The 253709-nt window shown below is 49.1% G+C and overlaps 5 protein-coding genes, 2 long non-coding RNA genes, 3 other non-coding genes and 1 pseudogene across 22 annotated transcripts; 8 read left to right on the top strand and 3 right to left on the bottom strand.

Moving 5' to 3' along the window:
* Positions 1-1937: 1937 nt before the first annotated feature.
* IFI6 (interferon alpha inducible protein 6) lies at positions 1938-25562 on the bottom strand. 3 transcript variants are annotated; one of them, XM_044997940.1, is made up of 5 exons: positions 25435-25562; positions 5021-5128; positions 3775-3837; positions 3260-3421; positions 1938-2726 (listed from the first exon to the last, which is right to left on the bottom strand). In XM_044997940.1, the coding sequence occupies exons 2-5, from the start codon at positions 5091-5093 to the stop codon at positions 2620-2622; spliced, it is 405 nt and encodes a 134-aa protein (XP_044853875.1). In that variant the 5' UTR covers positions 5094-5128; positions 25435-25562; the 3' UTR covers positions 1938-2619. The 3 variants fall into 3 exon arrangements, with proteins under 3 accessions (XP_044853875.1, XP_044853876.1, XP_044853874.1); XM_044997941.1 differs by lacking the exon at positions 25435-25562 and adding an exon at positions 7673-7705; XM_044997939.1 differs by lacking the exon at positions 25435-25562 and adding an exon at positions 7288-7441.
* On the bottom strand, positions 18518-20893 carry LOC123355445 (annotated as a pseudogene).
* Positions 25563-25717: 155 nt separating the features above from the next.
* On the top strand, positions 25718-45366 carry FAM76A (family with sequence similarity 76 member A). 2 transcript variants are annotated; one of them, XM_044997932.1, is made up of 10 exons: positions 25718-25926; positions 26559-26623; positions 28169-28223; positions 28795-28947; positions 30033-30190; positions 31687-31773; positions 32472-32603; positions 39700-39835; positions 40942-41043; positions 43713-45366. In XM_044997932.1, exons 1-10 carry the CDS (start codon positions 25846-25848, stop codon positions 43797-43799), a joined length of 1056 nt encoding a protein of 351 aa, XP_044853867.1. In that variant the 5' UTR covers positions 25718-25845; the 3' UTR covers positions 43800-45366. The 2 variants fall into 2 exon arrangements, with proteins under 2 accessions (XP_044853867.1, XP_044853868.1); XM_044997933.1 differs by lacking the exon at positions 32472-32603 and having other exon boundaries at positions 25723-25926.
* Positions 45367-63413: 18047 nt separating this feature from the next.
* SESN2 (sestrin 2) lies at positions 63414-88137 on the top strand. Its single transcript, XM_044997837.1, has 10 exons — positions 63414-63805; positions 76445-76510; positions 79381-79578; positions 80420-80602; positions 81136-81348; positions 82511-82661; positions 83160-83278; positions 83659-83849; positions 84292-84436; positions 85059-88137. The coding sequence occupies exons 1-10, from the start codon at positions 63716-63718 to the stop codon at positions 85143-85145; spliced, it is 1443 nt and encodes a 480-aa protein (XP_044853772.1). The 5' UTR covers positions 63414-63715; the 3' UTR covers positions 85146-88137.
* Positions 88138-103791: 15654 nt separating this feature from the next.
* On the bottom strand, positions 103792-118374 carry LOC123355254. 4 transcript variants are annotated; one of them, XR_006575033.1, is made up of 5 exons: positions 118280-118374; positions 116935-117576; positions 114889-114966; positions 107438-107546; positions 103792-104438 (listed from the first exon to the last, which is right to left on the bottom strand). It is a non-coding gene; the product is annotated as an uncharacterized LOC123355254 (long non-coding RNA). The 4 variants fall into 4 exon arrangements; XR_006575031.1 differs by lacking the exon at positions 118280-118374 and having other exon boundaries at positions 114889-114969; positions 116935-117701; XR_006575030.1 differs by lacking the exon at positions 118280-118374 and having other exon boundaries at positions 116935-117701.
* A 740-nt stretch (positions 118375-119114) lies between these two features.
* Positions 119115-212537, top strand: PHACTR4 (phosphatase and actin regulator 4). 6 transcript variants are annotated; one of them, XM_044997749.1, is made up of 14 exons: positions 119115-119192; positions 156754-156800; positions 193041-193217; positions 193791-193871; positions 197187-197351; positions 197461-197829; positions 201781-202363; positions 203348-203574; positions 204968-205124; positions 206615-206670; positions 208035-208096; positions 209074-209211; positions 210017-210093; positions 210779-212537. In XM_044997749.1, the coding sequence occupies exons 2-14, from the start codon at positions 156785-156787 to the stop codon at positions 210792-210794; spliced, it is 2124 nt and encodes a 707-aa protein (XP_044853684.1). In that variant the 5' UTR covers positions 119115-119192; positions 156754-156784; the 3' UTR covers positions 210795-212537. The 6 variants fall into 6 exon arrangements, with proteins under 6 accessions (XP_044853684.1, XP_044853686.1, XP_044853685.1 ...); XM_044997751.1 differs by lacking the exon at positions 119115-119192 and adding an exon at positions 120490-120509; XM_044997750.1 differs by lacking the exon at positions 119115-119192 and adding an exon at positions 154875-154942.
* Positions 212538-216179: 3642 nt separating this feature from the next.
* Positions 216180-222279, top strand: LOC123355552. The gene is made up of 5 exons (XR_006575140.1): positions 216180-216242; positions 217158-217187; positions 219665-219694; positions 220684-220714; positions 221862-222279. It is a non-coding gene; the product is annotated as an uncharacterized LOC123355552 (long non-coding RNA).
* On the top strand, positions 216828-217033 carry LOC123355598. Its single transcript, XR_006575146.1, has one exon. It is a non-coding gene; the product is annotated as a small nucleolar RNA SNORA73 family (small nucleolar RNA).
* On the top strand, positions 219335-219540 carry LOC123355599. The gene has a single exon (XR_006575147.1). It is a non-coding gene; the product is annotated as a small nucleolar RNA SNORA73 family (small nucleolar RNA).
* On the top strand, positions 220351-220556 carry LOC123355600. Its single transcript, XR_006575148.1, has one exon. It is a non-coding gene; the product is annotated as a small nucleolar RNA SNORA73 family (small nucleolar RNA).
* Positions 222280-234814: 12535 nt separating the features above from the next.
* RCC1 (regulator of chromosome condensation 1) lies at positions 234815-248383 on the top strand. Of its 2 annotated transcripts, none has more exons than XM_044998008.1 (10): positions 234815-234866; positions 237699-237783; positions 239433-239620; positions 240798-240977; positions 241057-241153; positions 241867-241989; positions 242769-242924; positions 244080-244199; positions 245050-245202; positions 246595-248383. In XM_044998008.1, the coding sequence occupies exons 2-10, from the start codon at positions 237711-237713 to the stop codon at positions 246768-246770; spliced, it is 1266 nt and encodes a 421-aa protein (XP_044853943.1). In that variant the 5' UTR covers positions 234815-234866; positions 237699-237710; the 3' UTR covers positions 246771-248383. The 2 variants fall into 2 exon arrangements, with proteins under 2 accessions (XP_044853943.1, XP_044853942.1); XM_044998007.1 differs by lacking the exon at positions 234815-234866 and adding an exon at positions 235423-235554.
* The last annotated feature ends 5326 nt before the right edge of the window (positions 248384-253709 follow it).

Raw genomic sequence — 253709 nt, 5'->3', positions numbered from 1 at the left:
GCATCTCAGATCATTTTACGAGAGAAAAATGTGACGACAGGCGTCACATCATTCGTTGTAGCGTCTACGAGCCCCAGCCAGGTGCCATGACCCTGCCGTGCCAGGCACTGTACAAAAAAACAAAAGACAGTCCCTGTCCTCAGGGGTTTACAATCTACGTTTAAGACAAGAGACAACAGATGGGAGAGTAGGTAGAAGTAAACAACGAGGCAATATCGATCATTAAGTTCGCGGGGACTTCGGAGGGGCCGCTGGGCAGCATTCACACACTGGAGGCTTGACAAGAGGTGCAAACAAGGGGCCAGATTCTCATCTGCTAGAACGGTGTAACACCAGAGTTACAGCGGCGTAACTGACAGCAGTCTTGCCCCCAAGCCCTACGCGTGGGGGTTTATCATTTGAAAGGAGAGGGATCGAGGATGGGGGAGGTGTCACAAAAAGAGGCAGCTGATGGAGCAGTGATGTTTAGCGTCTCTTACTAGCTCAGCTAATTAAACAAGCTACGCTACATTGTTCACAGTCTGGGGCGGGATTGAGCTTTGTACTCCTCCTGGGAATCACTATCCGTTTCCTCTGGAAACCGAAAGCGTATGAAGGATCTTCGGAGCATTCGCCCGTGTAGCAGTTCCGCCCGGTCTCGCACAGGACCTTGGGCAATCACTCAATACCTTGCAGGGAGTCGTACGGTAAACACCAGCCTTCACCGGCTGCCAGAGCTCCTGCAGTGGTCAGAGCGTGCGCAAAAGCGGGTGGGGCACTGCAGAACAAAGGCGATACAGTCTCATTACAGGCCGAGAAGACCCCGGAGAACTCCCAAGAAGCTGGGGTTGCTGGAGCTTGCCAGGCGAATGTAAATTGCACTGTGGTTTCTAAAGAGTCATCAGCAGGGTTTATCCGGTGGGTGGTCCCTTCACCCCGTCCCTCGCTCCTCCCCTCAGAGCAAAGGGGGGCGTGCTGCTGTTGCATTCATTGGCTGCAGTGAGACGCCTCGGCTGAAGGAGGGTGGCCCACATGAGGCCTGCAGGATTGGGCTCCTGATCGCCGGTGCCCTTTGGCTGCTGAAGGGTCGGGCCATGAACAGTTCAGTGGCCAGGCCAGAGAACAGGCACTCACGCCGGCCGTACGGGCCACCACTCCTGTTATGTGGAGTGGGTCCACGCGGTCTTGCACTGAAACGCATGCAAGACCCTGTGCATGTCTAGGGGCTGCAGGCACCGGAGAGGAGGAGTATTAGCCACTCCAGTGCTAGCGACAGACAGGCAGGGCAGGGATCCTGCCCTGGAGGAGCTACAAACAAAAATGGAATCACCTTAAGTGCCCTCAATAAGGGCCCAGGCTCATAGGGTAGGGAGTGGGGGTGGAGGTAGACGGGGGGCATTGCCCCCCTAAACTATACGAGGCCACGTTGCCTCCTACTTCCTCCCCGTGGAGGAGCATTGTGGGAGGGGGAGGTGATGCCAGGAGCTGGGTACCCAGCCCCATGTGATGAAAGCGACACTGATCCGCAGGCACAAGGCACCAGGGGAGGAGTTGCTTCCCCCCCGCCCCTTGGGTGGGCCCAGAGGAACTTGGGGTGGGCGTGAGCGGGTGACACAGGGCGCTTACCTGTGCTGGTCAGTTTCCCCTACGGGGGCGGGGCTGCGTTGAAGGGGAGAACAGAAGAGCAGTGACCAGGAGGAGACAGAGCCAGGCAGAGCAGCTGGGTGGGGGCTGGGGAGGGAGGGTTGCTGCTGTGCTGGGGGAGGGGGGGCTCTGAAGTAGCCTGGTGCACGGCGCACTCATTATTGCCAAGCAGCCGCTCCACCACGCACTGTTTAGAGCACTACAGGAACCGTGTGACGCAGGAAGCCCTGGGCACGTCCGCTGTAATTCCTGCTGCTGCCGGCCTGGTGACTGATGGACATGCACCGTGTGGTCAATCAACACGACTATCCAGATTCCTGTCTGCAAACATGGTTTTATTTTATTTTTAATTTTTCCTCAGCAGTGGCCTGTCTCCCACTCCCCGGCCCAGAAAGGGTTAAACTCCATAGCCACACGCTGTTCAGGCACTTTCTTCAGGGAACCGTTTAATGGTTGCACCAACCACCTTTGGCAACTCCCTCCCTCCAAAGCTGCTTCCCCACCCCCCATCACTCCACAGGTGGGGGGGGGTCGGGTCACTGTGCAGGGAGCTGCCCTCCCCTGGTCCACCCAACCCCCATGCATTCGGATGCCCCCCCGCACCCAGACCCACTCTGCTGTGCCCCAACCACCTTCACCTGGACCCCTCTCCCCACAGCATCCCATTCCCCCTGCACCCCCCGACAAGCCCCTACGCATCCAGATCTCTCCTGCGTCCAGACACCCCGGCGGGGGGCTGGCATAGCTGTGTTGCTCAGGCGTGTGGATGTTTCACACCCGAGTGACATAGTTATACCGCACTAAATGGGTAGCGTAGACCTGGCCAAACACGTCTATTGATTTCAGTAGGAATTAGAGCAAACCCCTTGAGAATTACATCACACCCCTTCCCCCAAATACAGACGTCAAACCGCGCCCACGCCCAGGCTCGGTGTGGCGAGCCCAGAGGTAGTTTTCCCGACAGCCGGCGAGAGGAGAGCTGCGGGGGGAGGGGGATTACTGCTTCTTGGACTTCTGCTTCTTGCCGCAGATGAAGTTCTGGTGGGCAGAGTAGCCCAGCTTGGAGCCGATCGACCCCCAGGCCACGCTGCCTGCTTGGGCCCCTGGAAGGAACACAGAACAAAGGCTAGTGAATAGCCAGCGCAGACCCCAGTCAATCCGGCGGCAGACAGGGAACAGATCCAACGCCCGCACTGTCCAGGAGAGAAGCCGGCCTGGGCTCTGTCGATAAAGGGAGAGTCACAGGGTCCCAATCTGACCTCACCTATTTCACGAGCGGGCGTCACGACTCCTGGCTTCTGTTCCTGGCTCTGCTGTACAGGACCTGGGGCAAGTGACTGCCACTCGGTCTCTGCTGCCCTCCCCCCCACACCCCTTCTCGCCTTGGCTATTTAGAACGGTAACTCCCCGGGGCAGGGGTTCTCTCACCAGACCGGTGAAGAGGGGTGTTTGGTCTCAGCTGGGACCTCTAGTTCTAAAAGCCCCCCCCCCCCCCCCCAAGTGCCACGACTCCCAGCCCCCTGCTCGTCTTCCAAAGCACCCCCCATCCTAGCAATCCTGAGTGAAAGGGGAATAAGCTCTTTAAAAGCCCACGCTGGGTTTGAAGTGTTCCTTGCACGGGGCACGTCCCACCTACCGAGGCTCTGGAGCGTGGCCACGACTCCCCCTGCAGGCACGCCGCCTCCCGAACTGATGGCAGACCAGCTCATCAGCCAGGAACCCACGGAGCTGGCGGCTATGCCGGTGGCCTGGAACCCCAAGGAAGCCAGCACGGCTGGCCCTGCATACATCAGAGCAGCTGGGGCAGAGAGAGACACATTAGATCAGAGGCGTTTCTGTTTCAGCCCCCTTTCGAAGCCCGAGCCACCCAGCCCGAGCGAGGCGTTCACCATACAGGAGGAAGGCCCTGTTTGGTTGGCACGGGGTCATATAGCATGTTAAGGACTGTCTGCAGCATTAGACTTCACCTGCTCTCCCCTCCCATCCTCACCTTGTGCTGCGAGGAGAACGAACAAACTCAGCACACACACATGCTCACCCTGCTACAAAACCCTCTCCTGTTACCCTGGGCTGTATGGATGGGACTGCTCCAGGGTCATGCACTTTTCCTCCGCCCCCGGCCTCCATTGGGGAGGGGCATTAATAACCCACCTCCTCCCACGACCATGTACGGGAGAGCATCTATTAGCGTGCAGCCATCCTCCTCTTCATCATCTAAAGAGAATGACAGAGAAACAGTTTGAGTATTACTGGGGCTTCTGGGTTAGAGAGGGCATGAGGGGGGCACTGGTTTTTATTTTTGCACATACAAAATAAGAAGGGATTCTGGCAGGGGGGGGGAGAGGCTCGTTTAGGCCACAATCCTGCAGTTGGATCCATGCACGGGAACACCGACACTCATGCAGAGCCCCCGGTGACTTCTCTGGGTGCAGAGGGTAGTGCCCTAGATTATAAACTATAAGAGGCCGGGACCTCGTCTCCATGTTTTCCTGGATGAAGCAGTGATCTGGGTGCTGACCCATCAGGCCTTCCAGCCAGAAAAGGCTGCAGTTAAAGTTGGGCTCAGGACCTGTAACTCTTGTGCGTATTTATCACAACACAGCCTTTAATACCACAAACAACACGGTATCGGACAGCTCCCCCCACCCCTTATTTGTGTGACAATTCCCTCTGCTCGTGTTTCTGTACTTGCCACACTGGTCCAATCAAAGGCAGGTTTCTCTGGAACACCCAGAGGTGCATCTAAGCAAGAACTAGTTCCACACCCAGGGCCTGATCCAGCGTGAGGATCCACGTGGGTGCAGCGATCCACCAGCAGGATCCGGTCTCAGAGTTCTGCATTTTATGCCCTGGGTTGCAATGCTCTAAAGAAAGGTCACAAGAGTATTTCCCCCACCCCTCTTCTTGTGCTCAGAAGGAGATGAGCTGTGATTTGTCACCAAAGAAAAACCATTTAAAAAAAAAAAAAACAACCACAACAAATTTTTGGGCAGAGGCCAGGTCTCGAAACTCTCCGGAAGTTGGGAGTTCCCGAGAAGAGAAGCCGTCACGGGGCTGTAGTTAAGGCTGCGAGTGGTACTAGGCCACTTCTAAGACACCATGCAAGCCTATGATGCTATAGCGATGACGGTGCCTATCACACAAGCATCCATCGCGCACACATGGGCGTTTATGGGTCTGCAGGGAAGGGAGCAAGGACTGCACAGGCCATGGGGACTCACTTCCAGGGTAGGGCGATGGCAGATCTTCCTCTGTGCCATCAATGCCGTTTGCCCATGGCAAGGAGAAAGCAGAAGCCGCGCAGTCCCCAGCGCTGTCTGTCCATGTAGCACCTGGCCCCCGCACCAAGCGGATTTTGATTTTGGGGGCCAATGGAAATAAGCAAAACTAAACGTACCTCTCCACCTGTCAGCAGAGCCACTGGACAGAACCAGACACAGCAGGAAGAGAAGCTGGGATTGCCGCCACATGGCGCCCGAGGGGGGTGTTTCTTCCTGCTAGGCACCTGCAGGTACAAAAGTGACACCAGCCCCCCGCCCTGTTATCATTCCGCTGCTGCCAGTCAATGGGGGGAGGGAGGGGTGTGCACGCACCACTGCCCCCTGCTGGAGATGACAGGTAAACGCTCGCCTTCCCCAAAGGGTTCCCAAGCTCTCACAAGGGTATTCCACAGAAGGTACCACGAACACATTGGAAGAACCAGCTGTCCATTCCCCAGGCTTTGGGGCTGGGCATTATGAGCCAGGCTCATGTCTCACAGACTTTCGGGTCCGAAGGGACCATCGTGATCAGGTAGTCCAGTGGGTCTCAACCTTTCCAGACTCCTGTGCCCCTTTCAGGAGGCTGATTGGTCTTGCGTACCCCAAGTTTCACCTCCACTTAAAAACTACTTGCTTATAAAATCAGACATAAAAATACAGAAGCCTCACAGCCACACAGTTCCTGACACATTGCTGACTTTCATTTTTACCTTCTAATTATAAAATAAATCGATTGGAATATAAATATTGTACGTACATTTCAGGGTGATACTTGAGCCTGTTTGTCACGCGTCAGCCTTGTCGGAAGCCTGAGCCCCAGGCAGGGGGCTGAAGCATGTAACTTAGCTTCATGGGGTCCCCCGGGGCATGGAACGTGGGACAACTGCCCTGCTTGCCACCCCATAATGCCAGCCATGCACTTGCAACTCCCCGAAACCTGTCCAGTGACTTCTCCTAGCTCATGGATGGGCAAACTCCTGCCTGGGGGCCGGCTCCGGCTCCTCAGGGCTTTGGATCCGGCCCACGGGATTGCCACCGTGGCGCCATGGGCCCCGCGCCGCTCTGCAGAAGCGGCCAGCACCATGTCCCGGCAGCCCCTGGGCGGGGGGGCAGAGGGCTCCATGCATTGCCCTTGCCTCCAGGCACCACCCCCCGCAGCTCCCATTGGCCAGGAACGGGGAACCGCGGCCAGTGGGAGCTGTGGGGGAGGTACCTGGAGGCGCAGCAAGGACAGTGCATGTGGAGCCCTCCGCCACCTCCCTCCACACACACACTTCCCCCAGGGGCCGCAGTGCTTCCTAGAGCGGCACGGGTCCGGCTTGCACCCCGCCCCCCCAACTCCCAGCCCTGAGCCCCCTTGCGCACCCCACACCCCTCCTGCACCCCAACTCCCTGCCCTGAGCCCCCTTGCGCACCCCACACCCCTCCTGCACCCCCTTCCCTGAGCCCCCTAATACACCCCACACTCCTCCTCTGCCCCAATCCCTTGCCCTGAGCCCCTTCCTGCACACCGCACCCCCTCCCACATCCCGCACTCCCTCACGCACCCCAACCCCCTGCCCTGAGCCCCCTCATTCACCAGCACCCCTCCTGCACCCCCACTACCTGAGCCCCCTTGTGCACCCCAACTCCCTGCCCTAAGCCCCTTCATATACCCCACACCCCTCCTGCACCCCAACCCCCTGCCCTAAGCCCCTTCATACACCCCACATCCCTCCTGCACCCCAACCCCCTGCCCTGAGCCCCCTCCCGCAGTCTGCATCCCTCCTGCACCCAACCCCCTGCCCTGAGCCCCTTCCTGCACACTGCACCCCTCCCACATCCCACATGCACCCCAAGCCCCTGTCCCGACCCTGCATACAATTTCCCCACCCAGATGTGGCCCTCAGCCCAAAAAGTTTACCCACCTCTGCCCTGGAGGCTGCATCCCCCTAGTTGAGAAACATTGATCTAGATGACTGAGTGCCCCCTGGAATACCTCGAGTACCCCAGGGGCACCAATCCCCCTATTTGAGAACCACTGATCTGATCTGACCTCCAGCACATTGCAGGCGACAGAACCTCACCCACCCACCCCTGTAATGGACCAGATCCCCCAACCTCTGGCTGTGTTACTGAAGTCCTCAAATCATGATTTCAAAAGTTCAAGTTACAGAGAATCCACCATTTATACATGTGTAAACCTGCAAGTGACCCGTGCCGCATGCTGCAGAGGAAGGCAAAAAAAATCCCAGGGTTTCTGCCAGCCTGACCCAGGGGAAAATTCCTTCCCAACCCCGGATGTCACTCCTACGAGTTTAAAATCCTCAATTCTCGTCTCAGTCCAGAGTCTCTCTCTCCAGCTCCATGCAATGACCTTGCATTTACCCCGTTACTGAGCAGAGAGCTTGCGCCTCCTTTTTACCTTGCACAGCTGTACCCAGTGGAGCCGAGGACAAGCCACCTCCCTGCAGATCAGGATGTAGCTGCTAGAGGACCCAAGCCAGCCAGCTGCCGCTTTATATCCCCATCTCTTTGCTCCACCCCTTCGCCCAAGCTCTTCCCCTGGTGCCGTTCATTTCATATCCCCCCAGTTTCGTTTCTCTCCCCGACAGGCTCTTCACTTTCCGCTAGAGGGAAATAAACGAGTCCAGGAAACTGAAACTTATGCTTAAAGGGACCTTGCCCATTTAAAAAGCACACGTCTACGTGCAAACATTTTACCTCTTATGGTACAAGTCACAGTCACTAGCACTGGGAGAGAACATCTCCCCCCTACCCCCATTACTTCCAGTTTGTTCCCATTGTACCTGGCAGCTCTTTGGGTACTTCCACTTCCCCCTTTTGCACCTGATCCTGCAAACGTTTACCCTCCCACATCAGTACATTTGCTCACATGACAGTCCATCCCCTCCCAGAGCTGGACACCCTAACAACAGTGGGGATGGCGGCTCCGCCCACAGCTGCTCGAATGGGTGCAAAAGCTGCCTCCCCGAGTCCCCACTCAGCAATGGGAGCTGCCCCTCCAGCCCCAGTGTCGGCAGCTGGGAGCCTCCCTTCTCCAAAACAGCAGCAGCAGCTGTGTCTGCAGACAAGCTTCTGGGGGAATCTGCAGTGTGTGTGTGGGGGGGGGGGGGGTGGAATCATTGTGATACTTGTAAACAGCGTAATGTGGCCAGACAGCAAATGTGAAAAATCGGGACAGGAGGTGGGGGGTAATAGGAGCCTATATAAGAAAAAGACCCAAAAATCTGGACTGTCCCTATAAAATCGGGACAGCTGGTCACCCTAAAACAGCGTTCCTGTGATATGGAGTCACTGGGATGATGCACAGGCAGCCCATCATGCTATCGCTGCAGGCTACGTTCCCTCCAAGGTGCGCAGCCATGCACACTGCCCTCAGGGGCGAGGGGTGAGAGGCGAGCTTAGGGAGTGCCAAGTTTCGGCGACTGCCCCAGCCCCGGGGCAGCAGCACAGAGAGGAGAGACGCCTCTCCCACGGGCTCCTGCGGCTGGGGAGAGGGCTGGAGGGAGTCCTCTCTGCCCGCTGCAGCCCCAGGCAGCCTGCACCCCAAACCCCTCATCCCTGGCCCCACCCCAGAGCCTGCATCCTCAGCCAGAGTCCTCACCCCCCCGCCCCAAGCTTCCTCCCACACCCCTCGGCCCTACCCCCACTACACATCACCTCCATATTGGTGCACATAACATTCATTCCACACAAGGATGGGACAAATTAGAGGGAACATTGGCTGCAGGGTCACTTTAACTAATGGCTTTTCTTTTCCACAGGCATCAGATGACATTATTGCATCCGAGGAAGTGAGTTGTAGCTCACGCTGAAATAAATTTGTTAGGCCTGGTCTACACTAGGACTTTAATTCGAATTTAGCAGCGTTAATTCGAACTAACCGCTCAACCGTCCACACCAGGAAGCCATTTAATTTGAACTAGAGGGCTCTTTAGTTCGAATTTGGTACTCCACCCCGACAGGTGGAGTAACGCTAAATTCGACATGGCTAGCTCGAATTAGGCTAGGTGTGGATGCAAATCGAACTTAGTAGCTCCGGGAGCTATCCCACAGTGCACCACTCTGTTGACACTCTGGACAGCAGTCCGAGCTTCGATGCTCTGAGCAGCCACACAGGAAATGACCCGGGAAAATTTGAATTCCTTTTCCTTTCTGGACAGTTAGAATCTCATTTTGTGGTTGGACATCGGGGCGAGCTCAGCAGCACTGGCAGCAATGCAGAGCTCTCCAGCAGAGGAGTTCATGTAATCTCTGAATAGAAAGAGGGACCCGGCATAGACTGACCGGGAACTCTTGGATCTGATCGGTGTGTGGGGCGAGGAGTCTGTGCTTTCGGAGCTGCGCTCCAACAAACGGAATGCAAAGACCTACGAGAAGGTCTCCAAAGCCATGATCCAGACAGAGGATACAGCCGTCATGCAACGCAGCGCCGCGTGAAAACCAAGGACCCCAGACAAGGCTACCAAAAAATCAAAGCGGCAAACGGATGCTACGGAGCCTGCCACCACTGCCCCACCAGTGACCATGGACTCTGATGATGGGACAGTGTCGACGGACAGTTCCTCGACGATGTTCACGGACGGGGAAGATGAGGAAGTGTTTGTGGAGGATGAGGCAGGCGAGAGCGCTTACAACGCTGGTTTCCCCGACAGCCAGGATCACCGTCACGGAGATCCCCTACCAACCCTCCCCGGCCATGAACCCGGATCCTGAATCAGGGGAAGGAGCAGTCGGTAAGTGCTTTAACCATGTTAACTTTTATTCTTAATATAACAGGAAACTGAAGTGTGTGAGAAGGAGGTCTCTCTATATATGGTGATAGAACAGAAATCCTCCTGGGAGATCTCCACAAAGCTCTCCTTCCATTAATCGATAAGCATCAGCAGGAGGTTCCTGGGGAGAGCTGCCTTATTGGGTGCTCCGTGATAGCACCCTTTTCCGCGCGAGGCTTTCATGCGGTATTCAGGGAGCATTGCCTCCCCGAGCACGGCTGCATCGGTCCGTGGTTCGTGATAGATTTCACGCAGCATGCGCTCTCTATCTCCTTCAGTGCCCGTCCTCACGGTGATCTCGCTAGGAGACTCATGCATCTAAGTAGTGGAATTACTGTTATGGTGCGCCTGGTCCAAAGTATTTTTAATAAATCCACGGACAGACGGCATAGCACAGACTCAGCACGCAGCTGCGTGACGAGCGTAACGGAAAGCCAAAGAATCAAATGGACGCTCATGGAGGGAGGGGGGAATGAGGACGCAAGGTATCCCACAGTTCCTGCTGTCTCCGAAAATCATTTGCATTCTTGGATGAGCTCCAAATGCTTCTATGGTAAAACACCGTGTCCGCCTTGGTTCAGGGCACAGCTCTGCAATTTACGCCCCCCCCCACCCCCCGAACCCGAGAAGTTAAAGGGAAATCAATCCTCTGTTGACTCGTTTACATGTCACCGTATCTTTACTGAATGCTGCAGATAGATGCGATGCTGCAGCACTCAACACCAATATCCTTGCTCCCCCACCCCCCCCCCGCCATGGGTGGCTGACGGTACAATACGATTGATACCCGTCGTCATCGTCAGCCTATTGGCACATGGGGCAGTGCAAAAGGGCTGGTAACCATGCCGACTAGCATCAGTAAGGTCAATCAAGGGCGCCTGTCCCTAATTTTTCATGGCAGATGGTGCAATATGGCTGGTAACCGTCCTCATCATTGCAACAGGGGGCTGAGCTCCATCAGCCCCCACCCTTCATTGTAAATAAAAGATTCAATTGCCCCTGGACTAGCAGAGGGATGATGGGCTCCTTCATCCACACTCCTTAATGTCCTGCCTGGACTATCATTGCAGCTGGAGGCTTCCTTCCACTCATTTCTCACAAACAAGTCACTGTGTCTTATTCCTGCATTCTTTATTACTTCATCACACAAGTGGGGGGACAATGGTATGGTAGCCCAGGAAGGCTGGGGTAAGAACGGAATGAACAGGTGGTGTTGTTGCAGGAGCACCCCCTGTGAATAGCATACAGCTCATAATTTATGCAGGATCGGACACAGAGCAGCTGTGCTCTCTGGTTCTATGATACAGTGGTTCTCTAGTACACTTGCCCATATTCTAGGCAGGACTGATTCTATTTTTAGATACCAAAAAGGAGGGATTGACTCAGGGAGTCAGTCCCAATTTTGGCTTTTGCGCCCCTGGCTGATCGGCCAGGGGCACTTATGACAGCACCAAATGGTGCAGTGCAAAAGGACAGGTAACCATGACCATCTTATTACCGTCTTCTTACCAATTCATGGTATGGTAGACGGTGCAGTATGCCTGGTAACCATCGCTGCTGTCATGCAAAAGCAAAAGCATGCTGCTGTGCAGCGCTGCTGGCCCGCCTCTGTCAGCGGCATCTAGTACACATACGGTGACATACACCAAATCCAAAACAGGCTCCATGGTTGCCACGCTATGGCGTATGCCAGGGCAATTCATGGAAAACGTGCTCAAAATGATTGTCTGCCGTTGCTTTCCCGGAGGAAGGAATGACTGGCGACATTTACCCAGAATCCACCGCGAAAATGATTTGTGCCCTAGCAGGCACAGGGGTCTCAACCCAGAATTCACACAGACAGCCTAGACTCAGTTAATTGTTCACAAAAAAGAATATTTGCAAGGAATTCACTCCCTGTTTCCCATCTCACAGCTTCCACTGTCTCCAGACCTGACACAGCATCCCCCTCGCAGAGGCTTGCAAAGATTAGGCGGCGAAAGAAAAAGACAAGGGACAAGATGTTCAAGGAACGTATGGGCTGCTACCTAGCAGAGGCGGACCAGCAGAGCCAGTGGAGGGAGACCGTCTCTCCGTGCCAGCGCTCACACAGCGAACGGGAGGAGAGGTGGCGTGAGGAAGACAAGCAGGCGACTGAAACAATGCTTGGACTAGTGAGGGAGCAAACGGACACGCTCAGGCGCCTTGTGGATGTTCTGCAGGACCGCAGGAGGACAGAGACACCCTGCAGTGTATCTGCAACCGCACTCCCCCGCCACAAAGTCCCATACCCCCCTCACCGAAAATAATCAGGAGGAGGGGCGGCCAGGGACGTGAATACTGTCACTGCACCACAGCACAGTGTTCAAGTACCCAAAAGCTCTCATACCCTACATTTGCCGAAGTCCTTCACTTCCAGACTCACAGTAGTCCCAATCCCAGTCCCATCCCCTAACTGTCTACTTAATTAATAAAAATGCTTTGCTGTTAATTACTGTTTCCGTTATGTTTTTTCAAAGAAGACTGTGTTTGAATGGGGGGCGTGGGGAAGGGGGTGGTTAATTGCATAGGACAGTCACCTTTCCCAGGGTACAGACACGGGGGCAGGATCAGCAGCGGGTCACACACACGGTGCAGTCAGTAGGCACCCTGGTCAGTATGGGAGGTGGTTTCCAGGATCTGTGTGGGCGGGGGAGATGTGACTTTGCAGCGGGGGAGGGCGGTTACAGATCTTATACAGCGGTCCTTGTCCTGGACCGCTGAGTCACGCAACAAAGGAATCTGTATCCGTCCTCCTCCACCACAAGGTCACATATCCGCCCGCACACAGAATTCCATAAAGAGGGATGGCAGGCTCCCTTGAAAGAAGCATTCCGGCACTGCGGACCGCTCTAGGAGCAGGAGCCTGTCATTCCTTGAGTTTAGAGGCGGTCTTTACATCACCGCACACCCTACCCAGCACAGTCTGCCTCCCAGTTTCAACCCTTTAACGCAAAGTCATGAATAAAGAAACCTTTCTTAAGTAACAATGGGACATGTATTTTATTTTTACACGTGTGTTGGAAGTGGGGGAAACGGGGTGAACGGGGTATGTAACCAAAGAGGAGAGTCAACAGTCAGTGGGTAAAGAAACAGGAGCAGGTTCAGCTTCTCTGTAAAGAAACTGAACAGTCACAGGTCACGCTGCTCGCTGGTATTTGAAGAGTTCCTTGTCGCTGTCCCAGGCGCCTGTATAGGGCTTCATGAGCAAGTGCATTAGCGGGCAGGCTGGGTCCCCGAGGATGACTATAGGCATCTGCACATCCACAACAGTTATTTCGTGGTCCGGGAAGAAACTACCTTCCTGCAGGCGTCTGAGCAGCCCACAGTTCCTGAAAACACACGCATCATGAACCTTGCCCGGCCACCCGACGTTGATGTTTGCAAAACGTCCCCTATGGTCCCCCAGTGCTTGCAGCACCATTGAAAAGTAGCCCAATTTCTCATCAGCTGACTGTGGAAGAGGTGGACGATAAAGTGCGAGGAGGAGAAAACGGCGATCGCAGCGGGCTCCATGCTTGCAGTGCTGTGGCGTCCGCGCTGTCACTGACCAGAAAAGTGCACGAACAGATTGCCCGCAGGCGCTTTCAAGGAGGGAGGGAGGGAGGTTGTGATTGACGGTTCAATGACGACACTTACCCAAAACCACCCTCGACACATTTCTCCCCCCAGCAGGCATTGGGGGCTCTACCCAGCATTCCAATGGGCAGCGGGAACTGTGGGATAGCTTCCCACAGTGCACCGCTTCCAAAGTCGACGCTGGCCCCGTGAATGTGGACTCAGAAATTCGAATTAGTGTATTTAGTATGGATACACAAATTCGACTTCATAAGGTCGAATCCACAAATTCGAACTAAGTTGATTCGAAATAGTCTTGTAGTGTAGACAAGGCCTTAGTCTCTAAGGTGCCACAAGTACTCCTGTTCTTTTTATTATTGACACAGGTGCCTTTTGTCCTTTATTACAGGGGTCATAGTATATCAAGGTTGGAAGGGACCTCAGGAGGTAACTAGTCCAACCCCCTGCTCAAAGCAGGACCAATCCCCAGACAGATTTTTACCCCAGTTTCCTAAATGGCCCCCTCAGGGATTGAACTCACAACCCTGGGTTTAGCAGGCCAGTGCTCAAACCACTCAGCTATCCCCCCCTTTGGCAACCTTTCAGAAGTGCTGTGCCGAGTCTTCATTTATTCACGCTAATTTAAGGTTTCGCATGCCAGTCATACATTTTAATGTTTTTAGAAGGTCTCTTTTGATAAGCCTATAATATATAACTAAATTACTGTTGTATGTAAAGTAAATAAGGTTTTTAAAATGTTTAAGAAGCTTCATTAAAATTACATTAAAATGCAGAGCCCCCCAGACCGGTGGCCAGGACCCAGGCAGTGCAAGTGCCACTGAAAATCAGCTCACGTGCCGCCCTCGGCACACGTGCCACAGGTTGCCTACCCCTGGTTTATTACAACAATCGGTAACCCACTAGCCCCCCCTTTTTGTCCGGTGACTGGACATAGAGCTGTGCTGCTGTAAGCTCTCGTAGGGTGGCTAAGCACTGGAATAAATTGCCGAGAGGTTGTGGAGTCTCCATCACTGGAGGTTTTTAAGAACAAGTTAGACAAACACCTGTTGGGGATGGGCCGCTGCCAGGTGAGCACAGGCACCGCAGCTCCCCTGCTTTGCCCCAGGTCCCCTGAATCCTCTGGGCGGCCCTGGGTCTTCGGCAGCATTTCGGCGGCGGGGGGCCCTTCAGTCGCTCCGCGTCTTCGGCAGCACTGAAGGGCCCCCCCGCCGCCGAAATGCTGCCGAAGACCCGGACCGCCACCAGGCCAGGGCTCATGGGGCCCGGGGCAAATTGCCCCACTCCCTCCCCCCCGACAGCCCTGACATAGTGCTTCCTTGAGTGCAGGAGAATGGATTTGATGACCTATTGCTGTCCCTTCCAGTGCTACACGGTCATCTATGATTCTCTCCTGACCCTGGATCCCAGCTCTTTTCTACCTGGCTTCATTGCACCTGTGGACTGTAAGAGCTTGAGACATGGAGGCATGTGGTGGGCTCCACACAACTGAACCACCCCAAGACAACTCCAAACCAGCCAGGTCCAGATTCAGCTGGTCTGGGACGGACACGTGGTGCTCGTGCGCAGCCATGGCTTGATGTGACAGATACTATGGACACACAGAACAATCAAAATCTATTGCATCAACTTGATGTTACACGTATCTTTACTGGCTAGTGATCAGATTCCTGATTCAACGGGGGAGTTACAAGGTTTCCCTGTCGGGGGGTGGGGCGTGGAAGAATAATGCCAACCCCTAAGGCAAGTTACAAGTCTGGCGAAGTTTGGTCCTGGCGAAGCTGCATAGACTGTTTTGACCTCGCTCAAGCAGCCTGGCAAACAAAGAACTGAAAATGGTATAAAACCACCACCCTGACGCAGATACGAGCTAAGGACCAGCATGAAACTGTGATCAAGAGAGACAGACCCTGCAGAAAGGGTCTGAAGTATTTTAATCCCCAGGGGGAAGATGTGCCACTGCCTGGTAGGCTAGACCTGGAAATAAGTGCTTGGTTTCCTGGTATGTTTTCTCTGAAATCATCATCTCCGTTCTCTGAAATGCTTCTGAATAAACAGTACTTTGTTCTAGGAGAGCTGGCTGGTCCCTGGCTGACCTTGTCACTGCCCCTGAGAGAACGGGACTGCAGGGGTTCAGGCCTGTTGAGGTCATTCCAGTGAATTCCAGGTTTCCACAACCTACATGCTCCATCTGGAGGGAGTGGATTGCGGGATCACACCTGGAAAAAGGTAATGGCTAGAGGCCTGAGGACTAAATGGGACACCCTTGTCACGCTGTCTCGAGTGGCTCACAACTGTGAGTGCCGACCTTAGGGCAGACTGTCAGAAAACAGGGCAGACACCCCTACCTGGTGGTGTGTTCTATAATCACATTTCACCAAACCAGTAACAAATGTGAGCTCCTGGATCACAATCCCAGTCTTAGCATGGAGTCACAGACTGTCTCCTTGATTGTCCAGCCTCTCTTGTCACCCAGACAAACCAAACTTAGTGATAATGGTCACTTAAACCGAAATTCACACCACATCAAGTTGCTCTGAGTCCCAAGAGACCAGTCACTTACCCTAGAACAATTGGTACCCAGAACATACACCAAAGACAACGCTAATAATCAATTCTGTAGTAAACTAACTAAAGATTTATTAGCTAAGAAAAAGAAATGAGCGTTATTGAGAGGTTAAAGTGGGTAAAATATATGTACAGGTGAGTCACCGTTCGTAATTCCAAATGATGGCAGTGATGTAATAAACCGCCAGTTTCCCAAAAGTCTGGTCAGGGTACCCAGTCTCTCTCAGGGGATCTCCGCCTTTTATCTGGTACACTTGCCTGTAAGAGTCCCTACGGGCCAAAGCTGAAGGATCTTTCCCAGAATCCATCTTTAAAGCTTTTTCTCACAGAAAACAAGCTGACAGCGACACTACCCATGTGGCTTTTCCTTTAACAAAGGTGAGTGAGGAATGCACTTAAGAGTCTCTGACCTCCAGTCATCACACACAGTGGCCACTTGCTTTGAAATTAGCCTCTCCTTCATTTGCATGGGTTATTTAGTTACAGGAGTATACACAGTGTAAATGTTTGTTATTGCATTGCAACAGGATACAGAGAAGTGGAAACAATGCAAGTAACATTCCCCTTGTTTTCATGAAGTTTAAAGACCCTATACAATCACTTTGATCTATATTAATACAAATGTGAATTGGCCTCACTACCCTCTGACATGACCTGGTCTGCCAGCATCACAGCCCTCAAGGAGGCCACAAAGGGGTCAGAAGTAGATTACATTTTCAATGAATAGTAAATACACCAAAAAATACATTTTTAGGCCACTGAAACTCATCACAAATTCAGGTTGAATTCAGCAAATAGTTTTGGCTGGAAAAGAGCTAAAAATGTCTAAATGGTTTATTTCTGCCATTTTAAAACTAAATGTTGCCACTTTTAATTTCAAAACAGTGCTTTGTTTTGAAATTCAGATTTTTTTTAAAAAAGAAATTTTTAAAAAGGGTGAAAAACACCCTAAATGAAAAAGGTTCAAAGCAAACCAATTTTTCCCCCCCCACCTGGATTTTTTGGTTCAAATCCCAAACTAAAAAAATCAGTTATCTGCTCTGTTCCAGTCACAGGTGCAGTTATCTCAGGAGCTGTGACAGCTGACTCCTTTCCTCTTCTTCATGGAGAAAGACCTGCCTTTCTTCTGGCGTTAATCTCTGGATAGAAGTATCCCAGCCTCTTGTCTCCATCAAGAACCCTGAACTAGCTCTCATCTGTGGGTTAGTCCATGACCTGTCCTGTGTCCTCCTGGACACCAGACTAAATGGCTCCAGAGAGAGACTAAGGCCTGGTCTAAACAATTTTTGTATTTAGCTGGTTAGAGGTATGTTTTTTAACTGATCGTTCTATCAGTACAATCTCTAGTGTAGAAGCAGGCATAAGTGTACTTCTACCAGAACAGTATTTCTCTTCCCGAACAGGAATAAACTCTACTAGTATGACACCTTTAAGCTGGTATAACTGCATCCACACTGGAGGTGAGCAGGGATAATATCATTTTAACTGCACTGGTATAGTACAACTTGTGCACTGACAAGGCTGATATGACCTTCTATTTTTACGGGCTATAAGAATTGTCATGTAGCTCAAGCAGTAGAGGGCTGTCATTTAGAGCTGACGACATCAGGGTCATTCCTCAGCCCATCTTCCTCCTTTAAAGAACAGGCCTTCACCACTTGAGAGATGGATCTTCTTTAGGGGTTAGGATTCCACTCAGCAGAGGGCAGCATAGCATTTCCTTGTCTTGTTTCACTCGCTTTACGTTATTTTACCATTTGCTGTGATGAATCTGAAATGAGCTCTTTCCTCACTCACAGCAGGAAGATAGCTTGAATTCATGTTCTACAGAGAGCAATGATAGCTCTGCAGGAATAATGCAGAGCGCAGGCTGTATTTGCAAAGTATGTTGGGAACCCAGATTTCCAGATCTTTTATTCCCTGGACTGCAGTCACTAAAAAACAGTTTTGGCTTTTAGAGGATCTCGACACTTCTTTGAACGTATGAGTTTTATATCTGTCACAGAGCACACGAGTGAGTTGACAAGTTTTGTGGATTTTTTTCTTTTTCATAGCAAACATTTTCCCAAAATCTAGTAATTTTGGCATATTATAGAAGAAACTGAAGAGATCCAAAGGTAAGTAGCTAAGGAATTGTTTTGGAGGCATGGACAGACTCAATCAGTTTATAAAAGACACAGGCTGTTTAGATTACAGAGGAGACAAGTAAGAGGGGATATAGCTGAAAAGATACGTATCTCCAGAGCCAACAGAGATTTACATCTGGATAGCAGATCACAATCTTGATTGTGACTATTTTGACTTAACTGGAGTTACTCCAGATTTACCCCAGTGTAACTGAGATCAGAAGCTGCTCCTTACTCTGCTAGGTTCAATGGAGTCACTTCAGATTTACCCTAGCATAACAGACTAGAATCTCTCCCTAAAATTTGGACATTTCTAGGTTATCCTTTGGAAAGGAGACATTTTCTATAGGTTCTACATTAAACACACAAACCTGTTCAAAAGTCCCTCTACAACTGATGCCAAGGCTAGCATTTTGGAAGGAGTTTAAGGAAATTAAGTGCCCAACTCCCAGTGAAGTTTAATGGGATTTGGCACCTAACTCTCTTAGGTTCCTTTAAACATCGCAGCCCAAATACAGCTGTGGCATACACTCCATGGAGCGTGCTATTTGCCCAGTAATTTGTAAATGCACCTGTACAGACATGTATGAGAGGCAGAATTTATTGAGGCCGATGGCTGTTATTCATGGAAAGTTCCCATTTATGAATTGGCTATATGAGATGGTAAATCCAGGTAAATCAACAACAACCAGCAAGCCTTGCGTCCTTGGTCCCTGATAGGACTTCCTATGGGTAGATCACAGTGGTAGTTTGGGTAAACTGGAAAGTCAAGCTGCAAGTGGTGATCACGAACTTGTTTGGTTTTGTTCTGTTGATGCCCGTGGTGCTGTTACTGAGGCGTTTAAGTCCTGGGAGGGAGTTCCCCGAGACCATTTTCATAGGGCCTGACCTCCTCCTCTTCAGCCATCCAGTTGGACTCAGCCAGGAGAAGGCCAGCTGACATTTCTCCATCACCTTCTTCTTGGCCTGCAAGGTGAAGTAGTTAAGGATATCTTCCGAGGTCCGCTTCACACTGAAAGCGCAGGACTGAAGGTAGTTCTTAGTGGCCAATTTCCATTTCTGTGCCCTATCCTCAGCTCGGTATTTCTCAGCCTCCGCCGCTAACTTCTGTATCTCCTCTCTGCTCAGTCGCCCCTTGTTGGCATCCACAGCGATGGGGTTGGCATTGCCGGCGACTTTGTCCAGGGCAAACACAGTCAGGATGCCATCTGCGTTAATATAGAAGGTCGCCTCCACCAAGACCATGCCACGGGGAGCGGGGGAAATGCCCTTCAAAAGGAAACGGCCAAGCAGGTGGTTCTCCTTGGCAGTAGCTCTCTCCCCCTCATAGGCACGGATGAGCAGGTCAGGCTGATGGTCATCGAAGGTGGTGAAGGTCCGAGTTACCACCGCGGGGATGGCAGTGTTGCGTCTGATCAGGGTGTGCATCTTCCCTGCGTCCGTCTCAATCCCCAAAGACAGGGACACCACATCCAGGGCAAGCAAGCCCCTCGTGACCTCTGACCTCTCTCCAATCAGGATGGCAGCTTGAACTGCTGCCCCATAGGCGACAGCTTCATCCGGGTTGAGGCTTTTGTTCAGCTGCCGGCCGCCAAAGAAATCCTGCAGCAGTTCCTGGATCTTGGGGATGCGGGTGGAGGCGCCAACCAGGACAACATCATGGATCTGGGCCTGGCTCAGCTTTGCATCCTGCAGCGCCCTCTCCACGGGCTTCAGGGTCCCTCGGAAGAGGTCAGCACACAGCTCCTCGAACTGGGCCCGGGTGATGTCTGCATGGAAATCGATCCCTTTGTACAGGCAGTACAAGTCGATACTGGCTTTGATGTTGGAGGACAGGGTGCGTTTGGCTGCCTCGCAAGCCCTCCTGAGCCTCCACACAGCCCTCCTGTCCTTGCTGATGTTCTCCTGATGTTTCTTTAGGAATTCGTCTATGAAGAAGCTCACCAGGCAGGTGTCAAAATCATCCCCTCCCAGATGAGTGTCCCCAGAGGTAGCCTTCACCTCGAGGATGCCCCCATCAATGGTGAGGACGGAGACATTGAAGGTTCCTCCACCCAGGTCAAAGATAAGCACGTTGTGTTCTCCATTGCTAGGGTTGTCTAGGCTGTAGGCCAGGGCGGCAGCTGTAGTCTCACTGAGGATCCTCAGCACATTGAGGCCGGCGATCGCCCCAGCATCTTTGGTGGCCTGGCGCTGACAGTCATTGAAGTGGGCTGGCACAGTAACAATGGCATGGGTGATGGGGTGGCCCAGGTAGTCTTCAGCCATCTCCTTCAAGTTACCCAGCACCATGGCAGAAATCTCCTCTGGGTAGAAAACCTTCTCCTTTCCCTTGTAGGACACCTGCACCTGGGGCTTTCCTTCAGCTTTCACTATCTGGAAGGGCCAGAACTCCGCATCTGCCTGCACAACAGGGTCTTCAGATGTTCGGCCAATCAAGCGCTTGGCACTGAATATGATGTTAGGAGAGTTGAGGGCTGCCTGGTTCTTTGCCTCATCCCCTATCAACCTCCCTGTTTCAGTGAAGGCCACGCAGCTGGGTGTGGTGCGGATGCCCTGGTTGTTGACAATTATTTCCACCTTGCCGTCTCGGAAGAGGCCCATGCAGGATTTAGTGGTGCCCAAGTCAATACCAATTGCTGGGTGTTTCAGTGCAGGCTTGGGTGAATTCTTCTCCATGATGTTACACTCTGCCCGAGAGGGATTCTCTTCATAGGCTGGTAACCTCTCATAAAATTCCCCTCAGCAGAGCTGGTGGTAAGCCCTTCTTTGATTCAGGTTTCCCTCAACAGGGCAAGTAACCTCATCAGTGCATCAGGTTCTCCTCAACAGGGCTGGTGGTACCCCATTCCCTGGGTCCCCTCTCACTCAGCTGTGCTGGAAGTGGCAGCTGTTCCTCCTGCTGCCTCTCTTGATCAATGCAGTCTGAAGCCCCTGCATGCACCTTGATGACCTCACAACAGACATGTCACAATACAGTTGAAGGCCTTCAGCCAATAACAGCAGAAACTATGTCCACTTTACTCTCCGTGGAGTGTTCTCTTGATTATCTTAACCATTCCATCACGGGGGTTGCCATATGATCATGATGACGTGGGAAAATGGGTTGCTCAAGTCCCTAAATCCTAACTTAATGCCTTAACAGCAAGACCAGCCTTCCAGAAAACATCCAGAAATAAATCGAGACTAGCCCCCAGATTGGAATGTGTAGATCAAAGAATCACATCATAAGCAGGTGGCTCGGCACTTTCTGAAAACCAGGCCCCTTTAAGGTTCCTCAAGTTGGGCACCTCAATGGTCAATTTTCAAAGTCTTGATGTAGGATTTTAATGCTCATACTCTTGGGGGAAATGCCATGGCATCTTTTGAACCAAACACATTCCAGTCTGGAGGTCAAAATATTAGGATGATGGAGTTTGCTAACGTGTCTAGCCAAAACTAGCTAACTCCCTTCTGTCTCCCTAGATTTCAACTGGATTGGGTTTTCTCTTTGCACTAAACTGTTGCACACCATGCCATGCTCCACCCCAGAGGCAGTTGCATTTTTGCTGGATGAGTGATCTTTGTGCAGCTTTGCTGTGTGGTTAACAGCTACCATGCCTCAGCCCAGAGATGGCTGCATTTCAGCACTGGATGATGATCTCTGGGACACATTTTTTATGACTTGCAAAAAGCAAGTTAATTATTCACAGAGCACTGGACACAAGGAGAGTCAGAAACTGGAAATATCTGTTCATAGAACTTACAGACGCAACGGACGGGCTATTGAAAAACCCTACAATGTGAAAGGGAATGGAAGCCGACTCAAGTTTTCTTTGGCAACTTGTACTCCCTGAACCTCCAAACTATTTACTCTCCAAGCTGTTGGTCATAAACTTCCAAAAACAGACTCTATGGAATGGAATACAGGGTTATTACAACACCAGTTCCAATCTGGCCCCAGTTTAGGAAGGCTGGCTGGCTTGTGGGCATTTGAGGGAAATGAATTACAGAGCCTTTCACTTTTAGGTTGATATTGGTTCCAATCCAGTTCCATTTTTCATATGTCATTTGAGCCATCCACTCAGCAATTTTGGCTCCGATAAGGACCAAACAGTTCTTTCATCCAACGTCCAAGCCATCCACTGCTGCAAGCTGGCTGTCCTGGGGAGATCTGAAACAAGCCTACCAGGTTTTGCAAGATAATAAACGAGCCTGAATATTCTACTTGTGGAGTTGTACTGGGAGACCCGTGAAGTACAGGCACTTTTGAATGCTTCTTACTGAATTTCCTGCAGCAGCATAGCACCTTTGTGAACACTGCCATTCAGCTGATCAAACATTTTTCTTTAGTGATAATAGCAGCTGTGACACAGGCTGATGCTCAAAGAGCTTGGCAAAGAACAGGACACCCCTTTCCTTAGCCAGGTCATGAGGTTTGGCAGACCTCATTCTGTACTGCCATCAACTTTTCTAGTCAAGTCCTTTATTCCTTGCATCAAGGCAGTTTTAGTCTTTACATTTTTGCAGGTAGTGCCATGTTCCAGCAAGCTGGACAGTCATGTTCCCCTACATCTACACGAACCCCTGCTCCCTACAGGGAGTCACTGCGTTTATCAGTGAGGAGTTGGAATAATATCATTGTCTTCAGCTTCCTCTGCCAGTCTTTTAAGATATCTCTGCTCTGTCTCTTGTTTTAGCCATGATTGTAACCTTTCAAAGTCAAGAGTCTCCAGGCAAACTCTATCATTCTCTCTAAAGCAACACACTGCGTACTTATCTGGTAGTTAAACTAGCCATTGAGATAGTTAGGGCTTGGCTACACTTGCAAGTTGCAGCGCTGGTAGAGGCTTTCCAGCGCTGCAATTAGTAACTGTCCACACCTGCAAGGCACATCCAGCGCTGCAACTCCCTGGCTGCAGCGCTGGCTGTACACCTGGCCAGGTTGGGGTGTAGCGATTGCAGCGCTGGTGATCCAGCGCTGCTCATCAAGTGTGGACACACACCAGCGCTTTTATTGGCCTCCAGGGAATAAGGAGATATCCCAGAATGCTTTAAACTAAATTACTCCCTTTGTTTTGTTATGCAGCCTCTCTTTGTTTTGTTGTGAACCTCCGGAGCTCCCCGTTTCTACCAGAGCTGCTTATCAGCTCCTGTTTGCTGTGATCAATCTGTGAACAATCAAATGAGATCCTCCTCCCTGTTGTGAACGAGTTCTGTGGAGCTCCTCCGTTGCTGCTGCTATCTAAAAAACAAACACAGCTCCTGTTTGCTGTGATCATCTGTACCTGGCTGTAAACAATCAAATGAGAGGTAGGCAGGGAAACAGCGGGGAGTCGTGTTGCCTGCATGCTGTTTGCAATTAAGAGTTAAGACTAAGGGGTCGGAAAAATGTTCTGATTTTTCAAGGCAGGAAGCTAACACACAGTGTTGGCTCCAAAAATCCACTCTCTCTTTCCCCCCGCTCCCTGTCACACTAGACCCCACTCCACCCCCCTCTTTTGAAAAGCACGTTGCAGCCACTTGAATGCTGGGATAGCTGCCCATAATGCATCACTCCCAACAGCACTGGAAATGCTGCAAATGTGGCCACACACCAGCGCTGCTCCTACACAGCAGGATGACCAGCGCTGCAAACTGTAAGTGTAGCCAAGCCCTTAAACACAGCAGGAGCTCCCTAATCTGCACACCCATTTCCCCCAGAGTATGTCAACACTACCCACTTGTACAGCAGCTGCACTGTGATGTGATCAGTGTAGACACGCTTTATCGTCAGGGGAGCCCTCTCCCAGCAATAAAAAAACCCCCACCCCGAATGAGCGGTGGTAGCTTTACCTGAACGACAAAAGTTTTAGCGCTGAAAGCAGCAGAGTAGACAAAGCCTAAATCATAACAGTTTCTCCCCACCCCTTCATAGGGAAGATTCAAAATCAGAGCATTGCAGTGAGGCCCTCAAATTTCATTTTCGCTACTTCCATCAAATGTGCTAAAGAACATTTACTAGTATTTTATAAAGTGTAGTGAAATCTCAATTCTCCAAAAGTTTCAGGTATCCCTCATTGCAATGGAGAGCAGTAGGAAATTATGCAATTATGTGCAAACTTGAAATATGGCACCCAAGAATCAGACAAAACTATTGTGCGTTCTTTGTCAACATGATCATGTCATTTTTTTTTTTTTACAGATGTTACTCATAATACTTTAGATCCTCAGAAAAAAATTTTAAAACCCAACCTACATGGCACTTTGGTATTTACATTTCTGTCAGGGAGGGCAATGATAATCAATTAAACCAGTTTTACTTTCAGGTTATTAAGTGGTGCAAAATTTTAGCTTTCAAACACTACAGGGAATGTCTATTAGTTTAAAAACTGCTTTCTCTGAAGTCTTAAAATGAGAAACTTGTCTACTGTTCTTTCAGTTTTATAAAAGCTTTCTTCTGAAAAAATACATTTGGGACCAAATTTAAATTCACAACACCTGATCTACGTCCATCAAATGGCAGCTTCTTACTGGTTAGTTTTTATTATTAAATTAAAAGTATTTATGCATTGTAATGATTTGTCCTTGTATTGCTCCAGTAATTAGAATTTCTACGGCCTTACTATATTAGAAATATGTCCTGATTCCCCAGCAACTGACGAAGCTACACCCTGTGCAAACTTTTAGCGCAGACAAAGAAAGCTGCAATTTGCAATGCTGGGCCTTCTTACCCAAACTTCACACCAGTGGCAAACTGCAGCTTGCTTTGTCTATGTTTCAGGCTGGCAGATGTGCAACTACTTTCTTAGAATCATAGAAGATCAGGGCTAGAGGTCATCTAGTCCAACTCCCTGCTCAAAGCAGGATCAATCCCCAGACAGATTTTTGCCCCAGATCCCTAAGTGGCCCCCTCAAGGATTCTCACAACCCTGGGTTTAGCAGGCCAATGCTCAAATCAGTGGCAGACAGCCATCAACTGCTGGAATTCCCATCACAAAGAACACCAAAGACTCGGGGGTTTTCACACGCAGAATCCTGCCTCTCTTTCTCCCTTCTCTTTTTCTCAGACCCACTTTCCTTCCGCCTTTGATGTATCTACTGCACCCATCAACTGCCTCTCCTGTGCCCCCAGGTCTCCGTCCACACCGCCTCTCCCCATCCCTTGGCTCCAGTGGTACTGCCTGCGTTATGGTAGCACTTCAAACCCCACCCCACTTCTCCTCCCCCCATTTACCCCCAAGTCCACCTCCCCCCATCTACCCCCCACCTCCTCCTTCCTCATCTGCTCCCCTCTTCCTCCCCGTCTTCTCCTCCTCTTCCCCCATTTGCCCAACTCCACCCATCTACCCTCCCCCAAATCTACCTCCTCCATATGGTCCCCCACCTGCCCTCCCACCCCATCTGCTCCCCTCTTCCTCCCCCATCTACCCTCCTGCTCCCCCCACATCCGGCCCCTTCCCCCATCTACCCCCCCCCCGGAAGCCTGCAGACCCAGCTAAGCAGCCTTCGTTCATTCTAACTGACCTCCCCCACTTCGGTTCCGGGTCGCCATCGCGCGAGCGGGGGCTTCTGGGACACTTCCGCCTCTGCGAGGCCTCCTCCCCTCGCGTGAGCTGCCGGAAGCTGGAGGGAGCCCCCAGGACGCGCAAGGGCTGACGTCACCGCGCCGTCCACACCCCGGATGGGAGACCTCCCCGGTGACGTAAACACTCCCGCTCTACCCAACCCGAAGGACCTCGACGTGCCCCGCCCCCTCGCACAGGAGTGGCACTCCGGAGAACCAATGGGCGCCGCGAGACGGCGTCAGACCGTGCGCCGCGCCCGATGAGCGACGTTACCGAGAGCCAATGGCGGCGACGGGTGTAGCAGCCCCGCCTCGCGGCTGCCCGACCGCCCGTCCCGGGTTAGGCTGCGCCTGTCAGTGAGGGCGGCGGGATGGCGGCGCTTTACGCTTGTACCAAGTGCCACCAACGCTTCTCCTTCGAGGCGCTGAGCCAGGGGCAGCAGCTCTGCAAGGTCCGGGGCGCGGGGGGCGGGGCCTGGAGGGATGGGGGCCCCGGGGAGGAGTGCGGGGGCCCTGGGAGGAGTGGGGGGTTGGGGCCCCTTGGGGGAGAGGGGGCCCTGGGAGGAGTGGGGGGCCCCTGGGAGGAGTGGGGGGATGGGGCCCTGGGGAATGGGGGGGCCTCAGGGAGGAGTGTGGGGGGAATGGTGGGCCCTGGGAGGAGTGGGGGGTTGGGGCCCCTTGGGGGAGAGGGGGCCCTGGGAAGAGTGGGGGGCCCCAGGGAGAAGTGCGGAGGGAATAGGGGGCCCTGGGAGGAGTGGGGGGTTGGGGCCCCTTGGGGGAGAGGGGCCCCTGGGAGGAGTGGGGGGATGGGGTCCTGGGGAATGGGGGGGCCTCAAGGAGGAGTGCGGGGGGAATGGGGGGCCCTGGGAGGAGTGGGGGGTTGGGGCCCCTTGGGGGAGGGGGGCACCTGGGAGGAGTGCGGGGAGGGCCTGGGAGGAGTGATTGCAGGATGACTGGTCCATGACCATTGCCGTGAAGAATACCTCTGCTTTGTCCAAGTTGTTGTGTTGCTGGGAGCGGGGGAGATTGGTGAGTCTTTGGGGAACGTGTGTGGTAGAAGCACTAACTCTGCTTTTTGCTGCAGGAGTGTCGAATTGCGCATCCCATTGTCAAATGCACTTACTGTAGGACCGAATTCCAACAGGAAAGGTAAATTTCTGCGAAGCTTAAACACTGGACAGTAAAAAAAATAGTTGGCATCCGCTTCTTTAATACATATCCAAAATAGTCACACTTCAGCATCTTGATTCTCTCAACAAGGTCCCTTTTTCTGTGTGTGAATTTGGCATTTATTGACAGCTCTGGAAACATGTACAGCAGAAGCAGTACCGGTACAAACTTCACACACACTGGCCCACTAAAGTAACTTAACCCTGATCTTTAGGTGTCCCCCGGAAAGATTAAGGAGACAGTTTAGTGGCCTTGAGAGTTCTGCTGAGAAAGTAAACATGGTATGTTAGTGCCAACTGGGGCAGGGTTTGTAATGTGGGAACAAGACTGAAAGCCACCAAACTAATTTCACATAATCCAATGAGTAACCATCAGTTGGTAATAGCTTTGGGTAATTAGGGGCCTATGCTGTTTATGAACTGGCAACCTAAAGGGCATATCCTGTTACCTAAAGCCTGAGCCATCCTTTCTCTCCGCTCCTGTTTTCTGTTGTAAAATGTTCCCCACACTAAATTCCTGTCCTTCCACTGGTGATTCTTTGTATCCATAACCCATATGCCATTTGGTTACAGCAGCCCATTCCTTGAAATCCTTGTTATGCCACTTGTGTTGTGCCTTCAATGATCCAGCACTCTGTCATATGTCATTCGAGTGCTTGTACGGGCCAGTATTGTGCCTCTTGATGAGGCTCTAATCATAGTCCCAATCTCTGTCAGGCAGACACATTCTGTGCTCTTGATTTTGCAGCATGGTGTGTGGCATTTCTTCCTGGGTGGGGCTCGGCTCTATCTTTCAGTGATGTGCCTGGGTGCTCGTGGAAGCTGTTCCCCTTCTGTGTTTTGGCATGCAAAAATGATTCTTATTCTCTATGCTGTAGCGTAAATACCTGTCTTGTCCTTCTGCATTTGCAGCAGTAAATATGGTTTTCTGCTTGGTTTTAATTTCATTTTTGTGAATATATGAAGAAGAGGGACCAACGATCCCAGCAGCCATTGAGCATATTTCATGCAGGCACTGTGCAAGGTGGTTCCCTGTTTTCCATCCTGCATATACGGGTCAATGAATCTCAATCCTGATCTGCATCAACCCTGCTACTACAGTGCTTGCCCTCTCCGATACTGAGATTATCACTAGCATTAAATCATGTGGTTTAATGCTGGGTAAATGTCCACAGCGGATTAGTTAGTGACCAACTAACTCGTTTTGTTGGTGACCAGAGTCCCAAGTGAGCAAATACGCTATGAAATTAAAGGCTGAGGCCTTAATTAAATTAAAGGTGCTGCTTTATGAAAATGCTGTCTTTCAAGAATACCTCACTCTGGTAGATTATCACCACCAGGCAGGGATAGCAAATACATTTTATATAAAAGCCACTTAGTGAACAAGAATACAAATATCCTGTCAAGGGAGTTGTTTGGTCAGGGGAAACTTAGCTCTCAAGCACAGAGGGCTTAATCTGTACCCAGATTTTGCTGGCACAGTTATATTTCATTCTTGCTTTTTCTTAATCTTTTGTTTTAATAGCAAAACCAACACAATATGCAAGAAATGTGCTCAGAACGTGAAGCTCTATGGAACGGTAAGTGCCGGGGACTCTCCCGTCCACTTCGTAATTATAAGGCTATTTCCATTGTCTTTCGTCCGTAAGTGTGTTACAGCCTGTCTGCATAGCGGTTACCTCACCCACTACTGAAATGCAGTGTCCTTTTGGGTGAAACCTAAGACACTTTTTTATGGTGAATGGCAATACTTCACACGAGTTTAGGACAGCAAGTGACCTATCCCATATCCAGTTGAAACGAAATGGAGGATTTGGGGAAGTCAAAATGTGATCACCTAAATTCAGATTTGAGCAGGAAAATGGAATAAACATTTCTTCCCTTTAGGATGAGGTTTGAACCTTAGGTCCTGACCACTTGTCATTAAAGATCCCATGGCACTTTATGCAGAAGTCAGCATAAGTTCAGGTATCCTGGCCAATCGCATATACTGCAGTTAGTTTGGATGCCTGATCACTGGCTTATCTAGGTACATGTACAATTCTTGGGTCACTATGAAGATGAGAGCGTTTGAGTGATAGAAAAATGCACGTGTGCCATGTATTTACAAAGCATTGCTAACCTGTACAGCATCTGTCTTTCTTTTTAAAGCCAAAACCATGCCAGTACTGCAACATAATAGCAGCATTTATTGGCAACAAGTGCCAGCGCTGTACGAACTCAGAGAAGAAATATGGGCCACCCCTCTCCTGCGAACAGTGCAAGCAACAGTGTGCATTCGACAGGAAGGATGATAGAAAGAAGGTGAGTTTCTATGTAAAATGGGGACGGACAGGTGAAAAAGCTAACTACAGTAATAGCCAGTTCATCTTCTGCACAGAGTCACAGGATTTCAGCAACAGGAACATGTCAGCTATAAAGTATTTTCTGGCCAGCTCAAGAATTTACATGTGTTATGAGAGACGTTAAATACTAAGTTCATTGGATTACTTTATATTTTCTGCACTGTAGTTCCTTGATCAGGTCTTATTCTGAACTGGACTGAGTGTAGATGCTCACACAAGTGAAAAGGGACCCACTCCAGAATGGATGGTAGAGATAAAGGGAACTTTACATACTGTGAATTGTCCCAAAGTTAAGCATATGCATAAGTCTTTGTGGATTTAACATAAGCTCCAGGCCTACAGTTTTGGATGCTATATAAATAGTTCCCACCATCTGGACAAAGCCCCTTTAGAGCAATAGTTTTCAACTGGTGGTCTGTGGACCTGTTGGTGTCGGCAGACCATGTCTAGTCTTTAAGGGATCCACAAAAAGTTGTTGTTACCATAGGACAGTGGTTCTCAACCTGTGGTCTGTGGACCCCTGGGAGTTTGCAGACTATGTCTTAAGATTTCCAAAGGGATCCGCACCTCTATTCAAATTTTTTTAGGGTTCCACAAATGAAAAAAGGTTGAAAACCACTGGCATAGAGTATTCGTGTTCGGGTTTCCCAAAGCATGTGCCTTGGAGGTTCAGGTGTTGAGCTTTGTGTTTATAAAAACCCAAATTGCACAGTATGTGATTTCTTACCCTAAAATATCATGGGGAACATGCGATATAAACAAGCCAGGAAGTGTCAGCTCAGAACAGATGGTAGCTGTGCCAAGTTTTTATCACTGTGACTCTGCTGGTTGCACTGGCAGTGCTGAATGCAGTCAACACCCTTTCTAACCACATCAGGGACCCCTCGAGTCACTGCTTGTGTGTTGTTTGAGACTGCATACCTTGTGTCTGTAAATCCTGAGGATGGTTGATCTGAAGTTGCCATCAGGCTACTTGTCTACTCTGTGCTTGGGATGTAGGGAGGAAGCAAGATAAAATCCTCTGACTCCTACCTTGCCTTTCAGGTGGATGGGAAGCTGCTGTGCTGGCTGTGTACATTGTCCTACAAACGGGTCCTACAGAAGACCAAAGAGCAACGCAAACATCTAAGCAGCTCTTCACGGACGAGCCTGCAAGAGAAGGAGCAGTTCAGCAGGCTCAGCAGTGGCAGCCACTACAACAGGTAACTTGCATGTAAATGCTGCATATTTGCTCCGTTTTAGCACTTTCCTCCCGCTGGAGGGCTGAGTGCTTCAAACTCATCAGACCTACTTCCAACAGAAGTGGGAGAAGTGTCTTGAACCTCACTACAGCGTAACTGTGGTGACTTTTAACATCATTGTACATCTTTTTTCGTAAAGCCTAGATAATTCTGACTTGATGAATATGCAAACCCAGTAGTTCTGACCTAAACTCCTGATAGTGTGACAGCTCTGTAGTGAGATCTGTTTTACAGAATGTTTACCGACATTATGCTGTTTTCTCAAATCATTAAAGCTAAACTGCATTTGCCAAATTAATGACAGAAGTGCATTAACTCATTCAGCAGCCTTGCTTTTCCAGGTGACTGAAACCGGGGTACAAAAACGTGAAATGACTTGTCCCAGATGACACAGCAAGTCAGTTGGCAGAGCTAGGACTCCTGACTCGACCACTAGACATGTTTCCCCAGCATTCAGAATTGACTGATTCAGATCAAACACTGCAGCTGAGATCTCCTAGGAGACTCTTGGTGATGTTCCCTAGTTTACCTCAGCAGCAGCCCCCAGATGTGCATTCTCAGTGGGGACTTGGGATGAGCTGATTGGGGAAGATATCCTTTTCTGTGTACTGCAGAGTCTATTACAGTTCTTGTTGATATTGGGTCAACTTAGATTTATTTTAAAATATACGGTTTTGAACATAGAATGGTCATGTGCCTAGAGGTTTGATTGGCACATTGTATAAAATAAACTCTAGTTTCTCTTTAAGGAATGATCTTTTATCTGGCCATTGCTGTGCTTGGCGCTCTCTTCTCTCTCTGAGGCTGTGGCTACACTTAGCACTTCAAAGCGCTGCCGCGGTAGCGCTGCCACGGCAGCGCTTTGAAGCGCTAAGTGTAGTCAAAGCGCCAGCGCTGGGAGAGAGCTCTCCCAGCGCTGTCCGTACTCCACCTCCCTGTGGGGAATAACGTACAGCGCTGGGAGCCGCGCTCCCAGCGCTGGGGCTTTGACCACACTGGCGCTATGCAGCGCCGCAATTTGCAGCGCTGGAGAGGGTGTGTTTTCACACTCTGCTGCAGCGCTGCAAATTTGTAAGTGTAGCCAAGCCCTGAGCTTGTTGTGGGTGTGCTTTAGTGGGAGATGATAGTGGCAGAGGCCCTGGAGGTTTTTCACCTTCCTCTGCAGTGTGGGGCACGGGTCACTTGCTGGAGGATTCTCTGCAGCTTGAGGTCTTCAAACCACAATTTGAGGACTTCAATAACTCAGACATAGGTTAGGGGTTTGTTACAGGAGTGGGTGGGTGACATTCTGTGGCCTGCGTTGTGCAGAAGGTCAGACCAGATGATCATAATGGTCCCTTCTGACCTTAAAGTCTATGAGTCTATATTTATCTGTGCCTCTTTCTTGTTTCCAGACAGTCTCTGATTCACAGGCCTTTTAGGTTCTGACATGTATCTTCATTGTTTTTCCTTCATAGCCAGAAAACCTTATCCACCTCCTCTATTCAGAACGAAATTCCAAAGAAGAAACCCAAGTTTGAGGCCATATCAGCCAACGGTGACAGGTGAGCCAGTTGGTTGGGGAAGATGCCAGTGGGTGGTCTCATTTAAGTTTGCGTAAAAGAGAATTCAGTGCAACTAGCAGGATGCTTATATGATAGAATGGGGCTCTCAAACATTGGGACTGCAAGGGCTGCATTAGCAGCTTTCTGGGACCCCACAGGCCAAGCCTACCTGGCACCTAAATGTACGCTTGACAATCAAAAGATTCCCTGTGTTTGTACCTACTAGAAACTGCTTATTGGTTGAGTTCACCAGCAATTACAACCTGCAGCCTAGATCAGCTTTATCCTCACCCTGCAGTGACAGGGGAAGGGTGGCCCCAGGCTGCATGATGGGGCTCTGGTCTGCAATTTGGGCTTTCCTGGGCTAGAACGTTATCTATTAGAATAAAAGCTAGGCTGCAGTCAGAATAAAGAGTAGAATGCAGGGAGACAATCATTAGATGAGAGACTATAGATAAGATTTCTATCTCCCCCCTGTCCTGGGGGAGGGAAAGTGATAAACAGCTTCCTCTGAACACAGTGGATCCGATTCTGCCACTGCTATGTGCATGCAGCTCCCATTGACATCAGAGCTTGCATGCAGCAGAAGCCGCAGAACGGACCTCACTAGCTGTATAAGGAGAGAGTGAGATGGATATATTTTTTTACACTCTTGTACATGCATATTTTCATTCCTCCCTTTCCTCTCTGATTCTCAGCGTTCCTTCCTCTCCCGAGATGCTTTGCCCCCCTACCCAGAGTGCCCCGTCCGTGTTGGTGCAGTGGGCTGCTTCCCAACAGAGTCCCGGTGCCCATCATTATCCTGTTTCTCAAGGCACTGACGTCCTGAAGTGAGATCACCTATCGTTTTCTCCCACCCCCGGTTGCCCTCCTGCCCTGGGAATTGTCTCACATATGGAAACTGGCCCTATCGATGGCTCTTCTTCCAAACTGCATTGAATTGGGAACATAGAGCACAGCATAGGCTCATTAGTGCTGGAGAGTCTTAAGTCTGTTGAAGTCACTGAAAAAGCGCTCACCGTCCATCTCAGTTGTTCATCATTTAACTCCAAATCACCTCTGTCCTAAGGACACCTGTTAGCCCATTGTCTGTGGCTATTGATGTAAGAAATGCCAGAGCATGAAACCTGAGTTTAAAGAATTCTTTAGGGTGTAGCGGTTGCACAGTTCTTTAAACTGAGCTTAATGCTGATTGACTGGAGATTGAACACCACCTCCCCCTGGCCAGAGCAGGTACAGCACAAGCAGTAGCGCTGCAAGCTGCCCTCTACCAGTACACCTCAACCTTGACCTCTAGGGTGCTCTATTCAGACCTCTGCCAATCGTGTTGTAGGACAGTGCCACCTGTGATGGTAGAACTTTTAAAATACCTGCTCGCTAGGAACTGGAGTGAGCTCCTTTAATTCATTTCACATAAACTATCTAGCAGCCATTAGCTGGTAACAAGGCTTGCTCACAAGTTACCTGGAGCAAAAAGGCTCCATGTCCTAATCCGTTTAAAAAAAAAATGTAGCAAACGATAAATAATTCAAATTACTTCATTTCAGTTTACTCTTGTACCGTATCTTGTTCCCACTTTAAAGCCCTGGTAGTCTGTGATCCTCACCACACACTTACTCTAGTTTTAGGGAAATCCCATTAATAAGTTATACATAATTATAACTACTGCTCCTAAGCTCCAGCAGTGGGCTCTGTGTTGTCCAAGACATAAGTTGCAGCCATTTTAAATAGGACTCTGTTTCTGTAGGGCAACAGTAACACTTAGTGGCTACTGTAGTTTAATCCTGGGGCTGTAATTCCTTGTAGATGTAAAAAGTGTCATTCTGGAGTATTGATGGTTAATTTGGGGGGGGTGAATTCTACTGTGCGGAGAGGCTCACCGCACTGGCAAGAGCTGCGCGTAGCACAGGCTGAAGTTAGGTATCGTCACCACCCAGCTCTGTCAGTGCAACTCAACACTGTCCTGCAGCAAATCCAACCTTCCCGAGTCCCACAACTCTGACAGGGGACCTCACTCAGTTCACTGCTCTTCCACTCATGGGTCCCAAAGAGCTCTGATGGTGTGTTCCCCACGTTGACTTGAGCCCCTGTTGCTAGTCCCATCCTGAGCCACCTCAAACAGGTGTGCCAGAGCACCTCAGTCCTGGCCTGCTGCACCCAGCCCATAGCTTCTCCTGAATAGAGGCTACCAAATGTGTCATGGTTCAGGTCAATTGCACCTGTATTCCCCCTCCATGGTTCCTTAAGAGCATCCACTCTAGGCTCCCAACTCCACAGCCCTCACCTCTCTTGGGCAGAGACCCATGTCTTTCTCCTTCCTGACTGGGTTTTGCCAGGCTGCACAGTTCCCTGCCTTCTCTCTGATATCCCCAGCAAGCCAGACTGCCTAACCAGGTCAGTATCTGCATTTTGCTCAAAGGTGAAAACATTACAGAGAAAACACACTGAGAACAATAATAAAGCCTACATGCATGCTAATAAGCTTACCATAGATCACTCCCTAGCTCCAGCAGAGTCTCTGGTAGGAGTTTTCCCCATGGTTACAAGTTGATGACAGCCTTAGCTCAGAACTAGCACACTCGTGAATAGTTTAGTCTATCCTTTCCTTGGGCCTTTGATCTTGAGACTCTGGGAAAAGGTGACCAGCAGACAGTAGTCCTCTGCTGGGGCCTAGTTTTAAAAGGCTGGGGTTTTGCGCTGTGGTAGTGGCGAATTTGCATTCATCTCCCGCTAGGGATTCCCCTGGCAAACCACTTGACACTTTGTCAAAAGTCCTTGTCAAGACAGTACAGTCTCTTTTGAAGTTCATAACATTCCCAGGGTTCACATCATCTCTTTCCCCAGGAGAGGTTATATGCAGTCCCAGCCCACAATAATACATCATCTTTGCATTTAATACAATGGACTCCCAAGTTACTTAAACTTAATTCAATAAGGTTTTTCAAGGATATTGCATGAAATTGCCATATCTGTCTCAATGTGGTCTTACACTATAGACAAATGTTCACAGTGGATTGGATTAAAACACCAACACTCCTTTCACTTGTGACCACTGACAGAGTCCTGTTCCAAGATGTGAAAAGCTAGTATGCTGGCCACCCCTGGGCCATCTCTTTAGCACAGAAAGATCATAAAACATCTATCTGATTCTTGTAGATGAGCTCTAAGACACAAATATGTTCATCCATATTGTCCTGAGGGAATACTGAGCAGCAAATGCTATTAAATGATATTCCCATATGCACAAAATTTCTGTGCTTATACTTAAAGTACTCAGTTTGCAGGCATGGAGAGGATGATTTGGGATGAACTGCTTCTGCTTTGATGTAGTTAGTTCAACCTTAGACCGAGCTACTATTTCCATTTAGAAAATATTTGTTTAGGCAGATTTTTCATAGTTGGGAGGAAATTTCTAAGTTATTTTTAGTTGTGATTTGAATGTTGACCTTGACTACGTCCCTTTAAACCAGCCTGACTTTAGTAGCAATGTCTCCAAACTACTGAAACATCATCCCTGAGAAAGGCATTGGTTATAGGAAAGGAGTGTCAACCCCAGAATTGGGCCTTCCCTAAAGTGTGCAGGGATCATTGTACCACAGTTTGTATATGTCGGATATATTTTGGTTGAACTTCTTAAGAGGCACTTTTTTTACAAAAAAGTGTTTGTTTTTCAGTTTTATTTCTAATTTTGTAGCTAACTTTGTAGCTTCTACTCCTAACTTGAAGTTAGGGTTTGAGATTCACTCAAGACAGGGAAAAGAAACCCTTCTCTTATTGACGTGACTTTAAAAAAGTGCCCTCTGATTTTTTTTTCACCTTGAAGTAATTGCAGAGGCATGTTACACCAGTTGGACCTCTGAGTACCTGATTGTGCACACAGATCAGGTAGGCAGGTACCCGGCCACTCTGAAATATACTCCCAGTTTGCACCTGCATAATTACCCCCCACTGTCTGCTTCTAGGCACCAAACTCAAGGCTGAGTTGAGGCTCTTTTTCAGGTTGGGGCCTCCGTCTTTACTTGTGACTTGCCAATATTTGTTAATGATGCAATAGGATGAGAACCTCTCTTTAAAACAGTCTCAAGATCTCTCCGTTTTGTTCTCTGCTGAGGGGAGCAGATGGGTCTTTCTTCCAGTCTCCTCTTCTGCCTTAATAAGTACTCTTGCCCAGTAGCAAACCAGGGAGTGCAGAATTTCCTGCGTGGGTGGCCATGGGAAGTCTGAATCTCCTGGCAATGTTTATTACCTTGGGATACAGCAGGATTCATGAAGCAAACTTGGAACCATTAGTGGTTATCTTTAAGAACTCCTGGAGGACAGATGAGGTCCCAAATGACTGGAGAAGGGCAAACATAGAACCTATCTTTAAAAAGGGGAACAAAGACCAGGGAATTATAGACCAGTCAGCCTAACTTCAATATCTAAAAAGATACTGCAACAAATTATTAAACAATCAGTTTGCAAGCACCTAGAGGATAATAGGTCGATAAGGAGCAGCCAGTGTGGATTTGTCAAGAGAAAATCATGCCATATCAACCATATTTCCTTCTTTGCCAGAGTTACTGGCCTAGTGGATGGAGGGAAGCAGTAGATGTGATATATCTTGATTTTAGTGAGGCTTTTGACATAGTCCCACATGACGTTATCACACACAAACTAGGGAAATGTAGTCTAGATGTAGTTACTATAAGGTGGTTACACAGTTGGTTGAAAGGCTGTGTTCAAAGAGTAGTTGGCAGTGGTTCGCTATCAAACTGGGAGGATATATTTAGTGGGGTCCTGCAAGGGTCTGTCCTAGGTCTGGTACTAGTCAATATTTTCATTAATGACTTGGATAATGGAGTGGAGATTATACTTATAAAATGTACAGATGGCACTAAACTGGGAGAGGTTGTAAGCACTTTGGAGGACTGGATTAGAATTCAAAATTACTTTGACAAGTTGGAGAATTGGTCTGAAATCAACAAGATGAAATTCCATAAAGACCAGCGCAAAGCACTACTCTGAGGAAGAAAAAATGAGATGCACAATTACAAAATGGGGAATAACCGGGTCGGTGGTAGTACTGCTGAAAAGGATTCAGAAATTATAGTGGATCACAAAATGAATGAGTCAACAATGTGATGCGGCTGTAAAAAATGCTAATATCATTCTGGGGTGTCTTAACAGGAGTGTTGTATGTAAGACATGGGAGGTAATTGTCCCACTCAACTCAACGCTGGTGAGACCTCAGCTGGAGCACTGTGTCTGTTTCTAGGTGCCACACTTTAGGAAAGATGTGGACAAACTGGAGAGAGTCCAGAGGAGAGAAACAAAAATGATAAGAGGTTTCAAAACCTGACCTATGAGAAAAGGTTAAAAAAATTGGGCATGTTTAGTCTTGAGAAAAGAAGACTAAAGGGGGACCTGATAGTCTTCAAATATGTTAAGGGCTGTTATAAAAATAGTTCTCCAGGTCCACTGAAGGTAGGACAAAAAGTAATGGGCTTAATCCACAGCAAGGGAGATTAAGGTGAGATATTAGGAAAAACTTTGTAATGATAAGGATAGTTAAGCACTGGAATAGACTTCTGAAGGAGGTTGTGGAATCTCTGTCATTGGACATTTTAAAGACCAGGTTGGGTCTTTTGGGATGGTTTGTTTCCTTGCTCCTGCCTCAGAACAGGGGGCTGCACTTGATGACCTCTCAAGGTCCCTTCTAGTCCTGCTTTTCTATGATTCCGTGAGCCCCTCATGGCCAAGGAATGGAGTAGGATAGGCAAGGACTTACTTGTAAACAGGCAATTCAGGGAAGAAACTTGGCTCTCCCTCCACAGAGAGTAAATTGGTCTTTGCTCTCCTCTGGTCCCTCTCTCTCCCAGCACGTCTATGTGGTGTGTGGAGCCCTGAAGCTCTTGTTCAGAGAGTGGAGATGCTCAGAGTGACATTACTGCATTGTGCATGTGGCAAAGGTGCTGGAGGCTGCTTTGCTTCCCTCACTCCAATCTGGTACCTGCATGGCGCATTGCAGAGAAGTAGCCCGTTACAATGTTATGGGGTGCAGGCTCTCGTTTGGGATGGCTGCCTACGACGGTCGATAGGCGAGCACTTTTAAGAACAGGGAGTCTCCTCTACTGCATGTACAAGAGCCATGTCTACACTCAGAAATTACATTGTGCTGGAACACGTATTAACTAACATGATATTAAATGCTCAGTATAGACAAAGATTGGCTATGTGTAACATTATGGGTTCCACCATAGGGTTAGCCCCAGCCAGCTGACATGCAGTTAAATACATCTTGTCTAGACCAAGCATTCAACATCATGTTAGTTAACGTGTTCTATGACAATAAGACTCTCTAATGCAGATAAACCCTCACAGACCTGCAGTATTAAGCTTCCCTTTCCTTCCTGGCCAGGATTTCTTTCTCATCCCAGCAAGGCTGTCCTGTTACTTTTATGACCCGCACAACTCCATTCATTGAATTTCTCCCCTTGGATTCCCAATAGGGACCCTTCACCACCACACCACATAAGGGAGGAAAAGCCTTTCTCCATCACATCCCAGAGACCCTGTCCCATCATTCAAACTGTGTGCAATTAGATTCTGTCTTTTCATAGTATTGCAGAAACTCCCTTGGGAGGCAAGCAGCAGATATTCTTATTCCCATTTTACAGATGGGGAAACCGAGGCACAAGTGACGTAACTTATCTCAGGCCACAGACTGAGTCCGTAACAGTTACATTTATAGTTTGGTGATCCTTGGCCTTCAGTGGACTAGGCCACACTGCATTTGCCTTAGACTCTACCAATACTTGGGCTGAATGCACAGTCCAAATATATGGTCCAGGTGAGATACTTGCATTATTTATTATTAATTTTCAAATAATCTGTACAGCAGCAATAGCATATAATATTAGGAAACGCTATTCCGTAGCACCAAAGGGTAGCTATTAGACATATTGTAAAGACAGACTAAACAGAACAGAAGGTGGTGGCTAGGTAGATACTTGTGGCAGGGACCATCTCTTTGTTCTGTGTTCGTACTGCGCCTAGCACAACTGGGGGGCTCCTAGGCATTATTCCAATACACACCATAATGAACTTAGCTGCACAGAACATTGGTAGTTCATAGGGAGACTTCCTGCTTTACCAGAGATGGAGAGCATGTGCCTGTCACCCAAACAAGCTGTCAGCCAGCCAGCTAGATTCATAGTGTCTGACAATGTGTGAGTGGTATCCCAGAAGGATGTGTATATCTCCCCTTCACTCCTCCTCTCTTCCTGAATAGTCCTTTGATGTGGTAATGAAGCTTTTTCCCAAATCATTGTGCCATGGCTGGAATCAAAATACAAAAAGCCCAGTGCATCTCTTCCTGTTTTCCCCTGAGATAACTTTGGCTGTAACCTCTGTGAGTTCTTTCTATTGTTTGTTTAAGTTAGAGGGTTAATTTGTTTCTTTTTCTTGTTCCATTGTTTACCAGGGTCCTGATTTGCATTTAGTGAAAGGTTTTCCCCCCACTGCCATGGATTCCCTGTGACCTAAAGAGGGTTCCTAGGTGATTGCATAAAGTTTCATTAACTCATTCATTGCTTTTCCACACCTCTTGGTTTGAAAATGGATCGTCTCCATGCAAGTAAAGGTAGTCTCAGACAGTGGCTAGTGGTTGAAAACATCCCTAACAGTCCCCCGTCCTTTCTTACTGAACACTTAATATTAAACTCATCAAGATACAAATTGTATTGCATATCAGGACATCAGCCATCATGCCATGTGACTATCTCTGAATTCCCATGGTGTCTGGTTACAAGGTCGTAGGTACCTAATGTAGCCTTTGAATGGATGAGGTTATTCAGATGTCACAATGTCATCTGTGAAAGGGCTTCCATGTACTGGTGAGTAGAAGGGTGTGTGATGAGATTCTTTCCCTTCTCTCTCTTGCAGCTTTTCTCCAGACCTTGCCCTGGACTCCCCTGGCACGGACCATTTCGTTATTATCGCCCAGCTGAAGGAAGAAGTGGCCACTCTGAAAAAGATGCTGCACCAGAAGGATCAGATGATCTTGGAGAAAGAGAAGAAGGTACAGCCCTGGACCGCTTCCACACAAAAACTGCACAGGGAATTATGAACAACTTAATTAAGGTCTTTACCTTGCACATTTGTACAGTGTCTGTCTTGTTAGCCTCGTGGAAACCAGCGAACTCTCAAGTGGGTGTTGTCTGCAAGCTGGTTAATTTCCAGGGTTAAAGAGCCAGGCACTGTGTCAGGAAAGAAGGTGGCTTTCTGGCTGTTTGGAGATGGGTGGGCCAGGATTGCAGAGAGGATCAAATTGTGACCATCCACTGCCACACAGTGAACATTACCCCTTTTTCCTTTGCCTTGTACTCCCAGTATGCCCAGCCTTACGTGCAGCCAGTGCCTGACCACTGCTGCAGTCCAAGAAATGGTAGTAGGCAGGTAGGTTGCATGTGAGGTTCAGTCCAAGAAAGCCCATAGCTCCTCTCTTTGCATAGGGAGAGCAGGCAACGCTCAGACAAGCCTCACTCCCCACTTGTGGTACCCCTACTTTGGCAGTCCTGAGTCCCAGGCAGCTCTGCTGATGCACCTCAGCTCTGGCTGCTTTCACAGCATGGTGTGAGAATTATCTTTCTGACTCAAAGTATTGCTAATAATAGTCATACCTGACTTAGCACGCTACAAATGTTAATTAATCCACTCCCAGAAATCCCGTTCTCAAGTGGGTAAGTATCGTTATCTCCATTTGACAGAGAGAGAAACTGAGGCACAGAATGGTTAGTGGCCTACTGATGCCCAGCAGGGCAAAAATGAATAAGAGCTATCAGAAGTCAGCCCCTCTGAAAATTAATTGCCCAGAGTCACAGATTGCACTGAGGTTACTAAAGATGCACCCATGCTGGGGTCCTGCCTGGGTCCCACCTTTGGTATCAGCCTCAGCTCTTGGTGCAAATCCTCTGGCCTGCAGTTGGGCAGTAAATGTTCTGAACCCTCCTTGGCCTACAGGAGCTCAGTGTTAACCCACATGGTGCCTCTCTGAACATGTTCCCTTCTCCGAGGTGGCTTCTACAGAGACATTTTCCAGGGCAGGGCATCTGTTCAGGGTGAAGGAATCTGGACAGTCCCTTTTCTCCTCACTCATCAAAAAGCTGCTTGCTTGTTTCTCCTTAGATCACAGAGCTAAAGGCCGACCTGCAGTACCAGGAATCCCAGATGAGGGCAAAAATGAACCAAATGGAGAAGACACACAAGGAAGTCATGGAGCAGTTACAGGTGATGGCATTTCTATACTAATTTGTTGAGTTATGATCTTTGCAGGAGTGACTGAGAACACTACCTAGATCAGACACTGCTCAGGCTTCCACCCACACAGCTCTGCTAATGCCTTTCAATCCCGACGTGAAATACTGCCTGTTAGAACAGGACTTGGTCCCCACTGTGCTCTGCCATGCACCTGAATCCTTATAGTCCCCCTTGCTAGTCTCTTCCTGGGCTCAGCTTTTTTGTATTGTATGGTTGTATCCTCTGCAAACTGGATGGGAACCATGAAACACATTTTACTTACTACCAAACTCAAGCTTGAACCCAGATGTCAAGACTGTAAGGCCTATTTGTCCACCCGCTGCACCACCGAGCTCCTGATTTGATTTATTAGCTCAGTAGCCAAGGAGAACAAAGCCTAACAAACAAAGGGTAGTGCTTTTTGTTGGACTAAATAGATATCATTGTAAAGAAGTCCGTGAGCTTATAGGAAATGTCCATTTTTTTTGTCAGGCCATGAAAACGGTGTATATCAGCGGGGTAGATTCTCGTCTGCAGTAGGTCAACAGGGAATTGGTTAAAAGAAAGAAATCATATATGGGGTGCAAAGTTCATCTCCTTAATTGCTCTGTCTGGAGTTTACAATCAGCTAAAGCTCTAGCAATGAAGAAAAAAAACAAAGGTGCAGATAAGACACAGCAGAAAATGTTCTTTCCCCATCACTACACGCCCAAGTTAATTATTAGGGTAGGACAGGTTTTTGTAGATTACAGTTGCTGTCAGAAATCTATCAGTGCTTGTGAGTTCCTGTCCACTATGCAACTTCATAAGTTGTCTAAGACTATCCCAGGCTTTGAGCAGTCATGTTATGGATGGGGTTGAGACACCTTTTAGAACTGAAAAATTAGGAGACTGGATGGCTTGTGCGGCTGGTAATGGGAGTCAGAGCCCATGATCTCTTACGTTGTCTGCTTGAATTTTCCCAAGTGACCCAAAATTGTTCCCCTTTGCAGGCTGTTAGGTGGCCTGTGTAGAGTGAGTTGATATTCTCATTCCAGTTCCTTGTAAACAAATGTTGCCACAAACTGTTTGCCTTTGTTAGCAGTCTCAGCAGAGAAGCCAAGGGCACTGAACTTCCTTTTATCTCTTGAGACGGTCCCTCCAGGTCAGGGCAGAAGCACATCTGTTGGGCACCGTGTGGGGAAACTGGCACTGCCGCAGCGATACTGTACGTGTTCTGTGGCTGAAGAGAGGACTTCAGTCTCCAAAGTTGTCAATACAACACCTTTCAATAGCACCAGACTTGCTCTATTTTAAAATAAAAGAAGAATCAAATAACTGACCTGGCTTGCCCTCGTACACCTGTCATTCCTGGGTGGAGAGGCGTGTGCGTGTTTTATACTTAGCTCTAAATGAAACAGCCCAGAACTTGGTCTTTCCAGTGTCTGAGTGTAAAACTTCAGCTAACATTGGCAGAGGTTTTGGAAACTATTTTTTTCCAATGATTCCAAAATAAACGTTCAGATGGTGGCAGTGTATAGCAGGCACCTGGAAGCTTTCATAAGATTCACTCTTTTAAGATTTTTTTTGTAATGTCCTGTTTTTTGTGGGGGAGCTCAGATTTGTGTGGGTGCCTCTGTTCTTAAAAGCTGAAGGAGGCAGAGGAAATTCCTTTCCACTCTATCCCTGCATCCATTCTCTTGTTTGTGATCCATCTGCCCAAGGCAGCTGGAGACTTGGCTCACACAAGTTCTCAGCTGTAGGCAAGGGTCATTCTAGCACCCTGCATGCCCACTCAATGCAGTTTGCAAACTGAACCAGAACCGCCATGTCTGGCTTTGCATGCAGAAACCTATCATTAGCTTGTGCTGTATCAACAAGATAAGCAGAAGGCCAGAGAGTTTGGAGAGAGGTGGTTCAGAGGCTTCCTAGTAATACAACGGAGCCTTTCACTTCTATTTGCCTGGTTTGAATCCAGTCTAAGTTAGCAGTGACTGAAAGTTGTTACCCGCTGGCTGTTTGGTGATTGATGAGGAATCCTCTGTCTTGTCTCTTGTTCACTGAGACCTGGATTCATGTCACAGAAATCACCAATGCAGTAATGCTTCCTGGTAACATTGGCAGCCCCGCTAAAGAGGCCGAGAATGAAACTGGCCAGGAATACCGATCAAGCCACTCACTCCTAGAATTGGTCAGAGTTGAAGAGGACTGGGGGTTCAGTGTGGGGGGAGCTTGCACTGCCACTACCCATCCTGCACCTTGTTCTGTGGACTTTGGTATCCAGAGCTGTTATTTCAGCACTTCTCACAAATAAAAAATGAAAGGGATGGGGGAAAGAAAGGGAAGCTTCCCAGGCAACTCCCCGTGGAATTGAAAGGTCCCTCCCTATCTTGTCTAATGAAAAATCACGTAATCTGTTGTGCTTCATGATGGAAGCTGACTGCCTGCAGCACTTGGGAAGGAATTCCCCCCTCTTCCCATTTAGATTGGTCGGGTACATTGGCATTTGACTGCCTCTGCGGCGTCAGGTGTTGCCAGCTGGTGGAAATGGAATACTGGCCTTGCTGGTGTGATCCAGGACAGCAACTTCTGCATCCAGGAAGCCAGCTGTGCCTGTCCGGGTAGTTCTTGGGTAACAATGATCCATGCCATTAAAATACCCATTTTCACTGTGTTTCCAGGCCAAGAACAGAGAACTCCTGAAGCAAGCAGCTGCCCTGTCCAAGGGCAAAAAGCCTGAGAAGTCAGGAGCAATAACCTCCCCTTAAAACAAACTGGGAGCTTCCCCAGCATTAACCCAGGAGGCCTGTCTGTTCGGCTGGAATCCAAACCTCAGTCTTGTTACTATCCTATCGCTATGGACTCGATGGAACGCCTGGTGTCTGTTGCCTTTCGACAGCATGTTTGAGTGTGTCTGGTTTCAATATCTGTTGAATACTGTTATATAGTATAGTGATCCATGGGGAGCGGTGTACCCCCACATCTTGCTGTCCCCCAGGCCCTGGAACTAATGGTCTCCAGAAGAGACCTGTTTGGGAACAGGTATTACCACTGCCACGTCATACATTAGAAAACAGGGATCCTGTTACGCTGGAGACCCGTCTCTGCAGTTTAAAATCTGCTGGGCTGAGGCACAATCTGTTGTTGCCTGTTTTTCAGGCTTGCCAAGACTTTTGGGGGCACGGTGAGAGCTTTATTTTCAAGTGTTTTGTGCCTCCTTTGAAGAGAAGCTCTGAAATCGCCTTCCCCGGAGAGAAAGCAGGGGGCAGCACGCTGATCTGTCTGGAGCAGTTATCTATCTTTCAAAAACTGTTCCAAAATCCGGGGTAGAGATTTATCTTGGGTTTTTAAAACATTGGCTTGGCAAACCTAACTGCCTGTTTTGATCACCTTTGGTTTGAGAGTCTTACAGAATAATTGCGCATAACCATATGGTGGCCCTGTGGGGCTCAGGTTAGTGGCTCGGGCTAATCTAACTTCTCTGGCACTGCAGAAAAGGCAGAAGGAGAGCTTGAGGCTGTCTTAGACACGCTCTCCCCTCCCCAGTCCCGGATCAAGTTGATCCTTTTACGTCTTCTCCTCTCCACCCCACTTCACTGACGTCAGGTGTAGGATGAGGCTGGTTACAAGAAGGGAGTTCAGTCAGGTCAGTAATGACACAAAGTAGGAAGTGCAGAGACGCCCCCAACCTCCATTCCCAACAAAAGCCAGCAGGATAAAAGAGCTGAGAAGGTTCTCTGCTTTGCAGAAACAGTCTGACTTCAGAAGCAAAGAGGCCGTAAACAGCTCCAGAAAGGTCAGCTGGAATGTGTACTCCTAACCCACCCTCATTAGAGGAGAGCTGAGCTCTGCAGCTGTCGGAGCCCTGCCCTCAGGGCATCTCTTAGAGGGGGATAAAAAGCACTCTGCCGTGCAGATGGGCTCTCAAGTCAGCAGGTTCCAGGCCAGGTTACTCCATGGAATCCCGGTGGCCAGCCCTATTCACACAAGGTGGAGAGAGTGCTCAGGAGTTGGAGACCCTACCTCAGGGGAGTAGGGGAAAGAAACTACCTTAATGTAGACAGGCACCAAATGGAAAGAGATGAGACACTGACCCTTTGAGACAGGGCTAGCTGCTCTAGCTGGGTTTTTATTAATCTTTTTAAGTAGAGAGTTGCAGGGTTTTTTTTTTTATTAAGATGAATTTATTCAATGGCACTTTTCAGACATTGTTAGCTTTGAGCGTGGAAGAGCACATTGAAGCATCAGATACTGTCATGCGGTTTTGGTTTTGGTTTTTAAAAAGACTTTAGGATGCTAAGAAATCATTGCACTCTGCCAGAGTGTGACAGCTGGGAAAAAAAAACCCATCTAATTTTATACTTCACATATTTTTAGAAAAAGTCTGAAATGTATCAATAGGATTTTTTTTTTAAATGAGGGCTTTGCTTCTTAGCTTCCCTCAGGACACAGAAATAATAATAGACGAAGAAGGGCCTTGTATATACAATGTTGGTTTTTTTTTAATTGTGACACATTGATCATGCAACTGAGTAGCTGATGTTTTGTAGTAATGTTGTTTCTTTGTATGTTTGTAATAATGGAGATTTTAAAGGGATGCTTTGATTTGTACAAAACTCCGACAAACGTTAAACGTGTTTTAAACAAAATCCTCTTGAGCTGTGTGATATTTTCTGTTTGCCTTTTTTGGGCTGAATCCCTAAAAGGCATCCTTAGCTCTGACCTGGGACTGATTTGTCTGCTGAATCCTGGCTGTGCACTTGAAGCACAATGGTTTAGTGGTGCTAGTCGTGGGTGTGGTGTGTGTGGAGAACTGAACAGCATTTTCTTTATTTCGGCTTTCTTGTATTTTTGCTTCTATCTTTTAAGAATCATTGTCACTTAACCAGTCACATCCACACGCTTCAAATTTACCCCAGATGTGCCAGACAAGAAAGTCCTCCTTCATTTTGCTTCTCCAACCAGAATTGCTTCATGAACCAAAACTAAACAGGGAACAACACTCGATAAGAAAAAAGACTAAAGGGTAGATTTTTTCAAGGTAGAATGGCAGATGCTTAACGGCCATTTGTGCCTCTCCCCTAGATCATCTGTTAGTAGGGCTGGTCAAAAAAATGGGGGTTTGGTCAGGGTAAATTCCAATTCCACAAAATTTAATCTGACAACTGATCATTTTCAATTTGGAAATGCTGTCATAGTGCATCATGGGAGTTGTTGTGTGGGCGTCCCATGCCTGTATTCCCCTCTATAGACTGGACATCCATGATGGGTGATAGCCTGCTCTCAGAGAGGGAAGGCGGTGCACATGGGAGGTGTAGTCTGGCCACAGAGCCTAGCCTGTGAATAATGGGGACATGAAGCAATCAAACTACTGCTCACCTTGAGCCATTCCCACAACACTTCCAAATCAAATATTTTAGGGTTTGGATTTTGTTTTCCAAAGAAAAATCCTTTTTTTTTTTTTTTTCTCGCAGAAAGCAGGAATGTTAAGTGCAATGTTTCATTGAAGCTAAAATCCAATTTTCTGTCAAACAGTTTTAATGAAAACTTTTGACCAGCCCTGGCTTTTAGGAGGTAAATGCAAAAGAGTCTGATGGGAAAAAAAGAGATATTGACCATATGAATTTAAATATATTTAAAAATAAATTGGAGGTGGCTTGGTCCAAAGCACCACAGCCTGGTCTAATGTTATTGTTCAGAAGCAGTTGCCATCACATCTTCTGAACCCCAGAATGGGCAACATTGATTACATCCTAAAGCCCCTGGCCGTGGTCCACCAACCTTAGTGAAAGGAAAACGTGTGTGTTTTCTTCATGGCAGCTGTCAGGTCTCAAAGCCCTTTTCAAACATTAGTGTGACTTGCTGGTGGGGGAGGGACACCAGCTCAGTTTTCCCCTCTTAAATGTTTATAGAAGTCCTGAAGGGGTTGGGTTTCTTTTTTAAACTTACATGTTTTTCAGCTGAAAAATATCAAGATTGTATCTTGTTTTGCTGCAGCTCCAGTGCTCTACGCGGGCGGAAGGTCCCTTTAAAGCTGGAGACAGAAGATAGTTTATGCTTAGGGATTAATTATTGGGTGGTTCCGTATTTAAGGATGACACAAGCAAAAGGAAACCACAATACAGCAATAACACTTAGCATTTATATGGTGCTTTCTGAGTTCTGTGTAAACATTATTTTATCCCTGTCTGCACCCAAGTTATCCCCACTTTACAGCAGCTAGGAAAATTGGTAGGTGAATTCATTTGCTCAAAGCTACATGGAAAGTCAGTGGCAGAGTTGGAAATAAAATGCAGGACTCCTGAGTTCCGATCCATTGCTCTGATCCCTAGACAAGCACTCCCTTTCAAAATGGCCATCCTGCCTTTCAGCCTATAAAGATGTAGGGCTTGTAAACACTAGTGTTAGTGTAACTTGTGTTGCTCGGGGGGGGGTGAAAAAGCCACCCCACTGAGCAATGTAAGTCTCACTGACCTAAGCACTGATGTACAGCACTATCGCAGAAGTGGATTTAGTATGCTGACAGGAGAACTCTCTCCTGTTGGCATCGAGCATGTGCACTAGCAACACTGCAGCGGCATCTGGGCCGCTGCTCCCTATAGTGACTTTGGTGTCAGCTATCCCACAGAGTGCGAATTTCTTGGGACTTATCCTCCGAAGTCTTTGGCGCTTCTGAAGTTTCCACCCACAGATTGAATAAGAATTTAATAGCTCCCGGCTACTAGCCGATACTTCCTTCTCCAGAACTATGTAATCACTAGTCAGACAGATTTAGGGTTCATAATTACACCTTATAGCACGAGTTGGTTTTATTTCAAAGCTTTATGAAAAGATTCTTTAATTTTTTTTGGTAGAAAATTACAAGCATTTGCACACAATTGTCCCCTCCTCCCCTAAAAACAAAATTAAAAAACTCTCAACCAGAGTTACCCTCTCCAGAAACAAATAAGGAAAGAGAGAAGAGCGGACTCCGTCAGTAATAACCGAGCGAGAGGGAGGGCACTGCTCTCACCATTAACGGGTGTATTGCATTGCTTTGTATATGATGCCTGAATGAACTCCAGTGTCAATCAAAAGTCCTACTGCAATTGTATATAGATGTATAAGGGAGGTAGTCAAGTATCAGAGGGGGAGCCGTGTTAGTCTGGAGCTGTAAAAAGCGACACAGTCCTGTGGCACCTTACAGAAGAACAGATGTATTGGAGCATAAGCTTTCGTGGATAAATACCCACTTTGTCAGATGCAAGGGAGGTAGTGTAGCTTAGTGGATAGAGCACTGGACTAGGACTCTGGAGACATTGGTTCCACTCCTGGCTCTGCTATTACTCATCTGTGTGACAAGTCACGCTGCCTACCCACCAGTGCCTCAGTTTTCCCATCTTTAAAACAGGGATAATGATATTTTCCTGTTTTGTATAGCACTTTGAGATCATCTGATGAACTATGCCAGATTATTATTTATTAATAATTATTTACATTTTAATACAAAATGTCCTGGCCATAGTTCTGGGCACCCTGGCAATTAGGTGGGACCGCAGCCTGCACACGTGAATAACCACCTAGCAGCATAATGGCCTTTGCTCACAGTAAAAGTAAATTAGCTCCATCAGCTGGTAATTTCAAGGAGAAAACAAAACCCCTCCCATTCCTGGAGCACTGCCTAAAAGCCCAAGCAAACAGATGGATTTTCCCCTGAAGGTCAACAGATTTGGGCTACTTTGCTGTTTTAACCTAGGATCTCAGACCATTTTACAAGCTTCAGTTAATTACGCTTTATAACTCCTCCAGGAGGTAGGTACGCATTATCTTCATTTTACAGGTTGGGAAAGGGAAGCACAGAGAGGTGAAGAGATTTGCCCCAGGGCCACAGAATGAGACGTCGGAATGAAATTTTAGAGTCCTCGTTCCCCGTCCCATCTACTCACCAGATGTCTTGATGTCCATTCCTGCCTTTTGCTCTGTAAGTCACTTTCTAGTAGTATGCCATCAGTCACTAATGAGACCTACCGCTCCTGTGTGGGTGCCTTACCCTTCTAGTGACATGAGGGAGCCTTCCTTGCTGACCCCCAGCTATTTCTTAGCCAAGATGCCTTTTCTCAAAGGAAATCTCTTGCTTCAGAAGGTCCATGCAAAAGATCTGCAGCATCAGGAATACTTTCCATTGTGCTTACCAACATAAGGACCAGCAGTTACACTTCAAGAGCACATGGTCAGCCTTTCTCTAGCTGCTGCTTAAAGCTCCAACACAGGCCTTATCTTAGGGATTTTTCATCAGTGTAAACATCTGTAGACTGTCAACACTAGGGGTTCCTGCTGGCGCAGCTACATTAGTGTAGTTACACACATGTACAATCCCTGATATTGCTAAGCCCAAGGGTCTGATTTTCAAATATGCTGAGCATCTGCAGCTCCATTGGACTCCAGTTAGAAATGTAAGTGCCTGGCATGTCTGAAAAACAGGGTAATTGGTATTAACTCGTGCCTAAGCATGTTGTGCAGCCTTGGGTACATTTTGTGCTTCTATAAAGCTGCATCTTTTCATGTGCCTCTTTTAATGGCTCCATCAACGCTTCACGTGTTCTCCAACCCTCAGATCATTTTTCTGGCTCTTCACTGCACCCTTGTCAATCCGTTTTAAACTGTGGTCACCAGAACTCTGTGCTGTATTCCAGTCTGAGTCTCACCAGTGCCATAGACATGGTAAAATCCCAATGCTGGACAGACTCACTAGTCCCCTGTTTACTCAGCCAAGGATTGCATTAGCCCTCTTTGCTTTGAGGCGTGACTGATTGCTGAGGAAGAGGGGAGACATTACTCTGAGAGTGATTGTCTCCCCACCACAGCATCTGTTGATGTTGAGGATGCTGGAATGTCTGCTTCCCCACTCTATGAATGTGCTGCACAAAGAGAACTGCAAGTCCCAGAAGACACCTGCACTGTTACTCCAGGGACTCCTTTTACCTGTGCAGCTGCAGCTTTGGCTCCAATCAGCTTACCAGATGGACAGGGGGAGCGATAAGATTGCATCAGCCAGAGATGCTTTTGCAGCCTGCCCAGGCACAGCTTGACTTGGATCTGTCTGTTTGCTTTGCAGAGCGCACAACACACCTCTTGCAGAGCTGAGGAAGGACTGTCTCTCCCTGGCCGCGGCATCCTAACCAGCTGGCTGATGTGCTGAGCAAAGGGCGGCTGGACAGGCTTGGTCTGTTATAAGGAAGTGGGACCGAGCGCTGCAGATTTGGAAACTCCTTGTGGGGGTGGAGGAAAGGCCACAGGCAGCACTGGAGAACTAGCACGGACTGAGGTCAAGCACCCAAGTGACAGAGGAGCTACTTTGTATCTTCCCTGTGCCCTGGTCTCTTTAAGATCCCGTTTGCTTGCCCGTGGCGATGGTCACGTGCCACCATGGCAGACGCTGATGTGCTGCCTGCTAGAGAGGCTGGGGAAGGTGCTGCCGCTGAGCCCAATGCCCCACCCTTAGGAAAGCAGGAAGTGGTGGCACCGAAGGATTTGGATACTGGAAGATGGGTGGGGCTGTACAGCAGAGGAGAGGGGACCCTGTGAAGAAGCAGTGGGTGCCCTGGGGCAAGCGCTGCTGATCTGCATTCAAAGTGCCTGCGCTCTCCAGAGTGGGCCAGTGGAGGGGGAGCCGGAAGCACCATCGGGTCTCCACCAGGTGTTGGTGCTGCTCCTTCAGGCTCTCTAGGAGCTGCCTGTTCAGCGAGGTCACAGAGAGAGGCTCCCAGGTGCTGCAGAGGGTCCAGGCAGGCAGGCTCCAGTGGCGCTGCAGTACTGGATTGGATACCAACTTCTACGCCAGGGGAAAGAGTGCCAAGCAGGCAGCCGAGTCAGGGTTATACACACCACCCACAAAGGGCGCCAGGGCTAAGCGGCCCATGCACAAAGATTCCCATTCTTGGGCGGGTCCCACGCCCAAGCCCACCCCCATGGTTGGCCCCGTCCTGTCAGCCTCAGCAAGGAGGCCAGCAACTGTGTCAACATGGAGAATAAACCACCCTGTCACCCCTCATCCAGAGGAAGCCAGAGTCTTGGGATTGCCGTTGTTGTCATTGTTGGTCCGTTTCTGTGAGTGCCCATCTGGTGCTGTACAGCAGAGGGCAAAGCAGATGGACAGCCAGGTGAAAGGCTGTATCCCTCTGTAGCATGGGGTAATGATGCCATAGAGAGGGAGTTGTGGGGGGGATGAATGAGTCAGTGCTTTAGTGATAGAAGGGGCCCAGAATTACTGCCCTGTGGGTCGCCATCCTGAGCACCAGAATGTGCAGCCTGCATGTTAGAGGCTGTTGGTTTCTGTTACTGGCTGGCAAGGGAGGTTGGATCGGGCCTTTGCCAAGCGTGTCAGCATTGCTGTAAAGCAAAGAGCAAACGGAGTGAGTCAGGCCCAGAGCAGCTGGTAAATGGGAGGAAGCGACACAAACAGCCCGGGGAAAAGTGCTGAGATTGCAGGTGACTGATTTTATGCCTCTAATTGGCTGTGGATGGATCACCAGAGGCTAAGGAGCGGTGGGAGGTGGGGGTGTCTGGTGCCACTCCTTATTGCTGAGTTTATTGCTCACACGTGCTACAGACCGGCCTTGCTCAATCTGTCCTGCCTCTCAGCTAATGGGGGGGGCAGGTGTTATGTTTTGGCTCTTGTGTAATAAGCTCTTCTCTGTAGGCAATTGCATGCATGCAGCCTGTCTTTTCAGGACTATTGTAGGCTCTGAGCAGCTGCCTCAAGGAAGGCCGGGTCTCTCCTGGCGTTTGCCTCAACATTTTGTGATTAGATATTTTTGTCTCAAATATCTTGTGTTGTCTGCAAGTGTCTCTGCTGAATTAAATCACCAGTGTTGACTTTTGCGTCCTGTCCTAAACGGTTGCATAATGTTTTTGTATGCTGTTAAACAGCTGGTGCGTTCTGCCCCAGAGGTGGTTGCACTTCACTGCTGGGTGAAGTGAATTCTGGAACTCTAGAATGTGTTTCAATATTAATCAGCATAAAAGAGGCTTTGTAAATGGGATATGTTATTAAGTGATGGATCCACTGAACTAGTGAATCAGGCACAAAGACACCTGAGTTCTTTTCCTGGGCTGACCATTGACCTATTCTGTCTTTGTGGGGAAGTCACTGCCCCTCTCTGTGCCTCGGTTTCCCTTCCTATCCATTTCCTGTCTTATCTAATTAGATTGTAAGCACTTCAGGGGAGATACTTGGTACAGCACATAGCACAGAGGAGGCCAGATCTTGGCAGTGGCCTGCTTGCACTATTCTAACAATGAATGACAGTTTCACTTCCATGGGGTTGAGTTTTGTAAACGCTTATGGAACAGGCAAACAAATCAGTTTCATGCTTGAATGGGGATGCATTTCCTGGATTTCAGGGCGCATGGGAATGAGCCGTGTGTTGCCATATGTCAATGTGTATTATTTCTAGGGCTGTCAATTAATCGCAGTTAACTCATGCGATTAACTCAAAAAAATTAATCACGATTAATCGCACTTATAACAATAGAATACCAGTTGAAATTTTGGATGTTTTTCTACATTTTCAATATTGATTTCAATTATAACACAGAATACAAAGTGCACAGTGCTCACTTTTTATTATTATTTTTATTACAAATATATGCACTGTAAAAATAACAAAAGAAATAGTATTTTTCAGTTCACCTCATAAAAGTACTGAAGTGCAATCTCTTCATGTGAAAGTGAAATTTGCAAATGCAGTTTGTTTGTTTTTGGTTACATAACTACACTCAAAAACAAAATAGTGTAAAACTTTAGCGCCTACAAGTCCACTCAGTCCTACTTCTTATTCTGCCAATCACGAAGACAAACACGTTTGTTTACATTGACGGGAGATACTGCTGCCTGCTTCTTATTTACAATGTCACCTGAAAGTGAGAACAGGCATTCGCGTGGCACTTTTGTAGCCAGCATTGCAAGGTATTTACATGCCAGATATGCTAAACATTCATATGCCCCTTCATGCTTCAGCCACCATTCCAGGGGACATGCTTCCATGCTGATGATGCTCATTAAAAAAAATAATGCATCAATTACATTTGTGACTATACTCTTTGGGGGGAGAATTGTATGTCTCCTGCTTTATTTTACTCACATTCTGCATATATTTCATGTTATAGCAATCTCGGATGATGACCCAACACATGTTCGTTTTACGAACACTTTCACAGCAGATTTGGCAAAATGCAAAGAAGGTACCGATGTGAGATTTCTAAAATTAGCTACAGCACTTGACCCAAGGTTTAAGAATCTGAAGTGCCTTCCAAAATGTGAGAGGGACGAGGTGTGGAGCATGCTTTTAGAAGTTTTAAAAGAGCAACACTCTGATGCAGAAACTATGGAATCCAAACCATCAAAAAAGAAAATCAGACTTCTGCTGGTGGCATCTGACTCAGATGATGAAAATGAACATGCGTCGGTCCGCTCTGCTTTGGATCGTTATCAGGCAAAACCCATCATCAGCATGGAAGCATGTCCTCTGGAATGGTGGTTGAAGCATGAAGGGACATCTGAATCTTTAGCGCATCTGGCACGTAAATATATTGCAACGCCGGCTACAACAGTGCCATATGAATGCCTGTTCTCACTTTCAGGTGATACTGTAAACAAGAAGCAGGCAGTATTATCTCTTGCAAATTGTAACCAACCTTGTTTGCCTGAATGATTGGCTGACCAAGAAGTAGGACTGAGTGGACTTGTAGGCTCTAAAGTTTTACATTGTTTTATTTTTGAATGCTTTTTTTTGTACATAATTCTACATTTGTAAGTTCAACTTTCATGATAAAGAGATCACACTAAATACTTGTATGAAGTGAATTGAAAAACAATTTTGTTTTTTACAGTGCAAATATTTATAATCAAAAATATAAAGTGAGCACTGTACACTTCATATTCTGTGTTGTAATTGAAATTAATATATTTGAAAATGTAGTAAACATCCAACAATATTTAAAATAGTATTCTATTGTTGAACAGTGCGATTAATAGGAATTAATTTATTTCATACTGTCACTGTGTGACCCACTAAGGCACAGCCTGAGCTGATAACTGAGCCAATCCCTTGAAATCAACCACTAGGCCCCTGTGTCCCCTGGCCCATCGGAGCTGCAGCACAGACCATCCTCCCCATGTGCCATTCGCCTGCCTGGGCACTGCATCCACAGTGAGAACACTTATGTCCTCCCCGGGCCCTCGCCACCTTGACGAGAGAGCTGGGCCCACTCTGTTCCTCTGCAGCTAAGAATCCCTTCACCCACCGTGGAAGTGCAACCAGCTCTGGGGTGAAAAGCCACAGCCAGAGCACAGAAAAATGGGCAGGGTAAAATTCTGGCCAAAACCCCCAGAGGAAACCTCCCTGCTCTGATCAGAAACCTCACGGGATCTATAGTGTCAAGACGGGTGTGGGGGGTGGGACTAGGGTGATCAGATAGGGGATGGGGTGAGGGGTAAATGGCACCTATATAAGAAAAAGCCCCAAATATCAGGACTGTACCTATAAAATCGGACATCTGGTTACCCTAGGTGGGACTTGGGTTTGAAGGCAGCACCTGGAAAATCCCACGTGCGCAGTGAACTCCGCATGACTCCACTTATCAGCCTTTACCAGACGAAAGGCTGAGTCGACCCCCGGCAACATCATTTGAACCCGTGGTTCCAGCGAGTCTAGATGGCCCATACCTGATGCTCAGGGAATAGCCACCCCGCTGGCCTGTTAGCTAATGACCACCTGCTCCATAAAGCGGTGCAAAACGTACCACACATCAAAAATTCTCTTCCCCTGAAAGGATGGCTTAGCAAATGGTCGCTAATTATTACTTTATTGTATTACACTTCCCACATGTGTACGTACACTCTGTGCCTGGACTCTCTTGGCAACTGGGAGCACAGGAGAGCCGATAACAGAGCTGGCAAGAGCCTGTTGGATCCTTCAGTGTATCCATACAAACCTCTCTCGCTCTGTCGGACACAAAGCGATGGTCAATGTTGAGCAGATTGCCTAGCGCTATGTAGTGAGACATGATCTCATGGTGGGACAGAACCGCACAGGGGTGCTCTGAAAGGCAGGTGCAGAGGCTGGTCCCATGCTGTCCGCCAAGGAGAGCAGGACACAGAGCATCACTGAGTCAGGTTCTGAGTGTGAGGCACCACCACACCTTGACCCACTGATGGGAGGTAAGGGCGGCTGTCTGCCACAGCAGCCTGAGAGGTCAATCAACCAAAGCAGGGAGGTTGAGAGGCCTCTTGTAGGGATCTCAGGCTGCCTTTTCTGCCTTCTGGCTGGATTTTTGTGCCTGTCTCAACAGAAGCCCCAGTGGGGGAACGAAACAAGAACCTGTGTCATCATCACCTGGAAAGCATTTGCAGGCAATCTTGCCTGGCCTCCCACAAACCAAGGCCTGCTCTCCTGCACGTGCTGTGCGATTCCTCAGCCAAGCCTGGAACCCTGTATCAGGTGGTGGCTTGGGAGGGAATGAACCTGCAGGATCTGCCCTGCTTCTCCTGCTAAATTTGCTACTGGTGTGGGGGCAGGGAGTTGAACTGATCAGTGCCAGCTTGTCATTTCTCCATCTGCATGCCCCTTCCCAAGAGAAGGAGCGTGACGGCACTGCACCTCCCCAGTGATCAGGAGCAGCCCATGCAGGAGATTATGATGATGAATTATAATTTGTACGGTAGTAGTACCTGGAGGCTCCAGCCCCAGTGTGCTAGGTGCTGTACGCACACACAACAAAAATGGTCCCTGCCCCCAAACTGCTTAGAGTCTAACAGGTGGCTGCAATAAGCAAGCAGGGAGGGTAGAAGGTCACAGTGAGAGGGTTATGGATCAGCTGGAGGGCTGCAGCTAAGAGTGCACATTCAGATTAGAAGCAGCTTCTGGGACTTGCCTGTGCACTTGGTCCTAAAGCCAATAAGAGATGGATAAAGAAGGGGCTAGGAACAGACAAGGAGCCAGAGATCAATATTATTGAGGGCCATAGAGATGCCTGAGCGACTGGGAGGAAAGAAACCTTTTCAAACAGGACGCAGTGTTCTAGGCAGCTGCAGTTGCTGAGGAGAAGGCTCTTGAACCAAGATGATCAGCGTATGAAACGCTGGAGGTGTGGTGTGAGGAGGAGGAGAGCAGGCAGGCTTCAGGCCCACAGAGGGAGCACAGAGTAAAGTGAGACCAAGATCCTGATTCTGATCTTCCATTCTGTTTACACTGGGCTAACTCCATTGATTTCAGTGGAGTCACTCCTGATTTACACTGGCATAAGTGAGAGCAGAGTTAGGCTCAAGGCCGACAGGTTAAATTAGAGCAAATCCATGGTTTGTGGCCTTGGATAACAGCAGCCCTTGCGTTTGCAGGTGGGCATGGCAACATATCTCTTCTTGATCTTCAGGTGGCATGCAGGTCTGTGCGTTTCCAGGCACAGGTGAAAGCTGGCAGCAATTGGCCTATCTCCTCCCACCTCTGCACATAGTGTACTGCTAGGGGTGGGGTGGCTTAGCAGCCTAAGCCTCAGGCTTGAAATACCCAGACTCCTTGGAGCCAGTGGGTCAAATCAGCCTGATCATACTTGTGTGGCAGGTGGCTGTGTGCGTGCGTACGTGTGTGTATGTATGTGTGTGTGCGCGCGCTGGGGGTATTTGCAGTGAATTGTCAAAATGCAATCTCGTGTCTGCTCTGTGAGGATGTTAATGATCCTGGCGCTCTTTCCGTAGGAGGTGGGCGTTTTCCCACGTGCCAGAACATTCCCTCATGCTGCTGTTGGCTAGGGTGGCTTTACTAGAGGGTGACCAGACAGCAAATGTGAAAAATCGGGACGTGGGTGGGGGGTAATAGGAACCTATATAAGAAAAAGACCCAAAAATCAGGACATCTGGTCACCCTACTTTACTAGCATGTGGCTTGTGGGCTTTGGGACCCTGCCTGAGGAAGTAGCACGTCATGACAACATGCTGCCCTCCTGTAGCACCTTCCACCAGAGGCTCTGTGCTTTGCAAGCATTTATGAATGATGCTTCACAGCCCACCCTGCTCTGTGTGTGGCAAAGGGTTGCCACCCCCATTTCATAGATGGGAAAGCTGAGTCACAGAAAGGCAAGTGACTTGTGCAAGGCCACACAGCAAGTCAGTAGCAGAGTCAAGAATGGAACCCAAGAGTCCTGTCCTCTAGTCACTAGACCACATGTAGAATCATAGAATATCAGGGTTGGAAGAGACCTCAGGAGGTATCTAGTCCAATCCCCTGTTAGAAGCAGAACCAACAGCAACTAAATCATCCCAGCCAGGGCTTTGTCAAGCCGGGCCTTAAAAACCTCTAAGGAGATTCCACCACCTCCCTAGGGAACCCATTCCAGTGCTTCACCACCCTCCTAGCGAAATAGTGTTTCCTAATATCCAACCTAGATCTCCCTCATTGCATCTTGAGACCATTGCTCCTTGTTCTGTCATCTGCCACCACTGAGAACAGCCGAGCTCCATCCTCTTTGGAACCCCCCTTCAGGTAGTTGAAAGCAGCTATCAAATCCCCCCTCACTCTTTTGCAGACTAAATTATCCCAGTTCCCTCAGCCTCTCCTCGTAAGTCATATGCTCATTGCCCTCCGCTGGACTCTCTCCAATTTGTCCACATCCCTTCTGTAGTGGGGGGACCAAAACTGGACACAATACTCCAGGTGTGGCCTCACCAGTGCCGAATAGAGGGGAATAACAACTTCCCTCATCTGCTGGCAACAGCGGTGGTTCTAGGCACCAGCGCGCCAAGAGCGTGCCTGGGGCGGCAAGCTGCAGGGGGCGCCCTGCCAGTCCCTGCGAGGGCGGCAGTCAGGCTGCCTTCGGCATCTTGCCTGCGGGAGGTTGGCCGGTCCCACGGATTCGGCGGCAATTCGGCGGCAGGTATGCCGAAGCCACGGGACCAGCCAACCTCCTGCAGGCTCGCCGCCGAATCCACGGGACCGGGGACCTCCCGCAGACAAGCCGCCGAAGGCAGCCTGCCTGCCGTGCTTGGGGCGGCAAAAAAGCTAGAGCCGCCCCTGGCTGGCAATACTCTTACTAATACAACCGAATATGCTGTTGGCCTTCTTGGCAACAAGGGCACACCGCTGACTCATATCCGGCTTCTCGTCCACTGTAATCCGCAGGTCCTTTTCTGCAGAACTGCTGCTTAGCCAATCGGTCCCCAGTCTGTAGCAGTGCCTGGGATTCTTCCTCCCTAAGTGCAGGACTCTGCGCTTGTCCTTGTTAAACCTCATCAGGTTTCTTTTGGCCCAATCCCCTAATTTGTCTAGGTCTCTCTGGACCCTATTCCTAGCCTCCAGCATATCTACCTCTTTCCCCATTTTAGTGTCATCTGTGAATTTGCTGAGGGTGCAATTAATCCCATCATCCAGATCATTAATAATGTTGAACAAAACCGGCCCCAGGACTGACCCCTGGGGCACTCCAGTTGATACCAGCTCACGTGGCCAACTCGACATTGAGCCTTTGATCACTACCTGTCGAGCCTGACAATCTAGCCAACTTTCTGTCCACCTTATAGTCCATTCATCCAGCCCATACTTCTTTAACTTGCTGGCAAGAATACTGTGGGAGACCGTATCAAAAGCTTTGCTAAAGTCAAGATATATCACATCCACTGCTTTCCCCATATCCACAGAGCCAGTTATCTCGTCATAGAAGGCAATCAGGTTGGTCAGGCATGACTTGCCCTTGGTGAATCCATGTGGACTGTTCCTGATCACCTTCCTCTCCTCCAAGTGCTTCAAAATGGATTCCTTGAGGACCTGCTCCATGATTTTGCCGGGGACTGAAGTGAGGCTGACCGGTCCTGTAGATCCCCAGGTTCTCTTTCTTCCCTTTTTTAAATATGGGCACTATATTTGCCTTTTTTCAACATCCTCCCTCTTGGGCTTGTTGGTAGCTGGGGGTGGGCGTATTGGGAGGAGAGGGTTAGGGGGTGTGCTCTGCTTGCTAGCGGAGATGATGTGACACAGGGACACGGTCCCAGACAAGCGTGTTAGTGGGCTGCTTGGGTGAGAGAGAGGGCTTTCGGAGCCAGCCAATCAAAGGGGAGGCCTGCCCTTTTCCCCCCTTGGTAACAGCTTCTGGGGCCCAGGAGGCTGTGCTGGGATAATAATGGAGATACATGCTCTCATTAACCAGGCTAAAAGGAGAAGCAGCTCAGGGAGCAGGCTGCATCCCGACCTGCTGCTGCTCAGGGCTTTGTCCGAGTCACTGGGTATACAAGAGTCCCTAGCGCTCCGTCCCAGTGCTAATTGCCTCAGCGTCCCCCAAAGCCCAGCTGCTGCTCAAGGCATCTGTCACTCCTGGGCTCCTGACAAACAGCCGAGCTGGTCACACAAGCCATGCAAGGCTCCTCCTCTGACCCTGCGCTGGGGTTAATGAACCTGGGAGAAGCTGCTCCATCCCTTTGCTTTTGCTCCACGTACACACAGCCTTATAGCGTGGTGGAGGGGGTGAATTGCTGTGAGCTGGTGGCCAGGCTCCAAGGGGAAAGGACTGTTTTAGAGCCGATGCTGTCCAGGCTTAGCAGGGGCTGGCTAGGATAGGAAACAGTCCGGGAGAGCTGCCGGGATACAGTATCTGTAGAGCACAGTGTGTTGAGATGGCTCTGATCTCCCTTGCGCCAACATCACCCTGCTGACTCCTGACTTACCCTGGTATGAGGGAAGCTGATTTCCTGCCTTGCCACCTCACGTTGCCATTCACCCTGTCAAAAGTGAGTGTGCAATGGCACCATTGGTGTGAACGAGTGGTGAACTTTACACCTTCTCTGTCCAAGTGTAAATGACGAGGCAGGATGTGAAGCAGGGGAGAAACAGTTTCTGAATTTGCTCTGCTGGGTGCATTGCTGCCTGGAGAAATGGGGGCTGCACTATGGAATTTGCCTTTGAATTCCAGGCTCAAATCAAATTTTGCCAAGGCTTGGTCTGTTCAGATTTTTTTGGTTCTGATTTGGGACTGAGAGATAAGTCCAAGCTGAGAGATATGAAGCTCTGGTTCTGGTTTGGAACCATTACAAGGCCAGGCCCAGCCTTCCCCAGAGTTCAGGAGGATTTGGGTCTGGGTCTTGGACTTGTCTTCATCTCAAGTCACATGCAATTAAAAAAAGCAAGTTAAAAAGGCTCTTGCCCCACTGTTTGGCCTCTCCAGAGTTTTAAACCCTAGAGTAACATGGGAGGAGTTGGACCTGATGGAGTCACAAGAGAGAGAAGAATCTGGCCTCCCTGACTGCACTGGTCAAGGATGCTAAACTTTGCTACAATGATCTGAGCTGCAGTGTGCACAGGTCTGAAGGGAATGGGGGGCAAACTGGGGTCTCTTTGCACAAAAAGGTGGTTAAAGGGCACAGAACATTGTCAAGCCAGAGTTTTGCAGTAAAGCTGCAATTGCAAAACGCTGCTAAAAATAACACTAGTTGCGTGTGGGGCTTTATCAGCCAGAGGGAAAAAATCAGTTTGACTGTATAAGCTGCAACTGCAAGCTTCCTCTTTTCCCTTTGTTGTGCTCCTTGCAGGGACTGCCTGAGCGGCCTGCAGTCTCAGCCAACCGCGCTCTGCCGTCCCTTCTTGAGCTGCCTATCCATTGGCTGTACTTGGAAGTACCACTCAGCCAAGGTGCAAAGACATTTTCACCTAAGTTCTGGATTGGAGCAGGAGGAGGCTGTTGCCAGGCAAATACAGACGTGTTTGTGCAGCTACTTCTGTTTTCTGGACTTTGCCATGTGTGGCTCTTGACGCCGAAGCAGATTGTTCTCGGCACTATTGTCTGGGGCTCTTTCTTTGGTAGAAATGTGGTGATTGTTATTCAAATCAGTGGGGGTGGAAATCAATAGGGGCTGCGCCAGGGTAGCTGAGAGCAGAATTTGGGACTGCGCTTTCTGATTGTTCAGTGAAATGATGGACCAAGTTTATCTCCGGCGTAGCTCCATTGGTAACGCTGCCAGTTGTCTGGCCTTGTGTGTTGCTTATCAGAATCTGTGCCCTAATGTAGGGAATGATAAGCCATGTCTAAAACAGATATAAAGGACCAGGAATGGGGTGATCGCCACCCAGTCTCTAGTGGATACATCAAAAAACCATACAACTCAGTATGAATGGGACATAGGATAGCAGGAGAAGCTATAGGGAAGGGCTATGGGGGGAGGTGAACCCAGGACTCTGACTTGCAGCTCCTCTTTTTATTTCAGTCCTGATTTCCCCTCCTCCTCTCTGCTACAACCCCATAATCCTTATTTGTCATCCCCTCCACACTGTGCCATCACCTCTGTGAACAGCATCAATTGTGCTGACGCAGCAGCACTATTCTGTCAGTGTAGCTGCACCTACACTGGGCATTTTGTCAGCACAAGTGTGTCGCTAGGAGGTGTGGGGGGTTTTTCACACCCCTGACTGACAAAGCTATGCCCTAGAAGTGTTAAGCGTAGCTGAGGCCTTAGTCTACGCTGGTGTAAACTGATGTGAGAGGAGAATCAGGCCCGGTATGTGTGAATGTTAATCTCCTTGTGGGCCTTGAGTTCCTTTTCAAATATAATGGGCCTGATTCTCCATTGCCCTACACCTGGTGTTGCCATATACACGCGTGCAAAAGTGAGTGGAAACGCTGTTGTTCTAATTTTGTAGCATTTTACATCCACTTTGCACTAGTGTAAATGGCAGCACAAGGGCAATGGCGAATGGGCGCAGGACACCTATGTGCCGATTTCTTCTCTGCACGTTCAGAAATCCCTTAGGCCGGAGGCGTTTGTGATCCAGGGTCAGCCCTCTGAATCTGCAGGGAACAAACGTTCTTTAAAGAGAGCTAATCTTTGAACCCCTGTCATCACCTCTCTTTAGCCCTGTGTTGTTTTTCTCCTGATTGGTGGTTTTGCACCATCCAAGAAAAATGTACCATTGAAAAAAATTTGTTGATCAAGCTATTTTCTGTCCCCACCTAAAGGCCAGTCAGGCCTTCAGACTAGGAACCTGGCTTGTTTGTGACTTCCACAACATTGCTGACCCTGAATGTGGCTGAATTACACCCGTGCATTGGAGAGAGGAGTCGGGCCCTTAATGTTTGTTTAGAGTTATTTCCTTTATTTATTTAGAGGTTGTTTTGATTTTCGTCTCTGTGTTTGGCAGGTTTATTTGGCTAAGGCTCAGGTTTTGTTTATTAGCCTTTAACATGTGGATTCAGGTTGTGTTTTACCAGTAGCTGGGAATGGGCGACGGGGGATGGATCACTTGATGATTCCCTGTTCTGTTCATTCCCGCTGGGGCACCTGCATGGGCGGTGGGTAGGGGAGACTGTGCCTCCCCAAACAGCCAGGTATGGCCCTGCCCACACCACTTTGTCAGTGCTTCTGGCCTTCCCGGGGCTAGGGGCTGCAGCGGTGCTGAATGCTCTCCCTCCTGGACCTCCAGGGCTGGGGGGGCTGCAGGCACTAGCCAGCCTGGGGTAGGGGCTGGTGGCTGCAGTACAGGGGCTCTGGGTTCCAGGGGGTGTAGAAGGGGTGGGACCTTGGGTGGAAGGGGCAGGGCTGAGGGCTAGCCTCCCCCAGCCAGTTCATGTGCCACCCACGGGCACCTGGCATTGGCCACTGTTGACAGACAGGATACTGGGCTAGATGAACCTTTGGTCTGACCCACTATGGCCGTTCTAACTTGTTATCTTTAGATAGCTCCATCAGTCTTAGAAGGGGGGTGTGGTGGCTGCTCAAAGTGCGGGGACGGTTACAAGGGGTCACAGATCAGGCCAAAAAATAGATTTAAAAATCTATTCAGGTCACATCAAGCAGTTTTACCAACACTGCTGCTCCCAGATTATGACACCCCCTCCCCCACACACTTTTTTTCAAACCACTTTAAGCTCTGTACATAGGCAGGTGGCTAGATTTTGATCTCAGGAACAGGGATGCACTTTACGAGAGGGACCTTTTATACATACTTTCAGTTGTAAGGGCTTTTGTCCTTCCTTGTTCCTCTCTAACCTTCTCTCATCCACTCCAACCCTCCCCCCGCAGGAAGATCAAGTGTTATCTCAGTGTATTTCTCCAAAGAAAACTAAGAAATCCCGTGATGAGGGCGGCACAATCCGATGCGCGTCTTTGCTGCATTCAAATGGCAGCGTTCAGCCCTCACTAACAGCAACTTTTGCACCCACTTCTCTTCCAAGGAGGTCCGCTCTGCACCGAAGCTGTAAACAGCGGTTGAAACTAGCATTCCCGAAAGCCCCAGCGGCTCTGTCCTCTCCTATTGGAGGAGAAGTTTAGGGGGCCGAGTCACGGCGCTGGAGGAGGCTCCTCCTCCTGTAAGGCGATTGGCTCCGCGGGCCGTTCCGCCCGCCTGGAGCTTTATGAGAGAGCAGCTGGGGCCGGGGGCGCGCCTGAGCCGCGGGTCCGGGCTACGTGCGGTCCGGCGGGTTCTGCTGAGCCCTGGGGCGTTCTAGAACGCGGATGCGCCCGGACGTTCCAGAACCCTGCGGCGTTCGGACGTTCGGCCATAGAACCCCGGGACACCGAGCTGCCGCCGCCGTGAAACTGACGCCTCCGCGGGCTGCCCGATCCGCTATGCACCTTCAACCCCCGGACAGATAACCGGAGCCGCGGACCGAGCCCCGAGCGCAGCACGTCTCCCCCACCCCGCCGGGTGCCGCCCCCTCCCCGAACGGCACCATGATTGTCGCAGGCTCCGATGGCTGCGGCTGCACGGACATCAAGGGCTATTTACCCTGCGAGCAGTGTGGTGATTTGAGGAATAAAGAGGTAATGGAAGGGGGAATACCCCCCCCTCCGGGAGCGGGGAAGGGCCTTTGTGATCATTTTCCAGTGTCCTTCTCTCCTTTGCTGCCCTGGTGTGTAACTTAGGGGCTGTTTACTTTTCCAGTCTTAATGATTTGGGGAGGGGGGCGCTCCAGATCCAGCCTGGTTGCGTAAGGGACTGTAACAATTCTGATATGCCACAGTACGTTTCACCCCAGTTGCATCAGCTAGTGGACGGGGGATGCAAGAGGGGCGTGAGGTTGGCGTACCAGTGACGAATATGGGCGCTCTACCTGCAGTGATACAACCTTGCCGTGTCTCGCATGTGTAGCGAGCTGAGGTCTGTGTCCCTCTCTCGACTTCTCTGGTTCTTTGGAGGCAAATCAAAGTTTCCATTTGACTTGCTGTTTGGCGAAGAGGGCGCAAGTACAGACATGCCCCAAAGGGGCTAACCACGTTAGGAGGGTGGGGGGATGGGTGGTTAGCCAATGTGGCAACAGATCGGGGGGCTTGAGACCACGTTTAAGAATCACTCTTCCTGACTTCTGAGAGAACAAGCCCCTTCTCTCGTTGACAGAATTAGAAGTAGAAGCAGAATTAAAAAGCAGCTAACTATACCTTCCCTTCCCAGAGGAGTTTTTCCCCGACACCAGTTCCATGTTCTAATATTTTATTTGTATTTTGGATTTCCTGGCTTTAATACATCTGGGTCACTTTGAAAAGCCTGGCAGGGCTCATTAAGATTTTCTTTAGCCTCCAGCCTTAACTCCAGTTTAAGAAAAAGATCCCCCCCTCCCCCATCTTTCCCTCCCCCCCTTCAAAGATGTGAAGGAGATGAGTCTGCTCCCCTGGGTTACAGAAACCTCCTTTGACTCTAAATGGCTAAATTCTGAATCGCGATTCTCAACTTCCTTGGGTTCGAAATGGCCCTTTCATAATATTTACCCACTTGGCTCTTGGACAGGGGATTTTACTATCTTAAAGCACAGCTGCCATCTTCCGTGTCCACATTCAGTGGGCCCAAGTGCATGCAGGCAGAGCCCTCCAAATGCACTTAGCTCCCTTTTGCTAAGGTGGTGGGGACCACCTGCTTGGAATTGTGCAGCGAAGTGCTCCCAAGAAGTTAAAATGTGGCTTTGTGCCTTGCGGAGTGCTGAGGACAATACAGTAACTAAAAGCTTTCTTGTGGAGGGGGCAGGGTTGAGTTTGAGGGCCCTGAGAAACTTTGGTGGATGAAAGGGAGGGGGGGCAGCTCTCAGTTCTCTGAGGAGAGAAGTAAATTAAAATCTTTTGTTTCACGGGAAATAAATGTGGGGAAGAGGCAGGTGCAGATAAGAAGGGCAAATAGACTAGACTGGGTTGATGGGCCCTGTGCAGTTTGTCTGCTTGGTTTCCATGCACTCTTAACTGTTTCTTTGGCCCCATCTGGGCACCTTGGGGGGCTCAGTGGTTTGAGGCAAGTTCTGCGTGCAGGAATAATAGCCTAAAAAGAGGACAGAAGCTGGGAGGGGAAACTGAGGCATAGAAAGGGGTCACAGCAGGTTGGTGCCAGAGCAGGGAATAGATGGCACAATACCCAAGTTTCCCAAGTGCCAGTCCAGTGATTCTTGGCACACGGCTTTTATCATTCTTGTCTCACTAGTGAGGTCCAGTAGTTACATAGAGACCTTGGTTATTTTCAGGCACTGTGCTTGTTTTAGAAGATGGCAGAACTGAATCCTCTTGTGAACAGAACTTCATTGTGCAGAAAACGTTTGTCTCTCATGTAGACCTGGATGGGGGTGAGCAAGAATACAAGCTTTCTCTTCCCTGACCTCTGCTAGGGTGTTTTCAAAATAGAGTTTCATTTATGGGGGAGCTTGGAATTTGGTGCTAGTCCACAAATGGGTTTGGGATTTGGGAGTTGTATAGAGGAGCAATCAGCATGTCAGGGCCTGAAGTGCTCTGTATTTGGTGCTGCGAAGGCTTTATTATTAATCATGTTAATTGGGCAGTGCCTAAGGATCAGCCATTGTGCTAGGTGCTGTACAGAGCCGCAGACAGTCCTTCTCCGAAAGCATTTACAATGTAAATATACTAGACAGACCCAGGGTGGGGGAAGAGGTAGAACACACAAGCAGAGTGAACAATGTCATGGCAGCAAATTGTATGTTAATTCCATGGGTTTTGTTTTTTATGGTAGGTTAGGTAGAAGGGGATGAGCTAAGTGGAAAGAAAAGTGAAGAGAGAGGGGACATTAATGGAAAAAGGGATGGGGTCGGAGTTGCAAAGGGCTTTAGAAATGCCAGAGAGACAAGGTGGATGAGATAATATCTTTTGCTGGACCAACTTCTGTTGGTGAGAGAGAGCTTGTACAGAGCTCTTCTTCAGGTCTGGGAAAGATACTCTCAGCATCACAGCTAAATGCAAGATGGAACAGATTGTTTAGCACAAGTAGGTTGCACATCTTGTAAGGGACCATTCAATTTAGAGCAGTCCGTTAACACTTCTGCAGTCATAGGAGAAAAAAGGGGGGTTAGTGGGTTACAGATTGTTGTAATAAGCCATAAATCCAGTGTTTACCATGAGTGGTTCCTTAGAATATGTGCTAACTACTTACACGAAACAGTCTGTTCCATTTTGCATTTAGCTGTGACACTGGGAATACCTTTCCCAGCCCTGAAGAGCTGTATGGCTTGAAAGCTCTCACCAACAGAAGCTGGTCCTATAAAAGAGATTCTCTCACCCAGCTGGTCTCTCTAATCTCCTGGAACCCACAAGGCTACAGCTACGCTACAGAGGGGTTCTCAAACTGGGGTTCGTGACCCCTCAGGAGGTCACATAGGGGGGTCGCAAGCTGTTGGCCTCCACCCCCAAGCCCCACTTCACCTCCAGCATTTATAATGGTGTTAAATGAAAAAACACATTTTTTATATTTATAAGGGGGGTGGGAAGGTCGCACTCATAGGCTTGCTGTGTGAAAGTGGTCACCAATACAGAGGTTTGAGAACCACTGATTCTTCTCACAGACATCCCTGCAAAGTATTACCCTTTTCTGCGGATGAGGATGGTGGGAGGGATCAGAGGAACTGGGGCTATCCTGATTTCCCCCAAGACTGCAGAGCAAGCTGGTGACAGAGGTGGGAATGGAACCCAGGATTCTGTATGTTCAGGCACGTGGTTTAATTACTAGAGGATGCTTCATCTTAACATTAGTAATGCAACTCTGAATCTGCCAGTCCCATGGGTGGCCCACCACATCCCTTCTCCTCTAGAGGCTAGCATCTTCCTCGCTTTAAGGCTGGTGCACCAACAGTAGAGCTGTTCAAACTTGTGGGAATTTCAAAGCTTTAGCAAAAACCTTGCCACTTTTTCTCCATTTTTCAGGCTGAAATCTTTCGAATTTCAGAATGTTGACAATTTAAATGGAGGGGAAAATGGAGGGGAAAATACTATTTTATAAAAAATAGGGACACTTTCCCCTGGATATCTTTGCATTTTCCCTTTCTTCCCTGCCCCACCCCAATCAGCTCTACTCCAGACATAGGGGGATTGGGGTTCCCACTCAGAAGCTGTGGAGTTTTGTCCCCAGATTAATACACTGTAGCTTTTAAGTAATAACATAGAGTGTTGCTCCTAGAAAGGGAATGCAGCTGGAAACCACTGTTCAGCAGTGAAGAACCTACATCAAAAAAAAACCCCACATGATGTGAGGGCGCAAGATAGGAAAAGCTGTATAGGAATGTTTAAATAATGAATATGTAGCAATGAATGAGACGCAGTGAAACTGTTAGTGTAACGGTGATCTCTGCAGGTTGGGATCAGAACTGCTTAGCTGTCTGTCTCAGGCCATGTACTGCTACACCCAAAAGAGATGCCCTTTCATCTCAACTGTTAAGGGTAGGAGGGGCTGAGTTCTGTGCTTCCTCAAATACGGTGAAGCCATCATGAAATTCTTCAGTCCCCATACCATGATCTGCACTTTCAGAGCACCTTTCATTTTGAGAAGTGCATTGAGATTCATGGACAGGAACGAGGCTGCCCAAACATGCTGGCGTAGTGGGTACAGGATCTGTAGGGTTTCACTTTGCCCACCATGGAGATGCAGCCACCTCTGGGTTGGAACGCAGCTGTGTGCAGACTGACACGTTAGGTAGTGGTTCAGGTCTCCAACTGAAGAATACTGTAGCCAGTTGAAATGGCAAGGGGGGAATTTTTAGGGAGGCAGAGTGCAATAACCAGAGCTGGGATGCAGCAAGGACACTTCCTCACCCCTTCACAAAAAGTGTCAAGAGATTGTCTAATGTTCCATCCAATTCATCACTATGTCTGAGGCCAGGTCTACCACTGACTTTGGTATAGCTTGCATCACTCAGGGGTGTGAATAAGCTCCCCCCGAGCGACACCCACCAAAGCACCAGTTTGGATGGGAGAGCTCGCCCTCCAACACAGCTACCACCTCTCGTGGAGGTGGATTTATTCCAACAGGAGAGCCCCCTCCTGTCAGCAGAGTGTCTTCGCCACATGTGCTACAGCAGCTGCGTGGAGGTAGCATTTCTAGAGTAGATTAGCCCTGACTTTCCTATCACTATCCTCGCCAGATTCCATCCGGATGCTGTTCATTTGCCTTGCCTGTATAGATGGTAGCTGGCTTCAAAACGTGTTGAGATCCTTTTTTGTATAAACGGAGCCATAGATAATAAACTGGTTTTCTGGTACAGGCAGTAATTCTGTTTGCTTAATCTTTTTATGTCCTTATCAGGCATGCTCTTTGCCCTGCCAAACCGTAGCGAGGTACTGGCAGACACCCCACAGTTCACCAAGTGGCACCAGAGCTCCCAGACCGTTAGCGCTTGTTGCTGGGTGTCCTGTCTCCAGCAGCAGCCGACGCGAGATCTTTCAGTGGGGGCACGGATGACTTCCATCCTCCAAAGTCGTTACAGCACAGGCCTCTGGGAATCAAGAGACCTGGCATAAGCTGCTGCTTGTTTCCTCCATGCCTCAGCTTCCCTTTTTGTCGAACAGGGGTAATGCATTAGAGGGTGGTGTGAGGATTAACTGGCCAAAGGGAACCATAATGCACCAAATTATTAATACACATGATCTGCAGTGAGCCGAACAAATCTCCACGCTCAGCGTGCCTGAACAATGACTACAATGCAACGTTACAGGTGACTAGTAAAGGGGGGAGGGCAGAAGAGGATTGTGCTGACATCACTGGTGGAGAGTAGTTAAAATAAGTACAGCTGATTACCCATTGGTTCTTCAAGGTATTTTGTTTCATGCTATCAGAATGTTCTCCTTTTGAAGAGCCATCTGGCACCTCTGACTGGGTGTCAACACCTCCTGGAGTGAAACATGCAGGGTGAATTGCATCACAGGAAACCTGCTTGTTTGTTTGTAACGTGCACCAGCCAGGTGCAGAGGCAGCCTTGTAAATAGGGAAGGAAGAAGGGACAGGCAGCCCAGAGGGGAACTGCTGCTGAATGGGAGTATCAGGACTGACTTGGGGGGTCTGCGAAGGGGGGGGGGGTTGTCAGAGGAGATGGTGTATTGGGTAGTCTGGCTGGCTGGGCTGCAGGAGAGAGTTGGGAATATGATAAAGGTGATTTTGGAAGATGGGGTCTTAAGCGGCAAAGGAAAAATTAGCTGCCTAGGACAGGTTGGTCATCGGTGGGTGAGCCAAAGTGTATTTAATGGGATGCTGCTTGGAGGTGGGGTCACGGGAGCAGATCTCACTATATATAAAGGCTTTTGGCCTACAGCTGAGGGATACATCCAGAGTGGATTGCTCCTGGGCTCTTGGCAGGGGAAAGGGGGTGCACAGAGTCTCTCTGGTGGGCTCTTGGGTGACTACAGAAGGGTTTAATCCTTCCTCAGGGTGTCCTTTGCCTTTTTGCCTGAGCGAGTTGGTTTTGGGGATCATGCTGGGAAGGGCAGGAGCTTGCTGTGTGTTTCTGGTTTTGCTGGGATTTTCCATGGGAACCTCGGGGATCAGGTGCCCAACTCCCACTGGAATTCAGTGGGATTTGGAGGCCTAACTCACTCCCTTGGTTGCTTCTGACTAGCCCAGTTGTCCTTTGGATGGTCCAGTGATCAGAGACACTGATCACCCCCTCTTCCCCCATAGCCCTTCTTAACTTGTCTGTCTCCAGCTGCTGATGTGCAACTAGTGGTGCTCCGGGCATTCAGAAAACTTCCAACATTCCTTCCTGCGAGGAGAGTGAGACATGCCAGCCCCACCATCTAACTTCCTGTTTGTCAAGGAAGTGCTGTAATTTGATTGGCACTCTTGTTTTGCTGCAAACCTGAGCTCCTGCCAGACATGTGGCAACCCATATCCTGGAATGGACTGGTGTAAACCTGGCTGCCTTGGATTCTTGAAGAACCAGGATTGGCAGAGATCACTAAGTGGCATCTGTTTCCCTGTGGGCCCATTGCATCAGTTAGAATAATTTGAAAAAAAAAGTCCCAGGATAAGCCTATTAGCCACGATGGGCAGGGATGGTGTCCCTAGCCACTGTTTGCCAGAAGCTGGGAATGGGCGACAGGGGTGGATCACTCGATGATTCCCTGTTCTGTTCATTCTCCCTGGGGCACCTGGCATTGGCCACTGTCAGAAGACAGGATACTGGTCTGGATAGACCTTTGGTCTGACCCAGTATGGCCATTCTTATATTCTAATCTCCCAGAACTGTTCAGTCATACTGGCCACGTTGGATCAGAACTATTTCATAGATTTCATAGATTATTAGGATTGGAAGGGACCTCAGGAGATCATCTAGTCCAACCCCCTGCTCAAAGCAGGACCAATCCCCAAATGGCCCCCTCAAGGATTGAACTCACAACCTTGGGTTTAGCAGGCCAATGCTCAAACTACTGAGCTATCCCTCCCCTATGCTAACTTGCACCTGCTTATTGCTACCAGGATTGGTTTCCATGACCAAAGTGGGCAGGTTTTTTGTTTTTTAAAGAACTAGTTTGTAGAGAAACATGAGAACTATCTAATGCACCTCTCACTGCAGTATGTAGCTATTGATCAACAAAAGATCAGAAGAGGTATTGAGGGGGTTGTAGATAGGTTCCTCCTGAGATAAGATGATTGGAGAGGAGATATGGGTAGAGTACTTCAGCCAGCTACAGTTTATAAGCATGATCTGTATGAGGATGTGGGGCAGATCGGAACTAAGGCCTCAGTTTCAGTGATGCCCTTGAGCATGCACTTAACTTTACGTCCCCAAGCAGTCCATGGAAATCATGGGCTTATGTACTTTGCTGAATTCAGGCAAAGGGAAATAAGGAATAATTTAAGGACTTGTTTGCACTGGGACTTTTGCACTGGTGCAACTGCCCAGGTTGGGCTAGACTGGTGTGACTTGTACTGGGGTGGCTTATGCTCTTACAGCTACACCAGTGCAAAAATCCCCAGTATCAGACCCTCCCTTGGAGGAAATGGTGTAAGAAAAGTATAAAGGAGTTCTGAAAGGTCTGGAGAATGGTGAGTGAGCTTACAGGTACGCTGGAGGAACTGAGCGTGATGAACTTCAGCAGAAATTGGGTGACTGCATGGAAAGAAATGTAAATTGACAGGAATACACGGTTGAATGATAAACATGAAGGGATGGATACTAATCACACTTAGCTCTTCAGTAGGGATTTTCATCAGTCGATCTTGAAATGCTTTACAAAGGTCAGTGTCATTATCCCCATTTTACAGATGGGGAAACTGAGGCACAACAGTAAAGTGACTTGCCCAAGGGCACCCAGCAGGACTGTGGCAGAGCCCTCTTAGGACACTCAGTCTGCCTCCCAAACAAGCCCTTCATGAGAACCTTTTCCTCTAGAAATAAACACAAAGCTGGCCAAGCTGTGTTTGGAAGCAACTCTTTGGTGGAGGGCAGGAGAGACTCTTGCTGATTGGCATTTGCCGTAATGGGGTTTGTTGCCCAGGGTGTGTTTACGCCCTTGCTTCGTTCTGCTCGCTTTGTCTGAAGGTGCCTGACAGGGTGGTGTGTGGCTAATGCTTTTTTCTGTGTGCAGTTTGCCTTAGAAATATCAGAGTTGGCCAGTGTTGCTGCAGAGGCGGGTCGGTGCATGTGTGTGTGTGTTAGGAGAGGAGTTTTGTGACCTGTCCTGGTTAGAGAACGGGCAGGGATGTTGAATCTTTACCAGATAGCCTTTTCCCCTGGGCATTCGCTGGGCATGGGAGTTACCCAGTGGTGGGGGGTCCCACTTACCTATGCCCTCTACTCACATTTTAATCATTTTTTAATAAGATCTTCTCTTCTTCTGCTCCCATGTCACAAAGGACTGAAAGCTGGGGACCTCCATGAGTTCTCTGGTCCCCATAGAACCTCGAGGGTAGACGAGAGGTGAATTTCCAATGTGGAAAAAATGAGCAGGATTTTTTTCCTCTTTCACTGTGTCCACTATAAAGGGAAAAAAGCGAACCAGTCCAGTTCCCCTCCCTTCCCCTACACTTCCACAGGTCTCTCTTAAAGCTGGCTCTAGCTATCCCAAATCCCTGCCCTTTACCCCTCCAGCCCATGCCCTTGGCTAACGCAGGTTCTCCGGCCTTGTTTCTAACCCTAGAGTCTGCTAGGCAAGATTGCTGCCGCAGCAGGTAACATCACCGTGAACTTTAGTAACCCGGGTAGGCTGGGGTGACAGCCTGGTGTGATTGGCTGACTCGAATGTCTGGTGACAACCAGCAACCTGGTTCAATTAGGTGTCACAATGTGGTCTAATTCCCTCTTGGCCCAGCCTGTCTGCTTCCTCCTCTAGCTGCTCGATGCCTGCTCCTGTCATTGGACTTAACTGGGAAACTGCCCTGAGTCCCTCTGAGCTGTTACTTGTGCATCTGCAAGGGGTGAGGGAGAGCAAGGGTTAGCCTGCAAAAGCACCTGGCCTGTGCCTCTCAGCAAGGGCTTGGCTGGGGTCCATCCTACACAGTGTCCGCTAGCAGTCGCCTGTGTCTGGAGGTGGAAGCTCATGAACCCTTTCGTTCTGTCCCCCGTTGTCGTGTCCGTCCCGCCCCGTGCGCCCCCCCCCCCCCCGCTAGGGCTGGTTCAAAGGAGCCTTTATGTATCGCTCTCAAACGGTCTTAACAAGTAGGAACTGTCATGTGCGTGGCCCATGTGCATTTGAACTGTTGGAGGGTGGCAGGGGGGCCGGCCATGTTCCGTGTGTTGATATGACCCGGTTGGGAGTTAGACCTGATGACCCTTGTGGTCCCTTCTAATTCTATGATCCTTTGTGCCTGTTCCCCACTGAGCGTGTCGTCCGCTGATCATGCTCTGATGCTGTACGGCTAGTTCAGCGCTGGAGCAGGTTCCCTAGGGAGGTTGTGGAATCCCCGTCCTTAAGGACAGGTTGGACAAGCACCTGATCTATCGTGGCCCTGTATCAGGACCGGGGGAGGGACTCCTCCAGCCTAACGTTTTTGTGATTTCTGATGTTTGTTTTTTATGCCCTGGCCTTAAAGCAGTTTTGCCTTTTAGAGGCTGAAGATAGAGATTTGAAGCTGCGGTTCCAAAGGCAACATGTCCCATCTCCTCAGGGGGCGGTAGGAATTTGGGGTGACTTTACCACGGAACGGATCAGTTCCTTGCTAAGTGCTATGCAGACTCCTGGTACAAGGCAGTTCCCTCCTCGGGGAACTCAGTCAAAGGTTGGGTTTAAAGAAAAATGATCTCTCTGTTGGTTAAGGCTCTGGGAATCAGGAGTTTGTGGACTGTCTCTTCACTGATCAGTTCCCCATCTCATGCAGATGATAATACTCCCTTTCCTCCGTCCTCTGAGACTGCGAGCACTTTGGGGTAGGGGCTACCCGTCACCTGGTCTGTAGCTCATAGCACAGTGGAGCTCTGATTTCGGCTGGTACCTCCAGGCGCTGTTGTGATCCAAGCAATGCATTTCCCCCTAGGCTTTGAAAATTGGTACACAAATAAGATGCTCTTGTGCGAAAGAGAAACGAGCAAGTCACGTTTCACCGGCTGAACTGAGTGAAATACAACGGAGAGAAGCATGAGGACAAACGTACCATGGAGCAGAGAGTTCGTCAGCGTGTTACGAGTGAGGCAGCTTTAAATAAGCCGCCCTCCTTGACATCTCTAGGTCTTGGCTTCTCCCTCGCCCTTTGCCAATGCCCTCGCTCTCCTCCGGCTTCAGAAAATTGCCTTTTAAATTTTAAATCCCCTCCCAACTGCAGCTGGGCTGCTGTCACGGTGGGTTCAACTCAGTGGTGGCACAAGTGGCTGCAACCGGGTGGAGCTTTACGCCAAATGGCGAAGTTTGTGGCTTAATTCTGGAACATCTGCACCAAGCCTTTGGAAGGGCTCTGTGCAGCAAGGCAGGGACAGTCACCCTATGTGCTTGGGATGTGTTCCCCTTGTTAGAGATCCTTGGGCCACAGTTTCAGATCTCAGGGTCTTTGCCCTCCAAAGGGGGAGGGGGGGAGAAACAATTGGGTACAGTGCAGTTTACTGTGTGTGGGAAAAAGAACAGGAGTACTTGTGGCACCTTAAAGACTAACAAATTTATTGAAGCATGAGCTTTCGTGAGCTACAGCTCCTATGCATCCGAAGAAGTGAGCTGTAGCTCACGAAAGCTCATGCTTCAATAAATTTGTTAGTCTTTAAGGTGCCACAAGTACTCCTGTTCTTTTTGCGGATACAGACTAACACGGCTGCTACTCTGAAACCTGTGTGTGGGAAGAGACCTGAACCGGTTTGTCTGCTTGAAATCAAGGCTTAAAGATCTTTGCAAAAGTTGAAGGGCTTCGCCCATGAGTTCTTGCTTAAGGCTTGTTTCCCCTTTCTTCCCTGTGCTCTGTGTGGCATACTATCCTCCACCCCAGAAGTGGCTGCATTTTAGGGGTGATGTCTGTGTACAGTTTGGGATCTTGTGGAGTGAGTGTCACTCCAGTAATGCCACTGAGGCAGTGGAATGCAGCCACTAGGTGCTGAATGGCCCATCCTGATCCTGCTCACAAACACCTACCCCTCCCGCACACACCCCTGGAGGGCAAAGGCAGCAGTCCCCTCCCCGGAGCATTTACCTTGTGTACAACTGGAGGGAACCCCTCCTGAAAAGAAGCTTTAGGGACTGAGGAGAAGCATTTGTTTGGAATACACCAGTGCCCTCTGCAGCTATGCATCCCACCCTCCCCCTTTCTCCTTCAAAAGCATTCGCACCCTGTGGTTCTTTAATACCTAAAGCATCCCCAGCTACTGCAGCTGATGCCTGTAACCGTTCAAAGCTAGCTGCCTGGGGGTTGTCTGAGGACCCTGTGGTGTTAGTTTGCTCCCACTGGGCCCAGAATGGCCCCGGGGTGACCTTCAGGGCATTAGGGTGGGGAATTTGGACTTCTGCATTGCCTGGCTTGTGGTCGTTGGCTGTTTCACTCTAATTGCTCTTTGGTTATGTTTGGGGGGATTAATCTTCTGGGGTGTTCCTTGTTACATCGAGGGCTCCTAGCCCATTTGGTTGGGGGATCTATATTCGTGTGCGTTTGGTGCTCTCACCAAACCCTCCTCCAAACAACTTAAGCCACCGTCACTCTTGCTGAGTGAGACCTGCTTCCCTCAGCGCTGGCTCACGTAATTCAGAAGCAACATACATGTGTTCTCCCCGCTTGTCGGCAAAGATTGATGGCGAGATCTGGGCCTGGTGAATTTCACTATCAATGGCAGGTGCCAAACCTGAGTGGTGGTCTGACCCTGCGTGCCAGGTTGCAGTGCCACCCCCTGCCAGCCCAGACATGAGCAGTTCTGTGGGTGCGTTTGAACCCACGTTAAAGCTGTCTATGCTATCACGTCTCAGTGCCTTGATTTCCCTCCCCCTACCCCCCCGCAGGGTGCTCCAGGTAACCGAAGACCCAACACAGCATAAATAATTAAAACCACTGGACGACTCAAGTGAGCAAAGGGCATCTCGTAACGCCGTTCTGCTCTTTTCATTTGCGTAGTTACGGGGTCAGAAACTTGGCACTGAATCTCCAGCCCCCAGCTGAACTGGCTGCTACAGTATAATCTTCCACCTTTACATTCCCTTCTGTGTATCCAAAAATTGGGGTGGGGGGGTGGGGGGTTAAGCACTGCTTTTAATTAAAAACAACAAACAAACAAAAAACCCTCCAGCTCACTGAAAGGTGAAATGCAATAGGAGCTGTCCTGGTGTCAGACTAGCTGTGTGAAGCAAAGCTTTCTATGCAACAGAGCCATGCTATTTCATCAGGCAGCACAAGTGCCCGTTATCTGCACCAGCCCTGCAAGGGGATATCCCTTTTAAAAGGTTCTCTTCCACCTCCTGGCCAGAGGCGGCGTGTGGCTGGTAAGTTGCAGCACCCCTGGCTCACATGGAGGTGTGCCTGATGCAAACCCACTCGGGGAATTGCTGCAGGCTTGTTTGGAGGAGGATGCACAGACAGAGCAGCTCCGAATACCTGGCTACTTCGGGGAGTTGTCTGATGAGAGAACTGCATGAGTCACCCCTTCCTGTCCCACTGCCTTCACCTGGAGGCGTGACACCAGCTCTGATTTGTCCCTCCTCTGGAGGGAAGGCAAGCAGCTCTCACCCTGGCAGGATTGGGACAGCCCCAATCTCTTTCAACACCCCACTGGGCAATGTCTTAAAGTCGATTCCTTTTTTCGTCTTTCCTAGGACAGAGGAATAAAACTCCCCCGGCAGCTGGGAAGAGGCCCGAGTTCCTTCATCCCCGTGGAGGAGGTAGGATATGGGAGCAAATTGATTTCTCTCTGAGGCTCCTGGGGGCAGATGTGTTCCCCACTCTTTGGGGCTGGGGCCGCAGGGGAGACTGGAGGTCTGATTTCCAGCCCCTGTTTGCCAGGGTGAGAGAGCTATGGAGGAAGCGAACTGTCTGACTACTTAGTGCGTGGGGGAGGATCTCCGTGTGGGGAGGGAGGGAGGATCTCTGTTTGATCCACCTCGGCACCCCAACCAGCTGAGCAGCATGGACGAGGGTTGGGAAGGAGTCTGTCCTTGTGGATCAGTGCTGGTGGGAATACCTGGCTGCACCATAGATTGGAACGGGAGCCATTGCAGGGAGGTGGTATAAGATTCCCCTTCGTTCGCTTTCTGCCCACCCACCATGGCCTGTCGTGCTCATGAGCGAGCTGCTCCAGTGCAGGCGGTGGTGAGAGTCGGGTTGGGGTGGTGAGGCAGCAGCGAGGCGCAGCCCTGGTGCGTGGCACAAGAGGGCCCCTTGTGACAGCAAGACGGGGGGCAGGCCGGGAGGGAGAGGTTTTTGCGTGCCAGCTGCATGGGGATAGAGGTCCGGCTGTGTGCTCGGTGTGGGAGAGTGCTGGCCTCCATGGCCTCTAGCTCTCAGCAGGCTGCATGGGGCTTCTCCAAAAAGATGGAGACCTGCCTAGGCTCCTGTGCCGGGGAAGAAAGATTTCTTCTCTCCCCCCACCGCCCATGTGGGGAGGCCACAGGAGAGGGGGGATCTTGGCCAGAAACGTCTCCAGGGGAAACAGCACAATCTAGTGCTGGGCAGGGGTCTGAGTTGTGACCCGGATTTCTCTCGCGGCCTCCCTCTGCAGTCACTGCTCCTCTGAGCCTCGGGTAGAAACAGGGCTGTGTCCCTTGAGCCCCAGACGGCAGGTGCAGCGAGGTGCCGCTCCAGTCAGGTGACTCTGTGCCCAGATGGGGGGTAGGGGGCTTGTCGATATCCTCTAGGCCAGGGGTTCTCAGCCTCTTTCTTTCTGAGACCCCCCCCAATATGTTCTAAAAACTCCATGGCCCAGCTGTGCCACAACCGCTGGTTTTGTGCCTATAAAAGCCAGGGCTGGTGTTAGGGGGTAGCAAGCTGGGCAGTTGTCCAGGGCCCCGTTCCACTGGGGCTCCCACAAAGCTGCACTGCTCAGGCTTCCACCCCAGGTGGGAGGCTCAGGGCCCCGGGCTTCACCCTGTGCAGTGCGGCTTCGGCTTTCTGCCCTTGGCCCCAGTGAGTCTAAGGCTGGCCCTGCTTGGAGGCCCCCCTGAAACCTGCTCGAGACCCCCTAGGGGCCCCGGACCCCTGGTTGAGAACTACCCCTCTAGGCAAAGGGGGTTGCCTGGCCCCGGGTGTGCTCACGGGCCCTTCGGCAGAGCTGGGCACTTGCTTCCCTTGACTCCATGCAGCAAGACAGGGGCTTTCCGTATCACTGCTGTCGTCATCGCTTGGTTTGTCCAGCGACCTTCACCGCACTGCTCACAAACAATGAGCTAATGGCAGCCCAGCCCGTTCGTGCCCGTCCGATTGCATCATCCACCTTTCTAGCCCGGGGCTCGGGCCCAAGGACGGTGATTAAACAGCTCCTAATCGCCCTGCTATGAGACCGAGATCTGCTCCGCTTCTGGTGCCCTCTGGGCAGGTAGCCACCTCCTCCTGATTCCACCCGGGCACCTCCCAGCAGGCCTGTCGAGCCCTGGCTGGCCAGCAGCCGGATCGCTGTGTTCCCGGGCCGGCTGCACAGTCAGTTTCTTCTACCACTGATGTCAGGGTGCAGAGCTGGGCACCCGCCACTCCTTATCAGGGCTCTCTTGTTGTTGTAACCCGGCCTGCCGTGTGCTGGGGGGCGTGGCGGGGGAGGAGACGGCATGCGGAGGGTAGCTTGAACAAACAGACCTGTTGCATCAGCTGGCGGGGCGCCAGGGCTGCTGCAGGAAACAGATCGAGCCCTTCTTGAGCTGGGTTTCTATTGGTTCCTCTCCAAACCCCTGGGGAGCCCCGAGAGGTGGGGCAATCCCACTGTTAACGATTGATCGCAGCTGGGCTCTGCAGGGCGTTCGCTGCTTGTTGCCTGTAGGCGCTGGGGGCTGCAGAGAGGCGAGCTGGGCAACAGGCTTGCTCCAGGGTGCACAGCGTGGGTGCCTGAGCTCGGCAGTTCCTGGGGCCTGGCTCTGCCCTCGGACTCTGCTGCCTTTGGCTATTACCAGTCCATGTTTGTATTGAACCTAGAAACCACAGCCCTGGACCAGGCCCTGGTTACGCTAGGTGCAGTACAAACATACCAAGAGTCCGTGCCCCAGGGAGCTTGCAATAAAAGGGTATTCGTTCCTCCCAGCTTTGTAGGGTCCCTTCCCAGCACCGCCCCAGCTGATTTGGCAGGACTCTCGGCAGGTAGCTTACCCTCTTGTCAGGGCCAGTCACGCCCATATTAGACCTCCTGGGGGGCTTTGTGGCCTGCCGATTGTAACGTGCCCCTAAGCGTGTAGATAAAAGGAGCTGCCTGTGTAATCCCTAGCGCTCGCTAAGAGCTAAGTGGTATTACTCTGTGCAGAGCATTGTTCTCCGTGCTTGTTATGGAAAAGCCCCAAAACAAAGCCATTGTTCCCTGTAGCCCAGACCTCCTGAACTCCTGTCCCTGCCGGCTGTGGGGCGGCTGGAGGGTTAGGGGGCAATCGGTGTGTTGAAATGACCCTGATGCAAGTGCTGCCCTCTGGGGACAGGCCTGGATGGTTAGCTGGGAAGCTTGTGCTGTTAGCACTTGGGTTGGGGCAGCCGCCTGTCTGACCCCCATTGTGTCCCACGATAGATGGGGCTGTGGGAGCCTCCTGGGGCAGCTGCATTCTCAGCATCTCTCTCCCCGCAGATCCTGCAGGAGGGCACGGAGAGGGCCCAGCGGCAGCTCTTCATCGAGGCCTTCGTCTCGGCGGGCAGGGTGGATAACGTCACCATGGTGATGGGGCTGCACCCGGAGTACCTGGCCAGCTTCTGGAAGACGCAGTACCTGCTGCTGCACCTGGACGGGCCGCTGCCGTACCCCAAGCGCCACTACATCGCCATCATGGTAAGTGCCTCTGGGGGAGGTGGGCACTCGGGTCCTGTGGGGAACAGGTGAGCATCTGCCTGCCTGGAGGAGAACAGTTCATGGCGCTTTAGGGCGCGGAATTGGGAGCAGGGGGGTAGAACTGAGTAGTGGTAAATCTGCATATCAGGAACCACTTGCTAAGAATGAGATGGATTGGGCCCCGGCTGGGGTCTCCTGGGGGTGGGGAAAGCGACCAGGGGAAGCATCCGAACTGCTCTGGCTTGAGTCCATGTAAAGACTCCACTGGCCAAAGTACTCGCGCGTCGTTCCCAAATCCCTGAAAGCGGAGCCCACCCGCGGGAAAACAAATTCCGTTCTCCCCGCAGCCCCGGCCCGTTGCTAGAGGCCTCTCCATAGTAACGGATACACCTGGCTAGCCCTTGAGGAGCAGCCCCTGCTCAGGACAACACTGGTGGGGATCGTCCTAATCTGCTCTCCCTGCCTTGAGCACTCACGTCATTAACGGTGTTGGCGTGCAAAGCATTGCGGGCATCCGAGTTGGCTCCCAGTGAAAAGAACGGCAGATGCCCCGGGTCTGTTACACTTGGATCACGTTTGGAAGGGTTTCTAAAGCAGAGCGGCTGGAGACCACCTTTTCCTCCCATTAAAAAGACAGCTGAGAAGTTGGAGAACGGCTGAGGTCCGTCCGTGTCCCCCAGTCCATCCCACGTCCCGGGCTTGGGGACACGCGGCCCTGGAGACTGCACAGAAGGGAAATGCCCTGGGCTGACCTGGGTCGGGGGAGAACCCGCTAGGTGGTGATCTCTCGCATCTCAAATGTCCTTACCGTAGTCGCTGTCTCCTCCACCCTCGCCCCCAGGCAGCGGCCAGGCACCAGTGTTCCTACCTGGTTGGCTTCCACGTGGCGGAGTTCCTGAAGGTGGGCGGGAACCCCGGCTGGCTCCAAGGCCTGCACTGCGCCCCCCAGAAACTGAGGAACCTCAACGAAATCAACAAGATCCTGGCTCACCGGCCCTGGCTCATCACCAAGGAGCACATAGAGGTGAGTGCCCGGAGAGGGGCGGGGGGAGCTGTGGTCTGCCCAGCAATAAGCAACCTGGGGGGGGCTCCTTTTCCCTCTTGTCCCAGCTCATAGGGAGGGTGTGGAAGAATGTGGGGGCACCACCTCCTCTGTGGCCCAGCAGTGAAGAGGGGAAAGGGCAGCGTGGTGTCGTGCTCGTACCTGGGATGCGCTGTCCTGAACTGAAGGATGCAGAGTGGTGGGGGAGGGCGGCCTGTGGCTCTGGGCTCTCCTTCAGCTGAGCGGGTGGCTGCGTTTCCCAGCTCGTAGGGAGGGTGGGGAAGAATGAGGGGGGCGCCACCCTTCTGAAGGCCCCTCCGGTCGCTCTCCTTCCTCCTCCCCCTTGGTCGCAGAATCCCAGGCACGGGGCACAAGGGGGCTGAGGATCTGCAGTGGTCTGTGTGCTACTCCCCTCTATCTGCCCCGCACTGGGTCTGTTGGGGGAGGGGGATCTACTCACCGCATGCGTCCCCTCTGGGGCAGAGCTGACCCGGGAATGTGTGCGCGCGTTTCAGGCCCTCCTGAAGACGGGCGAGAACAGCTGGTCCCTGGCAGAGCTCATCCAGGCCCTGGTGCTCCTCACGCACTACCACTCGCTCGCCTCCTTCGTGTTCGGCTGTGGCATCAACCTGGAGACCGACCAGGAGGGCGGGCATGCCTTCCAGCCGCCTTCGCCACGCAGCTGCGACAGCAGCCCTGCCTCCGAGGACGGAGTGAGCGGCTCCAGCGTAAGTCCGGGGCCCTCGAACATCTCTCCTGTTCAGGTGTAGCTGGTGTCCAGTAGAGCCACCCACCCAGCCGTGGCAGAGCTGGGATGGAGGTTGCAGAACGCTAGGGGCTAGGGAAGGGGTCTGTGTCTTTCCTCCCACCCCTCCCCGATCTCAGCACACTGGCCTGGAGCTTGACATCCTGGGAATTGCTCTGGGTTCTTCCATCCAGTAACACGCTGTTCATTGTCTCCAGGCCACTGAAACAGTGGGACTGGTCCAGGCTGTTATGACACAGAAAATCTGGAGGTGTTTCCTGGTTCCGTCTGGTGGTCTCGTCATGGGGTGGATGGGTTAGGAGCTGGGCCAGTGAGCTACCAGGCTTTCCATGTGCCGATCACAACAGTTAGTTCCAGAGCCTGGTGCGAACGACTACCAGGGAGGGGGTTAAATCTGCAGCCCTGTAAACCCTTCCCCAGCCAAACCCCAGGAGAGCAGGTGCACCCCCATTCCTGCTGAGATTGCAGCAAGCTAATGGCCAAGCTGGCTCTGACCCAGCTGTAGTGCCTGCTCTGCTGATGTGGCTTCTTTATGGCCTCTCTTACAGCCCCAGAGAGGAGCATCCGAGGGCTGCCATCCACCGTACTCTCCTCACAGTATAGGGGTGGAGTGGAAGTGGAGCTTAGTGAGAAGATTAAGTGGCTGGAACCCTGTGCACTGCAGCTGTTCAGGGTGGTTCAGCAACCCATAGGCAGCTTGGGGAGGCAAACCATATGTTAGAGCAGCCCTGGGGCTGCTCTAAGTGACCCTGGCGGCTGCACCAGGCCCTGGAGTCAAATCTGGGAGGTGTAAAGGTGACTTGCTCCTTCTCTGCAGTGTCTCCTTAGGAGTGTAGCACAGAATCTAGCCCACAGTCGATAGAGGCACAGGGCCCCGGGTCGTACCTGAATAGTATTGGGCAAAGTGCCAGCTTGGCATCACACGATAGGGATGAACAAAGCCCCAGAAACTGTCCCATTGCCAGCAGCCGATTGCTCTGGATAACAGGCAGATGGTCCCTCCAAGGGCTCCTCTCTGCACCTAGATAAAGGGGCTGTTTTGTGCTTGGAATGAAGTTGGCTGCATCCCTCTCCCAACCGCCGTTGGTGCTGACCCTGCCCGCTCGCTTTCTCTCCGTGCCCAGGGCAAAGATGCCATGCAGGAGGTGGAGGTGCTGATGGCGCGGATGAAGCTGCTTCAGGAGTGCCAGCTGGAGGAGGAGGGGGTCACGCAGGAGGAGATGGAAACCCGCTTCGAGCTGGAGAAGACGGAGAGCTTGCTTGTGGCCCCCTCGGGTGAGGAGGGAGGATGGGGCAGGCGGGAGGCAGAGGCACACGTCTCAACCAGGTCCAAAGGCTTTCGGTGGCAATTCTGCATGGGCCGTAGCCTGTCGCTGGCTTATCTTGAGGGGTAGGAAGGACGAGGCCTTTCTGCCATGGTGGTGCTGCTGCATGATGCTCAGATGCTGTCGGGAGAGGGAAGGAATCCTCCCTGGGGAGACTGCCAGTGGCTCCCTCCACATTGGCTCTGCTCCCTGAGCGGGGAAGGGCTGTCACGGATTCCTGCTGTCGGATGTAATTATCTCACGGGTAATTGGTGAACAGTGCGGTTTGCGTTAATTGCACCTCCCATTAGGGCAGATCATGGCAGCAGGTTTGCTCTGCAGAGGACCGTGCCGGTGACTCAAAGCTCAGGAGTAACGTGGGAGGTGGCTCTGGGGTTCCTTGAGTGGCTCTTTGCCACGGGGCAGCGATAGGTGCTAACGTCCCTGTGGGCTTTTGTCTTCCATCCAGTCGACATTGCTGAGCACACGCTGCCTCCCAATGTCCTGTGCTTCGTGGAGGAGCCGGAGTTTGGATACAAGGATTTCACTAGGAAAGGAGAGCAGGCCCCACCCACCTTCCGAGCTCAGGTACCTTCTGTGGGCTGCGCTCCCCTGATACAGCCGCCCGGCAGCCGTGGGGAGGGGAGAGGCGCGGAGCCAGACGTGTGGTCTGCAAAGTCAGAGGGGGGCAGGAGCAGCAGGACAGTTTGAGGGGCTTCTGATCCCACTGAGGGCTGTGGGCCCAGACTTGGGGCTGGCAATGGTCTGTGGGCCTGGCCCTGTGTTAGCCATCACCAGCCGGTCCCTCTCCAGGGAGCTGTGTCCTATGCCCCAGGCTTGTGTTTTCTCCGGAGGCCTGACCCCAAGTCTGCGGAGAGGCTCCCACTCCTGTGGATGGGGTATTGGGCCGGGCCCTTCGCTCCCGTCGGGGTTTTGGAGCCTCCGTCCCAGCCTCCTTCTCCTGGCAGGATTACACCTGGGAAGACCACGGCTACTCGCTGATTAACCGCCTGTACCCCGACATGGGGCAGCTGCTGGATGAGAAGTTCCAGGTGGTCTATAACCTCACCTACAACACCATTGCCATGCACAGCGGGGTGGACACCACCACACTCCGCAGGGCCATTTGGAACTACGTTCACTGCGTCTTTGGCATCAGGTAGGTAACCGGGGACCCGCTGAGCCCATGGTGCCCTCAGGCACACCCGCTTCTCCCCTCCCCTCTTTCCTTGCTTGCCCCGGGCCCCTTGTCTAGATACTGCAGCTGAGCTATTATCGGAGGGTCCCTGGGAACAGGCTTTGGGGCCTGGTTCGAGTCCAGCCAGTGGGCAGCCGTGACCAAAGCCCTGCCCATCTGCAGGAAGCTGGGGGTCTCGGTCCAGTTACTCTGGGCACAGTTGTGTGTGGATGGCCTGCCTGGGGCCAGCTCGCTCGTAGGCTCTGTCCCTGCCGGTCAGGCCGCAGACCCGTTGTGATGGGGAGGGGAGTTCAGGCGCCAGGGCTGCCGGAGGGGGAGGGAGGGAAGGAAGGGAGGGAGGAGGAGCTGGGCTGAGGCCCTGGCCTCGCCTCAGGGTAAAGTGGATTCTCCCCTCCCCTCCTAGATACGACGACTATGACTACGGGGAGGTGAACCAGCTCCTGGAGCGCAGCTTGAAAGTCTACATCAAAACCGTGGCCTGCTACCCAGAGAAAGCCACCAAGCGGATGTACACCCACTTCTGGAGACACTTCAAGCACTCCGAGAAGGTGCGTCCCCTCGCCGCCCCCAGCCCTGACGCCAGGAGCAGGGCTAGGCAGTGAGGTGGAGCGACGGAGCAAAGCAGAGCAGCTTGTCACGGCCGCGCTGGTCCCAGGCAGGACCAGTGCTAGGCAATTGCTAGGGCCCTGAGCAGCTCAATGGGGGCCCCTGTTAATTATTAGTTGGGGGGTGGGGGACCTGAAACTATTCCTGCTTGGATCCCCTAGTCGGCTAGCCTTGGCCCAGGCTCCTGTGCTTATCCTGCCTCACTGTTGTGGCATTGGCATGGGGAGGATTGGGGGGAGGAGGGGCCCTGCTGGAAGATCTCCCCAGATCCTAGCAGTGATCCCTCTGCCCAGCCCAGTGCCCAGCCTGACCCAGTGGCTGATGCTTGCGGCTTTGGGGGAAGGTGTGCGGGGAGAACCCAGAATGCACCAGGCCCGTTGTGCAGCTCTGCACTGTGGGGAGGAGGGGATCCTCCTTTTCGGCAGCCTAGGCTCTCCCCAGGCCCTGACGGATCCCGACTTCCCCTCGCGCTCCCGTCTCCCGGCAGGAAGGGGAGGCGGCAGGCCACGCTGTCGCTGCGCCTCGCCCCCATCTCCCCCTGAGCGCCCTCTCCTTCCGTTCCAGGTGCACGTGAACCTGCTCCTGCTGGAGGCCCGGATGCAGGCGGCCCTGCTGTATGCGCTGAGAGCCATCACCCGCTACATGACCTGAGGGGGCTGCGCTCCCCACGCCCGGCCAGGGACGCACCTCGCTGCGGGGGAGCCTGGCTTCACCGACGTGGGTTTGGGATCCGTCGGGAAATACTCTGGGCCCCCTGGAGCGATGGTCATGGGGGGCTCCTCCCCCCACTCTCCCCGGGGCCGTTAGACACCAAACTGCTCAGCCCCTTCCCTGTGTAATGAAGAACCACCTCTGCCATGCCCAGTGTTCCTGTGGACGCAGCCCGGCAGGGGCCGTCCTGGGGCCTGTCAGCCGGGCCGCCAGCGAGGGCCGGGCTCCACAGCAGGACTCTTGCCGCTGCCTCGAAGCGGACGTGCCTTTATAGTGTTAGCGTGTAACGAAATCAGACTGAGCTCCCTCCCTCGCTGGCTCCTGCTACCCCTCTGGGCCGGGCACGACCGTCCTGAGGCTGGTGACTAGTGCAGTGGAGAGCAGAGAGCTGAGCTGCCGTGTCTGGGGCTGCTGAGGGAAGGGCCTTGCCTCGTACCAAAGAGCTCTCTGCTAGTGGGGTATCCCGGCTCCCACGAATGTGCATCTTTCTCTTCTCACTGCCCAGCCTGGCCTCTCCACGTGTGTTGCCGTACGACTGGGAGCAGTCCCGCTGGGCACTGGCCATCTCTCACGGGGCCCGGGGGGGGAGGCCATGGGCACAAATTCCCCCAGCCCCATGCTGCTGCCACGGCCACCACACTACGTTTAGTGCCCACTGCTCCTGCTCTCCAGAGCTCTGCTCCACTGACCGCCTCTGGGCTGTGGATGGAGGGAGGTCGGGGCGCGGGTGGGATGCCCCTGTCTGTGGGGCTGTTCTGCACAGCCCCTGCCTCAAAGGGCGGCGGGCGCTTGTCCTGGTAGGGTAACCTAAAGCCCACAGCCTCTTGCGCAGTGCTCAGCCCTGTACACGCCCCGGTCGGGCCATGCGCTGGGTGTGAGCCTCTCCCCCCGGGCTGTAGAGTTTGGGCCGGAAGCTCCTGCTGTCAGGGCCTGGGGGAGAGCCCCTGAGGAACAGGCCACAGGAGCACCCACAGGGGTCTCCAGTTCTGGGCACTTCCAAGCCCTGTAGAAGCAGCAACTTGGACGCCGCCGGGCGTGTTTGTCTTGCACGTATCCTGTGCCCTCATGGTGCAAGGTGTGTGCAGCTCTGCACAGGGGGTGTGTGTGCTGGTGGGGTGGGTGTCTGTGCCGTGTGTGCAGAGAGCTAAATGGTGAAACCCCCGCAGGATGTGTCCCTCCCGCTCTCGGCACCAGGCCGCCCTAGCCACGCACGGAGGTTCGAAACTGTGAATCAGACTTGGAGGCTTGCTCGCTTCACCTCTTGCTACTTGTACCTGGCTTCATCCTGAAACCAGCCTCATCCGCTCACCCCACCCACCTCCGTCCCCTCTCTCAAGCGTCCCGCGTTGCAGCCCCCGCATTACCTACGTCCCTCCCATGTCAGCCACCCCGTCCTCTGTCCTGAAAAGTCTCAGCTCAGAAATAGCCCTTGCTCTGAGGTGCTAGGACGCAGGCGGTGTCGGTGCTGGAGGTGGGGAGCAAACACTGTGTGCCGCTTTCTGACCGAGGCCTTTTTCTTTGTGCCCATTGTTTTGGTCTGCTTTGCACAGTGACCCATGGCTGTTCTTGGAAAGTCAAGAGGCCCTGAGGGTAAATTCACCCCATAGCACCACTTAGGCCTCCGTGAGGCCTATATCCCACTTACTGCCCTGTGTTCTGAAACGGGACGTACGTGGTGCATCGGCCGAATGCCAGAACCTCTGCACACCGGTGAATTTCCCTCTTGCCAAAGACAGAGGGACCATTTGCCTCTTGAGTCCATCCAGGACGGCTGTGAGCAGCTCCACTTTGGACTCCACAACGGAACCAGCCATTCATTGCAGGAGTCAAACTGGGTGGGGATTTTCAGGGTCTCTTAATTGCTGTCAGTATTTCGATTAGCTAGAAACACAAACAAAATGAGCCTGATTTGCCGGCCGCTGTAAGAGAGGCTGCAAAGAGGGCAACTGCTTCTGGGGTGATGTCCACTTAGAACCAGGCATGGAGCAATTGAAACTTACGACCCACTTTTTCTGCCCGGGGCAGATCTTCTCTGGTCACGTTCCTTTTTTGTGGGCAGCATGACATGGTGCAGGATATCGCGTGTATTAGCCATGCTGCATTGTAAAGCAAGGACTATGTACACGCACTCTTGGGGTACAATGCACATGTGGAATATGTAGGTGTATAATATATACACTCCATTGTAAAGCTGGGGTTGTGTACAAACAGACTGGGCTGTACGTAGTTTTGGGTTTTGGTTTTCTTTGCACATGCACACGCTCCTTGCTCTTGCAGTGCAGAGTGGTGTGGGTGTCTCCTTTTCTCTGGCTAGAGGCAATCCCTTTTCACAAGCCTGGGACCTTGTAGCCAACGCTCTTTCCCCCACTGCAGCACTGCACATTCTGGCAGCTGATGCACTGTGAATTCAAAAGACAGTGTGCTGTTTGAGGTGTGCTGCCCCTGCTCCATCAAGCCGGCTTCTCTTACCCGCGCCCGCGTGCGAGGTGAAATGCTCTTGCCCTGCTGGCGGGTTTGCCCGGGGTAAGATCTGGACAGCAGTCTCCCTTGGTGTTTGGGAAGTTGGCCAGTCCCGTATGCCGGTAGGGAGGGATGTGAGACTACAGTGTGTGTTACTTTGCGGGGGTGGGGGGAGGGGTGAAGCAGATGTCTGTAGCTTTATCCAGATGTGCCACAGCATTTCACACTTGTGCAGGTCACTGTGAAATGCCCACTGTGTGAGCTTTGCCGGTCGGCAGCCGTTCCCACTTTCCCTGCGTGTGGAACTGACAGCCCTGCCTGTCACTGCGGTGAAGGACCGGTAGCAGAACTGTAATTCTGTGTAAGTTATTGGGTTTGGATGGGTTTCCTCCCCAGTGGGAGTGAAAATGTTGATTGTTGTGACTCTTTGTTGCCAATTCTGTTTTGATGAGAAATAAAGTTGACTTTTTTTTCCAAATGCCTGTTATAATAATTGTTAATTTCCTTCCCCGGGTGCCCTGTGTCTGAAACAAGCTAGAGCTGCAGCGGGTCTGCTCTGCCTTCCTGGAGAGTGAAATTCCCCCCCAGGGCAGAGCCCACACTAGGCCGTGACCCTTGTTCAGTGCACGCTGCAAAATCTGGCCGCTTGTGTAGGTACCTAAAACAGGAGCTGAGCTCTCAGGTCAGTCGCGTCCCAAGCGCGGGGGCCGAGCGCTCTGGGAACCCTGGCCCAGAGCTGCATGCCAGCCCTCTGCAGACGGCTACGTATCCGCCAGCATGAGCTTCGGCTGAGCAAAGCCAAAGCCTTTCCATGATTAGTGGCGCTGTGACAGCTGAAAGCAGGATCGGGGCACAGCCCCTCCCCTAAAGAGCCCAGCCCCTAACAAGACGGGAGCGTTCATGGGAATTGTAAGTGAGTTTGTTTCAGGCCGGTTCCCACTGCCTTCTGAATTTTGTCTCCATCGCTGGCCTGGGTGGGCAGACACAGCAGCCCTGGGTATAACCCAGGGGTCGGCAGCCTTTCAGGAGTGCTGTGCTGAGTCTTCATTTATTCACTCTAATTTAAGGTTTCATGTGCCAGTCATACATTTTAACGTTTTTAGAAGGGCTCTTTCTATAAGTCTATAATATAGAACTAAACTATTGTATGTAAAGTAAATAAAGTTTTTAAAATGCTTAAGAAACTTCATTTAAAATTAAATTAAAATGCAGAGCCCCCTCAGACCGGTGGCCAGGACCTGGGCAGTGTGAGTGCCACTGAAAATCAGCTTGCGTGCTGCCTTCGGCACACGTGCCATAGGTTGCCTGCCCCTGGTATAACCCATTTGTAGGAGCCAAATTGGAAATTTGCATGTGCCTGTGCGCTCATCTGGGGCGGGAGGGACCGGGAGGAGGTGCCATGCATCTGATCAAACGCCAATGAGCCCCCGCTCCCACACCTCAGCCCTCTGAGTCGGGTGGGATCTGCCTAAGGCCCGGTGGAGCGAAAGAGACCAGCTCTGTTAAGCATGTGGCCTTTGTACGCGGTAAGGGTGCGACATTCATTGAGGCACAGCGATGGGGCAGAGAATGGGGCTTCTCGTCGTGGTTGTAAAATTCACAAGCCCCTGCCCCAAAAGCCAACTTGCCTCCGAACAGGTCAGGCCATGCTCCCAGCACTGCCTGGGGTTGGGAGGGGCTCAGGCTGGAGCAGCATCCCCTTCTGAGCGTCCCTCCTGGCGAGGGCGAGATCTGTGCCTGCCCCCTTCAACCCACTGCGTAAGGAAGCAGGTATCTGTGGAGGGTGGCAAAGGCTTGGCACTAGGGAGCGGGCTTAAAGAACCAAGCTGCTGAGACTTCCTGCCGCTGAGGGAGGCGCTGGATTCCTGCAGCTCCTGGGCTGAGGGGCTGTTTGCTGACCGGGGCTTTGCCAGCATCTCTAGGATAACAGCTTTTATCAGCAGTGAGCAGCGTGCCCACAGCTGTGTGCAAGGGCTCAGCTGCCAGCCGCTGATAAGGGCAGCGCTGAATGCTGTGCCCGACCCCATCACCCCCTGCAAGCTGTTGTGTGACTCCAGCCCCTCTGAGGGTTGGGGGGCTTCAGGACCCCTGTAGCACCCTCTGCAAAACCCAGGGCAAAACATGGCCACTAATGAACAGGGCACAGCAGCGCCAGGCCGCAGGGCGGGATGGGACGTGAAGCTAATTTGGAACTGCAAGAGGAAGTTAGAGAGGTGGAATATGCAGCCTTAACTGCCTTGGGACCTGCCTTTCTCCCTGTGTCATAAGTGACCTGTTGAATGGAAAGGGGAGGGGGCTTGCTGGAGCCTCGCTGAGGTGCTCCCCCCACCCAAACTTGGAGTCTTGACTTTCCAGGTATGCTGCAAAGCCTGTTGGTCTGAGCTGCCAGGGGGTAGGGCTGTGGGGAGGGGTCCCAAGCTTCTGCATTATGTGACTGAGGATCAGCTGGGTGGGAGAGACAGTCTGGCAGTGCTGGGGTCTCAGAGGGTTTTGTGTCTGGGATCCGTGCTGGTGCTGTGTTCTTTAAATGCACGGTCAGGGCCCCAGAGCTTGAGACGGTGCCTATTACCATGGAGGTTTATTAAATAGCACAGGCCTCCCAGTAACAGAGACCCCAGCTGCGTGCAGGACCCAGAGTGCCTGGTGCTCGTGCGCACAGAATACACAGCGGCTGCCCCAACCTGGTCACAATCTAAACAGCCAAAGGGTGGGTGGGGAAATGGAGGCAGGTGAAGTGACTTGCCTATGGTCATACAATCAGGCGCTGGCAGAGCCAGGAACAAATCCAGATCTCTGGAGTCCCGGCGTGGTTCTCTGCCCCCAGCCCACGCTGCCTCTTAGTCAATAAATATTTCAGCCTAATGACCTGGCTTAATTGCAGCCGGGTAAAACCTGGCTCCTAGGGACAAGCGTCACCCCCAGCTTCTAGCCACGAGAATTGAGTGGGACTGGGGCTTTGGTCAGGGATTTCTGACAAGTTGAGACTGAAGCTTTTCATGGGAAAGGGTTTGTCTGGACGAAACGTGTTGGGAAGGTTTCTCAGGTCCAGGGGGGAGTTTCTGGTAGAGGGGAGAGAGGGGGACCCCAGAGCAGCTCCTCTACCCTAACCCCGGGGCTCCTGGCTGCTCTGGGGCTGTTCTCACTCCACACACATTCGAAGGGTCTCGGTTTCCTCCTCCTGGAGAATGGGAACGTTGTGGGGGATGGGAAAGCTGGTTCCTGCCCCACTCCACTCCTGAGCTCTGAGACTCAGGACTTTGCTACGGCATCTCCAACTTGCTGGGTCTCCCCCTCCCCCTGCATTGTCCCCTCTGAGCCCCCGGCCCTGTCAGCGCGAGGGACCCTTCATCCCGCTGCTCAGCTCAGGTGTGAGGGGCGCTGGGGACAAGCAGGGCAGCAGCATTGCAGCATAGCGGGGCTAACCCCGGAGCTGTGACCTCAGCGGAGCCGGGCCCATGGGTGGGGCCGTGCTGAGCTGGCTGAAGCGGTTCTGGGGCTGAGACAGGGCTCTGAGCCAGTTCCCCCGGCCGGCCGGCCAGCTGGGTGGGGACGGGCTGCTTGTTTGTTCCAGGCGAGAGCTCAAGGCCATCTTGGCTGCCTTTTCTCTCGGCCTCTCCCGCTCCTGGCATGATAACAGCTCCCGGCGAAGGACAGTTTGCACAGTTATCTGCAGTGGTTTCTCCTCAATCTTTGCACGGAGTCCCTGGCCGGGGCGCTGCCGGGCGTGGGCTGAGCCTCGCTACCGGCTCCCATCTGGCCCTTCGGTTTAACAGCTTTTCCCTCAAGGTGAGAACCAAGGTTTGCTTAAAGTGGGGGTGGGGCACAGGAGGGTGTCTCTCTCCCTCCCTCAACCCCCCCCTTCTTGGATGGCTGGGAACCCCAATCCCCCCTGCACCCGACAAACCAATCTGAGTGCCTGAGCCCACCTTTGGGGCAGCAGCGGGGCCTGAGCACAGGTGGGGGAGTTTGACTTCGGATCCCAGCTCCACCACTGCTGATGTGCTTGGCCCAGATCCGCAGAGGTATTGCAGCACCTAAATCCTACTGGTTTCAATGGGAGTTAGGTGCCTGGAAGCCTTTGGGGGTCTGAGACGTGGCTCCCAAGTGCCCTCTGATGGTGGGTGCCTCCATCTGTCTGTCCAACTAGAGCCGTGGTTCTCAACCTGCGACCCGTGGGCCACTCGCAGCCCAATCCGCACACAGCTGGGGCCCAGGTGACCTCCTCAGGGCCACCCAGGGAGTGTGTATCGTGTGTGGTTGTGTCCCACATAGACAGCTGCCCATGCGACCCACAACAGGAAATAGGTTGAGAACCCCTGAACTAGAAGCTCTTTGGGGGCTGGTGTTCAGAGGGGTGGGGCACCCGCAGCGGCAGCTGGCTTCAGGGGCAGACAGGGCCGCCCAGAGGATTCCGGGGGCCCAGGGTCTTCGGCGGCAGGGGGCCCTTCCGTTCCGGGACCCGCCGCCAAAGTGCCCCGAAGACCCACGGCGGGGACCCCCCCGCCGCCGAATTACCGCCGAAGCAGGACCCGCCGCCGAAGCGCAGCCCAGTCTTTGGCGGTAATTCGGCGGCGGGGGGCCCCTGCCGCGGGTCTTCTGGGCACTTCGGTGGCGGGTCCTGGAACGGAAGGGCCCCTGCCGCCGAATTACCGCCGAAGACCGGGCTGAACTTCGGCGGCGGGTCCCGCTCTGTCTTCGGCGGTAATTCGCCACTGGGGGGTCCGTCCGCCCCGGAGCGGAAGGACCCCCCCCCCGCCGGCGAAGACCGGGAGCGAAGAAGCTCCTGCACCCGGCCCCGCAAGAGTTTTCCAGGCCCCCCGGAGCGAGTGAGGGACCCCGCTCCAGGGGCCCTGAAAAACTCTCGTGGGGGCCCCTGTGGGGCTCGAGGCCTGGGGCAAATTGCCCCTCTTGTCCCCCCCCTCTGGGCGGCCCTGGGGGCAGATGCCCAGCCCCACTGAAAATCAGGCCAAGGTGTGTCAGGCTGGGCCCCCCAAACAAGGCTCCTCTTCCCGCCTGCAGCTGCCCCAGTGCCCTCCTGGAATGGGCTGTCTGTTGACCTCCCTCCCCAGGCTGTAACCAAGCTCGTGGGCGAGCGCCGGCGCTCTGAGGCACGGGTGCTGCTCTACGGGAGGGCAGAGCATGGGCACCGGCCGGCTGGCTTAACAAGCCTGAGCCCTGCTCCACCAAGAGCGACTTCAGCCAGGGGCGGAGCGGGAGTCCTGCAGCGGGGCTAGAAACCGGCCTGGCACAGCAGCTGGCCTCGCTCCTCAGCCCGAGACGGCAGCAGTTCCTTGGCTTCAGCATGTCAACCTGCACCTGGGCTGCTCAGTGCAAGGCCAGACTCCACCATGGTGAGTCGGCCCCAACTTCAGTGGGGTCTGGCCAGGGATGGGTTCGAGCCAACGTGCCAGAAGTCAGGCTCCCGGTCGGTCCTGGGGTCTCTACAGAGGTTGGCGAAAAAGGAAGGAGCCTTTTTGCAGGTCAGTCACGTGGCACCAACTACGCCAGGTAAGCGGCTGATCTCTCTCCAGCCACGTTCTCCAACCACTCCCATCGCTGTGGCATCTGGCCAGGTGCGATCGCAATTATTCCCATGCCGCGGTAGCTGCCTTCTTTGCAGGCCTGGCTCCTCGGAGGCCGAGGCACAAGTGCCTCCGCCGCTTTATCTGCGGCGATAAGTTTAACCGCTCTGGGGGCTGCAGGCTAAACCAACTCCCCGCTCGGCAGCAGAGGGAGGCAGGGTCTTGGATTTACCGATTCTCCGCTTAGGCAGGGTGCAGCTGAGCAGCCCCAAGGTCAACTTGGACGGATGCTCGCAGCACTGTGGGGTGAAGGAGCAGGCCCGGGGTAAAGCAGGAACGACCATCGGAAGTGGAAGAGCGCCGGGGAGAAGTGTTAGGAACAGGAACCCATCAGCCCGGGACCGAAGAGCACAGAGGCAGTTGTAATCCATTTGAAGGGCTTTTCGGGGCTCTCCCCTCCTGGCTGATGGGGAAATGGGCCCTGTAATCCCCCCAGCGGCCTCCACCATGGTTAGCCCAGTTCAAAGCCCCACCCGGCACCAATGAAAGAGCTTGATCTGCAGATCCTGTACTCAGTGATTTGCTTGGCCCTACCCAGTACTGGGGAGAGGGCAAGGAAAGGCCCTGCTTGTGAAACGCAGGCCTCCCTGCATCCTAGGGCCAGCGTTAGGCAGGAGGGCCAACTAGATCGATCCAAACTATCTGATCTTCCAGGTCAGACGGGATCGAAGATCAGAGAGCTCTAGACTAGGTCAGGCTAGATAGGTCCCTCCTGGCCTGGGAATCTAGGAGTCTGCCGCTGGGATGGAGCGGGGGCGCCGTAGGGTGATTTTCACCCCTCCGGGCTTATTCTCCTTCCCAGGGGGCACTCAGAGCTGAGCGTCCAGCCATGGAGCTGCCATGCAGGTCCCATAGCCTGATGGCCCAAGCTCTTCGCTGCCCTGCAGGAGAGCTGGGTTCGAATCCGGAAAGTGCCTTCGTTCCCTAGATCAGCAGGGGAGGGGGCGTGTTCAGCCCTTAACGGGGGCAGAGAGCCACACTGCGGGGGCCTCAGAAGGGCCAGAAGAATGGTCAGCGAGCAAGGCTGGGGTCAGCCAAGCCATATCGTCCTGCTACGGTCCCCGCCGGGCCCATTCCCATACCGCAGACCCCAGCACCTCGGCTGCTGTTAGCTCGTCCCCTCCGGGGCTGGGGCACTGGAGGAGTCACGGATTGAGCTGGCAGGGGAAGTCCAGTCCCTGCTTTACCCCAAAGTGAAACCGGAGTCTCTTGTGAAGCTGAGCTGTAGGCTGCCTTCCGTGCTCATGATTGTACAGCGGGTCTGGGGAAGTCCCACTCCAGCTGGAGAGGCTGCAGATCCATGTTCTGGCAGAACTGGCCAGGTACCCCCCACCCCCAGCATCTTTTCGGCAGCGGCTCTGGGCTCTGCTCATGAGCACAACTGCATCTGTCTCCACTGAAAACTTTGCCCACGCAGGAACGCAAAAGCCACAGTTGCTGGTAGGCTAAAGCCCCATCGGCGCTCCAGGGAATCGGTGCTACCTGGGAGTAGCTCGGGAGATGCTGCTTCCCAGCAAGGGGCTGATACGTTGGCCAGGGCCAGGGCTCTAATCTAAACCCTTGAGTCAGCCGGGTAGCTTCCAAGGGCACCGTTTGCCAAGGCCCTGGGCACCCCAGCGATTTCTCCTTCCTAGACAATGAGGTCACGTTACAACACGACCTTGAGGAGTCCTGTTAACAGTGCGGACAGGGACAAGTCAGGTTTAACATCGTGCCATCTGCGCAGGGGTTACCCCATGGATCTGGTAGGGTTCACCCATGACCAGCTGCTATAACACTAAACACAACATGCCCCTATCTACACTGGATGCTTAACATCCTGTTCCTTACTTCCAAGCAGACAAGCCCTTGCAGGCAGGGGCGGCTCTACGTTTTTGGCCGCCCCAAGCAGTCATGCCCGGGAGGCGCCCCGGAGCCGCGGGAGCAGCGGACCTCCCGTGGGCATGACTGCGGACAGTTCGCTGGTCCCGCGGCTCGGCTGGACCTCCCGCAGCTGCGGGCGGTTCGCAGGTGCGGCGGCTCCGCTGGAGCTGCCGCAGTCATGCCTGCGGGAGGTCCAGCCGAGCCGCGGGACCAGTGAACCGTCCGCAGTCATGCCTGCGGGAGGTCCACTGGAGCCGCGGGACGAGCGCCCCCTCCGCAGTCATGCCTGCAGCAGGTCCGGTCGTCCTGGGGCTCCGGTGGACCTCCCGCAGGCATGACTGCGGCAGGTCCGCCGGCCCAGCCAGCCGCCCCCCCCCGGGAAAGGGCCGCCCCACGCGCGTGCTTGCCGCGCTGGGGTCTAGAGCCGGCCCTGCTTGCAGGGGGAACCTTTCTGGGTTCTAACTGGAAAATGGGCACAAGCTGCTCTGTTCCGATCCAGAGCCCGGCTGTTTGGGGCCGGAGCTTGGATTCAGGCCCATCTGAGCCTTCCTGACCACTGGGAACTGGAAGGTTGTTGTAAAACCAGGCTTGGGGCAGACCCTTCTCGGGCTGCACTGGGGAAGTATGTGAGTATGGCTGGCTCGGGGGTGGGGGTGGGGGTGGGGGGGAAGGTAGGATGGTAGCATGGGTCATTGGAGACCCGGATGCACGTCCCTGCTCTGCCGAAGGCTCCCTGGAGTGACTCACTGAGGCCCCGAGGGAGTCACCAAGGCATTTAGGTTCCTAACTTTTGTTGAAATCCCCAGGAATCGGGACCCTAAATCCCTTTGCAGATCTGAGCCTTAAGCTCTCTGGGCCTCCGTTCCTGATCTGCAAATTGGGGCTAGCAGCACTGCCCCATCTCCCGGGATCGAGATGTGCTCAGAGACTACGGTACCAGGGTCAGGCTATCACAGACCGAGAGAAACCTAGTTACCACCTGACATGGGTAAAACCCAGCCCCTCGCAGTGCAGATGGGCCCTCCCGTGGGGTTGGACTGAGCCTCTGAGCTGCGTGACGGCCCAGCTCTGTCTGAGACCGCGGTGCAGGGGGGGCTCTATGCTATGGGTGGAACTGGGCTGCACCCAGGCTGGCAAACGCCTGGGTCAAGCCAAATCTGGGTGAGCCAGGCAACCCTGACAGCACCTTCCTGGGGAAAGCCAGAGGCAGCCCCGGGGTGCAGGCCAATGCAGCCGTCCTGCCTTGTTCTCCTCACTAGTACTATTGAATACACTATTATTAGTAGTACGATTAATTCAATACCTGTATTTATTACTACAGGTATCTGCTTGGTGCCCATCACCACAGCATCTGGGCGGCATCCTAGACTTTTGAGACCACTTGCGCCACGCAGTGTTACCAGCCGCCAAGGAAGCCTGGGGCTGGGCGGGGGCCCTGCTATCTTGCTGTCCTCAAATGTTTCCTCACCTGGGGAGAATCTGGCCAGACTTGCTCTGATTGCACCTGGCTAGAGCAGGGCCTGGGAGGAGCTGCAGCACGACCCCCACCCGCCTACCCCCGGGGCTAGATGCAGCCGGAGGCTGGTTTCTGGGCTTGTGGCTGCTGCAGGAAGCTTTGCAGGCTGTTTCTGCAGGCGGCACCTTTGGGACTCTCAGCGGCTGATAAGAAATCGCCTGGCTCGGCTAACTGGAGAATCCAAGGTGCCGCTGCGCTGAAACCGGGGACAGGGGCCGGCGGCTCTTGCCAAGGCCAAAGTCTAGAGCACAGCGATTATACCTCTGCTGAGGAAGGCCCTGCCTGGCGCTAGCACCCGCCGTTCAGCTCTTAAAGTGCCACCGTCGCTGCCTTTAGAGCGGGGCCTCGGGCGGGGCTGGTGGGTTTCTCTTGCACCGGAAACGAGGGAGGTCGATGGCCGTGCCGGGCCCGTGAACTCCAAGGCAGAGGAGACCAGCCCACGCCCTGGGGCAGGCAGAGCGGAAGGTCACGCTCCACCCACTGGCCAGTGCTGTCGTTTCCGTCTGCAGGGGTGGAACCGCCCACGTGTGCCCCCTCCCTGGGGCCCAGCGCTGGTGGAGCTGCACCCTGGGGTCGTGACCCTGACAAGGGTTTGGGGGTTGCTGCTGCCCTGCCCGGTCCTTGTCTTATCGCTAAATAGGAGCCGGGGTCCCAGCTGGCGGGGGAGGGGGGGTGGATCCCAGCGTGGGGCCACATGGGAAAGGTAGAGAAACCCTGGTCTGACGCACCAGCATAAGAACTTGCTGCTTCTGGTGGCCTTTGTCTGTCTCTGCTCAGACGACACCTCAGCAGCTGGGAGAGACGCAGCCCTGGGGGGACTGAGGACAGGGTGTCTGGCTGGTGAGTCTTGCCCCCATGCTCAGGGTTTAGCCAATCGCCCTATTTGGGGTCGGGAAGGGATTTTCCTCCAGGGCAGATTGGCAGAGGCCCTGGAGGTTTTTCGCCTTCCTCTGCAGTGTGGGGCAGGGGTCACTTGCTGGAGGATTCTCTGCACCTTGAGGTCTTCAAACCACGATTTGAGGACTTCAATAACTCAGCCATAGGTCAGGGGTTTGTTACAGGAGTGGGTGGGTGAGATTCTGTGGCCTGCGTTGTGCAGGAGGTCAGACTAGATGATCATAACGGTCCCTTCTGACCTTAAAGTCTCTGCGTCTATGACAGGGCGCCGTGTGGGATCACCTGACTCAGCAGGAAATAATTATTTACGGGACGGGACCAGGCCGTGATGGGCCGAAGGCCACGTCCTTGTGACTGCTCTGAGAGCCCTGGGTGAAAGGTGGCTGAACATAAATCCAAAGGGTTTCTTTTCCTCTTTGTCACCAGGCACTGCGGGACGAGGGGTCCGATGGGTCAGCGGCCCGACTGGTAACGCTCTCCTCCGACATCTCGAAGCCACACGCGTGACTTTGGAAGCCAATGGGGTCATTTTTGACTGGCGCCGTTTGAACGCTTGGTGTTGGCGACGCTGCCGATATTAACTCTCCACCCTGAGGCTTTCTCGAAGTGGAAGGTGGTGAGCCACGGGGACAGATTCCTCCCTGCCCTGAGCTCTCTGGTGTTACTTACCCCATGTGCAGAATGGGGGGGAGACGCAGGGGACAAGGAGCTAGGGAGAAGCTGCTCAGAGCCAGGGGCTCATGTTCAGCCCTGGTGGAAGCAGCTGCAGCTTCTTAACATACACGTGTCCTCCCTCTCCCCCGCACAAGAGGAATTTGGCCTGTGGGCCCAGCCCCTCCATGGTATTTAGGTGCCTTTGAGGATCTCGGCCTTGGTCTATACATTCCCGCAGTGACTGAACAAGCGTAAGTGGGTTCTTCTCTCCTATCACCCTGCCTGCAGTACGTGGTCTCCCAGCAATCAGCTCTGCCTTGCCTCCAGGCTGCTGTGCTTACACCACAACGAGGAGTTCCCCAGGAGGCCGTTGTGAAAAGGGGAGGCATGTGGTGCTGCTGTGTGGCTATGACGTCCCACCCCAGAGGTGGCTGCATTTCCGAGCTGGGTGAAAGGATTCCTGGATATAGCCTGGCAGGTGCACGGGGAAGCGTCACGCTGCAGAAGCACCAGGGTTCTCCCTGTCCTCTGTCCAAGTGTGCAAAGGGCTCCAGAGTGCTCTCCCCACTCCGTACCCACACGGGGGGGACTGGATTCCTTCGGCAGATGCCAGGGCCCAGCGAACTGTCACGTTCGGGCTAGGCGGTGTCCAGGGCGCAGCCCACGGAAGAGCAGAAGTCTTACTGGGCTGAGTCACAGCCCCCAAGTATTTGCCAACCTGTTTTTCTAACTCGGCTCAGCCAAACATACCTTAATAGCTGCTCGGAGCAGGAGGGACAGACAGAGACCTTTGTTTGTGCCCCAGCAGGGAGCGAGAACGCCCAGCGCTAAATCACTTCATTGCGCCCGATTGTACTTGATCGCACCGAGCCAGCGGGCAGATGATAGAACCCCCAGCCCTCCAGTTACAAATAGAAATGGGAGCGGTGAGGGCAGCTTGGTTAAGGTGATCTGAGTTTTAATGGGTTTGGTGACGCTTACTCTGCGATGGGCACGGTAAGGGATGCTTTAGACTGGCCATAGTCTGTCTATCTTCATCACTCTGATCAGCTGTGACCTCCACAGCACTGGGTTTGTGCCTGAGTTTATTGATAATGATCATCTCCCTGATACGTCATTCTTACCTAGCACGTCGCATCTGTAAGCTGCAGGAACCTCATCAAGAGGGTGAATAACATCCTCCCTGTTTTACAAATGGGGAAACTGAGGCCCGGAGCTGGGAAATGATTTGTCCAAGTCTGTTTTTGCTTCTTTATGCTGTATAAAAATTCCCCATCCCCCCCCAATCCCCTGTACATTATGGGGGTACAGTTCTGGAACCTAAAGGTTTTTTTTCTCTTGCTTGTTAATTACCTTAGACATATTAATATTGTCAGACCTCATCTCCCCCGGATTCATGGGAGGGCTTTTTGGTCTGCCTGGGAGAAATGTATTGTAACCTCTCCCACCTCAGTTAAAGGGGGTGGGAATTCTGAGTCTTTAACCAAGACGTCCTGTTGCCCAAGGCGTCGCTAGGCATCCGCGTGAAACAGGCGCTCACAGAAACGGGTCCCGAGGGTTTCAAAAGTGCCTACGTGAGGTTGGGGGGTGCTTCCACTTTTGGAGGCCCAACGTGGGACGCCTTAAAGGGGTTGTCAGAAGGGGCTGAGCCGCTGCCCTCTGAAAATCAGGCTCTTGTTAAAGGCGCTAAGGTTGGGCCCTGGACTCACTAGCACTTCTGAAAGTCTTGGCCCAAGGGCCGTAAACAGGCTGACTACAATTCCCTTCCCTTCCCAGCCGTGGGTCTCGTATCGCTCGTCATCCCCTCCTAACGAAATCCACCCCAACAAGCGGAGCTTCCCGCCATCACCCTCCCTGTCCCCTGCGCTCTGTCTGGCTTTAGGCTGTTCACTCTTTGGAGCAGGGTCTGCCACTGGCCTGGGTCTGTTTAGCACCCAGCCCAGCCGGGCTCCAAGGCTGGCTGCTTCCTAGCCACTACAGGAAGAAACACAATCCTTGAGCTAGTTCCCCAGGCCCCCAGAGGCGTCCAGCTTTTGGCCCCTACCCTCTCTAGCATTGGTTCCAGTCAGTCTTGGCTCTTTCCTGGTTTCCACCAGTGGCAAACAGACCAGAGCTTCAAAAAACCAAACCTTTGCAAACAGACCACAACACCCAGTGAAGCCTGGGAGCCGCTGCCACCCAGTGGACAATAGAGACACATTGCCGGGCTGGAAAGCAGAGAACCCACAAGTTGTCCCCCGCAATTAGTGGGTTTCTGAAGCTCTGTGGCACCTCCCCTTAGGCTGGGGGGGGTTCCGTTAGCATGGGGCGGGCTCGCCCGCCCCATTTCCTGGAAACCCAATAGATACAATGAAAAACTAGCCTCATTGTAAATGTTACGTTATTCTGTAAAAAAAAAAAAAAAAAAAAAAAAAAAACAGCTGACGCCCCGTGACAGTTCAGCAAATGCATCGCAGGCCAGTCTTGAATCCTCCAGCGTGCGTGTGTAATATGTTAGCTATTGCGTCCAAGGGCGCAGGGGGACGCCCCCGCCTTGTACACAAGATGGATCTTCAGAGGCCCTGGGGAGCAAAACAAATGAGTGCACAACATCCTCTTTGAGTCAGGTCGGCTTTCGACATCTTTGTCCTCCTGCAGGATTATAGCCATTAAGTAGTTTGCATGGTTCGTTTCAGTGCATGGTAATCTCCTTCAGTCAGCATGGAAACTAGGTGTCAGACAGGCCTCGATGGTTCATAAGATCAGGAGTACCGGGTGCCCTCCTTTCTATCCCTCCCACACGGTAGGATCTATAGTTTTTGTTTTTTTCTCTCCCGTGGTTTCAAACACGTGGATTGAAAGTGTCCACTCTGGGGCTCCGTAGAGTATGTGAACTGAGGCCGGCGGCCTCGGTGCTAGTGACCAGGTGTCCAATCTGGCCACGGTAAAAATCTGGCATTCAAAGATGGTCTGAGTCGATGCCCTATGTGCCCAACTGGGAAATAGCCCTGTTACTGTTCAGATCATGTGTGCGGGCCTCTGTGGGTTTGGCCAGGCAGGAGGGAGTTAAATCAGAGGAGGCTGTAAATGCGGAAACCTGCAGGCCAGGAGCAATGGCGAAGATAAGACAGCCCCCTCCCAAGGCCATCCTGATCAAAGGAGGCCTGAAAAATGGGGCGGGGGGAGTGTGATAGGGAGGGAGGAGAGGGGAGCTAGGAGAAGCTACCAAGGGTGAGTCAGAGAAAAGCTGCCGGTCTGACTGCTACCCAGAGGGTTGTAAACAGGCCAGAGATGGACTCAGCTGGGCTGAGGGGCACTTTGCTCTAATGCATCGTCCCTCTGAGAAACGAACGAACAATGGGCTGTTTTGGAGACGCTGGCTCCGGGTCCCTGCAAATGGGAACTGTCCCAGGCTCTCGAAGGGAAACTCCTAGTGGTGCCCGAATTAGACTGACTCTGTGTCATTAACACAATTGGGAGCCTGAGATCCAGGCTGACAGTGGTTCTACCCAAAGTGCGGGAGGAAACCAGGCCTGTCATGTAAGGGGTGCACTCGGGAGGGACTGAAAGGGGCCCAAGGCACAGTTTGCCCAGTAACTGGGACACTTTATAAATTAAAAAAAAAAACAAAAAGAACTTGAATCCATCATAATTTATACTATTTATGCCCCTTCTTGACAAAGCAGACAGGCTATGGGCGGAAAGAGCCTCTCTCATGCATTGTGGATAGAAAACTTCATTCTTGTGGTGTACTGAAAACTTTAAAAATTGCAAACTGTCACTTCAAAGCCTAAGGGATTTTTTACTCATCCTGCTTACAGGGTAGGGGACTCTGTAGGGAAGCATGTGATCAGAGTCAATTCTTCAGATAGCCAGTTTAGAGTAAAGTGGGATGAATTGTCTCTCTCTATTTGTGGGGAGCAGCCTGTTTTGTCTCTCTCTGATTTGTGTGTTATTGTTCGGAATGCTAAGATATAAAGCAGTGTTACATTGCAATCTTTCAGCAAAAGTATTTTTGTTTTTATTTAACTTCTCTGTACGTATACCATGAACATACCAATTCGGCGCTTTCTCTTTTGTTTTGTTTGCCTGCCTAGCTTCCACATCACTATGGGCCAGAATAAGGGCTTGATGGCACATCTTGCTGCAATGTTGCTGCTGAGGAACTGGTTTTGGCCCCTGAAAAGTTTAATGAAATTAAATAATGAATCCAGTGACAGGATTCACTGAGCAGCTGAACCCTTTAGTTCCCTAGGAGGAAAACACAACCAACAGTCTAATGTGAATAATGCTGCTAGAACCTTTCTGTGTTTCAGAGGCTGATTTCAAATAGCTGAACTCTGGTCCTGCAGGAGGCATCTCGGCTGGAGCTCGAACTCGCAGGGTCCTTTTTGTGTCTTGTCTTGTGACTGCAGTAATTCACAGTTGGATCTTTTGTCCTGAACTGAATGAAGGGGACCTGGGCAGCTGAAAGGACCGGTATCAGCTTGAAATAGTTGATGGGGACAAATTTATAACCCTTTGGGTTTCCGATTGAGCCTCCTTTAAGTAGCATGTATGAAAATATATATCCCCCTGCTGATATTTACAAAGGTCTCTCCAGCAGGGCGAGTGGGTGGTCCCAAGATCAAAGCCATGCTTGGACCCCGGACAGACAGCTCCCCCTTCTCTCAGTTACATCTTTGCTGCTGCTCTTACTGGCAAGCTCCCTCTTGCAAGGCCTGGGGGAAAGCATGCACATGAACTTCCCCCAGCAATGCCTGACAGCCTGAGAGTGGTGTCCTCGTGCTAATCAAGTGCATGAGACAAATCAGCACTCCCATGGGTACCAACAAAGCAATGGAATTGACTGACCACCAGCTGCCGTAAAAGAGAAAGAAATCTCTCTCTTTTCTCTCTGTTTTCAATTGCAGTGATTGTCAGTGTTATTTGTAACCATTTCAGGTACAATTTGTCAGGGGGAAATAAAGGGTTATTTCCCCAAGCATCTCTTTAAAAAAAAATCAGATGACAAAAGCAGATTTCCTTAGTTCTGTTACTAATGAAACCTGAGATTTTTTTAAATCAGAAATTGCTTTGAAGATGTCATTTTATTTTTTACCGTTATTGCTGGCTGCTTACTTCCTGCATTTCACTGAACTTGGACCATAAAAATAGTCTAGCCTTTCAGGCTCTTGCATACTAGGTTAATGCAACAGCATTCAGGCTGCAGATGACATTTAAAAAAAAAATTTGTTTAAGTGGCATTTAACAAAATGAACCCCAGAAACATTTCTATTGATCTCAAACTTTGCAAAATCTCAGCAAGAGAAATTATAAATACCTAGATTTTCACCCTCAATTCACCTCCCAGTGTTTCCTACTGCAGATTTAAATTGATAAAAGTTAAGCACCTTGTGTCACAGAGTGTGGGGGAGACAACGCCCTGCACCCCCGGCTTCCTGCGATTCACTATGACCCTCAGCCAGCCAGTAAAACAGAAGGTTTATTTAGATGCCAGGAACACAGTTCAAAACAGGTACAGACAACAGGACCCATAGAATCATAGAATATCAGGGTTGGAAGGAACCTCAGGAGGTCATCTAGTCTAACCCCCTGCTCAAAGCAGGACCAAACCCAACTAAATCAACCTGAGTCAGGTCCATCTGGGGGGGCTAGGGGAGTCCAGGAGGTCTGTCTGGCCTCCCCTTCATTTTCTCCACCAGCTCCAAACTGCAACTCTCCAGCTCCTCCTCTGCCTTTGTTCCTTTCCCGGGCCAAGAGGTCACCTGAGCTCTTTGTGCTCCAACACCTTCAGTTGGCACCTTTGTAGAGGAGGGGCCCAGGCCATCAGTTGCCAGGAGACAGGGTGTCGGCCATTCTCTGTGCAGACAGTATCACAGGGGCCCTCTTGGGCTCTGCAACAATCACACCCCCTGTTCCCCCCACCTGGATACCTAAGAAATGCATAGGGGAAACTGAGGCACCCACACAGTGTTCAGAGAAAACATTAAGAACATTCCCACTTCGTCACACCTTGATGTTGCCTGACTATATCACACTCTGTTGGCTCATGTGTCTTCTGCTGATGTTAAATGATCTAGTGGAACCCAACAGATGGCTGCTGGGAGTTCGTCAGCTGCCCTTTGTCTTCCAGTTTTGTGCTGGGTAGCACTGGAGCATCAAACAACTTGGAGCTGAGCAGGTGCCACAGCAGACTTCTAACTGACTGCTTGTTAGCTTAGTTCATCTCTTTCTTCAAACGTCCATAATTATACGTTAATAAACGCCTTGTCCCAAGATCTGCAATTAGTATAAATGTGTATAATTTATTAACAGTTTTCATTGTCTCTCTCACACCACAATGAGAGCCAATAACCTCCCTGCCCTGGGGCTGTTCGTTACATGATTTAAACGAAGTGTGAAAATTACTTACACTTGTCCTTCCTTCCTTTTTAAAAAAAAAATGTTAATGGTGTTAAAAAATTCTAGTGTGTCTAGGAGTGTCAGTAATGCCAGTAGGAAGGGTACTAATCGATTACATTTGTAAATAGCTGCTTTAACGCTGAAAGATCCCAAAGCCCTTTGCAAATGTGTAGATTACAAACCATCACCGGGAAAGTGTTTCATCCATTACTGAGATGCGTCCACCTCTGTTGTGGAGCCTCTGGAGTTGTTTTAACAGCACACCACGACACTACGCAAGAATTTGTGACTGGTTCTGCTGAAGCATATGGCGTCAAGATGAAACTGCAGAAGGAATTTTTAGTAGACAGTGGAATTGAGCCGAGGTAAATTCTTCCTGTTCCTGATTGTGCAGCATTACAAAGGTGAGTAGAACAAGCCTAGGTGCTGCATTGATGCTTGTTTTGGGCCAGTGTCATTAAGCAGGCATTTGACTGCAACCAATGGCTAGAAGGGAGACAAATTCACACTAAAAATAAGGGGCAATTTTTTAACAGTGAAGGTGATTGGAACAACTTAGCAAGGGTTGTGGTGCGTTCTCCATCTCTGGAAATGTTTAAATCAAGATGGGATGTTTTTTTCTAGTTCAAACAGGACGTCAGAGAAGGCCTAGGGCTGTGTTACGCAGGAGGTCAGACTAAATGATCGCACTGATGCCTTCTGGCTTTATAATCCCTGAATGACAGATGAAGATTTCATCTGCTTCTCGCCAGAGGAACTGACTAGGAAGGGCTCTTACACTGGGTATCTACCAACAATTCGCAAGCAATCCAAGGTGTATTTCCCAACACAGCTGGAGGCATGTACCAAAAATAGCAGCACATCTTGTGTGTTATTGCTTAATTATTTCAGGGAGGGAATGTATTGTTCTGTTGGGCCCCAGATCATTCTTTCAGCATCCTTTGCACCTCATACAAGAAATATGCCTGTTTTCTTATGTAATCAGCATGATCCCCATCCTGGATCTGTGAGTGAGCACCACAGCTGTGTCGCTAAATAGTTTCTATTGTGCATCAGCACAATAAACACGCATGTGCCATTGCGGTTACTACTCTATGCACCTTAAGGATGTTACGACATTAAAAACTCCTCTGAAAAGTCACCAGACACTTCATGCGGAGATACTGCACCCGAGTTATGAAATTGGGCTCCTTTGAAAATCCCAGCCTATGCCACTAGGCCCTAGAAATCCTTCGGGATCAGATCCTGCACAGACGTAAGCATGCAGTGTTGTATTGGAGTCAATGGGTTTACTCACAGAGCGTGTAGTTAAGCCTGCGTTTAAGTCTTTGTGGGATTGAGGCCTTAGACAGGCAGAAGGTGCTCTGTTCGGTAATAACACAGCTGCCTTAGGTCTGAGGATGGCTATAATGAGTGGTTCTGCTATGCATAATTAGTGGAGTTGGCATAATGGAGGACAAAAATGTACATGCTGCCAGTGCCACATGTGCTCTGTCCATATGCGACAAAGGAGTCCATAGGAGACATCAGGAAAACATTGCTTAGAACCCTGCTTAGAACATTGCTTAGAACCCTGCTTAGAACATTGCTAAGAACCCAGGAAAGGGTTAATCGGCTGCTGGGTGCCCAGCCAGCCCTGCCCCATGACACCTCAAGTTGGTGTCTGGCACCAAGGCCAGAGCTAAAGGAGGACCCAGGATGGCTGGAGAGTAGGATTTGAGCTCGCGGTGGGGTCCGGAAGGCTGGCTAGGGCCAGGAGCCAGGGAAAGCTGCTGCCTGTCAGGGCCTCCCCGAGGGAAGGGAAGAATTTCATGTCCCCTCCTGTGTGACCTGGCCGGAGGGCTAGGTCCCTTCAGCCTGGAAGGTGTTGGAAGCTGAGCAGAGCAAGGGAAGCCCGGGAGGCAAACGGAAGCAGAGCTACAGCTGTCCTGTGCCGCTGTGTGTGGGGGGGTGGCCAGGAGCAGAGCCTGGTAGGGTTTGAAGAATGGCCTAATGGGGTGTGCAAGGGTACTTAGGTGGCTAGTCCCTGACTGTAGGCACCTAAACCCCAGCTTTGGCTCCACTGCGACCCGCAGAACTCCTGCTGAACCCCAGAGGTGCCTAAACTCACTTGGCGCCTGGGTTTTCAGGGTGAAAGTTCCCTGGACGCTTGTGTTTCTGTCCCTGGGCTGCCTCGCTCCAGGCATCCAGCCGCTCGTCTCCTGCCTAAGCCCCACCACACATCACAGAGTGGGGGAAGGCAGGTGTTCGGCTATGGGGGGTCTAACCCGGCAGGTGTGCTCCGAGGCTAGCGGATCGGGTCCCATTCCCCATCCAGAGGAGAAGCCCACCTTAGAACTTAGTGCTCAGAGCTTTCACCTGGGCTGTGGGAGACCAAGGGTCAATTTCCCCCCTCTCTGCTAAAGGGGGGGGAGATGTGAATGGGGACTTCCCCACCTCTCAGAAGGGCGCTCCCAATACAGAGCTATGGGATGTTCAGCTCCTTCCGTCTCTCCTGTTGAAGCTGTTCCACTTTGGATAATGAATGAAGGGTTTGGAGCCGGGGGGGACTGGAGCCAGTATCACCCACCTGGGAGGTGAGGGCTTGAACCACTGGACTACAGAGGTTTTGCTTTAAGACTGGTAAAAATGTTTGCTGTGAACCGAGTCAGGAGGGATCGTCCCTTAAATCAGTGGCTCTCAAACGTAGTTGATCGCCCTCCTCCTCCTTTGTGTCTGTAGTAGATTATGCCCCTCCTCCCGCCACACAAGTACATGTACCGATTTTAAAAAATCAACCTGCAACTCTCCCTAAATATTAACAACAGTGAGGCACTGATTCAAACAGAGCCAATTAAGGATACAATAATGTAAATTTTAAGTGAGATACTTCTTACTGGCATCACGCTGTTGTTACTAGTGTGAGAGGTGCCTCTGCTTTTCGGAGCAGAGCAATTCCATCCTGGTTTGGGTGCTTGAGACAGCTATCCGGAGATCCCCTTCTCCCTGAAGATGAGATCATTTGTTTTTGATGTAAAGAGCAGCATTTCTCAAACTCGGGGTCATGACCCAAAAGGGGATCATAAGCTTATTGTGGGGGGTGGGGGGTTGTGGTTTTGCCACCCTTACTTCTGCGCTGCCTTCAGAGTTGACGGCAGGAGAATAGTGGCTGCTGGCCGGATGCCCAGCTCTGAAGGCAGCGCCGCTGCCAGCAGCAGCACAGAAGTAAGGGTGGCCTGGAATATACAACAGTAGGAATACGGCTGCAAAATTTGCTCTTTATGCCCTGGCCAACCCATGAAAAATGTGTGATTTCTCCATGATTTAAGTAGACCCCTATTCATTGCTGTGGGTAATATGTGAGCAATGAGGGTTTTTTTCCCCTAAAGTTTTTCACGCTCCCCTCATCCAGAATATGTTCTGTGCCCCCCAGTTTGAGAACATCTGTCCTAAGTATCAACAAGGTATTCCAAACTAAAAAGGCCATTGTGGGACTTCACAATACAAAGAGTTTGTTAATTGTTCCTTCAAACCCATGAAAAAACTACATGCGAAAGGGCTCCTCCTGTCAACCTGAATTCTGGAAGAAGGAAATAAAACTAGCTGACAAGAACATTTTTCATCTCTTTTTTGCTGTTTGAACTCCCACACGGCTGAAGTTACAAAACAGAAGCAGAAACCCCCAGGATCAACCGGGGTCAGTCCGCACTGCTGACGGATTGCTACAACTCTGTCACCTTTTGGAACCATAGACTGCAACTCATCTAGGTATATGTGTTTGCCTGCTTTAACCTGGAAATAACTTCCTCATTTCTTTTTCCTTGTTAATGAATCCTTAACTAGTTTATTGTAGGATTGGCTACAAGTGTTGTCTTTGGTGTGAGATCTGAGGTACCAATTGACTTGGGGTAAGTCTCTTGGGACTGGGAGAAACCTGATTTTTTTGTGATCATTGATGTATAACCACCAATGATCACTACATGCAGCTTGCCTGGGTGGCTAGATAGACCGGAGTGCCCCCAGGGGACTGTCCGTGACTCCATGGTTAGACTGTTATATTGCTTCAGGCGTTCACATTGGTTACTGGGCTGGTGAAATCTAATTATAGACCCTGCATCCAGGTTGGGGTGTCTGCCCTGTTTTTTGACAGTCCGCCTGAGGTTGGCACTCACGGTTGTGAACCACTCCAGACAGTGTGAGATCAGCATCTCCTAATTAGTTAGTCTCGGTGACTCCATGTTGGCTTTTGTCTCTCGCATTCTCTCCCCATTCATCGTATAGGGAGCCTAACCCAGCTTTGTGGACGTCAGTGCTGTTTCTGTGACTCTTTCTAGGCATCTAAAAATTAGACATTGTGCTGCGCCTATGTCCTCTTGGGGATCCTGCCCTCAAGAAACCAGGGAGCATCAGGCCCATGATGAGATGACCGTAATTTATCATGTATTGCATGTGACTATTCCTTCAGTGTCATTTCCACTGCCTAGCATTCAGATGGCTACGTGATGTTGATGTGTGTCTCTTTCCACCTACTCAGCAATTTTAGTGCAGTCACTGCAAGAAAATCGAAAATAATAGAGTTGAGGGACTCAGCTGCAAACTCTTCTTGCTAAATCTCATATGGTTTTGCTAAGGAAACTCAGGATCGGGTGGGTCCTGCAAATAAAACTACCGTCCCAGTAAGAAACTGGCATAGTGGTGTGAAACTAATACCGTTAGCACTTAGTGCTTGTAAAACTTCAAAGTGTGGAGCTCTTTTTTCTCAGCGAGCCTTCTTTTTTCTCACTACCATGTCCTTTAATCCAAAATACAATCAGAACGTAGTGGAAAACAGACCTAAGTGTTTGTGTGCTACTCCATATCACAAATGAATCCTGTGCTTAGGTAGCTGTGGGACTCATGAAAGAAACCAGACACACAGAATGAATATCAGACCCAAACAGGGGACTGAGTGGAGGGCTCTGATCCTGGAGCTGATGATGGGCTGAAGTCTAGACTTATAAGTGGGATTTTTCAGAAGTGCCTAACTCCCACTGATTTCAATGGGATTTAGGCACCTAATCAGTTTAGGCACTTTGAAAATCCCACTATTAGGGCTTGATTCAATTCCCACTGAAGCCACTGGGGAACTTTCCATTCACTTTAAGGGGAGTTTGACTGGACCCCATCCCCAGGTGGTTAGCTGGGGTTAAAAATCATTACCAGCTGGCTGCCTTTCTTCCATTTAGCTTCTGTCAACTCAAGCCAGCAAGGTTTCTGGTTTCCTGATTCGGCATAGCCACCTGCTGGATGCTGGTGGTATCTCACCTCTTCTGCTCATCACCCAGGTTAATCACTTTTGCTTATCAACTGCTACTGCTACATTTGCACAGATGAGGAGGGAAAGGGTCTGCCTTCCTGAGGGTGACCAGATGTTCCAATTTTATAGGGACGGTCCCGATTTTTGGGTCTTTTTCTTATATAGGCTCCTATTACCCCCACCTTGTATCCTGATGTTTCACATTTGCTGTCTGGTCACTCTAGCCTTCCTCTGTGTTTGGTTTTAACCCTCTTGGTGTCATTGATGTCACTGACAGCTCAATGCGGTTCCTTGAACTGCTACATGTTTGGAAATTCTCTGTGTTGCATCCTAGTGATTATGATTTGAGAAGCTAAAACGGTGGCACTTCCTCTGCGGCTGCGGTACAGATAGTGTCAATGCAGCTGTTCTTGCATTTCTTAAACTGGGGAGGGGCAGACCTACCATAAATCTGTGTGTGTGTGTGTGTGTGTGTGTACACGCTACTTGGTATTCAGGAGCTGTCATAGGTTTTTAATGCCATGTTCCCCTAACCTTGTTATGTTGTAATGTTCGGCTGTTTAAGCACCCACTGGGAGCACAGAGCCCTGCACAACATTAAACTATGGGTGTTATTGATCCGTTCAAGTCTAATTAGTCCTTAGTGCTACCGAAGAATGCATCCGAGATTTAGCTGACTCAGTGGTTCTCAGACTTTTATGCCCCACTTTTCAAGGCAGACCCATCCTTTATCTCCGAGTCCTGCTGCCAGACCATCCCTGCAGCAACTTGGTTACACAAAGAAGTCATCTGAGGACAGCGCCAGGGAAACAAGCACTTGCTTGAATGTGACAGGCTCAGCTGTCAGGCTACATTGCTCTCCTCCCCTCCTTCCACTTTGTAGCAGTGTTGTTTATTTCCATTTTTTTAGGACTGTATCTCCTTTGTTGTCTGCTCTAATCTCTCCATCCTGCCCCTTCACTGTTTGTTCCTGGCACCCCGTGTGTTTGTTCCCCCTTTAGTTTTAGTGGCATCCATAAATTTGATCATTCGTGGTTGAATCTGAACCAAGGAAGCAACCAGTAAAGACCGGCTAATATTAAGCATCTGTGCAGGGAGCACAGAGGGGCTCCATGTTTACTTTAGTTGGCCTCAAAACTAAATCCCTCTTCAGAGAGTCTTAGGGTTTGTCTCCACAGGAATTTGACCAGAATAGCTCTTGTGAAATACACTGTTGTGCAATAGTGATTGTGGAATCTCTCTCCAGGCGGACCCACCATTCCCGAATAAAAATTACTTGATTCCAGAATAATGGGTGCAGTTTAATAGCGTGTGCCCAGGGGGAGCTATTCTGGAACAGCGACTGTGGAATGGTGTCTTCTGCGCTCGCTATTCTGATCAATTTCTCTGTGTATTTAGATTGTGGTGGTGTTCTCAGGAAACATCACTGACTTCACCAGAGTGATGCAGGCAGCTCTGCAGACCCCTTGACAGAGGTCCCCTTTGAGTTCTAGCTCAGCTTTCCTGACGCGCCTCCACATCCATGGCCTTAGGGATACTGAATGATACTCAGCTGTTGTGTGAGCAGGTGTAATTTTAGGGACGTCAAAGGATTTGAGCCAATTTACATCTGGACTGAATTTGTCCCCTTAGGGCTATAAAATGGAAACGAAGAAAGAAAGAATTGTATTTAGCCACGAGACGTCTGTTATCTGAGTGCCCACAGATAGGAATGGATTTAAAGAATTATTATTCTATTTTATAGATGCGGAAACTGAGGCACAGAGGCGATGAAGTCGTTTACACTAGGTCACCTGGTAACTGCCTAGCTAGTGTTCTGACTGTGCTGGTGTCCTTTAGTACCATCCACACTAGGATAATTATCAGGGACAATGGAAAACTGGAGGGAATTTGGCAAAAGTTTCTCCTCCCAAAATCTGGTTAATTTAATTAGATTGTAAGATCTTTGGAGAAGAGACTTTCATACCGTGTGTGTGCAGCACCTAGCGCAACGAGATCCTAATTGGGGCTTCTATGTGCTACCATCACACAAGGAATTAATAAGCATATCTTTGTGGGGTATTTGCCATTGTCCTCATCCCTTCAGATTTAGATGGCTATTATTATCCATATATGTATTGATACGACCCCCACTGCTAGACTAGCTGCGTGCCTTCAAGGAGGAGTCAGCGACCAATATTTTAGATGATCACAATGAATTACCTTTGCTGTCCTAAATGATTCACAAACTCCTGCACAGTCTAACACTTGGTGCCTGAGAACACTAAATAAACACAACTAATAAAAAAAAGTTACAGCAGGGGTGGCCAGCCTGAGCCTGAGAAGGAGTCAGACTTTACCAATGTACATTGGCAAAGAGCCACAGTAATACATCAGCAGCCCTCCATCAGCTCCCCCTCCCAGCGCCTCCCACCCACCGGCAGCCCTCCCTCCCCACACCTCCCAATCAGCTGTTTCGTGGCGTGCAGGAGGCTCTGGGGGGAGGGGGGGAGCGAGGGCACGGCAGGCTCAGGGGAGGGGGGTGGAAGGGGTGGAGTGGGGGCAGGGCCTGTGGCAGAGCCAGGGGTTGAGCAGTGAGCATCCCGCGGCACATTGGAAAGTTGGCGCCTGTAGCTCCAACCCCGGAGTCGGTGCCTGTACAAGGAGCCGCTTATTAACCTCTGAAGAGCCGCATGTGGCTCCAGAGCCACAGGCTGCCCCGCGCTCCGAGTTACTTGAAATAAACGTAGCCTATTATCTGCAATACCTAACATCCCCCAGAGTATGTATTGCATTGACCCATGGGATGTACCGACTGCTTAGCTATGCGGATTTTCCCCAAACCTCTATGACTTGACATCCCCGCAAAGTAATCCCTGGGCATCTAACTCCCAATGGGCCTTACGACTTCACCTCCTTCCTTACCGTTGGTGTTAGGGAGCTGGTTTTGTAATCATGTTCCCATGCTGGCCCAAGTATCACCAGAAACCTTCTGTGACTTATAGATAATAAAGTTACTAGAAAAGGGGCTTTGAAATATCCCTTCGAATGCTGAATGCCTCTATCCAGCTAATTGGTATTCTGGTCAAAAGAACATGGGTCACTCTAAAAGGACATCCTCTATTATGCTGCATTCAAAGGTCCATTGTAGCTCTAAAAATATTCTCTAAAACATGAGAGGAAACAAAAGAGACTGAAAGGCACTTAATATACAGAAGAAGCTTCGTTAGATGAAAAGGAAGTCAGCTGCTAGCTTAGTTCAGTGTTCTCTCCTGCTTCTCGCTGGACATTTTTCCCCAGAAGGTTGGATAGCTGGGACACTAGCCTGGCTCTCAAGAAACCCAGGTTCAATTCCCTGCTCTGCCACAGACTCTCTGTATTACCTTGGGCAAGTCACACAGCCTCCCTGTGCCTCAGTTTCCCCATCTGTAAATGGGGATGATAGCGCTGCCCTGCCTCCTGGGAGTGTGTGTGGGTTAATGCATTAATTCATGTGTGGTGTGCAATACTCTGGTAATGGGGGGTCATCTAAGTACTTAAAACAGAGCAGGCCTAGCATCCCTCAATATGTGGATTTTCCCATTTATGGTGACTCGCAGGCTAGATGGCGTGGAAATATGGGTTGCACATTTGACTTTTCCTTTGGGACTCTGGGAAAGTCACTTAATCTCACTGGGTAGAATCCTGGCTCCGCTGAAGTCAATGGGAGTTCTGGCATTGACTTCAATTAAGCCAGGATTTCACTCATTTTCCCCATGTCATTAAGCACCTTGAGAGCCTCTGATAGAAGATGTTGCCTGGCTGCATAGCGTTTATTATTGCTTTCCTTGTCATTTCAGCAAATGCCTTTTCATTAGGTGCAAGGACTCTCCTTTTGGCTGGAGCTGTGGGACCTACATCAGGAACATTTCTAACCTGGCCACGGCGGAACATCATCTCATTGGCTTTCCTGGCTTCGGTTAAGAGCCTGTCCTCATCCCACAAAGCAGGTATTCCACAGATGATGGACTGAGCTGCTCAGGGTTGAGTTGGTTGGTTGTTTCTTTCTCCTGGGATGAATGTGGAAAGGCCCCCACCCAATATAGCTGACCCCAAGTGTTAAAAAATCATCAGGTCGTGAAGCATCATGAGCGTGGCTTTAAAAATCATGAGATTTTTAAAGTAACATTGGGAGAGAGGCTCTTTATTTGCCTTAGGCCTGGTCTACACTGGGGGGGGGGGGGGTTGAACTAAGGTACGCAACTTCAGCTATGCGAATAGCGTAGCTGAAGTCGAACTACCTTAGTTCGAGTTACTTACCCGTCCTCATGGCACGGGATCGACGTCCGCGGCTCCCCCGTCGACTCCGCCACCGCCGTTCACGGTGGTGGAGTTCCGGAGTCGACGGGAGCGCGTTCGGAGTTCGATATATCGCGTCTAGATGAGACGCGATATATCGAACTCCGAGAATTCGATTGCTACCCGCCGATCCGGCGGGTAGTGAAGACGTACCCTTAGTGTTTCTGAACCTTTAGGGTCCACTTGAGTCATGTTTTCAAGCTTTTCTCTGCAACCTTGAGGGATGGAATCTTACACTTTTTTTTTTTAATTAAAGCTGAATCTCATGACTCTGGGTGCTGGAGCTTTAGAAAAAAGAACAAGCAGCACAAGAGTTGCAATAAAATCACAAGAGTTGGTAACACCATTTACCACATAGACTGACCCATAGTTAAGATGCAAGATCTCCAGTGCTCAGGCTTTTAGAAATCCTGCAAAGGGATCTCCCTCAGAGCCACAGTGGAGGCCTTGTAGCCAAAGTATGGATGCAACTTGCACTAGATTCCAGGCAAAACATTTCTTTCACAAAGCTTGTGCAATAGCGAATGACGTGCTCTCTATTTTCACGACTGCATTCTATCACCTGCTTCCCATTTTTCCTGCCCAGAGGCACCTACTTCAGCTTCCAGCTTGTTCACTCTTCCTGCAAGCTAATGTCCTTGGAGTCCACAGCGCTCACTCTGGCATGAACAAGGTCAAATTGTTTGCCCAGCTCCTCTAATTCTGCTAACAGCAGCAAGTTACTCATTGACTTACCCTGGAGAGAAAGCTGTCCTGAATCCTCAGGCAAGATGGTTACTGCCCCACAGGTCACCTTTGTCTGCATTCCTGCAGCTGCTAGGCATACAGATAAGGCTTGAGAGGGGGAATAAGCTACAGCACCACGTTGATGATGAATGACTTTCCTATTCAAGAGATAACCCTACAGCTCCCCCCAACCCCCCCACTACTGTGAAGCTCCCAGAGAGATTTCCAGTGGCATGAAGCAGGGGTCTCCAGGATTTTAAGTGCTACATAGTTCTTGGTGGGCGTGGGGCCCAGTAAACCAGGAGGTTGCGAATTGGGGGAGGAAGGGCAATGGAGTCTCTATCTGGAGCAGATGCACTGTGGAAAACCAGTGCATTTATTAATGTAGCAGGAACCGGCGGTAAATAACACAGAGTAAAGCATGTACATCTAGAAGCAATGCACACACCCATTTTACACTAATAATTTGTTTATGCATCAGCAAGGAACACCATTTCTGACTTGCAAAAATGTATCTCTGACAGAATCCCATCAGTGCAGAGGACTTCCAGCGTCAAACCATTTGCATCCATAAAGCAGGTAGAACAAGGAAGAGCAGGTCTTCATAAGGCCTTGTCTACTCTGGCAGCGGGGAGTAGCGTAGGTAGCTACATGCTGCAGTGAAAAGCATGCTGCACCCACGCTGCGGTGTGTAGCTACATGGGGCAGGGAAAGGCTCTGGCAGGGGGGAGGCAGCAAACAAAGGCTCCAGCAGAGGGAAACTGCCAGAGCCTTTCCCTGCTGCTGGAGACTTTCACTGTTGTGGGGAAAGGTTCCAGCAGCTCCCTGTAGTGGAATCAAGCCTTTTCCCATTGCCTCCCTGACAGAGCCTTGCATTGTCCCAGCGGCAGGCTAAACTTAGCAGTGCAGCCAGGGTAGGCACTGTTTGGGCATGTAGAGAGCCACCCTAGGTTCAGGCATGTCTTTGTTCACCTACGCTGCGCCTCATCATCTACTCTGCTATTTATACCTGTGCTGGCAAGGGGGCTGGGGTGGGGCCTGCAGCGTAGGTAAACACAGCCTAAAAGTCTTAGGTCATTTACTGCATAGGACAGGGAACATCCACAGAGCACAGGCTTGACTGAAATATTGGTACATGCACAGCCTTCGTTCCCACATGAAATGAAAATCTGCAGAGCAATCAATCGTGTGAAAATACCCTCTGTGGTTTCAAAGGCACCCTTTGTACCTAAGTCTCATAAAGAAGGCAAGATGGTCTTGTGTTCAAGGCACTGAAGCCCTAGGTTAAATTCTTGGCTCTTCCTGGGTGACCTGGGGAAAATAATGTAACTTTTCTGTGCCTCAGTTCCCCATTTGGATAATAGCTCTGCCTTGCCGCGCAGGGGCCCTGTGAGGGTAAATTCCCTAACGTTTATGAGTCTGAAATACTACAGTGCTGAGGCCATACAAGAACTCTGATAGATTTTATAAACTATTTTTTTTAAATATTTTGTATTACAGGAACCCAGGGAGCTCCCAGTGATGATCAGGGCCCATTGTACACACACACTGTAAGAGTCCCTGCCCCAAAGAGCCTGCAGTTCAAATACTGTACATGTGTAGAGGTAGGAAAAGAAAGAAGGGACGTAGTATTTTCCCCATTTTAGAGAGGCACAGAGAAATGAAGTGACACCGAAAGTCTATAGCAGAACTGGCTGCAGGGTTTATATCCATTATACTAGTTTATCCTATTGAACTTAGCCCTGGATGTTCTCATTAATATATATCCATAGCTCTTGTCTGGCTCCCATCACCATAGTATCTGAAGACTTCACCATCTTGAATGTATTTATCCTCAGGAGACTCCTGTAAGATAGGCAAGTTTTACACATGGGGAACTGAGGCACACAGGCCAGATCCTCAAAGGTATTTAGCTGCAGCATTGAGGCTACGCCCCTGTAGTGTAGACACTTAATACAGCACTGGAAAGGGGTTTCCCTATCACTGTAGATGGCTCAAAAGCTTGTCTCTCTCACCAATAGAAGTTGGCCCAATAAAAGATATTACCTCACCCACCTTGTCTCTCTGAGCATTGGCATGATGACAGAGTTTATCTGGAGGCTGCCCTCAGGTGAAGACATGCTCCAGTTTACAGTAGAGGTGGTGGAAGGATTTTGTGTGGGAAGGACTTGGAAGGGCTGGCAGTCCTCTAGGAAAGGAGTGGAGTTGCGTAGCTCCTCTTGCGATACAACCAGAAGGAAATTTATTACCAAGGTACAAGTCAAGCAAATAAACTTGCCTTAAGGGAAATTGGTTCATCTGTGTTTAGCCACACCAGAGGACTTCTATATGGACTGAGGGTCTCCATTTACGCTATTGTGTGTAGTTTGTTTTTAGACAAGTAAATGGTTCGTTAGGAGTTACTTTTCATGATTGTTCCTGCATATAACAAGTATTTCCTACTGTAATCAATCTGGTTGAAAATTTTCACCGAAAAAAATTCCTCTGATCAAAAAAAATGTGATTTTTGTCAGAATTTTTTATGTTCCCCCCCACCCCCATTGGGAGAACTGCAAGGAAGAATGTCATTTTGAAATGTTGAATCATTTTGTTTCAATAAAAAGTGTTGAACTTTTCCATTTAAGTGCTTCAGATGTGAAACTTTTCAGGATTTTTCATTTCATGAACAGTTTTGATATTTTGCCATTTTGTTCATAGCTGGAATGGAACGTAATGTTGGAATGTCAAAATTTCCTACGAAAGAAAAATGCCATGTTTTGAACAATAAATATTCCACCTCCTAGTCTATATACATGTTTGTACAGCCCCTAGCACAGCGTGGTCCTGATCCATGACTAGAGCTCCCAGGTGCTATGATAATACAAATAATAAGTAAGAATAACAATTGTGTTTAGTTAGGTTTATAGCTACTCAAAATGAGAGCTATCTCCTATTCCCTTGCTCCTTGTGTCTGATTATATTATATAGGAGAATATAATATATTAGGAGGTATGGCCTAAAAGTGATTCAGCCTCTGTCAAAACCTACTCTCATAAAACTAATCCAGAAGGGTAAGGAAGACAATTCTTTGTCCTGAGTAATTATACAGACTAATTTAGAGGGTTGGTGGCAGTATACATGATTTTAAATGCCCCGCTAGAGAAATTCTCAAAACCTTCTTATGGTCAATGAGCAGTTTCAGTTAAAAGGAGCCAGACGTGACACAGCCCCTGCACGCAGCATGCATGAGATACCCACGTTTCCCCTTATGTTACCTCTCATGCAACTTCCTCAGCCACCCATTCCATGTACTAATCCTCATCTTTTCCTGCGCACCTCTCCCCCCGTCCCTGGACTCCCTAAATTATTCCCCTGCACATCGCCCCCAAATTAGTCCATGCAGATAATCTCCCCAAGTTACCTTCAACTCCCTCCAAGTGGCCTCCACAAACTCACCCCTCATACTACCTCTAACCTCCCCAAATTACGCACCCACCATTCATAAAGTATCCCAACCTCACTACCGCCAAGTACGCTTATTAGTCTCCAAATTCCTCCAGCACCCAGCCTTCCAAACTACCCCAACTCCAACCCCAAACCGCCCCACCCTCCGCTCCCCAACCCTGACCGCTCCCCAAACCGCCCCACCCTCCGCTCCACAACCCCCCTGCTCCCCAAACCGCCCCAGCCACCCCCACCACTCCCCAACCCCCAAACCACCCCAGCCACCCCCACCACTCCCCAACCCCCAAACCACCCCAGCCACCGCCCCAACCCCCCTGCTCCGCAAACCACCCCATCCACCACCCCAACCCCCACCCTCCGCTCCCCAACCCCTAAACCACCCCAGCCACCGCCCCAACCCCCCACCCTCCGCTCCCCAACCCCCAAACCACCCCAGCCACCGCCCCAACCCCCCTGCTCCCCCACCCCCACCGCGCCCCAAACCGCCCCAGCCACCGCCCCAACCCCCCTGCTCCCCCACCCCCACCGCGCCCCAAACCGCCCCAGCCACCGCCCCAACCCCCCTGCTCCCCCACCCCCACCGCGCCCCAAACCGCCCCAGCCACCGCCCCCAACCCCCCACCCCAAACCGCACCACCCTCAGCCCCCCAACCCGCGCCTACTCACAGCACGAATCCCCCCAAGTTAATATCCCATAATATCCCCGCCCCCTCACGCTGCCCCCCCCGCCCCACGGACTACGAGTCCCGGCATGCCCCGCGCGCCCCTCCCCGGGCCCGCAGCCTGCCGGGCTTCCGGGCACGCGCCGAGCGCACTCGGAGCCGGGGGCTGCCGCGGGGCAGGTTGGAGCCGGGGCGGGACCCAGCCAGGTGAGGCGATGCCGCGCCGCGCCCCTGCTGGCTGGGGGTGGCCAGGTGCCCCCGGGACCCTCCCCCTCCTTCTGCCCCCCCCCCGAGATCCTCCTCCTCCCTCTGCCCCCCGAGACCCTCCCTCACCCCCCCCATAGCCCCCTCCCTCTGCCCCCCCCGAGACCTTCCCACGTCCTACGGCCCGGCCCCTCTGCCCCCCCCGAGACCCTCCCCAACCCCCCCGCGACCCTTCCCCCTATCCCCCCTCCCTCTGCCCCCGAGACCCTCCCCATCCACCCCGCGACCCTTCCCCCCTCCCCCTGCACCCCCCGAGACCCTTCCCCCTATCCCTCCTCCCTCTGCCCCCTGAGACCCTCCCTCACCCCCCCATAGCCCCCTCCCTCTGCCCCCCCCGAGACCCTCCCACGTCCTACGGCCCGGCCCCTCTGCCCCCCCCGAGACCCTCCCCAACCCCCCCGCGACCCTTCCCCCTATCCCCCCGCCCTCTGCCCCCGAGACCCTCCCTCACCCCCCCGCGACCCTTCCCCCCTCCCCAACCCCCCCGCGACCCTTCCCCCTATCCCCCCTCCCTCTGCCCCCTCGAGACCCTCCCCATCCACCCCGCGACCCTTCCCCCATCCCCCCTCCCTCTGCCCCCCCCAGACCCTTCCCCATCCTACGCCTCCCCCACCCCTCTGCCCCCCCCTTCCCCTTCCCCTTCCCATCACCTGGGGCTAGCAACACACACTCTCCGGACCCTTCCCCAACCCACAGCCTGGGGCTGGCTCCCACTCCCTCAGCCCTCTGAGACCCTTCTCCATCCTATGGCCTGGCCCCTCAGCCTCCTGCCCCCCCCCCCCGTCCCCATTTTATGATCAGCCCCTGTCCCTCAGCCTCTTTTTGCCTGGGTCTGCCCCCCTTGATCTCCGTTTACCCCCTTTTGTCTGGGGCTGGCTCTCCTCTGCCCCCTTTTGCCTCTCTTCCCCGCCCCAAGCATCCCAACAGCTCCCCCACTCTCTGCTGTGATTCTCCCACCTTGCTTGTTGCTTGTTTCACACGCAGCCACCTTTTCTGTCTTCCCCACTTCACCTCCCTGCCCTTCTCTTCCCTAGCTGCCTTTTATCTCCAGGACTTTCTTTACTTAATGCAGAATATCTAACTCCATACCAAGACAAAATCCAAAGACCAAAGGGGTGTGGGGACCAAAGCCTCTCTCATGTTGCCCTAACCCACTGCTTTTCACTGCACTGCATGAGGAGATGGGTTATCCCCTGGCTGTTGTGGCAAGTTGGATGTTCGTGGCTTTTGAGGGATGGCATATGCTGCTTCTGTAAACCAGTGAGCTTCAGCCTTCCCTTTCTAAGATGCTAACCTCTTTTATAGTAAATAACGCCATGGAACAAGGAGGTGGAGGGAGAGAATTTGTGGTGTTGACAAATTTTTGGGCAGTGGTGCCTCACTTTCCAAGTTCCTCAGTCCCAGGAAGGGAGAGAACCTCATCGGGTTGTTTAAAGTCAATATGGAAAAACGGGAAAGACACGGGTGCCTAAACTCTAAATTAGTATTTCAGCACTTAACTAAGTAGCCCATTTTTCAATCATGCTGCACATCCAGCAGTGCCCAGCTTCAGTTGGGAGCTGCTGAGTGCTTCTTGCTAAGCTTCCCTGTTCTTTTGAAACACTTACGCCTTGACTAGACACACAAGTTGTACCGTTTTAACTACCCTGGTATGACCCCACTGATTATAGTGTCCTCATAGAATTGCAGAACTGGAAGAGACCTCAAGGGGTTATCTAGTCTAGTCTCCTGCATTCATGCAAGAGCCTTCTCTGCAAGATTGTATGTGCAACTTCAGCTGGTTGGAACAGCCTTTTGGTATCTATTTGGTTGATCTGCTCTCTCTTCTTTCAGCTCTCATTTGAAATGCACAGTTTCCTCACTTCCAACTAAATTTCCCTTTCCCTTTATTGTTTATCTATGTAACTGAATTATTTAACACAAGTGCCTTGTATTGTATTTGTCCAAGTGGAGGAGGGTGAGGTCTTGAAGTGCCTATATGTAGACTTGCCATGTTAGTTGAAAAAGTATTAATGAGCTTACATTGGTATAAAGTATTTTAGTAGTGCCCAGAAAGGGACAGGAGCACTCATGATCAGTCTCTACCTTAACAACAAAGAGTCCGGTGGCACCTTAAAGACTAACAGGTTTATTTGGGCATAAGCTTTCGTGGGTAAAAAAACCTCACTTCCTAGTCTCCACATTGAAGGTCTTAAAAATATTCCCTTTCTCAAACTTTATCTTTTTAGTTTAAATGTTTATTTTCAATGGTATGAAAGCAGCTGTGCAAATATTTACAGAAATGTGGAGATACAGCCATTTAAAAAACAAACAAACCCTCCAACAAAATATAGAGGGAGGAAGTGATTCTCAATCCTCTTCTAGAAAGTGAACAGAAACCTCCTAAAATAGACAGCTCATGGACTTTAAATGTTGAATTCACCTTTTAAAAATATAAACATCAGAGACTTATCACTGATAGATCTTTATATACTCTAGTTTGTTTGGAGTGGGTGGTGAAGGGCAAAGCTTCCTGGGGCCCTGTCTTGATGAACAGAAAGGGGGATGGGTATTTCTCAGTCTTGTTAACTGAGTTTAGTTAGCTCAATGTGGCAGGTGATAGCCTGCATTTTGGGGCTTTTCTACATGGGAAAGTTTCATTGGTTACACTGTTACAGCTAAACTGATATAACACCTCCTTATCCCGTCAATATACTATATTCTAGTATAAGAGAGATGGTGTTATTTTTTTTGGTTTATCTCAACCCTCTTCCAAAGCAAGAGTTGAAACTGACAAAAAGCACTCTTATACCAGAATAAGTGTGTTTACATGGCACAGTTATACTAATATCACTAGACTGGTTGAAATGCACACCTGGGATTATACCAAAAAAACTTTCCTGTGTAGAGAAGCCCTTAACAGGGCTTTCTTAATTCATTCAAAATTGCTTAAGCTGCCCCCTCTCAGGCTGAAATGTGTCTGCCTAACACAGCTTTGGACTTGTTAGAAAAGCCCTGTTAAAATGCAAGCTATCACGGTGAGCTAATATGATTAAAAAGAATGCACATTTTCTCCATCAAGACATACACGGTTTATTTGTGTGAGCCCTGCAGCAGACTTGAGTCTTTCTTTAGAGGGTGGGGGAAGGGAGGCTAACATTAGTGGGAATGTAGATCTGTGTGGAGGGACTGACACAGATGGGTAAAATGTGATTGCATCCTTGTTTCCCTGCTGCTGGATCAGTAATCTGTGATTACCCAGCCTTCCACTTCATTCAATCACTGGTTAATTTGATCTTCAGGTTAATTTGATGATGATCTCAGGAGCCAAATAATTTGTATTGAAACAAGCCACTTGTATTTTGATCAATCTTGATTGCTTTAGACACATTTAGGGGTGTGTGTGTGTGTGTGTGTGTGTGTGTGTGTGTGTATGTATGTATATATATAATTTAAAAAATAGGCAATATTGAAGTTGCTTCAGGCATTTGTTAGTGATTATTATTCACTAGCTATAACAACTCATTCTATAAGCATAAAAGTGCTCAAGGAAAACCCATGTGGTGATGAAAGTTGTTCAGATATTACAGTCCATTGTTATTGACATACGTGCTGCCATGTGCTAAGCAAGCTGTTGCCCACCCCCGTGGGCACATGGATAATGTATTCAAGCATCTATTTCAAGCAAAATGATAGGTAGGGACTGGTTCACAATGAGAGGAAGGTCCTATGAATTAGGAAACTGAATATGGCTCATGGAGATTAAGGGCCTCATCCTGTGAGGTGCTGAGTGCTTGCTGATCCCACTGAAGTCTGTGTAGTACAGGGTGCTTAGTTAGAGGTGCTCAGCAATTGATAGGATCGGGGCCCTAATTTCTCTTTGTGGTGAGAGAGGTTCTGACGATTCTGTACCTTGTGTGTTTTTTGTGGCTTTGAGAAGGTTCTTTTGTGGGTGAGTTTTAGAGCGCTTGGAAAACGGAGTGCTATAGGGCTGCAGCAGCTCAGTGCTTGGCTTTGTGTAAAGAAAAAAGCTTTTTCAGATGTCTGTTTTTATCAGTTAATTAGTAGTTCTTGCTGATTTGACAGTGTTCTGTGATGAGAACTAGTTCCAGTTCTTTTCTGCACACTAGGGGAATCGCACATTCGTCAGTCAGTGAATAGGCAGACCAGCAGTCGCACCTTTGTGATTGGTTCTAATGCAGGTGTTTCTTAACTCTTTTCAGATAGTACCCTTTAAATCAGCTACTCACAAACTTGCTGTCTGAATCCTTTGTGCTGCCTTCTCAAGAGGCTTCTCGGGCTTCAGCATAGTAAAAAAATATGTAGCATTTGGGATTTCCATAATGCCTTCAATTGGATGATCCCGGCGTGCTCTAGAAACATGCATAAATTGCTCCATGCCTATGGGGCATGGAAATATTCCCATAAGAAGCTGAGGTAGAGATTAGACAGCTGATGGGGAACTGGGAAAGAGAGAACTCAGATTTTCTGACTGTCCTGTGCATTAAGCCACTGTGCTATCTTGTCTGACTTTTTGGTTCCTGGTATCTGAGGAGTAATTTACAAGCGACTGAGTAAATAGTCAAAGGAATGCTTGGGACCAGGATGGGGAAGCAAGCTTGTAAGCCAAGTGATATGGCCGGTATGACCTATTGTTACTGCAGCCCATCCGAATCAGGAGCTGCTATTCTACTGGGTCTATGTCATGGATACTTACCCAGCTTTAAAGAAACCAGCAAGGAAGTAATCAGCGAAGTTTGCAGCAAGGGAAGTTTAAGTTAGATATTAGGAAAATCTTTCAAACTATAAGGACAGATAAGCACTGGAACAAGTTACCTAGAGAGGTTATGGAATCCTGGTCATTGCTGGTTCTAAAGAACAGGTTAGACAAACACCTGTCAGGGATGGTTTAGGTATATTTAATCCTGCCTTTGTGAGTGGGGATGGACTAGATGACCTCTTGAGGTCTTTTCCAGCCCTACTCTTCTGATTATTTTTCAAGATATTTTTAAATGGAAAGATGCTGTTCTGCACACCTACTTTCTGTTGACTTTAATTTGACCCGATTGGGGCTAGGATACCAAGGTGATAGGCACCTTTTGTACCCAGTGAAACCTTTGTTGACACAATAATGCTTATTTGAATCTATTTACAGATGACTTCAAGCCCTTTCCAAACCACATTAGAGAAACTAATTGTCCCCTGATGTTATCAGTTTAAGGAACATGCTTCATCTCTTAGCTGAATGGTATATTTATGTGAAATGATAGAAAACGTCAGTGGCAAAGATGTGAAGGGGATGACAGTAGTGAAAACAATTCCTTTTTTGCAAACAGGAACCCAGTGTATTGCTGTTTTTTTGAAAACCACTTGGCTTTCTACCATAATGTGGGGGAGAAAGGGCTGGGTAAATAGTTTGCTAACTTCATTCTTTTGTATTTGTGCCTTTGATATGCTGATTATGAAACACAGTTAAGAATTGTTTACCGAACAGCCTCATTGGCTTTCAGTGAGACCAAGTGCTTGTGTACGCTTAGGGCTTGTCTACACTTGCTGCACCAGCACTGGTGCACTATCTGTATTGGCACGTTAGAGCGCTGAAACTTGCTGCGCTCTGTTTTTTCACACCCTTTCACACTCGAACGAGAATGTTGCAGAGCTGTAAAGTGCCAGTGTAAACAAGCCCTAAGAGCACTGCGGTGGTGCAGCTACACTGCAGTACACCTTAGTGAAGACATTACCTATGCTGAGAGGGGAGCTTTCTGCCATCAGCATAGGTGCTCCACCTCTCCGAGAGGTGGTAGCTATGTTGACAGGAGAGGCCCTCCCGTTGACAGCACTGCCTATGCTGGGGGTTATAGCACGTCACTCTTTTCCACACCTCTGAGCAACGTAGTTGTAATGACATAAATTGGTAGTGTAGACCAAGCCTTAGGCTCTTAAGTGCCTAAGTCACTTTTGAAATGGGACCCAAGCTCCTAATCCATTTAGTCTTATTTGCAAATTTTACCTTTCGTGTCTGATTCTCCTCTCCCTTCTGCTGATATAAATCAGGAACAACTCCATGAAAGTCAGGGCAGGTCTGCACTAGGAAGCTTTGCTAGTGCAGTATAGCAGCATGTTACAAGTGTGATAACTGAAAACAAAAAACAAAGAATTGTGTCAGCAAAAGCCCCAGTGTAGACTCAGTTATACTGACATCAAAGTGCTTTTGCTGGAATAGCTTATTTTACTCTCCAAACCAGTGTAAGCTGTACTGGCAAAGCTACAGTTAGTGTTTTGCTGGTATAAGCTGTATTACACTGAGGGTTGGCTGGTATAGTTATAGGGAAGAACTTTTTCTAGTGGCTTCAGTGGAGTTACACCAGTAAAAAATTGGTTGGAGAAACATTATTCTTCAAGGCTAGAACTGTTCTTTGCTGTCTGGGTAGAGTGTTAAACCATTTTTTGCCTGAACTATGAACTTGTTTTTTAAAGCTGTGCCGCTAACATGGCTACGCCGAAAGTATGGATGTGGCCATAGAATCTTAATTACTATTCACCGTTTCAGTATAGGGATGCAAAAGTATGTATAGCCTTGCATTTTAGATGTACCGTCATTTCCAGCTGGGACCTATAACAGGATGATGATTTCTGGAATACGCTTAATGGGCCAGCTGGCTTCTGCAAACAAGGCTTTTCTCTCACTATCATAGAAGTTAGCACATTTCATCTCCTGTAAACTGTGTTTAATTAAGTGTTCCACAGAAAGATTCAGAAGTGGAAAAGACCCTGTTAGTCACTTTGGTTTCACTTCCTTGTAAGGGATTCTTGCACAGAGCCAAAAGAAATAATAGTTGAATGAAATAGAAACACACCTTTTTTTCTACATGAGAGGTGCCACATTCTTCTGGGTCTCCTAAGCTTCATGTATACTGGGCTGTGAGCCAAATTAGTGTTTAAATCCTCTTTCTAACGTGGGCCTTATTCTAGTCCCATCAGAGACAGTGGTGGTAAAATCAGGCCCATTGTTTGGCCAGCCATGTTGACAGGATCACATCACTGTGACATTACCCAGGATACAATCTGGAACAGCTGTGTTGCCTTTTACGTTGCTTCGCTGTGAAAGCTACCACTCCTGGTCTGCCCACACATAACCTTCAGCCTGTAAGTCACTCCCAGTTATACTGTACAAGTGCTATGGCCAGCAGGGCAACAATAGCAAACTCCCAGTCCCAGACTTTTCCCTCAGCAATGTGCATCTTATACTGCCCAGCCCCTCCTGCCAATATAAGCTCATATCAAGTCCATCATTTAATTAATAGAAAATGATATTCACAAATCTTGTTATTCCAAATGAAGTTTCCCAAACACTTCAGTTCAAACAAACAGTGGATTAGATAAAACAATAAAACAAGTTTATTAACTACAGGAAGATAGATTTTAAGTGATTACAAATAATGAGGCATAAATGTCAGAATTGGTTACAAAGAAATAAAAGGTAAAATGCAAAATAATACCAAACTTAACAAACTAAGTGAATTTAAAGCAAAAGGGGGTCTCTCACCACCTGTTCTAGCAGTCTTACTGTCTAGCTCTTTCAGCCAGAATCCCTCCCCAGTTCAGTGATGCTTCCTTTGTCTTTCAAGTGTTGTCTGTGCCGTGAGTACAGATGAAGGGACGGATAATCTAGGGAGTTTCCTCCCCTTATAGCAATTCTCTTCTTTGAGAATCATCTCTATCTGGGGTTCAGGTGATGGAAAGTCTGTGGGACTGGAAACTTCCAGCTGTTTTTTTGCCAACATATACATTTCTCACTCTCACCCTTTTTCCTCCAGAGAATGGCTGCTTAACCAGGTGATAGTCCATTTGATTTTGTTGACACTTGGCTGAGATGCCAGTTTGCCTTTTGTCTCTGAGGAACTGGTTTGTGCCTGCTTTTCTAAATTTGGAGCATGTCTCAGCAGTGTTATACAGTTATAACTTTACATGCAATGTTGACCCACATATTTTATCAAGACAATAATGATCAGCGTATTATGAGGTTTGAAATGATACCTCACAAGGCATACTTTGTACAATATCACTATAGTTTTGTAAAAAGGGTGAACATAGGGATAACAGACTGTCACAGTCATGTTAGAAATATATTTTTAAAAGATGCTGAAACATGTTTCAAACATGGTTCTGGCATATTGTGGTCCAATGCATATTGGCCAGTAAAATGGTGAGGAAGCCAGTGTAGCTGGTGTGCTTAATCATGATTCCTGAACTCTCTTGTGGGTTCATTGAGGCCTTAGATATGTAATATCAGGCTTTCTGTGTGGAATTACCCAATGAGCAATGTATGTAATGTTTTCCTTGGCAGCAGTGTTTTACAGTAGAGTTTTGAAATTAGCTGTGGCTTCAGGCCACTGGCTTTTTTATTAACTTTCTGCACTTTGTGCTGGAGTGGCAGCAAAGGCCAGAACACGTGATGCTAGCAGACTTACTTTGGGGAAAGTTCATACTTGCTAACTCAATTTGATTGCTCTTTATGGCCTGAGTCCAGGATTTGCAGTAAATTTATCATTAACTTTAGAAGTGCTATTCTGTTACTTTTGTCTGATATGTACTTACTTATTTTTGCTGAATATGCAGGATAACTAGTATCAGGAGGAAGTGGAAAAATTAGCTCATTCATTGGTAGTACATATCTGATATCTCAGTCCTGACGGCCTCTTTCTATACTGGATTCAGTGAAGACTGACAGCTATTCTGGAATATTGAAGTATCCACTTCCCTGTGGAGAATATGCGGCTTATACAGAACATATCTGGTGGACTTCAATAATTACTAATACAGACAAAGCAGTGAATTTCATCACTGTGACATATTTAGTCGGCTTTTTAAGATACCTTGAAAAAGACCCTATGAGCGCAATCCAGTCATTGGTTATAGAAAGTGAATCATAGAATCATAGAAGTGGAAGGGACCTCGAGAGGTCATCTAGTCCAGTCCCCTTCACTCGTGGCAGGACTAAGTATTATCTAGATCAGGCATAGGCAACCTATGGCACGCATGCTGAAGGCGGCACGCTAGCTGATTTTCAGTGGCACTCACACTGCCCAGGTCCTGGCTGCTGGTCTGGGGGGCTCTGCATTTTAATTTAATTTTAAATGAAGCTTCTTAAACATTTTAAAAAACCTTGTTTACTTTACATACAACAATAGTTTAGTTATATATTATAGACTTATAGAAAGAGACCTTCTAAAAACGTTAAAATGTATTACCGGAGCGCAAAATCTTAGAGTGAATAAATGAAGACTCGGCACAGCACTTCTGAAAGGTTGCCGACCCCTGGTCTAGACCATCCTTGACAGGTGTTTGTCTAACCTGCTCTTAAAAATCTCCAATGATGGAAATTCCACAACACCTCTAGGCAATTTGTTCCAGTTCTTAATCACCCTGACAGTTAGGAAGTTTTTTCTAATGTCCACCCTAAACCTCCCTTGCTGCAATTTAAGCCCATTGCTTCTTGTCCTATCTCAGAGGTTAAGAAAAACCATTTTTCTTCCTCCTCCTTGGGAACAACCGTTTACATACTTGAAAACTGTTCTCATGTCCCCTCTCAGTCTTTTCTTTTCCAGACGGAACAAACCCAGTTTTTTTCAATCTTCCCTCATAGGTCATGTTTTCTAGACCTTTAATCATTTTTGTCGCTCTTCTCTGGACTCTTTCCAATTTGTCCACGTCCTTCCTGAAATGTGGCGCCCGCAACTGGAGTTGAGGCCTAATCAGCATGGAGTGGAGCAGAAGAATTACTTCTCGTGTCTCCTGCTAATACATCCCAGAATGATGTTTGCTTTTTTTTGCAACAGTGTTACACTGTTGACTCATAGTTAGCTCCTGGTCCGCTATGACCCGCAGATCCCTTTCTGCAGTGCTCCTTCCTAGGCAGTCATTGCCCATTTTGTATGTGTGCAACTGATTTAGGAAGGAACAATGGACTACTTTGCATTTGTCCTTATTGAATTTCATCCCATTTACTTCAGACTATTTCTCCAGTTTGTCTATATCGTTTTTAATTATAATCCTATCCTCCAAAGCACTTGCAACCCCTCCCAGCTTGGTATCGTCTGCAGATTTTATAAGTGCACTCTCTATGCCATTATCTAAATCACTGATGAAGATATTGAACAGAACTGGATGCAGAACCGATCCCTGCGGGACCACACTCATTATGCCCTTCCAGTATGACTGTGAACCCCTGATAACTACTCTCTGGGAACAGTTTTCCAACCAGTTTTGCACCCACCTTATAGTAGCTCCATCTAGATTGCATTTCCCTAGTTTGTTTATGAGAAAGTCATGCAAGACAGTATCAAAAGCTTTACTAAAGTCAAGATATACCATGTCTACCGCTTCCCCTCTATCCACAAGGCTTGTTACCTGTGACGAAGTGGGAATGTTCTTGATGTGGTGTTTGAATGCTGAGTGGGGAGTATTAACCTGGGGTGGTTGCAGGGGAGTTTTGCTGGGACTGCCTGCATTGGGGAAGGGAGGATACCTGAGCATGTAACATGAGAACCTGGGGGGTTGGAGGCCAGGTAACACCTCTGCCCGGGGAAACTGGACAAAGGACACAAAGGCTGGGGGAGGAGCTGGGGGAAGGCGAGAAAGGAGATGGCTGAAGAGAGTTTCAGTTTGGAGCTGGCTGGAAAATAAAGAGGGATGCCCCGACCAACAGGGCTGTGCCTCCCTGGGGTCCCCAGATGGACCTAACTAAAGAGGGTCCTGTTGTCTGTCTCTGCAAGACCTGTTTTGGACTGTGTTCCTGTCGTCTAAATAAACCTTCTGTTTTACTGGCTGGCTGAGAGTCGTGGTGAATCGCAGGAAGCCGGGGGTGCAAGACCTTGACTCCCCCACACTCCGTGATATTACCCTGTCAAAGAAAGCTATCGAGTTGGTTTGACACAATTTGTTTTTGACAAATCCATGCTGACTGTTACTTGTCATAAGGAAGGAAATAATCTTTGCAAACACATCACAGATTTGGAAAGTAAAGTAAAAGAACGCTGTAGGCTCCCGTAGGCCTGCGTTCTATTAATAGTTCTGATGCTGACATACCCTGTGACGCGAGGCAAGTCGCTTTGCCCCCTGCCTTTGTTTCCTCTCTTGTCCTGTCTTAATAAGAGAGTAGCTGCCGGTATATATTTGGGCCCCATCTAGGTGCTGTGCAGTCTCGGTTGGAGCCTTTACACTGGAATAGAAAATAACAAAACTGAGTATGTATCATGGGCTTTTACAATGTCAGTGATTAACATTCTAAGTCTTAAGTCCCTGTGAAACTTGAAATAACCGTGTATTTAGTTCTAAAATATTTCTTAGTATTCTCCAGTTTAAATATTTGGTCAGGTTTCATTCTTGGTTTTTCTACTTCCCTTGGATCATCCTTTCCGTGTCATGATACACATCTTCGTTTAATAGTTTCAGTCTCTGCCGTGGGGAGGCTTTCTGTATGAGACATACCGTGATGGGAACATGTTTACCATTAGGTTTTCATTAATTGTAGCGACATTCTTGCAAAGTGAAACTTTTATTGCACAATCTTAACATCTCCGTGTGAAAAGAAAAAAAAACCCGCAGAGAAATTTCATCTCTTTCCCCGCCCCTCAAATTGAAACATTTAAAATGAACACAGGTAGAGAGAACAAAGATTCTAGCATAAACACTGGCTATGTTAACATTTCTAACTAGTAAATGCATTGTGGATGATCTCCTCTGAAGGATTTATTCTGATCTGAGAGCATTAGTCTCTGGAAAAATTAAACCTTTTTTTAAAACCCACTTTGCTGCTGCTGTTCTGGCAAGTTTTGGTGAGTGCTGCCTCCCCACCCCTTGCCTTGCTTGATTGGTCCATGCTGAGCATCGGTTGGACCAAAGTGTATTGTGCTCTGTGGACCTTTTGGCCCAAATGGCATGGCAAAATGGAGTTGGAAAGTTACCGGTCTGCAATTCTGTGTTGGCAGTTAGCAGGGTGGGAAAGGTTCTTTGCTCAAAGCTCTTATAGAGTGATTCATGGCAGTAAAGGACCCTTAAATGTTTAGATTGTATTAATTTTTTTTTCTGTTTGATAATTTAATCTCCATGCAAGGCTGAACTATAGCTGCAGAAAGGCTTCCAGTGTATGAAAGGAAAGATCATTAGTACCAGGTATTGAAAATCATCCAGTTTAATTTATAATTTCTGTTTCTCATGTTTGCAGTTGTGCAAATTATTAACTAGCAGACGTATTTGATTGCAAATGGTCACTGAAGACATGCCTGTAGTAGAGCGCTGCTGTCCCTCAAGGCAATTTTGCATACAGTGGTGTGGGGGATGCTGGAATGCCTACCGACAGAGCGCAGTGTCTTTTGCTGACACAGCTTCTTATGGTGAGGATGCGTGGCGCCGGAAAAAGCAGCCAAGTGCACGTGTGCTGTACCAACATAGTAATGTTGGCAGCTAAGTGTCACCAAAGATTCTGACAGTGAAACTTTCTAGTGTAGACATGGCCTGAATTAAGTAGGAAAGAGAAATTGTGATGTGTTGACACTTGGTGCTAGTAGTCAAGGGCGGCTGTGTGTATTTTGCCGCCCCAAGCATGACAGTCAGGCGGCTTTTGGCGGCATGCCTGCATGAGGTCCGCTGGTAACACAGATTCAGCGGCATTTCTGCGGGAGGTATGCCAGTCCTGCGCCTTTGGCGTACCCGCCGCTGAAACCGTGGGACAGGTGGACCTCCCGCAGGCATGCCGCCAAAGGCAGCCTGATTGCTGCCCTCACGACAGCAGGCCGCCCCCCACGGCTTGCCGCCCCCGGCACGTGCTTGCTGCGCTGGTGCCTGGAGTCGCCCCTGCTAGTAGTGGTGTTTCTGTAGCAACCTAGACCTCCTAGTTTCCCACCAATATAATGTAGGGTTACCAGACAGCAACTGTGAAAAAACGGGACGGGGGTGGCGGGTAATAGGCACCTATATAAGAAAAAGTCCCATAAAATGGGACTGTCCCTTTAAAAACAGGACATCTGGTCACCCTAATATAATGGTGTCTGTGCTGGCTGCTGCTAGGCAGCAGAGGAGTTGGTTTGAGAGAGTGCCTTATAGATCTAGCAATCCAGGTGACTGTGCTTGCAAACAGAAATTTACTCCCATTGTTTACTCTTCCTGCATTATTATCGTGGGTGCATGTGACTTTAGGCACTTTTGTTCCTGGGTTGGTTGTTAGATCTTAAAAAACGAATTAAGGTGCTAAACTCTATTGCTTTTCTGCAAGAGAGTCCCCCTACAACCCTGCTGTACTACAGTCATTTCTTGGCAGAGCTTGTATGGGGGAACATTTGATTTAAGATCTGATATGCATGAAATGTTGTTCAGTCACTCTCAGGCCCTTCCTTGTTCACTGAGGCGCACCTCTGTTTCAGGTAGTGATTCATGGCATTGCACGTTTAATCAGAGTTTCTATAGCAGCAAAACCTTTAACAAGAGGGTGGAGTTCCCTGCCAGTTCATTGCGGTGTATTTTGAGTATTTTATGGCCAATTTGTAGCTGCTCAGAGTCACATTTATAAAGGATATGTTTCAAAAATGTTCCTGCGTTCATGATGTAAATATCAAAGGGCAGGTCTACGCTTAAAAAGCTGCAGTGGTGCAGCTGCAGCGCTTTCCTCCATGAGAGATGGTAGCTATGTTGACGGAGAAGCTTTCCCATTGATATAGTGCTGTCTACCCCAGGGGTTAGGTCAGTATAACTACATCACTCGGGTGTGGATTTTTCACACTCCTGAGCAGGGCCGTCCTTAGGGAGGTGCAGGGCCCGGGACTGCCGAGTTTAGCACTTCTAATCTGCCAGGGGCTGCTCTCCCTCAGCCCCGCCTCTTTGCCCCCCAGTTCCGCCCCCTCCCTTGAGCACACTGAGCCCTCGTTCATCTCCCCTCCCCTCCCCCCCAGCGCCTCCTGACGCCACGAAACATCTGATCCGCGGCAGGCAGTAGGTGCTGAGGGGGAGGCACTGATCAGCGGGGCCCGCCGGCGGGCAGGAGGTGCTGGGGGGAGGGAGAGGGTCTGATAGGGGGGCTACTCATGCCCGCCTGCTGCTCGCCTCCCTGTTGGCCTCCTCATCCCGCTCGCCCTCCTGCCTTATCTCCCCGCCTGCCTCCTCATGATTTTATCGACGCGTAGGGCTCCCCAAAGTGCAGGTTCGGGGCAATTGTCTCCCTTCAGCTCTGCTCCTGAGCAATATAGTTATACTGATGTAAGTTTGTAGAGTAGACCTGGCCTAATGCTGCTAGAAATTTCTAGCTTTCCCACTAATTAGCATGAGCAGTACTTACTTTATTACTTGGAAAATGTATGTAGTGCTTCTGGTGTGCATGGCATTTTATAGTCGAGTAAACTCTCGAGCAGTGGTGGGCAGCCTGCGGCTCACGGGCCCCTGCTTCCCGCAGCTCCCATTGGCTGGGAACGGCGAACTGTGGCCACTGGGAGCTGCGGGCGGCCAGGCCTGCGGACAGTCAACGTAAACAAACTGTCTCGTGGCCTGTCAGCAGATTACCCTGATGGTTGCCCATCGCTGCTCTCGAGAATATAGAGTGATATTCCTTAGACCGGGTGGAGATTAGCAAACATAGTAGCAATAGATCAGGAGGCTTTTGACTAATCCTGAAAGATTTTCCATGAATCACAATTTTGTCTAATTTACTCGGCCTCTTATTTATATTTGATCATTGTAAATCTCAAGGGATACTTAAAAAAAAATCGGTTGCTGGATCGAGTGTCAGAGACCTCAAACTACATTCTGAAGTCAAGGATTTCTTAGATGGCCCTAATTTTTAATGACAGTAACGAGTGTATCAGAGTAATCAAGATAATCAGTTGACTGAAACATTCGGTATTCAAAACCTGCAGCCTTATTTCTGAGCAATGCCCTATCAAAATCGTGGTGCATTCCTGATAGTATTATGCCATGTTCATTATTGTGGTGTCCCAGGGCTTCCAGTCATTTTGGGGAGAAGGGAGTTAGATGTTTTTGATACAGGGACCTATTCTGAAATGGTTAACAATGTTAGCAATTGGATGCTAGATTAAATTTGACGTCAACAATAACACCTCTGTGAAGTGAGTGGTTGTGGTGGGGAGAGCATGACCTTTGTTTCAGTCTGCCTGTCTACAACATCAGTGCACCAGGCTAGACTCCAGTATTCTGAAGTCCCTTCTGAACTTGAATGGCTAGAAAGCTTTTAAACAAACCTAAGTGCAAGTTTTTAGGGGAATAATAAAAATCCAGACTCTGAAAGTGTGGATATTCTGTGTATGTGGTTTGTCCCTAGTAATGTGGGCTAGTTAAATATAAATCTGTGGATTGGATGTTTGCATGAGACAATGCAAGGAGGATTCAGTCTTGAGGTCTTCACCATGATTCATGATTAAACACGGCTAATCACTAGGGTTGTTGTTTTTAAATGGTTGCATGTCTCCCCAAGGGCAGCACTCGGTAAATATTGCTGAGCTTACACTTACAACGTCTGAGTGGATGGATTCACTGACAGCAGGCTGACTTTTGCACATATCCCAAAAGCAATACATAATGCAATGCGTTTGACTGACTCTGCTCAAGAGAGCCTGTGGTAGTAAGCCTTGTCTGTAAGAAGTCTGTATGCAGCATTCTGCCTGGCTGTATCCAGTGCCAATAGTTTCTCATATTTAATTAGCAATAGTTCACGCACGTGTGTATTTAAAAAAAAAAAAGAGTAAAGCTGGTGTCTGGTTCACATTTTAATCCTCTGCTGTTTCAGAGGCTTCGGCTTGGTCTACACTACATACTTTCTTCAATATAACTACGTTGCTCAGGGGTGTGAATAATCCACACCCCTGAGCAACGTAGTTATACCGACCTTAACTCCCCATTTAGACAGTGCTATGTCTGTGGGAGAGCTTCTCCCACGGACATAGCTACCGCCTCTCGTGGAGGTGGCGTTATTAAGCCGATGGGAGAGCTCTCTCCATCGGATTAGAATGCCTTCACTAGACACGCTACAGCAGCGCAGCTGTACTGCTGCACCTGGGTAAGTGTCGACAAGCCCAAAGAGAAGAACGAGCTAAGCCCGTTCCAGCCTGACCCCGAACGCTTGCATTGCTACTTTTAGCCATGTAGCCTGATCCCTACAAACCCAAAGTCAATGGCTCGGGCTCTGAGATTCAGTGTTTCAGGGCTCTTATTGCAGTGTAGACTTATCCTTAGTTTCTGAGGTCCTGTTTCCATTCATCCTTTACATCCTTTCTGTGTCTCTGAGCTGCAGTCATATTCTCTTGGAAACAAAGCTACTGTCCCTGGCTACTCACTGTATAACTGGTATATCGCTCTTGCTTTTAGCAGTTGGTACGAGGGCTCCTGAACATGTTTTTAAAAGGTACATTGTTTGCTGTCTCTTACAGTGGTTCACAGACTGTTTTTCTCCCCACACTCTCACCCCATGTGTCTTCCCACTGCCTCCCACTTCCAATAGGTCCTTTGCCTTTTGGAAGGCTGAATCTGTTAAGGAATTTTTGATGGTAAAACGTAGCCCCTGGATTACTTCAATTTCCTGTTGTTACTCTGAGTGACAAATAAATAGAGCATTGTCTTTGTTTTCTTATCATAGTTTAGACCAGACTGTCTACATTTTTATTTGCAGACTCTGAAAACTTCATTTAAAAAGGAGTGATGTTTATTGGGCCCCATCTGTACTCAATTCCAAGTGTGCTAGCCAGATCCGTTTGGAAAAATATTTCAGGATAAAAAGAGGCGAACACTTTTGTTGGCTAGTATCAACAGGGCTGATCTGCAATGAGCCATATTGTAAATCCCCATTTGACCTTATTTATACTGGCCAGGGAAATCATGTTTGCACCTTTCTAGCAGAGTGTTGTTCAAACATTGTGTGAATTCAGCACAGATGGTGTCTTAGCAACGTGGTTAGATTTCAGGTTGCGGACTGAAAGTGATAAGATTGCTTTGCAAACTTTTACTCGCCCACTCATCCAAGGTGCGTGATATTATTTTGACGGGCAAGTAAAAATCATTGTGTCTCATTATGAATCAGCATAGTAAAGGGCTGGCAATCATCTGACTGGCAAGTAAAATATCATTGTTTTTCATTATGAATCGGCATGGTACAAGTCGTTTGTGCTTGGGCTGGCAAATTTTCTTGGTTCTACAAGGACATAAACTGCTTTGCAAGTGGAGAAGCATAGAGTAAGGAAGTTAATGGAAACTGTTTTGATTGGTGATGGTAGCAAGCTGCTCCTTGTGGATTGCTTAAAATTCATGGTTTCAGAGTAGCAGCCGTGTTAGTCTTTTAAAATTCATGATCCGTTTGGATGGATTGAAGGAACCTGCCGTTGAAAAACATGAGCTGCAAAATCTTGCAGTCACATGTTTCCCCCTTTACTATTCTCAGACTAAACGGATGGGAGCACGTAAGTACTTAGATATAAAGAACCTGTGGCTGGACATGAGCTGCTCCCAGCTGTGGCTAATATGCTACTGTAACCTTAACATAGGACTGTTGGATCTCCTACTTTTCCCAATTTCAGTTCTAGCTTTTATGGACCGCTCTTGCTGACAAAGCCGCGTTCACACTGCCACTTGCGTTGGCAAAACTTTTGTCTTTTGCGGGGGGGGGGGGGCGCTTTTTAAAGTACCTGTGAAAGACAAAGGTTTTGTGGACAACTTTGCAGTGTAGACAAGCTCTCAGTGGTGTGAATAAGCCACCCCCCTGAGTGACGTAAGTTACACCGACCTAAGTGCAGGTGTGGACAGTGCTATGTCGGTAGGAGAGCTACTGTCGCAGGGACTGGAGTAATTAAGTCTACGGGAGAGCTCACTCCTATTGGCTTAGTGTGTCTGCACTAGCAGTGCTAGTGGTGCAGCAGCACCAATGCAGTGAGCCATTGTACACTACATTGCACCAATGTAATATAGCCATAGCCTGAGTAAGAGTTGCTCTGGAGTGATGGGGGTTTGGATTATATTATAGCACAACGTTCCACTCAGTCTAGTTACAACAGTACGGTCTTGCCAGAGTAGATGGGCCCAAGTTACCGTTCAGGGCTGTCTTATAACCATGATAAAGATTGGATGATTAGTAAAATTATAATATTGTTTGATCTGCCTACATGGAAGTCTAAGATGTGTTGTTATGGTTGGAAAATTACTGTGTTATAAAATGATCCCTTAACAAAGCAGTTTTGCTAATGTAGATAGGATCTGGCAGGTATGCTTTCTACCTCCACCCCCTGATGTAGAAATGCTTTGCTGGAAGTGAAACAGGGTTTCTGTGCAGTGGGTGTCCATCTAGTCTACCTGTTAGATTTGGCTGTAGAACTGGGATTTGGAGATGCTATCTAATGAACCCTGGCTCTTCACTTCAGTGGCTTTTCATTGCACATATTTCAGTATATTGTGCTTAATTAGCCCAGTCCAGATCATAGATAGATTCTTGACACTGGCAATCTCATCAAACGGGAATGAACCACAGGGGAGATGGTAGGACTGGTGGAATTAGAATTCCTCTCTTATTAGGCCTTGAGGCACGCAGAGGAATCACCAGATTCTGTCAGGAAGAAATTTAAAGCCTAGGGTGTGGTAGGAATTTCTGAGGCTTGCTCTAGACTACCAATTTATGTTGGTATAAATGGAAAATCCACCCCCCTGAGCAATATAGTTACACCAACCTAACCCCTGGTGTAGACAGTGCTCCGTCGATGGGAGAAGCACTCCAGTCAGTGTAGGCAGGGCCGGCTCCAGAGCCCAGCGGGGCAAGCAGCCGCGTGGGGCGGCCCTTTCCCGGGGGGGCGGCAGGCTGGGCCGGCGGACCTGCCGCAGTCATGCCTGCGGGAGGTCCACCGGAGCCCCAGGAGCAGCGGACCTGCCGCAGGCATGACTGCGGAGGGGACGCTCGGCCCGCGGCTCCAGTGGACCTCCCGCAGGCATGACTGCGGACGGTTCACTGGTCCCGCGGCTCGGCTGGACCTCCCGCAGGCATGCCTGCGGCAGCTCAACCGGAGCTGCCGGACCAGCGAACCGCCCACAGCTGCGGGAGGTTCAGCCGAGCCGCGCGACCAGCGGACCCTCCGCAGTCATGCCCGCGGGAGGTCCGCTGCTCCCGCGGCTCGGGGGCGCCTCCCGGGCATGACTGCTTGGGGCGGCCAAATTTGTAGAGCCGCCTCTGAGTGTAGGTAGCACCTTCACTAAGTGCTACAGTGGTGCAGCTGCACTGCTGGAATTGTAGACAAGTCTCTAGAAAGTGTTTGCATTCTCACAGGTATTTAACAGTACTTTTATTGCACTTGTCTCAACACTCCTCACAAAGGTGGGTAAGCACTGTCTCCATTTTACCAGAATCCCGATCCTGACACTTCTTCCGGTGCCTTATCCACTGGATCAAAACTGCCTCATTGTAAGACAACGAGGATCTAAAAAACATGGCATTACAGTGAGCGATTGAACTCTCTGGCTACAAGAAAAGAGTGAATGAGGAAGCTGGCAAGGGCTGCTGATCCGGGATTAATATCTGTGGTGTTTACAGGTTTTCTTAGGGGGGCCCCTTTAAGCTAGAAATCCTCACCTGGACACCCCTCCCCTACACCAATCCCTTCCCCGCTTTGGGACAGCTAGAGGTAAATCATGCTCAGTGCAGTGTGACTTACAGCTCTGTTTTAAATGACTTTTTAAACACATTTACCCAATAAATTAAGTAAGGCTTCCCTGGTCTGTAATTACCTGGCTTGCACATATCTGTCTGTTGGCACTGAACCTGATTCCTGCTGCTCTAATTCCTCCAGGCCACTTCGTATTTTGGTTCTGTCCTCCTGGCCCTTCCCTCAGTTTTGTTTTAAGTAGTAAACTTGTTCACAGTTGGTTTTATGCTGAAGGAATATCTGTGATGCAGGCATAGAACAGGCAAACAGGTGTTTGCTATGAGGCAAAACTCTCTCTTGTAGGGGGGCATGTTCATTTATGTTTGTAACCTGTTGTTTTTTTAAGACTAGCACAGACTGGGGCTTTGTCTTCATTGCCAAAAGTGTGTTTTTACATCAACACTGAATGCGTGTTAGCTAACTGACTGTAAATTACTCCTGGATAATAGGCACTGTAGTTTTTACTGCCCTGCAGCCAGGATTGCTCAACCATGTGTGTGGGGTAGAGGGTTGAGACCAGTTCCCTCGGTGGGTTAAGCTAAACAAGAAAAAGGCAGGCTTATGCCAGAATAAGAGCATCCACACACACTGGTATTTGGGAAGAGTTCTGTGTGTAGACAAGCCCTAATGCTGTCTGTCATTGGACTCCTGTGACCTGGAGCAAGTTACTTAAAACCTGTTGTGCCTCAGTTTCGCCATTTGTAAAATGGGGAAATAAATACCTAATTTAAAAGGTTGCTGTGAGATTAGAGAATTTGTACAGGGGATTCATGAAGCAAATAACTCCTTCAAGGCCCAGCCTCGATCCAGCTTCAGTCCCTCATTATAAGAGATACTACATCTAAATATTCTGAGCTAATCCATGCTCTGAGTTCTCCATAAAAAGCCATCAGGGGCCCATGTGTGCTGTAAAAGTCCAGACGTTCCATCTTGACAATCTGTACTCTTTGGGGGAGGACAATCTGACTCGGTGTGTGGGAGTAAGAAATTGCACTTGGTGCCTAAATGTTGTGAGAGAGCAAATGAGATGGAGATGACAGATTAGCCGTCTGCTCGACTAGCAGAGTTTATTCAAATTGCTTGGCGAGCCGGCGCCGTTGTCAAGTCTCACTGCATGCCGTACCAGTTGTGCCTGCCATCAAAATCAGGTAGTCACAGCTCTGAGCCCTCGTAGAACATGGTGTTCAGGGGATGGAGAGTCTAGAAGTGTCATCCAGAGCCAATTGTGTGGCTTTTTGTGGCCATCACTAAAGCATCTAATAATGTAGAGCACCGAAATAGAAAGTGAGTATGAGTCGTATAAAATGTGTCACTGCAGCAGCCGGTAAATCTCTTTAAAAACTGGCTCATGCCGCGCTCCAGGGAATATTCGCACCCCTTCTTAAATTGAACTCTCTCTTACCTTCTGTTGACTCCTCTTCTAAAAAGTAAACAAGGAGGTGGTGAAAAACAGGGCTTGATTTCTGAAGGACTGCTCCCTGCTTTCACTTCACTTATGCAAAATGAATTTACTTACCCAACAGTTAATAACTGTGCATCATAGTATGACTTCAGCTTTCCTCTTATGGGCCCACACACTGATCAGAATTTTCAGATTTGGTTTTCTGAAGTAAGGTATGTATCAATATTTAGACAGCTAAATAAATGTCTTAATTTCCATAGTCAGTTGCAGATCTCCTTGAAGTTTTGGATGCTTGGAAACTCAGAAAATCAGGCCACTTATTTAGGTGCCTAAATATGGGTATATGGACTGATGTTAAGCACACATTAGGAAAAACTTAGTTTATGTCCTAAACCAAATCTTAACTATTTAATCTGAGAGGAAAATGATCATTTTTTTCCAATACCTTATGCATTTTAAAGTATTAAAGTTTTATTGATGTGGTTCAAATCCCTACCTAAGATCTTAATGGTATCTTGAGCTTTCTGGTTTTAAAATTATTTTGTGAGGGAGGGGTACATTTAACCGTTCCCGCTCCCCGCCCCTGGGCGTATATAAAATGACCTTGTTTGCTGAGCAGATTTCAGCCTTGTTGATAAGTTTGCTACAGAGAACTTGTATGGGTCAGTTGTGCTCTTTTATTATTATTATTATTATTTTATTATGAACCTGCTGTTGGTCTTGTGTCCAAGGACACAGTATTCAAGGAGAATAAAAGGCCTATTGAAGAATCGTGTATAGGAGAACAGACAGCAAGTTAAAAAGCTGAGCTATAGTTTTAATCCCCTCATTTCTTTAAGATTACTTTGCCGAATTTGGGTTTGAATTAATTACTCTTCTCAGGATCGCTAAGCACTATATAGCTCACTCTACAATTACCTTATGAGGTGGTTAAGTAAAAACAGGAATCATATTCTCAGATAAATAAAGTGACTTCATCCAAGGTCACGCAGGGGAAGATCTGGGACTAGAGCCCAGAAGTCCTGACTTCCAGACTCATGCAGCAAAATGTCAATACTGTATCCCTTAAGGAGGCTCTTAAGTGTATATAAATATATTATTTGTTTTATTGGAGCACCTAGGAGCCCGAGTCATGGACCAGGGCCCTATTGTGCTAGGTGCTGTACAGACATAACAAAAAGATGGTCCTTGCCCCAGAAAGCTTACACTCTAACTTAACTCTTCTATAGTGCTTCTCATCTGTAGATCTCAAAGCTCTTTACAAAGGATGTCCGGATCATTATCCTCATTTTACAGCTGGGGAATCTGAATGTTTATGTTAGACGTTTTCCCTGGTCCAGTTACAAGGTAGTAGTTCCTCAATATGGGTCTTTCCTGTTTAAGTGATACTAAATCTTCTAGACTTTATATGGCTGTAACACAACCCTGTTGCATTTTCAAAACTTGATTTGGGCTTGTTTGAACAGACTCTGCTGAACCAGGTTTTAATTTGGTCTGGGGACACAGCCCACTAATGTAACTGGGACCTTGGAAATAAAAATCTGTTGTAGAGAGTGACTCTTTCCCATATCCCATCTCAATGGTTAATTTGCTGGGCACTTTTGAAAGTGGCTTCTGAGGTTTCACCTTGCAGGTCTGGTGGCAGGGCATTCTTGATAGATCAGTCCTTACGTGTTGAACCAGCTCACTTGGTCCATACCAGTTTACCTGCCTAAAGGGTAATGGTGTACGGCTTGCTTGTTCAATCAGACTTTTGACTAATCGCTAAGGTGGACGACCCTTTGTGTAGCAGAAAAGGGGCAGTCATGGTTTACTGAACTAGTCATATAAGCAGATTTTGTAATTTGTATTCTCACTTTTAAATTGTGAGGCATCCCGGTGTCGTCATGGCTGGCAGCATGAAAGAATGAAGAAGGTGTAATAAGATGTAATAAACACTGTTTCTAGTGGCACTTCAAATGATCGTAGCTCTTTTTTTGTGCATCAATATCATTGGAGCCCATATGGCTGTGGAAGCATATCAGTGGCTTCTGCGAAGCCTGTAGAGGGAGTATGAGAACGGAACTGTTTTTCTCCAGTTCTAAATAGCAGGGGATTTGGGTGGTTTCCTAAAACTAACTGCTCAGCAGTGCAGTGCAGTCTGAAAGACTCATCTGCATAAGATCAGAACAGCTATAAGGAGTGTCAGACTTCAGGCTGAATGGCTAAACTCTGGCATTTAAAGTCTTACTGCTTCAGCTGTATTTAGGTCACAGAACTGACAACCACAAATAAACTCTCGTTAGAGGAAATGTGTTCCTTCTTTGGGGTTATTTGCACTATTGCACATCCCCAGTGGCTGCACCGTGTGGATTTTGGTAGCAATCTTGTTCACTAAGAGTATGTCTGAACTGCAGCTGGGGTGGGGGGTGGGTGGGGGGCATATGTAGACATACTCGAGCTAGCTAGTGCAAAACTAGCTTGAGGAACAGTAGTAACGAAGCCCTAGCAGCACAGACCACAACATAGGCTGTACAAGTCCACCCAGGACCCTGGGTGTGTTCTTGAGCACCTAGCCTGGGCTGATGTCCATGCTGCCGCCACTTCACTGCTGCTCTTACTTGAGCTCACTTTGGTCTAGCTAGATCAAAGCGGGCTTGGATGTGTCTGCTGGTGCAGCAGTCAGACCCCTGGAATGGAGTGTAGTCAGACCCGAAATCTGTTAAACTCTGAGGGTGTTGATCTCCGTCCATACCCTTTCTCTACTCATCCCTTCTTTATTCAGATGCTTTAACACAAGGGTTGCAGTGCACGAGTACACCTGAGGGTTGGTCTACACTAGGAGATTAGCTCGACCTGGCTACAGGTGTGGATTTTTCACACCAATGAGCGAGGTAGTTATGCTGACCCAAGCCCCTGTGTAGAAGAATTGTTCCATTGACCTAGCTACTGCCTCTTGGGGAGGTGGTGGGGAGTGTAGGTAGTGTGTACGCTGAAGCGCTAAAGCAGCGCAGCTGCAGCTGTGCCCTGTAGTGTTTCAAGTGTAGACAAGTCCTAAGTGTGTGTGGTGTGTGGCGCTATTTTGACATTGGTAAAGCACTTGACTCTAATCACCCTTGTCTGTAAGTTATTGTGATACAATGTGAGGAGAATGCTAGAACTACAACGGAGCGACCAAGCTTGGTTCTGGAACTCTGCTTTAGTAGTGAGGTTTAAACCCTAACATCAAGGCCGTCCTTATCCATACGCCAACTACGCAGCTGTGTAGAGCGAGCACCAGGAAATTTGGGGCACCAAATTTCCTAGTGCCCTTTGGTGCCCTACGCAGCTGCCTGCTGCTCCAGCAACCAGCCTGATCCCCTGGCTGGCTCTACTCTGCCTCTTCCCCAAAGCCCCCGCCCCTGCTCTGCCCCCGCACTGCCTCTTCCCACCCCCACTCCACCCTTTCCCATGAGCTACGTCCTAGGGCACTGCAGCAGGACTCGGGCGCACTCTGCACTCACCGGGTGGCAGGAAGTGGAGCAACCCGACCCCAGCCCGCTCCGCTCCGCCAGCTCCCAGCTGCCCTGCTGGTGAGTGCTGGGGGGCAGTTCCCCTCTCCCCCCCAAGTCCCAAGGCTGAGAGCCAGGGGAGCAGAGTGGAGCAGGCTGGGGTCGGGTCACTCCACTTCCTGTCGCCCTGTGAGTGCAGGGTCGGAGTCGCCCTGCAATCATTGGGTGGCGGGAAGTGGAGCGACGCGGCCCCAACCTGCTCCACTGGCTTGTGCTGGGGGGCGGTTTCCCTCCTGCCCCTCCCGCAGAGGCCTGGGGCCAGCCGCCCTCCCCACCCCCGCGGGGGGGCTGCACAGGGCACCAAAATGTCTAGGGATGGCCCTGCCTAACATGCCCTGGCTTGTACCCAGGGTTTGTTTTTGCATAGGGTCTATGTTAATGTGACAAAACTATTGGCCATTTCCAAGCACCAACGTTAATTATTAAAAATGAATGTTCCCACAGACCCCAACAGTTGGTTACTGTGTGGCTACTATTAAGGCATGGATTTATGTGGAATAGCTGAGCTCACTTGAGGCATTTTGACTTGGTACATTTCAAATTCACAGCTGTAACTGCATTGATCTGTCTTTTGGTGTTTGAATTTTCTTCTCTTCAGAAAGTGAGGGCACTTTGTTGTGGTGCCATTGTACTTACTTGAGTGGGTAGCCATTAGATCATGGAGTCTCATCAGATTGTGTGCTCTGGGGTTTATACATCCCAGAGTGAAGTCATGGACACAATAATGGAATCAATGGGTGAGCCTCTTCATACTCCAGGTAAAGCACAAGTGGCTGACTTGCAGGTTCAGTTTCAAGTGCACACCCAACATTAACTGGTCCAGCCATCAACTTAAGGAGCTCTTAACTCTTCTGGAGTGCCATGGGGTAAGGTGAGCCTCAGATCTGGTGTGGGGCAAGCTTGCCCCTGAGCTTGGTGTTCTCAGCATGGCAGTCATTTCTGGATTCTCTTCTGCTACCACTGTTCTCAGTGGTACCAGATGACAGAACAAGGAGCAATGGACTCAAGTTGTAGTGGGGGAGGTTTAGGTTAGATTTTAGGAAAAACTTTTTCACTGGGAGGGTGTTGAAGCGCTGGAATGGGTTACCTATGGAGGTGGTGGAATCTCCTTCCTTAGAGGTTTTAAGGTCATGCTTGACAAAGCCCTGGCTGGGCTGAATTAATTGGGAATTGGTCCTGCTTTGAGCAGCGGGTTGGACTAGATGACCTCCTGAGGTCCCTTCCAACCCTGATATTCTATGATTCTCTTCTGGTCTCAATACTTTGTTGCTTAAGAAGAGAGGTAGCCAAGACCGACAGGAATATACTAGGAATAGAACCCTGTTAAGTGTAACCAGGGTCTTCTGTGCTTTTCTGATATAGGTACAGCTGACATGAGGCTCAGTTTGTCCACACAGTAGCTCTTTTCTTAGAGTGGCCATGTTGGCTTCTCATGCTGTACAGCTATGGCTAGCTTGGTAGCATCCCATTTTGCCTCAGGTGCTGGTGCCAGAGGCAGAGAATTGTGGGTTAATGTCACATGGTGCAGTGCCACTCATTTATTATCCATAGTGTATCTGGACGTGAACTTCTGGAGTCAACCATGTTAATGCTCAACAAAAGTCAGTAGCACGGCTAGAGTCTTAAAGGGGCAACCTGCTTCTCTGTTCTCCTTACTAGATCTGCAGGCTTTCCGTTCTGCATGATCTGAGATGCATTGAGCAGGTGCAGGAGAGACACAACTTACTCTTAATGCTCTGGTGACTCAAATGGCTGAAGTAACTCTTGCCACATTTAAAAAACCAAAAAAAAAAGGCAAAACAATCCACCCTCATGTTGCTTGAAAATAAGAGTGGAACAGTTTCAATTTGGAAAGAGTGGTTTCAAATGAAATTTCCTCTCAAGTCATAACTATACTGGCACTACCACAGCACTAGAACATACACCTAACCCCTCTGTTTTCACTGAGAGTTTAACAAAAATGGAAACCACAGAACTGAGGCTAGAGTGGTTAGTAAATTCACAGCCCTATTATTATGTACACTTTGAGTGAACATTGTAGTGCAGGAGTGAACGGTACTAGCCCAAAGGATATATGCAACTCTCAATCAAAAACGCTTCCTGTGGATGTTCCCCACGTAATTGTAGGCTGAGTTCAGCTGTAAGCTGGAGGTTTTCCTTCTGGTGAATCCAAACAAGCCATCTCTTTTCATATACCAAGGCAGATACATGGGTAAGTCAATATTGTGGCTGCTTGTACCATTTCAAAAGTGTGTGACCATTAAAAACTGATATTTTGCTAATGAGATGCAGCCTTTGGTCTCCTGGGGAATTGTGAAAGTGGCCTTTGCTGTTTCACAGGCTAAAAACTCCTTTGGACTAGTAAAGCTGCCATGGACCCAGTGCTATATTCAAAAGTAGATGAAAACTAATGAAGAAGTTGATTCCCTGACAGCCTCTCTCTGTTTAACTTAGTCTGGCCGAAAACAAAATAATACAGTTATAGACTGGAAATGAATAGCAGATTCTCACCCTAACTGATGATACAGGCAGACATGTACGTTCTTAAGGCACAAACTACACTTGTTTTGCAACTTGGAATCCCCAGGTGTTTCATACACAGGCTAGAAAACCCGTTAGCCTGGGTCTAGCACTTCCCCCAGTTCAGTCTTCGTTCCTCAGGTGTTTCCACGAGTCTTGTGTGGGGAGTGAAGAACCCCAGGTGATGTCACTCCCTGCCTTATATAGCTTTAGCATATGGCAGGAACCCTTTGTTTCCAAGCTTGGTTCCCAGACCGGTTTGTGGAAAAATACTGACATCCCAAGATGGAGTCCAGAGACATGTGGTCTGGTCACATTTCATTGTAGAGTCATAACAGCCATTACTTACAGGCTGTCTGTAGTGGTTTCTGGAGGGCTCACCAAGTCGGGGATAAGCTTCTCCTAAGGCTGATTGTTTTTACTAATGACCTAATGCCCTGAATAGGCCCTTCCCCACCCACTATCTAGACTGAAAGCATCTTGTCTAGTGGGCGTTACCCAGGTGTAAATACATTTGAAGTACAGATACAGAGTCAATATTCATAACTTCAGATACAAAAATGGTACATGCATACAAATCATCTTCAGCAAATCATAACTTTTCCAATGACATCTCAGATGACCCATCTTGCATAAAATGCATCATTATTATGCTATAACCATCTCAGAATAATGTCACTATGAAGAATATGAGGTGCAGTGTCACAATTACCTCATGGCTTATGTAGAAAAAAGTGTGTGTAATTGGGCACATGTGCTGAGGTCTGTCATGCTGTCTGTTCGATGTTTCCTCCTGGGGTGGGTCTTGGTAACTTTGGCTTTCTTTGAACTAGGATTTAAAGTTGTATTGTTTGTGTTCGGTAGCTCCATCTAACATCTTCAACAATGCCAGTCAAGTGAAGGCAAACTGTACATTAGCGTGTGCTAAACTGGTCAAGTTAAAGCCTAGGCCCCTGTAGACCTTAACTTGACCAGTTTAGTGCACACTGAAGTACAATTTGCCTTGGCTTGACTAGCATTTTGGAAGGTTTTAATTAGAACAAGCCAGCAAACATGAACTAACATCTCATCTTTAACTCCCAGTCTAGGGGCTTGTCTACAAGGGGAAACTGACCAACATAGCTATTCTGGAATAGCACCCTGTGTGTGGATACTCCTATTCCGCAATAGCTCTAGCACTTTGAATTCACACCTGACCGTACTCCTGAATAACTTGCCAGTGTAGACAAGACCTAGACAAAGCCTTTGGCCGCATTGTCTGGTTCAGTCTCATAATTCACAAATGTGATGTCACACCCATGAATTACACATCAGCCCATCTACTGAAGTCTTGTAAACAGGCATCAATATATGTATTGTATATAAAATGCGTCCATGATACTTGGTGCTGTGATATGATTAGGCCAGACTATACACTAAACAGGTCAGGCTAGGTCAGTGATTTGATGCGGGACCTAACAGAAACAGGTAGGTGCTACAGGAAGTAATATGTTTCAGAGTAGCAGCCATGTTTATCTGTAAAAAGAACAGGAGTATTTGTGGCACCTTAGAGACTAACACATTTATTTGAGCATAAGCTTTCGTGGGCTACAGCCCACTTCTTCGGATGTAATATGGTATCTTACTAGGTGGTGATCTTCTTTTTCAGTGATGCTAGGGGACTGTACACCTGTAGTTGCCATCTTTCAGAGGAGATACAAAATCAAAGGCCTGATCACTTGTCACTGAAGATCCAGTATCCTGAATAAATGTTGTTTACTTAAAATCCCCCTGAAGTCTGAACTAGAGATGACATTTCATGTTCACTACCTGTTGTGCTGTTTTACGCTTTTACAGGGCTATTTATTCCACTCACCTTAGAGGTAGCAGCAGACTGTGGTGTGATGGGTTTGTAAACCATTTTAAAATTCTCCAAAAGGTGTGGCATAAGGACAAATTATTATACATGCAATTGAATATTTAAAATATGGAATTTTAAGTTCCAAGAAAATTCTTACAAATCTTGTGCTGTTTGACTGAAATCTGCATTGTTTGTGCATGAAAATTGGAATACTATTATTAATGGAAAAATGACATACAAGAACCAGTATGTTAGCTGGCTGGATAATGATGTTCAGGTTTGAATCTGAAATGTTACAATCTTCATGTTTCAGAGTAGCAGCCATGTTAGTCTGTATCCGCAAAAAGAACAGGAGTACTTGTGGCACCGTAGAGACTAACAAATTTATTTGAGCATAAGCTTTCGTGGGCTACAGCCCACTTCATCGGATGCATTATAGTGGAAAATACAGTAGGAAGATATATATACACACACGGAGAACATGAAACAGTGGGTGTTACCATACACACTATAGGGAGAGTGATCAGTTAAGATGAGCTATTATCAGCAGGAGAGAAAAAGAACTGTTTGTAGTGGTAAGGAAAATGACCCATTTCCAGCAATTGACGAGATGTGAGGAAATCTTCATGTTGTGGCTCATCTTTGTAAATAAATTTCTTTAAAAACCCCACAAACAACAACTTTCCAGACACTACTTGGTGTTTTGAATTTTTGTAGAACAGAAGAATGGGTACAGTTAGTAACTTTTCCCTTCTACTGATTTATGAACGTGAATTGAGTTCTAGGTATTTACTGCTCGTATGCAATGCTCCTTCATGCTTACTATTCCTGTATTTATTAATATATACAAACCATTGTCTGGTGCAGAGCTGGGTTCTTGCCTTTCAGAGGTGGAGCCCATGTTAAGAAAAATATCAGTTCATAACTGCACTCTTGAGACTTGCTAACTTAACACTCCATTTCCCAGAGGCACCTCCTAAGCAACAATGATGTCATTTCTGATTTCAGACTCCCTTGACCTCTGGAGATGGCTGTGTGAATTCATGCTCTTTGGAAGAGGGGAGGCATGGAAGACACAACTTAGATTTCAGGAAAATAAGCTTCACTGAAATATTTATTTCCTGGTGTTAAGAATACAACCAGGCAGTCACTGGCAATCAGAAGTGGCTGGTTCATTTCACTAAGTGCCACAGCACAGAAGAGAGAGGATGACAGTAGGATAACTGGGCTTCTGAATGGAATCATTATGTAAAAACTATACAGAGTCTTTCTCTTTCCCTTCCCTTTGGCATACCATAAGCTTTCAGGATGTAGATGAAACCAATGAAATACCTTGCTTCAGAACACTAGAAATGTCATAGTATTTTGGGGTAGTAGTTGTTCACATGTTCTACAAGGCCTAACAGATTAGTTTGTGTAGCAGTTTTATAGTTACAGACAGAACTCGTCAAATAGTAGACTGCATCTTAAATAAACCTCAATATATTAATTAACCAGGTTTTCTTCTGCTGCTTGAGGCTGTGGTCCAGTTTGGGTGCTAATCACTGATCCTTGCTGTCAGGCTACCAATTTGTTCATTCCATCTGTTTTATGTTCCTCTAATTTATGGAATTATCATTTTGCAAAACATAATTTTGTGGTATAAAGGGTTTTGTTTGAGTATTGTGGTGTATGTGTTTTCATTGTTCATATAGTTTTAAGCTGTCTGCTGAGGAAGCTAAAATCTAGTCCATTGTGAAATATTTTTCCTTCCTAAAAATTTCTGCTTACAGACAGTTTGTCTTCTCACCACTTAAAGTAGTACTTTAAGAATGTGGTCTTAATGCCATCTTTATTTTTGGACATGTAATAACCTGTTAACTGCAGGTACTTCTACAGCAATCTTTTAGGGAAAGCAGTAGCAGGTCAGGTGACTTGGAAATTTGTTTGTGTGGTTGTCCTGAAGTTTCTTGTAGGCTATCGGAGAAGGACACCAGAAATCACTTTTGTCTGTGACTTAAACGATCCTTTTACCACAGGTTAAAAAAACAGTTTCAAACATATTGGTTGGAAAGGATGTATTGGTTCTGGATTGCCAAGGATTCATAAAAGCCTTTCATGTGTACATCACTAGTTCAAATGCAATCCAGGTTGATGTCTATCTTTCAGAAGCTATATATGCAGATCTGTGCTGCTGTCCAAATGGATCACTTGCCACTGGCAGCTCTTTAAAAGTCTCTGAGACATGAAGTGGGGTATCAGGCTGTTTCTCTTGTGCAGGTGTCTGCATCGTACAATTATCACAGCAATTGGAGACTTACAAGCAGAGAGACAAAGGGGTAAATTAATTTGGAAACTAAAGTATCTCTTGCTCCTGGAGAGGGTCGCTCCTAGAAGAGATTTAAATAGCAGCGTGGGGAAACTTGCACTATTGTCCATGCTGCATCTGTTTTGTGGGTAAATGCAGGACTTCCACTTCCAGGGTGGTTAGTCTGTCACAGTTCACAGCACCAAATTCTTAAACACGCTTCCAAAAGGTACTTAAAAACTAACAAAAACCCCAACAGCAAAACTAGCTAAGAGAGTCAAAGCTGCCCATAAATCTTGCAACATTGAGAGCTGAATAAAATAGTCTAGAGTTAAGATTACTTAGTTTGGTGATGAGAAACTTAAGGTTTAATTCTGTGCCATGCTTTCCTTTTGACTGTGTTGACTGCTTTTTATGTTGAGGCTTTGTTAAATATAGCTTGTGCAGTGAACTGAAACACCTGGACTTTCAAACTACTGCATACTGCAAATGTTTCTTACAAAAAAAAAACACCACATGCAAATCCAAAAGGTCATATTTTTGTCAGGAAGGAGGGGAATCTGATTTTTGTTTGAAATGGAATTGTACATGAGAATGTGCATGCAGTGTGTATGTGGCTTATTTAGTTAATATACCATCCAGCACTGCTGAACTACAGTATGTTGAGAGAGAGTCCTGCACAACTTATCTCCTAGTGAAAGGTTGTTAACTAGTTTCTCTAAGGCCTGTCTTGGCTGTATAGTGAAAATAAGGCTTTGTCTACACCTCACTTTTGTGGGTAAAACTTTTGTTGTCGTTCAGAGATGTGAACCCCCCTCCCTCATGGAACAACGAGAGTTTTACTGACAAAAAGTGCTGGTGTGAACAACACTTTGTCTGTGGGAGAACTCTCCTTCCAGCAAAGCTACTGCCTCTCTTTGGGAGTGGATTATTTTGTTGGCAGGAGAGCTTTCCCCTGCTGACAAAGAGCGGCTACACTGTGCACCTTTTAGCAGCACGGCTGGAACCGCACAGCTGTGTCGCTAAAAGGTGCAAAGTGTAGACATTGCCTAAGGCTAACAAAATCCAAACAGTAGCAACAATTTAGATTGTAAACCCCTTCCACTTTATAATCTTCATTATTTTCCTCTTCTGTGCCACACCCACTGGTAGCTATGCTGCTGGTGTCAAGTGATATTTATTATTCTATTTGCATGGGGAGCCAATTATCAGAATGTTAAATCTGTATGGAAACTAGTGGCTTAACATGTAATATAACATGTATTATATTGGCCTTTCAAGCTGTACCCCTCTATACCAATATTCCAGTCATGAGACTTATCCCACAAAGTGTCTGTGATGCCAATTAAATAATTATTTAGCTTGTGTACTAATACTTTCAATTCTTCCTTTTTATTCCCCATACTCCTTGCTAGAAGTATACAAAATAACAAATGATATAGGGAAGGAAGACAGCACGTCTGTTTCCCCATCTCATAACACAACAAGGGACTTCCGATAAAATTGGAAGATGGTGTATTCAGAACTGAGAAAAGGAAACTCCTTAAACACAATTCACCTTGTGGAATCCATTTCCACAGATTGCCATTGAGGCCCGTAACAGGATTCTAAAAAGGACTTTAACGTTTATGTGGATAACAAGAATATCCAGCCTCCTTCTGAGGGCTACAGATACGGGGGGTGGGGAGGATAGCTCTGTGGTTTGAGCATTGGCCTGCTAAACCCAGGGTTCTGAGTTCAATCCTTGAGGGGGCCATTTAGGGATCTGGGGCAAAAATCTGTCTGGGGATTGGTCCTGCTTTGAGCAGGGGGTTGGACTAGATACTTCCTGAGGTCCCTTCCCACCCTGAGATTCTATGTCAAGTGACCACTTCCAGATCATGCAGTTGAGTGACAGAGCCAGGAATAGAATCTAGGAATCCTGACTCCGCTGCTTCTTGCTCTAATAAGATCACATTCCATTTCCCTAATATGACTGTTTTTATTATACCTGTTCTGTAATAACTAGAAGAATTTGGCTTTAGAGCTACACTAGGGAGAATCCTCGTTCCCAGTGCTCTGTCAGGCTTTGAGACAGATGTTCTTGGAGCATCCAGCGGGGGCAGGGGACTGAAAGGATTAATATTCCAAGCACAAGTATGCACCTTGGAGTAAGCAAAGCTCAATGAGCTCAGCCTCTGGCGAACATCCTTGAAAAGGAAATGAAATTGAAATCCCTGGGTGGTTGGAGGGTTGCTATAATCTGACTGTGCTGTGGTGAAAGTAGCACTGAAGTGTCTGTTTCCATTCCTCTCCTGACTTCCCTTTTCTGTAAGGCTTACTGAGACAGCAGGTACGGTGACTTGGCCTACAAATGCCCTCCACCATCCAGCTGAAGATTTGCACTCTGAGGTGAAAGTGCTGGATCTGTTTTTTTGGTTAAGGAGTTTGTAAAGCAGCTAAAATTACCTCTGATAGGTAGAAGTGTGTAGCATTCATTCTAGTCCTTGCGGATGGAATTATCGTGAAGCTGTCTTCAGAAGTTCCAGGACGGCCGTATGACATGGAGCTAGGAGTTTGTTTTATATTTTAATGCTAATGGACTCTGTTGGCTGGAAGTGCCAGGAGGTTTTAAACAAAGACGTTTAATATGGCCTGCTGCATCCGGGTCTGTGCGTGCTGACTGGTGGGCTTAGGACAGGCACTATCCACACTATGGTGAGAACATGGTTGTGCAAACAACAGGGGCGGCTCCAGGCCCCAGCATGCCAAGCGCGTGCTTGGGGCGGCAAACCGCGGGGGATGCTTTGCCGGCGCCGCGAGGGCGGCAGGCAGGCTGCCTTCGGCGGCTTGCCTGCGGAGGGTCTGCTGCTCCCGCAGCTTCGGAGGACCTTCCACAGGTGTGCCTGCGGAGGGTCTGCTGGTCCGTGGCTTTGGAGGTCCACCGAAGCCGCGGGACCGGGGACCTCCCGCAGACAAGCCACCGAAGGCAACCTGCCTGCCGTGCTTGGGGGGCGCAAAATGCCTAGAGCCGCCCCTGGCAAACAAAGTTCTGGCACGGTCGCCCTGGTCATTGTGGACAGTTTTTTTTCTTTTTTCTTTTCTTTCCTGTCTAAACAGTGCTGGAATGGAATGCTTTAAGTATTGGTAGCCTAGGGCATGATTCTCTGACCAAAAGGAGTTCTGGCTATATAGTTGAACCATGTTTAAAGCTCTGCTAGCAACTGCTTGTTCAGACACAGTTCCAGCCCCGGTGTGGGTAAGATTATAGTCTCCCCTACCTTGGGATAGTAGCACAGACTGAATACACATTCTAAAATTGAGGAATGTGTCAAATTGGGGAAACTCATTGCATTCCTGGCCTGGCCAGGGTTCTGTTAGCACTTCCTGGCTGCCAGAGACAAAGGTGAACGGAAAGAGCTGTTTCAGGCTGCTAGGTGCTAAGGCATAGATTGAATTGATGAAGTGAGTGTGTGAAGTGGTGAGGAGGAGGAGGAGGAGTACTTGTGGCACCTTAGAGACTAACAAATTTATTTGAGCAAAAGCTTTTGTGGGCTGAAACCCACTTCATTGGATGCATGCAGCGGAAAATACACTAGGAAGATATATACACAGAGAACATGAAAAAAATGGGTGTTGCCATACTAACTATAACAAGAGTAATCAGTTAAGGTGGGCTATTATCAGCAGGAGAAGAAAAACTTTTTGTAGTGATCAGGATGGCCCATTTCCAACAGTTGACAAGAAGGTGTGAGTAACAGTAGGGGAAAAAATAGCATGGGGAAATAGGTTTTACTTTGTGTAATGACCCATCCAGTCCCAGTCTTTATTCAAGCCTAATTTAATGGTGTCCAGTTTGCAAATTAATTCCAGTTCTGCAATTTCTCATTGGAGTCTGTTTTTGAAGTGGTGATGCAGCTTGCAAGGTTAAAAAGCTCTGCCTTTAGGAAGTCACTTGTGTACGTGGAGACCTTAAACTGACCAGGCATATGTCACTAATAGCATCCTTCCTCAATCCCTCCCTGTTTTCATCAGCTTCTGTTGCGCTTAGCAACTGCAAGCTCTTCTGCACAGGGACTCAGCATTGTTTTAAAACACCGAGAGAGACAAGGTGGGGTGAGATGATATTTTTTATTGTACCAACATGGCTACAACAAAACTGCATTAAAGCACCAAGCACATTTATGATTCTGTATAAATAAGTAGTTCAGAGCTTAGAGAATCGCTGTAAGAAAGCTGTTTTCTAGTATAGTGCACCATTTCTTTTAATTCTTAAGCCATTTTACCATAAATTCAGACTTGAGAGACGAGGTGGATGAGGTAATATCTTTTATTGGACCAGCTTCTCTTGGTGAGAGAGACAAGTGTTCGAGCTTACACAGAGCTCTTCTTCAGGTCTGGGAAACATCAGTGTCACAGCTAAATACACCATCCTGTGGTTTCTAAAAGCTTCCTATGAACAGCTTTCCATTCTCTCTAGGTAAGCATTGAAATGTTCTCATTTTTATAGGCATGGTGGATTGATTTAAGTCAGTGATTTAAGTTGCTAATTTTAATCATGACTTAAATCAGCAAGCAGAAAACCTTGATTTAAATCAGTTTTAATTATATTTTGCACTTGTACTTTTTAGTTTTTTTTCCTAAAGAAAGGTTGAGTCTGATTGGTTGGTAACCACTAAAATATATTGATTTGCAACTAAAAATTACCCTTACACTAAATTTGGTGCTTCTTTCTGATAACCAGGAGGACATGCTGTATTTTTACACAGTTATTTAAACAATTATATAGCTTACTTTACATTTATTTAGATTCTTAATTTTTCCATTTTTATTATGTTAGAAGATGGTAAATGATGCATTTCTTTTTTACTGGATTACGGTAACTTTTTACTTGTGATTTGTGTCAAGCATTATTTGGGTGGAAATGCAAATACAATTAAAATGCAGAAAAATAGGATTTTTAAAAAAATTAAATACAACTCCCTTAATTGTGCTGGATACATAAGAAAAAATTAACAAAGATAATCCCTTGTTTTGCATTTAAAATTGACTGATTTATTGAAGGAAGTATTCTCTGTAGGGATTGAATTGAACTGATTGTTTCTGGTCATATCATTCAAGGTTTTAGAACTTGTAGATCTCATCATCTCATACCTAGTTTTTATTTCTCAATTGGAAGAGGAAAACAAGTTTTCCTGCTTTTTCAATTCCGTATTAGTCCCTTAACTTTGAATGAACTAGTCCATTGAACTGAACTAGTTGAATAAGCTGAAATGAAGAAAATATTCTCTCTCCCCCTGCAGAAGAGGCTACTTCTGTCAAAATCTGGTCTAGCACGCCAACAGACTCTGGTTTCAGGTGCTTAGCCAGTGGCTTCCACCAGTTCAGTGGTTGACTTTCTTCAAAACTTGGCAGCAAACACATACTGCTTAATATCATTTTTTGTATTTAATTTAAATTATTTAAATAGATTATAATTTTAGGCCTTAATATAAATTGTCACTTTCGCATTTCATTTTATAGATTTGTTTAAAAAGGCAGTTTAAATCGATCCAATTTTAATCTTTTACATCATCAATTTTTATCCATCCTGTTTATAGGTTAAGGCATACTGCCTTGGGGATGCAGCCATGATTTATCCATGGAAGAAGTGTTTGACGCTTTATTTGTTAATGAAGTTGTAGTTTTAGATTTTAACCTGTTCGCAGCATAAGTAGTATCCATATGCAGAACACACACCACATGCATGGCACTTGGAGCTTAAAGTGGTGTTAATAACTTTCATTTTTATCTTGCAAATATATTCTTGTGTGGGATGGCTAGTGCTCTGGCATTAGTGCTGAAAGGGGGAGGTTACCCAGACTTGCGCTCTCCTGGGGCAGATTTAGAACCTGCCAGTACGGCTGTCTCCTCTTTTGACTTGCAATATTTGAGGTGGGTAGCAGCGATGATGCATGTGCATTCTGTGCTGTGGGGCCTGTTTGCATGGAACAGCAACAAAAGAGAACGTTCAAACCGAAAGCATTCTGAAATCTGAAGCTCCCTGGAATTAGTTCACCGTGATAGGACTTGTCACATTTTTGTGCTAAGCGGGTGGATGTCAGTGTCTTTCCATCTTATTCCAAAATTGCCAGATAGGATTCCCTAACCTGGGCCTCAGTTACCTGCCTGCTGGTTAAAGACTTGGTTAGCCACTGTTGAAAGGGAAGCTAAAGTAGACTAAGGCTTCGGTAAAACTCAGGATTTTTCTGCTATCAACTTGCACATACATTTTGTTTTTTCTCTCTGCAGGAATTGTTCAGAAAGCTAGCGTACCACAGGAATGGAAGAAAACACTGGTAAGTACTCTCCTGGATCCCTGTACCACAGTTCGTTGGTCTTTTTTCCTTCAGCCTTGGTTCTCCTACATTTTCATAAGGAAATGGTACTTCCTTAATTTCTGGGTCTTGAATCATAAATGTCCAAATGGCAGGATAAAAGACAGCCAGAAAGATAAGAACTAATGCTGTATAGCACCTATGTAGCACTTCAAAGACCAGATTCTGATCAGTTAATATGTTGTAAACCTTGACTAACTTTATCAAAGATACTCTGGATCTCACAGGTAAGAGGGATCAGAATTGATTCTGCAGTCCTCAAAGCATTTTACAGGCAAGTAGCCATTACTGTTTTACAAATGGTGAAACTGAAGCTTATCCAAAGCCACCCTGCAGTTCTGTGGAAAGACAAGACTTAGAAAACAGTAGCTCCTAGTTCCATATTTATTCCCCTTGACAGTGCTGCCATGTGAAAGATGTAGGGTTCTTTAATTTAAAAAAGCTGATTTTAGAGTAATTGCCTTAGGCACTGCATGACTTTTCCTCAGGCAAACTGAACAACATGTTAGTTAAACCTAATCTGTGATGCAAACTGGATTTGACCTCAGTTCAAGTGGTAGAGATCTGCATAAACTAAGGGCTTTAATGGCTTTTTCTGAATGGCTAAAAATATTGACAATAGGCAATAGAAAAAGGAAGCCACCTAGCTAGAAACTGGTTTTTTTTTGGGCAAACATTTCATCTTCCCTTCATCAGAAGGAGTCGGTCTCTCTCTCTCTCTCTCTCTCTCTCTCTCACACTCACACATTTCACCTTACATCCCACTGAAGTATGGTGTTAATTCATTCCATGGCTGCCAGCTAACATTTTAAATGATGAATCACTTAAGATGAAGTCATAGCAAAGATTATCCTCTTATACAAGGGTCCCTTTTTAAAAAGTCTCTATAATTAAATTACATTTAAATGCCAGCCATTTATTGGATCACTTGTGGTTTGTAATGAGCTGTGACGTAAGCGAAGTAATAAAGTTGTGTGACCACAAATCTTGCCCGTGGGCCGTCCTCACAGAGACGAAATTATATCACCCTTAACTAGGGAATTGAGGGATGTTCAACAGTGGCATTGTCTTCGTGCAACAATGGCAGCACCTTTGTGTGAAGGCCTAGTTAGGACTTTGTGGAAAACTGATCTGCTGGACCCTAATGGCTGGAGCAGTTACAGCCTTCTTTCTGTGCCAAAGAGAATATGCATAGAAACTGCTCGTGGTGAAATTCCTGGTAACGAGTTACTGCTGTGCACTGGGATAGCGTGTTAACATGAATGCTTTTTTCATGCTGTTCCCCTTTTCCTCCAAAAAAGTTGCTTTGGGCCATGTTAAACTAACTTGCAACTGACAACTTTTTAAGTAAATGACTTCAGTGCTGGTAATAGATGCTGGAGTGATGGCCATGGGGGGATGGAATCTTTCTGTTTATCCACAGCACAGACAGCAGCAGTGCAAGTTTCTGTCACCCCTCCAGTATGCCTCAGCTGGCACTGAAGGGACTCTTCTGGGGGTGGCTGCAATGCAGAGTGTTATCTAGTTAATGCTGAGCCTCTCTGCTGAGACTACCAGCAGCCAGTTTGAGTCCATGTCACAAAAGCCGTCATCTGTCCACTGGCAATTGACTTAGACCTCAAACTCATTTTACAGAGGCCAGCAAGCAGCCATCAGATTACAACCAATGTAGCTCACTCTTGACTGCTCTAGTGACCTGGAGGTGGAAAGCTCTAAATCTCATTACCATTCTCCTGAGCCATGTAGAATCACCCACCTCCCCCCATTTGAACACCCCGCTATACAAGTGCGAGAATGGTTATATTTTGCACTTCTGCTCAAAAGGACCGTGGCTGTATTTTGTTTCAGCCTGTTGTGACACTTTAAACCTACTGGTTTATATTGTTAATGTTGCTGGAAACAATAAGAGGTAGAATAAACAGATGGGTCTTTGATTATTATTATTTTTTTAAACTACTTTGCTTTTAAGGAGGTTCATTCTCCAAGTGCTACTAAATTCAGGATTCCTGGGTTCTATTCCTGGCACTGACTGGAGAGGAGGTAAGGCTGAGCTTTTAACTGGAGGAGCTGTGTGACTAGCTGAGCTGAGGCTGGCTCCCTTTGTTTTTTCAAAACCTAGTGACTTGATCGATTCCTGTCCTTAACCAGTCGTATATTAACCACCTTCACAATACTGCATGACTGGCTTTTGTTTTGACTGTATTGGCACATGATCAGAGGTGGTGTGCTCTGAATAGCATTGCAGTGCACCCAAGTGGCCACGGGGATGGTACGATTAATCATAATTCCTTTGTCACCCAGCTTCGCTAGCCGCGCATGGGTAGGGATGGAAGCTCCTTTTGGCTGGCTGCCTTGGTTAATCAAAAATGACAGATTTGCTGCTGCCTTCAGATTTTAAATTATGATAATCAGCGAAGGCTATTGCGCGCATCCCCTCTAGACAATTATAGTGGAGTTTTAGTATTGAGCTCAACTCTTCCACTGAGGTCTAGAGGGAAAGGAATATACAGGCCTGGTACTCTTACTAACTGGTGATGTGAAACCCACCAAAGAGGAAGAAAAATCTGCAGGGATGGAAATAACATGGTTTTGGGTAGGTGCTGAGGCACCAACATGACTAGTGTGGTGGTAAATCCTAGTCAGGGCACATACATGCATTCATTTTCCATGTGTCAGGGTTGGGGGAAGCTTGCTAGTTTCCAGGTTTAACTCCATGACTGAGGCAGAAGAATGGATGCTAACAAGTGATACACAACAGGAAACAGTGGGCCAAGGCTTCTTTGCGAGGCCTTGAAGAGATCCCACCTACGCAAGTGATCTGTCAAGGAAAATATTGTTGGACTACTCAGTCAGCTAATTTACTTTTTCCCTTCTCAGCTCTTTCCTGTCAACACATTGGGAGTGAAGTTTTGCTAGCGGCCATATTTTGTTTTTAGAGTATATTTCTGCTGTTCCATTCCCAACCCATGCTACATCAGCATCCAGTCCCTCCCACTCAAAAGATAACATCGTTTCTTGGATGCCCTTAAATTAGCTGGTCTGGGATCCTGTGTTTGTTTGTTTGTTAAATTTAGGAGTCTTTTCTAGTACTGAGATCCAGCATTTTACCTGTATAGTTCCATGACATGATCTTACGAAGCAAATAGTTTAAGCATCTGTTTCTCTTTTTGGCAGCGGAAATCTCACCTTAAGCCCATGGCTATTTGGAAACTGTGCTGTGGTGCTGGGATGAAATAATGTGGAAACAAACCTCTAGTTCGCTTTCCAATAGCACTTGAACGAACCATGTTTGAACACTTGCACAGAGCTTATTTGCTTTTTTTCCACGGGGAAGTGTTTGTGGGTGGCATCGTTGTATCCTTTCAGCTGCCTGTGAAAACCTTTGGTTTTCTGATGTCAGAATTTTTGCTTCTTTCTGAGACTAGGAATTTATTTGGCAGTTATTGGGAGGACCTTTTTGTAGCTCTCCTGTCTTGAGAGCAGAGGACGTTGATGGAATTGCTGTGCTTGAAAGGTTTGCTAGAACTCGATTAAGGATTTTATTGCTACCAGCCGTCCAGGCTGTGAACCAGCCATCCAGGCTATAATCTTGTGTTCAGGATTGGTGAGGCATGCTAGGAAGCTGTCATGTTATGCTGTTATTAGTCAAGCAGAAATGCATGCTGGGTAGGGTAGACTCTTCTATACCCACAAGCTTCTTCCAAGAAGTCTTCTTGCTTTCTCAGAGGTGGCATTGAAGATATTGCAGAGGAAACTTCTGTCCTATTTCTTTATTTAGGATTGTCTCCCCCACAACCCCTTTCAGTTCCTGCCATGCCACTCTTTCCAACTGCTCCCATCTTTTAAGATGTGCTTGGAGCAGCCACAGTATTCAGTGGCCCTCCCTCTCCTCCGTGCAAGCCAATGGGTAATTTGTTTGAGACTCCATTGTAGCTGTTGGGCTAAATGGCCTCAAGTTAGGAAACTACCGGTAGTACAGTAAATCTCTTCTATTGCTTTTCGGAGTTTAAACTCTCCGGGAGGCACTATAATCTGGTGAGAGGAGGAGGCTAGTAGTCAGGATACCCACGTCTAGTTCCTAGTTCTGCCACTGGTTTCCTGTGTGGCGTTGGGCAAGTCACTTCATTCCTCTGTCTTCACCTGCACAAATGGGGATAATACTTTGAAGTGCCTTGAGAGCCTCACGTGAAAAGCCGCATGTAAGTAAGGTATATAATTATTCCATAAATATGGATGACGCTATTTTTAAATCATCTGTTTAAGGTGTGTTTGGAAAAGCTATACTCCTCTGAATACACAAGCACTGGTCCCCAATGTCTAATAACCGTTCCATCTGCAGGGAAGCTAAAATTAAAAGAGTATTATGAGGTTTTTCAGTACTAGATTGCCAGGAGGACTGTTTTTAATCACTGTTTGTTACAGCACCCACCTTTCAGCTAAATAATCTCTGTAAAAAAGACACACTGGTGGCCAGAATATGACATGACTCCTGTTCTATCAGATGCTTCAGTCATGTTTCAGCGGCCTCTGCCACAGATAGCTTAAAAATAACATTTACTTCAATATGCTCTAGTCACCAGTTGCGAGGTGGGGTGTATGTGTATGGATGTTACCTTCCCGCTGGGATTTCTCACTGCTTCTTATTTTAAACATCACCTACCAGTCTTGATGTCTCCAGGTAAAGCACGTGGTTGGTAGGATAGAACAGAACACTCTGGACAGGTAAATACTGTTCTAAAAAAACCAAAATCGGTAAACGTAGCAAATAGGAATATTTTTTTCTGCCCCTACTTTAAATACAGCTGCCAATGCTTTTCTTGCTGTTCCTTTGTGTATATACCTTCACATAAAAGAAAATTCAGATGGGTTTATGAAGCCATTTGTGGTAGCAGCTGTTAAAAGGAGGAGGGAGTGGTTTATAGGATATAACACTTGACTGATAGTTTGCCAGTGTGAATCCAGCCCAGGTCAGTATTGACTACAGGTACTACCTGATGACTGAGGTCTTATATGAAATGAGGCGGACGTGTCAATCCAGTATTTGGTGGGGAGAGGAGTCCACAAGAACCAGAGAGAAAAGTGGCACTAACTGACACCTTCTTGGGCAGAAGGTCTAAGGATTTAATTGGGCATGTAGACGGTATTCTCCTCTTTGCTCCAGCGACGGTCACTGCAGGTTCAGGGTTGAAGCATTTTGAGCAGGACATTGTGCTAGGGATGTACTTGCCCTTCTGCCGCTTGTTGTCACCTGATCGCCAGAAAAATTGAGGACCTCCATCTCCAGGGCCATCCATCTGGCTCCTTTCACCACCCACACTTATTTTCACATGAACTTAGTACACTTTAAAATGGAAATAAATGGTGGGGCGGGGACAGCACTGTGCATTGATCTCCACCCTCTGCGTTTGCCGAGGGACTCGGATGAACGGACTGCTTCTGATTTGGAAACCAGAGGTTCCTTGAACTTGCTTTAATGTTACTTCTGTATTAGACAGCATCCAGGTGGGGAATCCCCTTTTGATGGTTAACAGTCTAACTAAAAGTCAGCTGCCTATAGGTTGACGTAAGAATAGACCTTTACTAATTGTGCATGGACATCTAGAGGAAACCTGTCTGAAAGCTTTCGCGTGCTTCTGTGCAAAAGAGCTGAAGATGCACTTCTGAGTTTTAGACTAAAGCTCTGGAGATGTCCTGCCACTGCTGTGAATGGTCTCCTGTTTCGATCCGTAAAGCAAATTAACTGACAAACCATCAGAATGTTAGAATACTTCGGTGGTAAGGCTCACAGCTGTTACCCACTTTCCCCACCAATCTCCTTAAGAATGGCAAGCAGCCAATGAGGAGGATATCATTGTAATCTATTCCACAATGCAAAGGATGGGTCGTCCCCACCCCTCACAAGTCATACCACCTGTGATTCCATCATGGCGTTATGGTGCTTTGTAAATTGTGAGCAATGTAAACAGTGTGTGTGATACAAGAGCTAAGTGCCTGAGATTAAGCATATTTTAATTTCAGTGGAAGTTTGCTAATTTACAGGCACACACAAAAAGGCAGGATTTCATCATTAGTAGAACTTAGCAGAAAATTGAAGTGATTTCATAAAACCTCACGACCTTTTAACAAAATACAGTACAGAACACTTGGAAGTGTTATCATAAATAATTAAATGGACGACACTTGTCAGGTTAACAAAGTACCATGGGATGTATTAACCTGGTGGCTTTTTGTTTGTATTCTTAAATTTGCAATGGGTATTCCAGTTCTTCGTTAAATTGTTTACTGAGTGTTGGCTGTGTGCTCCGAGCAGATAGATGAGAAACAGTAAAGACGTCGCTACTTGCCACATTTGCAAATATATCAGATCAGTCGTGCAACAGTCAGTTGATCCGGCAAAAAAAGGAAGCCCAAGTTGATGTATGGACTCTGGCTTCTTTTCTTTCCAGGTCTGGAATTGCAAAGTTATGTGCTGAGTCTTTAGAGACTTTGTAACTTTGCAGTACCCCATGTCCAGTGACTGATAAAGCAGTTAGAGCACATAGCAGTTTGTACAGATGGTTCTGTGTTGGAGAAAGTGCAAGTCAAACTTGCTATTTCATGGTTTAGTGGCTAAGCTGACCTTTAGTTTTGCTTGAACAAGGTATACGGTAGTGAAGGTCATTGTGGGCGTCAGAAGATTTGGATTCTATTTTGAAGTCTGCCTTTTTCCTTGGATGGCTTCCAGTTCCACTGCCGCCCTGTCTGGAGGGTTTAGATGGGGGAAGTTAACTAGGTTAGGCGAGTCGTATGTGGGGGAGTAACCTCCGTTTGGATGCAGGGTAAGTGGGAGCTTTGGATAAGTGGAATTATCTTGTACCACATTTTAAAAAGAATAGTCATCTTCCCTGGTTTCCTAAGGGCTGTTTTGCACAACAACTCTTTACTTGCGTGCTGCTCCAGGCCCTACTCTGGCTCTTCCCCGCCCCCACTCTCCTGAGGACTCCAGAAACAGTTGGGCCTGCACTCACCACTCACACCCGGTAAGTAGACCGACCTGGCCCCAGCCACGCCGCCAGTGAATGCTGGGGGGCGGTTCCCCTCTCCCCCCAAGCCTGGGGGGCAGAGCGGGCTAGGGCCAGGTCACTCTACTTCCTGCAGGAAGTGGCCAGCCCCCATCCTCCGTGGAGGCCTGGAGTGGGGCTCCACACAGCCCCCCTGCAGAGGCTTGGTGTTGGGGCTCCACACAGCACAGCCCCTCCCCACCCCCCAAGAGGACTGCATAGGGCACCAAAATAGCTAGGGACGGCCCTGATTATATTGCCCCTGTTGTCATCTCCTTATCACCGATTCTTGAGAGCACATTGAAATAGAACCCTGGTCCTGACTTCTGAAGCTGGTTTTAGCCCCCGAAATGCTTTTCAGCATAACAAGCAACCTGTAGAAGGCACCTGGCACTCTCCTTGGAGCTGTAAAACTCTTACCGGTCTGTCTGTGCCTAAGGAAGAATGATCAATGTTCATGACACTGACAGATTTTAAAATCATTGATCGCCGCTCGGGGTAGGGAGTACTTTTGTCTAATTCAGGCTGCTTCTGCCTTGCTTCAGAAAGCACATCCTCTAAACTGCCTTGAAAATGGGAGGCGACGCTTTTGTTGCCAGACTACAATAAAGGGTTTCTTATTAATCTCTCTCTAAAAAGCAATTATATACTCATTTGAGTGATTAAATCCAACTGTATTCAATGACCTTTTGGCCTGTCTCAAGGCATTAGGCTTCAAAGTTTATTACAAAAGAGGGTCCTGGATCCTTTGTGGACTCCTATCTAGGTATTTATCTGACCCTCCTCCGTCGTATCAGAGTGCCTTTGTCATCAATAGATTTCATCCTTGCAACACTCCTGCGAGATACTGAAAATTACAGAAAGGGAACTGAGGTATAAGGCAGGTTAATGATTACTGCGGCATTTACATTCCTTTCATCTCAACTTGAAGTGCTGCGATTTGTCTGTTGTCTTAGTTGAGGACTGCACAGGGCTTCCCTTAGAGGCTATCTGTAGTGGATTGGGTTTGTCCATTTCTCCCTGAATCTGAATGCACTAGCTTGGCAGAATTTCACATTTACCCTGGAAGTTGTCCTGTCTTGTGTGGCTTTGTCTTCACCGCAGAGAAGACCCTAAGTGATCAGCACCACGGTTAGCCTAGCTTGGTTGTAAGTGGACACGGGAAAACAAGACTCAAGTCACTCTGTCCTCACTGGTGCTGCACTCTCCAGTGTGTTGCTAGGACTTCTTGGGTCATATCTCATGGTTCTTAGTGATGCAGGTAAGCTGAAACCCTCTGATTCTTTCCCAGTGAATTGTGGGGGAACTTGTATGTCCTTTTAGGTAGGTGGGAGATTGTGGGAAGCCATTGGAGGACTATCAGCACTCAAGTGGTATTGCCCGTGTCCTCTCTGCAAAGTGGGCTGTAATCTAGACCCCCAGCTAGTCTGGATTGAAAGCACCACCATCGTTGGGTGAGAGGGTTTTAAGTGTGAACGGGAGCCGGGATAGGGGCAACACCCAAGTAAGAGCCTGAGTTAGCTCTGCAGTGGAGACCAGTAGTAATAGTAGAATAGTGAACAGTGTCCCAGAGGAGCAGGAGACCAGATAGCATGTGCAAGAGGGTAGGAGGAGGACAAACAGGAACCTGGCCAGCATGTTCCAGGGGAGAAGGGAACCCAGCAGCTGGGCTGCATGTGCAGGAAAGAGGACAAGTTGTGGGGGAAATGGGGGAAGGGACCAGCAACAGGCATTATTCGACATATCTGCTTTTCCATGGCACTCCTCACAATAATAGCAGAACATCTGAAGCATTACTGAATGGATTCTTGCAGTATCCCGGTAGGTAAATCATTACTGCTATCCTCATCTTGTAGAAGGGAAACTGAGGCACAGAGATTAAGTGACTTGCCCAGGGGAGTCTGACAGAGCTAGGAACAGAATTCAGATGTCCTGAGTCCTAGGCCAGTGCCTTAATCACAAGGCCTTCCACTCCAGGGAAGGGTGAATTACAAGGAGGAGGTAGAAATGAACTGAAGAGCAAAAGGAGACTGATCAGTCCTTTCTGAAATAGCGCTTCCCAAGCTTTGTCTGCACGATCCCATTGTCAGACTTACTGATCCCCTCAACCTCCTTATTATATCACTACACTCGCTGCTGGAGGCAGTGCTGTGCGAGCCCTAACAGGAATACGTGCCGGACAAAACGGCACCCTCCCTGCGTCATGACCTTGCGCGCATTGTGTGCCAGGTGGCACGTACAGAGGATGCCATATTGTAGAGCAGGTCCTGACGTGTTTTGTAGTTGGTTTGTATCTTCAGTCAGGTTCGTGACCCCATCTGTTGATGGCATGGTCACGCTTAACCGCTGAGCTAAACACTTACCTCATTCACAAATACTCTTTTGTATCTAAGCGATTGCCGCAACTGCCATGTGGTGGTCATGTTCCTGTGAATGGGAGAGGAAGTGGCTAACTGGACTCAAGATGTAATCTACACTATGAAAGAGTTTAAGAATCCTTGTTTCTGGTCACCTGGCCCTCCCCTTAATACTTACAGCGCAGAATTGTTAAGTGTGACACATTCTGGTCTAGTTATTTGAGCATCTTGGGGTGCCTGTTTGTTTTCTGTTCGTTCTTGTAATCTAGTGTTCGTACATGACTTGGCTCTGACGTGTGTGTAGTGACACCTGTGCAGTTAGAGTAAAGCCTGCAACATCCATTCAGTGGTTGTCTCTGCAAATATGCTCAAGGCTAACTTGCTAGGTGTACAGAAATTTTCTGTTGTGTATTTGAGTGCATTTTATAGCTGGTAGCTGTGCAGTTGGACCACTAGAGGGCAGACGTTACTTAGTTTGCAGTTTGTAGGCTGTAGAAATGGAATTGGGTATATTTTATTGGGGGAGAAAACACTGGTTTCTTGCCTGATTTTTTTTCTTCAGTTGTAATGAAAGGTTTTACTTTTACCGTTAGTGGCTTGTCTGTGAGTCAGACTCATCCCTTTGCTTTGTAAAATAGCTGCTGAATGAGGTGAAGGTTTGCCTAATATCTGCCTCCTAAATCTGTTTTTCTGATTGTGTTCCTTGTCATGAGAAGTAAAGTCATGGACAGTCTCCATTCAGAATCCGTTTACTAAAAGACTATAGCAATTCCTGCAAAGCCAGGGATTTAGTATAGAAAAGCTGGTAACTTTGGCCCCAGTTCTGGAATTTGATCCATGCGGGCAGACCCCAACCCTGCATAGCATCCATTGATTTCACTGGGATGATGCATTGGTGCAAAGGTCTGCCTGTATGGATCAGACTACAAGATCAGGGCCCTTACTTGTAGACCTGCCTGTTTGCATCTTCCATGAACAAGCAGTTTAGCTGCAATTGGAGCATGATTTAAAAAAATAAATCCAAACCAACAAAACCTGCAGTCAAGTTGTAGCCAAACAATGGTGGCAACGGATGCTGAATTTTACTGGCTGTGAGCCAGTTTTAAATCTTGAGTCTGGTTTGAAAGCAGGTTATAATTGCTTGAGGGTAGGGACGAAAGAGCAAGGGAGGCAGAATCCATGTTGTGCTCCACAACAAAAGCCTTCTCCTCCCTGCACTTTGAAATACGGAATTTAATAATTTCTGCACATTCTGAATAGAAATCTTACAGAAAGGAAACAAGGCTCAGTCCTTTATATTTCCACTGTGGTTACCCCCCTCTGACTAGGAAACAGCCCCATGCACTGTTTGCTTTGTTCGTTTGGTTTTTTTTCCCCTCTCCTTCTATGGTGTGGCTGCAATAAGGGATTAATTTGCAAGGCTCGCCTTCCAGTGAGTCATCAACTGGCAAGGAGAACGGGTTTGGAAGTTTAGGGAGTGATCCCCATTAGATGAGTTTGCAGTAATCTGATTCACAAAGGGCAGGTTACCTTCCGCAGAGGGAGCTTGGGATGTGTTTATTATTTTCTCTGAAGGTTCCTCTAATTTGATAAATGTTTTAATAGCAGCAATAAACGTTATCTTGTGTGTTTATTTCAAGGTGTTCCTATAAAAGTGAAAGACTTTCTCCATGCCATCTGCCTTAGGAATGGCTTAAAGGAAGAGGAAACACAGCCTGTGCTATCCTTTTTTTTTTTTTGACTGCTTGTTGAACAAGACAGTGGGATTAGAACTGAGAGCTTGTCTGCTGTACAATGCTGCACCGCTTTCGCACTTACGTTAGTGAAGACGCTACTTCACCAACAGGAAAGATCCTCCCATCTGCATAGTTAATACACCTCCCTAAGAGGTACCTATGTTGACAGGGCAGGCTACTGGAAACCTCAGCCAATGCAGTGTCTGATCTTCAGACACCTCAATAACAAGGGCTCGTTCTACAGTGTTTTTCTAAGAATTTGAAAGTGCAAGAAGATAAACCTTACTTTGTGGGCATTAGAAGCATGGAAATGAGCTCTTTGTTCCATTTTCTTTGTGCTAGGGCAGCGAGCTTCCTGTCATTCACTGTTTTTCTTTCCAGATGCATTAATACACGAAGCAAGGTTAGTGGAATCATAGAAGTTACAGACGGATAACGCCCAATTAGATCAGCTAGTACCTGCAAATGTGGGATCATTCTTACAGAAGATTTAATGGGTTGTCCAATTTAGGTTTTAAATTCCAAGCAATGGGGTGGGTTCAACTCCCCTTGAGAGTCTGTTTCAGGGAAGTCAGGAAGCTTTTCTTGATATTCAGGTTCTGAGACTAAATTTGAATTCCAGGGGGCTTCTTCAGATTTGCAAAGTTTGTCCTTTTAATCCTTCAGAAACTGCTTAGGTTACTGGCTAACTTTGCATGTGGCAAGCCTTTTCTCCCTTTTGGGGGGAATCCATAAAGACCCACTGAAGCCACAATTATTGACATTCAATGAACCCCATAACGGCATTCCTCTGGAAACTGTAAAATCAGTTTGAAGACATAACATTTGTCAGTCTTTTCTCACCTCCTTCTGTCCATACCATGGTACCAAATACAAAATAAAGAAACTCACTAAAATCTTACCCATAAAGGGCTCTACTTTCCACTACTTTTAATGATCTATTTAGAATTTTTAAAAAAAGTATATGGACCTGATCCTCCATTGCCCTGCACCTGTGCAAAACGCATGTTCTACTCTCTGCGCTTATCTAAATAGCTGCTTATCTAAGGTGCTGGGCAGTGGAAAAATCACGGCATGGGAAATGATTGTTCTTCCCTTCAAACTGAGGGAATGCTAAAGTATGGGGGGATTTAGACTCCTGTTAGTGGTAATTAAGCAAGTAGACACTCAGGTTATGGCTACACTTGAGAGTTGCAGCGCTGGTGGAGGTTTTCCAGCGCTGCAATTAGTAACTGTCCACACCTGCAGGGCACATCCAGCGCTGCAACTCCCTGGCTGCAGCGCTGGCCGTACACCTGGGTCTGCTTGGGGAATAAGCATTGCAGTGCTGGTTCTGCAGCGCTGGTCGTAAAGTGTGGCCACACACCAGCGCTGTTGTTGGCCTCCAGGGTATTAGGAGATATCCCAGAATGCTTTTAACTAAATTGTTCCCTTTGTTTTGTTATGCAGCCTCTCTTTGTTTTGTTGCGGCTCCGGGAGCTGCTTATCTAAAAAAACAAACACAGCTCCTGTTTGCTGTGATCAATCTGTGAACAATCAAATGAGATATCCCCCTCCCTGCGTGATTCACAGGGGTTGAGTGTTTGCTTTTTGCTTGACCAGTAGCGAGAAAAGGAGTCGGCAGCTGTTTATCTGGTCTGCAGGCTTTTGCAGTTAAAGAGTAAGGGGTCGGAAAAAGTTTCTGATTTTGCAAGTCAGGGAGCCGATACACAGTGTTGGCTCCAAAAATCCACACTCTCTCTCTCCCCCGCTCCCTGTCGCACTACATTCCACCCCACCCCCCTCTTTTGAAAAGCACGTTGCTGCCACTTGAACGCTGGGATAGCTGCCCATAATGCATCACTCCCAACAGCGCTGCAAATGTGGCCACACTGCAGCGCTGGTAGCTGTGAGTGTGGCCACACACCAGCGCTGTCCCTGCACAGCTGGACGACCAGCGCTGTAACTCCCAGCGCTGCAACTCTCAAGTGTAGCCATACCCTTAGTCCCTTGGTGCAGGGAATACAGACACTGTATTGGGCTGAAGTACTAGTGCATTGCAGGGACTAGGTAATATTTTGCTTTGGGGAGGAAAGGAAAATATCTCTCTGAATGTAATTAAGTTGAAAATGCTGACACTAATGAATTACACAAGCTTCATGTTGGGTGGGGGGAATCCCCCACTGAATCAGTGACATGAGGGCTTTGGGAGTGAAATTCTGCAATTAGGAGGATCAAATGATGCTGAACATGAAGTTAATCCCATTCTCTCTCTGAAATATTGAGCAAACTGCTTGTGCCCTTTGTAATGGGATTGTTCCACTAAGTCTGGTGTGTGTACTGTGTCTCCATTTGTATTTTATCTCTGCCACCCCCGAGCCAAGTTTGTCTAAGTTTTGGAGTCAGGTTTGTCTAATCCTCACAGAGAGGCTTATTCTCCCAATGGGTTGTATTGCCTAGTAGTTCTTCACTGATTTTTGAGTTGAGAAAATTTATCTGCTGGGAATGGACATGCTGCTGTCAGGAACATGGAAGACCCAAGGAGCTATGTTATGTTCACAACATGCAAACCAAAATTAGATAAATACTCTTTCTGGAAGATTGCAACGTACCACAGCTTTATTTCTTAAAATCCAGAGCCCTGACATACCAGAACCAAAAACACACACAGAGAGAAAACAGACTCTGTAAGGCAGAGAGGCATAACTCACCCCAGCTTGCTCTAAGCTGGCTCTTGCCGACTGACTGAAGACCCTGATCATAAGCTTCCTTACAGAGCCGCCTAACCTGCAAACAGCACCATGAAATTCCTTACCCTTAAAGTGAGAGCTCAAAATTTTAACACAGCTTTGCAATATTCCACAAACTCAAATTGCAATTCTACTCCAATGAATGACTAAAAATACCCCCTTCTTATGCAACATCCTCCCTGGGTGTCCTCACGTATTTCCTTTGGCACTAAATGCATTACTTATAATTACTGAATGGAGTTCTAGATTCATGGCCAAATTATGCCCTCCATTAGGACAACCCCAACTGACTTCTGGTTCTGTTCTTAGTTACAAAGATGTAACTGTAGACGGAACTTGGTCAGCAAAATATCTTTCAGACGATGAAGAAGCAGGATTCAGAAAGAACCAGACCGTAGATTGACTTTGGAAGTTAGAAACCCCCGTCTCCTTTTTTTTTTTTTTTTTCTTCTAAACTGAGCTGGTTCTCTTGTGATGCAATAAAATGGAACCCCCCGTGCAAGGCTATTTTTTTAGTGACGTTTGAGTAGAATGGCACTGTCACGCTGTCTGGAGTGGCTAATGACTCTGAGGGCCTTCTTCAGGGCAGACACTCCAAACTGGTGGTGTGTTCTATAATTAGATTTCACTAAGCCAGTGACAAATGTGAACTCCTGGATCACTATACCAGTCTTATCGTGGAGTCACAGACTGTCCCCACTAGATCCTGCAGACTATCTTGCCACCCAGACAAACTGGACTTTGTGATAAAAGGTCTCTTATACCAAAAATCACATCACATTGACATTGCATCCAGTCCCAAGAGACCAGTCACTTGCCTCAGAGCAATTCGTACTCTAGATATTACATCAAAGATGCTGTAGCCAATTCTGTAGTAAACTAACTAAAGGTTTATTAGCTAAGAAAAGGAAATTAGTTATTGGGAGGTTAAAGTAGATAAAATATATCTACAGATGAGTCACCGTTTGTAATTGCAAATAGTGGCAGTGATGTAATTAGCTGCCAGTTTCCCAAAAGTCTTTTCAGGGTTCCCAGATTCTGTGGGAATCTCCACTTCGCATCTGGTACGCTTCCGTGTAAGAGTCCAAACAGTTCAGAGATGCAGGATCTTTCCTTGAATCCATCTTTCTAGCTTCTTCTCACAGAAAAAAAGCGGACAGTGTCTCAGTTCACATGGGCTTTTCCTTTGATGACCGAGAGTGAGGAATGCATTTTGAGTCTTGGACCTCTGATCATCACACACAATGACCATTTGCTTTGAAATTAGCTTTTTTCTGTTACAGTTCTTCATTTGCATTCCACAAGGCTTCTTTCTTGTTGGATGGGTTATTTAGTGACAGGGGTATACACAACATAAATGTTTGCTAGTACCTTATAATGCCGTATACTACGTTAAAAGAACAGGAGTACTTGTGGCACCTTAAAGACTAACACATTTATTTTAGCATGAGCTTTCGTGAGCTATAGCTCACTTCTTCGGATGAAGAAGTGAGCTATAGCTCACGAAAGCTTATGCTAAAATAAATGTGTTAGTCTTTAAGGTGCCACAAGTACTCCTGTTCTTTTTGCGGATACAGACTAACACGGCTGCTACTCTGAAACCTGTCAGTATACTACGTTGTTATACTACAGATAAGTGAAAACAATGCAAATAACATCCCGCTAGTTTTCATGACGGTTAAACACTCTTACACATTTAACGGTGACTTTGATCTCTGCTAATACACAGGTGAATTGGCCTGGGGCTCTAGCATGAACTGGCGTCTGGTCTGCCAGCCTCATGGGCACTTTACATGAATACCCAGCGAGCGAGCAGATGTTTGGTATGGCAACCAACAATATCCCCAAATGCAGGGAAGTCCCTATAAAGGGCTGCTTGCTTGTAGTGCCAAAGTTTTTGATTTTACAGTAGAGATTTTATAAACATTTCAGTGAAAATGTTTCTTTGTTGAAAGCCCGGCTTCGCCCTGCCTTTCCCCAGGCTCTGTAAGAACACGAGGGCCAGTGTCAGTAATTGCCCAGCGTGTGGATCATTTCTCATTATGGAACAGGAATAACCTCTACCCCTGCTATGACCTCTCTGAGGGGAGCCTTGGGCCCCTCCCGTGTGGCTGCAGGAGGAGCAAGCCGCTCAGCTGCTGATGCCCTGGGGCATACGGAGGCAGTCCAAGACTCTTGGCAACAGTTTATGCTTGAGGAACATTGGAGCTGCACCTCTGCTCCTCCTAGCTTCACCAAGAGCACCCTCAGCTGATGTAACAAGGGGTGCGGCCTGTTTAGTTGGGAGCCTAATAAGACTAAACTCTAGCATACCAAATGTAAACTGCACTAGAGACCTGGCCTGATTCCTGCGTGTGTGTACTCCTATTAAATAAATTCTGTGCCGCAGATGAAATGTAACAGCCATAGCAAACAAATTACCTTAAGAGTAAGCCTGATAGTTTGACTTGCCAAAGTTGTATTCCTCTATCAGTTCATTGTGGATCTCCAATATAGAAGTTCCTTGGGGGGAGGCGACAGAGCGAGGAGCATAGTGTTGCTTTGTACAATATATATTAGCATGGAACATCTTCCTGTCCTCTCTCGCCAAGCAAGTCCATTGTGGACCTATCTGAAGGTGGGGAACCTATCTACAGTACAGTAGAATGTATTTCATATCAAAGTGTCATGCAAAGCTCCCCAGGAGATTAATCACTACATGCAAATGCAAGTGATCTCTGTGTGAGTTGCTGTATCGCACAGACATGTAGCAGCAAAGTGTAAAATCTACAAAGGGTGCATTGAGCAGAGGCAAGGGGATTCAAACACTCCTGCTCTGAGCAGTCCAGTGTCTTAGAAGTATGTTCACAGCAGCAGGGTTAGCACTGCAGTTCGTGTGCTTCAAATCTTTTCTCCCGTTGGCCAGCAGGATCTGTGAGCAGCCCTGAAATTGTCCTCAGCCTCATATGCAACCTTTGCCAAGTCCGCTCTCTTCAGGAGTGACTCTTGATTGTGACTGAAAGGATTGCACTATTCCCATGAATCCTTTTTGGCTAATATTTTGGTCTGATGCCATTGGTACCCAATATTGTGATGGTTGGTGCTAGATTCCACTGTGAGGGAGCAAGGAAAGGCTTATGTGGAAGGAAGGGGAGGATACTGGACATTACTGGGAAAACCTGTATGGTGACATCTGGAGAATGGGCAACTTTGTAGCCCGCTGTTACTTTCGCAATGATCTAGTCAGTCAGATCTCCTGATCTCAGTCAGCGTTATCTCATCTCTTGACTGTTTCCTTTAATTATGTAGAATGGCCTTGACAGTGTAAACAATTGCCATTGCATTGTTTCAGAAGCTAGATGAGTCAAACACAATGCCTAAGCAATACTGGATGTGAAAGCCAGGCCTGCATCATGTTTGGCATTGATAGCATTCTTCCATCTCCAAGGTGCTTGACTCACATTGATCCTCCTCACTCTGAGATTTTCTCCAGGGGGTAACCTTAGGCTAAGTGACTTGTCAAAGGATATAGAAGATTTGGTGTCAGATGGTGTTGGACTCAGCAGCTCTTGGCTTCCACTGCTGAGTGCAGGCCACTAAACACTGCCTCTGTCAGTTTAAAATACATGGGGAAGTTCTGAGCCTAAGCCAGGAAATGATCGCAATAGTATTATTTGTTATCCTTGACAGTTGTCTCCATTGGTCAGAATTCAGGTATTTGGCTGCACACTGCTAGGCAGGAGTGGTGACTGTGCAGCAGTGTTCAGTGAGGGTCCCTTACTAATCACTCTTACACTTGTATGTGTGGTGCTCTGGACACTCACCATCCAAGTTAGTCCTCAATAGTTTTATAAACTGTGTTAATTTGAGTGGCTAGATCATCTTCTTAAGTGTTATCTAGTTCCTCAGGTAAATATAGAGTGGGACCTGTATTAACTTGAACCACGAAGTTGATAAACTGGAATGGTTCCTTTTGGAGCCGTGTCTGTATTAGTCAAATATTTATTCATGAATTGTTTCAGAAGGCATATTTGTGCAATAGACGGAGATCAAACCTGTAATTATGTGCTAGCTTCATGCTGGTGGAGATTCCTAGTAAAACAGCCTCCACTTACAGAAGGAAGCTTTTAAACACTGTGGATCTAAAATACTATGCTGTAGTTGGGAAATGTCAATGTTTGGAGACGTTTTGAGTTACGTAGGTGAAAAAGTATCTTCCGCCCTGAATTTCTGACTCTTACAAGTGATGGAGTTTAGCCAAGTCTATTTGCAGTTCCTTTTAAGAGTGAAACTGTGGTGGGGAATATTGGTTTCTCTTCCAAATGTGTGTGCCCCAAATGATCAGAAGCAGACACTGTTTATGCCTAACTTGTCTTGCATTTTAACAAGGGCTTCCTAGTCTAGTCAATTAAAATAGAGCAGGTGCCATGTGGAAGTTGGTTGTACCCCAAAAGTTTAAACTCAAGCGCTTTTATCCATTTCCCTAGTCAGAGCCAAGTAAGTGAAGGATGGTAAGAGTCCCTCGCATTGGCTGGTTCTGTTTCGCCATGTTTTATTAACTTACCAAAAGAGCGTCATTTCAGTATATCAAATTCTCCGTAATTTTAGGAATGAGGGATAGCCGAGCTTCTTTCTCTGAGGTATCCACATAACGAAGGCACTTAAAGTTGGCAGAGTAAATGCTGTAATGTTTCATGGGGTGACCCTTTCTAGGGCATTGCAGCAAAAGGGGAACCTAGGAAATAAGATTTTAGTGTGTGCAGAAAGCTCTTCCCACCACCCTTCTCTCTGTTACCATGGGCAGTGGGGGGCAGGCGTTCAACTCAAGCTGATAGTTTGCCACCTTGATGCGCCAGACAGGAGTAAACTTAGTTGGGATGGTATCTTAAGTACTTCAGAATGAAGAGCAGGCTTGTTAGCTGTTGGGCCACAAGCTGTATTTATGCTGACTAACTTCTAGGGTTAAAGCTACATTTTTACTATGTTTCGAAGTTTACAAAGGATTGTAGCCATAAACATCACTAGTAATAATTAGCCTTTATAACTTCTGCATATCTAGTGCCTGGCCGTACTAGTCCCTTTACTATCCTAAAGGTTGCAAGAAAGGTCATGCAGCTTTGCTAAAGGAGCCTGTTTTTAGTTTTGCTATTTTTCTGCATTCGACTCTAAGCTCTTCAGGACAGGGCTCACGTACTTTGTGCTCAGTAAAGTGCCTCCCATAAACTGGTGATCTAACCCTCTCTGGTTAGCATGTTCGCACTATTTTGCAGCAATTATTCCTGTATTTTGCCAGCCGAGTGTTGGTGTATGAATATATTTTGGTCTTAAAAGGAAAGAGAATGTACAACTGTTTCTCTTACTATTCCCCTTCATCCCAGTGGTTTGCATTAGGAGGAACTAGATGACCTCCTGGTTTCACTCTGCATATTTTGCTTCTGGCAGCTCTTGCTCTTTGAGAGAGGAGATGTTGGTTTTAAATGAGTAAAAGGGGGGGGCAGGGGAGGGTTAGAAGTTGTGTATAATTTTCAAAGAATGGAAAACGTAAAGGTAAACATGTTTCCATATTCCAGTTTGTTGTGCCCTCCAGTAATGCAACTCGAATGTGACAGATGGGCCCCCTACACCTTGAGTGTCAGTAGAACATGCTGTCACTTTGCTGTTTGTGTGGTGCTTTGTTGGAATGTATCCTGCTGCTATTCTTTCGTCAGCTTTTGACGTAAATACTATTTCAGAATGCTCTGAGGAGCGATTGGAATCTGCCCTAGGAGAGTCCGTGGCCTAGAGACAGTATAGTCATGAATCCTTGAAATTATCATGACTTAGCCAAGATGCAGCTGGATCTCAAAATTTGAGGAAGGAGTGCTCTATGGTCCATCAGAAAATATTGAGTACATTTTAACTATGATGGCTGGAGAAGAATGGAAGAAGACGTGAGAATCACTCCACATAACATCTGCTCTTATTCTGAGTTGCATTTCTGAGCTTTATCCCCCATTCTCTAAGTAGAAACAGGCTTATGGCCATAGAACCACGGACTTGGCACCCAGGCATCTATGCACAGAAGTGTCATGTAAGCATTTTAGCTGGGATTGTCACAGGGATTTGCAAGCAACCTTGGTGCTCTAGTCACCTGATCAGCATAATTCTCAGATGTATGGCCTACCTAGCACTGGTATGCAGTATGTGTTATGTAGAAAGCAGCGGGACTGTGTCTATCCCCAACTTGTTGGATCACAACTCCTCCTGCCTTTCACTTTGAGATCAGGAAGAAGCTGGAGTTTTTGAGTAATCACTGGATACAAGGCCAGCAAACTGCTCGAGGAAATAGGAGTTTCCCAGCTGGAAACTTAATAGGAAGTTCTCAAGGAAAGCAGGTGACCAGTAACTGGCTTACCGCACTGACCTCCTAGTGTGCTTCCAGCACAGAAAAGTATGATCAAAGTTTCCAAAATCTAAACGGGATGCCAGTTGACTTGCAAATAAACTCTTTCTGTTTCCAGAGGGTAATGGGCTGAGCGTTCTCATGATCTGGGGGAAGAGGAGGAGGTCACATGCTGCATTCACTGTTGTGACCTTTTAGATTTACTACCCACCTTTCCAACCACTCACTTTACATTGGTCGGTCAGTCATAGCTAATACCTTTTCCAAATGTTTGTGCAAAGTGTAATGGGAAATCAAGTCAAATGGTTTTCATAGCACATTCGAGGAAGCTGGAGGTTGAGCCTGAGACTCCCAGAGACCATGGCAACTTTTACAGGTACTCAGCACTCTGGGAGTCTTTTAGTTAATTCATTTCTATGGATTCTCCTAGCTATATACAAAATCCTGCAGACTGTCTAGCATGCAGTGAAAACTTTATCCTTCAACTGAAGTGAACAATGATGGGGGGGAAGGCGGGTGTGTGTGTGTGTGTGTGAGAGAGAGAGAGAGAATTAAACAGAGAGAAACTTTGTTAAAATATGTTCAGTGTGTTATCACTTCCCCCTCTCCCCCCCCCCCAACTGATCTTTCCCCTAAAAGGATGTTTATAAATCCAGTATTGTTGCCTTATCTTTTTAAAAATTTGTACCTTTACCTTGGGTAAGATCCTTGTTTTTTACCTAATCTCCCTGTAAGGTATGTTGTTGCTGACAAGCTCTTAAAGAAAACACCCAGTATCGTTGGTTGGTTTTGAATGGACAACTCAAGTTTGTGTGGAGTGAGTAATGCAATCCTCCCTTCTTGAACTCTGCTGGGCTGAATCACGGAGCAAAACTTTCAGAGTCACCGTTCTGTTTCACATGACAGTCAGAATCTAGAGTGTGAACGTCTGTGTCCACATAGAGAAGCTAGTGCTTGTGATCATGCTGAGTTTCAAGCTGTAAAGGTAACTCTGTGACCTGTCTCAAAGCAGAGGTACGTAACAACCAAGTTCTCAAGTCAAAGTGGTTTCCTTTATATAACGCCAAAGAGAAGGCTTTCTGTGGAGGATGTCCCCTGTACCTCTCCAGCCCACACCTAGCCACAGCTTGCAGCTCTGTGCTGGGTAATCAATATACTCCTATGTTTGGGAGCGGGTATCAACACTTCCGCTCTGGGAAGCATTGCTGTGAGCAGTGTTGTCCTCCTCCTTGATTATGATTTATAAGAGCTACTCGGCGCTCAATTTTTGTACTCTTTTAACTAGATTGGCTTAGAAACTATATGGAAAAAGCTGTGCCAATAGAGGTACCTTTTATATTGTTATAACTGCCATCAACACTGGGGAATTGCACAAATGTAGCTAGATCTCTGTTCTTCCTCCACTGTTGTATAGTTGACCTTTGCTGGAAGCTCCAGGGAAGTTTAATTAGACTCAGTTTTGTTTATAAAAGGGCTTGAAGGTTGACTGTTGCTGCACAATAGCGACTTTTGCTGTCCTGTCACTGAGACTTTATTGGACTAAATTCAGCCCTGCAACTCCCACTCAGTCCCCAGGAGTAATTATAACTTAGGCCATGTCTAAATTGCAAACTTTTGCTGATGGAAGTGCCGGCAGCGTGAAGCCGTCGCAGTTAGCATGTCGCTCATATGCGTGTGTACTTGGCTCCTTGTGTTGACGCTGCACCTACTCACCAGGAGTGCGTGTGTCATGGGCAAGGGAAATGAGGAGGGAATTGCTCAGTTGCATGAAACTGAGTACACTATAGAGCAATGGCAGTACAGTACCCCACTGTCATGGGAAATACATGGACACACTTACCCAAGGTTCCTTCCCCTGCATCGGGCTTGCTTGTGCTTGACTTCCAGGACTAATCGCTCTGTGGGGGAGTCTCAAACAGGTCCTGGCTTGTGGCATATCTGGACACCAGCCAGGCTTGGTCAGCTGGGCAGTTGCACACAACAATGGAGAGCGCATCTAGATGTGCTCGCCAAGCTGGGCAATCGGGAGGGAAAAAAGCATTTAAAAAATTCATGGATCTTTAAAGGGGCTTCCAGTCTCCACGGCCCCAGGCAGTGGAGTTCATAGTTGTGACCAGAGCGGCCAGTGTCAGGCATTGTGGACAGCTGCTGGAGGACTGTTAGGGTCAACATAAGTAACGTGGCATCAACGCTCACACTGCATGAACCTCGGTACATTGACCATGGCTCAGTGCCACTTGGGGAGGTGGTGTAGTGGGGCACTTACATAGGTGGGGGAGACACTTAAGTGTAGACACGTGCACAATTAGGTCAGTGCAAGGTGGCTTACATTGAACTTTGTGTTGTAGACCAAGGCTGAAGCTATGCCCTGAATGTGGCCTGTCCTTTGTCTTCAGTGTGCAGGCTTTTCTTATTTTACTTCAAATGGGAAGGGAGCATTGGTTTTTTTAACCCTACCCCACAGCTTGCTAATGTGAGACCAGATCAGTGTTTGGTTCCTGTTGCATTTTTTCCATCGCTCCGGGGATATTCTTCCCAGAGCTTTCTCCAAGCCAGACAACTCTCATCTGCTGATTCAGAGAGAATATGCAGCTCTGTTACCTCTGGACTTTGTCTCCTTCACATAGCTGTGTATTTAAAAGGCTTTCTGCATGTTTCAGAGTAAACAGCTCTTTCGTGAAGTGGAGCATTTTTGTAATTCAGAGGAGTTTAATTGCTCATAATATGGATTCAAAGTTCTGTAAAGACACAGTACTTCTGATCCTGTCTGACTCAGCAGCAAGAATAACCATGATACGTTTAATTGGAGTATGAAGATGCATTGTGGGGGGTGAAGATAAGAACAGTGCTTTCAAGATTTTGAAGCAATTCTGTGGCGGGGGGACGTTTCGACGTGTGTCTGCAAATCCATTACTCCATTTGGTCTTGTTGCTGCCTTGAAACTGGCCATGGAAACAAGAACCATTTGTTCAGCAGGGACAGTTTAATGCAAAGCACGTTACAGCTACAGGTAGAGCAGAGGGTGAGCACTTTGCTTTGTGCATGTTTTACAGCTGTGCTTAAAGGCGGGGGAGTGAATCTGCAGGTCACATGATTTCACAGGTAACTTGTCAGCATAGGCACCAGAGATGCTACCACCTTTTCCCACATGCATTAATATAACTTACTTGGTGACTTGTTATTATAAAGCCTGTCCCAAGCTACATACATGCCAGCCAGTCATTGTACAGTACACTGGCTCAGTATACCCTCAAGGGTAGCAGAGCAAACACCTGCTCTTATCTAATGCACTAATTTAAGCTGTAATATCCATTACGTACCCAGCTACTGGTTTGACGGACTGAGCCCTCATTTGGAAAATGGCTACGTCCTTCGGCCTCCCGAATCGGCTGCCCGTGACCAGTTCATGTATTAGGAAATGTGATCATTTTGTCAAGCAGAGCACTGTGGAGGGTGATTTCTGTTCCGTGAAATGGAAGAGCTGTGATGCAGTGGGCTGTCCATAGTGGTGGTTAACTAGAGAGCTGGGTTTGGAGCAGAATGCTACATTGCAAGACGATGCTGCAGCAGACTTTGTTAGAGACACTGTCTGATTAGGTGTTTAAAACAAACTCCCTCACCTATGTTACAGATGTCATTTTGGATTATTAAAACAGAATTTTAAAAATGGCATTCTCTGCTGCTTGGTTTCAGCATTTCGCTCCCTTTGACCACGGAGAATTTCAGGTTGTTTTCATTTTTTGCTTTCCACTCACTATTGTGATGCTGCAATGTGGGAATTTTTGTGGGTTTTACAAAAATTGTTTCCATTTCTATTAATCATAGCTTTTTCTGCGAAGAAAATCTAAATGTGGAGATCCTTCTGTTTAACTCTCCTATTATGTGTGATAGCTGATTCCTTTCAAGGGACCCTGTCACATTAGGCAGGCCACACATTTAAGTTTTGGTTGCAAAACAAACAACCCAATTATATTTGTTATAATATAAATGTATATCAATGAAAGATTTTGTTGCAATGCAAATATCCACTTGCACTGTTTGCAACATAAGCATCACAGCATCATTCTAGTGCATGAGCACCAGAATAGAGACTCATTTTGTTTTACTGCCCAAACAGAAGTTACAAAAAGTAACCAAACAGCGTAAGTATTGAAAAGAAAACTCAGCTTTTTACAATTCATTAGTTCTGGACGTTTGTAACACAAATGTATAGGTTTCTTTTAAAAATATGGTCTTAACCTCCTGATGCTCCTTTAATTTTATCACATACCAGGCTTTTGTACAAATATCAGTTGTCTGTATTGTTGTAGCAAAAGGGACTTGATGGGTCCAAACAGCTTATTTTGGTTCCTATTTTTAGGCCCAGGTATACTGTAGTGTCTGGTTGGTTTTGATTGGGAAGTGAAATGGCTACAAATACTGTTTGCAGACTGTTCTCTGGTAAAATCTCCCTCTGCCCTCCTTCCTGTTTCTCAGCCTCTTGGTGCGTTCCTGCTAAACTTGATGTAAGGAGCAAAGGGTGTTGATTATTTGGACTACGCAGCTAAGCGGCTAGAGTGTGGTTGGCAGTCTCCTCCCCTGCCTGAGCTTCAGCCCTGACTGGTGTGCACTCTGGAATGACAGGCATTCCTGCTTGAAGGGAGCTGGCATGGACGCTTATTTATGAGAATCACAAGTGCCTGGGCCTGGGATACAGGAAGAACGGGAGCTGCGGTGGATTGGCTGACACCCAGGCCATTTCCTGAGTTCTGGCAGTCCCCGCTCGCAAGGCTCTGGATTTTCCCCCACCCTCCAGTGTGGATTTATCTCTTTTAAAAAGGCTAACGTACTCTCCCAGGGTAGTGGTGTGTGGTCCCCCCGACCCCCGCGCCGCCTTCAGAGAGCTACTTTGAAAAGAATCTAAGCATGGGGCAGACACTGTTCTCGAGACCGGTAAATCCAGCTGCATTCGGTGAGTAATGGAGGGCAGGAGAAGTCGAACAATCTCTGGCTGGGGCTGAGGCTGGGGTTGCAGGTGAAGCCGCGAAGTACATAGAAATGGAATGCTAGGATTGTGTAACCTGCATAGATCGCAATTGACTTGGGAAAATGTCTGACTCTGAGAGGAGTAACTAGAGGGGAATTACTTTGTCTCTCTCTCTTTGCTGTGTTTAAACTTATTTACTATGAAACACGTTGTCCTTGCTGATCACCGTAGTCTGGTTCTGTGCTGCATTAGTTAAGGAACTATCTCCGATCTTCCTCGCTGCTGCCTGTCAGGTGCTGGGACGCTGGTTTACAGAGCCCAGGAAAATTCCCCAGATTTAACTGCAATTAAACATTTTATACATCCGTGGTATGGAAATGATGCAGAATGGTCAACTTGTGTATGGCGTCACTGAGCTTTTGGGGGCACCTTTAATAGTTTGAAAAATGGGCTCGGCAGTCTTCTTTCTACTTGATTCTATCTCTGCTATTTCTTCCCTGCTTTATACAGAGGGACGTCTGTGGTTTGAATTCTGGGGTACTGATGCTCCGACTACATGGAGTGGATGAGTCCTGATGTACTATGGATATCTGGCAATTAATCACAAGTGCCAGCCCAGTACTTCAGATTTTGAAAGCAGAATTTGATTACTTTGCTGTAGACTAATGAATTTAGCATGGCATTGGGAGTCTGTCTTGGGTTTGATCCCTGGCTCTGGGAGAGTGCTGTGTGACCTGGGACAAGTCATTGCAGCTCTCTGTGCCTTTATTTTCCTGTGTGTGAGATAGGGCGAGTGCACTTGCCACATTTCACAAAAAGCACTCTATTTGGAGGTGGAAAGCACTTTACATAAGTGTAAATTATTCATTCCCTTTCCATGAAATCAGTTTCTCAGTCTTATAACTTTGAATGTTTCTGGTGCTTTTTAGGGGAATAATTAGCTTTAGGTTAAGATAGTGATTATTTTTCTCCTTACCGGACTTGTTCAAGAGCGGCTAAAAATAAGGGGTGTTGGGGGCAGTAAAACGTCAATCTTCTCTGCTGTCAGTGGAGATTAATAGTGCCTTCCCCTTGGATTTATGAGGTGTTGGAAGGCAGATCTAGTCAGTCTTGGCTGGGCTGCTCGGGCGTCAGAAAGTTTTGTAGTTTTTAGTGGGAAGGAAGGGTGACACTGGCCTCCCCTGCCCTCAAATTCTGTCTTCTCCACCTGATTATGTGCCATCTATAGATTCCCCTTATTGCACAGCTTGAGTAAAGGTACCAACCCATTGACTAGATCCTGAATTTTTAAGGGACAGCTCTCGCGGGCTGTCTTCTATTAACACAGACAAGATGTTCTTTCAAATAAAAATCCTGTTAAGATGGTATTGGACAGAGATGTACAAAAGGCAGGGAAGTTAAAGGCTCATACTGTCCTTACTTTGCCCTGTTATGGTGGAAGAGGCTGGAGAAATGTAGTTGTGTTGTGACCGGAGTCTATTGTTGCTTTTAAGGTGAAAATTGCTTTTAAGGTCAAGACATCTCAGATACTCCCCCTCCCCCTTGCTCGTTCTCTCACCCCGATTCTTACATAGTTTTAATTTAATAGGAAGGTAGAAACACCAGAACAGTCATCAAAATGGCATCCCCATAGTCAACAGATGGCTCCTAATTTATTTTTTTGAGCCATATTTGCTTACTTTCCTGAAAGACTTAGTTTTGCTACTTTCGAAAACAGCACATCTAGGACAGAGGGAGATAGATACTACTCTGGCTTGTACATCAGTCGCTGATTTTAACAGTTAAGCCTTAACAGAACGGTTAACTGAAGTCCTAGCTGCAGAATCACTAAGTGATGGCGCTATGCTAGACAGGACTCCTGGATTCCAGGGTGACTTTGCAAGGCTGGCATATTTACTTGTGTAGAACAGACCTAAGACCACTTAGTTTACAACAAACTTTTGCTGGAATAGCTGTGTTGGTCTGGGGCATGAAGAAGTGTAATCCTGAGACTGACTGACATTCGTGTACCAGCAAAAGCCCCTAGAGGAGATGAAGTTATACCAGCAGTTTTGCCAGTATAGCTTATTTTTCTTGGGGTGGAAGTGGACTAAGCGATACCAGAGAAGCAGTTTTGCCTGTGTAAATTGCATCCACACTAGGAGTGCTTTGCCAGTGTAGTAAGCCCACTATCACCTTCCAGGTGTATACCTGGCCTCACTCTGGAGTCATTGAGGGATGATAAATGGGGGACCCGTCTTCTGCGGGGTTTTTTGGCTGTGAAAGGCTGCGATGTTTTGTGTAGGGTGGCCTGACTTTCTGGAGTGTGGATATAGGGAATGGGCTAAAATGCTATCAGAATGTATTTTTCCTTTGTCATTTCTTTTTCCTGCACAATGGAAATGTTTATATCTGGTCCCAAAGCGTGTGACATCGGACCAATCTGCTGGCAGTGCTTTATGGTCACGTGGGAGTTCATCTTTGAAGGTTATCCCATCAGACTTGCTCAAGTGTGTTGGGGTGATGTTAACTTAGAGGGTGGTGTGACCCTTTCCTTGCATGCTCTGAAGAAGAGCTCAAAAGCTTCTCTCTCTCACTAACAGAAGTTGGTCCAGTATTCCAGATATTACCTCCGCCACCTGGACTTTCCTTGGGGATTTCAAAGGTGCAGAAGACCTCTTGCCAGTCAAAAAGCTTCCCACTCCTGGAACAAATGTATTTAATATTCTGTCAATTGGTGGGGCTATTTAATGTTCCAATAGAACTGATGCATATCGTTGATGGTAGTAAGGAAGTTACTGCATAAGTGCTGTAGCCAGTTTTCAAACACTTTTATTAAGATGACAAAGGCCTTAGCTTACAGCATGAATACACATGTCCCTTAAATTTAAGGCTTTTTTAAAAAGTCTTTCTAGTCCTATATAAAAATATTAGAGCATATGAGGTTAAGTGCACTGAGAGTGGTGCTGGAGCCACATCCAGGAAAATTAAGAGCAAGATGCATTGATTTCTATAAAGAAATGTGACATGAAAAAGATCAAAATGCCAAAAAAAAAAAAAATAGGCCTTGTTTACATATAAACTTGAACCAGTTTGGGTAAAGCAGTGCACATCTTCATATAGACACTTATTTTGATTTTTAGATTCAATATGTTCTACTTAAGCTAAACTGAAATATATCTGGTTTAACCTGAAATAAGTATCCACACATGGGCAGCACATATAGGAGGCTTGGGGAGGCTAAGACTCCCCAAAATAAAGAAGGCTGCCCCTGCAGGGGGCAAATGCTGGATGCGGGTCGCCTCCCTTTGGAGGTATGCCGGCCTGCCGCCTTTGTACCCTGGGAGCAGGAGCGCTGGAAGCTCCCTAGAAGTGTGTGTGGGGCGGGACCGAGCCCCTAGCCCTCCCCTCCAAGATCCTGCCTGCACTCCACCCCTCCCCCTGTGGTCCTGCCCCGACTCTGCAGCGAGGCCCTACCCCTGCTCCGCCTCTTCGCCCCAAGGCCCTGCCCTCTGCTCGCTCCTCTCTGCCCCTTCCCCCTGTTGCTCACCCTTAGGGCAGGATAGCCCTCCCACTTCTAAAAGTGATGGCACCAAGGCTCCCTGGCCACCTCTGGCAGAGGAAGAGGCAGAGCAGGGGGAGGCGGAGTGAGGGCGGGGCCTAAGGGGAACTGCCCCTTGGGGTGGGGCAGGGGTGGGCCAGAGCGGGAGAGGGGCCACCATCCAGTTGCTGGTGGCCCCACAATTCAGGGAGCTTCTGGCACTCCTGGGAGTGGCCACCCCAAACAAAAAACTCATGTACCGCCTACGTATCCACACAGCCTTTTGCATAGGTTTAAAATGCCCCCTTAAATTGAATTTTTGCAACTCTGCGTGTAGACAGGCTCTGAGGCTCACAAGCAGAGGACTAATCTATAGAATTATCTGGGGGAGTTCTCTAAGAGCAGAAACTCATCTGGTGATTGGTGGATTGCTTGCAGTAACTCCCGTAAATAAAAAGAAATTGAACCACTTTTATGGGAATGGTAATCCTTTAGCATGAAGTGGTACAGGCCAGCAACAAATCCAACGCAAAACAAACCATCGGTGTTGCGAAATAAAATCCTGATATCCTGCGTTTGTTATTTCTTAATAAAAGCAAGATTCTAACACATTCCATCCACCCTGGTTGTTCTTATGACTCCCATCGCTGGTGCATCATCCACCCTGTCACTCTCAGTGTGATCATCTCGAGTGTGTGTGCTCACTGAGGTCCCGTCTAATACTAGTGTCATAAGAAAATACGGATAGCATTAACATTTCAGCAGGAGGAAAGATGGACTGGGAGAGCCTCCCTCAGTCAGGCGGTGTCTGAGATACCTGTCTTCCTCTTTCACACACTACTCTGCAGAATGGATGGGGGAAGGAGCATGTCCTCTGTATTTAATCTAAAACCGGGGTTCTCAAACTGGGGGTAGGGACCCCTCAGGGGGTCGCAAGGTCATTACATGGGAGGTCGCGAGCTGTCAGCCTCCACCCCAAACCCCGCTTTGCCTCCAGCATTTATAATGGTGTTAAATATATTTTTAAAAGTGGCTTTAATTTATAAGGGGGGGTTGCACTCAGAGGCTTGCTATGCGAAAGGGGCCACCAGTACAAAAGTTTGAGAACCACTGATCCAAAATATGGTAGGAGAAAACAGCATACAATCTGTTCTGCCTCTGAACGTCTATGAAAAGTTTCCATTTTTCTTTAGTGGAATCTGGAAATACCTGTAACCTCCCTCAGCTTCATCAAACTTTCTGAACATTTAATAGTCTAGTGTGACTCCTACACATCTGGGGTGAAATTCCTTGAGAAGATTTCCTTATGTTTTTCAACCTTGTACACTGGCAATGAGCTCTAAGTTGGATGTGGGCATGGACTCCATCTATACTGAGGAACCAAGTTAAAATCATGATTTTAACTTATTTGTAGTGGCCATACTGGGTTTGGACTGTGCGGAGACTAAATTAAACTGGCTTTAAAATAAATCATTAAAAACTATGCCAGCCTAACATCTCTGCCTAACTTGTGATTTTTGGTGTTTCTTGATCCTCTATATCAGAGGCCCTGGTGTTCTAAAAGATTATCCGGGTACCCATTGCCATTTTAAAGAGGGATGGGAGGGGTCTATGAATGTCAGCTAACAAAATAAAGGATTCTGTTATTGAGGTTTTTGCCTGAAGACTCTCCTATTCCTTTTTTTAAGGTGGGTGCATAGTGCAATACAAAAGTGTGTTGCAATGGGCTCGACCAGATTACACCATTTGAGGAGTGATGCCTATTTTTAATAAAACCCAGAGATCCTTGCTCTGTTGCAGGATTTCATTCATCAGGATATCTGACTCTCCATGGTAACTTGAGGCAAAAACGTTGCCATCTTTCCCAGAAATTCCATCACTGAGCTTCTTGGGAATCAATGACACATCTACAGGAAAACATTAAGCCACTAGTTGACTGTGCTGGAGGCAATCAGCTTGGAGTGTGTCAGGAAATCGAGGCCTTGAAGAATATATAAGAAGCTGGCTCCTGTCAATGACATGGTTTCCGTTGGATGAAAAGTACTGTAGGCAGCTTAAGGGCATTTTCGTCTTTTAGCACAGCTCTTCTGCGTCTAAACAAAATGCAGGAGGAGAAATCAAGGGTGAATCAATTTTAAAATGCCAAAAATAAAAGAGAACTGTAGGACTTTAGTGCAAACAAAAGTGTGATCTCTTCTGTGCATCACAAGTGCCCTCGACAAAATTGCTTTTAACTTTAGAGAATTTCATTCATGTGTCTTTACTTTTCTTTAAATGTGCTTCAGATTGGAATGTCCTAAATTCCAGCAGGAAATGTTTGTGTGTTGCAGGGAGGAAGGCTTAGGATGCTTTTGCAAGTGTAGTTTAAGTGCACCGGGAGGGGTGCGGTTGCATAAAACATGATAGGACCAAAGTGTGTGTTAAACATGTTAGCAAATTGTTAGAGCTTTTGACCTTAACAGAATTCTATCAAGTGGTTAAAATATACATTGTGCCCATCAGGCAAGACTGGCCCACGTTGTAACATGGGCATTTGGATTGCTGTTATGCTAAAACATGATTCTCCTAAGCACCTTCACAACTGTGCGTTAGACAACAGAGAATGTGGACTTAAAAGGCCAGCTGCCTAAAATGTGTGACTGAAACGGGACACTAGATTTTTAATGGAGGTGCAGCACAAACGCTTGGGTGGGAGAACATGCTGAGTTGAAGTTGTAGCTTTCTTCAGAGTTGTGGCGTGAAAGAACAGCTTTGCTATCACGAGGCAGTCGTACCCAGACAGCGTATTAACCTCTCGTGAAGCATTTGATAGAAAGTGCGGCAACCCTTTTACACTAGATCTATGCAGTTATTATTTTCGTTAAAATTGGTTAAACAAGGTTCTTCCTAAGGGTGTGGATGAGTATGTGTGTGTGTCAGAGGTTCTCATTAGAAATGGTCTTGACTGGCTAGCGATGATACTTAGAGCCCTTCACGGATACAAAATTTGTATCCACATCTGATCCGCGTTCTGCAAAAATGGTCCGTGGATATCTGCATCCGAGTCTCGCACCTGCCCCCATTTGTATGGCTTGAGCTTGCCACACAGGTGGGTGAGAACTCTGCTCTGGGGAGAACTTTGGAGGAGCTGCTAGAAGTTCACACCCCTAATTTCCCGTTCCTGTTTCCCCCAATCTCTTTTCCGAAGCACTGAATTGCAGCTCTTTAGCACAGTTTCCTAGCTGTATGACTCAGATAAGGAGAGGTGTGTTCTCTTGAACTCATAATTATAAAACAGCCTACAGACCTCCTACACTTCATTATGCAGCAGAATAAGGAGAGGCCGTGAGAAAAAACACCGTGTCCAGACATCTGTGGTGGAAGACTCAGTGGGTGCCAAAATCTACTCCCCTTGGGTGCCCTTTTCAGAAATTTGTTCACTGGTCCTGACTGCAACTGTCCTGAAACTGAACGCTTGCATGAGTCCAGATTCTTTCCTTGGTCTTCCAGGGGATTACCCACTGATAGAACAGTCTCTGAGTAAGCAAGACTACTTGGAATACGTGTCACTCTAAAGCATGTCTGCAGCATCTGATCCACCCTGTAATTAAGAATGTGAATGAAGAATTAAGAAAGTGACTATAGCTTATAATGGCATCATAAGACTGCTGTTTTAAATGGCTGTGTGCACAGGCTCTTCCTTTCACAGTCATGAGTAATTAGCACTCTTGGGGAGCATGGCACTTTACAAACCCAAGTGTAAGTGGTCGTTTCCCCGAGATGCTTGTGATGCATGAGCCGGCATGATGAGTCATGTTTCAGACACAGGAGGAAGGGAGCTGCTCTCATGACATAAATAGTCTCCTGACAGACAAGAATGAGAGGTTGCTCAGTACAATGCAGTGAGCTGACACTGATGGGAGAAATAGTGTAGAGTTTGACTTAAGGAATCTGTCATAGCCAGAACTGAGTGATGTGACAATTAAATAGTGGATAAATTCTACCTCCATGCTTAAGCCTGTTTGGATTTGTGCTGATTTAACTTGTTTTTGGCTGCTCAGTGTCAAGTTTGGAATCTTGTTGGCATCTAGGATTTTGGTCCATCTGCTTGCTTCGCCGTGCCCGCCCTCTGATCCCCCCAGAGATGGTTGTAGAAGGAGAGCAGATATGGTCCTCCTCCTAATTGGAAGTGGAGAAATTGCAGCTTTTTGAGCTATGGTCTCAGTTCATTAATCTCTGGACCTGACAGTTAGCTTATTAAAAGAAAACTGAGCCCATTTTGCTTAGTGCAGCACTCTGAAACCTCAGGGGGCAGAAAGCGCTTGAGCTTACATTTCTTATACCGGTCCTGACTGGAGATGTATTTGTAATGAGTTTGACATGGGTTTTCCGTAATGCTGGTATTGCACCGTCAGTATAGTGATGGTCACCCACCATAGGCTCAAATGCCTTCATGGCACTTCAGTTCCAAATTCAATTCACAGTTTGTTCCTGGCAAGAATTTGTGCTTGCCCTGTGAACTTTCAAAACGCTCTGCTGAGCAAAGTGAATGCAGCTCTTTAAAACTACACTCACGGCTCCAGGACTAATGCTTCGGTCTCTGAAGAAACTGCCTTGAAACATCCAGGCAATCTGTCTTTGGTGTTAAGTTTGAAAGTCCAGTCTGATTTTCCTGTGACAAATCCAGGTGAACATGAATTAAACTAAAATAGGTATCTTGTGTGCTTGCTTTTCATACAGGTGTGGGACTACCCTAGGCTGTTTACATACTTGCAATAATTCATCAGCTTTGTCTGTAACTGAATCAAGTTTTGAACTTGCGTACCTTTCTGAAATGGCTCCTAGCTGTGGCTATGGCCTCAGCTCTTCACTGAGGCCGAGTGAATCAAACTTTTCTTACTGAGAAGGTAGATTATTACTGCATCGAAGCTGGACTCCAGTGAGTCAGGAGGAAGAAATCTTTGTAGAGAAGGAAGAAACATGCCTTATAGGTAAAATCAAATTGACCCATGTTTGGGCCTAGGATGTCAGGTTCTAAAATATGTTCAAACTCGTTCAGGCAATAAAATGTTGGAAAATGCCTTTATATTGATTCCCCCCCCCCCCCTTTTCTATTGCACAGAACACAGACCTTCATGAAATTGGCTCCTATGCAAAACTCTTCCTGTTCTATCATTTCACATCAGACTATTTTTGTCGGTTTGCTTTCTGATCATTTATCCCACTATTAGCAGCCATTAAAGAGCATCCTGTCTTTACACAGAGTCCTGCACGTCCCTGTAGGACTCACTGGAATACTCTTCCTGTTCCCCCTGCGTTATTAAAACGCCTTCTGTTGTTCCCTTCTCCCAGGGGCCCATCAGTGCTGTTCTTTATGAGCAATATTGCATCACGTAGTAACTTTGCCTGTAGCTGCCTGGAGAGCAAAAGATTCGGACTGTTGCTCCTGCATACCTAATCTTTTTCTATGAGTGTGTCTACACTGCAGGTGGATGTGTGGAGCGGGGAGTGATTTGCAGTCCATGTACACTTACTGGTGCTAGCTTTAATCTAATTAGCTCACTAAAAATAGCAGTGGGCTTGCGGTGCCACAGGTTACGTAGGAAAGTATGTACCCAGGGGGTCACGTAAGCTTATGCAGTCCTTGCTGCCGTGTCATCGCAGCTATTTTTAGCGAGCTAGCTAGATTAAAGCTAGCACAGGTCTGTGTACGTGAAGTGTAAATCACACTGCAGTGCAGACATACCTGCTGAACAATGTCACGGTGTGAAGATCCAGGTGTCTGTCAATGAAACCCTAGTGAAATGCAACACACAGGCCTTTCCTATTTTCTTCTCTCTTTCTCTGCAAATTTGATCTCCCACATATCGTAAAAACAGGTCAAATTCTGACATCTGGTGCTACGTCTTCTGGCTGGTGTTACATAAATGTTATGATTAAGTGTATGATACTCTATTTGGGGTGTGCTGGACTTAGAAGTTGGCTCTTTCCAAAACCCTATAACCCTGGGTGATGGGATTCTTGGTTTGAGCATCCCGTATGTGAATAGCAGATGAGTGAGTTGTCATCGCGGGTCAGCGGTGCTGCCTTTTCTGGAGACATGTCACGTAGCCTAGTTTGCAACTGTGTAGCTCAAGGACTTCACGTGTCCAGAAAGTTTGCATCAAACTCCCCAAAGTGTTTTTATTTACAATTGCTGAGAAAATAAGGCCCATGAGCGTGATTTATAGCCCGGTGCATACACAATAGAGTCCCCAGTGTATTAGGGTATGCGATTCATTCTAGTGTTACAAAAAGCCTTAGGCCTGGTCTACACTAGTAAATTATGTCTGTATAACTACGTTGCACAGGGGGGTGAAAACTCCACGCCACTGAATGGTGTAGTTAAACCAGTCTAAGTCCCCACGGAGACAGTGCCATGTTGACAGAAGAATTCTTCCCTCGACCGAACTACTGCCCCTTGTTAGGTGGATTCTGTAGACTGATGGGAGAACCCCTCCTGTCAGCGTAGGTGGGTCTATGCTATAGTGTTTTAAGTGTAGACAAGCCCTTAGTAAGGCTCTCTATTCCCAATACTGGGTACCATCCTGGTGTCCTGTAGAGCGACTTGGGTGCTCCCAAGTCACATATAGCTAGAGACCAGGGATTCTCAGCCTATACATAATGCCCGTAAAGTGGGTCACTAACAATCTTCAATAGGAAGCAAGGCTGTTATTTCCCCCTTCCCCTAGTAAGTTCCAGCAAAATGGCAAATACCAGGCAAGCAAGAAAGGTGACTGGCCTAACTTGATGTTTTGTGGTCCAATCACTCTTCACAACTTGCCTCATAAGGAGGTTTTTTGATACAGAACTATGTTCCATAAGTACATCCTCTCCTGCTGCGTTCTCCTGGGAATTCTAGTACACTAGGTGGAGTGCAGGGTTGCATTGTTTTGCTTTCCTGAGTTTTTGTTACTCTTGGCCCGGTAGCTTGTTATGGGGGCAGGGAGTGGAAATCAGATCGGCTTAGTTCTATTGTATACAGCCGTTGAGATGGGCTGATAACTTCAGTAGGTTCTGTCTAAATACAGTCATGGAAGTCCGCCATGCTATAGTACAGAAGGTATTTTATTCATGTAACTACTTGTGTCCGGAGCAGTTGCTTCCAGCCGAGATCAAGAGACTGCAATAAAGCTTTTTGTTTGTGCTCCTAGAGCTAAATTATAGCACTGTACAAATATTAACTAAGTCACAGTTACACTTGAGGGATTTTTAACACATCGCAGTATGTCTTTAGTCTGTTAGCACTGAAAACTTCCCTTGATTGCTTCCCTACTCCTGTTCAGTACTGACTGGCTATGTGAAGGCATGGAGTCTTGCTATCTCCTCTGCATGAATTTGCATCACTCACTGCTTATCACTTTCCGGATATCCACAGGAGGGTTGGCAGGGACTGGCTGGGTGGGAAAGGAGGGACCTCACGCTTCGACTTCACTGGAATAAACCCCTGACTTTGCTTTTTCTTTCTGTGTAGCTGAGGAAGTGGATCATCCACCATCTGACATGGGGATGGGGGCTGATGTTCTGGAATCTGGAGACACCACACCCCCCACCAAGAGGAAAAGCAAGTTCTCGGGCTTTGGCAAGATTTTCAAACCTTGGAAGTGGAGGAAAAAGAAAAGCAGTGACAAATTCAAGGAGACTTCAGAAGGTAAAGCATCAGGCTTGGTGCTGGTCTTGAAGTTTGGTTTAAACACTTTTCCCCACTGGGGAAGCGCATGCCAAGTTGTTTCATCCTTTGCAATTAGCCATCAGAGCAGTAGCAGCTATGGGTGAGCTGCAGAGGCTGGCTGAAGCCTTGTGTCCCAGTGCTGGCATGTTTGGGATCAAAGCTTAATTCTTTGCCAGTGATGGCGACAACAAATTCACTGATAAGAGGCCTCAGCCACTGACTCCTTAAAACCGCAGCTTAAACATCTTTTAACTGTAGAAAACAATGTTCTGAAGAGTTTTAAAGATGCAAGATTCCTTAGTTGACAGGAACTTCTCCAACAAGGCTTAGGTTGGAGGAATGACTGTTCACTGCTCTAGCACTATATTCTGGTGTGTGAATACAGGCCCCAGACAGGTTATTTTTAACCCCCTCCCTCTTCTTCTTCCATGCAAAATGCAGCAACTTGAGCCATTTTTATTTCATCCACAGAGCCAATACATTTAAACCCCATTCTTTTGAAACCCTCCCCTTGCCCTGTTTTCTGAGTGCTTTTTTTCAATTTAATATCAGTTTTAGAACGAAAGATTTCTATGCGAAAGCCAAGAGAGGAGCTGGTTAAAAGAGGGGTTCTGTTGGAAGACCCTGAGCAGGGTGAGTTTGCAAATGAACCTGTTCATCCGCCTATCTGTGTTCTGTGTAGCTGGTCTGCTGCTGACATCCCATCCTTGTTGTTGCACCTTTAAAAAATAAAATACAATAAGTTAAAGGCTGTTTGCTAAACGTGACCCCCGCTCTTCCCCCCCGTCCCTTGTCTGTCCTTTGCACACGCTCCCTGTCTGACTCCTGCACCTAGCTAGGAAAGCAGGGTAATGAGGAAGAAATTCCTAAGATAAGCATTTATTATGCATCTTCCTGTCCGCTGCCGGCAGGGGAATTCTGTGTCACTCCCTGTCGTGTGTCTGTCATATTTGTATCTCTGCCCAGCCTTTGGCACCATCCCTCCATGCTCCTGTCCTTCTCATTCATGCTCACTATAATCTCCAGGTTGTTCTGATCATGTTTCAGTTTATATCCTAGCCCCAGTGAGAAATAGGCTATCTATAATGTTGAATTTGATTTCTTTCTAGGGCTGCAAGGCCAAATGAAAGGAAACAAAAATTCAGTACGGGTTTTGAGCTGCTTGTGTAGAGGCGTTCCATCAAGGAGGGGATAGGTGTCTTTCACATGCCTCTGAGACAGGCCTGTAATGGTGCATTCATTTCTGGGCTCCTCCTTGTCAGAAAATTGTAGCCAAACTGTAGGAAAAGCAGCAAAAAATGATTAAAACAACCCATGAGGAAAGATTCTAGCGAAATAGGGTGAAATATGACTGAAGTCATCCACAAGGATTTGACCCTTGTGAACACCAAGTTAAGGGAGAAATTTTGTGTGTTCAAAGGTGTGTAATGAGAGGTCATGGGATGAAACTGAGGAAGCGAAAATGTAGGCTGGATATAAATTTCCCGAGAGAGAGAGATGGCAGATGGGGAGAGTGTAACAAGGGGCTGATATGCAGGAGTGTTGCTAAGAGATGGAATTTTGTGTTTTGGCTGCAGTCACATGACCTGGGTTAAGAAGTGAAGACAATTACAATAAGATTAAACAAAGTAAAACTGTCAGGTGGACAGATTTTAAATCATAGAAATTGACTCGCTGATATTTTTGTTGCAAGTCAGTGGGAGGTTTCTACAATTGGTCGCAGTTTTAAATCCTGCACTCAGAAGATCAGTGTATTTTCCGAAAGATAAGTGTTCTGGAGAGAGCAGAAAAAGTTTTTACCCACTTGTATACGCTCTGCTGGCTTGTGGGTTCTGACATTCAGGTCTCAGTGGCTCGTTTTAATAAACTTCTTTTCTGTCCTTAATTCAATTCTACACAGCTGCATTGTGTCTAGTATTCACCTTACAAATTGCAAACAGTGCAGGCAAAACTCTAAATTGTAACACAAATAAAGGAGAGCAGCTGGCTGGGGTAGCGAGGACGTGTTCAGATGGGATGTGAAAATAGCTGGAGTTGTGGCAGATACAGGAGGGCTGCATGGGGAAGAGGTGTAGAGAAGGTGGTTTATCCAGAGAGGGGACATAGGGAATGAGTACCAGAGTCCTTGAGGCAGGCTGGCCCAAGCTCATGGAGGGTTTAAAAGCAAAGACGACCATTTTGAACTAGATTATGGAAAGCCACTGGAATTGAAATGGCTGGGGGTGAGAATGAGAGAGAGCCAGCAGCAGCATCCTGAACGTGCCAGAACCTGGAGAACATGGGAAGGCGTAAGGAGAGAGTTTGAATAGCTGAGGCGGAGCAGGGGGGTGTAATATCTAGGGAACTGTCCAAGGGAGATGATAGGCAGATTTAACGGCAGCGTTTCCCTGTGTGAGGGAACTCGTACGAAGGGCACAAAGGATTAGTCAGATGGCCATCTGGATTGTCCTCCAGAGTCCTGGCTTCAGTTTTAAAATTAAAGTCTCGTGTTTGCAAAGAAAACCATAGACACACTAAGGCCACGTCTACACTACTGGCGCAACAGTGGCACAGCTATGCTGCTGGAGTGCCATACTGCAGACGCTTCCTACGACGACGGAAGAGGTTTTTCCATCAGCATAGGTCATCCATCTCTGAGCAGTGGTGGCTAGGTTGACGGAAAAATTCTTCCACTGATTTAGCCGTGCTCAGTGAAGAACCATAGCTATGTCACCCAAACTTTTAAGTGTAGACCAAGCTTAAGCAAATTTAACCAACATAGCAACATCTGCCTGAGTTCTCAGAGAGCTTGAAACAATAGCTGAGAGTGGAAACAAACGTGTTCCATCAATCAAATGGGTGACAACTAAGGTTATGTCTACGCTACAGCTTATGTCAGCAAAACTTTTGTCACTCGGGTGTGAATAAATCACCCCCTGGAGTGACATAAATTACACCAACATAAGCACTTGTGTGCACAGCGTTATGTCGGGGAGAGCTTCTGTAATACTATGGCAGGGCTGAAGCGGTGTGTGGCTGTCTTTGTTTTCCTGAAGAAATGCTCAACTTTCAGAGTTTAGGGAACAGTGCTCTAGAAGACATGGTAAGAAGTAGTGAGGATTAAGGTTGACGAAGGGTATGAAAACACGTTCTAGACCTAAATCAAAAAGGAAGGTAGGAGAGATGGGTCTTCATTTAAGGAAACTCGTCTTCTCCATTGTTCAAAGGTTTGGGGCTGCTCATCATTCTGCTGCAGGAATGCCATGTACAAACCAATATGGAAGGTATCAGTGCCCTGGGAACACTGAATTAATCTTGTCTTCAGAACAAATCTATTGTACATACAGTGGAAACCTGGCCAGCATTTTGAGTTCTGTAATGTAGCAGAGTACAGGGGTTCATTAGAAAGCCCTTTAAGTAGGCTGATGCAGAAGGCTACAAGACCTTGATTGCAACAGCTGCTGGACTGCTGATCATGGGATAGTGCTGGCCTTGAAGGCATCCTAACTTTGAACCTTGTAAATATGTTCCTTTGTAAATGAGCCCATTGAATGGGAGACTGATGGGGGAATAAACAGATTGTTGGAATAAACCAGAGTTACAGGAGATCAGGCCCTATACTGTCTTTTAGCATATTGTTGTTGAAATCAAGAGCTCCAAACTAACTTGGTGCTGATGTTACCATGTGCTATTTTATGCAGAAAGTAATTCTAGGACCAGATATTCCAGAAGTAAAAGGAGTGTTGTGGATACTTGCAGATTTTTAAATAGACAATCATTGGCAATCTATTGTCAGTTCACTGCCTACTGATAGGTGTGTATTTTCTCAGGCTTCATATCATAGAAGTGGAAGGGACCTCAAGAGGTCATCTAGTCCAGCCCCCTGCTCTCATGGCAGGACTAAGTATTCAGTATCTTTTGCCTTTTCTGATGGTTTTCTGTTCATTCCTCACCCCCATCCCCTCACAGATGGAGAGGAACCAGACAAACTCAGCCATGCTGCGTTGAAGAACGGGCATACAGTCCCCATTGGTGGTTCTGGGATGTCAAACTTGGCCCACCTGGAGGAAGAGGTTGGGAAGAAATCAAGTCTTAGAAAGTCTGTTCCAGTTGAGGAACCAAAGAAAAGACCAGGTAGGAAATCAGTCTTGCTTCAGCTTCTCATAAAGAAATATCTGTTTTGAATTCTCTTCTCTTGGGTCCCACCATTCACCAAGCACTTGTTTTGTGTTTCACTTTGCAGGCTCATCCAGTAGCAATCCTAGTTCAGAAATGGAGCCTCCTCACGAGCCGCATGCACCCAAACAGCCTTTGCTTCCTCCGAAAAGACCCTCGTCCTCTTCTCAGGAGGCAAGTGATGTGCAGGCAAGGGATCCTGTCCCTGCCAGCCGCACTACAAGGACTGCATCCTCCTCTGCTGTTACTGCCGCCACCAGCATAGCAAAGACGGTCAATTCCACGGTCGCCCCTTGCCCAGCCCCCAGGACTGTGCCCCCTGCTCTTGCCAGCACTAACACTACTGCTACCACAAGTACAACCAGCGTGGTGCCTGCCAAACAGCCCCCCATCCCGCCCCCGAAGCCGGTGAACAGAAATAGCAACCCTTTAATAGGTAAGTGTCTGCCTCTTTGCAAGTGGCTGTCAGTCAAACCTAGGATGCACTTTCGTTCGTTCTTTGAGATTGCAGACTCTGTTTGGAAGGGAAGATTTGTGTTGCTGTGTTCAGACAGTAACATGTCTCGAATGCCTGTGAGCTAATCAAGGACCTTCGACGCTTGACCACTGGACAGGCGTGGAAACTGGGTGAGCTCTGTTGGTGCTGGTCCCATCAGCACAGGGCAAATGTTAATTACTTTCAAGTGGCGCTACAAACCGAACAATCTGCCTAGCACCGATGTATCCAGCGGCTGATCAAGTGAGGCAGGATCTAGTTTTCCTGTGAAGGGTAGTGACTGAGATTAAAAATCACTGTTGTAATAAAATGTCTTTAATCTTTGACCAATGTGGGAATTTATCAGCTGTGCTGGACTGGAAGGCTTGGGATTGTTAGTGGGTCTTGCATTGGCAAGGCAGGGATGTTGGGGAAGCCTCCCCCCCTTGCCGCTGTGGCTAAACTGAGAAATTCAGGCTGCAGGGCTGCTCATCTGGCAAACCCCAGAGTGCTAAAATGTAAACTAAGAGCTGATTCTTCCCAGTGCTGGTTAAATAAAGAATTAAATGCATCTATTTCCAAACGTGTTTTAACAGAACATGTTGGGGGGGAGTTTCTTGCCATGCAGTTAGCCCAATATTAAGTATTGGTCTCTTAGATGTCTTGGTTAAATCTTGAATAAGTCACAAATGAAATGTGTTAAGTGAACTGAATGAAGCTGTTAAAGGCCAGTCGCCATCTCAGAACCACTGCACAGCTCTGTTGCTAGTCTTTGGACAGGAGTAGCAAGGAGTGCCACGGATCAGGACTGAGATGTATGGGCAGAGTAGGGTGACCAGATGTCCCGATTTTATAGGGACAGTCCCGATTTTTGGGTCTTTTTCTTATATAGGCTCCTATTACCCCCCACCCCCGTCCTGATTTTTCACATTTGCTGTCTGGTCACCCTAGGGCAGAGCTGTGGAATGAATCCATCTCAAGAATGGTGGCCGGGCTTATGCAGGTCTTGTTTGGGAGGCATTAGCAGAGCTGTATAGAGAAAGCCAGCGCAGGACGATCTGCAGTAGGCTTAGGCCAGTGCTTTCATTTCCACAAGCAAATAACACTACTTCTCCAGACTAAAAAATAAATACGAACCAATTAATTCAGTTTTTCTGCTCTGGGATGCTCTCTGCTCTAGCAGGTTTTACATGATATTAAACTGCTGTTTGCCGGATGACAAAACTAGTCTGACCGTTCCTGTTGTGCATGCAAGGAAATACCTTCTTTGCTTGCTTAAGCTGCTTGCACACAACATGGGTGGTATTTGAAATGCCCCAGCACTAATTGCAGATAGCGCTGAGAAAAAAATGGTAATGAAAGACAGCAAAGTGTCATTCTGTTGCTATCCCCAGGGTAGGGCCTCAGACACCTATGGCAGAGGGTGTGGCGGGAGTGAGAGGAGTTACATGTAAGTAGAGCTGAAGAGCTCTGCACCTGTTTTGCTTGCTTTGCCTGTTGAGAATCCACATCCAAACAGTGACCGATTTCACAACTGTACTCTGTACAGACCTACCTTTAAATACTCAGCGCGATGCTGTTGTTCCTGATACAAAGGTATTGAAAGCAGGATTGGAGTTAGCTGTTCTGCAGGTTGGATACTAAAGAGTGAAACTGAAGGGATGTGTGTTTGGATGGTGTAAACACCAAGGAGGGGAAGAAAATATTTAACACATAGTAAAGGTATAACTAGGAACAATGGATTTGAATTAGGCGAAGGAATATCCAGCCTGAATGTCGATGGTGAGATTGAGGACTAGGCTCCCAAAGGAACTGGTGGAAGCCCCGCTGACTGACAGAATAAAGACTAGGTGACAGAGCACAAAGTGGAAGGGAACAGCCCTGGAAAGAGGTGAATGTGGCTGACGTAACCCGTCTCTTCCATCTCTGCTTTCTCATCCTATGCCACTGGCCTCTTAAACGACACTTTGCGGCAGGATAGGCTCAGGAAATGCACAACGAACTTTTACCCAACAGCAGTTCACAGGGTGTGCATGGATTCTGGCAAGGCCACGCCAGGTACAGGGGCAGCTGTGTCGTTCACAGCAAAGTGGCAAATTTAGCCTTTACTAGAGTAATATGTTGGCTTCTGTGTTGGGTCAGAGGAGTTTGTACTGTCCTGGGTGCAGTGAAACTAATTTTTAGCCCAGTGAGAGAGACCCCTTTGCCTTACTCATGAAGGGAGACGGATTGGATTCACAGGACACTTGCAGTAGGGCCTGGTCCTGTGGGTGCTCTGCTTTTCTAACTCCCATTTATGGGAGGTGCTGGCTACTTGGCCCCTCAGAATCAGGCTCTTAGTACCCAAACCTGATCTCTTAGGGCTGATCCTGTGTGGCTTTGAGCAGCACTGAAAGCAGAAGTCAGTGGGAGCTGAGGACATTCAGCACTAGACAGGATCCTGGCCTCAATCTGTAAGGGAAAAGTCTGTAAATTCGAAACAGCTGAAAAATGTGTCCAGAAAGCACAATCTCCTCATCCCTTGCTGCCTTTTGTGGTTCCGCAGCACCACTGGACTAGTATCTCTTGCCCCAGTTCTGGGGAATATGTTGATACAGATGTGATTGTGGCGGTGAAAACGAGCAGACACAGAAGAAAACTGACATTTTCCAAGCAGTTTGGTAGGAGGGAAATTGACCTTTCAACCCTAAGAAGCTGCTACTGCATAAATATTAAAGGCCAAAAAGCCACTGCCGAAGAGCCTTTATTATCCCACTCCCACCTGCTCCCGCTATTATGGCAGTGGGTCCTGTGGGACCCACGGGATCCCAGTCCCACTGCAGGGCTCTGCACTGCAGCAAGAGTCCAATGTCCTTTTTAAATACTGGGTGTTCCCCTGTAGGACGGAATTGACATACCAAGTGTGAGGTCTCCAATTTTGGGAGCCACTACTGAAGACTGTATTTTCTGGATGGGGCACATTACATTTGGGCCCCAGCCCTCTTCCCCTAGTCACGTTCTTGTTGTTCTCTCCTTGATCAGCATCAAACAGCACAGACCCCTGTATTAAATTCAGGCCTGCCCCACAAATTGGGACGGGACTTCCCCAGCTGTAGATTTCATGGGTCCTATAAACCCCTCTGGACACATGAGGAATCATGACATCAGCTCTGCCTTAGATACTAGTGACCACAGTAGAACCATAGATGAGGGGTAAGCTGGTAACAGGATTTATGGTGACCCAGTGTTGAGTCCACATGGCGTAGGGAAAGCACTTTCATGCTGGAGAGGAGTGGCTAGCAGTAATGTTCTCTGTGGCTAGCTCTGACAGCTAAACTGAGTGTGAGCATGTTAACGTTTCAGTCCCGCTGACTTTTGTCTTCAAATAGCAATAGCCTAAAAAGGTTGTATGAAGAGAAAAGCTTAAAGTCCAGGGTTTTCTTGGGGATGTTGTATCAGATTCCATTGTTGGGCGATGACTGTAAATGCAGACACACAGCGTCCTGGTTGCATTCGTTCCTGTGCTAAGTGAGCAGCATACGATCTGCAGGTCCTGCACCTGCCCAAGGAATGCTGCCTTTCCTGGAGCTGGCCCTGCTGCTGCACTCTCGCCAAGCCAACAAGACGAGCAGGAGCTCTTCCAGCCTGCTCACTCCTGGCTGCTGTCCTGACTTCTTACCTTAGTAGCTAGAAGAGCAAGTGAGCAGCTTTGCCACCCAGTTACCTCTGGCATCTGGCTTTAGGGGGCGAGTAGCTGAGACTGCAGGAGGTCATGAAGTCTGATCATGGTCTCGGTGGGTCAGAATCTGCCTGCTTCTAACCACTGGACCCCGTAGCCTCCTGAGTGCTTTCTGGGCTCAGCCAGTGGATGAGTGAGGGGTCTGGGGCTATGGCGAAGCCCTAATAAAATGTGGGATCTCTCTTCTCTTCCAGCTGAACTGTCTCAAGCAGTGAACAGTGGTATGGGCTCATCAAAGCCTTCCCCGCCCCTACCACCCAAGAGAGGCATTCCATCTAACGTGGCACCCTCGCTGGAGTCAACTGCTGCCTCGAAACCACCAAGCGATAGGGTAGTGACAGCTGCTCGTCCCGCATCGGTACCAGTGCATATCACCGTGTCTCACCCGCCACCGTCGCCTTCTCCACCATTGCCCCGCCACGTACCTCCTGAGCCCCCGCGCACGCCCCTGCCTGCCTCCAGCCCTGCGATGGAACCCCAGATCTCCCTGGAACTGCCCAAGGAGACCCCTCCACAGGAAGATCTCAGGTCACTGGAAGTGCCCAAGCGGGCAGGAGAGCAGGGGTTCGGAGAACCTCACGTGCCAACGCGGCTGCCCCAGATCCCACTGCACATCCGGATCCAGCAGGCGCTGGCAAGCCCCCTGCCAGTTACCCCACCTGCAGAGGGGTCGCACAGGGCTCACTCGCTGCTCTTCGAAAACGACAGCCTTTACGAGGACAACGGCACCCTGGGCCGGGCCAGGTCGCTGCCAGTCACCATCGAGATGCTGAAAGTGTGAGTACAGACTCTGTGCGGGCGGGAGCACTGATGGGTAGGGGGGCAGCCAGGCACACAGCAGCCTGCACTGTGGTGTGGGAACGCTGCGCCCCACGGCCTAGGGCAAGACCCATGATTGTGGAAAGTGCCCCGGGAATTGAGTGTTCGGAGAAGTGGTGATCACCTTGGTACCCTAGGCAGGAAAAGCAAAAACAGTTCAGAGGAATCTAGGTATTTAATTGCACTGACGAGACAAAGTGAGATCCTCAGTTTCTTCTTTCATCCATGATCTGCTTCTGATGACCTAGAGAGACTGCTTGGGATTTGATGTGGTAGTCCCCCCCCCATCCTCCTCCTCTCCCCCTCGCCCCACACACTCTGCTCGGGTTCGGCAGCAAGTTTGAACCCTGAAACCCCAAATGGGGTTGGCTGGGGATGGGGGGCAGGAAGGGGTTAGCCGCAGGTGCCTCAGACAATGCATCTCCTTGAATTGGTGCCTGCAGAGCCAGGCATCCTTCCGACTCTTCAGGAAGGAGGGATGAGGCAGGGATTACGGCACGGGCAGAGCTCCTTCAACCTGCTACTGTTTTGGACTAGCCACAAAGCACCCAAGGAAGCGTCTTGACTTGGGCTCCTTAACCCCCCAACTCCCTTAAGTGCATTTGGAAATCCCACCCATAATCTCTGTCTCAGTTACTGCAATTCGTGAAAGTTTAAAGCACGTTGACATCCCTGGAGGGAAGGTGCTACTGGAGGGTAAGGAGGTCTGAATACTCTTGCTCGTAGCTCAGCTGGGCTTCCATGAAAGAGTGTGGGGTAAAGGGGGGGGGGCAGCAGCCCCAGGCAAACAGCCATTGGCTAGGAAAGAGTTACAGTGCTAGTGACCTACCTTCTGTAGATAGGCTTCCATTTAAATTGTCATTGGGGCTGGGGATGGAACAAATCCCTGACTTCCAAGTGAATCATTGTTAAAAGAAATAATAATTGTGTGCGTTTTGTTAGTCCAGATGATGATGAAGAGGAGGAGGAAGCAGACCAGGAGGGCGAACGGAGTTCAGGTCCTCACGTTTACATTGGAGATGCACCATCTGTCACGGTCATTCCTAGGCTAATGCCACAGCCGCTGCAGGAGGAGGAGGAGGAGGAGGAGGGGATGAGTGATTCGGACTCCGAGGGACCCATCCTGTATAAGGATGAGGAGGATGAAGAGGAAGACGAAAGCCATAACAGTAAGGTTTCACCGTTGGGAGGCCAGCTTTACTCCTACACACACAACTGCACTTAGACACGTCAGGATTCAAACCAAAAGTCTGGTCAGTGCAGTGTCCCAAGGCGTTAGCCTCTTGGCTTCCTGACAAGCTACATATCCACAGTGCGCGAAGCAATGCACGCTGGCAAACATAATCCCGACTGTACATACAAAACGATGGGGGCTGTTACCACTCAAGAAAGAGTTCTTGGCGTCATCGTGACTAGTTCTCTGAAAACGTCTGCCCACTGTGCAGTGGCGGTCGAGAAAGCTAACAGAATGCTAGGAACTGTTAAGAAAGGATAGATAACAAGACAGAAAATATCATAATGACACTATATAAATTTATGGTCCGCCCACACCTTGAATACTGTGTGCAGTTCAGGTTGCCCCTTCTCAAAAGAGGTACAATTTGGAATTGGAAAAGGTACAGAAAAAGGCAACAAAAATGATTAAGGGAATGGAACGGCTTGTATGTGACAAGAGATTACAAAGACTGGGGCTGGCCACCTTAGAAAAGAGATGACTAAGGGGGGATATGGGGGGGAATATGATAGGGGTCTATAAAATCACCAGTGCTTTGGAGAAAGTGAATAGGGAAGTGTTGTTTAGCCCTTCACTTAACATGAGAACCAGGAGTCACCCAATGAAATTAATAGGCAGCAGGTATAAAACAAACAATCCTCTTCACACAACGCACAGGCAACCTGTGGAACTTGTTGCCAGGGCATATTGTGAAGGCCAAAAGAATAACTGGGTTTAAAAAAAAAAGTTAGATACGTTCATGGAAGATAGGTCCATCGATGGCTATTAACCAGGATGGTCAGAGATGCAACGCCATGCTCTGGGTGTCCCTAAGCCTCTCACTGCCAGAAGCTGGGACTGGACAACAGAGGATGTATCATTTGATGATTGCCCCGTTCTGTTCATTCCCTCTGAAGCGTCTGGTACCAGCCACTGTCGGAACACAGGATACTGGGCTAGATGGACCAATGGTCTGACCCAGTATGGCCATTGTTGTGTTATGTTCCCCCTTCCCACACTTCCTCAAATACCTCAGCTGCCAACCAGCCCGTGTATATCCCTGCCTGAGGGGGAAAATTCCAGCAGGAGATCCCACCAGAATAGGACCCACACACTCTTCCAGCTCCCTCTCGCTAGCCAGGATGGCGTTACTCCTTTTACCATGCTGCAGGCTGTGCTGTAGCTGTATTACCTTAGTGACACTGAGCTCCTGCCAACAGGGGAGCTGTGGTACTTGACCATTGTGTGTGTGAGACGCCAGGCTGGCCTGTGGGTCTCACCCCTTTTTTACAGCTTGAGGGCACAGCTCTCTTTACTCATGCAAGGATCCCTTCTTCCCTTTCCCACAGGCGCTCTAGCTAACAAGGTGAAGAGGAAAGATACACTGGCCATGAAACTGGGCACCACGGCCACCCAGCAGGAGCTGGAGGAAAAGAATGCTTTCCCTCGGAAGAGCAAGGAGGAGTGGAATGAAATTCGGCAGCAGATTGGGACAGCGCTGATCAGGTATAAAATGCAGAGGAAAAGAAAAATCCTCTCAAACCTTTGGCAGAACTAAGGGTGAGCCAAGAAATCTGCTGGCCTGAAATGTGGCAACAAGGAGGCTTTTTCTCTGCTGCACTGGGGCTGGGGTGCTAGGCTTGCGTGTCATGTCCCTCCGAAATAATGTAAAGACAAGCAGCTTACATGTCACACAGGACAGCCTGGCGTCTCTCACACACAAAGCAGAGGCCCTGAGAGCCTGTCAGACGTCTCATTTCCTGGATTGAAGTGTGCTGGTAAAAACAAAGTTCGAGGGGCCACATGGAGCTGGGATGTGAGCAACTTGACAGATGTAATTTGGAAAACTGGTGCAAGTGGCACGATCGTCTAGCTTGCTGTGAGTAGGCATTCTGTGCGTGGCACTGGTACTGCACTTCCTGAAGGAAGTTAGAGGGTACAACTCCCTTAACCCCAGGGCTGAATTTGGCCTGGGGAGGAGCAGGAGTTCTGTGGCTGTGAACTAAAAGCAGGGCTGCAAAGTGTCTTGCCCTGGAGGGACACACCTGGAACCCTTCTCGTGCTGCCCACAGCTGAGTTGGATTCCCTCACATCCAGTTGGGATTCCCCTGCAATGATGCTTCTGGGCTGCTTCAGCCCTTGCTGTGCTGGCATTTCTAAGAACAGGAATTGCTGTACGATATCTCAGTACCTGTCTGACAGCAGCCGATACCAAATGCTTCAGAGGCTTCTTTGCTTCCACTCACTGCTCCCTGTTCCACTTCCTCGCCTCAGCCCCCGGAGAGAGAAAGGAGGCAGCCAGATACTTGACCAACCAAACTAGCCCCCTTCAGCGGCTTCTCACCTTCCTCCGCTCCAGACTGCAGTTGTGCACTCACCAGCCTGGCCAGCATGGGTGTTCTGCTGCGTCCAGACAGCACGAGGGGGCAGGGGAGATAAGCCCCTGGTTACCAGTGCGCTAGGTGTGGGTCAGCTTGTGCCACCCAATTGTGCCCCCGCTCCTTGAAGTGGAGAAGGAAGAACAAGTGACCTGTTTCCATGTGACAAATATTGTAGAGTGGCAGCTGTGCCCTGCTTTATCTGACATCCTCACGCGGGCTCCGCTGCTCTGCTCCAGCCCTCCCATACGGGCAAGTTAACCTGTTCGAAGCACCCAACAAATACAGGTGCATTAGAAGTTACACTGTGAGACCATTTACACCCAACTTCTGCCCAGCTTGTCCTGCCTGTTTACTTACACCACTGCTGTCTGGCCCAGACAGCTCCATGGGAGCAGGACCCACTTAGGCCAAGTTCAGTGTAGTGGATTCTGCTGTCCGGGTGAAAAGCTGTGTTAGTGGGGGGAGGGCAGAGCTGTCTGGTTTGAGCAGTAAGACGATTAAAGTGAGTATCGTATTGACTCTGTTCCCTGCTGCCTCCAAATGAGTGTTCGCGTCTGTGTCCCCTGCGGGAATATGGCTGGGCAAGTGTAACGGTTTTTACCTCCTCTTGTTTAGGCGACTAAGTCAGAGACCAACGGCAGAAGAGCTGGAGCAAAGGAACATACTTCAGCGTGAGTAACAGCAGCACTAAAGCTCCCAAACAATTACAAGTATTGCTGGGTTTTTTCCCTTTGTTTAATCAGTTTCCTCTTAATGCTTCACTTCACTCCAGATGCACTGAGATCTCCTGGGCAAATTGGCTAAATACAGAAGGGCCTCTGCTTGGGACTGTGGTGACAGGGCAGTCTGTGGCCTGGCTACATCACTGTATAAAAACAATTTCAGTAGATTTCCTAGTTACACTGTTACCCAGTAGAAATGGTTTGAATTCTGATTAATAAATGGGACTCCATGAAATGCAGAAGCCTGCAATAGAAGGCCCTGCTTTTCAGTTGTAGCATCACGGGGGCGCAGGGGCAGAACGTATGCCTTCAGCAGATTTAGAGCAGAGTTTTGGGCCCGTTTACAAACTGTGCTGAGCTAGGGTTAATACACTGTTCTGTATCCCTTCTGTGGGGACGCTGTCCTGTCTGACGCTTCCTGGACAATAGTGTGAACACGCAAGTAATTTACACCTGAAGGATTGTGAAATAACACGCACAATTTCTTCCCGTGAAGTTATTAAAGAAAAAGCGTTTTGCTTCGGTGTAAACATTCGACTGCAATATGTGCAGCCCACAGATCACTGCATCATGCTATGGCATAAAACACAGCAGGTGACTATGGTCTGTCTAGCTTTGTTGCCCATGATGAATGCAATTAGAGTTAACGGTGTAAATGGTGAAAAGAGACAAGACTTAAAAAATCAACTCTGGAAAATAAAATGTCAGCTTAGAGATGAATTTAAACAGAAATTTCCTTCTCTGTATTGCTCTTTAACCATTAGCATAACACAGGGGTTCTCAGAGTTTTGTACTGGTGACCCCTTTCACATAGCAAGCCTCTGTGTGTGACCGCCCCTTATACATTAAAAACACTTTTTTATATATTTAACACCATTATAAATGCTGGAGGCAAAGCGGGATTTGGGGTGGAGGCTGACAGCTCCCAACCCCCAGTTTGAGAACCCCTGGCATAACAGATTTAGAGGAGGGAATTTTCAAACACCCATTTTAAAATGTGACGTAGGCCCATAGGAACCAAAGTTGCTCAGGCATTTTAGAAAATTTTACCCAGAGTCCTCTGCTAGTCCGGAGCGGGCTCTGGTTAGCTACTGAACCATCCTGAGGCAAGGCCCATTCTGCCATCCTTAGTCTATGGACTGTTAGAGTAAGGATGTCTGATTCAGACCCTAGTGGGCTCAGCATGCCTGCAGTTACTGCAGACATTCCACTGATATGAAAAGCTGGTTTTCTGTGTTCAGCTCTTGACAGTGGTTTTCAACGAGTGGTGGTGACACTGCTTTAAATTAAACATTTTTTTTCCCCCTTGCCAGAAAAAAATGAGGCTGACCGGCAGGCTGAGAAGCGGGAGATTAAACGCCGCCTCACCAGAAAGGTACTGCTCCATGTGGTGTTTCCCGTCTCTCTGATCTTTTGTGGATGGTGGCGGTTGTAAGCACCTAAGAGAACATAGAGGGGTGGGGGAGTCATGAGACTGCTCTGTGGTTATCCTGAGCGCCCTCTGACTGTAACAAGCTGGGAATCGGTCTGGTCAGTCGAGGTATTCCTACTGCACCTATCACTCCAGTGTCAGAGTTCCATATTAAAACAGCAGCCGCCATGGTTTTCAAACTGGGTGGCCTGAAATCAAGTTCCTAAATAAATACCTAGGAGAAACTGACGGGAGCCGCAGCTGCTTAGCCATTGTGGGATTTGTGCCCAGCACCTCTGGAAAAACAGGCCACTTCTATTTGGGTCCTTAGACACGGATTTAGGAACCTAACTTTAGGCAGGCAGGTTCAAGAATTGTGGACTCCATTTCCAGAATGGGGTGTGAAATGGACAGACGATCCCAGATTCTAACGCTGTGTCTCCCATATACCAACGGGATTAGCTGTTGATCCCAGATGGGTCTAGCCCAGGGGGACAGGGTTAAACTCATCCCATACTTGTGGCTGGGAGGGAATTTTTACAGAGCATATTGATACGGAACTTGAGTGAATGTTGCCATTCCCTGGGGCAGTAGGGGGGAATCACACATTAGAATCAGGTTAGGGGTGGATCCCACAATTGCTGTATCGAGGTCCTCCCTTCCATCTGTTCCTGGTGCTCTCATTTGAAATGCCATCCTGGCCCTGTGCGCGTTTTACACTATAAACCCTACCATAGACTCACGTCACTGATGAGGCAATTATTAACTCTTCATTAAGGACCATACGGGGGTGCTTTGTTGCATCCCACATCACAAGCAATGATCTGTGGCTAGTGATCTCTCATATATGCACCATAAAGATCAAATGGTGGGGGTCTTTGGCCAGAATTCACACTGGTGACCAGTGCGGTTGCAGCTGACTTGTCTTCTGTTGCTTTCAGCTTAGTCAAAGGCCTACAGTGGCTGAACTGCAAGCTAGGAAGATCCTGAGGTTTCATGAATATGTGGAAGTGACAGATGCTCACGACTATGACCGGAGAGCAGATAAGCCGTGGACAAAACTCACACCTGCTGACAAGGTAATGGGGAGAACACGATTCCCAGCCCTTGGAGCCCCGGGTTGGAGACCCCACGCTCAGGGATGTGAGCAAAGTAAACTGGCTCTTCTTCCTTTTGCTTCAACTCTTCCATGTGGTGGGACCCCGGTCTCCTTCCCCTCTCCTGAATGACTCCTCCCACCTCCCTAGCCCCATCCTGTTGAGCACCCACCTGCTACCAGCAGGCCAACAGTTTCCTGTTCTCTACACACAAGGCCCGTTTGGGCTCCACGCCGCTTTCTCCCCATTCCCAGCCCAACCTTCCTCTTTTTGCTCTGGCCTCTGATCTGAAGGAGTGGACAGGAGCCAATAGCAGAAGACCCAAGTAAGAGGGGGATGTTCTTGGCAGGCTGAGGCTGGCCTGATCAGGATCGCTGCAGGAAAGTCTCAGTCCAGTTCCATGCACTATCCCCCCTTAGGAACCAGGCAGGCCTTAGGGTATCAAGCATCTGGGGATTAGCCAGTATTTTCGGGTTAACCCCACTCCAGACTCAGGTTGCTGAAGAAGAAATGGGGGAGCTGCTGAGTTTGATCTCCAGTACTTCGCTTGGGTTACAGCTGTCTGCAAGCTCCCTCTTCAATGACGAGGAAATGGAGGCTGTGGGTAGTCCTGTCCATTTCAAAAACTACACGTGCCCTTCATTTTATTCATTAAAAGTCATTGAGATGCTGCAGACCAGCCACAAGCAGATTTGTACATGCAGCACGTTCTGGGTCTATGTAAATCGTCGGTGGGGGAAATATACAGTGTGGGTGAGCTGAAGGATTTCTTTCCCCCTCCGTGCAGGCTGCCATCCGAAAGGAACTGAATGAGTTTAAAAGCTCTGAAATGCAAGTCCATGAAGACAGCAAACACTTCACCCGGTGAGTGAGACAAGACCCCAGGCCTCCATACAGGCCAGAGCTGCTTCTGGTCTTGCTCATTAAGTTGTGCTCTGAGCCTCTTAGTCCAAGAGCAGGTCTGAGCTTTAATATTGAGTAATGAGCTTTAATCCCATCTAGGAGAAATAACCAGAGGCAGCTTTCGCAGACATTTATCTGCACCTTCTCCATTGGGGGGAGCCCTCTTGGGTGCACTTGCCTGTAAATGGTGGGCCTGGAAACTGGGTAATGGGTTATTGAGCCTTTCACCTGTACGTTGTGGGTTCAAATCCCGGTAAATCAATAGTGAGCAAAAGCTGATGCACCACTAACCGGCTGTTAACTAGAATGTGAAACAAGTAGCCAGGTGCCCATGTTACAGAAAACACCATCACAATTCCCTCCCCAGTCTCTGCGTAGAAGTGAATGGAGGATGAAAAGCTAGAGCTGGGAGTGTGTTGGCTTGGCAGTGCAGGAGAAGTTCTTTCTCAGTCCCCACTGGGGTGGATTGGTGTGCAGGGACGTGAAGTGCCTCTAAAATTATCACTGAGAGCCCAGTGATTTCACACCGTCAGTGCGGGGACACTACCAATTTATTAAAGACAGCCTGATATTTTAACATCCACAACACTTCCTTACTGTTTACCCAAATTCCAGGTGTGACACTGGTTTTACTCTTCTATTTTAGGTTCCATCGGCCATGATCCTCCAAAAGAGGGAGTGAGAGAGAGACCAGAGGAGAGAGAATTGAAAGCGCATGCTATTTCCATCTCCCGGGCAATATAGTGGGAGAGAACCTTGGGGCTCATCCAAGCTTTGCCTTGAAACCATACCCAGAAAAGGGCTCTGAGCTGGGGCGCAGGGGGATCCTATCTGAATGTAGCATTTCACTGGAACAAACGCATCTCGAGTGCCATCAGGCTGGAACTGAACACTATACCTCGCATGATACAGCAATACTCCCCATGGCATCCAGGCACCTCGGCTTACCTTTCTGGGGACCACACCGGCATTGGAACTGAGCTCTTCCACCACTCCCCCAGCTCCCTTTATTGCTCCCGCGGGATGGGCCCTGTTCTCCACTGTAAATAGTCCTCACAAACTGGTTGGAACTTTTTGGTTTTCCCTTTTTGGTAAGGGGAAAAAACTAATCTAAGCTCTGATGTTCCAGAGAGCTGGGAAGCATGTGTGTATATTTGCTGTGTACAAAGGAAACCTTTTTTAAAAATGCTGCCCTGGCAGGAAACTGACATGTGACTATTTTTTTTGGTTTTGCTTGCTTCTTTTTAATGTACTTAATATTCTGAATCACTACTGACCAATGGTATGTTGCCCTGGAAGGGGAATGTATAGAACTTAACAACATATGCTGCATCTTGTAAATTTAATTTTTTATTTTACAAAAACCAAACCCACGAACCTGCTCCTGTGCTAACAGACCTTGGCTTGAGACAATGAAGTCTTGTTTAACAGGAGCTACAGACACAGGAAATGATGGTTGCCTTTTAAAGTTTTGTTTTTAATTTCAGGAAGTTGTGGCATGTAATAAGTTTTCTTTGATTGTGGCTTCCTCTATTTTTGTTTTTTACTCTCCCAAATCAGGGTGAAACTTGCCTTTTTTCTATTCTCATAGCGAAACCTACTGGAAATTCTGAGAATTACACTGTGGAGGGGAAGAGGTTTTAAAAAGTGACCTTAAAACCAATCAGTCTTCTGAGAATGTTCTCTTATCAGTTCTTACTGAATGTTTTTAATGCTGACATAAGCTACTGCTGTAGTGATGTTCACAGCACTTGTCCAGTGGGGGTGAAGTAACACTTGGAATGAGGCGGGGGAGATGTTACTCAAGAATATGGGGGATTTGGGATTTTACAGGGGGGGTGGAGGGTTCTGTATTGTTGGATCACTGGCGTATTTTGTTTGTTGCTTATTCACTCTCTTTGCTGGAGGTCACTCTCAGCTTGTGCCGACTAGCAGTTGGCATTAGCGTGCTTGTGGTCTGCGCTCATGAATCCTATGTATGCCTGCCTAGTGCGGAGGCCTTTTCAGGTTCTTGGTACTGCCCTTCTTCCATGATGTGCCAAGTATCTGCTGGGCCAGTCCTACAGGGTGTAATGTGGCACCCTCATCTGCTGCCTTCACACCCCAGGAGATCCAGTTAATCCTTGTTTCATCTCAGTCATCAGACTCTTAGTGCAAGGAGTCACTGGGGATAATTTCTTGTTTCTTCAGGGTTCCCTCACTGTCCCCAAAAACAATGATTCACAAGCAAGAGGCAAAGATTGAAGTTTCCTTTATAGAAAACAATATGGAACTGGTGCATTGTACTTCCAGGTTGCTTCCCTGATGTACAAAATCTCTGTAGACTAAATAATTGCATTGTATATCTGTCTTCCTGTTGACAAATTTTAATTATTAAATAAAAGTATTTTAGGACTTTTTTGTAAACAAAACAACTTGTCTTTCATTTTGTGCCACTAGCAGGAAGGTGAGAAATAATGGGGACCACTTCAAATCCCAGCCGAGGCAACACAGCCTTTATCCTCTTGAGGAGGAGCAGTTAAGTTCTGAGTGGTTTTATTCTTTGCAGGTCTGTCAGATGAGACCATGACTAAGGTCCTGTCCATCTTAGACTGAAGAGCTTCAGGATTTATTTGTAAGGACAGGAAATGTTGTTGTCCTGGTGCCTCTGACCTAAATTTCCTCTCACCTGCATTGTACAGCAGATTGTGTGCTAGCTGGCTGCCGCCCTCCACCCTCAGGAGCAGAGGTCTCAAGCTCAAATGACCACAAGGGCCACATGAGGTCTAGTGCATTGGCCCGAGGGCTGCATTACTGACACCCCCACCCTCATTGCCCCCAGCCCTGCCCCCACTCCACCCCTTCCATGAGGCCCTGCCCCTGCCCCACCTCTTCCCACCCCTTTCCTGTCACCAGGGGGTGCAGGAGGGGTGCAGGGGGCTCAAGGCAGGGAGTTGGGTGCAGGGTGCGGCAGGGGCTCAGGGCAGGGAGTTGAGGTGCAGGAGGGGTGCGGGGTGTGAGCTCCAGCCCAGTGCCACTTACCTAGAGCAGCTCCGGGGTGGCAGAGGTGTGCATCAGGGCCAGGGCAGGCTCCTGGGCCTGTGCTGCTCCAGGAAGCAGCTGGAACCACGGCCCCTCGGGTTGCAGGGGTGGGCACAGGGCTCCGCTGCTGCTGCTCCTCCAGGTACCTCTCACGAAGCGCCCATTGGCCGCAGTTCCCTGTTCCTGGCCAATGGGAGTTGCTGGGGGGGTACCTTGAAGCAAGGCAACAGAGGAGCCCTCTGCCTCCTCCCCCCGTGCTGCCAGCCGCCTAAGGGAGCGGCGCGGGGCTCGCGGCGCCACGGGGGGGCAATCCCACAGGCCGGATTCGGCAGTCGCCAGACTCGGTGATATTAACAAACATGCAAATTTCACTTTTCACAGCATTATTTTTATTATCCAGTCCACACAAAAAGGAACATACACCCCCCCCCGCCCACACACACACTAATTGCGGTGATTTGGCTGGGTATAGGTGCATGTTTGTTTGTCCTGAAGTTAATTTATTTGAGGGGAAAGTCTGTGGGGCCACCAGCAAGAGTTGGTGGCCGCACATTGAGGCCGCCTAGGGTGACCAGATGTCCCGGTTGCCTAGGGACAGTCCTGATTTGGGTTTTTTTTTTTTCATATACAGGCTGCTATTCCCCACCCCCCACCCCCGCGTCCTGATTTTTCACACGTGCTGTCTGCTCACCCTCAGGCCACCTACAAGTTTATTGCAGGAGCTCCTGGCTGAGGCAAAGGGTGACCCCCCCCCGTCCCCCCGTAGTCCTGCCTTCCACTGCCCCTCCCCCTCTCGCTGGCCTCGGGCAGGGACAGGGCGCCCCTGCAGGAGGCGCTGCCTGGGTTTCCCGCCCCACGTGACGCCTACCGCCCTGGGAATTACGCATGCGCTTCAGGCAGCCAGCGCCCCCAACCAGAGAGCTATGGCGCAGCGCACGCGCCGCAGGCTGCCGCGCGCCTGCGCCCGCCCCGAGCGACGCAAGCCCCCTCCCATTTCCGGCTCACCGCTGCAGCGCATGCGCTCTGGACCAGCTCTTCCCGTCGTGCCCCGGGCGCTATAAATTTTCGTTGCCCCGCCTCCTTCGCCCTTTTCCCGCGGAGCGAGGTGGGTGACCGGAGCGGAGCGGGCCCGGGTGGGGCTAGTGGTGCGCGTGCGTAAGCCCCGGCGACGGGCGCGTTGCGGGAGGGAGAGAAGCGGACGGCGGCCCAGCGGGGTCGGGATTCCTTTCCCGCCCGCGGCGAAGGGGAGGTCGGGGGGGTCCGTGCCGCTCTCGGGGACGGCGGCCGGCGGGGGTCGTGATTGCTCGCGGGCCCGCTGCGCTGAGCGGGGGCGGGGGATTGGCGCCTGCAGGGGCCCCGGGACACCCCCGAATGCAGAGCAGGAGCCGCGGGCCCTGCAGGGGCGGCCAGGCCGCAGCCCGCCGGCCCGGGGGCCTCTCGTGGGGGGGAGGGAGGCCGGCCGCGGGCTGTGCCGGGGGCTGGGGGAGCTCCCCGGGCCCCGGGCTAACCGGTTATTTCCTCCTTCGGTTCCAGCAGCTTTGCAAGCCGCGCGCTCCTGGCCCGCGAGGTGAGGACTCGTGTCACTGATAACGCCCTGCGTGTTCACACAGGTCGCCTCCCGCTCCCGACCATCGTTCTCTTGCACACGTGGGCTGGGTCTGCCTGGTAGCGCGGTTTACCCAAAATAACATGGGATCGTGGAGCTATAGCGGGCGCAGCAAGGTTAGCGAAGTTTAACTAACCCTGGACCGCCCCTGTTAGAAAGCCATCGGTGGTGATCCTACTTTCTCACAATAGAGGAGCACGCTGTTGTGTGTCTGTAGGATCAGGCTTTTGGGGGAGCATGGAGTGATGTATTTGAAATCTTGTGTCAGCAACAGTGTTCTCAGTTTAATTGGGGGTTGGTTTTGCTCTGAGCACGGGGTTGGACTAGATGGTCCCTTCCAACCCTGATATCACTGCTCTACAGGCAAAATGCTCCTGAAATAAATGTAGTCAAACTTTACTAATTCTGGGTCACTGAGAATGAAAATGATGCTTTAAAATTGTTGATTGGCTCTAGTTTTCAAGATATGCTATTGGGTCAGTATATACGACCCTTGACTTGGGAATAGTGGAGGATAAGTGAGTTATAAAGGGAAGGGATCTCAATTTAAACCAGAAATGACTAAAATACATCTTTGACTGGATCTATGAATAAATCTATGACTGGGTTTGGACAGTACTTGCTTTTTAGGCAAACAATGAATGATGCAATCTGAAGCTGGTATTGCATCATACATGATATGTATTGCATCATATTATTCCTAGAAGTCATGGATGATGCAGTCATAACGAAGCTTACATCTCTCTGCTGAACAAATTGCCCTGTATCGGCTCTAGAAATCATACAGTGTTGTGCTCTCTTATTTGTCAGTGTTTGATTTTGCAGAGGGACACATTTCTGTTTAGCCAAAGTGAGCAGAGATGCCTCCTACTTGTGTGAACAGTGCAGATAACTTCTGCTATGTTTGTGGTGAAGTGACTTTTGCAGCACAAAAGCGCAGTATAACCACTATGGTTAAGAAAGCCTATCACCTTTATTTTGGCTGCAAAATTGGAGATCAGGACAAGAGGTGGGCCCCACAAATATGCTGCAACACTTGTGCAACAAATCTTCGCCAGTGGTTGAACAGGAAAAGGAAATCTATGCCTTTTGCAGTGCCAATGATTTGGAGAGAGCCAACAGATCATACCAGTAATTGTTACTTCTGCATGGTGCCTCCAGTTGGGAAAGGTGTGTTAAAGAAGAAAATGGACTGTGCTTTATCCAAACATTCCATCAGCTATACGCCCAGTACCCCACGGAGAAGGACTGCCGGTTCCTGATGCACCAGAATCATTCTCACTTGAGTCAGACAAGGAAGAGGATGAAACTTCTGGTCCTGAACCATCAATGTCACAGGACCCACATTTTCTCCCATCCTCCTCCTCTGAACCACACCTCATGACACAAGGTGAACTGAATGACCTTGTCAGGGATTTGGAACTACCCAAGAGTAAGGCAGAGCTGTTGGGCTCCAGACTACAGCAGTGGAATCTCTTGGCAGGTGAGTAGACACTGAATAGGACTAAACTATGTACATAATAGTTTTTTGCCTTTTGTTTCATAATAAATTTTAGTTGGATAACCCTTTTCCTGATTTTTAAAGTGTTACATAAACAGGACAGGTGAAATATTATCATGTAAAGCAACCATAAACACATGAAAAGACCTAGGTTTACAATTTATGATTAAAACTCTACTATCTACACAATATACATAGACATAAAAGATAAAAACTTAAATATCTTAGAAACAGTAGCCAATCAGTTGTTTTAATTGTCATATTTGAATTCAGCACATCAAAATACATAATAAATAGCACATTTTATCTCTGAAGCAGACGACTTCTCAAAAATTGTAGACCAGTGTATTCTATGATTCAGTGCATATATGATTTTGTAATAGTCCTTTTCCCTTTTCAGTGACTGACGATAGATGTTTATTTTGGTCCATACAAATTTCCATTGAATTCTAGCTCACCTACATCATCCCATTTTTTTGGGCGACTGCATTCAGTCAAGTTTAGCATCTGGGAGGCTAAGTGGGTGACTGGTTAAATTGTGTATGGACTAGAGTAGGTTATTTCAATCCAACGTGGGCATCCGGAGAAGTTGCTCTCTCTTGGCTCTGCCCGTGTGGCGTACGGGAGCGTAGGCCTTCGGGCTCTATGACGTATAGTCCCATTCCACGACGTTGGAGAACAAGCTGGGCCTCTGGTCTGCAGCCTGCATATTCCTACTGCTTCTCTGAGTCTTCGGACTGTGACTGAGGAGATAAACCATGCAGGAGACATTGCATTACCTGGATGGCTTCTTCACTCTGGGAAGCCATGTTTTGCAATCCCATCACACTGCATTAGGCAGACTGAGCAGGGAGTCACTCAGTTGTTCTAACATGTTGTTTGTTTCTATCTCAGCAGCTTTGCAAGCAGCGCATGCCTGCCCACAAGGTGAGAAGTTGTGTCACTTATAATTTTCTGTGTGTTCATAAAGGTACCCTTCCACTCCCTAGCATTGTTTTCTTGCACGCTTGGGCTGGGTCTGCATGGTAGCGCAGTTTACCCAAAATAACATGGGATCCTGGAGATGTAGAAGGCTGAGCAAGGATAACAAGCTTGTAACTAAAGGTGATGATCCAACTTTCCCACCACAAAGGAGTATTCTGTTGTGTGTCTGCAGGATCAGACTTAGGGGAGCATGGAGTGGTATATTTGAAATCTTGTGTCAACAGCAGTGTTCCCAATGCATATGATTGAAATCTAGAAGCTATGTTGTAGTCCCTTTGCCTTTTCAGTGGCTGACTATAGATGTTTGTTTTGGTCCATAAAAATTTCCATTTTGATATAGATCAAATATGAATTCTAGTTTACCTCCATCACCCCATTTCAGTGTTTCTAAAACAGGCTTTGTGTGGTCCATTTGGTCAAAGGTCTGTCTAGCACATTTGTGTAACTGATGCACGGCGCGTTTGGGGCCACTTGCATTGATGGGGGTTGGAATTCAGTCAAGTTTAGCATCTGGGAAGCTAAGTGGGTGGGTAGTTGAGTTGTGTATGGACTAGTGCAGGGGTCTCAAACTCAAATGACCCCGAGGGCTGCATCACTGACACGCCCCCTTGCTGCCCCTGGCCCCACCCCCAATCCACCCCTTCCATGAGGCCCCGCCCCTGCCCTGTCTCTTCTCCACCTCCTCCCCTAAGCGCGCGCAGTTTTAATAAATATATATATTCAGTAATGCACCTCACTCAAAGGACAAAACACGCACTTAGATTTACTGCCTAAGGCTCTGGGAGGGAGTTTGGGTGGGGGAGGGGGTCTGGATGCAGGCTCTGTGCTCAATGCAGGCTCCAGGCTGCGGCAGGGGGTGGGGGTGCAGGCTTTGGGACGGAGTTTGGGGATAGGAGGGAGTGCAGGGGTGAGGGCTGTGGGGCTGAGGGCGAGGGGTACATGATGCAGGAGGGGGCTCAGGGCTAGGGAAGAGGGTTGGGCTGTGGGGTGATGGCTGTGGATGAGGGGTTCATGATGCGAGGGGGCTCAGGGCTAGGGAAGAGGGTTGGGCTGTGGGGTGAGGGCTGTGGATGAGGGGTTCATGATGCGAGGGGGCTCAGGGCTAGGGAAGAGGGTTGGGCTGTGGGGTGAAGGCTGTGGATGAGGGGTTCATGATGCGAGGGGGCTCAGGGCTAGGGAAGAGGTTTGGAGTGTGGGGTGAGGGCTGTGGATGAGGGGTTCATGATGTGGGGGCGCTCAGGGCTGGGGCAGAGGATTAGGGTGCGGGGGGATGAGGGGTTCATGATGTGGGGGCGCTCAGGGCTGGGGCAGAGGATTAGGGTGTGGGGGGATGAGGGCTCTGGCTGGGGCTGAGGATTAGGATGCAGGGGGATGAGGGGTTCATGATGTGGGGGTGCTCAGGGCGGGGGCGGCGGATGAGGGGGCGGGGGGAATGAGGGCTCTGGCTGGGGCTGAGGGTTTGGGGTTGGAGAGGCTCAGGGTAAGGGAAGCCTGCCTTGCCAGTACTGGCGGAGGGCAGGCACTAGGACCCTGCACCCTAATCCTCAGCCCCAGCCAGAGCCCTCATCCCCCCACACCCTAATCCTCTGCCCCAGCCCTGAGCGCCCCCACATCATGAACCCCTCATCCCCCCACACCCTAATCCTCTGCCCCAGCCCTGAGCGCTTCCCTTCCCCCCCCCAGCCCGGCCCCGGCGGGTCCCGCTTCCCTTCCCCCGGCTCGGCCCCGGCGGGTCCCGCTTTCCCCCCCCCCTTACCCGAGCGCGTCTCCGGCGGTCCCGCTCAGAGCCGCGTGGTGAGGGGGCGGGGCTGGGAGCTCCACGCCGAGCGCAGCGCTCAGCCCAGAGCTCCCAGCCCCGCCCCCTCCCCACGCGGATCGGGGCGGGGCTCAGGCGCTCGGACGGAGACTCGGCGCTCTATGCGCCGAGGCTCCAGGAGAGGGGCGGAGGCGGGAGCCTCCGCTTTTCTCTTGGGGGCCCCTGCGGAGCTCCCCTGGGGAGCTCCGCGGGCCGCAGGGAAGAGCTCCGCGGGCCGCATGTTTGAGACCCCTGGACTAGTGTAAAACAGGGCTCCGGAGTGCGTTATTTCAATCCAACGTGGGCATCCGGAGAAGTTGCTCTCTCTTGGCTCTGCCCGTGTGGCGTACGGGAGCGTAGGCCTTCGGGCTCCACGACGTATAGTCCCATTCCACGACGTTGGAGAACAAGCCGGGCCTCTGGCCTGCAGCCTGCATATTCCTACTGCTTCTCTGAGTCTTCGGACTGTGACTGAGGAGATAAACCATGCAGGAGACATTGCATTACCTGGATGGCTTCTTCACTCTGGGAAGCCATGTTCTGCAACCCTATCAAATTCCGTTAGGCAGACTGAGCAGGGAGTCACTCAGTTGTTCTAACATGTTGTTTCCTTCTGTTTCAGCAGCTTTGCAAGCAGCGCATGCCTGCCCACAAGGTGAGAACTTGTATCACTTATAATTTTCTGTGTGTTCATAAAGGTACCCTTCCACTCCCTAGCATTGTTTTCTTGCACGCTTGGGCTGGGTCTGCATGGTAGCGCAGTTTACCCAAAATAACATGGGATCCTGGAGATGTAGAAGGCTGAGCAAGGATAGCAAAGTTCAACTTGCTTGTAACTAAAGGTGATGATCCAACTTTCTCACCACAAAGGAGTATTCTGTTGTGTGTCTGCAGGATCAGACTTAGGGGGAGCATGGAGTGGTATATTTGAAATCTTGTGTCAACAGCAGTGTTCCCAATGCATATGATTGAAATCTAGAAGCTATGTTGTAGTCCCTTTGCCTTTTCAGTGGCTGACTATAGATGTTTGTTTTGGTCCATAAAAATTTCCATTTTGATATAGATCAAATATGAATTCTAGTTTACCTCCATCACCCCATTTCAGTGTTCATAAAACAGCCTTTGTGTGGTCCATTTGGTCAAAGGTCTGTCTAGCACATTTGTGTAACTGATGCACTGCGCATTTGGGGCCACTTGCATTGATGGGGGTTGGAATTCAGTCAAGTTTAGCATCTGGGAAGCTAAGTGGGTGGGTAGTTGAGTTGTGTATGGACTAGTGTAAAACAGGGCTCCGGAGTGCGTTATTTCAATCCAACGTGGGCATCCGGAGAAGTTGCTCTCTCTTGGCTCTGCCCGTGTGGCGTACGGGAGCGTAGGCCTTCGGGCTCCACGACGTATAGTCCCATTCCATGACGTTGGAGAACAAGCTGGGCCTCTGGTCTGCAGCCTGCATATTCCTACTGCTTCTCTGAGTCTTCGGACTGTGACTGAGGAGATAAACCATGCAGGAGACATTGCATCAGTTAAATAGCTTCTTTATTGCCAGGCTTGTAGATATGAGTGTTAAAACACACTTCAGTGAGGAAATCTGATGTTATAGGGATGAATCATCAACTCATCTGCAAACTTTTTGTTTTCTTCTAGCTTCAGATGCTATGTTACATCAGTTGAAAAGGTGAGTAGTGTGTACTGTCCATTACTTGTTCATAGATATGTAGATTTTCTTTTCGTTTTCTGCTATCAAGAGCTGTATGGAATCAGATGTAAAATACCTTAGTTCAGCATAGAAGTTTCATGTCACTGTAGCTATCCAGAGAAATTACTCGGTTTAGCCAACAAAAGGTTAGCCTTCAAGACGTGTAGCTTCTAAGGCATTTGGGATAGACTGGACCTGAACTTGTGTGAGCATGGTGTGGTCCTCAAATGTAGATTATAACTTGTGTGAGGAAATTGAAACTACAAAAAACTTGCCTTGCTGAAAAGGATGAGAATCTGGGGCTTGCATAAATCACTACCGTGGGGCTTTGATTACACCCTGGAATATATATGCTCAGTTTGTTCCCATGGTGTTTAAATTCATTGAGGATGGATTAAGATGACCTAAAAAGTAATCTCTCATTTTTGTGACTCTGTCTTCTCTACTGGAAGTTATGGGAGATTGAGGCTGGCTAGTTTGGGTATTGCAGCAGAGCAGTGGAAGACAGGAATCCTGAAGCAGAGAGGATCTTGACACCTATTAAAAAATAATAATAATAATAATAATTGGAGATATACCTATCTCCTAGAACTGGAAGGGACCTTGAAAGGTTGAGTCCAGCCCCCTGCCTTCACTAGCAGGACCAAGTACTGATTTTTGCCCCAGATCCCTAAGTGGCCCCCTCAAGGATTGAGCTCACAACCCTGGGTTTAGCAGGCCAATGCTCAAACCACTGAGCTATCCCTCTCCCCTACTATGAAGTAGTCTCCCATAGCTGTGGGGTTGGGGGTCATGATTTAATCTTATGGCAAAGTGAGAGGGAGTGGCATCCCTACAATACAGCCGTAGCTTTTTGGAAATCATTTGTACTTCCATGTGTGCATTTTCATTACGATTTGTAGTTATTCTTGAATTCATCTTAGCTACGTTCCCTGTGAAAAATCAACATTAGCCTGATACTACTGAAGGGAAGGGGTGAGGGGGAAATACGGCAGGTCTCTTGATTAGTCATAGGCTTTAACCATGACCCTGTCCTGTCTCTCACTAACACTGATATTTTGTTTAAAATACCTAGGAAAATCCAGTAAAACAAAACCACTGACCCCTAGCTTTACTCTTTCTCCAGGTAAAATGAAGAAGCGGCTGGTTCACTCTTTCAGGTTCCTTATTTGAGTTCTCGTTTGGATCCATTTTCCAACAGGATCCCCGCAGTCCCTCTTCACGTTCCTGCCCTGGTCTCCTATTTTTTTGAGTGGATAGTATATTTTATTCCCTTTTCTATTTCAATTGTAATTTCTCATCTATTAACTGAAATCTGAGTTTAATACAAAGTATGTTAAGGCCTAAATTTAAAATAATCTCAAACGTTTTAATAAATAGACTGAATCCATAAGTCTCTATCAAAAACTTTTAAAGGCTGCTTTCCTATGTAAAGAAAGGAACAGGGGAAAATCTTGCTTCTGAGGTCAAGCTTTATAGATATGGCAGAATAGGTTGTGTACTGTATTAAGGACTTGTTTTGTTTAATAAAAATTTAAATTATATGCTGTTTTGTGTGTTTGTTAAAATTTCAGTTACCATTTAAAGCAGTTTGACACAAATCTTGTATACTTAATTAGTAAATAAGCAATTAATATCACCCACCATTTGCTGTACTAAAAATGGACTCTAAATTACTAAAAATCTGAAAATATTAAGCTATATAATTGCTTAAATACATGTTTACTTATAGTGTACTATTCTAGTTAATGAAAATGATGGACCAAATCTGGCCTAAAGGCTTTTCTATTTAGTTTTAAATCAACATGTTTTAATGGTTATATCAACTTTCTTTAGACAATAACTGAAATACAAATGGAAATATTGATTAAAATCAGTCATTTAAACAGGCTTTCCACTGGGTGATTTAAATCATGCTTTAAATTGCCTTTATTTAAACCAATCCACCCAGCCACAGATACCCCCAGGTGTAGATCCCACTGGTGGCATTAGTGGTGGAAATTGATCTACAGAGGACTCAAATGTGTGTAAAATTTCATCTCACCATGTTCTGTAACCTGTTCTCACTACATTTTCCACAACTGCTGCTCCTCGTGAGTCGCATGTCTTATTTTTGTCAGTGTAGCCTTAACTCAGGTTTGCCTAGTCTAGAATTATTATGGTGTCGTGTTATAACATGTTGGCTAACACAGTGGTTCTCAACCCAGGGGTCTGTTCCTCCTGGGGGCTGTGAGCAGGTTTCAGAAGGGCCAGAGTTACTCGTTGGGGTGGGACCGAGGGCAGAAAGCTGAAGCCTCGTTGCATGGGGCTGAAGCCAAAGCCTGAGCAACATAGCTTTGTGGGGGCCCCAGGCAATTGCCCTGCTAGCTACCCCTTAATGCTTGCCCGGGCTTTTTTGTGCAGAAAGCCAGTTGCGGCACAGCTGGGCCGTGGGGTTTTTATACCGTTTTGTGGGGGCCTCAGAAAGACAAAGGTTGAGAATCCCTGGGATAACACATTCTAAAAGTTCCATCGACTATTACCTAAATATGTTGAACTGCTAATTACAGCCTAGGCTTTAATTCAGCTTAGTACATGCCTTTTAGGTGTGTGGCAATGCTACAGAGTGGGCCTTATTTGTGCAGTTTAATGTACTTGCCCATATCCTATATCATTTGAAAGCTTAGATGAGGAGCTGTCATAGAATCAGATATCAGAGGGGTAGCCGTGTTAGTCTGGTTCTGTAGAAGCAGCAAAGAATCCTGTGGCACCTTATAGACTAACAGAAGTTTTGCAGCATGAGCTTTCGTGGGTGAATACCCACTTCTTCGTCTGCTTGCATCCGAAGAAGTGGGTATTCACCCACGAAAGCTCATGCTGCAAAACTTCTGTTAGTCCATAGAATCAGAATATCAGAGTTGGAAGGGACCTCAGGAGGTTATCTAGTCCAACCCCCTGCTCAAAGCAGGACCAGTCCCCAGGCGGTGCTGTTAGCCTGTAGGTGAGGTGAAACAATGGTACCTTAATGAGTATCATTTTTGAGACAAGGTAGATGAGTTTCTTGGTGCAACTTCTGTATGGTGAAACAGACCAGCTTGAAAAGAGGTCAGCGTATCTCAAAAGCTTCTCTTTCACTAACAAGTTGGTCCAAGAAAAATTAACTCCTCCACCTTGTTTCAATATCGTGGGACTAACACAGCTGCAACACTGTCAAATTTTCAGTTACCAGAAACACTTCCAGCAGGCCTGATTACAGTTTTTACTGTTCATTGCAACAGCTTAGTGTGGTGTTTGAGTCTAACCCATCCAATGACAATGTATTAAGACCTTTATTGGGTTTGCATAGGCAAATATTTTCATCAGGAATGATGAAGCTGCTTAATATCTAGTGAAAATGGTGAATACCTCTGATTTTCTATATTTGGATGAAATTGGCTGGCCAGATCAGTCCCCCAGTGAAGGTTGTGCATGAGTAGTAGTAAATAGTTTATTTTAACTAGAGAAGCAGGAAGCACTAAAGGGGGATACCAAGGAAGAGAAGACCATTGCAGAGAAGCTACATTTAGTTGGTTTTCACTGCAGAAGATTTGGGGGAGATCCCTGCACCCCAGCCATTCCTTTTTAGGTAACCGATCTGAGGAATTGTCCCAGACTGACTCCTCAATAGGGGAGGATCACTAAAACCAGCCTTTTTACCACATGACTGGAGGATAGTTAATGTAAAGCCTATTTTTAAAAAAGGCTCCAGAGGTGTTGCTGGCAATTACAGGCCAGCAAGCCTAACTTCAGGACCAGGCAGATTGGATGAAACGATGGTTAAGAACAAACTTGTCAAACACATACACACGTTATGCGGGAGAAGAGTCAACAGGACTTTTGTAAAGGGAAATCCTGCCTCACCCCTCTATTACAATTCTTTGAAGGAGAAAGGTGATCCAGTGGATATAGTTTACTTGGACTTTCAGAAAGCCTTTGACAAAGGCTCTTAAGCAAAGTAAGGAGGCATAGTGTAGATGGAGCTACTATAAGGTGGGTGCATATGGTGGTTGGAAAACTGTTCTCAAAGAGTAGTTCACAGTCAAGCTGGAAGGCCATATTGAGTGGAGTCCCACAGGGATTGCTCCAGGATCCAGTTCTATTCAATATGTTCATAAATGATTAGATAATGGTGCAGATAGCAGACTTATAAAGTTTGCGGATGATACCAAACTGGGACGGGTAAGTGCTTTGGATCAAAATGATCTGGAGTAAATAGGATGAAATTCAATAAGGAAAAATGCAAAGTACTCCACTTAGAAAGGAACAGTCAGTTGCACACATGTGAACTGACTGCCTAGGAAGGAGGACTGGGGGAAGGTACCTGTGGGTTATATAGTAGATCTCAAGCTAAATATGAATCAACAATATAACAGTGTTACAAAAAAATCAAACATCGTTCTGGGATAAATCAGCAGGAGTGGTGTAAGCAAGACACGAGAAGTATTTTTTCTGCTCTACTCTGTACTGATAAGGCCTCAACTGGAGTATTGTCAAACTGCACCACAGTTCAGGAAAGATGTGGATACGTTGGAGAAAGTCCAGAGCAGCAACACTGATTAAAGGGCTAGAAAACAACCTGTGAGGAAAAATAGAAAAAGGGGGTTTGTTTAGTCTGGAGAGGAGAAGACTGAGGTGGAACATAACAGTTTTCAAGTGTGTAAAAGGTTACAAGGAGGAAGGTGAAAAATAGTTCTTAATTTCTGAGGCTAGGACAAGAATCAATGGGCTTATATTGCAGTAAGGGGGGTATAGGTTGGAACAGTCCTGTCAGGGTGGTTAAGCCCTGGAACAAAATGCCTAGGGAGGTTGTGGAGTCTCCATCATTGGAGGTTTTTAAGAACAGGTGAGACAAACACCTGTCCGGAGTGGTCTAGCTATTATGTAATCCTCCCTTGAGTGCAGGGGACTGGACTAGATGACCTTTTGAGATCCCTTCCAGTCCCACAATTCTATAGGATAAATGTGAAGGACCTCTCATGGGTCAGGAACTGATTAAAAGAAAACAAAGGGTAGGAATAAATAATCAGTGTTCAGTAGTGAGACATAAATAGAGGGTATCTGTACTGGGACCTGTGCTGTTCAGCATATTGGTAAATGATTTGGAACAGGTAGGTGGCAAAAGTTGTAGATGACATAAAATTACTGAACATAGTTAAGTCCAAAGCAGACTGTGAAGAATTTCAAAAGAATCTCTCAAAAGGGCGTGACAAAATGGCAGATGCAATACAGTGTGGGTAAATGCAAAGTGATGCACATTGGAAAAAATAATCCCAACTATACATATAAAATTATAGAGTCTAAATTAGCTGTTACTACTCAAGAAAGAGATCTTGGACTCATCTTGGATAGTTCCTTGAAAATATTTGCTCAATGTGCAGTGACAGTCAAAAAAGCTAACAAGAGTGTTGGGAATCATTAGGAAAGGGATAGATAATACCATAATGCCACTGTATCAATCCATCAGTACTCGCACATGTTGAATATTGCATGTAGTTCTGGTCACACCCCCACTAAAAAGATACTAGAATTGGAAAACAGAGGAGGGCAACAAAATTATTCGGGGTATGGAGCAGTTTCCATAGGAGGAGAGATTAAAAAGACGGACCGTTCAGCTTGGAAAAGATGTTTAAGGGGTCGGGGGGATATGCTAGAGGTCTATAAAAGCATGAATGGTGTGGAGAAAGCGAATAGGAAAGGGTTATTTACCCCTTTGCATAACACAAGAGCTAGGAGTCACCCAATGAAATTATTTCTTTACACACGTACAGTTAACCTGTGGAACTCATTGCCATGGGATGTTGTAAAGGCCAAAAGTATAACAGGGTTCAAAAAAGAATTAGATAAGTTAATGTGGGCTAGACCCATCAATGGCTATTATCCAAGATGGTCAGGGACACAACCTCATGCTTCAGGTGTCCCTAAACCCCAAACTGCCAGAAGCTGGGACTGGATGATGGGATGATGAATCACTCAAAATTGCTCTGTTCTGTTCATTCCCTCTGAAGCATCTGGCACTGGCTGCTGCCAGAGACAGGATACTGGGATAGATGGACCATAGGTCCAACCCAGTATAACCGGTCTTATATAAATATCTGTGAATTCATAATTTAATGCTTTTTCATTTGTGTGCCAGTGTACATACAATGTAGCATCTAGTCTGCACGGCAGAAGGTTTGAATCTGTAATTGCATATGTCTGCAGTATTAGTCTTTGAAATATTCCAGAAATTAGTTTTTTTAATTCAGTGACATTTATGCACCGGTCAGTGTTAGTGTTAGAGATGACAATCCACAGCTTCAAAGTGCTCACTAAGCAAAAATGGCAATTTTTGTATTAATGTAGATCCAAGTTAGCACAAGTCTATATACTAGTAGAAAATGAAAAATAGTGGTAGTGGTGAGAGCAATGCTAACAATATACTTTGGGAATTTTACCTCTGCAGGGTAGTTACAGTATGTGAAGACATGGAGGATACAAGCCCCTTAAAGCTTAGATCAAAGAAAAAAGACTGTCCACAAACTTTGAAAAATGTGTTGTTTGTCAAGAAAATCAAAAGAATGCAAAACTGTCAAAAGCCACCAGCGCTGGCCAGAACTCTGTGATGCTGGCAGCAGAAGCCAGGAGAGATGAATTGTATTGGCGGCTACTGGGTGAGTTTTCCAGTTTAGACGCTGTGCCACCAATCCTCTATCACAGGGGTTGCTTTCAGAAATACACAAGCAAGTCGAATTTGGCACATGTCAGAGTTACGTTGAACCCAGGGAGGAAAACCGACTCTGAATCTGATCAGAGAGCGTCATGCTCATCCGAGTCTATAAGCACATCCTCCAGTTCCTGTTGCATTGTTTGCCTGAGAAAAACACATAAGAGAGACAAGAAACTTCATAGAATAGAAACATTTGAGAGAGCAGCCAATCTGAGGGAGGCGGCCCTTCAAAGAGGAGATGCTGACGTTGCACAGAGTGTCGGTGGAAGACTTGAGCGCTAAGGAGGCCGTTTATCACTCAACATGCATTTCTTCCTACTTGAGTAAAACCAATCTTAAAGCAAAACAATCAACAATACAGTCACCTTATGACATTGCATTTTATCAGCTGATTGAAGAGATAGACAATGATCTTATGGACAACAAGAAAGCTCTTCTCCTATCCAAGCTGCTTCAAAGATACAAAGCCCTACTTCCCTCAGAGACAGGAACTGCAAGCTATTCCAGTAGCAAATTACAGGCAAGATTAGTAAAACACTATGGGTCTGCAATTTCATTCCATGCACAGCACGGACAAGGCAAGTCTACCATTGTTCTATGCAGCGCGATAACATTAGCTGACACTATCCAAGCTTCTAGTAACCTGAAGCAAGCCCTTAAATCAGCCAACTGGTTTTTGGATGGGGTTCCGCGAGTGAACCTGATGATCGGCTTTCAAACGAACAAGTGGTTTTGTATAACGCTGCTTCAATCCTTCGGTCTGAAATAGCCAAAATGAAAGCCTCGGAATATTATCCAAAGACAGGTGATTGTAATTTACAGAGACCAGCTACTTTTGTGCCCCAGTTGGTGCAGGAATTTGTCCTTCGGCTGATAGATAAAGAGGCCCATAGTTCAGCCAGCAGTGAGTATCATCCTTCAGAAGACATTCAGAGAAGGTGCCGCTCAATTGCCGAGTGCATAGTATTTAACAGTAACCCATGCACTCTCCACCGAGATCATAATGCTGAACAAGATAGTGATGTTGACTAGAAATGTCACCAGCTCTATTTATGTCAATGATACCTGTACACATTTATTAGTAGAGTTTATTTCACCCTTTAAATTGTTGTCGAGATGCTTTAAGGTCACAAATCCAATGTTATGTAATAATGCATTGAGTCATTAAACTAACAGAAACCTGCAAATATTTAAAAGTGATCATTTTAATGTGTTATTTCAGCAGCTCCATGTCATTTGAAAAAGCTTTCAAATGATTTATTGCATGCGTGAGCACCCGCCGCTCACCCATATCTACACTAGACTTCTAGATCACTAGCTAATGTGTTCGAACAGCATACCCGTGCTCCTAGTCGAGACAAAGCTTTAGTAAAACAGGAAAAATGTCAGGGATGTTAACTGGAAAGAACAGAAATGTTCCAGTGGGCTCCCCAGTCCAGGTCATACTGCACTTTAGGTACTAGGAGAGGGTGGGAAGTTGAGAGCTAAGGTCCCATGTGTAGTGTATTAAGGAAAGTCTGCAATGTCTCTTCATAAAGAATCTTATGGACACTGTCTGAGGGGTTCAGTGGTGTGGCTAATAAAGGAATTGCTTTTAAACAGTAAAAAGAAGAGGAGTACTTGTGGCACCTTAGAGACTAACACATTTACAGCCCACAAAAGCTTATGCTGAAATAAATGTGTTAGTCTCTAAGGCCTGGTCTACACTGGGTGGGCGGGGGGGCGAACTAAGGTACGCAACTATTTGCGTAGCTGAAGTCGAACTACCTTAGTTCGAACTACTTACCCGTCCTCACGGCACGGGATCGACGTCCACGGCTCCCCCGTTGACTCCACCACCGCCGTTCGCGGTGGTGGAGTTCCGGAGTCGACGGGAGCGTGTTCGGAGTTCGATATATCGCGTCTAGATGAGACGCGATATATCGAACTCCGAGAAGTCGATTGCTACCCGCCGATCCGGGTGGGTAGTATGGACGTACCCTAAGGTGCCACAAGTACTCCTGGTCTTTTTGCGGATACAGACTAACACGGCTGCTACTCTGAAATCTTTTAATCAGCGGTGCTTGGATCTTGGTCTATCCTTCAGTGACGTGACTGGTTACATGTTCCATTCACTCAGAGTGAAACTCAGGAACACCTGATGACTTCTCCTGTTTCATACAAATAGCTTTATGCACTTGGGTTCTCCCTGTGTCCTTGGATGGCTGGAGATTAACTCTTTCATCTCCAGTGGTATCAATTTATCAGGACTAAATGGACCAATCTGAGGCTTCTTGGATACCAAACTGGCTGATGAAAATTCCAGCAGATGTGGATGTTGGACTTACGAAGCAACCTTGCTTGTCAACTTCCTTAATAGGGCTCCTAGCCAGCAGCTTGCCCAGGGTGAGCTTTTAAGAGGTCATTATCAGACCCAAAGTGTAGGGTGTACCAACTTTTTGTTGCAAAACATAGCATTAGTAATACCTTAACGAAAATATTTCTGCTAATGCTGTGACGGAGACCTACATTTTTATTTCTCTGTAAAATGCCATGAATACCTGAAGAAGAGCTCTGTGTAAGCTTGAACACTTGTCTCTCTCACCAACAGAAGTTGGTCCAAAAAATATATCCCCTCCCCCACCTTGTCTCTCATGAATACCTATGGCATTATATGACTTGAATGAAATAGTTTTTGGTGAGGATTTGACCATCCCCCTGCTGTATGAGTAACCAGATTGTTGAAGCATGATATGAGCAATGGAAACTAATTTCCATCCTTCTCATAAGTGACAGGAGTAGTTATGACATGAAGCTTGGGCAAACTAGATCTTTAAAGTAAGTTTTAATGGCTTGAGGTTTTAGTGGTGTGGGTAAGAGAAAATAGGGGTTTTGTCATGATAGTGACTTTAAAGGAGGAAAAACATTCCTTAGAAAACAGTCTAAATGTTAAGGAACGCAGAATAAACTGGAGAGCTGAAGTGAACAGAAGCTTAGCGTAGTTCAGCTACATTCTGGTAAGACATCCATGCTGCACTCAAGGCTAAAGATAGGTTCCAAGATATTAGCAAGCTACTAGGAGGCAGAAATACAAACTGGCTATTTTGTAGGGATACCGAAGTAACATTGTCCATGGTGAAATATATCAGAAAATTGACCTAGTGTTTTGATCACCGAGGCTGTGCATATCCGAATTTATTAAATCTAATGTTCTGAGGAATGACTTTTATAAGGTGAAGGGGAACCTAAAAGCACTGGCTTGAACCAGGGGTGATGTGGGTCTGAGCATTCTTTTAGTTCCTTTGGATGTCTCAAAAGTACCCACTACCAAGCTAATGTGTGATGGGGATGAGACTTGAGACAGCATCCAAATGCAGTAATACAAAGCTTGACCAAAGTGTATTTTAAACCTTCAGGGCAGGGCAGTTCCATGGAGTCAGAAGTTCTCTACTGGGTTTTGTCTAGGATTTGGAGCTGATGGACCCATGGCTGAAAGGCCCTGACTACATGGGGACCTGAACTGTCAGGAGAAACCTGAGACAGTTGAAGACCACTTCAGTGCAGCAGGCTTTACAGGGTTCGTTGCATTTAAATTGCTCTCAAACCATGCATATGATTTTCTATTTGTAGCACCATACCTCCTAGATACCCTAGTTATGGACCAGGCCCCCATGGTGCTAGGGGCTGTACAAACACAGACCAAAAAGATGATTTCTGCCCCCAGGGCCGCCCAGAGGATTCCGGGGGCCCGGGGTCTTCGGCGGCGGGGGGGCCCTTCCGTTCCGGGACCCGCCGCCGAAGTGCCCCGAAGATCCGCGGCGGGAGCCCCCCGCCGCCGAATTACCGCCGAAGCGGGACCCGCCGCCGAAGTGCAGCCCGGTCTTCGGCGGTAATTCGGCAGGGGGGGGTGTCCCCGCCGCGGGTCTTTGGGGCACTTCGGCGGCGGGTCCCAGAACGGAAGGGCCCCCCCGCCGCCGAATTACCGCCAAAGACCGGGCTGCACGTCGGCGGCGGGTCCCGCTTCGGCGGTAATTCGCCACTGGGGGGTCCTTCCGCCCCGGAGTGGAAGGACCCCCCGCTGGCGAAGACCGGGAACGAAGACGCTCCTGCGCCCTCTTGCCCCGCCCCCTCTGGGCGGCCCTGACCCTATCCACCCCCGCAGAACACCCACAATCCAACCCCCCCATTCCCTGCCCCCTGACCGCTCCCCCAACCTCTGCCCCTTCCCTGTGCCCTGACTGTCCCCAGGACTCCCTGCCCCTTAGCCAACCCCCCCGGCCCCAGCCTCTTACCCCCAGCTCCCTCCTCGCCAGGAGCCTCAGCGCCTCGGTGAACAGCTGCAGCGTGTCCCCGGCGGGGCCTGAGCTCCGCCCCGCTCAGAGCTGCGTGGGGAGGGGGCGGGGCTGCGAGCTCCACGCCGAGCGGAGGGAGCTGAGCTCAGCCCGGAGCTCCCAGCCCCGCCCCCTCCCCACGCGGCTCTGAGCGGGGCAGGGCTCAGGGGCCCCGGCGGGGAGACGCTGCGGCGCTGTCTGAGGACAGCGCTTGATGTGCTGAGGCTCCAGGAGAGGGGCGGAGGCGGGAGCCTCAGCTGTTCTCTTGGGGGCCCCTGCGGAGCCCGGGGCCCGGGGCAAATTGCCCCCTTTGCCCCCCCCTCTGGGCGGCCCTGTCTGCCCCAAAAGGCTTACAATTGATGCTGGTTTTCTCTGCCTAGGCTAGGAAACATTTCTCATGATATTTCCTCCACACTGCCCTGTAGCTGTCTTCATCACGTAGGGCAAAGTGGTTTTCAACCGGGCTGTCAAGTATCAGAGGGGTAGCCGTGTTAGTCTGGTTCTATAGAAGCAGCAAAGAGTCCTGTGGCACCTTATAGACTAACAGACGTTTTACAGCATGAGCTTTCGTGGGTGAATACTTGCATCTGAAGAAGTGGGTATTCACCCACGAAAGCTCATGCTGTAAAACGTCTGTTAGTCTATAAGGTGCCACAGGACTCTTTGCTGCTTCAACCGGGCTGCCAATTCATCCACATTACAAAATCTGTGTTTAAACAGAGCAGCCAGAGCATTAAAATGGCTTCCCTTTAAGTTAGCAAGGCATTTTGCAACAGACCTGCAAACAGGGCCCTAAAGTGAAGCATGACTCAGCTCTGCAGTGCAGTGTGTGTAATAGGTTATGGAGCCATGTTGCCTGAACACCTGTTCGGACAATCCTTGCTACAGCTCTGTGCTGCGTTTTAGAACATATTGAGTTTCTATTGAATTATGACTAATATGATTTTGGGCTGTTCTAGTGCTTACCAAAGGCCTCAGGGCATTTTACCAGAGTTAGTTAATCCTCACAACGCTCCTGTGAGACTGGCGTGTAGTTCCCGTGTTTTCGGAACTAGGGGGAAGTGAGACATAGAAATGACTTGACAATGCCACAGGAATCAACAGGGGGTAGGAATTTTGACTCAGGAACATGGGACTGGAAGGAATCTCCTGGGTCGCTGAGTTCAGTCCTTGTCCTGTCATCATCCCTGTAATAACTTTATCAAGATCTATCTTACAACTAGTTAGGCTGTTTGCTCCACTTCTAGTAGAAGGCTGCTGCAGAACCTCTCTCCTCTGACGGTTGGACATCTTAATTTCCAGCCTAAATTTATTCATGGCCTGTTTAGGCCTAGTAGTTTTCAACTCTGAGCACTAGGCATCAGTCCACGACATACAAAATCTGTCCATGCAGCTCTACATTTTACAGTCTTAAGGGAACTTGATGGGAAATTGCAAAGCCTGCTGTGGGGAGTGTGAGGCTGCGCCATAAAATCTGGTGAGCAGTTACCCCGAACGCTTGTGAAATAAATGCTTACGCTGATTGTTTCACATCTTTCTTCTTCCCCCACCCGACAGGAAAATACTGTTATACAGGATTAGGAGAGAAATGGGCTATTGCAAACCAAATTACTGTGATTTCCTCCAAGATGCCATTTGTATGCTGTAAGATCTCAGTGCAGGGATAGGGTTATAGTTTGTCTTGCACCAGAATAGTAAAGGAGATGACTTTTTAATGTGAATTACCATCACAAGAAAATGTTATATAGGGCACCCAGGATGCTAGGAAAGTTACATGTGTGAGCTACCAAGGAGAAATGTGTGCTCTGCATAAGGTGTGGAGGGGGAAGGAAACTTGCTGTTCCACTTGTGCCATCCATAAACAACAAATGAACAGGAACTTGTCCTAAAAAAAGCAATTGAGTCAATCCTAAAGCCTACAGATTATAATTGCTGTTTGTAGCCAACCTAAAGCATAGTCCCAGGCATTGCAAAACTGGTGTAAAAGACCCAGTCATATAGGAAGACAGTCCATGATTGCTTCACAGGAAGGAGTAGTGCCTCATGGATCTGCCATTAGCAGTGGCGTTGGGACATCATCTAACCTCACCATAGCCCAGTTTCCTCTCAGTAAACTGGGGCCAATAGAAGGCAGTTGTGCAGACTAGTTAATAGCAGCAAAGAGTCTTGTGGCACCTTATAGACTAACAGACGTGTTGGAGCATGAGCTTTCGTGGGTGAATACCCACTTCGTCGGATGCATGCTGCTTTTAGAGATCCAGACTAACACGGCTACCCCTCTGAGACTAGTTAATGTTTCTACAGCACTATGAGTGATAAAAATAATGTAAATGTTTCCAAATTCCAGTGGGAGCATTTTAAAAAAAGAAACGTTCCTTTTCAGCATTCCGGCCCTGGGGACTGCAGCACTGGGCTTGGGGAAATGACATTGATTAGAAGTTACAACATGGTAAACAGCTGACAAGCAACACAAGCCAGCAAAATTGTAATTCTTGAAGTCCATCCCTTTGAATAACGGCAGTTCTTTGCAGTACAGGTTGGTTACTGGTTACATGCACAGTGAATCCTGTAAGCACTTGGCCATGCGCTTAATGTCTTGTGTGTCCCCTGGAGTTTAACTACAGGAGCCTAAAGTTAAGCGTGTGCGCAGAATTTGCCCGCGGCTGCAACTGCATCTGCACGAAGCAGATCCTGCCCCTGGGGCGGACCTTGGGGTCTGTCCGCGGTTCTCCAGCGAGGTCTGGCTGCCGGTCCAGCTGCAGAATTGGGGGCGCACAGAGTCAGAGCTGCAAAGCTGCCTCCGCCGAGCGAGTCCCACTGACACTGCTTATGCCCCGCAACGCTGCAACCGGGGGTGAGCGCGGGCCGCACCGGGGCCGTTACCGCGCCCCTTGCCCCACGCACGGCCCCCTGCCCTGGCCCCAATGCACCCCGACTTCCCCCCGCCCCGGGGCATTTCCGCGCAGTGGCCAGCAGGGGTCGCTAGCACCATTTTCTGCCGCTCGCCGGGGCGCTCCTCGCGCATGCGCCGGCGGCAGGGGGGTGGGGGGGCAGAGAGGACGGAGCGGGCCAGCCGGGGTGGCGGAGCAGCAGGGAGGTGAGCGCGCCGGTGCTGCTTCCCACCCCCCCCCCCGGGCCCGGGGTAGCAGCGGGGCTCCCGGCGGGGAGGGGGGAACGGACCGATCCCCGCCTCCGGGCTCTGAGGCTCCCCCTCCCCGGTGGGGGGGGGGGCGGCGAGGCCTGGGCCGGCCCCACGTGGCCGCCGCCGCGCGGCTGTGTCCGAAGGTTCCACGCGTGGAACGCCGAGTGTCCGCCCGCGCGCCCCGAACGTTCGCCGGGAGCCGCTCGCGCAGCCCCCTCCCCCCCTTCCTCCAGCTCGGCGCTGCGGGCCCGGGCCAGCGCGGGAATTTCAAACCCGGGGCGGGGGGAGGGGCAGCTCGCGCTCCTTGCCAGCGTGCAGCGCCGCGCGCGGGGAGTTGTGCCAGGGAGGAGGGGGGCTCCGGTGCCAGCGGGTGCCGACCTGTCCCTTGTCCCTGCAGAGCGGAGCGGGGGGTTAATTCCTGGGGGGGGGGGTTGCAGCTTGGGAGGGGGCGTGTGTAATTCTCTGGGTGTCTCCCGAAAGGAGGCTGTGGGGCGGCGCTGCCAGGGCTGGAGGCCGGGTGGTTGTGGCCTTGTTGATCCCAGGATATTAGCGAGACAAGGTGTGTGAGGTGCAGTAAGAGAGGCTGCCTCGCCCGCCTCGTCCTAAGGGTGTCATCCAGCAATGACTCCGCATGTGGGCAAAGGTAGGAGGGCCGGGCGAGCACATTGCATTGCACTTCCTTGTTGCATCTTCGGAGCTTGGATTACTCCTGCTCTTCTCCACGTGCCATCTGAACCGCTTTCTTTTTGCACAGTGTTTTTTTCAAATAATGGTCACTGCGGAGGAAGCATTTTGGCCACGTTCCACCCCAGATATAGCTGCATTTCAGCAGTGGGTGGCATGATTTTTGTGGTGTATGGAACTCGCGTAGTCAAGTTAGTAAACTTGAGAACAGATTTTCCATGGAAGACACCAAGCAAGCTAAAATGGTGCTGGTGTCTTGGAGTAGATCACTTTGCGTATATAACCTTATACTTGGGGGTCTCAAAACGCTTTACAGACATGAAAGGGGATGCAGCATAAAATCATTATATTATTGAAACCTTCTATTCTTCACCTGTGTTGCTAATAACATCTTACTTCGTTAAACTAAGAATACTGGAAAAAGTGAATCTCCTTTTCACCCTTTATTCGTTATTTACATTCTGCTTTTTGCTTAGCCTGGGCAATGAAAACTGACTGACCAAGAAAAGAACAGGAGTACTTGTGGCACCTTAAACACTAACCAGTTTATTTTAGCATGAGCTTTCGTGAGCTACAGCTCACTTCTTCGGATGCATAGAATGGAACACACAGACAGGAGATATTTATACATACAGAGAACATGAAAAGGTGGAAGTATGCATACCAACAGGAAAAGTCTAATCAATTGAGATGAGCTATCATCAGCAGGAGGAAAAAAAACTTTTTGAAGTGATAATTAAGATGGCCCATCTTAATGACTGACCAAGCTCGCTTGAATTTCTAGTCAGTTTCACTTTGTCTCTTACTGCTAGCACAATATTGCAGTGTTTGAGTTGGCAACTCTGCCTGGGCCTCTTTAAACAACAAATATTGTTTTGAAATTTTTTTAAAATGCACCCTAAATGTTGGGCCTAAAATCCTGAAGTGTCACGTTAAGCTTTTGTTAAGGTGGTAAAGTCCAGTGATTCCCTCTCACATTCCTTGCTTGTGTGTGTGTGCTATCGCACTCAGGGGTTCTTAACCCTTTTTGGTCTGCGGCCCCCCCAACATGTGACAAAAACTCCATGGCCCACCTGTACCACAGCTGTTTTTCTGCATATCCAGTAGATTAAAAACCAGGGCCAGCGTTAAGGGGTAGCAAGCAGGGCAGTTGCCTAGGGCCGCACGCCACAAAGCGAAGTTGCTCAGGCTTTGGCTTCAGCACCGGCTGGTGGGGCTTGGACTTTAGCTTTCTGCCCTGGGCCCTCGTGAATCTAATGCCAGCCATGCTCTCTGATTTATTTTGGCGGACCCCCAGAATCCTGCTTGTGGCCCCCCAGGGGCCCCTGGACCCCAGTTGAGAACCACTGATGGCACTTATTTTTGGATAGGGTTGTAGGATCAGGCCGTAAAATTATAACAAAAAATATGATTCTAGAAAGCAGAAGTAGACTCTTGAAGTAGTGGGCTGTTTGGTTCTTTAACATCACCTTCCTCCTGAATCTTCCTCCTACGCTTTCAGATGGCGATTTTCACATCTCATGGACTGTTGTAATGGGCTAATGGGCATTTTTAGGACTCAGGACTGTTTGTGTCTCTGACCTCTCCTGTGGCGAGGGACTAGAAAGCAGCGTTTCTGGGAAACAGAGCCATGAAACACTTGGGGGCTTTGACTTTCTAATAGCTTTTGCTTATCCTCTGAAAGCACATTTAACACTCTGCTGAAAGCTGAGCGAGCAGGGAATTTGGATTTTGGAGTGACCATTTGAATTGATCTCATCTACCAGCAGAGGCCTTGACCTGAAGATGAACGACTGGGAGTTCACAATTGCAACCGAGGTGGATTAGTGGGTAGAATGGAGAAAAGTAAATTGGAGCCTAAAAATTCCAGTTGGTTTTAGTGTCACAGTGGGATTTTAACAGTGGGCTAAGGTAGTTAGACACCCAACTCCCACTTCACTTTCATCTCGCTTGTAAAACCCCAGCGTCAGTGACTTAGAAAAGAGAGGACTGGGGAGAACTTAACAGTGTCACTTCCAAAGCTTGTGCTTTGCAATTTTCCTGCTTTTCTCCCAGACTCTGGGTTAGTGAGCGTCTTAACGTGGAGTGTTTTCAATTGTTTAGCTCTATAGCAATATGCCGGGAAAGCGCGCTGCAAAGACGAGCCCGACACCAGAAGAAGGGTCTCCCGAGAGGAAGAAGATTAAAGGTAAAGTGGCTTTTTTTTCCCCAGGGTTTTGCACCTTCCTCTGAAACGTTGAGGCTGGCTGGTGTGAGAGACGGGGTACTGGACTAGTTGGATCACAGTCTGATCCAGTCTGACGATTCTTGGCCTTGTCTACAATGAGGATTTGCCCAGTTTTCAGCCATCGGGGCGTCCACACTGGTGCGACCCCTAGGTAGACAGCTTCAAGCCACAATATGCGCCAGGACAGTTTATCCCCGCTTGGAACCAGGATCACTGCTCCATGGATGTAGATTGTGGCTTTGTCCGTCTACACTAGAGTTTGAACAGATGCAGCGGTGTCATTTTGCTGAACACCAATGGCTGCAACTGGGACAAATCCCATTGGGAACAAGGCCAAAGTGACTTTTTCCTCTCGCTGTTAGGGAGCAAACAGAACCAGAAAACCTGCCGATCATTCAATGGGTGTTCGCTGCTGCTCAGCATCAGAAATGGCATCTTCCAGATGCGTTCAGTTCTGTTAATTGCCTTTTTCCCAGAGCTCTCCACTCCCTGCACACCTTGGGTTGTTTCTCTTTTGTATTGTGCGTGAGGTTAACAACAGGGAAGGATGGCGAGGGTGGAGTTTGCGCTTTGCGATTCTGCTTTATGGCGGGAGACTTTTAATTTTTTTTTTTTTTTTAAAGGTCCCATTTTCAATTCATGCTTGGGAGGTTTCTGTGTCTTCTGGCTGTGCCTTAGGATTAGAGGGTCTGTTGCTTTCTAGTTGTTTAGTTCACTTTGTGTGGAGGACACCGAGGACCACAGAGAACGCTGGGTGATGCTGCCCCGAAGTGACAGATTTCTTTACTCTAACTACATGTGAACAGCTTTCACTCTTTCACGGCATTCCGGCATGCGATAGACGAAATTACAATCTAAAGTAAAGATCATTTCACTCCCCTTGCAGCCTTACTCTTCAAAGTCAAGTATTCTCTGTCAGCGCCTCCTTCGCACGCCGAGAAATGATCTAGGCTTAACGTCGCTAGGGTCTTTTTTGACTCTCGCTTTAATAGTAGATGTAAGGGGGGGGGAGGGAGAGTTGTGAAAAATGTTGATGTAGGATAAGCAGTTGCCAGCCCGAAAAGGTTGAGAAACCCTGGACTAAATAATAAAGACACCAAGCACATCTAGAGCACCTGCCCCCCAGGATCTGAAAGCAGTTTGCTCTGAATCTTTCCACCCTTCTTGGAGGAGGGGGAGTTTTATTCCCATTGTACGGATGGTGACTCTGAAGCAAGGCAGGGTGTGGGCTGACTAGCCCAAGGCCTTGTCGGCAAGTCAGATGCAGGAGAACCCAGGAGTCCAGGCTTGCAGCTGCTTAAAATGAACCCTCCCGTGGGGTTCGTGCTAGGGGCTGGGCTCTCTTTCCCCATGCGCAGCCCTGCTTCTGACCTGCTGCAGTGCCTGTGAATTGTAGGCGGAGCCCGATGGAGGGCTGGATTGGGACTGTCGGTCTCATCAGCTCAGCGCAGGTTGCAGTGGAAAGGCCAGCGCGGTAGCTGTCCGCTGCTGAGCCAGCCCCTTGTTCTGGGAGCTTTGGGAAAGACGTCTTGCCTGCCCTGATACCGCATGAGCGTGAATCTGGCCTCTCGCTTATCAAGTGCTTTCCCCCTCTGTCTCCTGTGCTCCAGTCAGCCATTCATCACACCGGACGGAGCCGGGGCTGGTGCTGACGCTGGGTCAGGGGGACGTCGGGCAGCTGGGCCTGGGAGAGGATGTGATGGAAAGGAAGAGGCCAGCCCTGGTGCAGCTGCCCGAGAAGATCGTGCAGGCAGAAGCAGGGGGGATGCACACCGTCTGCCTGAGCGAGACGGGCAAAGTGAGTATGCGGCAGCTTGAGCCGGGTCCGATCGCCGGAAAGGAGCGAGGCCATGAAATCGAACGGGAGGAGGGGGCGCTTATTGGGGTGACTCGCTGAGCAGATTGACTCGCATGTTGGACTGTAAGCGCCGTCTTAATTACTCTTGTTAGGCAGAGGCAGCTGGCCGTGGGTCAGAACCCTTAAACAGGTTCCTTGCTCCAGAGCCTCTCTGATTAAAGGGCCAGCATGTTACCGTGATCTCGCTCCGCAGCCTTCTGACCTTCCAGACCGTCTGGTCAGAGCCTGGATGCTTAGAGTGTCGGGCGGGGGCTGCCCTGGGGTCCCTTGCTCTGAGCAGCAGATTGCGGTGTGCAGCGAAGGAACTGTGAGTTGGTAAAATTCCTGGGTTCGACGTGAGCCAGGCAGGGGGAACCTGTCGCTGTACAGCTCCGGCCGTTAACGTCGTATCGTGTCTGGCCCAGTGGTGAGCAGCGCCACGGGTCTTATCGGTGGTAGAACAGCACTGCTCCGTCATGGGACCCCTCCGTCTGGTTGCATTGCCGCCTTCCTTGTGATTGACCAAATCGCATTCATTCTTGCTAGGGAGAAACTTGCCAGGCTGGGTGGGGCTCTCTTCCCCCTCGTTTGGGGCATGTGCCATGAAGGCAGCAATTAGACTTCTTTGCTTACTAGCCTCTCCGTGTAACTTCTGCCGTGGGTCGATGGCAAACTGGTCTGCTCTGCGCCGGAGAGCGAGGCGGCTCCGTAACCGGAGTCTGGGGTTCAGAGAGCATCAAGGGGGAGTAGGCTCAGTGCCCCCCAGGCAGATCCTCTTGTGTGAGATCTTGGAAAGCACACGGTCTTTTCTGTCCTGCAGGGACATTAAAGGTCTCTTAATACCTTCCAGGAGAGGGGGGCTTGCCCAGAGTCCCCCCCTTCCTCACCAGCTTCCCCGCCCCCAGCAGTGACTGTTTCCTTGTAAGCCTCTAACTTTTAACGTGCTTTGAGATGAAAGCGGCGACCTCCCTCACCCTCCAGCTGAGAATAACGCAGCCGTCCCCCTTGGCTGGGAGCTGGCGGCTCCTTGCCAGCTGCTTTCCGCGCGTGGTCGTTAGAGCCAGGTGGGTTCTCCTGCACCAGCTTTGTCGTCCTCGTTCGGGGTCCCTTTCCCACCGTGAGATGTTTCCATTTCCAGATCTACTCCTTTGGCTGCAACGACGAGGGCGCCCTGGGACGCGACACCTCCGAGGAGGGCTCGGAGACCACCCCGGGGCCGGTGGAGCTGCAGGAGAAGGTGGTGCAGGTGTCTGCCGGCGACAGTCACACAGCAGCGCTGACGGAGGACGGCAGGGTCTTCCTCTGGGGCTCTTTCCGGGTATGGGGGCTGCGCTGGCTCGGGGAGCTCTGCTGCGTCGTCCCGGGCTTTGCCACTCAACGTCTCTCTCTCCGTCCAGGATAACAATGGAGTCATCGGTTTGCTGGAGCCCATGAAGAAGAGTGCCCTTCCGGTGCCACTGCAGCTAGGGGTGCCCGTCCTTAAAATAGTCTCAGGTGAGCGAGGGCTCGGTGCACAGGTGACTCAGGCTGACGGACAAGCCACTAACCCTGCTCCGGCAGCCGGGACAAAATCAGGCCCAGAATAAACCGGATTAGTTGATCTTTTTCTACCAGCTGCAGAAGGCTGGTCCCTCCCCTCCACCAGCCCAGCGCTTCCCTCCTTTCTTACCCGCCCCCGACTGGCCGTTCATAGTAATAGTTCTCGGTGCAGTCTCTCTGCAAGTACTTGGCAAATGGGAACTAACGAATCCGTGCGGAGGAGGAGTGTTATCCCTCTCCGTGGTGGGGAAACCGAGGCAGGGCAGGTAAGGGACTTTTCCACGGCGTAGCTGGGGAGTGATCAGTGACTCTAGTGTTAATGTTTCCGGTGCCACCGTTTTGGGGTGGTTAGAACGCAGCTGAAGTCAATGTTTGGGTTGGGATCAGATGGGAGAGGTGGCTTAGCGCCCGTGGTTGGTAATGTAGCAAATAACACAGGGAGTTAGCGTTCGGCGCCAGTAGAAACTGTCCTCTTGCTGCCCCAGAGATCGTGCAGGGTGTGAAACCCCTTACCAAGTAAACGCTTTACGTGCGAGGTTTGTTCTCCGGCAGTCTCCCAGCGTTACCCAGCCGTGCTGCTGGCCCGGGGCAGGGGTACCAGCGGCCGGCACGCCGCAGAGGGGCTCGGCGTCCCGCGGTTGGTGCTAGCCCTGTCTCCGTCCCCCCAGGGAACGATCACTTGGTGCTGCTGACCACGGACGGGGACCTGTACACGTGTGGCTGTGGCGAGCAGGGCCAGCTGGGACGGGTGCCGGAGCTCTTTGCCAACCGGGGAGGAAGGAAAGGTTTACGTGAGTCGCTCGTGACGCCGCGAGGGGGAAATGTGCTGGTGGGGCCCCTTGAGCCGGTGCTGGCTAAGGCACTACGGGCTGGGGGGGGGCGGTATAGACGCTGACGTCCTCCCCGAGCCAGACTGGGACATGGGCTCGCTGGGCAGGGAGGCGCGGAAGCTGGCTGGGCTGCAGTCTCCGGGGTCCTGTCACCGGAGCTAAGCTCCCTGGCACGGGACCGTGCTGCCCAGCGGGTTTTTAAAACAGACAGTGCTGATGCTCCCTCCCGCCCTGGGAGCGACACCCCCACCACGTTGCCGGTGGGCGCGCTCGGTCCCGAGCTGGGGGGAGGAGCTGGTGTCCTGCCGGGGAGGTGGCTGAGTGATTCTTTGCCAGCGGTGGCAATGAAACAGGCTAGATCAGAGGCAGGGGGGTGGGTTTGCAGCGCTGCCGGAGGGCGGGCCGCGTGGGCACGTCTCCCTCATACAAGCTGACTCCTCTGACAGCGAGGAGAGGGTACGGGGCAGCCCCTCGCCGGCTCCGCGAGGGCTACCAAGTTTCTTTTTAGACAAGCGGCTTGAGTTGCTCAGTCTCCAGGTCCCTGGTGTAGGGCAGGGGAGGGCTGGATGCTGGCGGATGAGCCCATGGTGGGGCTTCCACCCCACAGAGCCCCAGGAGAATAAGGCCCCAAGAGGGGGCGCTGGCCAGCTTCAGCCGGGCTCGTCCCCCCACCCCCAGATGGGGAGGGCACCTCTCCCTGCCTCTCCTCGCTGCAGCCTGATCTCTCGTCTCCTGTGTAGAACGACTGCTCGTGCCTCAGCGCGTCCCTCTCAAGGGGAGAGGCGGCAAGGGCCGGGTGCGCTTCCGGGACGCCTTCTGCGGGGCGTACTTCACCTTCGCCATCACCCAGGAGGGCCACGTCTACGGCTTCGGCCTCTCGAACTACCACCAGCTGGGTGAGGACTTGTCTGTGCTCCCGCGCTAGGCGCTGTACGTGCACACAGTGAGACAGTCTCCAGGCAGACGCCTGGGCGGAGGGGAGAAAGGGCGTGCTAGCCACGTCTCACCGAGGGGGAAGTGGGGGTGCAGGGAGACGAAGCGACTTGCCCAAGGTCACGCGTGGGGAGTGTGTAGCAGAGCGGGGGAAAGAATCCAGGTCTCCTAAGCCCCATCCAGCGCCTTGACCGCGGACCAGCCTTCCTCTCGGCCCCTTGCGCCAGCCAGGCGGGGGTTCAAGCATTGAGTCGAGCGTAAAACTCCAAACTAAGTAGCCGGGTCCCAGCAAGCTGGGTGCGCCCACTGCTCTGGCTCTGTTTAAAACTTTCTAAAAGTGGCCGAGCTGCCGGGAGCTTTAATAGCTCCTCTGTGGGCAGTATCCCCGCCCCTGACGGCGCAGAGGGGCCGGGTGCTTTTTCGCCTTGCAGGGACCTGGGCGCTGGGCAAGGGCTGAATTTTCTGGCAGTTCCACAGCTCCCGTTGAATTCAGTGCGAGAAGGTGTCTGTGGCCAGGGCCTCCCGTGGAGTCGGTAGGTCCTGTGCCCTGCTCAGGTCTCTGTCCCGTCCGTGTGTGCCTGGTCCTGGTGGCAGAAGAAAGGTGCCGGTAAGGCAAGGTGCCTGCTTGCATCCTGCCCCCTGACGTGCTAGGAAGCCGGGCTTCGAGGCACAGTCAGGGTAGAGGAGAAGGCTCCTAAGCAGCAGTTGGGTTGTGGCCTCCAGCGCTGCTAACTCCACGCGTGGCCTGGTTGCTTTCAGCTCCTCAGACCTCCAGGAGGGCGTATTTGGAAGCAGTGGAGGTGACTCTCTCTGGGGATTTCTTACTGTGCCAGGCTCTTGTCAAGCCCCCGCTTCCTCCCAGGTGCACCCTACCAGCCCATTGGTTTTAGCAGGGGGTTTGCGTGGCACAGGTCTGTGCATTTAACAATGGCTGCAAGATACAGAACAGGTGGGACATTCTTGGATTGTCTCCTGATGGTCCCCGCCCAGGCTAAGCAGCGTGGATTCCGTAGTGCGTTCGTTCTCCTGCAGCGGGCTTGGGGGTGACAGGCGGGCGGGAGGGGGGGTGTCTGCTCACCTGTCTCTGACTTCCTCGGCTTTCGTTGTCCCCCCTGCAGGGACGCAGGACACCGAGCCCTGCTTCACTCCCCAGAACCTGACGTCGTTCAAGAACTCCACCAAGTCCTGGGTGGGGTTTTCGGGCGGCCAGCACCACACGGTGTGCATGGACTCGGAAGGTGAGTGGGGCACTGGGATTGGGATGACGATTGAGCCCCAGATCCTTGGCATTCCTGAGGTCATGGGCAGCTGTCAGCGCTGAGCTGGCACGTGGGTTGTGGCTCCCTCTAAGGATGTTCAGTACAGTCCATGGGTGGGAATGTGAGGGGGACTTTTCGGTCCCTTGCCTAGCAGAGTCATGGGAATCACACCCGGCTTGTCACCTGCAGATCTCAAGTGCTTTACAAAGAAGGTCAGTGTCCTTATCCCCATTGTACAGGTGGGGAAACTGAGGCACAGAGGGGGAGTGACTTGCCCAGGTCACCCAGCAGGCAGGGGCAGGGATAGAGCCCGGGTCTCCAGAGTGCCAGTCCAGTGCACAATCCACTAGACCGCGCTACCTTTCTGGTAAATGAGAGGACACCATGCCGCAGCCCCAACGTTGTCTCCATTAAATACAGAATCACAAAATGCTCCTGGATGCTGCTAATAACCAGAAAGCCAAGAATGCAGCTGGTCTCTCCCTAGCTGGCAGTGGGGGTGGGACGGGGCTGAGCAAACACGTGAACCAGGAGCAACTTCTTGGCTTTGGCCCCTGGCATCTAAGCGGGTGTTGGTCTCCATCGTGTGTCCTCCCACCCTGGCTCAGTTTGCAGGCTCCTGGCCTGGCGCGGTCTGCAGGCTGCCGGGTTCCACACGGGGCAGTACGGGGAAGGAATAATGCCTGAGATTAGCCAGCTCTGACTGGCGGGGGGCCGGATGTATGTGGGGTGACGGAGGTAGGTACCCGGGTGATGTAAATTCTGTGCATCCGGGGTGGTCTCTGCTCCCGAGGAGTAATGAGTCTCTTGCGTGTCCCGCCTGTGCCAGGGAAAGCCTACAGCCTGGGCCGGGCGGAGTACGGCCGGTTAGGGCTTGGAGAAGGGGCGGAAGAGAAGAGCCTGCCCACCCCCATCCAGGAGCTGCCAAGCGTCTCCTCCATCGCCTGCGGGGCGTCGGTTGGCTACGCTGTTACCCAGGAAGGTAAGTGGAGGGGGCTGGGGGGCCTGGCTCTGGGAGCAATGGGTGACTATGGGGCCTGGCTCTGCTGAGGGTGGACAAGGCAGATCTTTGCAGGCTAGACACCAGTACGCGGGGAGCCGAGCTGAGACAGTCGAATTGCTACGGACCCCCAGCCGTCAGCCAGCGAGGTTAATAACAACCCTGTCGCTGCCTGGCCTGGATTAGAACCACCGACCTGGAGGGGAAAGACTCCATATCGGTTACCAATCCGGTCCCTCTGCAGAACATCCCCCGGTGGTGGGTGGCAGGCAATCTCCAGAGGGCGGGCGCCTGGGCACCGCATGCCGTTTGCACGCGGGTCGAGCTGGGCAAATGCTGCAAAAATCTCTTTCTCCGACGGGGCTGTTTATAAAGGGTCAGTGGGGGAACCGGACACGCCCACTGGGTGTTAGAAGCGGCTCTGAGCTTCCTGGTGGATCCCCCAGCAATTGATTAACCACGTACAGTATTAAACCACCTCTGGTTCACTTCCATACCCTTTATAAATGGAGCCTTCCTGTGAGGAAAAGCCCGGATGAATCTGGAGTTTCTGCCTCGCCGTTCCCTGGCGCTTCCGCAGGGCTGAGTCCTGGCACCACGAGTGCTCATAGGAGGCTAACGCTCTGCCCGCGCAAGTGCTGGGTTCGAAAACCACTTCCCTTCCTCGCCCCAGGGACCCGCTCGGGTCTGTCTGTGCTCCGGGCACGCAGCACGGCCTCCGGCGTCGGGTGGGCCGTGCTCCGGGCACGCAGCACGGCCTCCGGCGTCGGGCGGGCCGTGCGACGGGCACGCAGCACGGCCTCTGGCGTCGGGTGGGCCATGCTCCTGGCACGCAGCACGGCCTCCGGCGTCGGGCGGGCCGTGCTCCGGGCACGCAGCACGGCCTCCGGCGTCGGGCGGGCCGTGCTCCGGGCACGCAGCACGGCCTCCGGCGTCGGGCGGGCCGTGCTCCGGGCACGCAGCACGGCCTCCGGCGTCGGGCGGGCCGTGCGACGGGCACGCAGCACGGCCTCTGGCGTCCGGTGGGCCGTGCTCCGGGCACGCAGCACGGCCTCCGGCGTCGGGGGGGCCATGCTCCTGGCACGCAGCACGGCCTCCGGCGTCGGGCGGGCCGTGCTCCGGGCACGCAGCACGGCCTCCGGCGTCGGGTGGGCCATGCTCCTGGCACGCAGCACGGCCTCCGGCGTCGGGCGGGCCGTGCTCCGGGCACGCAGCACGGCCTCCGGCGTCGGGTGGGCCATGCTCCTGGCACGCAGCACGGCCTCCGGCGTCGGGCGGGCCGTGTGACGGGCACGCAGCACGGCCTCCGGCGTCGGGCGGGCCGTGCTCCGGGCACGCAGCACGGCCTCCAGCGTCTGCCCCGTCTGTTTTCAGGGCGAGCGTTTGCTTGGGGAATGGGCACCAACTACCAGCTGGGCACAGGGGAAGAGGAGGACGTCTGGAGCCCCGTGGAGATGACTGGCAAGCAGCTGGAGAATCGCGTCGTCCTGTCTGTGTCCAGTGGGGGGCAGCACACCGTCTTGCTGGTCAGAGACAAGGAGCAGAGTTGATGACGCAGCCATGGTGCAGCAGTAACGCAGGGGACGGCCCCCCGAGCGGCTCAGGGGTGGGGTTTGGGAGACTGGTCGTTTCCTGAGACCTTCTGATTTGTCTGCAGAGTTATGGGGGGAAGCCCCCCCAGCTGACACCAGCTGCCTCTTACTCGAATCCCAGGGGCAGAGTCTGCATGGCTGGAGTGTGGCTTTTCACAGACGCCTTTCCCCTCTGGAAGCGTGCGGCTTTGCTGGCGTATTCAGGGCTCGCTGCCTCCTCTTCCTCTGCCTCCTCCCTGCTTGGTCGCCCCCGAAGCTGATGTTCCAGCATGATGGCAAAGTGGGTTCCCCACCGTTTTAAACAATTCCAGGCTCAGCCACGCTGGCATTCCCCTTTATATGCAACAGGACTTAGGTGTCTCAAACTTTTTAAGTCCACAGCACCCGAAAGCCAAATCCCCCAGCTCCTGTCTTCCCCTCGTCCCATTTCCTTAGAGCTCTCCCACGGGCCTCGTGTGATTTGAGTCACTTTTATGTATCTGTTGGCCAAGTCTCTTTTTATTGTAGATATCTGAGGCTGGCCCTCCCTGTCCCAGCTCCTCCCCTCCGCTTCTTGCGTGAATGACTAGCCGGTGTGATCACCGCGGACGTGCCTCAGTGCAGCGTAAGGTCCAGAGACAGAGGATCTAACCTGGGGAGGGTTGTAGGGCAGACAGAGGTGGGAGGAAGCGTTCTGGTCTCTCCTGGGAGGATTTCTAATGTCACCTGAGCATTGAGACTCCTCAACCGGGAGTCTCTGAAGCCAGTCTCCAAAATCCTCGTTTAAGTTCCTAAGTAGCTGGCCTTGTTTTTAGCTGCAAAGATGCTGAGCGATCTTGAGCTCCCTCGGGAGCTGGGAGTGCTCAAGACCTCTGCAAATCGGGCCACTTTCGAAGAGTAACCCCAGGCTTTTGCATTTGAATACATTGGCCTTAGACTAAACCCTGCAGGTGGGTGAAGTTCTGAGCAAAACATTTGTCTAATCAAATTGTTCCATTTCCCTATCGGATGCAGACGAGCTAGAAAGAGGCGTATTTTCACATTGCTTAACGCCCTCTTACGTCCACCTGCTTTTAGAATTGCAACCAGCCGGTCTTCACTCCCTGTATCCATCGCTGGAGACTTGCAGCCAGAGAACGCTTTTTTGTTAATGGCTTTTTGTTTGTACTCTCCCGTGTCTCCCCCACCCTCCCCGGTTAGGTTTTAATTTGCTTCATAGGCCTTGAAGAGGAGGAAGAGAATCCTGTTCCAACTATGCATTAGATCACTCCAAGTACCCAGCCTGATTTAATACCCTGGATGATTGCGTGTGTGTCTAATTAGCCAGGCCATCCGCACCTCTCCCACTCTGTCTTCTGCTGCTGCTGCTGCATTCCAAACACCTTGAATAAGAACCGCGGTTCTGCAAAGAACCGTTTTCGATGTTAAGTTATAGCAATATCAGGGAGGGAACAGGGAAATTGTACAGTGGCTCATACAATAGTTTTGATTATTTTTTTTTTTTAAAGAAAAGAATTTAAAAATATTTTGCAGGGTGAGTGGGGAAGAGAGGCAGGAAACTAAACTTTTAACATTTGGAATAAATCGAGTTTTGATAACCCCTCGTGTGGCTCATCACTGAAGAGGAGGGAGGTCTTTGGTTTAACGTTTGGAATGTTTTTCTGTGTCTCTTGGGCCCTGTGAAATATTGGGAGACTAACCTAGAGCCGTCGGCTTTGTTTTACTACCCTGGCCAGCTGCTTTTCAAATACAAATTTGAAAATTGTAGCACAGTACAATACATCTAACAATTTTCTGGTCTTTGAGTATCTTTAGGGAGCCCATCACGGCCCAGTCTGGGTACCAGGGCTCCTCCGACTCGGCCATGCAATCTGTGTTCATGCAGCTGAGAACCAGGCCTGGTTCCAGTTCCTTCAGCCACAAACCGAGCCTTCTGCGGCGCCTTTCGTCTTTTCTAGCTGGTCTGAACGAAATCTCCCTCTCCAGACTAACGCCCCGCCCCTGGCTTGAGCAGTAGTGTGCGCTGGGGGTGAGGGTGGGGCTTGGGAGTCGGGACGCCTGGCATGGCAGAAAGGTGGTTGTGGGCCCTGTGTGGTTTGAGGTTGGTTGTGTATTGCAGTAATGTCTAGGAGCCTCAGTGAAACCTTGGTTTCGGTTTTCACCAATCCAGCCTAGACTACTCAAGGAGCTGCCTGAGGAGGGGTCTCTGAGCCATGTGAAAAGTCATGGAAGACGGGAGGTGGGTGGGGAGCCCAGCTGCAGTTCTGTCATCGGGGATCTCAAAGCACTAACAGCAGCGGCAGAGTTGCACAATCTTAAAGCGATTGGGCCTAACGCAGCAATCTCCTTGCCACAGGTAGCTGTTGTGGAACACAGCACGGGAGAGCCCCCAGCCACGTCGCTCAGGGCCTGCCACTGGCCCCTCTTGAAATGCAGGGGGCACGGGCTTGCACCTTATCTGAAAGGCTTCTGCCCTGGGTGAACTGGTCTGGAGCTGACTCCCAGGGAGGCATCCCAGCTACCGAGGTCAGCAGCAGGCTGGGTTCTCCTGCCGCCTGTCCCAGGCCTGCTAAGCTCCAGTCGCTTTGCCTAGCAGTGGATGGAGCAAGGAGTCTAAGCCTGGAGATACTGATGAAAAGGGGCAGGTACTGAATCTTGGAAGCTCTGGGGCTAGATTTGCAGCCGGTGTAAGTCAGTGCGGCTCCTCTGAAGTCAAAGGACCTGCCCTGGTTTGCCCCAGCTGGGGATCTGGCCCTGGGAGTTTTCTTTCCTTCGTAGACCAGCCGGAATCCGAATTTTCACGCCAGCGGAAGCTGTTAAATCTGTCTGGGCTTTTACAGGGCTGAATCAACCCTCTTCCCGCTCAGCAGCAGCTCAGTCTGTCACCTCAGCGCCTGCGGCCCCAAACCCTCCATCCCGGCTCTGGCTAACTTTACCGGAGTCACAGCTGTGGGGTCAAAAACCCTGGAGTTGCCCGGGGGGCGGGGCTTTCTTCCCCTGCACTTCTGGGATGTGGCCACACGGTGGCAGCAACAAGACAGGAGTGGGGAGTCCCAGCTCCAGCACCTGAAGTCAAAGTCCTGGCCCCCCAGGGGCTCCTCGGGGGCTCATCCCCCTTGCTGCTAATGAGCAGCCCGGGCCCTTGGACAGAATTTGCTCATCCCAGATGCTCACAGGGGTTTACAAAGGGGGGGAATATTTCCAGATGGGGCAACTCCCTATGGAGAGGTGCAGAGCCAGGCATAGCACCCCCGTTGCTGTTCTCTGGGGCGCTGGGAGCATCCCCCACCGCTAGTGGGGAGTCTCAGCGTCCGTCTGGCTCTCGCAGCTTTCACTGCCGACCCCCTCCCCTTTCCTAGGCCCCAGACCCTGCAATGCTTTCGTGTCCTTGGCAAGAGGCAGCTCCTCTCGCCTGGATTCCGGGCCTGGCGGGGAGCCGGCTGTAGGAGTCCTGCCCTCCGGCGGGGACCATGGCTGGGCTGTGTGGGGGTCGGGGCCGCCTGCCGTCCCTGCGGGCAGAGAAGGGCTTCCAGCCGCCTGGGGTGTGGGGCTGGAAAGGGGGCAGGTGGAGGAAGACGACTACGGATAGGAGAGCGGGCGCTAGTGTTGGGTTAGCGTCAGATGGGGCAAGGGCCCGGGAATGACAGACTGAGCGGCTCTGCCAGAGGCCGCCGGGGGCTGCCAACGCACAAAGCCGGGAGTGGGTTGGAATGGATTCCAGCCCCGATTCTCGAGGGGATGCGACTGGGCCGCCCCTTTCAGTGCCTCGCCCCCCCCCCGCTATACCACATGAGCAATACTTCCATCCTCCCCCCGCCCGCTGATCTGGGCTAGCAGCCCCCGCCCGCCGTGGGGGTGTGAAATCTCGTCTATGTCAGGCAGCGTTCCCACTCAGCACCTGGGAATTGGTGAGCGCGGCTGGCTCGACGTGTTGACGGCAGCGTCTGCCTCTCGTTTTGTAACCTTGGGCCGGGTGTAAAAATATTTTAATTCACTTTCCGGGCCAACCCCCCCCCCCCGCCCCACTTCAGTGGGGTTCACACCGGGGATGGCTCTGGCCCTGGATGTCTGTCTCCCTGGGCTCCGTCTGAGTTCGGGACACCCTCCCCCCCCCCGCTGCATTCCAGACACACAGGCCAGCAGCTGGGCTCCTTTGATTCTTGCTTTGGCGCCGCGAGGCAGGGGGGTTTCCCTGTTCAGGATTGCAGAGCTGTTTCCCATGGGAACTCCGCTCCACGGAGAGAGGGCGGGCGGCAGCCGGACGTGCTGGGCGGAAGGAGTCCAGTTCTGCTTTCCCTAGGCCAAAGGAAGCACTTGCCCTGGGCTTGGGTGGATGAAACAGGATTTGCCATACTGGCCCTGATTGCTGCTCGATTCACACTGGTCTTCCTGAGCAAGCATCTCAGTGAGACACTCTGGTTCCTCGCTGTGACGGGGGGAGCTGGCCCTTTAGGAGGATTGGAAGCTCAGGGTCACCTGCACCAGGTGTAACCTGCTTCCCCAGATGAGGGCAATGAGCCCTGGGGGCCGAGGGTAGCATATGACTTAGAGCCTGGCCTGCTCAGAGGAGACTCCCACTCCCAGGAGCGGAAGGGCTGGGTGAGCTGCTCTGAACAGGGAGATGCCTGCAGGAGGGACGCCCCGGCTGGGCTGGGGCTAAGAACATCACCCCCGGGGTGTGAGCCAGCTACATACCAGTCCTGTGGCTTGTGCTCCGAGACGCGGGGACCAGTGCGTATTAGGACCTGCAGAGACCAGAGGAGGAGAGCTGGGGCCAGTTCTTCTGTTAATAAACCCGACCCCCAAAAGGGGTGTCCTGTGGCACGTGAAGTTACTGGGGAGCCCAACAGCATGAACAATGGAGCAGTGGACAGGCCCCAAAGCTAAGCTGGGTGAGTCTCTGTTGCACGCGCCCTCTGACCACACCACTCTCCCTCCTTGTAATTTCACCACAGTGCTTTGGTGCGAGAGCCTTCTCCTCTGCAGTTCCCGCTGTCTGGAATGATCTTCCTCTTTCTGTCTCTGACTCATCGGCCCTCCATCTCCTTTCTGACAGTAACTGAATCCTGCATTCTCCTCGCTGGGGGACCTGCCTTTTCGTGGGTCTGTCTCTCCCTCTTTCTCTGTGTGTTCGGTTCTTTTTTTTAAAACCTCTCTCTCTAGAGCATTTGGGGGAGAGCGTTGGCATGAAAGATGCTCCGCAGCCTGGCGCTGTGGTGTCTGATAGTCTCGCTGGAAGTCGGCTCAAACACGCGCTGGTTCAAATGGCACAGCCAAGCCGTTTGAAAAAGAGCTTGACGCTTCTGATGCTCTCCTTTGTGTGACGCTCTCTCTGAAGCTTAAACGGAACTCGTGCTCAGGGGCATGTTGCAGCAGCCTGGATTTTGTACAGCGTGTGGCATATGGGGTCTCAATCCACCACAGGGGCTTCTGGGAGCCACTCCGCCTTGCTACTAATTAACGAGCTTTCTATAAATTCTTGCTCACATGATTTAAGTAACTTGCTTTGGCTTTCCCTGGCCAACTCACACTCGTATTCTGCTGAGCAAGTTTCCTGGTAGGAATAGTTCACTAAAGTAGGAAATAGCAAAGGCCTTTCAGGCAGGCTGGCTTTGTGGTTAACTACGGGTGTGTCTGCACTGCATTGTAAACCTGGGCTCAGGCTCATGATTGAGCCCAGCCTCTCCCCACTATTGACCCCCTCCCCCAATCTGGCTCAGGTCAGGAACCACTCAGGACCTGGGTCCTCGCACCCACCGGGAGAGGGCGGGATGTCTGAGTCCACGTCCCGCTTAGGCTCGGGCCCACGCCCTGTCATTTTGCAGTGTGGATGCAGTTCAAGCCCCAGACCCGAGTCAGCAGGTCTGCGCGGTGCCGCTTCGCCACTTTCATGCAGCAGCGAGACCCGGGCCCAGCCTTGTAAACCCAGGCTTCCAAGGCAGTGTGGACGCTCACGCCCGGGGTTGGAAACACCGAGTTCACAGACATGCCCCACAGACCTGGCTTTCCCATGCAATGTCCATGTCCCCTGGGGCAGCTGGCTTTCCAAGTTTTTTCCTTGTGACCCAGTTGAAGAAAATTGGTGCTGCTAGTGGTAATGGGAGTCCCGGGGGCAGTCAGGGAGCAGGAGGAGGGTTGGATGGGTCGGGAGTTCTGGGGGAGGGAGCAGGGGGAGGGTTGGATGGGTCGGGAGTTCTGGGGGGGGATCTCTCAGGGGGCGGGAGTGGTTCATGGGGTGTGGGAGTCCCAGGGGTCTGTCTGGGGGTGGGGGTGTGGATAAGGGTTGGGGCAGCCAGGGGACAGGTAGGGGGAAGGGACCTAGGGGGGCAGTTAGGGTGGGTGGGGGGTCTCAGGAGGGGGCAGTCAGGGGACAAGGAGCAGGGGGGGTTGGGAGTTCTGAGGGGGGTGGGAAGTGGGAGGGAGTGGATGGAGTAGGGCTCAGGTGGAGCTCTCCCCCCCTCCTCTTTTTTGATTGTTGAAATACAGTAACCCTAAAAACTCGGTGCCCTGGCTCGACAGGGAGGAGCTGCCTTCCAGAGTGTCGGCGACGGCTTGCAGGGGCGGCGAGCCCCAGCCATGGAGGAGCTGGCGTGGCACAGGGAGGCAGCAGCTCTGCAAAGGCGGCAGCACCACTAGCGGGGAGCAGCTGCGCCCCCCAGCCCCTCCTGCCCAGCCTGCAGCCTGGCGCATTCTTCCCCCCCCCCACCAGGGGCTCCTGCAGGCTGCAGCAGAGGCATGCGATCGGCAGCCCCCGCGTGCCCCCCGGCTACCCTTTGCCGTGCTCGGGCTTTGCGGCTCCCGGACACATGAGCTGCTGCCAGGACACGGGGCCCTGAGCCTGCCCTGGAGGGGCAGCGGTGGGGGTGGCTCACACTCCTGGGAGCTGCAGAGCCCAAGCACGGCGAGGGGGCAGCTGGG

The sequence above is a fragment of the Mauremys mutica genome, chromosome 23 (genome assembly GCF_020497125.1).
Source record: "Mauremys mutica isolate MM-2020 ecotype Southern chromosome 23, ASM2049712v1, whole genome shotgun sequence".
Taxonomy (NCBI): Eukaryota; Metazoa; Chordata; order Testudines; family Geoemydidae; genus Mauremys; species Mauremys mutica.
This window is presented reverse-complemented; position numbering and strand designations above follow the sequence as displayed.

Coding starts and splice junctions, on each gene's coding strand:
- IFI6 (XM_044997940.1), bottom strand. CDS start 5,093: ATGTGGCGGCAATCCCAGCTTCTCTTCCTGCTGTGTCTGGTTCTGTCC. Junction 3,838..5,020: donor CTCTGCTGACAGGTGGAGAG/GTACGTTTAGTT, acceptor CATTCTCTTTAG/ATGATGAAGAGGAGGATGGC. Junction 2,727..3,259: donor GGCCACGCTCCAGAGCCTCG/GTAGGTGGGACG, acceptor TGTTCCTTCCAG/GGGCCCAAGCAGGCAGCGTG.
- FAM76A (XM_044997932.1), top strand. CDS start 25,846: ATGGCGGCGCTTTACGCTTGTACCAAGTGCCACCAACGCTTCTCCTTC. Junction 28,224..28,794: donor ACGTGAAGCTCTATGGAACG/GTAAGTGCCGGG, acceptor TTCTTTTTAAAG/CCAAAACCATGCCAGTACTG. Junction 41,044..43,712: donor AAGTCATGGAGCAGTTACAG/GTGATGGCATTT, acceptor CTGTGTTTCCAG/GCCAAGAACAGAGAACTCCT.
- SESN2 (XM_044997837.1), top strand. CDS start 63,716: ATGATTGTCGCAGGCTCCGATGGCTGCGGCTGCACGGACATCAAGGGC. Junction 63,806..76,444: donor GTGATTTGAGGAATAAAGAG/GTAATGGAAGGG, acceptor CGTCTTTCCTAG/GACAGAGGAATAAAACTCCC. Junction 83,279..83,658: donor CACCCACCTTCCGAGCTCAG/GTACCTTCTGTG, acceptor TTCTCCTGGCAG/GATTACACCTGGGAAGACCA.
- PHACTR4 (XM_044997748.1), top strand. CDS start 181,968: ATGGGGCAGACACTGTTCTCGAGACCGGTAAATCCAGCTGCATTCG. Junction 197,830..201,780: donor AAATAGCAACCCTTTAATAG/GTAAGTGTCTGC, acceptor CTTCTCTTCCAG/CTGAACTGTCTCAAGCAGTG. Junction 208,097..209,073: donor AACGCCGCCTCACCAGAAAG/GTACTGCTCCAT, acceptor TGTTGCTTTCAG/CTTAGTCAAAGGCCTACAGT.
- RCC1 (XM_044998007.1), top strand. Junction 239,621..240,797: donor GCCTGAGCGAGACGGGCAAA/GTGAGTATGCGG, acceptor TTCCATTTCCAG/ATCTACTCCTTTGGCTGCAA. Junction 241,990..242,768: donor GGGAGGAAGGAAAGGTTTAC/GTGAGTCGCTCG, acceptor TCTCCTGTGTAG/AACGACTGCTCGTGCCTCAG.